The 288,358-nt window shown below is 38.7% G+C and overlaps 9 protein-coding genes and 1 long non-coding RNA gene across 14 annotated transcripts; 4 read left to right on the top strand and 6 right to left on the bottom strand.

Moving 5' to 3' along the window:
• Positions 1-52,244: 52,244 nt before the first annotated feature.
• Positions 52,245-73,287, top strand: LOC102695520 (transmembrane channel-like protein 3). The gene is made up of 22 exons (XM_069190466.1): positions 52,245-52,506; positions 53,265-53,411; positions 55,758-55,833; positions 57,030-57,111; positions 57,753-57,859; positions 58,349-58,447; positions 58,568-58,710; positions 59,359-59,506; positions 60,017-60,060; positions 61,334-61,481; positions 62,058-62,167; positions 62,700-62,778; positions 64,380-64,628; positions 65,301-65,429; positions 65,545-65,612; positions 65,959-66,087; positions 67,439-67,549; positions 69,345-69,470; positions 69,718-69,796; positions 70,580-70,622; positions 70,738-71,013; positions 72,092-73,287. Exons 1-22 carry the CDS (start codon positions 52,388-52,390, stop codon positions 72,973-72,975), a joined length of 3,396 nt encoding a protein of 1,131 aa, XP_069046567.1. The 5' UTR covers positions 52,245-52,387; the 3' UTR covers positions 72,976-73,287.
• Positions 73,288-77,000: 3,713 nt separating this feature from the next.
• On the top strand, positions 77,001-83,835 carry stard5 (StAR related lipid transfer domain containing 5). Its single transcript, XM_006628627.3, has 7 exons — positions 77,001-77,263; positions 77,398-77,539; positions 78,018-78,067; positions 78,746-78,878; positions 80,056-80,173; positions 81,310-81,403; positions 82,334-83,835. Exons 1-7 carry the CDS (start codon positions 77,253-77,255, stop codon positions 82,482-82,484), a joined length of 699 nt encoding a protein of 232 aa, XP_006628690.3. The 5' UTR covers positions 77,001-77,252; the 3' UTR covers positions 82,485-83,835.
• A 278-nt stretch (positions 83,836-84,113) lies between these two features.
• Positions 84,114-118,024, bottom strand: il16 (interleukin 16). The gene is made up of 22 exons (XM_015343043.2): positions 117,869-118,024; positions 110,127-110,537; positions 108,283-108,389; positions 106,541-106,673; positions 102,950-103,093; positions 101,794-101,905; positions 101,437-101,594; positions 100,556-100,666; positions 99,698-99,812; positions 99,534-99,607; positions 99,205-99,421; positions 98,198-98,315; positions 97,982-98,114; positions 97,717-97,804; positions 96,833-97,500; positions 95,454-95,592; positions 93,816-94,986; positions 92,953-93,136; positions 91,605-91,706; positions 91,089-91,341; positions 90,360-90,485; positions 84,114-86,069 (listed from the first exon to the last, which is right to left on the bottom strand). The coding sequence occupies exons 2-22, from the start codon at positions 110,484-110,486 to the stop codon at positions 85,903-85,905; spliced, it is 4,680 nt and encodes a 1,559-aa protein (XP_015198529.1). The 5' UTR covers positions 110,487-110,537; positions 117,869-118,024; the 3' UTR covers positions 84,114-85,902.
• A 10,951-nt stretch (positions 118,025-128,975) lies between these two features.
• cfap161 (cilia and flagella associated protein 161) lies at positions 128,976-132,943 on the bottom strand. Its single transcript, XM_006628665.3, has 7 exons — positions 132,791-132,943; positions 132,012-132,101; positions 131,166-131,389; positions 130,990-131,071; positions 130,601-130,759; positions 129,764-129,837; positions 128,976-129,313 (listed from the first exon to the last, which is right to left on the bottom strand). Exons 1-7 carry the CDS (start codon positions 132,857-132,859, stop codon positions 129,121-129,123), a joined length of 891 nt encoding a protein of 296 aa, XP_006628728.1. The 5' UTR covers positions 132,860-132,943; the 3' UTR covers positions 128,976-129,120.
• A 16,348-nt stretch (positions 132,944-149,291) lies between these two features.
• tlnrd1 (talin rod domain containing 1) lies at positions 149,292-153,759 on the bottom strand. The gene is made up of 2 exons (XM_015343056.2): positions 153,565-153,759; positions 149,292-153,000 (listed from the first exon to the last, which is right to left on the bottom strand). The coding sequence occupies exon 2, from the start codon at positions 150,909-150,911 to the stop codon at positions 149,847-149,849; it is 1,065 nt and encodes a 354-aa protein (XP_015198542.1). The 5' UTR covers positions 150,912-153,000; positions 153,565-153,759; the 3' UTR covers positions 149,292-149,846.
• A 210-nt stretch (positions 153,760-153,969) lies between these two features.
• LOC107076878 (uncharacterized) lies at positions 153,970-154,719 on the top strand. Its single transcript, XR_001478006.2, has 2 exons — positions 153,970-154,043; positions 154,512-154,719. It is a non-coding gene; the product is annotated as an uncharacterized lncRNA (long non-coding RNA).
• Positions 154,720-158,969: 4,250 nt separating this feature from the next.
• mesd (mesoderm development LRP chaperone) lies at positions 158,970-163,830 on the top strand. Its single transcript, XM_006628625.3, has 3 exons — positions 158,970-159,171; positions 160,034-160,266; positions 162,640-163,830. The coding sequence occupies exons 1-3, from the start codon at positions 159,013-159,015 to the stop codon at positions 162,911-162,913; spliced, it is 666 nt and encodes a 221-aa protein (XP_006628688.1). The 5' UTR covers positions 158,970-159,012; the 3' UTR covers positions 162,914-163,830.
• Positions 163,831-169,582: 5,752 nt separating this feature from the next.
• LOC102687134 (cell migration inducing hyaluronidase 1) lies at positions 169,583-245,397 on the bottom strand. Its single transcript, XM_006628624.3, has 29 exons — positions 245,047-245,397; positions 207,793-207,914; positions 205,273-205,410; positions 205,016-205,154; positions 204,588-204,824; positions 204,086-204,265; positions 202,450-202,520; positions 202,240-202,335; positions 201,218-201,339; positions 200,744-200,891; positions 198,483-198,674; positions 190,579-190,748; positions 190,090-190,299; positions 187,909-188,114; positions 184,403-184,472; positions 183,235-183,363; positions 182,394-182,479; positions 182,026-182,157; positions 180,836-180,871; positions 180,360-180,515; positions 180,044-180,224; positions 179,549-179,764; positions 178,741-178,952; positions 176,853-177,038; positions 176,194-176,398; positions 174,006-174,092; positions 173,338-173,495; positions 172,679-172,779; positions 169,583-170,753 (listed from the first exon to the last, which is right to left on the bottom strand). Exons 2-29 carry the CDS (start codon positions 207,845-207,847, stop codon positions 170,626-170,628), a joined length of 4,047 nt encoding a protein of 1,348 aa, XP_006628687.2. The 5' UTR covers positions 207,848-207,914; positions 245,047-245,397; the 3' UTR covers positions 169,583-170,625.
• On the bottom strand, positions 209,563-259,667 carry LOC102694927 (inactive cell surface hyaluronidase CEMIP2-like). Of its 4 annotated transcripts, none has more exons than XM_015342919.2 (26): positions 259,608-259,667; positions 257,040-257,293; positions 255,257-255,748; positions 244,132-244,272; positions 243,383-243,941; positions 242,236-242,405; positions 241,667-241,855; positions 240,252-240,421; positions 239,371-239,580; positions 238,242-238,447; positions 237,932-238,001; positions 237,525-237,653; positions 236,526-236,611; positions 233,166-233,297; positions 232,696-232,731; positions 230,695-230,847; positions 229,691-229,823; positions 227,847-228,062; positions 221,271-221,479; positions 215,704-215,886; positions 214,739-214,819; positions 214,436-214,658; positions 213,031-213,132; positions 211,741-211,901; positions 211,120-211,229; positions 209,563-209,862 (listed from the first exon to the last, which is right to left on the bottom strand). In XM_015342919.2, the coding sequence occupies exons 2-26, from the start codon at positions 257,233-257,235 to the stop codon at positions 209,642-209,644; spliced, it is 4,578 nt and encodes a 1,525-aa protein (XP_015198405.2). In that variant the 5' UTR covers positions 257,236-257,293; positions 259,608-259,667; the 3' UTR covers positions 209,563-209,641. The 4 variants fall into 4 exon arrangements, with proteins under 4 accessions (XP_015198405.2, XP_015198404.2, XP_015198406.2 ...); XM_015342918.2 differs by having other exon boundaries at positions 229,646-229,823; positions 259,608-259,664; XM_015342920.2 differs by lacking the exon at positions 214,739-214,819 and having other exon boundaries at positions 229,646-229,823; positions 259,608-259,658.
• A 2,675-nt stretch (positions 259,668-262,342) lies between these two features.
• On the bottom strand, positions 262,343-286,405 carry abhd17c (abhydrolase domain containing 17C, depalmitoylase). 2 transcript variants are annotated; one of them, XM_069190464.1, is made up of 4 exons: positions 286,262-286,405; positions 285,555-286,076; positions 269,889-270,068; positions 262,343-264,688 (listed from the first exon to the last, which is right to left on the bottom strand). In XM_069190464.1, the coding sequence occupies exons 2-4, from the start codon at positions 286,040-286,042 to the stop codon at positions 264,469-264,471; spliced, it is 888 nt and encodes a 295-aa protein (XP_069046565.1). In that variant the 5' UTR covers positions 286,043-286,076; positions 286,262-286,405; the 3' UTR covers positions 262,343-264,468. The 2 variants fall into 2 exon arrangements, with proteins under 2 accessions (XP_069046565.1, XP_069046564.1); XM_069190463.1 differs by having other exon boundaries at positions 285,555-286,404.
• Positions 286,406-288,358: the final 1,953 nt, after the last annotated feature.

The raw sequence follows: 288,358 nt of genomic DNA, 5'->3' as shown, positions 1-288,358 counted from the left end.
TTCTGTCATACACATAGCAAAGTCAGTACACAAACTGAAAAAAAAAAACACAACAAGCTGTTTCAGGCAGTAATAAGTCAATAATCCATAGGAGTGACTAGCACATGCGGATACTTCAATCAGTCAATAACAAAGGCAGTTTCAAGCAAACCTATGCCGATTTGTTACGATCTATGGCTGTATAAAATACATAGCCTGAAGTGTGAAGAAACAGCTAAACTGGGAAATTAAGATGCAAAACAACTGATAACCATTTTCAACTTTTGTTGAATTATTCAAATGTTTATTTTAATGCACATCTTGCCCAACTTCATCTTTACTCTGTTACAACTGTTAAACTGGTTCCTTGCTTTATGAAGCTTGCCACCCACAAAACATTTATGATCTTCGGAAAGTCTTCAGTGACTGCTTGCAAAGAAGTCTTTGCCTGTGAGTCATGTCCATTTAGAATATGACAGGCGTCTGCAATTGCAAACAATGACAGCTAAAACCTGACTGTCTTTGTACGAGCCTGACAATCACATTCACACTTTTCAAAGAGCTGTCAGCTAGCCGGACTGGTGTTGAATGGGTGCATTAGGAGGTCATAAAACCATTGGAATTGCGGAAACATGCTAATAAATTCCATTTATTCCATTTTAAAACAGGCTCTAAAATGTGTTATTCTTAAAATAAAAAAACAGGTGAAAATCAAAAAACATAATTTCCATTAAATATCAATGGCTTGCATGTTTTTGCATTTAAGGTTTCCTGTATTTTTCTTTCTTAGCTTTTATTGACTGATATTCATTTATTAGTAAGAGTTCTCCTGAAGTAGCAGTAAAAACGCCCAAGTGAGAAATAGGAGTGCAGTTACACAGTTGCACAGTAGGTAACTCCTGTTTAACAGCTTGCCTTTCTCCTCAAAAGTACTGTGGTTGAGGTGGTTGAGGTGTGGGATGAAGGAAGCCAACACTGAATGCACTACTGACCATGACCTGAAAGCATGAGAGAAGACCTGAGCATGTTCAACATACCGTATATGGAATGATATTTCAAGTTTGTCAGCACTTTACTGTTAGGTTTGGCTTAAATAAAAGCAGCTTTCCATAACATGCAGAGATAGATGAAAAGGTGCTCTCTCTCAATTGTGCTTGCAGACAGTACCCAGAATGTAATACTAAACAAAATTCCTCTATACATTGTATGAACAGAAGACAGACATTTGCAACACTGTGCAGACACAAGGCATTGCAACAGAATGAAACTGACATACAGTAAGTCTATACAGTGCAGCAACCTGTGGTGCTTTTAGCCCATCCAGAGATGTACAGTATAAGCACTGTGCCATTCTTTTCGAATTAGTCCCCATCATAATGTACGTTCTTTCTTTGCTTTGTACTGTAAATGGAGTCTGTTACTGAATGACTAGGGCAATCTTTCCAGAAGGATGCAGCTCAGCAGGTTGTCTAGTCTGCAGAAGCACATCTAAGTTTGCGCACATTGCCAGAGTCTTATTAGAATTAGTATCAGGCCAAGCATTGTGGGATATAAAGACACTGGAGGTGGGGGGGGCGGGAGACAGTTTGTGATCCCTGTCTGTGAGCTTTCCTTACTATTGTCTAGAGGGAAAGACTCTGAGTCATGCTGAGCAAAGAAGAGTTTGAAGGGAGAAAAAGAAATACTGCTCAGCTAAAAAGTGTGTGTATGTGGGGAAGGGGGAAGATAACAGAGGCAATTATGTGCAGTAAGAATGGCTTGGAAACAGCTTAATGAATGACCAGCAGCTACAAAGGAGCGAAGCTATTATTAGGCTGGCAGCCCTTAAGGAACAGACTCATAGTAGATTACCCACAGCTACAGTAAAGTGATTCAAACTGTGCGATAACTATCAACTGTACAGTAAAATACAATGTCACATGAGCAGTATCCTGAAAGTGCACATTCCCTGTGAATTTTAAACAAATGAGAGAAAGAAGTGAAAAGATGAAATAGCGATAATTATACAGAGATAAGTGAACATGGTGGGCTATACAGTATCCGCTGATTTCAGCTGGGGGCTAATGCTGTCACTAATTTTATACTATACATAAAACTGCATGTTGTAAGGTACAGTATATGAACCGAGCTCTATGTGAAAGCACGATTTGGATGCAGGTTTTAGTTTGGTATGATGTAATTACTCTACATTTTGATTAAGCAATTTCTGACTTCTATAAGAGGTGAAAGTGATCATACCGTTTTGTTGTTTTTGTTTCAATAATTACTAAAGAAATTAGAGCTAAATGAGGGCATCCCATCAACACTCAGGCTCTAGTTTAAACATGAATGTAAATATGGCTTTCAGCAGTGCGCTCACTTCTGATCTGATTTGTTTTGATTTCCGTGGGAAACAGGAGACATTAGCTCTGGGCATTTGTTTGGCTTTACCTCCTCTAGATCCAGACTGCCTGCAGCAGCTGCACGCCTGACGTTATTTCCAGAAATTTCTTCTTCAAATAAAAAAAAAAATCACCTAGTAAATGAATGACCTGTCAGCATGTTCATCTGCCATGGCACGACAGCATCTGTATGCTTCTAATAACACAGAAATATTCCGAGTCAGCCCTTTTTATAGGCCTTAATGATGGCTGTGCGAAGTGTCCTGCCAAGCAGCGAGTTTTCCTTGGACCATTTCTTTTGCCATAGTCTTTGATTTTCCTTACAGTTGTCCAAAATGGGTCACAATATATTTCCAGCAGGAGTATTCTGTAAGCTCTGAGATTAATAACACTAAGAATTAGATCAATGAACATGCAGAAATGAACAGCAGCAGTCAAGTTTTCTTCTCCAAATGAGGTGTTAGTCAGAGGTTGAGTTAGTCAGAGGTTGAAATCATATTCCTTGCAGTAAAAATGTTAAATTGTAGCACAGATGTTCAGGCAACACAAACAAGCCAAAGCGTCATTTTTAAACATTTTCCTCTTGTTACTCTTGTGGCCCTTCAGAAATTAAAGAGGTTTTCAGCAGTTCCACTAATGCCTTTTAAATGACATTTGAACAAAAATGTCATTAAATCACACAATAAAATAAACTTAAATTTTATAATATATTCTTGACAGTGAATGTTTCTTTCTCTTCCCTGAAAGTAAAAAAATTGCAGAAGAAAGCAATTACTCTTCTTTCTGTGCTCGTCCTCCGAGCTGCTGCTCCGCTCCACAGTGGGATTTCCACATGGAAGGAGCTGGCAAGAACCTCAAGAACTGGGATTTGAAGTTTATGTAAAGTTGTCAATGCACATACAGTGAGCCTGGGAATATTTCCCAGTGTTAACACTGCCCTTCTGTCTTTTGGAGGTCAGACGGACTTTCCTGCAACTGCTGTCACTGGGCTGGGTAGAGAGCCCCCATGGTGCCTGGCTGAGCCCTGTACTCACACAGACTGCAATTAAATGTAATTATTTCAACCTGCAGAAAGAAAGTAGGACTGTGGTAAATTACTAAACTAATACTAAAAAAGGGCAATTCAAGTGTGACCCCGGGGCCCACCTATGACTTCTTACCCTTGCTTTCGTTTCCTGTGCTGCATTTAGGGGTTGGACAGCACACAGGCCACTCCAATAGCATTTTAAAGATAAAAGTCAAACACTTCTCATTTGCAACATAAATACATATTCAGTGATCTAAATTCTCTGTAATGGAAAAATGTCACCAGGTATCTAAGGTGTCTACGACCTGAAGAAAATGGACATATGTTTGCAGGGGTTTTGCTCTTGGGGTCCTCTGCTGCTGTTAGATTTTATTTTGCTTCGCCATGGAGTCTCACAGTTCACAACACGCATCACAGTTTTGTTCACCATATGTTTACTATGCTTTGCTAAACTTACTCCAGTTTTAACCAGAGTGGACTTTTATGGAGTCCGAAACAAAAGTCTGGGAGGAGGTCGCCCACCTCCACGCTCCTACTGTACATAAAGATATCTCGCCTCTAGAGCACCCTGTGTGCATCTTATCTCTCACCCCTTCCTCCATGACATCTCCGTTCCTGCCGCAATTCCCCGGCTCATTCCTTGTGAACTGAAGGGAAGGCCTTAATGGAAGTGTGGGAGTTAATGAAGACAAGGAGATTCACATCAAATGAGTTTTAATATACTGGAAACATTTATATTCTGGTTTATATTCATACAATCAGGACACAATGGCAACAGCTAGACTGGTAGATCTTACACCTTCTTTTTCCAGCGCTCTCCTATCTGGTAGAAGAGAATGGAACACAACAATACAAGTACACAGTGCTAAACATGTGGAACAAACCCAATGAGTAACTAAATTAAACAGGAAGCGCAAACATCTTCACTAACTTTCTGCTACATTGAGGTCAGGTCATTGCTATTCCCTCAGCTAGGCGGGTTTCTCCAAATAAACTTTTAATGCACTCAGTAGCTGTATCTCATTAATTACAGTTTGACTGAACTTCTACAATTAGTGTTAATTGTAATATTAAGTTGTTTCTATTTATTTTTTGGGTACCATTAAGAATCACTTTAACATATCTATTTTCTTTAAATTTACAATGTGCACAGTGCTCGAAATAATGTACAGTTCCTGACAGAACTTTTTACAAACCCTTACTGTTCCTCGAAGTTTTGAGGGACAGATTGCTTCAAAACAAATCCTCTCAATTTTAACTAAATTAAGGTTAAGCGAGCTGTGTTTAAGGTTTAAATGTTTGGTGTTTCATATTAAATTTCTACTGTTTTAACATGTGGGGAAAAATCATAAACATAAATGTAAGAAAAGTGCTTTGCCAATTGAAAGCAGACCACACTTTAAAAAACAACTATTTGAAATGTGATTTTATCTTTCTAAGCTTTCTATTAAGAAGAATCTCTAGAGAACAATTTTTTTCTGGTTTGGTTAGGCGTTAGTCACATTTTCAAATCCAGCTTTAAAGTTATATTATCTTGAAATGAAAATTTAAATGTTTAAAGAACATTTTACATAATCCCATATTATTACAGAAATTGATGTTACAAAGATCCTTTCTCCAAAGTGAAATATTGAATTATTATTTATTGGAAATGGTGAGCTGTTTTTCCCCCCAGCTTATTCCATATTTTCTGCCAGTCCTAGTTTTTTTTAAAGACCTTTCCTTCCACTTATCTGACATGTGCTTGTTAATGCTTTTCGTTGTTAACGCTGTTGAATAACCAGTCTTATAAATTCAAAAACATCTTCGAAAAGTTTCTAACAAAGGAGAATATATTCATTTTTTCCCTTTTTGTTGTGTTATTCCCTGTGTGCAACTAAAAATTATGACAGGCTGAAGCAATTGGGTTATTTATGTGGGTTTTAGCACATACTGCTCTAACAGTTGTATTTAAACCTTGTGCTTCACTTCTAGCCAAAACCTGCAAGCTTAAACCAAACAAACACCCACTCACTGGCTTCTGGAGCTTATTTAACAAGCTCCATTAAGATGGCAAGTGTGAATATATTTTCTTTTATGGGTATTATAAACAGGAAGCTTTATACTGGCACCTGAACTCATGTCCCAAAAATGCAGTCAACAAAAACTGAACAAAAAATTACCCAAGAGTCAGGAACTCATAAGTTATTTTTTTCATTTCCTGTCCCTTGTGCTTCATCCTGAATGAATGCAAAACAATAGTCCTCTATTGCATCTTATGGGTCACACTTTATGTCTCACTTAACTATAACTGATTAGGATGCTAATACAGATGATAAAAACAGGATGTACTGTATGTTTAGGGTTGAAGAGCATTTAATCTGCAGTAAAGACTGGTTATTCTCACGTTAATGTCAATCTACGCAAGTTGTAGGTTAGGAGCATTACTACCTTGTGGTCTGATCTCAGAAGCTGTATAATGTTGGGCCTGATCTGTACTGAGCTGGGAGACCTGAAAGAAGGTTGGTATTGCAAGTGAACCAGTAGGTGGTGTTCTTTCCTCTGGTTTTCTATTTCCAAGGCAATTCCCCAGTACGGAGAGTGTACTGTATTGTAGTAAGTGCTACACTTTAAATTAAATGATAAACAGAGGTCCTGGTTACTAATGTTATTATGTGAGGACATAGACATAACATAAGAATGAAGTAATGTTCTTACTTACTCATCAAAGATTGCAGGACACTTAATAAGTTAAATTCCTCCTTGGCTTTGTTCAATCTGCCCTCCCTACAATTCCCAGCTAGGTTCAATTGTTATTGTCCCATTAATACTTTATAAATATATTTAATATAAAATGATTGTTTAAGATGATTTTTTATAAAATTATTTTTTGTTTAATGAAAGACATGGTCTTTAATATCTACTACTGTGCTGCCTTCATGCTTAACAGAATTTCAAGATGTCATTTATAACTGCCAACACCTGAAAGTAACATCTCAAGTTATTTGGTTTATAGGGAACCCAGCATCAAGCTGCTTTTTCCATTCAAAAATTCTCTGGAGGCTTTGTGTTGAAGGTAATTATCATCCACTTCTCCTTCTCCAGTGTACCTAAAGTATTTCTATTAAGGGGTGTTTATTTCTTTTCATATCATCGTTGTCTGACTCGGGACAATTGCAAGTGAAGAATGTGAGGAGAGCTCTGTTTTAACTGTTTGTTTAGAAGCACAGTTGTATATTCACCTCGGCAAAAGTTTGATATTTTACCCTTCATTTTTGTATGGAAAACACAATTTGCCTTTTCATCATAGCCCTGCCAGGAATGCAGACAAATCATTAAGATAAAGGACTGCTTTATGTGTTAAAGTGAATTGACTTTGAAAATGTTCTTCTGAAGTTACTTTAATTTTCAAAATAGTAACTAAAGAAATGGCCATTATAGGACTAATTTAAACGTGTCCTATTGATCACTAGGCTTTCCAGAGGCTTCCAAACATCAGCCTAAGCTGTCAAATGGTAATTGGGTCCAGCTGAATAGAATTAAAAGCATGTCAGAGAATGTGTCCTGTCTAAATGACCAGGCCATCATGACAATGAAATAACTAACATATGTGATATCCTAACTCTCACTTTTTCCAAAAGTGGATGAGTTATGGTGTTTCTTCACATTATATTTTCATTATTTGCACTTAGAATCCTTTATTTTATTGTGTCTTTCTAAGTAGTGGGTTAGCCTGTGCTGAGATGACCATTCGTTTTTCTCCATAAAGTAAAGTGTTACCCACAGACATATTTGCATCTACGCATTAATGTCTTAGTTGACAGTCTCCAAAGCTTTTCTATGCCTTTTTTTCTATCTCCCTTACTTCCAGACCCCTGTACTCAATGCCTGCATTACCATGTACAGCAGTTGATGTCCTTAATAATTTTGTGAAGAAGCCATTATCCAGATGGGTCCCATTGGTTCTCTGCTGTTTTTAGAATACAAATTTTAAATTAAACACTTTTTTCCATTTTCAAGCAATTTCGTAGTTTGTTTGCAATCGGAGCTATAGATCCAAGTAATCTGAGGTAGAAATCTTTATACATTTTCAGAACTCTTCCCATTTTGTTCTTTCCAGTGCATACAGTATAAACAGCTTGGTATATTATGTATAGGAAAAGTTTGAAGCTCTTCATCTCTCTGCAGTTATACTTCATGGCAGGTCAACAGGAGAAACATCCCACTTCCCTGCCATTAGCCTTTCAAAATGAAGCTTGAAAGCAACCATTATTTACTGTTCACAGAGAAAGCCTGCTGTGCATGGAGCAAAAGTCAAAACTAATTTTAAAACTGCCTCTGTAAAACACTGTACTTGGACCTCCAGTTTGGGTGATTTTCTACACTAAAGCAGACTGCATGTTGGTTTTTTGCAGAAGTATCTTATGAAACTAAAGTTTGGACTTTTCCTATCAGATTTGCATTTTTTGGCTGAGAGTGTTTTTTGTTTCTGTAGTTTAAAGAAATAATTTATTTCTGCTAAATTTTAGCCTCAATCCCATTAGCAGCAAAGTGAGAGCAATCCATACCTTATCTCATATATGAAGAAGTTTAAATAATTTATTTTTAAATTCCCTCTTCTGGTAACAGGCAATCACATATCTCAGAAATAGAGACTATTTCTGTATCAAAATAGAATAGTCCATGAGAATGAAATAATGCAGCTTGTATCATTTATGCGAATGTATTGATGTCACAGAACTTCTGTCTGCTTTCATTGCAGGCATTCCAGTTGATGCTGACTGTAATTAATGGAATTTTAATGTACTGCATGTAGGACATGAACCTCTGAAACATGAATGATAATGTAATGGAGTAAATAAATTATTACAGGATAAAGGCCTGCCCACTAATAAAAAGAATAATCTAATAAACACACTCAGTGTAACATCAGGTCGGCAAAGTAGTTAATATCATAAAGAATTTAACAAAGATAGCAGATTTTGAAAACCTGTACTAAATAACATTTGCAACTTTGAGCACTAGTGTAAAAAAATATTTATCTGGAACATTCTCCAGCCTAGGGAAGCAGGGTGGCTCAGTGGTTAGCATTACTGCCTCGCAGTGCTGGGGCCCTGGTTTCATGCTGGACCTGGGTGCAATCCAAGTGAAGTTTGTAATGTATTACAAACTAATCATGTTCTAATCATGTTTGGGTGGGATTCCTCTGGGTGCACTGCGTTCTTCCCACAGTCCAAGGAAATACTCATTGATTAACTGGCTTTGGGAAAAATTGGCCCTGGTGTGAATCAATGTGTGCATATCTGTGTCTGTGCGAGGTGTACACCACTTTTCGCCCAATACCTTGCCAAGATAGACTAGGACTTCCTGCAATCTTGAATTGGATGAAGCAGTTAGAAAATGGATGGATGTATTCTCCAGTCTGCTATTAAAACTTTTAGAAGTGTAAGAAAGTTCTTCTTCTGCTATTTTTCTATGTGATTGATTTTCACTTTACATTGTAAACAAGGCCTCACAATATTCGTACGGCAAAATCTTAGGAGCCCCTCCGGATTCAGTGCTTGGTCCTTGTGAGCCGAAAGGATAGTATGAGTGCATGTTTCTTTGCTATAGAATTTTTTTTGGGAAGAATTCCTACCAGATTTACATTTTCATTACATTTATGGTGAGTAGAATAGAGTAGAGTAGAACAGTGTATAATATGACTATTTTCCATAGGGTTTCAAGTTAGTTTGAGTTCCCTGCTTCATTCCATTTTTCTAACAGGATTATGTTAGCTTGAGGGTGTGGGTCTCCAGGAATTCCATTGCCTTCCACCAGTTTTCCAGAGGAATGACTTCTGGAGAATATTCTGGCCAGTATTTGCGTCTTGCTTTCCAAACCAACCACACTGTTTGCCACTAAAAGAGTCTATTCATTTGAATGGAAGTTACCAGTATTATGGCCAGTGAATGTAAATCCAAGTATTAAGTGAAAATCAGACAGGGGTTGGTGGAGGAAATATGCCAGTAGCAATCGACTTTTTCATATTTTCTTGTGTTACAATATGGAATCATAATGTGTTTATTTGGGATTTTATGCCACTGATCACCAAAATAAAACAATGTATAAAGTCAAAGTGGAAACCAAATTTTACAGATCCACCTAAATTAATTAGAAATAAAGAATAGAAAATAATCAATGTCATAATTATTCATCCCCCCTGAATCAATATTTGATTGGTCAACAGCTTTGATCAACAGCAATATTCAACTAACCAGCCACTCCCTCCAACTTTTTTATGATTTCCAGTTTCAGGGCGCAGAATGTTACATTTTTACCATGGACATCACATCGTTATACATCGTCATTCCCCACAATGATGGTCTTACACCCCTCAAGCACATGCTGGATAAACGCACAGTGCTTGAACCACCCACCCACACTCTTGTATGTCTTGTGGAATTGGTCCTGACACTGAATGCTTTCTCATTCAATAACCTTTTTTATCAGCAGGTTAGTGGAGTCGCCATGGGCACCAGGATGAGACTCAGCTATGCTAATATTTTTGTCGGCTGGGTAAAAGAATGCTTCTACGCTTCCTGATGCAGTTTTTCTTGGGAGTTGTACTAATCAACTGTGGGACCCCCCAGAGATAGAGTAGTTGTATTTAACCTGAACTCATTTGAAACATCTTAATTGCATACGGAAGGACTCCCTACAAATGATGTGACTTCAAAGGACAACTGGTTGCACCTGACTAGAGTCTATTTGTGAATACTTATGCAGTAATTTTTATATTTTCTATTTATAATTAGGAGGATCTGTAGAATTTTGTTTTCACTTTGAAATTATGTCGTTTTTTGTGTCAATCAATGGCAAAAAATCCAAATTAAATACATTTCGATTCCATCACAAGAAAATGTGAAAAGGTCCAAAGGGGTGAATAATTTTGAAAACTACAGGAACAAGAAGATCCCGGACTGGAATTTTGGATTGTGTAAATCGCAGTCAGATGAGCTGATTGTGCAGAGCAGGCTTTTTCTTATGTTTGAGAAGTAGGGGGGTTAAAAAGAACGAGTCTATATTTGAAACAGAAGGAGTAAACCAGATGTATCATGATGAATTTGGTTTTATAGCTTTGAAAGAAGCACAAGGTGTGTTGGGGAGTTACCACCATTTCCTTGGAGTATAAATGGGCTGTAAGTGTTTGAAACCAAAGACGGCCTTTGACAATGAGCTTGTAAATCCTCAGTTTGCTTCGGGGGCCTCGGCTGGATAGATATTACTTTCTTCTCTGTCTGCAGTTGAACTGCTCCACATCCTTCCACCTGTTTCTCTCTGTTTGTCAGCAGTGATTGCTGGAGCTGTGGGAGACAGAAGGAAAACCTGATCCTGGTGGGGCCCAGTAAGCCGTGACCTGAGAAGGCCGGTAGTCGAGCTGCAGGAGGCAACTCTCTCTGTTGGCCTCTGCTAGAAAATCCCAGTCAGCCCGAGGGAAAAATTGGAATCTGTGAAGCCTTTTGGTTTTTTTTCTAACGCAGATAAAAGAGTTTTTTTTTTTCCTGTTTCAGTTAACTTTTAAATGAACTCGCTTTCCGAAGTTCCGAAAGACCTAATATACCTATTTTGACTGTTCCCAGTTTTGTCTTCTTTCCAGTTTTGACTGCTTGACTCTGACAAAATGACTGAGAAACAGCTTTTGCTGAGGGATTATTTATGAAGTTGCTTGTTACAATTACATATATGACCACTGGCTGTTTTTCTTGGTCCCTCCTTGCTCTGCAGTAAACATCGGACAGAATTCTAATCATATCCGTTGAAATGACGTGCTTTTTAAACTATCTTTCCACTGTAGGATTTAAGTAAAAGTAATCAGAGATTTGGGCTATGACTGCTCAAGCAGTTAATTAAGATTTTCTACCAGCACCATTCTAGATTCCTAGTGTCTAAAAATAAGAGAGTATTAGAGAAATATTATTTAATAATGTGCTACAGGAAAACAGCATCCTAAGCTGCACTTCTTCAGAATACAAATTGTCTTGGTCTGCAAATATTTAATAAACTGCAGGCTCAGTAGACAGACCATTATTGATTTTGCCTGAGAATTGCAGGGTTTATGCTGGATAACGATGCAGCTAATGTTGTTACTTACAGGCAGAAAATGACTTGAAAAACCTTGGGCCCTTTGATCTCAGTGCTGTCCAGCAGCTCTCTGTAATGTATTCTATTGATGTTTACTGTCTGATCAGTAAGAGTTTTCAATGTTATATTCAGCTCACTAATTTTCATTTAATGCTTGCCATTAGACCGCAAACCTGTTAGGATCTCATACAACCATTCAGTCGGCTACAATTAAGGTCAGAAGAGTTTAAGGGAACTTGTGTTCTAACGGTTTAGAGTGATTTGTTTTCAGGGCTTTAGTGGCATGTCAAATTATAGGCAGCCCTGCCTCTTCTTTCTGAGAGGGCAGTCGTGGTTATTACAACAGTGTTTCTGCAGGACGGAGTCTCAAGAAAAACAATTTGTAAAGCAGAATGATTTGGTCAGATTGGAATCAGAAATGCTTTTACAGTAAATAAGGGGTGTACATTGAAATTTATGCAGTGGGTGTTTCACTGGAATTTGTCATTTTTTTTTAATCTGGAATATCTATGTAGAAATCACTCCACATGTGTGGGAACTAGGTTTCAACTTTGCAGTAGTGTGTACAGAGTTCCCTAACTCGTCCTCAATTACTGTACATTCCCATTCTTAGACACATTGCTACATTCAGGATTTTAATTTTTGTATTGCATGTGTGCTTGTCCTACCTGTATTGTGATTTATGACACAAAAAGAAACTACATGACTGTGGTGTTTAGCACCTAAACAGCAGTTCAGGGATATGAAAGGCTCTTGACCTGTAATTGGAAGATCCTGGGTGTGCTACTGCTGTTGGACCCCTGAAAAAGGTGCATTTAAAAAAAATGCTCAGCGGTATAAATGTGTCCAAATATAAGTCACTCAGGATAAAGATGAAACAGAAATTCCACATTTGCCCTGAAGTTTACAGTACAGACTAACAACAATTAGAAATTCCAAAGAGGATGAAGAAGACAGAAACAGAGATGTCTGGCCTCCTCTCTAAATTGCATGCAAACCACAAAATGAATGGCAGGTGCTTGGCTTCGTTTCCCATTCGCTCCTCTTTCCTTGCTATTGTCTACTGCTAACGAACAGATGGTCCATAGGAAAAGAAATTAATATGCAGTCCAATTTCTCAAGCTTCCTTGGAAAACCATTGTGCAAATTTCACTAATGTGTGTTGAACATGTGATGGTGATAATTTTTAGATTTTTTTGTTTCAATTCTTTCAAAACCTTTTGTTGAAAACTGCTGTTTTGTAGTATGCTTTGTGTAAATAGCATTCTGAATTGTCCAGTGTCTTCTATGAACATCTGTTTCTGTGAATAAACAATCATTTAGAAAAAAACAAGCAGGCTCTTTAATTTATACAGTAGAACATTCGTATCTGGATGTTGCCCTGAAATTTCACTATTCTGCTGTTGAGTAAAAGGTCAGTTTGTTCTCAGTGCTCATCAGTGGAGTGCTTAAGACTCCCGCTGTTTACGGGGCAACTTGCTGTCAGCTGAAATGACTTTCATCATGGGTAACATGAGCCACAAGGGCTTGGTGTTATAACCACACACTCGTATGTCCCAGGGCTGTGTTGTACAGTTGTAGTAAAGGTGAAAGAGCTTGTTCCCCTGCTGTCTAATCAGACAGTATACCTGAATTGATTCCAGAAGTCTTTCATTTTCTTTTTTGGCTCCTAGCTACTGTTATTTTATCATTCCTCAATGATCTCATTACAAAAATGTGCTGATCTATTTTCATACACCCATCAAACACTAACTCTTGAACTATACAGTAGTAGCCTAAAAATAAAGCTACATGAATTGGTCTGAAGGTGCCATAGCTGCTTTTAAAATAGTTTTCCTACACAAGATGAAGCTTTAGTATAAAGTTAAATATTTAAATACAGAACAAATCATATATTTTGTCATGAAACAACCATTTCTGTCTTAAAGAATGATCCAAAAACACAAATCATAATGGAAAAAAGTATTAGTCAGGTAGTCAGGTTAAAGCAGTAGGAGAGTCCACTTTTTACATAGTAAATGTTAATTTGAATTGCAGTATCTAAAATTACATTAAATTTCAATGCAACCCGGAAGAACAGTCAAATATACTGAAATGAAGGAGTTTCTGTACTACACAACCCCTTTTTGAAACAGACCACCCCATGCTAATAAAGGTGTAGTTTCAAAGAATCTTGAGAGTGGGGAAACAATCTATAACAGCAGACATCCCAAACAATTAGATTATACATTTAGGTAACCCCACAACCAGTCCTCATTTCAGCTCCCGAGATGACTCTGCCTTGATTTAAAGGATTAGTTTCTACTGTTGAAATCATAAGAAATTAAACAGAGCATTAAACATCATCCCATTTATTCTGAATCCAGATATTTTGGGATAGATTTGAACTTGTCTGGGAACCCTTGTGTGGATACACAGGACAGCCAAAAACGTACACTCACATACCATGTACACCAACCCCTGTCCTTTCTCCCCAAGTCACAGGAGTTAATGTCCCTCATAGTTCCCAATTATCCCATGTTTGCATCTATCTCAGCATGCTCTACTGGTGCTGACAATACAAGCCCAACTGTGTGTCTGCATCACTGTCTGAAGATACCACTACACTATTCATATTGTTACTACTTTAGGTACTGAGATGTGTACCTAAGACACTTGGCAGAGTACACTTCTAGCTTCAAAGCAGAGAGGATGTTGGTTGTGATAATGGGGTCCCTTGATCAGAAACCATTGTAAAGTTTACCTTGATATAACTACAGTAGGGTGTGGGTTAATGATCGTTAATGAGCAGTACAAAAAATAGGTTAACTTAAAAACATTAGAAGACACCACCTGACAATATAAGATCACATTAAACAGAAGAAAGAAAGAGACAAGAGAGGAGAGAGGAGTTTGCACCAGGCAAGAGCCCCTACTAATAATCATCCAAACAAAACCTGACTGGAGTTAAGTATTGAAACCTGGTTAGAGAGAGCTTGTTTTTTCTGTTTTCTTAGGGAGCTTGTGTTTCCTGGGTAAAAATGAAATCCCAGTTAGAAATGTCTTTCCTACTTAGGGTGCACTTAGAGAGACAGATTTAACTGCAGATTGTATTGCATTTATTTAGAAGGCAGCTTCTCTCTTATTTGGTCTTTGTAGGCATTAAAGAGTTTTATATGTAGTAGAGGTCTGTTGGTTTTTCAGGGTGATTAGAATGTAAGGTTTTTTTGTAAATACTGTAGAGTAACTTGTGTGTTGTATATTTTGTTGTGTGTAGTTTGTGTCTTATCATTGTAATAAACATTTGTTTAGCCAAGTGTGCCTAGATTATTACTCCTTTCACCAAAACTGTGCCAGAGAATAAAGAACTCATGTGCCTCTAATTATAACAACCACTCAGGTATATTCTGGAAAAAATACTTACAAGTTGGGGGTTATGAATAATTATTTCACTTATTGACTAAACCACTAGATGAATTCCTGATTTTCACCATTTTCATAACCCAAAAACAATATTTTAAGGCATCCATGCTCTCCAGAAGAAGACTTTTAACTCTGAGGAACTACATTTTATTAATAAATGATATTTATTTGTAAGTGGATTTATAGCATAATAATTTTTATCTCAGCAGCATTGCATATGAGCCTTAAATAATAAAATGAATAAATAGCATTAAAAGTATAAGTGTATATTTGCAGTTTTAGTACTTTACCAAAGATAGAAAAGAGAGCAACAAAAAAAGGAATTGATAAACCTTCTCAGCTTATCCTGAACAATGTGAAAGGAAATTGTTGTAATCTTTTCAAGCTGAAAATTGGCAGTCCTCTAACTGTGTCCAACCTTGAAAACATTTTTCAAAGGAGATTCCTTGTGCAGCACTCCAACCTTACAGTAGACCCTTTAAATAGCACAAAATGAACTTAAGCTCTGTGCTTATCAAGGCCACACAACCATTCTCATCTCACGACTTCAAGAGGTTGCCTTTCAGAACTCAGTGGTCCCAGTGCACATTGCTATACACAGATGGCCTGACTACCACTCTTTGTTCTTCAACTAGGTCTGATTTTCCTACTTTCCAAAACAGCTTGCAGTTTTATTTTTCCTGGCACTAACTGTCTCCTGTAATGTCCTTCAGTCAGTGGAAAGCACAATACACTCCAGGAGAGAGAGAGAGAGCTCTTAATTTGCTGCTTTGGAATCTAATACTAAAGGAATACAGTCTTGCCTGGCTCTGGCTCTGCTCAGGGCAGGATTCTGAGGACATGAGATTCTAATCAGAAACAGATGCCCCCCTCTCTTAAACATAACCATCACCTCCTGCATGGACTGAAAGAGGGCTGGTATGTCTTTGGATCTCAACATTTCTTTCTGCCTGCTCCCCCTCTTTGTCTATTTTCACTCTGTCTCTATTTCCAGACTTTTTGTCCTTGATATTTGCCCAAGGAAATAAAGTGAACAGGAAAAGTATCTCTTGGCAGTGAGATTCGCACCAAATCACTCTCAGCAGAGTAAAATTAAATTCATCTGACACATGGAAGCAAGGCTCATGGATTAATAACTGATAGCTTCCAGTAAATGTATGTATCCTATTTACCTTCTTGTGTTGCATTTTCTACAGCATATGAGAACTAGCATAGATTTTACATATTATATGTGGTGCCTTGTAAAAGTATTCAAATCCTTGAATGGGTTGTTGCTTCAAAGCTTGCAGCCTTGACACTTTGAAGTACCAATAAATATTTGTATATACACAACCTACTCCACACATTCAAAGCAAGAAACAAAAAGAAGTTTATAGATAAGTATTAAATAGGTATGCAATGCCTTTGCTGTGGCAAACCTAAATCAAAATACTGGTGCACAACATTTCCTTAACAAGCAACACAATTAACTGGTGAAATTCATTAATTATGCTTGGTCTGACCACAGAATATTCTGCCACATATGCAGTGTTTTTGTTGTAACAGCATACAATATTTGAGATGTTTTAATTCAGTTCCATACAAGTCCCCTTTTTGGAACAACTGATATTGTCCATAGTCCATTGTCCACTGAACTGTAATTCTTTCAAAGTCACCAATGATCTCTTAGTGACATTGCTAACCAGCTTCCGCCTTGTTTGACTTTTCATAAACACGTTATGTTTTTCACAGCAAATAATGACTTTTCCTTCTAGCTTTCCTATTTGATATCTGCTACTTGGTAATATAACTTGCTTCCTGTACCACAGACACGATACCAGGACACATGCATATTTAATTATGCATGTTTGTGAATACATAGATGAGTCCTGCGATGGACTGGCATCCTACTCTCACTGGTCGCACATCGTGCTCTGTCTGCCAGGTTAGATTCCAGTTTATTATGCAAGGATGGGAAAATGCAAATTAGATACACTGTACACCTAAATCCAGCTCTTGATATTTAAGACATCCATTAAGAGTTTCGGGTTCCAATATCCTTCTCAGTGGCCTTTGGTGAAGTATTCTAAGTTATAAAACGGATAGTTCCGGTCCTGAAATCTGATTGGCTGACACGCTTTCGAAGTCGTATTATTTAGAAATTCTGACTTTTTACTATGTGATAAAAAATATCAATGTGCTGACCGATAAAGTACGGTCAATCAAATCAATCGCATAGGCTTTAAAGATTACTTCTTAGCGTAGATAAGAAAGCCTGGGCTTGGATTCTCAGGTATTTGATACATGTATCTTCTTCTGCTGTGTTTGTTGCGCTGTTGAGGATCCTTGTGAGTTTTTATGCTCTCGTTGAATTCTGGTGTCGCGTAGTTTTTCTTGGAAATTATCAAACTCTCGGTTAAAAATAAAAGCAAGGGAGATTATGTCTATTACAGTTATAGCGAGAGTTCGCTATGGCGTTATTGGAAACGCAATTTTAACGACAAAGCGCTGGAGTGATATCCTGGCAGGCACCGAGACCAGCACCAGTAGAAGCTCTCCCGCAGCGAAAAAGAAAATGCCCGACGAACAAGGGACTGGACAGTTTTTCAGTGCTTGTACGATCAATGGAAATGTTCAAATAAATGTACTAAAGAAATAAACAAAAAACAAGTCATTTATCCCTTTATCATATTGCATAGCTAATGTCCTCTCTTTGCTAGTTAATGATACTTATGGCTGTGTTTCTACATTGCATAGCAACGAGGGTCTATATTCTCAAACGGAGGAACATAAACGGCTTAATTTTCGTGTTAAATATTTTTAAAATTAAAATTCATTCTATACAGCAGTTGCATATTTGGGGATCATTTTATAAAAGCAATAAGGCACTCGAGGCCTATGCTATATCGTGAATATAGATACAGTTAAAAGGGTGGCCGGCCCTGCCCTTTGCGTCGGGCCTAACAACGTCTTTTAACTGCAACAATATTCACGATTCACATTCTCTCGTGCCTTATTGCTTAAGTAACAGATTGTGTCCTCCTTCCCCGCTGGCACATCGAAAGCACATATTCCAGTCACATGTGGGCACAAGGAGTGTAGGTGGAAGTTGGGACTGAAGACCATCTAAACCTGAAGTAAATTCCACTGCTTTAAAACAACAGGTGGCAGGGAAGGACTGGACTTTAATCTTTGTTAAGGGTGCATAATGTGCAACTAGAAATTCAATTTTTTTTTTAACCTGTTTAAAATAATTTTATCATTCCCCTGTGTGACTGGAGACTCCGCTTCCAGATCACATGGCACTCGTGAGGTAGCCACATGAACACATACACATACGTTAACATTTCACTATCTAAACAAAGGCAATAACACTGGTTTCCAATGTAAACACACTAGTCTGGAATTACAGGGATAGTTTAGCTTGCTCTGTGGGTGCACACAGAGTAAAGTAAGCTTGTTCCCGTATTATCAAATTTAATCATTAATTTAAACCAAACACCTGTTTTCCTTTGTTTTGTGAGTGAAATGAACTGAATTGGTAATCAACTCACATATCTCAAATAAATAAGCTGTTTGGATTTCTCACCGGCAAAATGGTTTCTCCCGCAAATCTGTAGGACCCAAACTTTGCCGTGGCAACAGGGGCTGGCTTAGTAGTGCCTGTTTCAGGATTGCGCATGCGTAGATTGATTTGTACGAAGATACCATTAAAAGGGGGGTAGTATTTGCCTAGATAACAGTTATGTACATAAAAGGAGTGTGAAGTTTTATTTTTGGTAATAATATATGCATTGTTTAATTGTATAGTCACTGAAGTGAATGTTTTTATCAAAATTCTGATTATTATTTTGTCAAATTATTTTTTGTGCTTTATAGTGGAATATTATAGGAGGAGGAGTTTAAGATGGGGGGGGGGTAGATAGAAGGTGGATTGTGGGGGTAGAATTGGAGCTGCCTACAACAATCTAGTATTTTTTGTATCATAATTAATGTATATATTTCATACTATAGCTTTGTGTTTTTTTCTGGTTTGTGGTTTTCAATTTTTTTGGGGGTGTGGACTTTGAGAACATAGTTCCTCGTAATAAACACCATTGCACATCTTTGCAATTGTGGCTGGGCCATCGTTATTGTCATCTTCTATATACGCCTCTAAACTCTGCAAGGAGGAGACGGTGACAGCCTGTAACAGTTTTTCTGGCTTTTATCGACAGAGTAAATTACTCATATTTCCAGTTTAGGGGTGTGCATACATTATATCAATAGAGGGGGGATGGGGGGGTGACATTAAAGTCTTGCAAACACACAAAAATGTAATGGTTTTTTAAAAGTTTTCCTGTCCTCATTTTAACATTGAGACAACACTTGCACTTGCATAAACCAAGCTAAAGCAGCTGATCCCTGCGTTCAGTACCATAGGATGATAATCATTTTTTGTTTTGATTCAGAATATATTTTAATCTGTTAAAACTTTCTTTAATATAAGAGTCATCCTGGCTGCTTTTATACTATGCATCACCCACAAGTGCATGCAGTACACATGAGGTCAGGTTGGTGCATTGCCCAATTTGATTATTTGATTATTCTACTCTTTTTACCATGTACTGTAAGTAAACTCCCTTTTGTGCATATTACTTAGTATTATCAATGATGATTTATTGTTAAAATATGTGCTTAGTCTCTTGATCTCATTCAGACTGAAAATGTCTAATGACCTATATTTCAGTCTATTAAACTTATTTTTAATACAGTGCTCTTTACAGCCTGTGCTTTTATCATAAATGAAATGTTGTGACAACACCAGCCCACATACTGTACCACCATAATCAGAACACTGCTGGCATGACACCTTAGTTGTTACATTGTAAGCAGTCTTTCTTTCAGACCCCAAACAGGATCCTAGCTGTTTCACGGTGTTCCTGTCATGCTCAACCCTGCTAGAGCAGTGCAGAGCGAGTTAGCATTGACATGGCAGTCTGTCATTCTCTTCCGTCTTCAGTGCCAGTTGCCATGGATATGCACTCAGACAGTCATAGAAAGCTTGATTCACCTGTGTACAATCTCATCTGTCTCAGGTGAACCAGGATATTTTAAGGGCTGCTTTAACAGTGCTCTGGACTCTGAGCCTCTCACAGCTCTAGCTTCTTTGTTCCCGATGACACTTTGGATACTTGATCTAGATAACCTTGGCCTCATTTGGTGATCACTCCTGTGCTTGTTACTTCCTTTGCTTACCCAGCTTGGACCTAGCCTGTTTATTTCCGACTACTTCGAATTCCCTCAGGGCGTCGCCACAGTGTCTTCTGTAGTTTGAACCCTTGATACTCCCTGACCACATCTCTTTGTTTGTCCTTGGGCGCTGTACTGTCTACACATTTACAAATAAAAGTTCTGAGCCAACGTCAGGGTCAACTGTTAGCCTGTTTCCCTTGCCTACACTTGTCTGTGTGCAGCTTTCACCACACTGTTTCCCAAGCCAGCTGGCTTTCTACACACACAAGGGTTCACCTCAGAACCCACACACTGCTTCTTCATTCCACCTTAAGCAACCCCCCCCCCACACATTACATTTCCCCTCTGAGAAGAGAGCACAGTCATTTTCCTCCTTAATCAGTAGGAGAATTCTACTCTAATAGTCACAGTATTTCCTAAACTTATTTTTTAACTCAGCTACCCAAGTATAAATTCAGCATTACCCTCAATGTCAAGTTTTTAGTCTTCACTACTCATTATTCACCCAATGAGACACTGTAGCATTGAGTTCAGCTTGATCTCCCCAAATCCAGTCCTCAACTTTCACTCACTTTTCAAGCACCAGATCTTCATTAGCAGCCACTAATTCCACCCAAATCAATAACACTTCTAGCTGATCCTGTTTGGCCAGGGACATAGCTCTTTCATCACTGGTTGGGGCCCCGATACCCTAGCAGTGAATGTTTTGTCTCATCACACAGACTCTCCCCCAGCCCATTTATCCAGTGATATCAAGACAGCATTCAACCTGTGTCACCTAGATCTTTTCACACTTATGAGAAGGTGTGCTGCTACACTGACAAGTGACACCAAGCTCAACTCCTAAAGCCTCCCATCAGCTGTAAACACTTTCCGTGTAGCACACAGTCACATTAAGGGAGCTAACTGTTTGCTAAATGTCCACCTGTAACACTGCGGTACAAAGCTGTATTTTGTTGAGACTCACTATCTCACAGGCCTATAGCCAGCTCAATCTATTAATGAGCCTCTCTCCACAACAACAAAGATCTCATTCACCCTTTCCTAAAAATCTGAAGCCTAGCCATAACTTCAAGTACCTTTCCATCTGGCTGGTTTTATAAGCATCTTAAGAAGCTCAGATAAGTGACTAATTCCACACAGAGCCTATCCCAGAACTCTTTTCCTTCTCATTTCATTCTCACTGAGTGTGAATTACTCAATCAGAACAGGTGTTACTCATTCCACTTTTTTTTGTGGTGGTGGCTTTTTCTCTAAACCTCCTCTCACTACCTCACAAAATGTACAGTTAAGAATCTTCATTTTTGAGAGAATTGGAGCAAATATATTGGTTAATCTTGAAATACATGGGCCCTTGAACAGAACTTTTTTAATGGATACATCAGTACCAGCAGAAAATTAATGTCTGGCCTTTGCTTGTTCTTGTCAGGTATAAGAAGTTTACTCTTCTCTACAACAGAGCCATGTTAATCTTCAAAAAAGTTACTTCAGGCTTGTGTGTGTCTTAATTTAACAGAGCAACATTTAAAAAAAAAACTTTAAAATTGGCGATTACTGAATTTGGCAAATTAATTCAGAAACATATTAATTATCCTACTGATATTGATTGGTATCTTTCACAATCTTTTATTCTATTAATACTTAGTATTATACACAGACAACTCCTGCAGATGAGAGAAGTGCTCTAAATAAGAGTGCAAATGTGGTGATGTACTGTATGTTGCCTTGTAGTTCTCCTTCTAGTGTTGGTTTCAAATACTGTGCATAGACTCTGAGAGTCTTCTCAGTCTTCAACTCAAGAACTGTACTTACCCTGTGATAACTTATTCTACTTACAGTATATGTTATCAGAAAGATGGGAAATAATGTTTGGTTTCTTAACAATCTTAAATGGAACTTTAAGCTCTCTGTTTTTTAAACTTTGTAAAACCTTAGCACACTATCAAACAATAACTAGGCAGCAAACATCTTTGTAATTCTGAACACATTTTCACAGCCTCTAATATCAGCAACAATAAGGCAAGGTTAAAATGAAGAGCTTGTGTGACAGACAAAATATATTAGATGAATATACAGTAGTTTTGGTTTGCTTGTTTACTGATGGTTTAGAACAAAAAAATATTACTTATATGATAAAAGCTGACAATTTCTAAAAGAAATAAGCCATTAATAAATGCTAAGTTACAAGAAACAATTGTTGAAAAATTTAGTTATAGATATATCCTTACTTTGTTCCTTTGCCCTGTATTAAACTGATCATATGATATTATTAATAATACTAATCATATATTGCATTAATTACAACTCTTTTAGCAATTCAACCAACATAACAACACTTTTGGAACACAGTACTTGTAAGAGGCAACCCACTTCATCCACCACTGCACCAGCAGCCTGAACACACAGTAGATCAGGTTAGGATGTGGGTCTAATTTCACTGCTCATACCTGACTGAGAACAGAGATATGAGGCAGTGAGGTGAGCCCAAGTGTAGGAAAGACAGGTGGGCAGGCTGATGAAAACCGACAAGCAGACAGAAAGACAGAGTTCGAAGCCGTAGTCAATAATAAAGTGAAGTCCAGAACCAGGAAGACACAAGGCAAAAGCGCAAATGGGAGATCCCCAAGCATAGTCATAATAAATAACCCACAATCATAGCTGGGAATAAGCACAAAGAAGAGGCCAGAGCAAGGTCAAGACAAGCAGAATCAAAACACCTGAAAAAACAGGCAAAGCACAATAGTGATTCAAATATATGGTCAAAAGCTAATCACAGTAGTAGCCATGAGAAAACTAAAGCTCAAGAGGAAACTGAATTCTGAGACTAGAGAATGAACTCTAAGACTAGTAGGGAAGTGATGACAACAGGTTTGATCTTACATATCCTGCAGGTAGAAGTAAATGATGAATAAATAATGCTCAGGTGGATCTTCTTCCAGATCATGACAAACTGAGAAGAGACTACCAGTTGCCATGGTATTTCTGGTACAGTACGTTGTCCAACATTGTCCTTTGGGACCTTTGTGACAGTGGAAATACTATTTCAGCAGCTGAAATGTTGGGGCAATATTGGTGGGTGAGCCTGGTTACTTGCAAAGCAATGGAATCTATAATTAGAACAAATCTAGAAGGTTGCTGTGTTGCCTTAACCAAGAGGCCAGGTGTTTGTCTGTGTGATGGCACAGGAATGTAGCTACAGTAAAGAGGCCCCTCTGATAAGAGACATCATAGAACTGTATCAGTGCTGTACATTTAATGATATACAGTATAGCACAGATGCAACACATTTTTTGCTGGCTGACCATTGACATAAAATCTCTCTCCATCTAAATTGACTTACTGACTTTTAAAACCACATGACTGCAAACAGTCCTAGTCAGAACTTAAACTTTTCTCCAAGACGCCAAGCCAAGACAGTGAAGCACAGAATTCTGCCCAAGATATTTTTCGGGAAATAGAAAATATCTTGTGTTCATGAACCCATGAAATTAGACAGCTGGACTTTTTCTTTCTGTCAAAATCCAGAATATCCAAACAGATTCTGAACATGGCTATTGCTGGAATGAACTGAGTTCCTAACTTTGTGTACCCTGCAACCAGACTGCATGAAGACTAACTGTGCACAGACTGTTTTAAAGATCCAATTCAGCAAGACACTACTTTGGCAGAGCTGCCTGAAGCCAATGCAAGATGTTAGCTCTTTCTCTCTCTATTCTGTCGGCATCAGGACTGTCCCAGCTTGGGATGGGGCTGCTTCTCATTAGTGGGGACTTTGAAAATTTCAGTTCAAAATTGAAAAATGGACAGAGCAAAATACAGGCAAAACTTCGAAGAAAATTTGCTTCAGCCAGCAAAATAACTAAAATTGAGACTAAAGTTTACCTTCAGCATGGCAGAGACTCAAAGCACAAGCTACACCAGATCTGCTCTTGAGAGGACCAGGCAAAGTCCTGAGATGAATCTGATAAAAATCTGTGGCAAGACTTGAAAACTGCTGTTCATTAACGATCCCCAACTAATGTGACAAGGCTTGAATAAATTCATAGAAAAGAATGGCTGAAAAATATACCACCCAGGTACAGTATGTATAGTTGGTAGAGACTTATCCAGAAACACCTGTGGCTATAATTGCTGCCAAAGGTACTTCCACCAAGTATTAACCCAGGAAGCGATTACTCTAAAATCAACATATTTTAATCTTAGACTTTTCCTTGCAGTGTTTTCTGTAATTTATCTTTTCTCACCCAAAAAGACATAAAAATAAAAGTGTTCGGTTTGAGCATTCCAGTGTAGAGTAGAAATATTAACTTTAAAAGTTGCTAACATTATCTGTAATCCAACAAATGTGGCATCACTGGAAGGGGGTGAATATTTTTGTAAGGCCCTGTACATGCTGCACATGTGAGAACTTTGAAAGTGCTTTTATTTAATAAAAACTGAACACCTGCTCTTAGCTCTTTGCAAAGGCAATAAAACAGTACTCGGCTACAGTCCAGTTTATGTTCTCTCTTCATTTTCTTTAGCATGGTGCTATCAAGCCACAAATGTTCCCTAAGTGCTTGGCAAGGCTGTTGTGCCATCTATTTCTGACAGAATGGGAATGAAACATACCCATCCAGCCCTACCAGCATTATCATCTCCCTGAGCCTCTTGTTCACACATTCTCTCTCATTACAAATTCAAATGGAATGTAAGAATAGAACATTTGCATCAGTGCGAATAAATTTTGTATGAAGACAGACTGTCTATTCTAAAATAATGTACAGCAAGTCAAATTTCAAATACATAAAAAAGCAAAAAAAAATCTGACCTACAGTCTCTATCATAAGAAAAATAAATCCTATCTTCCCATTTCAGGTAACGCAACCGTAATTCCAACCAATTAAATTGAAGAATAACGCCCCAGGCAGCCCATTACCTCACTTCATCTTTCTGAACCTCATTCCAATTAAATGTTTGGTTTCCAGACTGGAAATATATTATGCACATAATCAGTTTCACATTTACATTAGATCTAATAAATCTCAAATTGATCCTAGACTCTATCGGGTACTGATCCTTACATTTTTTCAGAAGTAATAGCATGTATTTTCACTGTGAGTCCCTTAATCTCTGAGATGTTCTGTTTCTGCAAACTATACTCTCTGACTGCAGATGCTGTTGATGAATTCCCCCCAGACATTACAACATCAATCTCGGCGACTGTCTACAACCTTAATCCTACACCCTCAGTTCTGCCTATTGACAGTCAGTGCAGTAAACGAAAGGCTTACATTGAATAAAAAGTTATTGTTCTTACAATTAAAGAGGTTCTATTGCTGCTTCTTAATGAATGTAGTAACAGTGACTCTCTGTTCAGTTGCAATTACACTTAGAATTATGCAGGAGTATTCAAAATCAAACAAAAAATGCGCACCAATGCACACCAAATCAAAAATACAGAAACCTGCTGTATAACTTGTATTTGTTCTATAAAGTCATGAACAATTGTATGAACAAAACATTACTTTTCTTAATGAAAGCTTTTCTAAGCATAGCGCTCCTACACTTTTGTTTTTCAGGCCCTTGCTAAATTGCTCACATGTTTACTCAAAGCTTCCCCCTAATTCTAATTCCAGCCCTAACCTTTTCACATCTGAAGGATAATTCATACATTATTTCTGAGAACATCTTGACATGAAACATATTTATGTTCACCAACACTGTGTTTAATAATTAATATACTAAAAGATGCACCGAGAAGAAATTATCTCATTTGTAAATAGATTTAAATTAAGAATAAAGTCTCTGCATTCTCACAGGTCTACCAATCATGTATCTTGTAGAATGAAAAGAGTCAAGAAGCCTATTAATACAGTAACTTGCAACAGGAGGCAATAGGTTTCCTCCCACAGTCTAAAGACACACAGGTACTGTAGGTCAACTGGCTTCTGGGAAAACTGGCCCTGGTGTGAATGTGTGCCCTGCGATGGACGGGATGGATGGATGGACATGGTGCTGATTAAAGTCTTATTTCTCTAATGATTGAAAAGAAGAACTTTACAGTACTGCTTATGATGAAACTCATTCAAGTACAGTAATTTAAAACCTAACCAAATATGTTTTTCATTGAATAAAACCTCTGAGTAGTATCATTGTAAAAAATTCATGGAAAGTTTTACTTAGTAGACAATCTGATAAAATCACATTGCAGTGACTGGCACAGAGCATTCTCCACAAGAAACTATGAATATTCTGGCATTTAAAACTCAGATTTGTGCCATAAATTATGATAGGAAACTGTGAAAATAGAAAATCTACTCATAATTTCTTAGAGCTGTAGAATGCATCACAATTGAAATTTATCTAAAATGATTTTTCCTTTGAGCATAGTACTAGTATTAAGATCTGTATTAATCCACTCAGCACTACAAAACCATTAAATCCTGAACAATCGGTAAACAAACAGTAAAAACACATCTGTGCAGATAATGAGCAACAATTAACAGCAGTTTTTATGCTAATCTTATCTGACAGTATTACAGGCAACAGATTTGTAGCTTTAAATTAATGACAGGGATATAAATACCCTGTGTGAACCGATTCTTTTTGCACCATTCAAACACCACCATGCGTGAGAATTGTCTCGCTCTCTCCACACAAGTGTGAGGACCATTACAGACACCACCCTCTGAGCCTGCTGCGCTTTCACTCACAGTGCTGTCTGAAGACCCTAATTTGAAGAGCAACACAGAGTGGGGAGTGGAGTGCAACATTTTTTCTGCCTCTATTTAGAAGTGTAGAGCATCTTGAATTGTATATCCAATGTTTTCTTTAAATTTAGTTTGAAGGAAGCTCTTAAGTTTCTAAGCTGAAAATCATTGAATCAAATGGTTTATTAGCCTTCTAAAAACAAGATAAAGTTAATCAAAAGTAAACCATTGTGAATGTCAGAACAGTGTTTGTGACACTGTTGTACCAGTCCATTACTGGCATTGTTTCTGCTTTCCCTACTGAGCAGGAGAATGTTGCTGTGCCTCATACAGCAGCAGTAACAATAGCTGGAGACAGTATGCTCCTTCCTCACAGAAAATTTCCAAAATGCCAATGGCAAAATGCCAATCACGTTTAAATAACCCTGAAGCATTTTTCTATATGTACAGTAAGCACTTCTTGCCTCACGGGAGTCTATGGGCAGTTTTTATCTGATGTTCTTGTGGGTTTCCTCCAAGTGCTCAGTTTTCCTCCTACAGTCCAGACTACTGGCAAGTGGTATCGCACTATTAAAGCGCAGACCACTGGACTTTAGAACAGCTTCTATCCTATTGCAGTGCACATCCTTAACAGCTAACTGCAATGCCTCAGACTCAATGCACATCTGTGCAATGCACTTTTTTGCTTGGTCTACCATGTTTTTTTCACTACTCCATATTTATTGTCTTCCACAACATATTTATTGTTCTGTTGTTATTATTTATTATGTTTGTAAAGTACTGTCTACATTGTGTGGTGTTGTTTGTTGTCTGCTGTACTGTGCCTTCTGTATGGAAGCTCTTCTTGTGGTCCTTTTTGCTTTCACCTTGAACCGCAGTTTCCTTGCATTTTCCAGAGACATGTTGAATTGGTCAGTTGGTGCTCTGTATTATACTTATTATCTGTGTTGTGCCATGTTATTAACTGGTCATCTGTCCATGAATTGGGACCCCTACCAAGAGCAAGTAGGCAGTTTTCTGACAATAGAAGGATCTTTTAGTGATTCTTTTTGTTTTCTTTTTTTTTCTTTTCATTGTTTCAGATTTTACAATAAGAGAGCTTGAAACTTTTAAAAGAGTTTTAAACACAATGTGACCTTACACAGTTCTAGATCTTCTGCCCTTTTTCAGTAATAAAAATAGTGTTTTTTCCCTAAACTATTCTTCTTTCTACATTTTATTTTACATGGTAAATAATCAGTGAAAGGATTAGTAAAAATATAAAAACTAAAAACTGTTATACTTATACGTTCAGGATAAAAAATACTACATTTTTTCAGCATTGGGTCAATCCCACAGAGATACAGCAAGCAGTAAGATTGTTCTTCGTGAAACTGGAGGCATGATTTGTAAAGCAATACATTTGAAAATGTTTGTTAATCTGGCATTAATCTCCAAAAGAAAAATAACAAAAGGGTTTATTATCCAGACTTAACCAGCTCTAACCAGAGCTTTAACCAGGGCAGAGAGCTAAAAAAGTGGCTGCGTGTTTCAAAACATATAAAGGTTTGTTTTAGGGCTGAAAATTTTCAGGTCTCATAAAATCAAGAGATTAACAAGGGAAGGCTTAAACAAGGGGTCAATGGATGAAAAGAAGTTAAGCGCAGTTTCATACTTTATTTCACAAAAAGGCACAGTCCAGAGACAGGTGCCCACTGTACACAACATTGTCCTGTTCTGTTATATATTAGACGTCACCTCCATTTGATTAGAATGTGCACCATGTTTAAAACATTATATGTTTTATAATAGTAAATATATTATATTTACAATTGTTCATAAAATTGATTATGCTTAGTTACAGATATTTCAGACATTGAATAGTTCTTATTTTATTTATTGAGACCACAAACAGTAGACACTCTCATGCTCTTGAAATTGAAAGATGTTAAAAGGTCTGATGCTGGATACAAAAGGTAAGCAGACACAAATCTGATCTGTCTCACACAGTAAGCCTACTCATACTTCCCAGGGAAGCGATTGTGAGCTTCCACTTCTTGCTGCAGCTTATCACTTTCTCACAGGAAATAGAAGAGGTTGGCCAATTTAGTGCTGAGCTGTACAATGAAGAACACTTGTCCTGAAAGATATAGATGTTGGTGGTGTATTAGTCGGAACAGATCATTTAAACACCATTTCCTTGTACTTAAGGCCATGAAATTCTTAAAGATAAAAGTGTGGGTTTCCAATGTTCTGTGGAGACATTGTTCATAGACAATGTTCTTTTAAATTCTGTTTATTCCTTCACTCCGGAGTTTAACAGAAGAAAATACTGCATGTTGGGAATGCAGGATTAAGGTATGGTTTTAATATATTTTCTATCCTTAGCAGAGTCCACCTAAAAAAAAAAGTGAGGAGTTTTGCATGTAAGTGCAACCAGCCTAGCCTATGTTTTAGGAGGTAAGCTAGAAAGTGCTAAAGTCTTCCAAACCAAGACAAAAGTAACAGTTAATGCAAAACCATTCAAAATATACAGGAGGCTTAAAACATTCATCCCTTTTTAAAATAACCAATGTGTTGAGAAAGATCGGTTCTTTCATCTTGACTTGAGAAAATCTCATCCTTCAACAAAATGTGTAGAAAATTGATAAAATTCACAATTTCTGGTAGGCATCTAATACGATTACCAAATGTTAATCAGTGGTATGATACCATACTTGGGAATCTAATTTGTTAATATAGTCTGTTAAAAGGATGAACTTTCTGCTTGTAGAGATAGATTTGCGTTTCAGGATTGACTTTAAGCTTGTAATGTTTAAACAGTAACTGGCTTTGGTAACTGGCACGGCCTCAGAGTTCCTAATCCGTATTAAAGTCTTCTCAAATTCCCATGGTATCTGGATGTATTTTCTGTGCCATATGATCTGATTTCTCAGAATTGTAAGCTGCACATTTCTTTAAAGGGCAGACTTTTGATTTCACATGTTCATTGACAGTTGTTGGGATTTGAGTTGAAAGAACAACTTCAATATATGTAAAGCACTTCATAAAGTCCACAGATTGCACAATAAAGTGCCAGATGACAAAGCATTAGTTCTGAAAGATAAGCTTGAGTTATTTTGTATAGAGTAGTACTGGTCGATGAACAGACAAGGAAAAAAATGTTGTCTTAAATTTGAGGCAGATGAAAGCTTATAATTGCATAAGTGGATGGATCTCTGATGAAATACAAACTTGACCAGGGAGTTTCAGTAGGTTATACAGTAAGTGCTGAGTGCAATGTAGACAAAGGACAAAAAACGTATTATGAAAAATCGCAGATGTCATTTGCTAACATTAAACTTAAATATTATTTTCCATACTGTAGTCTTTACTTCAGTATCCATTACCTTGTTATAGAAAATGATTGATTGCTGCTTAAGCAGCTCAGTAGAAAGGTGGCACACTTGTCAGAATAGCTGTATTACAGAACATAAGAGAGAGAAGCTCTATAATACTGTACATCATAAACTCAGAACACGCTATTTCAGCCTCTAACTTCAGATTACACCCAGTAACCTGGAAGCCATGACTGTAAGTGTCAATACTGGTGTCTGCAGTTTGAGCAAAATAACTTACTGTTTAGTCATGTTGTTGATTTCGAACTCTGAGCTGGTGAAAGACATTACTTTTTCTCCTTTTTTTTTCAGTTTCAATCACAGCAACCCAGCCCACAAATTGTGGAGACCATTCACATTAATTATAATACTTAGAAGACCTATTAGTTGTGACATATTGCAGAGCGCAATTATTGCAACTCAAGGAGTTCCTAAATAATGAGGACTGGAGAAGAAAAAATAAATATTGCAGCCAGAATGCTACAGGAGCAATAGTGCTGTTTCTGAGGGCTTTTGTTCTTGGATTTAGCTTCTAAATGAGAATAGGTTCACATAAAGTTCACCAGAGACAAATAAAAAATAAGCTTAAAGCAAAGTTAACTGAATAAAACAGTTAATTGCCAATATGATATTACTCAGTTTATACTTACAGCAGTAGGGTTTTTTGTCATGGTAGATCAATTATTTTTATTTCAATGTATTCATTTAAATTGACCAACAACGCATGGCAGGTATCGTATACCCTGTAAGAGATTCGGGAGCTCATACTTCACAATCATAAATGCGCCAGGTGTTTTGACCACGCTTTTCTGACTCCACTCAAATCACAGTCGTTGCAATACTACAATCTGACTATCCAGTATCATACTGTATAACATATCGCGATAACCTAAAATTTATAGTATTTTTATAAATAATGATTGTCACAGAATATGCATATAAAGCAAAGAAACTTGTTTCCTACAGTATAAGCAATTTTGTACCGAATTGTATGTTATGCCGTGTAGCTTTGGCTATATTTTTCATCTGTTACCTACCCTGCTACTGTATTTAACTACTATAACAGTAACCTGGTTACTAACTTACCTAAAGTGGAGAATTGGATTGTAATTTTAGATTGTTTATGTTTATAATGTATTTATTGACAGCAACAGTTTTATTACCTGAAATATCATGCACAGAACAACGCTGCCATTAATTTACAACGGTTTAACATGCAATTTTGAAAATCTTTTATATAATACTAACCAAGCCAGTGCTTCTTGAAGCATAACTTTAAAGGTCGCCTTGAATCATCACAAACATAACGGCTCCTCTATGAAGCTCTCTGCTGCCACCTTGTGCCATCTTCTAGAACTTACACAGTAACCCCAGTTCTCCATTCATAAACACTATGTATTATCATAAAACCACAAACTCCTGGTAGGTATTGCTCCAGCCTAGAGCCTATCTCAAAATCAAAGAACATTAGGCAGGACTCCATCATGGAAGGAATGCCAGTCAACTGCAGGGCACATTAACACACAGACTAGTTAGACTAGTAAGAAACTTCAGTTAAACTTGCTAGGAATGAAAACCAGAACCAAAGAGCTGTGAGGCAGTTGCACTTATAAACAGATCACCATTCTTCCTTCACAATTGCCACCTTAAATAAAATGCAAGAATATGATAACTTTATTCAACAATTTTGCATTGTTAAAGAAGGTGACCAGAGCTTAGTCAGTTTGTATTGATGTTATAAAGGGTTGAGTGCCCATTGGATGAAATTAAATGTCTTAATGTTGCTTTTTAAATAAACCTCTGGCAGATTAGTAAACATATTGGTGTGTATGAATCAGAAAGCAAGTTTCAGAAAACATAAAGCACCACTCTGCTACATAATAGTTTGCAAGGACCGTGTTCTTATTCTTAACTGGACACATTTATTTTCTTTGCTGTAAGATCTACCATGATGTACAGTCCGCTGTCCAAAAACAAGCCTGAGCGAATGAACAAATGAAAACTACAAGGAAGACGAATCAAGGAGTTATCTGCAAAATTAATATAATGAAAGGGCTTGTTTTTCTATTGACAGTACACATACACTAGAGTTTCTATTATTGATTTTAAAATAAATCAATAAGAAAATGAAAGAGACCTTTTAGCATAGATCCTTTAATGGCTTTTGAAAATTAGATTTGAATTACACAACTACTATAGTCTCCTTGCCTTATGTCATGGTACATTATATTTTTTTAAAGGTACTGTGTAGATTGTTTAAGAGATCAGCTGACAGGAGCTGAAATACAAATCTTGCCTGAACATCTTTCAAGATGTGGATAGCTTGACTCTAAAGTCTTAGGCAGCCTAACTCAGACAGAGACAGGGACTGAGCAACCCCAGTCTGTTTGGGTGCATATTCTGTTTTTCATTTTTTCTAAAACCATCTGAGCCACTTGGCTAATTCCAAGTTCAGAGCCAATTTAGCTGGCTTTCCATTTAACCCTCATATAGACCTGTTCTATGCAGTTCTATGAGGACTAATGTTTCTGCAGATGAGAGACGTACATGTACATACAGTAGGTGTGGGTGTCAGTTGTAATTGGGAGTATGAATCTAATCTGTGTGTTGCTCTGTGTATTCACTTCATGGATGTGTACAGAGGAAGGAAGGAAGCAGAAACCAGCACAAAACACATTTGGAACATATGGATGATGATATAAACTATAGCAAAAACACTGGTTTATTTACCTTGTGCACAGGCAGCCTCAAGGTATGTACAGTATGCAGTTGCAGACATACAGGAAGTAGTGTGTAGGCATCACCTGCCCAAACCTCAGTTTATACTGTACATATGAATCTGTCCTGCTAGTTGTAAGTATGGATCAGTGTGAAATAAACTTTGGAAAGATTGCTCATTATTAAAGGTAGTAGATTAAATCAAATTGGTTTATGACAAAAACTGTTTCATCTGTAAGGTTTCAATAGTGTTGGTCATCACTGTTGTATATTATGGTAACTTGCACCAGATAGTAGGAAATTCAGCCCCCCATGTGTAGGATATACTGTAATGTCAATCAGATGACCGTTAGAGGGACACCCAGGCATAAAAGTGGAGACCTGGATTTAATTCCTTACATTATTATAGCACCTTTTGTTTTTTGACACATTACATAAGTGTCCCCCCAATAAGTGGGGGCCACTTCTTCCACCACTAAAATGTAGCACCTACCTTGATGACATATAGTTGCTGATATGCAACGACAGCTCTAATGCAGTTGCTAAAGGCAGGGAAGTAAGAAATTCCTTCACCAATTGAATTAAGAGAAACATTTAAGGTAAGGCAGACTAGACTGCAAGTTAACCAGGACACAAGTGGTAACACCATACTCTTTTAACAAATGCCATGGGATCTTTAATTGCCAAATAATCAGGAATTGCATTAATGTCTCACCATTACCCATAAACAGAGTTCCTGGTAACCCACGGTATAATAAAGCTTGAAAAGCTCGGGAATGACAAGATCAGGCTACAAGGTGGTAACATTGCAGTCAGTTTGAGAAATGCCTGGAGCACTGATTAGCTCAGTTCAATGTCAGCAGACACCCTGGGATGCACATCTGAAGGGGTTCACTGAGGTTCCTATTAGTTTGTAATGAGCAAAAAGGCAGGGAAAATGCCAAACCCTTTAAAAGATCAGAGGTCTTGTGAGTCTCTGCACTCATTGTCAGTAGCTTTGATTGGTAAAACAAAAGTAGTTTAATGTTAAATAACATCAAAATACTGGGGTAAACAGGGTTCATATTGTGTTTGTCAGGTTTAATACAAAGATAGTGAGGTTCTAGAATCGATGATATAGAAAGAAACACCAGAGTGCTAGGTTTAACAGGACTTTAACAGGTATTTAGACAGAAATAATAATAATAATAATAATAATAATAATAATAATAATAATAATAATAATTGCTTACACTTATATAGCGCTTTTCTGGACACTCCACTCAAAATGCTTTACAGGTAATGGGGACTCCCCTTCACCACCACCAATGTGTAGCTCCACATTGATGATAATGATAATAAAAGTGCTTTTGCATTGACCGCCTCCTTGGGAAGACTGCATAGTTCTTTTTTCTTCTGCTGTTCTCCCCTTGGCTCATGTTCTTCACACATACCCATGAGAATGAGTAGATCTTCTCACTAACCCCATGCTTTCTGTCTTAATTAATCAACAGGCACTGGAATATTCCAATGAATTAAATCTGTGTCACCCAATTCTCAATCTTCACATTAAAGTAAACCCTTACTTACTTTACTTTCACTCTTCACCAAGCAACAGATTTTCACTAATAATCATTATGTTTCTCTTTTCTATCATCAACACCTCTACCCCTGACGTGGCAGCAGACAGGTTTGCTGTTTCTTCTCCTTTTTCGCTATCTGAGACTGCTCGTCTAGCTGTTGATGTTAAGGCCCAGGAGTACAGCACTGGAGACTCAGGCTGTGCCATTGACACTCCTCTCTCAGCTCTGGGGAGAAGATATGTTGCTGCCTTGCCAAGCCGCACTCCTCCAGGTGCCAACACCTTCAGTCAGCTGGCCAGTCTTGTTCTTCTGCAGCACACTTCAAACTTCATCGAGTCTGGCAAAAGAATGACCACACCGCCTGCCTGCCAGCACCTGTGACAGCCCTCTGTAAATCCTCAGCTATATTTTCTCAAGTCTTACTAGTTCACTGATTTCTAGAGGTCTGTAAGCCAGCCCAGTCCATTACTGACAAGAGCTCTTTCCTGGAGCTCTCATTCTTTCTCATTCTAGGCTGAAGCCTAAGACCTAGGCTGAAAATCTTTACTTCCCAACTGGTATCATTGGTATCATAAGACCCTTAATTTGTACAGAGGAGTGGCTAATTCCATAGAGAGCCTATGCTAACAGCTCATTTTTCCTTGTATGTAATCTCACACCCTTTGAGTATCAATCACTCATTTTCAGACCATCTGTGCTTCCTTTTTCAGGTTTTCCTAATTAAGAGGCGGCCATCTTGGCTCAAGGCCACACCACTTGAGGAAGTGTAGAGATAGAGAAACTGCTGTAGTTTGCTGTAGATAGAGCTGGTGGCTGTGGTAACCCAGCCATTGGTGTACAGTTCCACTTGTAGAGCTCATGGATAAAGCCAGTGTTGAAGAAGAAGAAACTTGGCATGACATATGTTAGCACAGCTCAGTCTTGGTACCATTGGCAACACCTCTGGTATGGAAGTAGAAATAATTGTGAAAGAAAATGCATTCAGGGTTAGAATCAGTTCAGGGTGCAAGATGGAAGGCTGCACTGCATATCTGTTGGGTTTGAAAGCTGTGTGACCGTTGTGATAACAATGGGATACAGGCATTGACGGTGTACAGAGATATGATGTTGAGGATGAAGCTTTCAGGGCCCTGAAAGTGAAAGCTGTCAAACAGCTGGAGAGTCTGGTTAGTGTGATTTTTTTTATTAAGCAAGATCATTAACAAGCAGACCTATATAGACTTCTTCAAGCTTTCATTGAGCAGCTCGGCAGTTACAAGCTGACATGACTGAGAGTGCTGAGTTGCCATGTTTGTAGATCTTGGGAAGGAGATGCGAGATGCCTATGAACATAAGAATGTAAAAAAGGTTGAAAGTGAAATGAAGACAGTTGGTCCATCTAGCCTGTTTTTTTACTCATAGGTAACTGATCCAAAGATCTTATCCAGACATTTCATGAAAGAAACCAGAGTATTAGCTTTAACAGATTGGCTGGGAAGCTTGTTCCATAGTCCTACAAACCTTTGTTCTTCTGTTTGTGATTTTAAATGGACTTCCATATAGTTTCCACTAGTGTCTCTTGGGTGATGTTTCACAGTCGATCTGAAGGATCATTTTATGTTCTGCATCGACTTTATCAGTGCCTTTTGGGATTTTGGTTCTGGTCACCTTGGCATCTTCTCTGTTCAAAACAAAACGTCTAGCTCTTTTACCTTGTGTGCATAGGACATTATTTTAATAAAGGAATGGGTGTTCAATATTAAGGCAGTTGGTCTCAGGATGTAATTTTCATTGTGGATGTGGCATCATGCCTTTGTAGTCACAGCTGTCCCGGCTTCTAGGAGATGAGCCACAGCTGTGCAGTTCCTATAAAGGCACACTGGACACCCCCCGAAGGGACAAGCAGTGGCCACCCCTGGAAGGAGGGGGTTTTTACACTGACACCCCTGGAGGGTATTGCACCTTCGTAAGGCGTTCTTTTTCTTTTTGCCTGTCCCATCACATATCTTCACCGGGACAGGCACACCTTTTTCACACATGAAGTTTTTGTTTTGTTTTTGGCCTTACGCACCCTGCTCTACCAGACTGGACCCCGTTAAACAGGGTAAGCCCAGCCTGGAGGTAACGATGCACAGTGGTACACCTTTCTTTTTGTTTTTTTGTTTAATTTTTCACCCTTTTTGTGTTATTTTTGGTCCCTGCTAACCTCACAGCTGTGTTTCCATCCCTTAGTTAGGGGCATTGACTTTTTACTGATGCTCACCGTGGCTTCTCCCACAGTGGCTCCTGTGAAAGGTGATTATAAGCATTGTGTGGCAGTTCCTTTGCCACACAGTAACAGCACCATGTTTCACTGCAGTATTGGAAAGAATTAGTTTCTCGGGTTGGAGTGTTATGCTGTTATGGAACCTTAATGTTGAATTTTAGACAGAATTATTTTGCGATGATGTTGTGGCTACAATAACAATAGAGGAAGAGCTAGTAAGAAAGTTTAGTCTTGCAGCAAAGAGCTGTGAATTAGCAATAGAACCTGAATTCATAGTGACACAATCTGGAGAAAGCTATAGCAGAAATCATCTTAATCACAGCAAAGGTCTTCTGAAGATGCTGGAGTCAGGAGCTGTGTTAGTGTGTTGTGTTACCTTCAATGGAAAAAGCAGATGTTAATTCCACGCTAAATAGTGTAAAGAAAGAGTACAAATCCCAACACTTCAGCTGTGGAATTTTTAGCAGTGTACAACAGATATGGAGCATGGATATGAGAAAAAGAGGAGGGACAAGTCAAATAAAAAGAAGAGGTGAGAAAGTGTTGGGGTTGAGGGAGGAAATAATTGGGGAGATCAGTTTACAAGATAATCTATAAAAATTAGTTTGTCAGGGTGCTGTAAACAATTTTTACCACTAGATGGCACAACAACCCTTTCGAAACGGAAGCAATGCTTAAAAGAAAAGTCTGCAATCTCTCTAGTGGCTGTAATGTTGCATTTGAGCTGCATTTGAGCTGTCCCACGGACCCTGTAGAACTTGCTTTCCAAGGCTGTCATTTATACAGTATAGACTCTACATATGGACCTTGTTTGATTTCAAAATGTACTCTATCATCTTCCAGTAATAATCCTATCATAGTTACACTATATTCAGAGTGTGGCTCTATATGCTATTACATTTTACAAGTTTAATGTTTTAAGATAAGATGAGATTTTACTGATCCCGAAGGGCAATTGAGGCGTTACAGCAGACAAGCAAGACAGACATCGGAACAGACTTTAATTAAAATAACTACAGCATTAGAGTAATTAAAAAGTGCATAGAATACAAAAATACAATAGAGTTAGGAAAAAATAGGTGTGTGCAAGATATGCTAATAGTCACTGTAAAAACAATAAAATATGTGCAAAATGTGCATAGGTATATACAGATTGAAAATAACACAGTAAAAACAGTATATTAATGCAGTGTCCAAAAACTACATGAGTTCAACTTGCTGTCCATAGATGAGCAGATAAAGGGCCTAGCCTTAATGTTTATTTCCCAGTTAAATTTACAGGCATCTAAATACAGTCATCTTTACATTGCAAAATACTTAATAAAATACAGAAAGGTCGGTTGCAAATGATTTAAAGCCATATGATGTAGTTCAGATGACATGAAAATGAGATGCTGAGTTTTGGGTCTTCATTCCAGTGAGCCACAATTTCAAAGAAAATAAGTTTGTTGGGAGGAAGTTGCAGTAGTTGTTTTACATGACCATTACCATTTTGTCTGGCCTTTACCAGACTGAAATGGTTATACTCCTGAGGAGTACCCTTGACCCTATGACACTTTTCCCTTTAAATTGTGAAGAGCACCTTGTGCAAGTTGTCACAGCTCACTGACCTAGTCAGAAATATCATTGATCAGGAAAAAGAGAGCTTTCTTCCTCTATTTATGGAAGTGTCTGCTGCAAATGGCAATTACTGTTTGCTTCATTTCTGCTGTAAATTATGTGAAAGCACACAGGACTGTGGGCTGCTGCAGAAGACAGAAGCAGTGAACTGGTGATAAAGCGATAACATGACTCAGGAACCTTCAAGGGCATTTAGCTCTGAAACTAGCTTTTTATATCAAGGATTTGGAAGCCTCCTGTAAATTATTCACTTACACATAATGAAGATTGATTTCAATGTAATGGCTTTATTTTTTGTATAATGGAAAATCATTATTTCCAAGTGACCCACTGTGTAATGCTCTTTGGATTGTGTAAAACATGTAGGAAAATAACAAAACATTTTCAGCCCGCACATAGCCTATTAAGAGGTGATGGAAACATTGATGTTCTTTCCATTATGTCAGATTTTTATATTTGTAGCAGGTAATTTGCCAATTTTGTCTGTATTAGCTTCTGTTATGATAAGTGGCAGTGTTTCAATTTATTGGATTATTTCAGTTAATCTCTCTGGCTACAGGCAGACATTTCTACTTGAAAATCTTAGAAATCTGTCCAGTCCTGAGGCCAATGTCAATATGGTTTGTAATGTAAATGATCACATCAATTATGCACAATAAGGATTCATCATTTAATCTCAAACATCAAATTTCTTTGACAATCCAGTAAAAAGTTGTTACATTTGCACAGCTACTTATATTTAAACTGTAATTCACACATTGTAGTAATCAGAGTGATGCTTGCTCTTATAATTTACTGAATGTACTTGAAGGGGATGCTGTGATGCCATGAGTGGCAGAATCCTTAAGGGGTGGTAAGTCCCTGAAGTATCATTCCTCTTACAGACGCTTTTCTCCCTGCCCAGGGTGAAGACTAACAATTACTGAAACCAGGAACAACTGTGCACTCTGCTCCTGTCACCAGTGTCGGAAAGGACGAAATGACAGGACAGCGAAAATAGACCCTATGCGTAGCGGCGAGACGGGGGCTAGCCCGGCTCAGCTGTTCAGGAAATGCCGTATAGAAACCCATGCCCTCAGGCCATGGACAGGAGTCACCTGGTTCTAGGCGGGTCTCAGGACATCCGAACCTCAATGCTGAGCGAGGAGCAGAGCAGAAGCAGGAAGTAAATAGGCTATACAACACGACACACCAGAAAGACATGAATAATCAGTTAACTAGGAACAGGAGAAAAATAGAGCGCCCTCTAGGTGTACTGGGCGTGACATCTCCCATCTAGATAGATCACAGAACAAGTAAAAAGGAGAGAAATGACAAGGGTGAAGGAGGAGACCAATGCTGTGCTGAAGAGAGACAGAAATAACAGAAAGGTCACCCCAATTCCAGTCTCAGGGCTGAAGACTGAAGCTGCCCGCCTATAAAATAAGCCTTTGGGCTGATGATAAGATGTGCTACTGCTACAGCCAGAGAGGACTGTGAGGACTGAGCATGTGAGTGTCTTGAAGGCTGGATTCTCACAACACTGTGAAGACTGAGCCTGGATGCCAGATGTCTGTGAAGACGGCATCCCTTAGGAGGAAGTCTGGTAGTGAGTGACCACCATAATTACTGACAGATCAAAGTCTTCTCAAAGAAGACTATAGTTTTTTATTTTTATTTTGTGGTGGCTTTTGTGCTCACATAGATAAATAAAGAGCACAATTTCCATTTCAGACGTGTCTCAGGGTGCGACTGTGGTATGGGACCCCTCTAGAACTTGTGCACCTGCTCTGAGCCAGCCCACATAGCATCACAATCCCTTTGTAAGAAGCATACTGGTTTTCCATTACAAATTGTAATAACACTGATGGCAACATCAGAAGTTTTACCAAAGGCACATTACATTTGATAACAGGGTGGTTAAATGTAACGTACCTGCATAAAATAACATGAAATGCTGCATAAAACATGGCAAGGTGTCATTGAGTACATCTAAAAAAATGTGAAAACACTACTGCAGACATACAACACACTGAGATTATCTTACAATGCAGCCTTTTTGGAACCTGTCATATGACATTCACTGAATTACAATACATTCCAGTTTTACAATAAGTATATTCAGTGTATATTCTTGTTAATAATATGCTGGTTTTGCACAAATACTTCATTTTAAACTACACGTTCAAACTTATTTTGTCACTACACTAAACTGAAGGAGATGTTCTTGTCCCTTTTACAGTCACTGTTAAATTATTATCAGCTTTAATTAAGGCCTTGCAGTCATTAATTATCTTTTTTAAAGACCCAATCATCTGAGTTACAGTTTATTTTAATGGTATCAGCTGGATCCTTCCTGTGTCGAGAAAACATTAATTCCACCTGATTCTGAAGCATTATCCTCCAGCTCTTTCTAAGCAGCAACACTGAAGCTGGAAAAACAAATTCACCACATGCAAAGATTTCAAATGTTTCTTACATGATTCAAAAAAGTTAACTAATTGTTGTAATAAATTAACTATTAAAATCTCAAATGTACATAGAAATCTGATTCCAGCTCCCTAAAATGAGTTACTTGTGTGACTTTCATGTCAAAATAAATGAACTTCTTTTTCTAAATAAATATATATGCAATGATGTTTGGGAACTTTTACACGTTCTCTGTCAGCGCAGAGAACTAGTACAAATCTAGTGCTTCTTCAGTAATACTCAGTGGGGACTCAGTGGGGATTTCCTCTGGAGGATTCTGCTCTTTTTGTGTTCCACTGGTGGAAAAATCAGGCACTTGTAACAGATCTCAACATTGTGTCATCCGAAGTAATTACTCTCTCCTCCCACTTTAGCAGTTTTGCATGGTGCCCACTGAACCCAGCCCACTCAGTGTCATCCTAGCACTTATGTCTGCTCTTCAGCCCTGAAAACTGACTCTCCTACTGTATTTACATGATCTCAACAATAAAATGTCATGAATGAAAATGTGCAGGATTTATCATGCTTTTCCATTATTCTTAGCACAGAATGACGTTGTTTATGGGATGCAAAATTGACAAGACACCCAACTCACACAGCTGTTTTCTGGGTGATCTCACAGACAAGAATTCTGGGATTCTGGGATTCATTCCGTTAGCATTGGTTTCAGTTCTGGACCTGGGATGCTATCTGTATATCCTTACACAGTCCCAACACATATTAGTAGGTTAATTAGCTTCTTGGAAAAATGGCTTTGGTATGAGTGTGTGTGTTTGTGTCTGTGTCTGCCTGAACACTGGGGTCCCGCAGGGGTGTGTGCTTAGTCCATTACTCTGCTCCCTCTACACCCACGACTCTAAGGCCAAACGCAACACCAACCCCATCATCAAGTTTGCCGATGACACCACAGTTGTAGGTCTGATCACAGACAATGATGAGAGGGCTTACAGGAAGGAGGTCAATCTCCTTACAACATGGTGTGAAGACAACAACCTCACCTTCAATGTCAGCAAAACCAAGGAGCTGATTGTTGATTTCAGGAAACTGCAAAACGGACATGCCCCTATACACATCAACAGGACTGAAGTGGAAAGGGTCAGTAACTTCAAATTCCTTGGTGTCCATATCACTGAGGACCTCACATGGTCTCTTAACACCACCTGTCTGATCAAAAAAGCTCAACAGCGCCTGTACTTCCTATGATGGTTGAAGAAGGCTAATGTCCCCAGATCCTCACCAACTTTTACAGATGCACTACAGAAAGCACACTGACAGGTTGCATCACAGTGTGGTATGGCAACTGCAGTATTGCTGACCGCAAAGCCCTACAGCGGGTGGTGAAAACTGCCCAGTCCATCACTGGGGTTGCCCTCCCATCTATACAGGACATTTATGACTGACGGTGCTTGAGGAAAGCTCTAAGCATCATCAAAGACCCCATACACCCCAGCTACAGACTGTATGACCCTCTACCATCTGAAAAACGGTACCGGAGCATTCGGGCCCAGACTACCAGATTCAGAGACAGTTTTTACCCCCGCACTATCAAACTATTAAACTCCCAGCCTCTCTCACTCTCACCTCACCTCTCACCTATGATCTGAACCTCACAGTGCCTTCTTTCTTACCAAAAACTCAAACACACATTGAAATCTACCTCTACCATACATGTCAAAAAGATCGCTCCCCATCATTTCTATCCTTTTATTTCATTCTGTTGATGCATGTTTTTGCACATCTGATGTTGTTTTGCACATTACCTGTTACTTTTTTGTCGTTTTGCACATTGCCTGTTGTTGTTTTGCACATTGCCTGTTGTTGTTTTGCACATTGGCTGTTGTTGTTTTGCACACTGCCTGCTGTTGTTTTTGCACACTGCCTGCTGTTGTTTTTGCACACACCCTGTTGTCTCTGTCTTTCTTTCATTATACAATTGTATTGTTGTTTTTTTGTACTACTTATCGTCTGAGAGCTAGCTAAATAGCACTTCGTTATACCATATACCTGTATATGAGTATAATGACAATAAACTTAAACTTGACTTGACTTGACTTATGGACTGGCATCTTGTCCAGGGTGAATTCTGCCTTGTGCCTATGGCTTGCCACGATATGCTGCGGCTTCCCTGCAATCCTGAATTGAAAGAAGCACTTAGAAAATGGATGGATGCATAATTGTTTCATCCTTTTTTCTTAATTTTTAAAAAACCTTGTTACTTTAAACATCCTCTTCTTTTTAAGACCTTAGATCCTTCAGCTTTGGAAAAAAGAAACATATCAATTAAGAAGACATAATTCCACCCTCCTTCTCATAATAATCATAATGGATGTGCAGAAATATAATGCAGAGTTACAAATATTTTAAACAAAAATTTTATAAAAAGGTTGAGAGAGATAGTCTCACAGAAAAAGTCAGGAAACCGTTGTAGAAAATCCCACAAATGTGCTTAGGGAAAAAAGAACAAATAGTTTAACAAAAATTGCTTTAGAAAAAATGTAAATATTCCCAGAATTTTAAATGTAAAAATTATTCTAAAAATCCAAAAGATCTGTGACACTTTTGTACAAACATTTATTTAAAAAAATATTAGAAAAATTAGTTTAAAAATGCCAATAGGCAATTCACAATTCACAGTACATAGTAACTTTGCAACTCACTGCTTTCCAGGTTTAACACTTTGGCAGTTAAGGAATTTGAGTCAAATTCAAGTTTAACCTATCTCCTTCATACCATTCCCCCAAATAATTGGAATTATAATGTACAAATCCTACTTTCACTGTGTGGATGATACTTATGGACACCACTTGGTGGGGCTGAAGTACTATAGTACAATACAGTAACTTTCCTAAAGAGAGATGAGTATGCTTTTCAACCATGGTATGACATACCTCAAAAGAGTGTCATGTGAATACAATTTATACAACTTTACACATTATCCAGCCTTCAGAATATGCTATGAGGGTTAATGAGTATTTTCCCTTTAATTCAAGAAATGGTTTGGGCAGATACCATATAAGAACCCATAGCCAGGTGCGCACGAGGTGTCAAAAAAATCCTAGCTATGGCTTGAACTTTAGGTAATGCCACACCACAGGGTAAAATTACAATTCTTAAAATATAGTTTAAAAATATCTGGGGACACATAAAATAAATGAAAGTCTTAATACCAGGTGTAAAAGGTGTAGAAACTTCTGGGAAAGCTTTTCATTTCAGTTTGCAGATGCTGCAGCCCTTTTTCTAAAAAGGATACTAGAAATTCCTATTATTATTGGACTTTTTTATATATACAGCAGAATCAGTACAGGGAATTGCTGTAAATAGCTAAATTTGTATATATTCAAGTCAATCCTATACCACTGCACAATGTACTACACTATATAGTATGAATGGCTAAAAAACATAAGTAACTCTCCCTTATATGACAATCATTGGCTTAAAATTAATTAAATAACACAGATCAATTAAAAAAAACAAAAGTTATCACAAACTTATAGTAATCAGCTACACTATACAACATGTGACCCTACCCTGCTTCCGGCAGATGCTTGTACCTTGTCTATCTTCCCAGCTATTTTCCTGTTCCTTTAATTGGCATGCCGCATGTAATGAAAAGGCTTAAAAAACTGACAGTGAGCCTGTAAAGTCTCCTATCTTTCCTTCCCCATGCCACCAACTCAGAACTGGGTGTGTTCATTACAATGCAAAAACAAGACCATATTGTTACGTGGATGCTAGGGAGTGGGTACTTGGGCAGGGGGCAGGAAGAGACCCAATCATTAGCTAAATTCATCTCAAGATTCTAGTCGGGTGCATAGATAATTAGAAAGAATCAGCAATTGCCGACTCTTACCACTCCTATGGGATTCCTGGTTTGTGTACCTGAAGCACCACAGCAACTATTCAAACTGTTAATGCCTTGATAACACAATTTGACAGAAAATCAGTTCCACCTGTGCATAATCAATCCATCACTTACTGTAACCAGCAGGATATTTATAACCAGCTGTCATGGAACCCTTATTTGTTTTGGACTAGTTCCATACTGCGTTTCTCTAACCTCTCGCTTTGTTGATCTGCCTGTGTGCTCACATCGGTCTGCTCGCTTGCTCCCACCGCTGCAGACCTTTGCACTCAGCCAGGTTTGTGCAGCTTAATGTCATACACTTAGCAGCCTTCAGCTTGGTTTCATCCCACTCAGCTCTTCTCTTATCTAAGACCCCTTTAGATAGTCCTAACAGTGAAAAACTGAATTTGCAAATGTTAAATGTGCAAGATTTTAAGATTTTGATTAAGATTGCATATTAATTATACATTTGAGTATGTTAAACTATTGTTCAGTCACTGGACAGACTGATGTATCTGACAGGTGTCCCCGGTCCAATGGTTCCTCTCTACATTTTAAGCTGTACAAAATCATTTTCACAGCTTATATTGGGGATCTGAACTGGAAATTGAAATTGCAAACATTCTCACTCTGATAATCACATTAATAAGGTAGTTCGCTCTACTAATAATGATCATTCTCCCTCTTTACATTTTAAGATTTTATCAGATCATCATTACTGTCACTTTGATCTAAATCATTGTATTTATAGACAGAACAACCAAAGTATGTACTGTATAATTAAATGTCTGAACTGAAAAAACAAAAAAGTCAAAACATTGTATAAAAAAACTATGTAGCAAGATACAGTATGGGCAGGCAAAGCACATTTAAGAATTCCAATACAAGTCTAAACAGCAGTACTTAGCGTACATTTATTTGTCATGTTATTATTTCAAAATGTCAAGTTTTTGAATAAGATGTTTTTTAATGTAACTTTACATTCAACAGGCTGTTTAGTACATTCTAAATGATCTAAGGATTTCATTCAGCTGTTTATTGAAAGAAACTGGTGATCAGCTCTGAAAATCTGGCTGAGTAGCTAGAGTCCCACAAGTTCAAAACTCCCACAACCTTTCCAATAAAGAAATACTTAATGTTCTTGGTATAAAATGTACTTTCAAATACAGTAGTTCCTGAAATATGGGTTCGAGCCCATGTGGTGAAAGGCGAACTGGGGCAGGAGCAGCAAGGGAACAAGCCCAAGAATCTGAAGTTATTACAATGTTATTAATAATACATTCCGTATTGCCTTTACATTTTAGGGCAGTGCAGTGGGACTGTGGCTAAGGATCTGTGCCTGTGACTGGAAGATTGCTGGTTCAAATCCCATGACCGGCAGAGGAATCCTACACTGTTGGGCCCTTAACCCCAGCTGCTCCAGGGGTGCCATATACTGTAAATGGCTGACACTGAGCTCTGACTCTAGCTTCTCTTTCCGCGTGTGTGTGCACCTGTGTGTCTCATGGAGAGCAAGCTGGGGTATGTGAAAAGACAAATTCCTAATACAAGAAATTGCATATGGCTAATAAAGTGATCTTATCTTAAGTAGCCTGCTCCACCTGAGATGGAATTGCCCTCAGGTGAAACAGGCTTCCTGTCTGATTGTGTAATCATTGCAGCTAGCATTGACTGACAGGTGAGTGGAGTGACTAGCTCACTCCACTGCACTCCAAAGGGGATAGTTGGTGACAGTTTTCACTTGTATATTTTGCTTTGTGTTTCACTGTTTATTCTGAAGTCCACTGCATTAATGTAATGAGGATTATGAATAAAATCCCATCACATCCCATCAGGTCCCATCATATTCTTTTCTGTTCAAGACTAAAAAGATCATGCTCCTTCAGGCCATTCAGTGTACCACAATCCTTTCACAATGTGAATGCATCTTATTAGTTGGATTGATTCAGAACAGCAATATCTTTCTCAAAAGTAATTTCAAAATAACTATTTAAATTATACGCTTTTAACTATATATCCTAATATTCTCTTTTCAATTTTTAGTGCTTTTTAACATTGTTCATAAGATAAAAATGATGTGATAACAAAATCACCTAAGTCTTTTTCATAAGGAGCCTCTTTAGGTGACACTTTGACCTGTGAGCTAGTAACTACCAGTAGTCAAACTGTCTGGCTTGTATGGATAACCAGCATTAAAACATTGACACACAATTTTAGTTTTGCTATTTGGAAACAGTTAAATTACTGATTAGAAATAACTGCTATCTGAAATACAATGAATAACCCAACTTCCTGGTAAATATTACTGGTATGTTGTTAATACATTTTGGGAAAAAAAATGATAATGTTGCAGTTAGAATGTGTTCTTATTGACCTTTCTACTGCAGCTATTCTGTGTGCAAACCCTTATTATTAGCAGGTAAGAGATGATGACATTACAGTGTGTCTGCTTTATTGCAGAGAAGATAACACCTTCTATTGAATTTACTGAGGGGAATGTAATCAGTCAGTAGCCTGGTGGGGATTTTATCACAGCTTTGCTCTTCAATTTGGTTGTGCTTGATTGTGTTTTAGAGTTATTGCTTCTACAAAACTCTTGACCCAGGAATCTGACTTCTCTATACAGAGAATAATAATGTTTTTTTATTGCACTGATCCTCCAAAGCCTGCATTTTAACGCAGAGGTAAGGAAGGAGAGAAGCAGCTCTGGAAGCAATGTTTTTAATCATTAAGATGTAAGAAAGCATGCAGAGAATTTAAAGACAAGGCTTGTTGTCTTTGTCATGGAGCTGCACTGTTTTTTTTGTGCCACATTTAAATTTTTGTGCAAATCTTTAAGCTTTGACCTTGTGCTTAGTTGCATTCTAAATCCTAGAGGAAATAAGTACTGTATGACACTGTCTACATTAAATGTCATCGTGCCCATTTTTTTTGCCCAACCTTTTTTAGTTTACCTACTCTACTAGAATCTAGATCATTGATGTGAACTTGAAATCAATTGTTCAAGTACAGATGTTTACTACTCCATTAATTAATAAGACTCTACTATTTTTCAAGAATGGTCACCTTTCATTTCTTGTGCTGCAAACACCTTGGGTGTTGCTACCATTTATTACAAAGGTTTTTCTTTTACCAGAACTTTGTTCACTTATACATTTCTTCATAGATATTTAACATATTAAATGCATTGGTGAAATACACTTGCTTCAATACTTAACCTGCTGTGCAGTGAGGCTGCTGGTACAGAATGCCTGCTAATCACACAAAGTTCACACTGCTAATCACACATACTGTATAATTTGGGATAAGGGGGGTATTTTATATGTAAAAAGCTTTGGGATCTTATAGGATGAAAGACCCTCCACAAATGCAAGGAATAATTGGCATTTTTTCCTCTAATGCCATTGTTGTTTTATATCTGTGTTAGGTTCTATAGCATGAGCCTCATATCTGACACAGCTTATTCTGAGAGAGAGGGGAGTTTAGAATTCAAAATTGATTTTTTTCTGATAATCTTATTCTCACCTTTTCCGTTTTCATTCACTAATGTATTTTTCTATTCTGTTATGCCTATTTGAAACAAATTACCACACTAAAAGGAACAACAAAAAAGGGACTGGATGAAAATGCTGCCACTAATTTGCTTATCCCAAAATCTGATACTATAAAAGCGACATTTGCTGTTATATTTCCGACCATTGTCAACACCCTGTGAAACCTTGTGTCTTTTTGGTTTGCAAAATAGAATAGAAATCGACTTAAATGCATTAAAACACCATTATTACAGGAACTCTGAAGGAATGCATGTCATTCTTATGTGCAATCCTATATCCCAGGAGGCATGCCTACTCAAAAGTTGTTGCTGCATAGGACCACGTTTTCATTTTAACAACAGTGTTAAAATGATGTATCCTGATTGTATCTCATATACAAGATTCTTTGCACTTCATTGAAAATTCAGGTATTTTCTGAAATTTACTTGAAGCACAGACAGCAACATATGGCTGTAATCTGTTCAGTTCATCGTACACAAGCGTGCAGACCAATTAGAGATTTTAATTAAGCCCACCTGTCTTTGGAAGGTAGGAGGAAACCAGGGCACCCTGAGAAAATCAGATCAGATATGAAAATCCCACACAGAAGGCACCCCAGTACAACTGATATACAAAGCATCTGTAAAACAATCCGCTTGATCATCCTAACTGGATCATCTTAATCCATTGTCTAATCACTTCATCCAATTCAGGGTTGTGGGGGAGCCAGGGCCTATCCCAGCAAGCAACAGGTGCAAGGCAGGGCACAGCCTAGAAGGGATGTTAGTCCATCACAGGGGACACATACTGTAGACAGGCATACATACTGTACCCACTCACACCAATTTTCCCAGAAGCTAATTAACCTACCAGTATCTTGTAGGACTACCAGGACTATGGGAGGAAAATTGAGCGCTAGGTAGAAATCCACAAGGACACAGGGAGAAAATACAAAATCCACACAGATAGCACCCCTGGACCCCAGCACTGTGAGACAGCTGTGCTAACCACTGTGCTACCAAGCCTTCTGGACTGCATCATTACTTTTAATATAAATTCAAATATAAACATAGATTTTTAATGGTTCTGAAATGTTTCCTAATGAAAAGCATTTGAAAAAAACAAAGGGGGCAGGATCCCTTCTTTTTGAAGCAGAATTTATTTATTATTGTGGTATGCTCATTTGTCACGCTTTATGCCAGTTTTGTGTCTGTGCATGTCTACTGTATGTGTTTCTATTTGCTTTAGTTCTGCCTGGTACCCATCTTCAAAAACATCCAGAAGCCTTGTTCTGGTGTGGATATATACTGTATGTATATAAGCAGTAAGTATACTGTAAGTATATCCACACTTACCTCACCTAGTCTCTCAACTGTCCCACTGAGCAAGCCCATAAAAAGGGTTTGCTTACTGTTGTAAAGGTGAGGTTGTTTGTAAAGCCGTAATAATGAACGGTCTGTCCTGTTTTATACTGTCATTAAAGTTGGCTTCTAAATAAAAGTTTATATAAAATATTTGCCTTCCTTATTGTGAAGCAATCAATAATTTATCTGGAAATTATAAATGATAGGTGATTTACAGAAAGTTATAATAGTAAAAGAAGAATATTTTCTCAGATGTATAGCCTATGTGAAAACTGAGTGGATCACTGAAGCATTTTTCTTGCTCTTAGAAAATGTATTTCTCTAAGGGGGTAGTAAATCTGTTTATAAAGTCAACATTTTTTATGTCTGAGGGTACAATTTAGTTTGATACCATATGAAGGCTAGGAATGACAACAACAGATCAATGTTAGCTCTGTAATGTTCTGTATTAATATGCTATAACAAAAAACAAAATGTTTGCATGTATTCCGTATGTTGAAACACCTATACTTTTTGGGTTTTCTAGTGTTCTGCAGCAACTGTAAATTTGTTCCAAACTCGTACAGTAACTCTCCCATAAAGTTATACAAGCATTAAACCATCCTCCTTGTTTACAATTACGTTTTTCCACATTAATTTTCCATGCAATATTGAAAATTTCACATGTGATTCTTTCTCATGACCTATTGTTGGTTACTGAATTGCTGACGTTTTAATGCTTTGGATTTGGTAGTCATCTGAGCGCTGGGAGAGTATGGTTTTGTGATCCATGACAAATGAAATTATTCTAGGCTTTAGTGTGTAAGTACAAGGTTTAACAATGCATTTTAATTAGATTTGCCTTAATAAATCATAGCATGAGTGTGTTGGATAAGATTATAAATGTTATGAACGTGCAAAGCTGCACATTTTGTAGAGAGTGAATCAACATATTATTCTAGGTACCTTAATGTTGCTCTTTTTTCATGGTCTAACTTTGTTTCACAGTATGTGAAATGGCCACTTATTCCAAATACTCCACTATCCTCATGCTGAATAATTACAATTATCACTTATTTAATTATTTAAGACCACTTACAGTATTCACAGGTTTATTGCCTTTGGGGGTGACTTCCACTGATCCATGAGGGCATTAGACCTGCAGTAATCTTCTTCCCTGCTGTGAATGCACAGGTAATCCACATGGTGATGGTCTCAAGAATGGACCTCCAGACTCCCCTTCATCAGCACATCAGCAGATTTCTCATGCTTCCATCCTTAACACTATTTATCCTTTTTTCTCTTTTTTGGAGATCTCTTATGTCTGTGTTTTTGTAAAGGTGGGGCTACAAGCAATCTTAAAGTCAAATTCCACTCATGGAAGTAGCAGTACTCTTTTCTTTTAAAAAAAATGCACCAACACATTCTGCCTTGGGTTCAGCTCCTGGGCTGCTCTGAGTGGAGTGTGTATGTTTTCCCCATGTTAACGTGGGTTTCCTCTGGATGCTCCAGTTTTCTGCCACAGTTCAAAGACATACTGGCAGGTTAATTCGCTTCTGTAAAAGCTGATCCTGTTGTGAGTGTGTGTGTTAGTGTCTATGTTGAGAAATAGACAGGCATCCTGTCCAGCGTGTATCCCATCTTGCACCTTATGCTTTCTAGGATAGGCTCTGGGCTACCTTAACCCTATATTGGATAAGTATTTATTGAAAGTGATGGGCTGTGACATTCTTTTGAAAATTCATATGCAGTTTATATGATTAATCACCTATAGAAAATACAAATGCTTTGGGATTTTGAGACTATAACACTGTACATTTGATATTGATTCTGATATTATTCTGATATATTTTGTCCTGGAAAAATTTGGCACCTTCCTCAGTACAAGCAGATTTGCAATTACAACTGAATTTCCCTTTTATCCCACAGTGAGGAGGAGTTTTAGAATATTGCACCTTGGAGAACATTAAGAGATCGTTTTAATTCAACATTTTGAGTCTATAAAATTCTTTAAGGCCTAGTTTAAAATGGGCATACCTTCTGTTATACTTTAAACTAAAGCAAAGTGAAGCCAAAAGCCAAATGAACATATGGCATATTATCATATATTGTTATCTTATTTGAATATGCTTTTCCAAGAGGAGGCATTTTCTAACTATGCAGTAACTTATTTGGCCATACACCCTAATAGTCTTCCCAATGATGCAAAACACTGGGAAAAAGTGAACTAGTGCTTTTGCATAAAATGCACTGCATGCCAGCAAATTTAAAATACCACTAAACCACGTCTAAATACTGGACATCATTATGAATAATTGTTTTTCCTTACCAAATCAAAAGGTTTATAGCTTCATCTACATAATATGATAACTGTCTTTAGTATGTTGGCATCTTCCAGCTGAGTTAAGCAAAAACCATCAAACAGATCTAAGAAAGGTAATAAGTAATAATAAAGTACACAAGCCAAAAATTAACTCCAGTCTTTTGTAACCTGTCTTATGATCTTAGATACAGATGAAATGTAGAAGACATCTCCATGCATTCTAATTCAACAGGAGAGTGAAAGATAATTTTAATGTCCTTATGACATTACCTCACTATTCCAAATCAGTAAATTAAGTTATGTTTGTTGCTGAAGTTCCAATAGAATCAGCTCAATTCAGGTGTACTGTCACTTTAAGAGGTGGTCAATAAGGCTGTGATTGGAGTAATTGTGTTATCTTAAATTCTCCCCACTGGGGGTCCCTGTCACTCTGAAGTGAGGGATAATGTCAGTAGGTAGTGCAGCCACTCTTCCTACCACCAGTCAGCGAGATCATTGTTGGGGGGTAGACGGATTACAGACAAGAAGCTTTTCATTGCTGAAGAGCTGAGAGTTTGAACACTCATACAGAGACAGAAAACACAAAATACAAAAAAAATGACAACAGTCAGCGAGCCAGTAGCAATTAGCAGACCCGTGCGATCTTCTAGAAGATACAAAAGTGTGAGAAAAAACTCCAGAAGAATCTATTCACCCTACCAAGATCAGCAACCCAGGTAAAAGCCTGTTACTTTTGTTTCTTATTGCATTACTGATTGTTCCATTTCTCATGTGATAGGTTTGTGTGTGGCGAAAGATTCTGTTTATCATTTTTCATCAAGAAAGTTGATGAATGTTGATGAAGTGTTCAGGGTTGATTGAAATATGTTTGAAATTAGATTAATTAAGAAAGCATGCATTTTTCAAAACAACATTTGTGCTTGAACCAAGGTAATACTGGTAGTCTTGCGCATGCAGTCTGAAACACTTACCCTTTTGTATATAACACTAATGTGTTACATTACTCCCACACTGTAATCAAAATTGCTTTTTAAATATATCTGTACTAACATTATGTATAATTCTTTTATGAGTTACAAAGCTTATTAAAACTGCTTTTTTGTGAAAAAACACTTTCATGTGGTTTCTTAAATCTATTAAACTAAAAATATATGTGTAAATGTAAATGGACATCAGTTTGGTACATGTACATATAGTTATATACAGTATATATTTGCAACATTAACCTGCACAGTCTGTTGCATAAAGAAAATATGCTACATATTTTTTACAGACATGAAACACCATACTGTACATACAAATGAGAGGAAGCCTAGCTAGCTAATTTGGGACAGAAGTAGATCATAAAACATAAGTTTATGATCGCAAAACTTTAAAAAACTAAGGAATGGGAATCTCATTTAAGTAAAATTAATGGTAACTGGTAGATGGATCCTTAACCCGTTTATGTACCTCTTTTTTTTTTAAATCTCAGTAACTCGGATGATGATGACAAAATTGAAGAGAGGATTGAGAGCAGCGATCCTGAGGAAATGTTCCAGAACATTCAGATTCAGAAGGAGATCATCGCCAACATTCGCACTCGACCTTGGCCCATGAGGCACAAACTTAAAGCCCTCAAGTAAGAAAGCCTTAACACTATAAATAGTACTGTCGTAATAGAGAAGTAAACATGGAGTAAGACTCCCTTGAATTAAAACTACACTGTGACACCAACATGCTGGCTGCCTCTGTAGTAGGATGGCAATAAAGCCTTCTCCAGCCAGAAAGCAATGTGATTCATGGCAAGAATGCATTGAGATTGTATACAACCAGCTGTAATGTAGTGCTGTGTTTAGGCATTAATTGTGTTAGTCAGAGCATACATCTGACTGGCATGGCAGTGCTGCTTTATGATGTATGCATAAAAATACATTTGGATGGTTTATGTGAACTAAAGCCTGGCCTGCTTTAATATTTTCAGTGGACTCACGATGAAAATTCTGAATCCTGTCTCCAGAAAGGTTTATTCCCTTTTATTGTGGCAGAATGGCCTAAATGCAGTAAAAAATATAAACAAATATTTAATTTATAATTATGTTTCTAAAGTGCTTTCCACACAAAAGAATCGCAAAACACTTTATGTTTTGGAGGGGACCTGTCCACCGGTGAAACGCACCCCTACCTTCATGTCCAAACAATCCCAACACACAGCAGGTGAAGAGGCAGAAGTGCAAAACTGCGTCTACAATTGCAAACCACGATTAAAGCTCAGTTTAATGTGTCATTCAAAGAATAGTACCTATATCATGGTGTGTCCGGTCATCAAACTGGGATGTTGGTTTTTGGAAATTGTATTCCACAGAAAAAATCACCACCTTCTGCTCCAACAACTCCACATACAGTACAGTATACACTGCAGCAGCAACCGTTTTCATTAAAACAGTGACACTGGTCCTGAGGGACCCTGGTGTTTGTTCGAGCCAAGTTTGACCACGGAATAATTAATTTCAAATTTTTGGTTCAGGAATGTTGTTCATATTTGTTTTCAGCTCCTAAAGGTTTCTATGTTTCAGAATTTCCCTTAATCAGTTGTATCAGCTGCAATGGTTTCCTTTACAGAAATATTTTTTTTTTATTGTGGGAGTGTATGATATAAGGGCATCCCATCTGTGTCTGTTCATTAGAGAATGATTACCTATTTGATAGGAGAGAAAACTCTTAACCAACAAGTTGAGAAGAGATTTGAGAAAGTCTGTGTGCTGACATTGTTGGAACAATACATTTGAAGAAGAGAATTCGTGAAACCAAGGACTGAGTGGAGAAAACAATGTCCTAATAGCCAAACATATTAGTAATGCCATTACTTGTCACCAGCGGTTATTAGCACAGTAAGAATGAAACCAGAACTGAGAAGCACTGGCTGTGGCCCCTTTTTCTGCTGGAGACCAGGACCAGCCCTGAAAAGCTTCAAGATTCACTCTACAAGATGATAATGATGTCGTCAACACTGCTGTATACATGTTCATCATACAAATGTACATTGAATAACCGAGTGTCACATGCAGGATAACTGGCTGTGAAGATTTGGCCTTACAGCTGAAAAGAAGTGGAGCCATAAAATAAGAATCGTTCTTTTAGTCTCAATTCAGAGAGTCTGCAAACTGTGGCTGAAATAATTTCAGTTAATCAAAAGAAAAACTGCTGGTCTGCAGTAGTTTACTGCTTTTTTCTAGAATGGGAATGCAAACCTAGTGCTAAAGAAGAGAATGGACCCAGTGGGACAAAAGTGTTTATAATCTAGAAGTTAAAAACATAAAACAAGCACTTGTTGCAATGCATTAAAAGAAAGTGGAGCCAGATGGCTTGTCTTAAAAATACTATTAATGATTTTAGTAGGGTAAATAAAAAAATAATGCAAAGTATCTTAGAGATATAATATAATATTAAATAACAGGTTTGCTGGCCACTTTTAAAATAACATTTTTAATGTGTAGTGAAAATTTAGGAAACCTCTTTCAGTTAAAAAGTACTTTATTTTAACTGAATAACTTTTTAAAGAATATGTATTCCTTTGTATGTGTGCCAATCATCTCTTTTCTTCATCAATATAATTATTCAGAATAGAAAACTCCTTGACATCCACAATACCCATCATATCTGTAGATACATTTATTTTCCAATGCGTACATTCAGTAGGAAAACTCTTGTCTATACAGATAATGCGTAACTCCTAAAGATATTCTACTGTATATATTGTACTTGAAAATTGCTTGAAAAGGGATTATAGACAAATGCGCATATTGGTGTATTTTGTATAGTACCAATGGTTTCTTATAGAGAGTTGCCTCATACCTGGTCTCTGCAGGAAACCTGTGCCTTGTTGTTTTCCTTTGATTCCTATTGAAGAAACTGGAAATTGCAGAAAATGGATTGGAGCAGGAAGGGCTCCGATTACAGGTCTTAATGATGCTGTCTATCTTCTCAGGCAAGCCAGGGAGATTGTTTTGAAGTATGAAGGCAGGCTGACCAGGACAAGGGGGTATCAAGCTGCAGGAGCTGACGTAGGTTTTTCATTTAATAATGAAAACTCAAACACAGCAACAATCAATCTGAAGTACGGTGTGCTCCTCCAAACACCATTAGTCTCATATCTTCACAACTCTGAAACAACTGCTCAGAATGACCACCATTGCATCTGTCAGTAATGGATCTGTTGGTCAGTCACAACTCATACTTCTTGGTCCTTCTTCGATTCCTCTTTATCAGGTGTCTTGATTTTACCATGTTTATCTCACAATCCAAGACAAAGCCCTTTCATCAGAGATTCTTCAAATTATGTTATTCTGACAAGAGCAATGCTTAGCTGTAATGTATTGTAATGAACACTTGTATCAATTAAATTGCAGTAAAGAGCTTCCATAGCCAACTAATGAACTAATGGGTATAGTAATATGTTCTATATAGGTAATTGGTATAGCTGTTTTCCTAGAAAATATTTTAAATCATTTCTAATCCTATATAAAAGTAATGTATTGCATTAGTCTATTTAAGGACTTCACATTTTACAATATTTCATTTTTGTGCATTAGTTGCAGGCTGATAGTCTGTGTGATTTTTCCCTTTTCTTGTCTCTGTTTATGATCCATGCAGGTTACAGTGGGGAATTTTCAGGCTGTTTCCTGTGTTCACTTACAGACACACTGCTCAAATTTATAGCCAGTTGTTATTGCCCAGTTTAATTAAAATGTTTCAAAGGTATTCAATAAAGCTTCCAAAGCTCCATTAAAATTAATTGATTTTTGCCATGTAGATTGATGATGGTTTATTAATTAAAAAGATTGCTTTTGTTGCTTGGGCATCTGGAAGATTAGAAGTCAGACTTATTTATTTAATTTTAATTATTTATAGTGTGTTCAATGATTTAGGTTCACCGCCAACTGGTAGCTCACTGCAATTGTTCTGTTTTTTTAGGTTTCCTGTATGCTCTAAAAAAAGAAAACAATTTATTAACTGTGACCTTTGGAACCTATGAAGTGATTGCAGTAAAATTCAATACTAAAATAAACTGTGATAAGTATTCAATATTCATGAACCCTGGACTGCCACAGATTCAGCACCATACAGTAGCTTCAACAGGGTTGGGTATTCTAAGAAATGGGATTTGGGAAATATCTCAGCAAACTTGGATGTTTGTCTTTTCACTGTAAATTTCTCAAAAAATCATTACTTTGTGCTTTGCTCTTGTTGTTGTTTCCAGTTGCTGAAAAAACTGTCACGTTTGGTATATAACATAGTCGTCCTTTTCATTCCATGGGAAATGAGGATTAAGAAAATTGAAAGTAAGTAGTGATTCCTATCAGTCATTTAGAACACTCTCTCTACAATATGTCCATCCATTACTTTGCAGACACAGGGAGTGACAGAAGAAAACACAATTAATACGAAATAGAAACAGATGCTCATTATTCAGAATTCAGATCTTTGTTTATAGAAAACTGTCCCTTGTGAAATTCAAGACTGTGGTAACTCAAAGGATATCACTATGTGCTCAATCTGTCTACACTTTTAGTATTGGTTGTAGGATTTTTCCCTTGTTGGTGAGACCTTCCTCTGTAATAGTATATAAAGATTGCCTCTTTACTTCATACAAGCTCAATGGACAGCTGCTTGTCTTTCATATACTACACAAAATGATACATCTACTGTGAGAAAGTACAACAGAATGTTATGCCTGCCGAGTCAGCTAAAAAGAGCCGCTTGAGAAATGTATTTCACAGCACAAGTATAGAAAACAAATGTGGGGATTATGTACAAAGACTTCTGCTCAGAGCTTATGTTGGAAGCTGTACCCTTGCTTTCATGAAAACACCTTGCACAGGGTTGAAATATCTAATTTACATTATGACTCTGCCCTGAATTGCACCTGTGTCTGTAATGACTGTTTCATTCCCTTCATGTTTCTTTCCTGTCTCTTTCAAAGGTCACTTTGGATCTGGCGTTGCTTCTTACTTCATCTTTCTGAGATGGCTGTTTGGTATTAACATTGTCTTAACCATCATGACCGGAGCATTTGTGATACTGCCTGAAGTGAGTTAACCTACAGGTAGCTCTTGTTCAAGGAGATAAGACGTATCTAGTACAGAGCTTAAACTTAAACAAGTAATATATTCAAATAAATATCTATTAATAATGGCGACAAATGTCACATGTAAGTATAAGCCTCTAGATCCCTAATGCCATTAATACTAATTGCTTATTTGCTGCTATCTTTGAAGGCTTTAGGGAGAGAAATTTTAATCTGTATTAAGAAACTGAAGATGTGAGTGCCATTACAAAGCGTTAATGAATGGTGCTTCAGAACTACAGGACAGTTCGTCTTTCAGGAACGCGTGACCATAAAACTGCTGACAGAAATGAAAGAAAAAGAGACTAGCCTCTGTAAGTTGAGTCAGAGGTTGCTGCGTGGACTAGCACGATTTATGCTCAATTTCTTTTGTGCCCCTGGATGCAATTTCCTGGGGTCTCGGCAAAACTGCATCAGTCATGGAAGGTCCCATCTGTGTTTTTCCCCATTAGCTTCTGGCAGGAGCGCCTTTTGGAACCACGAGAAGCAAGACCATTCCAAAGGAACACCTCGCCTCAGCACAGGACCTCGACACCATCTGGTCACTGGGGGCAAGGCTATGAAAATGCTTTATTGCTTTGTCAATATTACACCCTGCTGAGTTGCGCAAGCATTTAATTAATTCAATGGCTCCCTCTCTGACATGCAATCTGTCCTTTACAATTCTACAGGGCTACCTCCAGTATTCTGTCCTGTTTTATGGATATTACGGCCGAGTTAGGAAGATTGGGAGCGCTGGATACCGCCTGCCCTTGGCTTACTTCCTGGTTGGGATGACTGTCTATGCCTACAGCTTCATTATCCTGTTAAGAAAGTAATCGATAGACATTCGCGTTTCTCTGTATCAGTTTTTGTAATGGTGGCAACTCTTTTACTTCTTTTTATTTCACTTATTGAGAAGGAATTCTTTGTTATGAATCGAATTACCCTCATTTTATTTGTTGGGAATGGCAATTAATGTTAATTAGCTCTTCATCAAATGTGACGAGAAAGTGTAAAACCTGTCATATAAGACTAGGCTTTGCTATCCCTGCATACATAAGATTTAATTGATCAAGTAACAAGGATAATCTACAGCTCTTTCCTTTTAATCTGTATGCACTATTATATTATGACAAGGAAAATACACATTGACAGATGAATTAGCTCAGCAATCAGTAACGTAATAATGCTCTGACAGTATTATGTACCCACACCATCCTATTATCTCAAAGAATCGCATTCTAGCAGTGTGATAGTGTTTTTATATTCAACTCCACCTGTAGCTGGTAAAGGATTTCTACACTATTAAATGTTTTGAATTAAAAATTAACCCCGAAGAACTTCAAGGTAATTGGGAAGATCAGTCAGTGTGGAGCAGGAGAAGCTTTTTAATGAAAACTAGCTACTGCATTCTCTGTTTGCGGTGAAAAATGAGAAAAGGCCAGCTAATTTCAAATACACCTTCATTATTTTTAAACAGAATGGCAAAAAACTCCCGGCTTAGTTTAGCCAGCGCCTCAGATGAGAACTACACATTTTGCTGGCGTGTCTTTTGTGCCTGGGACTACCTGATTGGAAACCCCGAGGCAGCAGAGAGCAAAGCAGCAGCGATTGTCAACAACATCAGGGTGAGTGTCTGGGCTGCACAACAAGATAGACTCTCCCTGATCTGATTGGCAATGATTGCTCAGCTTTTATTCAGTACCCAGAGTAGATTAGCTGCTGCTGCTATTCATGATTTCCCATAGGGCAAAGCTATCAATTAAAGCTCATCTGAAATCTGTGCATTCCTCAGTAGTGAGAAGGCTGTTCAGAGATGTCCTGCAGGTGTTAATGAGTTAAGCGTTGCCTTCCAGTTCTATAAAACACTCCTGGACTTGGACTGTTTATTGCAAGTGACTGAAACAATTATGAATATACACAGGTGTAAGGAGTATTAAAGTATACTTGAGAGGAACAGTCAGGTGGGAGGGTGTTTATTTCAAAGGATATATTTAATACTATGACTATTCCAGGACCCACAATAAAACCAAAACATGCAGGATACATAGAACATGAGACAAAAATATTTGTCCTGTTTGATTAGGTAATGTGAATGTATTGATTGATTTTGTACTGTAATTTTCATCCTTTTTAAGGAAGCAATTCTAGAAGAACAGGAGAAGAAGAAGGACAAAAGCCTGTGGGTATCTGCACTGCTACATGTGGGCTTCCATCCTTTCTGCAGAACTATTGAATGTACTGAATGCAAGGGAACTACTGAAACTCCTTTTTGAAATAACTGTCTTGACCATGTCTCTGTCTCTCACATTGGGAGGCCATAGGGCAGGATAAGAACAGCTTTGAACACCACTTTTCTTATTGTTTTCTTTTGCTTTCTAGAGCTCCAATAGAGTAAACTGCACCTCCACATTCTGATATAGAATGTGTCCTGGAAATAATATATATTTTTTGTGAATGAAATTGAGGAAGTAAAAAGAGATTATGAAGTTAATCTCATTTTTAGAAATTTACAATCACCAATCATTTTTGTTATACAGTAGTTACCACCCAATCTAGAATAGCCAGATTGTATCCCTTGTCTCATGACAACAAACCCTGCGGCCACACACAGGGGAGAGTGAGAAAGTGGGCAGGTCCGAAGACTCCTCTGATCTACCCACCTTTAAAATATTAATCTCTTAATGTGTCACAGGCAACCCAACCCCATACTGGAGGCTGAGCACTGATTGGAGGAGAGTCCAGTTCCTCACTGACATGGAATTGAGAGGTCCCTGACCACCTTAATCCCACTCTACCCACAGTGACACTAAGCCAGTAGTTAGCTACAGCTTGGGGAAACCAGTCACAGTCTGCTAGTGATCTGGCCTAGTCTCAAACCAGTGATTATAGAGCCCAGTGTCCACTCAGAAAAAATGCTTACTCGTTTGAGTCTGTTGAGAGGCCAGTAAAATGATCTATTTGATTATGTTAGTTTAGCAGAGTATCATGCATTAATGTGGCTTCTTTCATTAATTGTCTCAGTTTGCGGCACTGGAAATGCTGCATTGACCTCAGGTGATTTATCAGCCTTTCTCTGCTGGTTCATCACAATCACAGCAGCATCGTGCCTGCAAAAGACACCCCACTGTATTTCAGACAAACTGCTTCTTCAAGTGCAGGATGACTGCAGCTATATCAACATCTCTCATCTGTAAATCAAAATTCACTAGTGCTAGTAATACCCCAGGCGCTGCTCATATAAAAAATGTAAAGGAATCTAACAGATTGTGTCCTGATATACTTAATGTTACATTATATTCAATATGGTTAAAACTGTGTTGTAAACTGTGATCTTGAAATTTTTTCTTTCAGGATTTTTTTTCTGTTTATCTAGCAATAACCAACGGTGTTTTATTCAAACAAAGCTATGTAAGCATCACAGAAATCTTTGTTTATTCTTGTTCCTTTTGCAGGGCTGTAATGATTAGTCTGAGAATCCTGGCCAACATTCTTGTTCTGCTGTCACTCGCCGGGAGTATTTACATCATCTACTTTGTCGTTGATCGCTCTCAGAAACTTGAGCAAGAGAAGCCAGAATTAACCTTGTGGGAGAAGAATGAGGTCTGGGAGGCGCCATTAATATGTCTTTGATATGCATTAGAAGGAAAACATTTACTCTAGTTTTGATTTCCCTATAAAACATACTGTGTAATGATTTATTCTAGACATGAAAATAATCTTGCATTGCATGTTCAGTTCAGGAGAAACACTGTAAACTGCGTTTTAATTACAGTATAATTCTGATCCACATTTTGAAGGATTCTCATATCTAACTAGCAATGAGATCTAATTCACACAGTATCATTCTTGGTCACAACACTGTTAGTTGTTTAAACCATCCTCACACTTCTGTGCAATCTGAACATAAACACCACTGTACTAAGGATTTAATAATAAGAAGAAATATTTGTGTTTATGTGGTGCTTTTTCATCCTGAAGAATCCCAAAGTGCTTCATATACAGTATTTCATCCACCACTGCAATGCACCACCCACCTGGGTGACAGCCATTATGCACCAGAAGCCCAGTAGACAGCATGGAGAAGGGAGAAATTGCTCCACCAAACTGATTGTTTATGCAAATGTTCATTTTGAAAAGTAATGGGAATGAGTCTTGCTTCTTCTCCCATGTGCCCAGGTCAGTGTGGTTGTGTCTCTTATCACCATGATTGCTCCCTCTGCTTTTGAGCTGGTGGCCCAGCTGGAGATGTACCATCCCAGAACAACACTGAGATTTCAGCTTGCCAGGTAGGAGCTCCTGCACAGAACTTTAGTATTATGGTATTCTGAATATTTCTCCCTGTTTAGTGTTTATTTAGACATATAACCTGATTGGGTTTGATAATCATTTTCTCTATTCCATGTCTACCAATTTGAAACACCAGATTAATAGTGTACACTGTAGTACAGTAGTATACGGCTTTGTCTCCCAGGCCATGGCAGATGTGGAAAAGGACTTGTGTGTCACCAAGCCGTAACTCATCTAACAGGAGCCCAGGCAGTGGGACTTTGGTGTCAGTCGGGGAATTTATATAGCTCATCCTCTCACACTCAAAGACAATGGATGAATATTTTCACCAACAAAATGTTTAAATTTATTGACTCGAATCCATAATTGTAATGTGTTGTGCCTCAGAGAAACACTAAACATTTCTGAGATTTCCCTTAAATCTGTAGTGCTCCATTTGCCTTAATTATAGGTGCCATTAAGAGTGAATGGCACAGCACTGACAGCTAGTGGAACTTTCAATTTCTAAGAACTTGTGATTGTTTTTTTCAGGGTTCTTGTCTTGTACCTGGGAAACCTCTACAGCTTGATCATTGCTCTTCTGGACAAGGTGAACAGCATGAGTTCAACCGTAAGTAATGTACTTTAATTTACTTAAAAATATTTATTTTAGAACTGCAGTTTTATTCCTGCCTTTTGAGCAGCATTTGACTTCAAGATTGACTTTCAACATTTGAGCATCATCATGTTCATCCATCCGTTTTCCATTTTCTAATTGCTTAATCCAGTTCAGGGATGGAGTTAAGCCGGAGCCTATTGCAGTCCATCACGGGGCATACAAAGACACACACATTCACACCAGGGTCAGTTTTCCCAGACGTTAATTAACCTACCAGTATGAATTTGGACTGTGGGAAGAAATAAAAAGATGCCTGGAGGAACCCCACACAGACAGCACCTCATGGCCAGAATTGAACCAAGGGCGCTGGTGCTATGAGGCAGCAATGCTGACCACTGTGCCACCACACCACCTTCATCATGTCTGAACTTCTATTAATACAAATATTTAAAAGAAACTCACACATCTGTTCAAAAATATCCATAACCTGCAGCAGATACATATTATAAACTATTGCAAAGAGCAGTAATATCTACTCAGTCCACTAGATGGCATGTTTGTTCATTCAATGGCATAGTTGTACTAATGCCTGGAATAACACATACATTTGTAGTCAGGTCTCACTTTTGTTAAAGGAATTAAGCGTTTCGTCTTCCCCCTCTATCACTTATCTCTTGTTTGTGTGACATCGTTTGTGTGGTTGGCATTAAATCACCTGAACCTAAATAGTCACAATTTCACTAGTCGGTAGCAAATGTCACTTTGACAGAAGCTTGACAGCTTCACAGTACTGGTGGATGGCTCCCCATTCACATATCAGCCACAGACAGGAATCCGTGAGCCACTCTTTCTCTTCTGTCTTTTGCGCCTCGTGTGACATCTTTTTGTCACCTTAGAAATATTACCTTCATTAGATTCATGCATTGATAACATCAAGGCTTGATTTCTCCAACTCTGTACTCCCTAACTCTCTGCTCAACAAGTTGCAAGTAAGTAACAAGTTGTTAGCAGCATATCACTCCTACACTTACAGTAAGTCTCTTTATTGGTTGCCTATAAGGCACATATTCAATATAAGTTCTTGTTACTGACTTTCAAGGCTCTGAACAAGGAACTGTACATCAAGATAAAAAACCTGTCTCCATCATACATCTCTGAGCTCCTCCATATTTACACTCTTTATCTATACATGTACAATCCTGTATGCTCCTGTTTGTTTTTTCTTTTACTTTTTATCATACTTTTTTATCACTGTGTATATTATCCTTGGGTATGAAAGGGTGCATCGTACAGTATAAAGAAATATATTATATCTCTGCTGTGTTAAGTAGGCTTTATATCTATGATTTATATTGCTACAAATCCCTAGAAATTTAAAAAAGCAAATGTTCTGAAATTAATTTAAGGTGATAACGTGCACTAAAAGCTTTTTCTGTTATTCTCCCATCGATATAACAAAGAATAAAAATGCATACTGTATTTATATTTAATCAAAATGGGCAAAACAAGCTACAAAACTATTAGCATGCAAAACGTTCTTGAAGGTGTTGAATTATACAGTTCACAAACCACAGACTAAAGAGGAGAAAACAACAATAGTGTGTGTTTTCTAGGAGGTTTCTGTTGGTTCCAGCAACTGGTCAGACTCCACAGCTTTTCTGGCCACTATTGCTCTTCCAGAAGAGGAAAACCTTTCAACTATTGTGCCTGAAATCACTGAGAGAAGGAACAGCACTCTGAGCTTAGGCCTGGTGGAGAACACACCCAGAACCATCATTCCTGTAGCCCTTAATAAAACAGCATCATATGAGTACAACATGAAGTCGCAACAAGACCAGTGCTGGGAAACCTACGTTGGACAGGTACGAGATATTTCAATAATTTTTAATTTAGATGTGTATGTATACTTTTTCCAGCAAAAGTAGAACTTGCACAACATCAAAGTACTTAAGGTATTCAATGCCTAGGTACGCAGACAGAAATCTCGGGGACTAGTTCAGCTGTCTGTCTAGACTGTTGCCTGAACGGGGCTTCAAATTAAACTCATTTACAGTAAAACAAATCAGAAAATTGCTTTACTCTCTGATTTTTACACTGTTTTTAGAATGTTTAAACAGCTTTCTTTAATAGCTCAGCAAGATCTCAGTACAAATTCACAATACCTACTTGTATCGTTTATTCCTTTGTCAATGTCTTCAATGAAAATCTGTTTTCCTCCCTTTAGATTGCCCTTGTTAAATATTTTTAAAAGCACAGTGTTGGCAAGCAGAATGAAAATATATTACCTTGTTACAGTCGTTTTCCTTGTAATGCAGCACTTGTGTATTGTTTATTGATTAAAATGTGCAGGATGATGTTTCCTTAACGATGCCTCGGAGATGGCACTTGTATCGATTTTCAGAAAATCCTAAACAACTAGTAATTTTTCCCCATTTAACCATTACTCACAAGAGCATTAAATGGGAGTAATTGTTTCAAAAATAACAATATGAAAAACGAAACCAAGTAAAAAATGTAATCTCTTTTTGTTCCAGGAAATGCTGAAACTTTCAATTATAGACATGATTTTTACCGTGGCCAGTATCTTATTGATTGATTTCTTTCGTGGCCTTTTTGTTCGATACCTGAGTGATTGCTGGTGCTGGGATCTGGAGAGCAGGTTTGTAAGTAGCCCTCTGTGTTCTCCTGTAGCATTCTGTACTGCTTCAATTGTGTGAACAGGAGTGAACAGCATCTCCTTTTCTCACTACTTTTTGTCTGCATGTGTTTCCTTCATAGCCTGAATACGGTGAATTTAAAATAGCTGAAAATGTCCTGCATCTGATTTACAACCAAGGAATGATATGGTATGTAAAGAATTGTTTCACAGAAATAAAGGCTCCAAGTCTCATTGGAAAAGTAGTGTTAATGTTAATGTAATGAAGCACAAGGCCTTTTAAGCCTTCAAAGGGAATTGAAAAAAAGAACAGAAAAACATGTTTTAAGCTTAAAGGGAAACGTTAAAAAGTTGACTAAAACCAGATTGAGGCAAGAATGAATTAATAATAGAGTTACTTTGCAGGGAGAGATGATTGTTTAGAGTTAGTTTGCGTGCTGTAGATCTGGTTCTGCCAGATTACTCTTGTCCAGAGTAGAAAATCATCTTCAGAAGGTTTGTTCATGTTGAAACCCCTATTGTCCATTTCCTTCCAGGATGGGTGCCTTCTTCTCTCCCTGCCTCCCAGCATTTAATGTTCTCAAGCTGATCGGGCTGATGTACCTCAGGAGCTGGGCAGTGCTCACATGTAATGTTCCACATCAGCAGGTCTTCAGAGCCTCCAGGTTGGTGAGCGCTCACTAAGTCGGAACAGTGCTGTAGTGCCCTTTTTTCCTGAAAAAAATAACTTGGTTTGCGGAAAAATGCTCAAAGTGTAAGACCCGAAAAAAATGGCAAGAAACACAATGAAAATCTTGAGTGGCTCAGCAGCTTGCCTAGCTGTCTCCTAGTGACCCTTTGGCTTGTTGTCCAGTCTCTTTCAAAGCTTCCGTGTTAGATCCTCGGCTCCCAGGTTCAGTGGCTTTGACCCTTGTCTTGTTCGAATGCTTTCTCTGGAGCTCCCTGGTGCTCTGTAACCTGCCTCAAACACCTGCTACCAGGGAACAGGTTTAAAGAGGGAAGAGCCCAGCTGTCAGGTGTCATGATTGACAACAGGCTTCTTTCAACAGGCCTGTCATTCTGTACAAACTAAGAGTACATATTCAGTATGTAAACTATGGGGCATTCCATGTACAGTATCTAGGCACAGTTTAAAAGAAATGACCCACAAAACTGTTATCCTACTGACATCCCTCTTCACAAGTGGAAACTGCAGCTGGAGTTCTGTGAGCATGTCTTCTACAAGGTGCTTTCTATGCTTCACTCTGCTCCTTTCCAGAGCTTTGACAAATGCAGTTCTGAATGTCTGCTCCACCCTAGCATGCCACCGCAGTCCTGAGTGCTCAGTCTGATTTATTTAATGGCCCTTACTCCGGCTCTTTCAGGGCTTATCGCTCACTCTCAGGTGTGAAAAAAAAAACACCATTGAAACGCTATCCATTTCACTTGCTGTTAATCTTAAGGGACACTAAAGACCTTGAGATGAGCAGGCGAGGCCTCTTAATAAACTGAGAAAAAGGCACCATTACACAACCACACATCATTAGACAGTGAAGACAGCCATTGAGCACATAATAATTTTATGTTGTTTCTTTCCTCTTATTTTTACAAACTTAGCAATATTTGCATGACAAAATAGGATGGCGTGCAATATTTTAAAGCCAAATTTTCTAAAAATGTTATCATTATACATACTTTAAAAAGCCATGTTAATTTAACTGTAAATCAAAAAAAATATTCAATATGTAAGACTCAGTCATACATAATTTGCTTTAACCTTTCCGCGTACTGTAAATGTTTTCTTAATCAGTACCACAAAGAGTATTAAAAGGTGCTTCCTCTCTGATCAAGAGAGACTGTAGTCCTAATGCTAAATTATGAAAAGGTGAGGGCTCTGCAGTTTCTGGTACATCCACTTTCAATGGTTTGATGCTCTTTACAAATTTGCAGTTCTGTCACATTTACAATGCCTTGGTATTGAATGCATTATTTTCTAAAGCTTTTAAGTGACAATTAATCACTGAATTTCTGTTCCAGATCCAACAATTTCTACCTTGCCATGCTGTTATTTATGCTGTTCCTCTGCATGCTCCCCACAATCTTTGCAATAGTCAGGTATAGACCATCTCAAACCTGCGGGCCTTTCAGGTAAATTCCCTTATAGTGGTCTCCATCTGCACTCCTACAGCTCACTGATGTTTTACACTGCTTTGTTTCCTCATCTTTAAGGTTGTCCATTCATATGGAAGCCCGTTTCCGCCAGGGAGTAAAAAAACAAAAACTCGCTATGGTATCTCAGAATTCCGACTTAGTATCTCAGAATTGCGACTTAGCAACTCAGAATTCCGACTTTATATCTCACATTTGTGACTTCGAAATAGCCATATTTAGGGTGGGAGCGACGAGGGCACAAGCCCTAGAACCCGAATCCGTTACAATAACAAAAGGAAAGACAATGAAATATGGCTATTTCGAAGTCGCAAATGTGAGATATAAAGTCGGAATTCTGAGTTGCTAAGTCGCAATTCTGAGATACTAAGTCGGAATTCTGAGTTGCTAAGTCGCAATTCTGAGATACTAAGTCGGAATTCTGAGATACCATAGCGCGTTTTTTTTTTTTACTCCCTGGCGGAAACGGGCTTCCATACATTCATAACAGCCATTGGGGGTTATTCATAAATGTATTCTCTGTCCACCCTGTTCAAACACACAGATGGTCTTTTCCCCCTATTCATGCAGCCATCGTCAGGTTAAATGAAGTACTGGTACATTTTAGCTGTTGGTAAAATATTGGCAATTTTTCCACAGCTAGCAAATGACATTATGGTCCAGTTATGATGAGAGTAAAGTTCATGCTCTAGTAATGGCTGGTGGAATTCAACATAAAATAAAATACAAAAGAGGAAGACAAATGTCTCCAGGATCATGTTACTCAATGAGAGGAGATGGTTGAAATTATTATTACATAAATAATTTCATAAGAAAACTGTATCTGTAATAGAAGAAAAACTCACCAGACTCAGTTAAGTTATAATAAATGCAGGATTGGTCACACCTTACCATTGTCACACAAATATGAGAGAAACATATTTGTTTTCAAATTAAGGATCCTTAATTTTCTTTTAATCGCTGCAGTGACATAAAGAAAGTTATAGCCCACGGCACATGTTGTCTGTGGCACACAATCAAGTATGTATGTGGAAATGTTCCCATTAGTTGAGTGCAGTGGTCTATCCAGGGCCTCATTGTCACATTTTACAGCCATTTGTTAAGTTACATTAGTGTTTCATTTTCTGAAAAAAAAATGTAACTGGAGTAGGTTTAGACCACAGAATTAAACAGGTCATTTATTACACAAACTGCAGTGTGTTTTATGTGCTAAAAACAATGTGCATTTCAAAAGTATAACATTTAAAAGTTAATTGGAAAGGTAGCACAGCAAAATATGGTTGTTCTTACTCATGACTGAAGTTTGCATGTTCTCCACATGCTTCGTGTGGGTTTTGGTCAGGTTCTCTGGTTCCAGTATGTTTGTTAATAAATAACTGATGGATGGACTACAATAGCAACTACTGTCACTGAAAACAACTGAAACATAAACTGGCAGTTTTACAAGCAGATTTGCACAGTTCAGTGCAGATTTGCCTTTTATTTCTGTGTAAACCTCCTAATAAAGATTTATCGTCAAAGCTGAAGTGTTTATCTTATGTCATGTAAAGAAACAGTAAAACAATAATTTTGTAGTTTAAAAGTATGGAGGTAAAATATTAAATCCAATCAAATCAATTTTCTCTTGAACTTGCACCTAACACCTTAATTATCTGCAACTGCAATTGAACTATTTTTGTACCCCCGTCCTGTAGGCATCAAAAGATTTATAAATAACCTCCAGTTTCAAGGAAAAACCTTAAGTATATTGAATTTATCCTTTTCTGTTTTGTAGTGGCCAAGAGAAGATATACGACATAATTTCTGAAACTATTGCTACTGATTTCCCCTTGTGGTTCAGCAAAGTCATGAACTACGTCACAAGCCCTGTGGTTGTCCTTCCAGCCCTATTGCTGCTTTTGTAAGTCCCGTCTGATTGTCTTGGCACAGCTTTTGTGTTCTTAAGTCCTCAATCATGACTAAAGACACTTGGAGAAGGTAAGCTATGTAACAGTGCACCTGGAGACCAAACACACGGTCATTTGCATTCAAGTAATCCTACTCATCAACCGGTCAATGCTCATACATGTAGTTTAATCACATGCGCTCAAAACAGAAGTCTTCTTTGGTTCTTACAGGTTTTCTATCATCTTTTTTTCTCATTCCAGTATGTTAATCTACTATCTTCAGTCAATTGCGAGATCATTAAAGTTCACTAACAATCAGCTGAGAATGCAGCTTCAAACAGTGAGTAACACGCTGGCTGACTGTCCTGAGAATAGAAGTGACTGAATACTGTTTCCAGACTCCACTCTGATGGAACCCTGCATATGGTGAAAATAAACCAGAAACACATTTTGGGCACTTTTAAATTTAGAAGAAGATACAATTTGGGTTAGAAAAATGTTTCCATTGTAAGGACATTTCCACATAATCTGTTTGTTGGGAGTTTCACTCTTTGTAAGAAAAGGTTCTCACTTTGTGTCCACATATTGATATTAATATATAAATACTAATTCACAGTGGAATGGCATAGGGTAGTGGGTGAGCTTTTGTGTGCATTAACAATAGGTCATGGGTTCAAGTCTGTGCAGCAGACACTGCTGTTGTACCTTGAGTAGGGCTCCCCAGTTTCTCCAGTCCTCCAGCTGTTTAAGTGGCTACCAGTGCTGTGGGGAGAAATCCCTCCCAGTGTCACTTGCAGAGTGAGGGAGTCCCACTCTCTCAGCCTCCTTGATGCTACAGAACCCAGGATGAGCTGTGGCCAGATGTTCTGGTGTGGATTTATTTATTTTTTTTACATAAAGAGAAAAATAGCAGCAGCCAATTCTGTTATTTTCCTCCTTGTATGGCTAAAGGGTTGAGGGTAACAGACGTTTAGATTAATATAGATTCTGTAATTTAAAATTTAGTTTTTGCTTAAAATGACAATCCTTTTTCGTCATGAATATCCTAGCCTTTATGATGTTGTTTTCCATTTTCATATTTTATTTTCTAAGGTTATTCATGACTACTGTATGTTTATTCTAGGAGAGAACAGAAGATAAGAAAAAAGTTTTCCAGATGGCTGCAGGTAAACACTTTTTGAGTCCTTGATTTTCATATCAGATACATACCTTCAACATTTTGGGAAGTCTCTGGCTTAAGCAAGCCTGAATTTTTGCCTGGACTGTCTCTTTGTCTCATAGCTAGAATGCAAAGCCAGGAAGGGAGTGACAAGAAGCCAGAGCAGGAGAGCGATCTTACGAGCCAGGAGTCCTCCATTCGCTCCTCTTCGCCCAGGCGCAACGGCAGTGTGGCCAACTTTGAGTCTCCGGTCAGCAGGGGCAACAGCATTCGCACCATAGCACAGTCTGCGTCCCGCACGGATGTCAACAGGGCAGCAACCACGTCACAAAGTCCTTCCATCCCCATATTACAAAAACAAAGAAAGGAACAGATCCCAAACAGGCAGGAGCACTTTGATTTTGTCTTTTCTTAGAACATGACTTTCATGTTTCATTTAGAGCAGGAGTGACCAGCTCTGGTCTTCAAGAGTTTATAATAATAATAATTCTTAACACTTATATAGTGCTTTTCTGGACACTCCACTCAAAGCACTTTACAGGTAATGAGGACTCCCCTCCAAAACCAACGTGCAGCATCTACCTTGATGATGCGACGGCAGCCATAATTGTACACTCCCCACACATCAGCTATCAGTGGGGAGGAGAACAGAGTGATGAAGCCAATTCATAGATGGGGATTATTAGGAGGCCATGATGGGGAAAGGCCAATAGGACATTTGACCAGTACGCCGGGGTAACACCCCTACTCTTTTCGATAAATTTGGGAATTTTAATGACCACAGAGAGTCAGGACCTCAGTTTTACATCTCATCTAAAGGACGGCACCTTTTTACAGTATAGCATCCCCATCACTATACTAGGGCATTAGGACCTACACAGACCACAGCGTGAGCACCCCCTACTGGTCCCACTAACACCTCCAGCAGCAACCTTAGTTTTTCCCAGGAAGTCTCACATCCAGGTTATGGGCAGACTCACAACTGCTTAGCTTCAGGGGGTTGCCAGTTGTGAGTTGCAGGGTGATATGGCTGCTTTTAGGTTTCTTCAGGTCTAAAGCTATGCACTCCAAATAAGAGCAAAACACACTGCACCAGTTTAGTTTCTTATTTTGATTTGACTCCGGAACTCTTAAAATGACGTTTTAACGTAGTTACAAGAAGAATACTTGGTAGCAAAAAAAGACCACTCCTAAAAGATATAATTTTGTATTCCTTTACTGAAGCCTTCTGTGCTTGACATTCAGAAAAATGCTCAGAAACAAGGGCGGAACTACCAGTCAGATTCAAACTGACTTAGTGGGCGGAAACAGACTAAATGCACTGCTGTAGATAACTTAGCCATTCTTTCAGCAATGATCCTGAGATGAATCTCCCTCTCAATTAATATCTTCTCCAATGAAAAAACAGTTTTTCTGCCAATTAAATGTCACTCTTTCCTTGTTTTCCCACAATTTCAAGGCATCCAGGATTTTTACATGGAGGCGCGAGTGGCTCCTGTAAATCAAAGTCCTACCACCATGTGGCATACAACCCCTCCAGCAGGTACACGGAGAATGTCCATTCAGATCCCTTGTTCAGAAAGAGCATCCGGCCCATGCACCCAGAGGCCCTCGGAGGAGGAGGAGGGGGAGGAGGAGGGGCGCAGGGCTTCTCCAGCCGCAGATCTCACACCACGCGCTATGTGATTGTCAACGAGCACGAGGCCCGGAAGAAACTGCTGAGGTCTTCCACCAGGATACCGCGGCACTACAGGGTAGACGAGCCAGGGGGCATAGTGGAGCTGTATCCCAGGCACATCAAACGATACAGCATTCAGACTCCTCAGAGGTCACGCCAGCCACACCTCAGTGAAGAGGAAGAGGAGGAGGAAGAGGTAAAGAAAGTCCGTCGGGGCTCCTTCATCCAGACGCACCGGCCCCGATCTCTGTCTGATCTGCACCAGCCGGCGCGCTTTTACATCGGGGAAAAAGTGGAGAGCCACCACTCCCTGGTCAAAGACCTGATGAAGAGCTGTTACGGGTTTTATGAAGATGGCTGCGAAGTGGAGTGGGAGGATGCAGCCTCTCGCCCTCGCTCCCGGACAAACGTCAGAGCCGCAGATCCCCTGGAGCAGCATCCCGAGCCGCCAGTCAAGCCCAAGCTGAAACACAAAGCAGATCCGTGCCTCACAGAATCGGACTCGGCATCCATCGCATCCAGCAGCGATCAGCAAAACAGCAGCACCGACCAGTACATCCAGGTCATCCACAGCAAGGAGAAATACCTGAAGCCCACGGGCAAGCTGGCTAAAAAGAAGTCTAAGGCCAATATTGATTTTAATGTTTCTGGATCGAATGAACTGATCTGCTCCAATGTGTAGAGGAATTGTTCTGAATTCCATCTGTCCTTTCAACTTGCCTTGCATTCTTAGCTTTGCTGCTATGTACTACAGCTTAGTAGCTAGTAGCTCACCATGAAGCTTAATGTTTCATACACGTGACACACAATCAGGTTATTTCTCAAAATAGTTAAAAAAATAATTATTTCTGATCACCACATCTAGTTTCAGTGACACTAAGAACAGTGTTGTCTGTGCGCATGTTTGCAAACCTTTCACTCCAATCATGTGAGTGGGCTATTGAATTTAATGTATACTTAATAAGCACATTCATTTGTTTTTGCAATAACTACAATGAATAAAGCACACAAGTTAGTTTCAATCAGATTCCTTTCCAGCTGTTTTTTTCAGGTTCCCCCCATATTTCCAACTCACACTCATAATATAATATAATAATAACATAATAATTTTAAATTATCCTTTTATAATCAATTATGTTAAACAACAGTGCATTAAATTACCAAGTACACATATCAGATTGCATATTTAAGAAACAAAAGTTATTGAATGCTTTTCAATTGCTCATCCTCTACCACACACAACACATTTCCCACCTCCACAAATTCTGAAATGCATTCAGCTGATGAACCAATTTATAATAAGTACATTCAAAAGAGATCCATGAAGATACCAACACTTTCAAAATGGCAACGTCATCTCCTGTAAGAATCCCTTTTACTCCATTCTTTCTGCTTTTTAAAATGGCTAACTTGGCTTGACCCTAAAGGTAATTTGCAGTCTATACTCTTTCTCCTTTGTTCTCATAATGTAAAACCCCTGAGATAAACAAAGTACCACTGAACAAAATGCCAAACCCAGAGAAAAGGTCTTTCAAAACAGAAGAGAGGTTGCAATCTTAGACAGTACAAGAAACAATGACAGTCTTTTTACCCTATCTGTGCAGATGTGCATCTATCAAACCATGCTGAATAATGCACAAAAAGGAGTTTGTTGCCAGAACAGCATGAAGCACCCTCCACTGTAGATCACCCATTGTCTTCTGCAGTGGTGGTTTATAGAGACAGTTTCTCCCTGGAGAAGTTACAGAGAGTTCAGCACAAAAATGTTCTTGCCCGTGTTTGTCAGACAAATGGTTAAGACTATCATAATACCTAACACAAATTGTACAGAACTCCTTCTTAACTATGCTAAACATTTTCCCAGGGATGTACAGTAGCTGTTATGTGTTGCAGTTGGTGTGACCTGCAAATCCAACAATGGGGGTTCTGATCAGGACTTGCAGCCCCTGTACAAAAATCTCCTAATAGGAACAATTCGTCTCCTGAAAAAGTAGTGTGTCTCTTCATATGAAACTCACTTATGAACTTGACAGATATTTTGTTGAGGAGCCAAGCATTTACATGTTCTCCAATCTCTCTTATTCATGTCTATCAGGTGAACATTTTTAGGAATCCCTTTGGACATTAAAATACTTATGAAACTATCACAACCTAAAGTTTGACAAGAAAGGGCAGGAATGTACACCAAATTCAGTTCTAACAACTGACAGGCCTACAGAATTAAAATCACAATGGACTTAAAAAAAACTAAAAGGTCTAAAAGACTTAAGGTTAAAAACCTTTAAACCTCATGACAGAAACATCCACATCAAACAAATTAAGATTGTCTGTACTTATTAATTACAGATTTCTTTCACATTGTTCGTTTCTACAAAGAAAACAAAAATCTATATTCCTCAAGAGAAGTGTTTTAGCATATAGAAGCCTCTACAAAGTCTGAAGCCTGTCATCGTGACACCAGCACAATTAAGTGATGCCAAAACATAGTGATGAAGTTAGTAATAACCAGAACCTACCTACTAAAAGACATTTTGGTGAGCAGCCACTGCTACAGTAGCTCTTCAGCCTGCCTTGGATGTTTTCAAACACGCCCTCCCCATTCTTCTCTGCCACTCCATCTCTTCACCCCTAAAAGTTCACTCTTAAATACCTGAACACCTGTCTGGTCCACTGTCACTGCAAAAGTTCACTATTTTCCCACTTTACAATTACAAACACATTGCTTTTAGCCAAATTACCTTGGCTTGTTGATTATAGGCTCTCAAAGCCTCCTGATGGGTAGTACCTGATTTTAGTTTAGAACTCAGATCAGAACATGATTTTACAGTAGTTTGAACCTTCATTATTAACAATCACTGCCATATCATTTGCATGACCACCTGGACTGGTCTTTTAAGGACATTTGGAATAGACAGGCCAGTGGTAGTGTAAAAGTATTCACACCCTATGGTATGCCATTATGTTAAATTACAAACTGCTGCATAAGCAGTTTCCTCCTTGCCTGTTGCTGGGTTAGGAGGGGCAGCCTGATCTTGGTTGTGTCTTGTTGCCTTCTACCTTCTGCTTCTTAAGGATCAACATCACCACGCTCAAAGAGATACAGTATTAAGGGTCTTTAAACATTTCAACTAATTTTGTGTTTCATTAGGGTAATTTGGGGAACTTGATTCATTCAAGTTTGTTAAAGCAAAGGGTTAGAATACTTACTGGAAACAATCATCACTTCTTTTGCATTTTTTACCTATTATTTATTTACTTCTTTTTGTTTTCTGCTTTAAATGTGTGAAGTAGGTTTTCTATATAACAAATACCAGTTGCTGCTTCAAAGTGTCATGACTGCAAGCTTTAAACAACAGAATGTGTGAGGGACTGGCATCACAAACAGGATGTATCCTGCCTGTTGCACCAGTTGCTCTGGCTCCCCCATGACCCTGTATTAAATTAAGTGATTAGATAATGTACAGATATTTAAATTCACTAAATGCACTACTTAAGCCTCATTTAGAATATTGCATATCATTTTGGTCACAATAATAATTTCTGGGGTCAATCCAGAGAAGAGCAACCAGATGCATTCTGGGACTTAGAATAGAGAAGATGCCAAGAGACCGGATACAAGTACTGTGCTTCAGAATGACCTGTGAACCCCATGGACACAAGCGAAAACCTTGTGGAAGTGCACTTGAATCTGAGAATAGGAGGAGGTGGTAGGAGTGCGGAACAAGCTACTCAGCTATGAGGCTGAAGCCAGTAACTTGGCATACTGTATAAGCACCTGAATGACAGCCTTGGATCAATAAGCTGCTAACCACTAAATGGGCCAGACAGCCACATGGCCTCTCCTTGTTTGTAACCTAATGTTATAGATTCCTATAGAACTGACATAACATTAAACATTTTATAGGTTTATTCCATGCTGAAAAAAAGAAGAAGGAAAACACAATGTTTCGGCCGTGGAGCCATTGGGACTTGTTTTTAGAATAAAAAAGATAGGCTTTGTAAATATCCAACATTAGAAATATATTTGTTTACATTTTATTTTATTTAATTTAGAGCACAAAAGGACGTGTGACCTACAGTAGCCTGTGACTGTAGCCTACGTGCTACCAATACTGCTTGCAAAATGTGACTTTAGTCACAGATACTTCTCCCAGATGATATAAGATATTGATCCTGTTGTGCAACGTATATTATTACGCATCTCAAAACAATATTTCCGGGAAAAGATCAAGATTCAGCTATATGTAATTCAGCCTATAGAGCAGGAATTGTCAACCCCAATCCTCGAAGTCTGCATTCCTACACCTGCTACAAGAAATTTCAGTTCGCATCTAATTAAGAGTTAAAACACAAGTGATTATCCAAATGGTTAATACAATAACCTAAATATCAGAAGTGCAGAGAAAATCAAAGAAACCCCACGTCCATGCAATAGAGTTTACACTGTGCTGTAATGCCTGAATTGTGTGTACTGCCATTTAATTGTACGAAAAGTGATGTGCGATGTCCTTATCAATGTTTCTGCCAGACTCCCATTCCCGTGGCTAACAGCGCATCGGCGACAACAATATTGGATTTAAAGCTGCGTTACATCAGAAAGGGTAGATTGCGTAACGCACAATATTCCGATTAAAATGAATCCCTAAGATTTCACTACCTGGTTTCATTTAGCTGCATGTGCGCTGGGAGGTGTAGTTACAGATGCTTGTGAACACTTGGAATCACTCAGCGTTGCAGCTGAGAAGGACTGCAAATCCCAGAATTCAGTTTTCTTGCGGACGAAAATGTTAGCAGTGGCAAGGCAGCGCTCTTCCTTTATGAACGTTTTACCGGCAAATAAAAACAGCAGAATTTGTTATTTTCGTGTGACAGTTAAACACTTCATAGTTTAACTCATTTACATTTCTTCAAGAAATTGTTGATGCATATACAGTACAGTACGAATGTGAAAAGATATCGATGACCGTTGGGTATGGGTTTAAACGGTTAATTCAATTTGATATTTCTGTTTCTAGATGCGGTATTTGCGGTATTGTTTGAACATAACAGTTTGAAGGTTGTGCTTTGACTGTGGTGCTATAGCTCCGGACTGGACTTTTGACAGGTGGAGCCGAGCTGACAGGCACCTGCGCTCACCGCGGCGCTCTGTTCCTACCATGGATTACAAGCACATTGCGAGCACAGTGGCTGACAACCTCCTCAACTGCAGCAAAGACCAGACAGGGTGGAAAGTGTGCAAGAAAACGGTAAGCCCATGAGCAATAAGAAGCGAACATGACAAATATGCCTCAGTTTGTACCAGATAACTCAGTTTTATGTTAACTATCACAGCCAGTGTCAGAAACGATCTGCCCAGGGGTTTGAATGACATTCGCTCGTGGTACTGGCGCGTTCGGTAATTGTTCGTCTTCGCCTGGACAACAACACAATCTTTGCCATTTCGGCTGCTCTGTATAATGATTATGTACAGACGAAATCGTTCAACTGACGACTTGATGAAAATAGATATATTTTAAATGTCCCGGTTTTACAATTTACTGTATAACTCACCTAACAGTTTAAACCAACTAGCTACTTTACTGTACATAATTCTTTGTTTTTTTGGATTTATGTGTAAATAGCACTTCCTTTAGTAGTGTCTGGGAAATGCTAACATCCTCTAATAGCAGCAGAATATAATGTCGACACTTTACTCACATTTTTCTTTGTCAATTCTGCATTTAGAATGAAGTAACAGTTCACTGGAGGCCTTCAACCGAGTTTCCAGGAAATTTGTAAGTCAATTTGTGTAACCAAATAAATCACTTTATGTTGTTATTATTATCATCAATAATAATATCATCATCAGCCAAGTTGCATTGCAATACAGACAATTTACATTAATTGCAAGTACAATGAACAATACATTCGGGTGCAATAGGGTGAAATACATGGGATTAATGGAATTACAATAGGACTAGAATGGCCGGGGTGAGCAAACAGATGTGATAATAAGATTTAAACTAGTTTACAGGTACCATCGAGACAAATCATGTAGATATGTATACCTTGTTTGCAATTCAATTCAATTATATTAGTAGCTTCAGCCTCCAAAGCAACGCTGTATAAATGTTAGTGAAGTGTACCTACAGACAAGATACATTACCCAAACTGCTTCAACATACAGTACCACTGTGGATTAACTGGTACCAATGCGTCATTTTTACTGATACTAAATATAAAAGACTTTAAATATTTATATTTAAAAAAGGAAGCAGTTGTTTCTTAACCTCCATAGGTTGCTTTGTAGAAAAGCAGCATTTAAATGAAAAACAGAAATACAGTACAGTAGCAGTGGTGTTAGCAGCATGTCACCCACCAGTGGTTAGTTAGCCCCTGGAGTTACAGGTAGTGTGTGGGACCTTGCTCTGCTGCTACATCACTGTCTTCGGGGTTCACTTTCACCCTCCCAGATACAAAGGAGTGGGCGCTGTCAATGGGAGCCCAGAAAAGGTGTGGGGGTGCCTGGAACCAGTGCCAGATGGGCTCAGAGTCAAGTGGGACAACAATGTCAAGAGGTTTGAGCTCATAGAAAAGATCGATGACGTAAGTTTCCTCGAACGCTGTCGTGTTGTATGAAATCAGACCCGCTACCGTGCTTTAGCCTTTGCTTTCCTACTGCTGCACTGTTTGTCATTCGTTCTGATTGGGTTTGTGTATTTATGGCAGCAAAACGTAAGCTATACATGCAAAATGTGGTGCTTGAAAAGTCTACTTATAAGAGAGACTCTTTTTTGTTTTGTATGTGTTTTGTGTGACACGTCATTTGCACTTTCTGTAGTGTGTTGAGATGTTGTGTTAAAATTGAACATTGTACTAGTACGACCTCGTTTAATATTGGCCACGTAGCGAAAGGCTTTGCTGCGCTGGAATCAGTCCAGACAAGAGCATCCGGATTCCAGAATTAAGGGAATGTCCTAAACTGACTTGTTAGTCTTGAACAGAGACATCTACAAGGAGACCTGATATTAGTATTCAGAAGACTCAAAGACTTTGACCAAGTCAACTCAGGAGATTTCTTCAGAATCAACAGTGAATCATAAAATAGAGGACGCAAGTAGAACTACGTTGCGGTACATTTAAAACGAAGAACAAGACACACTTATTCCCCAAAGAAATGGGGGTTCTGGAACAAACTTCCACGGCATGCTGTTGAAGTTCATGCCCTAGCTAGTTCCATGAAATGGCTAGATGAAGTCTTTGATTTAATTAACTGCTAACTACCAAATGCTTTTGTAGTCGATGTGCCTGCTGTCTTTTGTAACTGTTCCTGCTGTATGTTCATATGGCATCCTGAGTGCTCTCATTAGGGATTGACTAGAGTTACATCTTTCGTCTGATCCAAAAATTATTTTTCTAATGTGAAACAGTAATCTAGGTGCAGTTCCAGTGAACTGAGATCACTATTATTTGCATCTTAGTAAGTTAACCCGACCTCTGCTGGTTATGCCTTTTTGTCAATTATTACAGCACATACCACTTCCTGAGATGAATGAGTATTTCATTAGAAGCTTAGAAGAAGCTTCATGAACAGGTATTGTTTAATGGGGTAATATTGGTTATACTTAGTAAACTAGTTAATAACCTTGTTTCAGAAACAGGATGTCCATACTGTATATTTGCTGCTGTACTGTATACAGTATGTATACAAATGGTAAATATGTCCATGGTGCTGATGAGTTATGTGGAGCACATTGTCCTTGCCTCATTTTCTATCCTGCAGAATGTGTCTGTGTGCAGAACGGTCACTCCCTCTGCTGCAATGGGCCTTATATCGCCTCGAGACTTCGTGGATGTTGTTTTAGTTAAGCAATATGAAGATGGCACCATTACTTCAAATGGTGAGTAGTCGATTTTTCTCAGTGCTGAAACTTAAGACGAAGTTGTGTGCCTTTCAGTCATTAGTCTTCAGTTTGGCGCTAGCTCACATTGGCAAACACTTAAAAAAGAAGTATATTCCATCTCCATTCTATTTTGAAATATGTGTTGACTTAAAGGATAATATGGGTTAGCCCTTAAGTCATGGTAATAAACATCAGACTGTGAGGTACAAACCAATAGAATGTAGTAGTACATTTTAATTAGCTCTAAAACAGAGAAGTCATGCAATTTTTTCCATTTTTCGTGTTTCTGGTACATGTAATTATCCATGAAGCAAATAAACATGGTTTTGATTTTGTTGTAATGTGATTTTGTCATAGAAATTATATTTATAAATTTCTTTAAGTATCTAATTTAATTTGTAGATTAAGCAAAGAAATATGACCGCATCTTATCCAAAGAAATTGTGAATGCATTTGATTTTCACGGTTTGTGAAAGACACTTTGTTTGAAAAAAAAAATAACTTACAAGATTTGGAGCAGTGCCATTACTTGTGTTCAGAACCTTTAGAGTGCCATGCAACAGTCTCACCACTTCCAGATATGTCCTGTGTTGAATTGTTTTCAAAAAACAATCTATTTAAATTACTAAAGATGCTTACAGGTTTTCTTTAAAAGTGCATTATTTTTAATCAGAACTTCAATGCTCAAACTGATCATGATTATGGACCAAAGAAGTTAAATGTCAGCAAAAAATGCAAAGAAAAAATCAACAAAATCTAAATTTTGTTGATTGCATTCATCTTGCATTGCATCACAGATATTCACTCCTCTGAATCAAGCTCAACTTTTTGAAAATTCCTCTGGCAGTTAGATATACTGTAGTTCTACCAACATTGCACACCAGGATGAGGCAGTTTTCACTTGTATTAACTAATATTATTGTGTTGCAAGAACACGGGGTTGCACACTATCATCGGTGTGACAAGTAAAATATTGGCCCAGAGGCATGGTTAATGATTTTTCCAGTGAAAATCACTGAAAATCAAGTGCATTCGCAGTTCAAAGAAAGTATGGCTTTAAGGCTTGGTGTGAATACTCAGATTTAGTGCATTGCTTTTAAATACCGCCTTATGAGAACGCTGTCATTCTTTAGCAACCAATGTGGAACATCCTGACTGCCCACCCAAACCAGGCTATGTCCGAGGGTACAACCACTCCTGTGGGTGTTTCTGTGTTCCCATTCCAGGGTAGGTTATACTTGAATGCTTTCCACAAACTGAGCCGAACAGATTAGACTAATAAGGGGAGGGAAGGTGATGGCAGAGGAAGTGGGGCTAGTTCTTCAATACTAATGACTTTCTTAAGCTATTAATTAATTAATTAATTAATTAATTAATTAATTAATAGGATTTTACTTTATTAGTTAATTTATTAATTGATCATTATTAATTAAAGGAATTAGTTAAATGAATTAGTCAAGCTGTCCTGCAGGCACAAGATCTTTAAACTTTCCTAGAAAAGTTCAAATAGGGAGGTGTATGGTTTCTGTTTTCTGTATTCTCATTATCACCTTAATTAATAATAATATTCTAAGTGTAGATAGTATTTTTATGTGCATTTTATTTTAAGCATGGGTATATCCATGGTGTTCTTTGAAAAGCATTGTAAGAGTGGCCTATGTAATAATACTGCACAGGCAATAATTTGGATTGCAGTTATTATAAAAGGTCAGATGAGGGTAACAGAGATTACTGACGCGTTACTTCTTGTGAAGCGCAGTATGTTTACATACGCTATTAGCGTTGGATTTTTTTTGTGAAAGTAAAAATAATCTTTCTTTTAAATACCTTATTTCCAAAATGTAACAATTTTAGAAGACGCCCAAGGAATGGAAGTTCACACAATGTAAAAAAAGGGAAAGAGGGACAAGCCTCTCACCAGAAAATTTGCAGAAGCAAAGTGTATCCCATTAATACTTTCCATATAAACAGAAGGTGACATTCACCATCTGTAAATGTTGCATCTGTATTCAACGATTGCACCACCAAACCCGTGCTGAGTAGTATCTGGAGAAATAAGTACAGGCCCTGCGCATGGCGTGAGATGCAGCTTATGCACAGTCACTATTGGAATAGTTTCTTCTCATTCCATTCTTTCCATGTCCCCTTGTTTTCCAGAGAGCCAAACAAGACACAGCTGTTAAGCTTTTTTCAGACCGACCTGGGAGGCTTTCTCCCACGATCTGTGGTGGATTCCTTCTTCCCCTCCAGTATGGCCGAGTTTTACAGCAACCTGGCAAAAGCAGTGAAAACACTCAAAGACAATTGACAGTCCTTATTAGAAATTTAAAAAAACAATCACATCAAACTGAAACTTTGTTTATTCCAATTACTGGAAAACTGTACCTTTATTCCTGACTGTACAGCGGTATCACAGATGCTGCCAAATGCCCTTTAATGTCACAGAAAAAAGTACTTGAATATCAGTATATAATAGTATATCAGTATATAATAATATAAGTATATAATATATCAGTATGAAGTATAAAGTACTGAATATCAAACAGTATTTATTACCACTATAGATCAAATTTAATTTAAAATACAAATATTAAATTTGTATAATGAAATGTGCTTTTTGTAGATGGTCTTTTATTTCTATCTTGTGACTCTACTAATCGCTTAGTTGTTTTGTCAAATTTTCACTGACATTCCATTTTTTTTTAAATGGTTATTTAGGCTAACAGGCTAGGTACAGGGTGTATACCATTTCTGTGAAGAGTGATTGGGTGAGACTGATTTTTTTTACATCTACCACAGAAGCATACTGCGAGGTAATTTATTTTGTAAAGAAGATAAGACTGTACTGTGTTGTTGGTGTATACTGGTGTATACTAAAAGCTAGGCATTTTTTAAAGGTTTGCCAATAGTCATTAGCTGTGACAGAGCTAGTAGTAAAACTGCGGTCCGTTAGGTAAAACAGAGAGCCAGCATGAATAATGTACAACTTGTTAATGTTCCTCTTGAGTCATGAATTTCTCTGTAAACTGTTAATTAAGTGTACGGATACCAGCTGTGTTGGTCCACTGTTCCCTGCCTTCTTCACACTGAAAAACACTTTTTTAATTATTTGAGTTGTTACTTAAGTACATTCAGACATAATTGTGAGTTTGCTTATTTGGTATTGGCTAATATGCATGGTCTCATTTTTTAGATTTTTAATTTCTGAAATTAAATTGAAGATTTTCATTCATTCTGTGTCATGCATACTCAGGATATGTCTACGTTTATACATTGTCCGCCCTGGAAAACTTTATTTAGCAGTAATATAAAGATCAGTTTTAATATTGATGAGTAGACTATACAGTATAAACAGTACCAATGCTATGCTATATGTTTCTGTCACTTACAATTATTGTGTTTTAGCATTTGTGTGTATCGGTCTTGAATTAAGAGATGACGTTTGGTCATGTACACTGTACAAGTTGATTATATTTTAGATTATTTGATCATTTATTTTTAGAACACTTTTGTAATAGATATCCTAATGAATGAGATATGGACATACCTTAATATGTGAATCAATTAATATGTGAATCAATTGCTGCTATTAGAAAACAATCACCTAAATGTACTTGGCATTATAATATTTAATAAAATGAGATAACTGCAACACTGAGGTTGGCAGTGTGTACGAGTGATATATTTTGTGCATTTACTGTGTTTTGTATCTAAATTTCAGATTTATATTTTGACTTATTTCACAGAGTGAAAGTACCAGTGTTGTTGCATCAGAAATGGTGAACAGTGTTCAAATGACATTATCATGGGATTGAAGTAGAAACTCCAGTCTTCTTTAATTAGAATGTCCTGAAGAGACCATGCAATGAAATGGCTGAGCTGGTTGGATTTGGCTTGAATGGTCCATTTCATAGTTTTCATTAATGGAAGAGGGGAATGACTGTTAAAGAGCAAGATTTATTAGATTAGTTATGAAACCCATGCACTGCTGAAGGAGTGGACAACATTTGTCCTTTTATTTTCCTTTCTTAAAACCGTGACTATGGAAGGTTGCTATTGAAATGTACAGAATAAAAGTTATTACGTTCCACAGAAGAGATACATCAAACACATTTGAAAAAAGTTGAGATGTTTATTCGTGAATACCCAATGCTGGGAGTTAAAAGAAATAATTAACTTAATGCAAAATCTTCTCTTTTTAGCCATATAAAATCTTTTTTTCATATACTTCATAAACTTTATTTATCTTTACAACAGAATAATTCTGTTTGTTTTTGCCAGAAGTGTCTGTTTCATACAGTATGTATGTATTGATATATGTGTAAGTATTGATACAGTTCTGCAAGTATTGTTTCTCGTACCATCAATCAGGATATACAGTCAAAAGGTCACAGAGACAGTCAATACTTCATTTCCAAACCAGACCTTCAAAAGCATTTAAAAGCTGAGCTAAACATTGAGCACCATTTAGATATGTAGCTATAAATGAGTTAGCAGTTTTACACTGTTCATTAAGAAACTTGTAAGTGTTGGACAAGCTGTTCTGTACACTGTTGTACTATCTTGACCTGTGACATTCTGGCGTTATTTATTTCTGGCTTTATTTCATTTTCAAAAATGCAGCATCAACTTGCAATCACAGAACTTCTTTTACATTCTGCTCCATCCCCTATTCTATGTAAACACTATTGTTTAAATTTTTTAATTCAAAGTACAGTACCTGCTCAAAAGTCCAACAGCGTTGGAAGTGATAAAGTACTTATGTTTGGTTTTTAAGACAATCATCTGCGCTCAGGTTAAGCTCTGTGACTTCAGGTTCAAGCCTGAGTCGTGTTACCAGTTGACTGTGACCATGATTCCCCAAGCTGCAGCACACAATTGGCTTAGCATGGAACTAGCTGGCCAGGTTATTGATTCTTAGCAGCTTGAAGTGCTGTCAAATGACAAACGTTCCTGTCTTCCCATCAGTGCCTAACCTTCATCACAAGGCTTTGGTGACTGTGACGTGTGATGACTGGCTCGCTACAAGGCTTTGGTGACTGTGACGTGTGATAACTGGCTCGCTACAAGGCTGTGGTGACTGACATGTGACAAGGAGTCTGTCCCCAAGCCCGCCACAGTGTGCGGTCAGAGGTGAAAACTGGCAATTCCAAAACTGGGTGAGATTAACAAAAATAATTGGCAATTCAAAATTTGTAAAAAATGTGTTTTGTACTTGCTGAGAGATAACATTTTCCCCACACAGAAAGTACATTGTTTTTGTGTTGATTTTTATCACATACTGTAGTTGGAAAATTAAAATAATGTTTTTTTTTCACTTTTCTTATGGGCTACATTTATTATGTACTGTATAGTATATTTATTCTGAGCAAATCTGAAAACTACTGTTTTTGAGCTTTTTGAAATATAGAGTTCTTTGTTGTTTCCCTGAATGAGAATATCTGTGTATGAAGCAGATATTATATATAGCAGATAAACAGATCAAGTGCAATGAAAAGAACTGCAGGCTGACCTCTCACACTATAAAACATTACTAGTCCTTCCTATTGGAGCTGCCTGTTTTGGTTTGCATTTAAAGAAGCTAAGGAGACTTTTTTCTCTATCATCTGATATGGATTCTTGTTACATTTTATGTTCTGGTATTGAAATATTTCTGTGCAATTGTGAAAAGGCGGAATTATAGTAGCTGTTCTTAAAGGGCTGATTTGTGGAGGAACATCCTTGTTTTATTCAGTATCTGCCTTCTTTCTTTTGATAACAACTTTAATAGGGCCCTCTGGCAGACCCTTAATGATAGTCCAGGCCTCAAACCGTGTGAGCCCTTGTAGGCTATTTTCTTGCACTTGCAGTAACTCATCACCTTGCTGGATCTCACCCTGTTCAGCTACCCCGCCTGCAGAGAGGAAAAGGGTTCACAGGTTAATGTGAAACTAAAGAGGTTAAATACTCAAAAACATCCAGGGCTGAAGTGATGTGGTCTTTCAATTTTTGTAACATCACAATATTTAACAAACCTGTCCCTTCTTATTCAAATGAGCAAACTCTCAATGGTGCTTTCTTAATATTGGCTGCAGCTGGATGCTATAAAAATTTGCTGGTACGATGGCCAAGCAAATAGATAGCATTCAGAACACAGTATAAGAAGCTCAGCACAACAAAGTTAAAAATTAAAACTTTTATCAGAGCAAACTTTACTGATCAGAAGGATCAAGCAGGAAATGAAAAAGTTTAAGAACTAAAAATAGTGCACTTTTTAGTGTCTTATGTATGTTAAAAAACTGTATTAATTACTTCGAAATGGTAAAATGAGTTTTAATTTTGCAAGGAGAACAAATATCAGATTGAACTTGAAAGTTAAGAAATCACATCTTGGTGAATTTTAATTGCACTAGTATGGATCATACTACCCATCTATGTTGTTATGATATTATGATGATATGTTGCTCTGTTGGCTATACTATTTTGTCATTAAGATCGGCATTGGAACACAACAGTTTAAGGAAGGGCTTTAGTTAAGATGAGCTCCCACTAGAGACCACTAGATGGCGTCTAATCTTTGTAAATACACTATATATGTAGGTGTTATTTTGGTAATTTGAGACTATACTGATTAAGGGTAGAATCTGTCACAAAACTCAGAAGTACTCTGGTTTGAAAATATACAAAGCTTCTAACCCAGATATTTTTTCCTTTTTTCTTTTTTTTTGTAAACTGCACTGTGGCCTTATACTAGTGCTATGGATAATTGATTTGGGAAGCCCTGAGCCCTTTCCACAAATATGGAAAGCTTCAGATAGAAAAAAAATGTGGTGGCATGCAATGTTCTGGGACAGGCATGATATCAATTATCAAGAGGGACTTGCAGTGGCTCTCACTATAGAGCGGACTTCAGCTGGACACTTGGGGATTGTGTGATTGGTGTGGTGATTCCACTCACCACTAGGGGGTGCTCTTTCTGAACCTAGACTGGTGTGGTGGTAGCTGTGAGAGGTCTGCTGATGAACCCTGCTATGCATGCCTTACTGCTCAAGGAAGTAAGGGGGGAAGGACCACAAGTAACCCACAGCCTTCTCAGGAGCCTCAGAGCAGAAGTACAGTCATCAAGGGACTTGAAGGAAATACAGAAAGGGCCCAAATCTCTGTGTGTCCTAGGAAACAGCTCAGCATAACTGTTCCATGAAACCAGAAACGAAAGAGAACAGGAATGGGAAAATTCCAGAGCCTGCGACTATTTGAGAAGTTGAGCAGAAGGAGGTGTTGAACATCCACGACCAGGAGTTCAAGGATCCATAGATCCACATGTGCTCCAGCTGCAGGGGCCAAATAACTGAATTCCAGCAGCTGGCCTAGGGCTCAGGAATAACTGAAACTGTGTCACAAGTGCACAAAACTCTCCTCAGAGCTGAAGAAGCAGAGTGATGCCCTGAAGGCTAAAGAACCTGGAGTCCAAAATGGCAACCTGTTATAAAGATCAGATAGCTGCAGTCGTGCCAGGTTGAACACAAACAGAACTTAAAGAAAATCTGGAAAAGTTGGACAATGAGCTGGAAAAGTCTCAGAGTTGCAGCAACAGCCTCTAGGTTCAGCTGGAAAAGGGCCAGAAAGAGCCAAAAAGAGATGGTCACTGGCTGACCAGTGCAGAGACAGAAGTGAAATAGGGGAAATGTTTTGAAAAGAGAATCCTTTTTACATTATCCTTGCTAGAAACCCAGACGTAGGAAAAGAGCAACCGGAGGAAGAAAGAGATGAAGCTGCCCTGGCCTGAACCTCCAGAGGAGGAAAAAGAAGAAAGTCTGTGGTTTTCCTGGCCTGAATTCCCAGAAGAGGCGGGGGACAACTGTCTACTGTTTCCATTATAGCTTGTAGGCCTTGAAGAGGTACTGTAGGAGTAATAGCTGGCCCTAAGTCTGCCAAAAGGATAAAAGAGGCCAGTGCGTCCATGACCTTTCCGTAAATACCAGAGGATACAGAGGGTGATGCCTGGGCAACAATGCTGCTATCACTGCAGCAGCCTCCATCCAAGGGGAAGGTTGTCACTGGGAAGTGCATTCCAATCCACACAGCCTCCAGGAAACAACAAAGGAAAATTGCTGGGCAGGGGACTTGTAGTCTCCATACATTTAACCTCATGGCGGAGGTTGCTAAACTCATGGGGGAACTGTTCCCCCCCAGCCTGCCTGTTGGCAGCAGGTTGACTGACTCTCTCTTCATTGGTTGTGGCAGACCAGCGAAGGGAAGGGCTGAAGTTGCAGCTGACCGCCACTAGAGGGTACTACACAACCTCTAATCTTGGTAAAGAGCTACACAGTGGATGTTAAATTACTGTAGGTAATTGATTAGAGTTGTGTTGAAGGCTGTTCATGCCCTCACACATGCATTAAGTTTGTATTTGATATTTAAAGGTGTAATAGTGGCGGTTATAGTTTTTTTTTTGTTTTCACAAGCAAAAGCATAAAATAAAAGCCTCATGTACTGACCAGTAGCTGGGACTATGGGTTTTTGTGTGTGCAGACTCTTATTACCATCCAAGTTAAAGGAAGGGTCTGTCACAGTCATTTTACTTTAAGGCAAGATGTGCCTGAAGACTGGAGGTCAAAAATTCATCACACAGGACAGACCCCACACACAAATTGTGCTCGAACAGGATGACCATCTTTACCTGTCACATTTCCAAATGTGTCGATTAAGCAAGTTACATCCTATAAATATTTAGGAATATGCACACTCACTTGTTCTACATGAAGAATATCGGCTCATGCCTTCAGACATTTTAATATAGACTAAAGAAAATCAGAAATTCTTTTATCCCAGTCAATCCAATTACTCAGTAAATGAATTCACAATAAAAGAATAATGGTTTATAGGCAAGTGCAATCAGTGGATTGTGTGCAAAAGTGGAGGTAATGTGTCATTATATGCACTTACTGTACTGTAAGTGTGCATGAAGTGCATTTACAGGGTTGTGGTGAAATTGTGTGGGTTCCTGTTGGAGTGGTGTTAGATGAATGAATGGGTGATGTCTGTTATATATTGGTAATGTAATGTACAATGTTTGCCTGTAGTTATTGTATGTTTTGCAAGTTTTTCGTGTGTAAAACATAGCTGTTTTGATGCAAGACACATTCCTGAGAAATGAGACAATAAAGTATTATCACATTGTAGCAGCATAGGTTCAGATGTCTGGAGTCTGTGCTTGGCTTTGGTGCCTTCCTTCATTCTAAAAGTGGCACAAGGTACTTAGCCAAAGCTATGCCAATAGTTATTCTCTTGCATTATATGACAATAATAATTATTACTAGTAATGATAGAAATAGAAACGTAAGTAAGAAAGGCTTAACCTGCACATTAGTCCAGTGGATCCCAGCCCTAGTCCTAGAGGGATAATGCTTTCTGATTTTCATTCCACCTGAGCTATACATCTACAGAGCTAATTGCTGACTTAATTGAATTGCTTGCTTGTTTTAACTTTGTTTAGCTTGTTTCTTCAGTCATTAACAAGTGACAAAACACTCCTGCTTCAAGAGTACCATTTCTCACTACTTCAGTTCACAGATATGTATGCAGCTTTACCTCAACTTGCTTGCCATGATTTCTGACTTTAAAGCTCTTAATAATCGACCACTTTATGATAAATATGCACAGATGGGAATGACCCTGTATCAGATACTTTCACTATGAGTCCTTTTTCCTTCTGCAGAGCTCCAGTTGGTGACATTTCAGGAAATGCACACAAATGTGGGCAGTTCTGAACCTCTTAGAGTGGTACATCCCAATCACAATTACAATTGACCTTTTAAAATCAGAAAGCAAATTCAGGAACAGGGTTGGGATCTGCTGCAATGGAATAAAAAATAGACAAACATCCTCTCTGCACTGAGATGGTGTGAAGAAACTTGGAATGCTTTAGTTAAAAACAAACTACTTGCTGTTTAATCAGCAATGATGTCCGATATGTTTATGAATTACTATAACATGTTATTAGCATTCTGATTCAGATTTAATGTCATCCTACAGTATAGACAGAGAGAGAAGGGATTACTGTACTGTACAGTATATGCCATAATAGCTTAAATTATGTGGTCCTTTCCTAGGGTACTCTTCTGACATTTAAACATTATTTTTATACATTGACACCATTGCAATTCCAGGTCTTTTTTCAAGAATCATTACTTAAACAGTTTACCTTTAAAAATCCTGTTGATGACGAGCGGTTTGTCTCCATGAATGGAGCCTTTTCCTCCCTCCAGACTGAAGCCCACCCCTGCTGCGTTTTTCTCCAGTGTTACAGTCAGAATTTCCCCAGGCTCGTCTGCCAATGACAGCAGAAAAGGAATGATTGAATTATCTTTTTTTAGGTTTGAGCTTTGACTATTTTAGATGATGCTTGGCCAAACCTGGAGGGTTTTGATTCCAAAAACAAATGTGTGCAATACTCACACTTCCTCTGCTTTATTTAAAACTTTTTTTGCCTTGGTTAGTTTAGTAGTGGATTCTGTGCATGTCAAGAAAGAATTTCCTTCATAGACATAAAGCAAAACTGTATTGGAATTAAGACATGTTCGTTGCTGCACCGTTATGACTTTTTAGAGACTAAGACTTCTAAGTTACTAGAATGTACTATGACATGCAAAATTTAAAACATCAGAACAAATCTGCAGTTTTAATGATTGTTTGACTGGCAGATTGTTTTACTGAATTTCTCTACCTCTCAGTGTTTCAGGGATATTGATTGGGTCACCATGTACTTAAACCTCCACCTTATTGGGGCATTCCACTATGAAATCAGTGGAAAAAGGACTTTTAGATCTTGCAGTTTTGTCTTTTGCTCATTTTCTCCCTTTACATGGAGCTTGTGTTAGCAATGTGTGGTCAAATTCAAGACATGACAGTGCTTCTCCCTAGAAAAAAGTACCCGTCTCGTTCTGACGCTCTGCACTGCTGGCAGCTGCACTGCAGTCACTGGTCTCAGAGGCACTTTTCTCGTTTTCCTTTGATTTGCAAACCACAACGACTGCCTGCTTCATCATCCTGGCCTGGCGGAGGACAGCTGTTGCGTCGCTGTGTGTCACGTCTTTAAGGGTCTGCCCGTTTATGGAGAGCACCTCGTCTCCTTTCTGAATGGTTCCTTCTTGTGCTGCCAGCCCATTGGGAAACACTCTGTGCACCTAGTGTAACACAAGGACGAAGAGGCATTGATATTCATTTTAAATAATGTCCTCGTTTCTATTTACTCAAATTCATTTAATAACAGAAACCAAGCTGCAACCATAAATGACCCTAATCACAGTAATTGCTAACTGTAATTACTAATTGCAGTAAGTGTAATTAACAATGTTTTCTTTGACATTTCACAGGAAACAGTGTTTCAAATTGCAGTAATATTCCAAAACCCTGAGAGGAAGTAGAAACCGGAGCAGAAGTTACTCACTGTGGTCATTTTGTTTTCAAGGTCTATTCCTCCTGCAATGCTGAACCCCAGGCCAGCTCCTTCTTCTTTATGTAATATTACAACATGGATATCTTCAAATTGCTAAAAAAAGCAAAATTGTTCAAGATTTGCATTTCACTTTTAGAACTATGAAGTCCGTGGTTCATTTATACATCATTAGAAGAGTCTCATTACAGGCATGTTGTCAGAAAAGACTCAAACTATTCAGGTTTAAGACTAAATTGAGTTTTAAATGCATCATCTTACATAATAGGATAAAAAAATATTACATATTTCATACTTCAAAACTTTACTCCCTTGACGGATTCCATCATAACTTCAAAAAAGCTTAAAGTATACTGTAGTTTTGGATGAAAGCATCAGGAAAGTGAATAAATCACATACTACTGTGTTACAGAAATGTTCTGGTGTCATTGAATGAATGCACTACCGATATTATCTAAATAATCTTCAGCTGTATAATTGGATGAATCTTGCACCAGGTTTACACAGCAAGTTTGTTGCACCAGTGTTTTTATCTTTCTGTCATTGTTACAACACAATTTGGTTTAGATCTTCTTTACATAAAGAGTTGTGGGAGAATGAAACAAGCCACGTTGTTGAGGCTGATACCTGGGCTTCTCCCAAGAAAAGGATGCATAAGATTCTTGGATCATTTAGCTCACTAACTTCCGAATGGGCTAGATGAATAGTTTTCTCTTATTTGTAACTTTTTTTTATCTTCTTAATATGCAGCAGCTGTTACTTTTACCAATTCCAGATGCCTCTTTATCTGTGTTAAATAACAAAGATTTAAATGGCATTCCAGTACTCAGCTTTTCTTGTGTCTCTACAATCTCATGTCAGATTCTACTGCTGTTAAAGGACATCCTTCTTTTTTATTTTGGAAACATGGACATAAAGAAGAGAAGGTATTTGTCAATTCTGCATGAAAGGTGGGTGGATTTTTATTAGATCAGGAAAGGTTGGGGCATTCTCTTGGCAAGGGCAGAGAAAGGTAGAGAAGCTGGCCACAGGTGAGTGTCACAAATCTACAAATAATTTCTAATGGAAGAGGATCTATAATAAAACTTAACATAATATAATGTAAAAGCATAAGATTTTATATTGAAATACCTGAGAGCTTTTCACACAACCTTATTTTATGGTTTACCTGCTCACTCACATATCTATGTTATTGCAGCTATGACAACTATGTAGTTAATAATCCTAAATACTTAAGTTAATGATTGTAAATACTTCAACCAGTGAAACAGACATAAATAAAGTCAGATTCAGGGTTAGGGACAAACAGACAGCATGAGCATTGGTGCTCCATCATGCTTACTTTCAAGGTTTCTTCATCCAGAGCTTTCACTTCCTCAATCATCTTTTCTATCTCCTCAGGTGGGATGATGGAGATGACTGACTGGGCAGAGGCAGAGGAGGTCATAGATGAGGACAGCTCTCTCTTCCCTTCCTCCTTCTTCTCCTCCACTATTCCAATTGTGCATTCTCTCAGCTCAGCCAGGCTGACAAGCAGAAGAACCTTTATTCAAACTTAGTCTGAGCCATGGAAATACTTCACTCTCATTTTTCACAAAAAGGCCATGCTTGCATTTAAAAAAAAATCACTTCCTGATTCATTTGTGAATGTCTTGGCATCTTGACTTTCTCTTTAAAAATCTCTTACCTAAATAGTAAGTAGGTTTTGTTGCACATCTTTTAAAAACATTTATTACTGTATCTGTTTTGCTGTATATACAGCATCCACCTTTAATGTAACTGGAAATGTTTTAGTCTTTCAGTAACAGCAACTGTTTTCGGTCTGTTTCCTCTTTCAAAACAGGAACTACTGTAGATTCATCTTACTGCTTATCGTGTGAAATCTAAAGGGGTTAAGTTTCAGTGCATTTCACAAAGATCTTTCCTCCATTTTCTGTACAGTGATTGTCAGGTATGCTTCTGTTTTTATTTTTACCATTTGGTTTGCATTAATTCCTGTTAATCATCACTTAGTTTACAACAACTCCAATCACAAACCTCAAATCCAGTACCTGATAGAAAAGTTTTGTTCAATAGTGACTTTTTACTGTTGTCAAATGGAAAACCCACCATTTGCAGTTTCTAATTGGCAGGTGGGATGGGTATTATTTTATTCTGTTCTAATCAGTGGCATAGGTTTTTTTTTTTTAAAAGGAGTCCACCCACCTGACAGAAAATCCCTTTTCATGATGGCTGTTGTCACCAGTGGTAGACGGGGGGTCCTTGTCTGCCCCCCCATCCTCTTCTGGCCCGGGGTTCCATGGATTGCTGGGCCAGGTGCAGGGGGATTGAGGAAGGGAGCGCATTGACCTCATCAATGCGTTTGACACCTGGTTGCTGAAGGACAGAATTTTACCCAGGCTCTCTCCATCAAACACCTTCAGGACAGAGGGCTCAGGAGGCTGGGATGCAGAGACTGGGAGGCTCCTGGTTCTCAGGCTGGGTGCCTTCTGCAATTCATTTTCATCTTCCATCTGAGGTGTTTTCTCTGATGTGATTCCCTTTGTACTACTGCATCTTCTGGGGCTTGGAAAGGAATAGGATTCTGAAAGAGAAGATGATACCTCTGGCTCTGCCAGGACCACAGGGGCATCTTCAACTGGTTTGCTGTCTATTGAGATGATTGCGGGTTTATTTATCGTGCATGATTCAGTGATAACAGCTGAAAATGTGATCCCTTCACTGGGGAGCTGCTCAGTCGTGGGCTCAGGACTCTTGCTGTTATCAGGTGGTTTGGCTTCTGTAGCTTTGCTGCTCATGTGACTATCAGTTTTGATAGAACAAGCTGTGTCATTTCTGCTTGGGGTTTTTTCCATGACAGGCAATGATGAAGATGAGCCCAGCCTCCTTGCCCCCCTCTCTGGCGACTCGGGGCTGGACAAAGTTTCAAATGAATGCAATTTTTCTTTGAAAGATAGGTTTGTCTTAGCTGAGGTAGCTCTTAAACTCACTCCAAAGGTTTTGCCCACATCAGAGCTCTTGTGATCTACAGGTTTGATGGGTTCAGACAATCTCCCACTCTTCATGCCTCTCAGGCTCTGCCGAGCCCACACTGGCTTTGGGGCCACTGGAGGCCCTTTCTTCAAATTTGGAGATTCTTCTAACTTGGTCGTGTTTAAGGCTGGAGCTGTGCTGCCAGCTTCCGATGCATCTTTCTCTTGTGAAATGGAAGAGCCATTCAGATCGGCCTGTCCATTCTCTTGACTCATGATGACAGAACTTAGTTGGCCCTCAATACTATCTGAAATCCTTACCCAGGGATCCTGTGTTTGATCGAGAAAGAGATCCACATGGGCCTGTCTTCTCAGTGTCGGCCTTTTACCTTGTGCACAGTCCTCTGGGTTAAAAAAGCAAGATGATCAATTAATTTCCCATACTTTTTTATTCATAGGTGACAATTTATTGATTTTCAAGGTTTTTTTAAAGTACAAAAGAAATTTGTTCTTTATGTTGTCTGTGAAAATTAAGTCAAACTCATCTGAATATGAATACAATAGATGCACAGTTCTGAAAACAATGCAAAGATAAGAAGTAAATTAAAAGTGACACGTAGCTGCAAGCTTTCTAAACTGTTTCAGACATAAAGACAATAAAAGCATTTTTTAAAAAACATCTGGAATATGAGCAATTATTTTTTAAATATGTTTTTAATCAGAAATACACACATACCATCCTCATACTCTTGATTGTCTGAAATGGCAGCAAAGATGATTAATCAATTAAAATGCAATGTGAGTTGTACGTTGTTGCTGTACTTCAGTACACGTTTCTTTATCGTTTAATTTGTAAAAAAAATGTTAGTACCTTGATATTTTCCTGCTTGTCTCGAACAGTATTCTGTCGTGCTGGAGACAGGTCTACAGTCACCGGGAGCCGCAGCCGTTGCAGTGACAGTGTCGGTCTGAACAACTGTAGTTCCTTTAGCCAGCTCGCTCCCTGCTTCCTGTGACACAAACAGGAAATAAGTTATTTTGCAGCTCTTTTACAGAGACCTTGAAAGGTATAGTAATGCATTCGTTTTCAATCTGGCATGCAATACTGATGCAGAACAAAAATCATATTGGTTTCCTTATGATTTAAATTCTTGCAGGCATAAGTAAATGTCATGCCAAGCATGCAATGACTTAAGACAGTATGAAGAACATACACATTTTCAATACACGAATTACCATTGACCAATTCTGTGACTTGCATAATAACAAGCAGACTGAAAGGTTGAAAGATCTCAGTATTTCCGGGGGTATCACTGAGACTGCATTTCAATGGAGGAAATTTTTAAATCAATCATGCTATTGCTACTTCATTTGTATGAAACATTAGAATGTCGATATATTGTTTTAAAGTCATAGTTTGGCACTTTGAATTGTGAAAAAAAGTATTTGGTTAAAATATGGTTAATAAGAGTAAAATTAAAGATATTAATATACAGGAGGTCTGAACTTTTATAATAAAATTTTCAGTTACGAATTATGTTCCAGTCCAGTGTTGCCCCCAAGGCCCAGGTGCACACATTAACCCAAGAGTAAGAAGCCAACGTACATTTTTAAACAGTAAATCAGGAATCTTTTTCAAAGCCATGTATAAACTGCAAAACAACTAAAAGCACATACAGAAATATTACACATGATTTAAAGCTTTTGAGACAAACTTTACTATTTATTGTGCCTTTTTAATGGTACTTTTAGTTAGGTTTTGTAAGAACAGCACATTCTTTTGAAAGGAGTTTGTATTGCGTGGCTGTTGTCAAACTCATGGTTTTACTTCTGCTCTAACCACAGCAGAAACCACCCACAGACATGCTGTGACAGGATCTGACTGTGGTTTCCAGGGGTGCTGAGGAAATAACTTTTTCAGCACCCATGCAAAGAAGTGCAAATAAGCCAAATTCATTACTATAAAGAGAAAGAAAAGCACTCTACTGGCACTTTCAGCAGGTCTCTAAGAAAACGTCCATTATCAGTGGTAAGCAGGCATATTTGAGATGGTGATGTGACCTGTCAAAATATAATCTCATGTCTACTTTAGTTTTGCCTGATATGATACAGAAAATATAGGTAAGTTATTAACTTACAAACTTAGAAACATATGCAAATTCTAGTTAAATACTTTTGAAAAGGGTGTCATTTCTACCCAGAAAAGGTAAGCAGATGGTCATGTGTGCCCGTAAATGTGGCGAGTCCTACCTGACAGTTGATATAAGAAGGGTGCCAGCCATCATCTTTGACAGGCGAATCTTTGCTGTCTCCTGCAGGGCCATAGAAATGCTCTTCATGTGAAATATCTGATTGTTTAAAGTACCTTCTGGGTGGGGGAGGTGGTTTGGGTTTGGAGACTTTCGTGTGTTTGGTGCTGAGGTCTGCAGCTTGTTGGCTACAGCCTTTAGCGTCACACCTGTTAGGAGCATTGTCTTTATCGTTGTGATGTGGAGGTGACATTCTCTCTGGCCAGGCCACAGAACCAGGAGCAGCATCATGGGATGTTCCAGTGGGAATGTCCAAACTGTGTACATCAGAGGTTGCCATGCTAACATCCAGACTGTGCACCCGAGAGGTCGGCATGGGAACGTCCACACTGTGCCCCCTAGAGGTTGGCATGGGAACGTCCACACTGTGCCCCCTAGAGGTTGGCATGGGAACGTCCACACTGTGCACCCGAGACTTCAGGTCGGCGTGTTGATGTGTGTGGGAGGAGCTGCCACTGCTGCAGAAGGAGCAGTGGTTGTAACTGCTGTCGCTGCAGGATCGAGTCATCACCTTCTGGACTCGCCTGTTATTTAAATGACTGAAGCTTCTCTCAAGGCATTTGTCACATTTCTGCTTTCCGTGATAGCAGGGATCCATTTTCTTTAATCCTAGGAAAGCATGAAACATGTGAAAAAGAAAATATAGGTCTGATATGTAAAATCTCTATATTTTAAATTTTATATTAGATTTTGTCTAATGTGACAGGCTAAAACTGGTGAATCTTAGTACTCTTGAACAGTGAAGACCAGATTGAAGTCGTCAAAATCCTCAAAAGCTTTGATAAAGTCAGCTCACTGGACTTCTTTGGAACAGTGAAACTCTACCTTCCATGCTCCACTGACTTCGGTCTTTTTTCAACTTGCTGTTCTCCACAGCCTGTGCAATGGCATCCTTGAGCTGCTGCTCAGAAACCTAGAGAGTGCAGAGGGATCATCTGGTCATTTTATCACGATTTTTACCAAGTTATCAAATGTGTTATGGTGGGAATTGAGCTGTAGTGCAGTTTATAATGTAATAGTCTTAGCTTCCTGTCGCAGTTACTTAGAAGCAGAAAGGAAAGTGTGCTGACATCAGATTTGTCCTGCGCACCTTAGGGTCAGGGTGTCGGCTGATGATGACCTGGACTGGTCCAGGACTGCACTGACTCAACACAGTGTACACTTCGTTCAGGGTCATGTTGTACACCACCGTCTCATTGATCTCTATGATTTCATCACCACATCTGTCAAAAGAGCACAGGTTCAGAGATGCAGACAGTTAAGAGACAGGAGGTGCCCAAGAAAAGGCAGTCGTGAACACCCTTACCTCAGTCGGCTGTCCATGTGCGCCACCGAGCCAGGAGACAGCGTGTGGATGTAAATGCCTGGACAGCCTTCACTGGAGGGCACACAGCACAGTCCGATCCCCAGGCCCACTCCCACCTCTACAGGCAGCACAAAGAGCAGCAGAGACAGGGCAGGACATCCACCTTTGAGCTGCGTTCAGTTCTACGTTAACTCTTTTCTGTCTTCCTCAACAAGCTTATTGAAGCCTCATACTAATATTCATAAGCCATGAATTATAAATTTGAACATTGTGTTCACTGAAAGTTAACAGTTAATTTACATATAGCCAAACATAATTGTTACAAATCCAATGAAACTCATGGTTGTAAGAATCATTTTTTTCCGGTGTTCATCCACACCTATCAGTGTTATAACAGCGTTCTTTTATAATTCCCTGCATTTGACATTTGTAACATTAATCCTGAAGGATCTGAAAGCACTTCCCATAAAGAAGTGGTCTCTTCATCCACCACAGAAGCGCAGCCCTGCTTGGGTGACAGGGCAGCCATTCAGCACCAGCAGCCCCACTGCACAGCAGAGAGAAACTGCCTCACCAGCTGAATCAAGGGGGAGGTTTAAGGAAGCCAAACTGTGGAAGCCCAGAGTGGAATGTTAGCCAGGACAGGGTTTAACACCTCTACCGTTACAAACAGTGGCATGGGTTTTGTAATGGTATTAAGAAGTCAGGACCTTCACTTAATGTCTTATCCGAAGGCCAGCACAGTGTCCCCAGTCACCATCCGCAAGTTTCTTGATTTCACTGTGCCTTTCTACAGTTTTCTGAGCTTTTGCCATTGTATATACAGCATTTAATTTCAATAAGGGTGACTGAGAGCACAACTAGATACCAAATTTGCGTGCTGTAAATATACTAGTTAATGGCTCTCTTGGTTTGAGTTGGCATTAAGATTCTGTTCAGGCTGTTTCACATCCAGGCTTAGGTTTGAAGAATAAGGTCCAAGTCCAAGCAACAGTATTTTGTCTCACCTTTGTGCAAAGTGATCTCCATCATGATTCTGTCCTTGGGTTTGACCGGGTGGGCAAGGAAGCTGTAGTCTGTGATGTCTGTGCTTCCTCTGCTGATACAGGCACTGGAGCTGAGGGACCGTGAGCGACACAGGTGGGGCACTACCCCAGAGCTGGGCACTGCCCCCACTCGCAGGCTGGTCCGCACCACCAATGTAAGCAGGCCCTTCCTGATTTGCTTTAGATGGGGACAAATAAGACTCATGATAGTCAACACAACCTGAGATGGAACTATAAAAAATACACTAACATAAGAGTTTGGGGCTTTAGATTATTTCACAGGAACTCACTTTAAATTTCAGTAGTGCATCTTCATGAGTCAAACCATGTAGGGACTCTCCATTTAGCTCCAATATTTCATCGCCTGTGAGACACCATACACTAGGGGTTATAAATGCTTGTCAGAAACTACAGCACTGCTGTGGGAACAATAGTATCAAACTGGAATGTCTACCTTCTCGTAGTCTCCCATCAGCTGCTGCTGCTCCACCAGGAAAAATAGTCTTGACATAGATTCCCATAGGCCCATACATGCTGTCCTTTCCGCCAACAATACTGAAACCTAAACCCTGAGATGTTAGAGAGAGTAGTTAGTCCATAGTGACACCCGATGTAAAACAGTAATACTGGCTGTACTTAAAGGAATGTGTAACCTCAAAGCGGTTAATAATTAGGCTTGGCTAGGGTAAAGCAAAGCTTTCATTTTAATTTCAGAATTGAAATTATTCTTTGCCCTTTAAATTCTATGTAGAATTGTTCTTTCACAGCATATCGATTAACAGTAAAAGTAAAGAACTAGCTTTTCTGTTTTGGGATGTACACCAAGAAATATGTGATCATATCTAGTTTTTGTACACTACAATTATGCTACATAAAGGATGAATTACTAAGAAATTAAGTAGTGTAGCATGCTAAAGTATTACAGTTTTCACTTCACATCATTTAAAATAACCGCTTATCCAGTTCAGAATCATGTAGGGTACAAGGCGAGATTCACCCGGGATGGGATGCCAATCTGTCACAGGGCACACACAGACACATTCACACCAGGGCCAGTTTTTACAGAAGCCAATTAACCTATCAGGATATCTTTGGACTGTGGGAGGAAACCTGGGGATACAGAGGAAACTTATGTGAACATGAGGAGAATGCACTAACTCCACACAGATAATACCCCAGGAATTGACCTCAGGGCTCCAGCATAGCAAGACAGCAATGCTAAACACTGTACCACTGCACTTCCCCAGTTACAAACTTGTACAATGTTAAGTGTGTTGATTGAGAAACTCTTGTTTTTACAGACAAAAGATACCTTGCCCTGCCCCTTCATCAGCACAATATTGCAGATAACAAAGGCTTGTGTGGAGCTGGTTGAGTTCACCAAGTGTGCCGAACTTAGTGAGCGAGATGGCCTGGGAACAACCTGCAGGGTAAATCATTTTAAAAAGAATAAATCTTTTCCATAGAAACACATTATAGTATACATCAGAAACATGTTTTTCTCACATTTCAGCTGACTGACCTGAAATTAAGCTGTACAGAACTGTCTGACCTGCTGTACCCATGTACACAATTAAGGTATTCATTTGTGCTCTTACGTTTGGGACGTCTTAATATTTGGGTGTCACCATAGAAGAAGATAATACTTCTTTTAATTCTCAATAATACATTTCTTGGTTATTTTGTATTTCTTCAGAACTGTGTTTCCAGTGATAAAATATTAATTGTCATATAAGGTCATTTCACAAGGCACACAGCTTTATGACAACCTATGAAGACAAAAGGTTATAGATGATATCAACATCTGTACTTATGCAAAAAGTACACCTCGCAAATATTTACATATAAAAAGTACAAGGAATAAGTCTGTTAGTAATCAAACCGTAACTTTCAGCAGCACTGTAAACCTGCAAAGGCAAAGGAATGTTGAAGACGATGAGGAACACCTGTTTCTCCCATTTTAGTCACATTATTAAATCTAGATTATTAACTTGGACATTTTGGACAGAAATAAAAGGTGCCACGCCTTAGGCTCGACGGTCAAAATGTTGTGTTTCTTTTCCTCTCTTTTCAGCATGGAATAAACCTTTACTTGTTACTTTGCAGCCTACGCACACTGATGCAGCTCCATACTCAAACCTATTCTAAGCGTCTACATTTTGGTTGGTTCCTAAAGGATATATAGGTTCTTACCTGTGCTATTCCATTCGTAAACTCCAGCTGTTGGGAGAGAGACTTCCTGTTTCCATAGAAACCTGGATTTCCATCAGTTTGGTTATTATTGGTTTGGTACACCTCAGGAGTTTTAATAATGAGAGCATCCAAATCCCCAATCCAGTATGGATTGACACCTAGAATTATCGAGTATCAAGTCAATGACGAGCCATTGTTCCACGACATTCACTTGCACGTTTCTTTAGCTTTAATTTGCATCAGTGAAGGAAAAGACAGTTTGTGATCTCCTGTTTGGGACCACAGAGCAGCAATTAAAGCAGCCCACCCTCTCACCAAACAAAATCTGCCCAGTTTTCCTTTCCTCTGTTAACTTACTTGTGGAATTGCTCCGAGTCCTTATACAGGACATCTTGCTTTGAGAAACTTGGTCTGTCTTGTCTCCCTCCCAGGTGCCTGTTCCATCTCCCATCATCTCTAGGATGGGCTCCTGTCAAGCAGAATGCATAGAACCAGGCCACAGCAGTCGGTTTGTCATTTCTGGGAGGACTATAACTAAAACAAAGTGTGAATTTCATAGAATGCAAGCATGGCCTGCCTGAATCCTAACAAAGGTCTATTATTATCTGCCCTCCTTCTTTAATAATAATTATTATAATAATTGCTTACACTTATATAGCGCTTTTCTGGACATTCCACTTAAAGTGCTTTACAGGTAATGGGGACTCCCCTCCACCACCAATGTGCAGCATCCACCTGGATGAAGCAATGGGAGCCATATTGCACCAGAACGCTCACCACACATCAGCTATTAGTGGGAAGGAGAACAGAGTAATGAAGCCAATTCATAGATGAGGATTATTAGGAGGCCATATTTGGTAAGGTCCAATGGGAAATTTGGCCAGGACACCGGGGTAACACCCCTACTCTTTTCGAGAAACACCCTGGGGTTTTTAATGACCACAGAGAGTCAGGACCTCAGTTTTACATCTCATCCGAAGGACAGCGCCTTTTTACAATATAGTGTCCCCGTCACTATACTGTTGCATTAGGACCCACAGTGACTGCAGGGTGAGTGTCCCCTACTGGTCCCACTTACACCTCTTCCAGCAGCAACCTTGTTAATTCATGCTGTGAATGTCTGTCCCCCAAGTTCTGGTATTTGTATATTGAGACAAAACCATTTTTCATGACTTTACCCAAGTCATATCTTGAAAATTACAGCTATTTACTATAAGTATAGAAATTGGATTATTTTTTATTTAGGTATTTTGTAATTTTCTGGAAAGTCCTGCTTCGTCCTTCCACAATAGATAATATAGATGATATTTAATAGATGATACATATTAGATGATATTTAAGACTCAATAAGGTCGCTGCCTCTTTCTTTTTCAATCACCTTATGTTATATTTTTGATTGTACTCTGATTTGATTCAAAACTTGCACGTTCATCTTGCTGCTACAAAACTAGTGTAGCTCTTGGCAAGTCTCCTTCCTGTTTCTCATCAGCACTGTGAAGGGAGCAGCAGTCACCTGGGAGCAGCCGTTTTTGCCTGTGTGTGTCTTGGTAAGGTGGTAACTCAGTGGTTGGAGGTTGTCTCTGTCAGCAGCAGGCAATGCCAGGGTGGGCGAGCAGTGAGTTTGTGCTGGGCTTTTCTTTGAACCTGTAAGGGAATCCTGCAAATACAAACAGCTAAGTGAATCCAGTTACATCTGGCAATCTTTCCAGTGAAACAACACAAAATTATGATTTGTTGGTTCTTAAACTTGATTAATTGATCAAAATATAAATTTAGATCCTAAAATATGAACTCATATATAGATGAATTGAAGTTTAAACAAAATAAGTTACACCTCTAAGGTATAGAAGAAAAACTGAAAATGTCTGTGTTTCTACTGAAAAACAATCTCAAATGTAGAGATATACTGTAGCAGTATGTTTTTTACAGATTAGTTTAAATAAAACCAAATGAATCAACATACAGTGCCCTCCAAAAGTATTGGGACAGCAAGGTCAACATTGTTATTTTTTACTTCACAATAAAGGGATTTGCTTTGTTATTCATGAATATTCTTGAAGGATCATGTTATTCTGATCATGATTTGAGATACTTTATGAAGGTCTTTGCTGTAGCCACCTAGACATATCTTGGCTATTCTTGGGTGTTCTGTTTTCTTTTTTCTACAGCTCAGCTGGGTTGAAATCTGGAGACTGACTTGGCCAGACTAAGATCTCCTGATGAAGCCCTCTGTTTCATTGGCAGTATGTTTTGTGTCATTTTCATGCTGCTAGGTGAAAAGCCATCCAATAAATATGGAAACATTTTCCTCTACATAAGCAGACAAAATATTTCAGTAAACATCAGTATTCATTCTTCTCCTGCCATCATTAGTTAAATCTTTAATAAAGATGAGTGAGTCAGTTCCAGGGGAGGTTACGCATGCCCAAGCCATGACACTATCTCTACCATGTTTAAAACATTTTCTTGTGTCGCAAAAACTTACAATCTGCTGGTACTCTTGCAGACTAAGGCACCTATCAAATTTAAAAGGAATTAGGACTCTTCTAAGCACACACACTGTCAAAATGTTCAGAGGCCCCAGCGCAACCACAAATCAGCATAAGCCAGGTATTGCGTAATCTCCATTTTTATTCCTTCAGCGACTGCAATAAAGTAATTATCCCGTAATCACTACTCATAAAAGGAACCAAACATAAAAATCACACAAAAGTCCTAAGAAACCAGAAGAAAATCCCAAGGAGTGTCATTTGCAGTGTTGCACAGTCCTCTCTGTTCCTTGCAATGTTCCAAAAAAAGTCATCCTCTAATCGAAAGCACAAAAACCCCTGTGCCACGATTCTCTCCCATGCTGACAACTCTATATTCTCCATGAGCACTCACTCATGTCAATCTCAGGCCTAGGCCACCACAGACCAGCACAATACGCTAGCACAAGTAGGTCCCATAATTGAGTTGTAATTCCATGTGCCTCTGCTGACTGGGTTCTTTATATCCTCTTTCTGAGCAGAACCTCAGAATAGAATGAGGGGCAGGAGTGGCGTGTTGATCATGAGGGGCAGGAATGTATCAAGAACGGAGGGTTACTTGAGGAACCGACAGCACGCAGATTGCCTGGTGTCCCAGTGCAATAACCCTCCTTCCTTTGTAATATGCCTTTCCTTTCCTTTCCATCCTTCTGTTCCAGGCCCAGCCTCAGCTTGTTCAGCACCTGAGCACATTGAACATATCTCCTCCAACTGTGTGGTAACTGACAGGTGTCTAGGCAAACAGCATGTCCTGCAATCTGTGACAACTGTAACCTGCTGTACTGTTTGCAAGAAATTAAAAGGAGAGGGAAGCAAACACAAAAGAGAAAAAATACACAGCAAAAGCATTAGCCCTTATGAGCGTAACTCACATAAACAAAGTCCCCAGGCCACTGCCCTGCTCCCTCATCTGTCACTACATAACATGAGTACAAAGATGAGCCAGAGTCTTTCAATGAAGACTTTTACCAACTTGGACACCATCGCATGTGAAGCATAGTGGAGCATAGTGGAGGGAATGTCACGGCTTGAGAAAGTTGTCTCATTTGTCTTTACTGAGGATGACCCCATGGTCATTAAAAATTATTGGGTTGAATATAAAGTATGTCTCTGTTCTGCTATGATCAAATGTGTGCATAGAAATACCTAAAAATGAAACTCATATAGTACTTACTTTAATCTATACTCACAAATGCAAATTCCTTGAGCTACTTAAAAAATAAAAAATGTAAATTTTACGTTAAATTTTGGACTTTGGTATCCTAATATTTTTGCAGGTACTGTATTTAGGAATTGTATATGTGTAATAACGTACATACTACCTCCCCAGCTTTTTCATAGATAAGAACACTATCACTTTCCACATTGTCACCATCTCCATAGTTTTAGTCTGGAAAAACCATTAAAGAGTCCAAAAGTGAAATAAACATGTGAGGAATTTAATGAAAAGTCGGTCGTAAATTCCAAGAGTTTTCTATTTTAAATTTAGCACCTTTAGTATTCATTCTCTTTTCACAAGCTTTTGTTTTTCAAAAAGTAAACAAAATGCATAGTGTCAGGGTCATTGTGGAATGAATGTAGATTCCTTCTGTTCAAAAGCATTAAGATTAAATATTTCTTCGGTATGTTCAAAACAACACTGCTAAAGTCATTTAATATACAGTTTAAAAAAATAGTAGGAGAAGACAAGTCCATCCAGATGAGTCACATGTCTGGACATTCTTTCCTACATGTCTATAGTTTCCTTCCTCTCTGAGCACCTTGCCTATCCATTCCTTGGCTGAGAAGGATTATGATGTCACTTAGGGAAGGGTTCCATGAGAATGGAATGCAGAATATGGATTCCAGCACCACAGATTTCAGTCTATACAGTATATTAGAGCTGACAATGTCCTGATATGGTTTGACACTTTTTTGGGGTTCAGAGGGGTGGGGAGTGAGCCCATGATAAATTCACATTTAAAACATGCCTTGATGTTGATGGCCAAATACACATTTTTAATAAAAACTTTAACTGTCTCCTATTTCATTGCCACAGCCTGACTGATTTCCCAGATCTTCCAAAAACAGACAGGAGTGCAACACGGTTTTGCCAAATAGCTTACTGGTGGAAATGTAGAATATTGGTCTACCATTTTAAGATTAATGAGTTTCTTTTTCTGCTTTTAACAAAAAAGCCTAAAACTGATCTCCGTTGGAAGAAATCTGCCTACCATTTAGATGTACACCTCTCACTCTATTTTATCACATGGTTCTATTATATCCCTATAAGTATACCTTTATAAAAACATTTTTGACATGCTGACATGTATTTGAATATACATGGCCTGCCAACTACTGTATTCAATAAAAAAATCCAGAAGAGTTAAATTATTAAGATACCACTTATTATACTAACAAAATATGATTTTAAAGGCACGTGGATCGTAAAAACTCTTTACCAATTTGAAGTAGCAGGATTTTAAAACTTCTTTTTTATTTACGTGAAATTTGTTTTGTGGCTCAGTTAAGTTTTGTTCAATATGGAGAGTGCTTGCAGGGTGGCAGAGTTCTAATAATACAAATAAAAATCTTACATTATTGGAAACAATCAAGTCCACCGGCCCTCCTGTAGACAGGACTATGGTCTCAGTATCCATTTCTGATAGATTTTTCATTGACTGTCCATTAACTAAGCGAAGTTCATCTCCTGGCTGAAGACAGCCATCCCTAGAAAAAACATATATATATATGTACAGTATATATGACATATACACACCACTAAGCTTTAGGGGAAAAATACCAGTTATTCATTGTGCATGTACAGTATGCGTTTTGAAAAATAAATTATGGGGATTTTGGATACTGATTGATTTTTTTGTCTTATTTTAATTAATTGCATGACTGACACTGATGCACTCTGATGACCTTGATTGATGAAGATGTACTAAATTACCCCAGAATTTAGTCTTGATGGTCAACCCAGGTGATGAAGTAATTTAACCTTTTGAATGTAAAGCCTGGTGAAAATAAAGAAAGAAACATACAGATAGAAACTAATATGTCCCACTTATCAAAAGAACAGCTCTTGATATAAGTGCCGTATGTTGAAGGCTGGGCAAAGTAACCTTAGCTTGTCTGCCAGCTACTAGTCCGCTCTAGTGATAAATTTTGTGTAGATCAGCCTGATGGATGTCAGTGAGTGTAATGCTGATATGAGTAAAATTTGGAGGTCCAAGTGTGGTTGTGTGTGCAGGAGTGTCTAGAGCTTGACTTGTAGTGACTTGATAGCAGCATGACTGCATGGCTCTTCATTGGTCAAGTCCTGGGCACTCATTTGCTGCACTTCCTGAGAGTTCATTGAAACAGCATTCCTGCAGGATAAATCATGACCTCATACTGGTCATGTAACAGGAACTATCTTATGAGATCAGAATGTGACAGTTATGTTGTGTCTTATGTCTTATGACTTGCACTTGTTCTTATTTGCCAGACTTGTACTCCATTGAACATGTGTAACAGGAGTGGGGCGATGTGCAACATCTAGAGCTCAGACCCAATGAAGAGGCACATGTTTATCCATGCTGACAAAGAGAATGGGTTACAATACTGCATCTGCAACCTGATGTACAGCTTTTACTGCTTTCAGTGATGGCTAAACTCTCTAGCAGCCTGTGACTGTCACAGTAGACCCACTGTTGATCAGCTCTGTTGGTGATAAATGTTAAACAGCTGAATGATTAGCTTATGTTCTTTAAAATATCAGTGCACTTGGTATTAAATGGATTTTGTCATTTTCCTGGTAGTATGTATGAAAAAGTGCTGTTGTTTTAATGATGCTTGATATATCTATCCATCCATTTTCTAACCACTTATCCAATTCAGGATCATGAAGCAGCCACAGCCTAGCACAGCAAGCAAAAAGTCCAAGTCAATATATATCCTGGATGGGACATCAGTCTATTGGAGGACACACACAGATATTGACATGCACATACAAACAACAGGGCCAATTCTCCCAGAAGCCTAGCCTATCACAATGTTTCTGAACTGTGGGAGGAAACTGGAGCACATAGAGGAAACACAGGAAGAACACAAATTCCATGCTGTTAGCAACCTAAGTTCAGAATTGAACCCAGGGCTCCACTGTTGCAAGACAGCAATGTTAACCACTGTGCCACCAAGCCACCTTATGCTTTATACAGTACATGTCAATTTCAAAACTGATTTATTAATATCATTGAAAATCCAAGCAGTAGCTACTTTATGTTTCTAGAAGTGGTTAATTTGAGTACATTTAGAGCACAGTACTACAGTAACATGCTGTTTCAGGCTCTACCTGTTCATGCAGTTGTTTGGAGGGGCTTCAGCATCATCATCATCACACATTCGATTTCTAAGGCCTTCTTCACCAGTGGCCACACACAGCCTCCAGATGCTGCTTTCCTGTTTTATAATAAAGATGGCAGAGATGTGAATACAAGCAGCTTTTCTTCAGAGGCGAAACAAGACATTCATGTACAGTAAGAACAGAAATAAAACTTGTTATTTTATATTGGGGGAACATGCGCCATTAATAAGAAAATATAGTACAGTGGCCTGGGGGAAAAAATATATTCTGTTTGAAATGAGCAAATCAAAAGTAGATTTGTATTGCTATGCTCTTGTGAAAGATTGTAACAAAGATTAGAAAGTACAGTAGGTTTTCAGCAGGATTACTGACAACTAAAAATTGAGCAGTAGATCTTGTTAGTGCTTTTGTTTTACTAGTGTTACTGTGCATTAATTGAAATGTTTGGGGTTTTTTTTGCTGTCATTGGTAAAAACGGCCCATTTTAGGGGGGTACACATTGTGAACTTCATATCTGACTACACAGTGTTGTTGTTTAGGAGAGCCATGCGACCATGACATCACTGGAATTTCTTATGAGACCTGCGTAAAGATTTTACGGACAAGTTAATTTTCCCTTGAGGCTGCAACAAAGTAGCTTTTGTGTGAATCAAGCTGGCAAAGCGATTTGCTGGAGCAGACTATAATGCAAATGTTTTTTTATTATTATTTGGTTATAATGGAGAGCACATTGCCAAGCTCAAAATGAAGAAAAATTTAAATGTCTTAATTTATTTGGACTTATTATTGCAATTTATCAGCATTTCAGATTAATAGACTTTAATTCTGGTTCTGTCATAGTTTCGGAAAGGTGTGAGGAAAAAGTCATTCCTTTGTCTTCAGACATATGATTTATAGATGAAATATTAGATGCCACTTACATCATGAAAATGTTAACATTTATGTCTTGTCACACAGTGGCAGAACCCTGATGAACCACTAGATTTTACACACTACTTACAAAGCTGGCATACCGCATCACAATTTCTCTTTAAATGTATACTTATATTAATGAATATTGAATTTTTAATGCTCTAGGATTGTCAACAAATTCATTGAAGCACAATATTTTAAATATGTTTTCTTCTATAAAAGATCATTAAGATCTTAGTTATTCCTTGAATGGTTCAGCTGTAAAATCAAAGGTGTGTAATTGCTCCCCTGTTGTCCATAAAAATGTTTTATGTTTATATTTAAAAAAGCAATGTTTTTCCATTAAGTCGCGTTAGGTGAATATCAGTATTCAGTATATCAGAATATCAGAGCGCCTAAGATACTTTTAAGTAATCAGGAAACAAGAAGCTGGATGAATATATTTTTCAGAATATCTCCATGAAGTATATTGAATTGCATATGAGATGCCGTAAATTAATCAAACGTTATTTATGAACTGGCCGTAAGCTGTAGTATAAAACACATTTTACAACTATTATTTTAGGAGTTTCCAATTCACATTCATTTCATTTCATTTTTTCATGAATTGAAATACAAAGGTGCGTCGACGGGGGTAAAAATAACTACACTTTGTATCTTTTTTTTCTCTAAAGCTGTAATTCTCCTTGACTAAACACTGACAAACCTCTTACAGGCTGCCTTGCAGTGTAGATCATCTGGCAGTTTGTTTTAATTGTATTCACTTTCGGTGGATGCTGAATTGTCCCAGCAAAGAAACAGCCTCTGTATAACCGTGCAGACTGTACCGTATCACAGTGTAAACACCAGCTTCGCTAGCCTCTGAAGTCTTAAGTCAGAGGGATGCACAGAGAAGCAGAGTCGTGGCAGTCCAGAAATACCTTGATGGAAAAGGTCCTCCTGATGCCTCTTCTGTCATCCCCTGGGGCCCTCAGCTGGTGACAAGCTGGGGGCTCTGGTGCAGTTGTCTGTTCCACAGAGTCCGCGGCGGAGAGGGCCCCTGGCCTAAGGTTCCTCTTGGATTTCTCTCTGCCACTCTCCTCCATTTCTGTGGAATCAGGGTATTTTTCCTCAGGACTGGAGCCATCGTCGCTGGTTTTGGAATTGCACAATATGAACGACCTGGAAATGACCCCCAGCCTTTTCGACCGCTGGCTGGTTTTGCCCGTTGCAGTGCGCCTCTCCATCCTCCGGACTGGACCATCAGCCTTCTTCTTGTGTCTGGTGCAGCTGTGTGGCATAGCGGCTGATGCACTTCCTCTGGCTTTGTCCAGCTAATGGAAAGGGATGTTCTGCGAAGCAATTAGAAAATTCAGTTAGGAATCCTGTTTCATAAGTGTTCTGAGAGACTGCTGAGACAAGCTAGATAAAAGCTCTTTTCTTCCTCGCTTAAAAAGCACATGTTGCCTCATGACTTCCGTTCAATGCCTCCCTTGGACATTTGTGCTTATAGGATTCTTCACCTTCATTACCTCTGAGAGGCAGGACTGTTTCAGCTCAGAAGGCTAATGAAGACATTTTCTCTTGATTATTGAACTGCTGAAACATTATAGTACATGTCTGTACAGCATTACATTTGTTTTGGGTAGCACATTGTTGTCTCCTTTCACTTTATGAGAAGCATATTGGGCTATATTCTCAAAATGTATAACTCTATTACTGACTCTTCTTAAAAACAATTTAATTTGCGTGAAATGTAATGTGCAGTATGTCACATAGCATGCAGTTGTGTTTATGGATGCTGTGAATTAATATTTCATTCTTCATTAACTTTACGGCTTAGGTTAAAAATTATAGCCTCCAGAAAAAAAACACTGATGCTGAAGTTGAATGAAATGCTTTGTGAATACAGGGTATTTTTTCAGCCTTAAATAAAGAATAGTGTCTTAGATTGTGGATTGTTGAGATAAATAACCATCCAAAATCAATGCAGTACAAACAGTGATATTATGCTGTTTGTCTCCCACTTGCTTAGTGCCATAGTTCATCTGAGATGCCTGCTGCTGAGTTTTCTGTGTGCTTTAGGAGTGGGGGCGGTGATAACAGGTGACCCCTGCTGGCTCTTGTGGTACATAGCTTCTGTATTCATATACAAGTGCTGACAAGCATTTCCCTTAAATGCATATTGTGTGTGTGACTGCCTCTAGGGCAAATCTTTTAATTTAAGCTTTTCTTTAAACACTGGAGAGAAAAATAACAGGCTGAAGGTCTAGAAATCATTGCAAATGGTCACCAATCCTGATGTGAGGTTATGCAACTTTTCAGATTGCTGAAAAGTTGCATAACCCATCATTACTGGCTACTCTCTGTTTGAGCCACTATATTTAAGAAACATCCATTAGTATTCACTTGAATAATTTACGATATTGCTAGTGCTAATGTGGAAAATATAGTCAGTGGCTGTCAGGCCCTATTTTGTTATATTGTAGGAAACTTCTACAAATTAAAACTGATAGATGGTGTCTTCTGTCCCTGCACTATAAAACTCTCTTTAACAGTAACTGTTACAAACATCGAAATATTAACTGAGCAGAAAAAAGTATTTCTTCTTAATGGAAATTTAGCTCAACATTCAATCATGTTATAAAGCAGTTTACAAGAAAGACTTCATATCACAGTTCAAATGTTATGTCTTTTCTAGAGAAATCTCAGAGAATGACATACCAATAGGACAGTACTTTTCAGATTTCGACAAAGTGTTGTCCCCAGTGCTCTGAGTCTATACTTATTTTAACCAAGAAGATTAACTCTAATCTGAATTTTATAGATTAGTTGGTTGATTTGAAATGATTTCCTTTTTTCAGAAAATTGCCAAGTCTTGATGCGGAGTATATCTCTATTCTTGATTACTAGAACAGAGTGAATTTCTATATCAACATGCTGTGGGAGTAGACCAATTACTATTGCTATATTTAAACACCTGCTTCAAAGAAAAGATGCCCTTCCGAGCTTATACAAATTTAACTGAATTTCTTTAAAAAATCATATTTGCAGATATTTATCTCCCACAACCAATATATGGTTGACCAAAGGAAGAAAGAATAGTAGAATTCAGCCCTTAAATTTTATTTTTAATGCATTTGCTCCTTTGAACCATTTTTGGGAAAATGCATCTTGAATAAATTCAACTGGAGGAATTAAGATATTCTGGTTTCCTTGCCTAGATAAAATATTTTGACCTGAAAATGATGTTTTTCAGAATGACAGAATGCAGATGTCCTGATCCTAGCCTGCCAATTAACATTTTATTAATATTTCAGTAAGTACAGTTGCTTTTGAGAAACACAATGGTTATAAGTGCAGAAAGCATCAAAACAAAAGGCTAGGCTGAGCAATTTGCTTATGTGAAACTGTGCCAGTCGTGTTTAAAGAATAGTATTTCATAATATGCTAATAGTTTTGATTCACCTCTGACCTGACCTCTTGTTTCTTCTGTGTGACTGAAGAAAACAGACTAAGAAACAGAGTTGAGCAAATCTAGTTTTCTTGCAACTGTGTATAGTGCTGCAAAAATATGTTTTGGCACTCTTATCTCTGTCAGATTCACCACAACATCTGAACTGCCACCCTCTAGAAACAATGCCATTTTGTACTTAATTTTTATGTTTACAAGTGTAGCTAATAGCCAACAATTATGAGTTTATTATTAGTATTTAGTACATATACTTACAGTATGTTTGCAACTTTACATGAATAGAACAGCAAGTTCAGGTCCATTTCATAAATAAAATGTTTTTTTACTTCTTTACAATCTGGAAATATATTGATTGCAAAATGTGCTTTTTCAATTCAGTGTTACTAAACCTTGTACAGTATATGTACACCAGACTGGCTGGGTTGGTCTGATTTGCTGATTTTTTTTCCAAAATCTTCTCTGGCTCCCTCAACCAACATACAGAGATACGCAAGTCTAAAGAAAGAGAAAACAGTATAATTCAACCTGCTTACCTTTAAATAAAATAATAGGTTCAGACTTTTTCTTTCTCAGCCCGAATGCTCTTTTCTGTGCTTAAAATGCACGACTCTGAGAGTTAACGGTGTTTGACAAACACAAAAGGAATATTATGTAAACTCCAACCCATGCCACACTTTGCAAGCAGCACTTTGCTTTCCCCCACACACTGTCATACCAATGGCCCTTTCTGTTTGGACTGGCAGGGAACCACGCTAGCTGACTTCAAGTGCTTCCACGCCAGTAAAACACTGTGCCGTGATGTAAATTATGAGTCCCGTGGGAGCTCGGTATCTGAGTACATTTACCAGCAGCATAATAGGAAAGTATAGCCAGCAGACAGACAGATATGTTGAAACCCATATTCTAGACTTTCTTTAGGTGAGATGCGGCTTTTTTCTTTCTTTCACAGCAAACGATTTATAGCATGTAGGGGTGTGGTTGTTATTTCAGCTTAAATGCATTCTAGCAGCAAGGGCTGATACCAGTGGTATTTTTTTTTTTACTATTTTTGTTACACAGCCCTACACAACCCGGCACTTTCAAATACGTGTCATAACCAAAATTCGATAAATGTCTAAGTACTTCCAAACTCATTGACAACTTTTTTTTAACTTGATGGTTCTTTTTTCCTGCAGAGAACTTCAGCTTTGCTTCATCTGGTTCAAATTCTTTAGCATTTTGCATCCTGTCACTTCTGCCAGCACGCTAGATCAAAAACAGCCCAACGCAGATGCATGGACTTAATCAGCTGGATATTGCTAGGTGACTGCTTTTCCTACAGGATAACAACATGCAATACTGAAAGCAAATGCTTGCAGTTCTTTGAAAGCATTTTCTTTTTCGTCTTCGCTTGTTTTGGTTTGCATGATTTGTGTCACGCTGTTTGTCTGTCATTCAGATAGAAACATATCAAAATACAATACTGTATATAATGAAATAAATCAGAGTTTCTCAGACATGGCCAGATGAACTCACAACTAACTGAACCGAGTAAGCCTGCAGGAGGGAGATAGACAAGGACAGAAAACATTTGTGCAAGACTTTTGAGATGCTGTCATCTAACGGTGAAACAAGGAACATGTTTGCCATTATACACGTGGCAGTGCATTTGAGCGTGTTATGATGTTCAATAATGTATTCTGAATATGTCAGCTATTACTGATATTGTGTTGGCTTTTTCGCACCCTGATTTAATCTACCTATGCTGAGCCCTGTTGTGAAGAACTGGGACTGCACCTGGATGGGTTGGGGTAATGGGATAGCTTAAGATAAAGAAAAGAGTTGGGGGTATGGGATAGGTTCAGGTTAAAATAAAAGAATGGATTGGGGTAATGGGATAAGTTAAGGTAAAGGAAAAGGAATGGGTTAGGGTAATGGGATTGGTTAGACAGCAGAGGAAAAGTATGAATCCTTGCCTGGTATGCAAGTAAGAAATTTTGCGACTGGAATCTGAACCTTAGTGCAATTGGGAAATGGTAGGTACCCCATTTATACACTTCACCTAAAATTGCCAGGATATTTAAGAATAAGACAAAATTGACAGATATGAGAAATGCCATACTTTATAAGGTGAAAGCCTCTCCAGTATTACTTCTTGATTCTAACTATTCTTGATTACTTGCATTATCAGTTTTCAAGTTAATATCAGACAAATGTAAAAATGTCGTCTTTGACCTGTGATCCTCACTTCTGCTCCTGTAAAATCACAACCTTTCAAGCTTTATAGGGACATCAGACACCTCAATGGCTGAAGGCTTCAAACAATATGTAATTAAGATTAATTAAATCAGTCATCTACTCATGTTAACTGCTGAGGTTGAATTACAATCAGAAGTTTATATTCATATTGGGCAGAAGTGACGATCACTGATATATACAGTACCATATTTCCATATGCAGCAGTGTTGTGAGATGTAGTGTAATTACTAGGTCCTGCAGGAAGTGTTCCCTGCTTCCCTTTATCTCATGTTTCCACACAAGCTGCCTGGCACACCAAACCCTTATACTATACAGGCCCATCTCCTTTCAAGCAAAGGAAACTACACTGGTGTTATTTATAATTCTACTTATGCTTTTGCTTATAGTTATCCATCATTCTGTAAATGGAGTTTGCTTCACTGTTGACTTCTCAAAATAAAAAAGCATGCACATTAATTCCTGTAATTACTGCAGTGTGACTCCGACTTTCCTTTGAAATTTGCTACTCATATGTTGATGTAATGGCACAGAGCAGTAATATTGTGTCTTTTCAAACCTTAGCCAAGACTTGGAAGGAAAGAACACAGAAAACACATTTTTCGCCGTTAGCAGCACTGAGGAGCTGGCAATCAAGAGTCAAGTAAAACTTAGTTTATAAGGAGAACTGGATCTTAAAATTGGAAGCAAGAGCAGTGCTGCAAAAATTTAAAGACCCAGTGATTTATTTTCAGTTTCTATAAGGAGTTGATTTTTTTATTTTATGTATGTTTTAATGGATGGGGTGGTGGAGAGTGACAGCTGTGTAGGAGCTCTGTGGTTGCCCCTCTGATCTGGAGCCTATTCTTTAATCCAATATTCCTGCCACAGACAGAGGGCAAGATTGATTTAACTCTGTATCAAAAATGCAAAAGGATTACCAAACGAAACTGACGGAATGACTTAGACATTTGATTTTGTTGTTTTTTGAAACGTTGAAAAGAAAAAAATTCTCGGAGTCAAATTGTTTGACGGGAATGTACATTTTCTACTCTGCAGGTTCAGGACCTGGTTTGTAAACACTCCTCTGAAGTCAAAAAGCCACTCCAGTAATGCACATTTGCAGTAGAGACTCACATTTTGCAGTAATGTGAATATCTGGGTTAATCAGACAATTTGGAGCTACAGTATGTGATTTTATATTTCAATAGGCTAGGTATAATACTGTATGTCACTGCTCTCTAAATAATCATTACTTAAAAGTTATTTGTGCTTAAGAAGAAGAAGCAATTCTCTGTAATCTCAAAACATTTCCCTATTGTACATAATATACAGGGTTAGTCAAAATGTTGTCGACAAGTATAAATGCCAATTATTTTACTAAAGTTTTGTTTTCTCCTCCACAGATGTAAGGTAACTGTTAGAAACCTTGATTTGTATGCTTTCATTTGAAACCTTTTTTGTCACAGTAACCCATGTAATTAATTTGTAATAAACTGTCAAAGTTGTCTACATCATTTTGACTAACCCTGTATATAGTTCTGAAATACTCGAGTGTGTTAACATATCAAATACATGTTAATCATTTCTAGCACATCTTGATAGCCACAGACCTAAATACCATTATAAATAACACTCCCTGGATTTTAGTGGATGCGTGTTTGTTTAATTATGCATAAGATATAAAATAGTGCAAAAAAGGCATTTAAAAATCTCCGTACCAGTTTTTTAGGAAAAACCTTTAATAATTCAGTTCAGTTTATATGTTATACTGTATGCTTATTTGTGTGCTCCAATACGAAGACATTAAGGGAATCACCAAAAACATATCACAGAACAGCAGCAGCAGCAACAAGTTAAATAACATACAACTTAAAAATATATCAGTGTGAGCCAGAGGTAGGGGTAGAGTTCATTAATCTGACAGTTTGTGGGAAGAAACTGTCTCTGAATCTGAAGAACTCTGAAGGAATCTGAAATACTCTGAATAATACTGACAGTGGTAATGATTTTACTCATGACTGTAGTGTGAAGTGATCACCACTGGACTTCACTCACTCATGAAAGATACTGGCTGTCCTTGAGCATGAGCCCTGACTGAGAGCTGAGAGCTGGTTGAGAGCAACCAAACAACTGTGTCCAGAGATTTTGCATTCTCTTCTTTAATATATGCCACTAACATGAAGCAGCTTCACAGGTATTTCCGTTTTTATTTATTTTACTTTTTCGTTTTCAACAAAACCTAAAATAAATGTATACATAAAGCCTGTAATTTGTATGTGCAGCTTAACGTTTAAACCTGTGAGTTTAAAACACTTAAAACAATTTTAAAACATTTTGTTTCTTTAAATGTTCAAACCTCATTTCAGCAAGTTCACCTTTAAGATTGAAACTGTACTGTTACATGGTTCTTACATTTTTTTTAACTATTATTAAACAGCACCTTATGGATTTATTTTTAAATAGGTAATACATTTCATATATTATTACAAACACAAATGATCTTGCTTTATACTGTTAATCTGAATTGAAGGAATTTATTTTTGGAATTTCTATTTGCATTTATTTTTTCTCCTTCCCTTACCAAAATAAATACAATGTGTTTGAGGCAGTGACTGTTCTGGGTTTTAAATTATTGGCATAAAGCCTGATTTCATCCATACAGATGTTTGCATCTGAAATATACTGCAAAGCTGAGGCCCACAACTGGTCTCTTGAAGAACGTGCACAAAAAAGTAATAAATAAAAGCATGGTGCATTATGCCAGAGGTCTCTCTCTCCATCTGGGATTGTGCATTAATTGTATAATTTCCAGCAAGTTATTTTTTTAAGTAGGTCTCTACTAAGCACCTCTGTCTATATGGTTGATTCTGGTGTTTAAAGTGCCATTTACATTTCAGTTCACCATTAGAAACTGTTTCTAAATGACCCTAAAAAAAGGCAGTATCATTTTTATGTAATCTGCAATATATTAAAAAAAGATCTGTTACTTACCAAATCTGGTCATCTTTTTTCATAATTCTGATTCACCTTACGTCTTCAGGGAGAAAAGAGTTTTGATCTGTTTCAGTTCCGAATCATTCCCAAAAAGGAAATTCATATACACTAGTTCTGGGTTTAGGTGCTGAAATACTATGTGTTAGAGCTCAACAAACCAGCTTTGCTGCTCAGCACAGTTTTCTGAACTCTTTGCCAGAAACTTTCAATGATTTAGATTGGGTACTCCTGGCTACCGCCCTCCCTCTCATTTCAGCAGCTGGGAGCAGAAAAGATGATATTTTGTAGCATTAGCCACCAAATTTTAGCCCTTTCCTGTCGTACAAATTAGTAAAAAAAACACATAGCTTTTCTAGGACTCACTGTGACTCATGTCTGCCTAATGAGTTTCAGAGTTCCACAGCAGTTCCAACGTGTTTTGCTCATAATGCAATTGTCACTATTTGTAACATATCTGAAAAAAGAATGCGTGGAAGAAAGAATGAATTTGCCATGCTGGACCGTATTTGTAAGCACAAGAATATTTTTATGCATGCCCACTGCAAAGGAAATAAGTAGTATCATAGGTATGGATTTGTAGTTTTAGTTTTGGATGTTTTCTTCATTGTCATGCACTGCAAGGTTTAAAACTGAGAAGTTTTGTTTTCAACTCCATTGACACTGGAATCTTGCAAGTGAAAAACAAACTGTGTGTTACATTGATTTTACATGGAAAACTATTTCTGAGGCCATACATTAGCTCATGGAGTCTGATATGTCAGTGCTGATATAAAAAGAATTAGTTTCAAACAGGCTTTATAATAGACAGATCTCTGCAACTTCTATCACTGTGAATAACCCTTATCATTCTACTGACCTTAAACCTAAAAATATTTAGGTTTTAGATGTAAGGGTTAAAATGCAACATTGTTCAAAAATAATTTAAAATGACTTTCAGGGCTGAGCTTCAGCAAGGAGACAGAAACATAGAGTGAAGTTTGATGTCACGCTAGCATCACTAAAATGCCTAAAATCTGTTCCAGTTAATCCATGAACAGGCCTAGTGTTACAGTTGAGTCTGCCTCTGTTTATTTATCCTGCAGGAGTAGATGCAGGCCTCCTGACACACGGGTTGGGATTCAAGAGAATTCACAGGGGATTTTTCCCGTTAACAGAGAGCTCTGATTAACCCAGGCAAGCACACTTTGCATAAGGCTCCTTAGTGCTGATAAAAACAGAAGCTGTGAATGCAGCTAGTGTGGTGTGGGGTACTCTATGAATCACAGTGCAGACAGGAATCCCAAAGCAAACAAGGGCAAGGACAGAGGCTGAATTGAGACTGCAGAGCACTGCCACACTGAAGAGGTTATAATATATGCCTTCTGCAAGGCAGGGCAGCCAGAGTTTAAGGTGGAGTCTGAATTCGTAATTATTTATTACAGTTCCATGCTAGACATTGTTAAGCAAAAGAGTTTTTTTTCTTAGTAATACATTCTGTATTCAGAGATTTTTGCACCCTTGTCACAACCTCCTGTTCCTGTACCCCCATTAAAATAAGGCGTGTTTTTGAAATAAGCTTGATTTTCCATTTAAACAATTGATATTTATCATGTTGATTAATTGATATTAACATAGGCACAATAACCTATATTTATAAAATATAATATATTGTGCACAGTATATATTAATCAGCTTTTCATTCAATCAGAACCCTACAGGAGAGGCTCACAACTTTTCATCCTCCCTTTTCGCCAAAGGAAAATTGACGTTAGCAGCCATGGACAGCTGTTTCCATGCTACAGTTTACTTTCAACAGAAAGAACAGTACCAAAATATCACATCCTCACCAGTGGTGTAGACACTACAGTCTAAATACTCTATATTATCGAGACTAAAAGTAATATTCTATGTTTTAACTGCTTGTAATAACACATACAGTACGACAAACATTATCATCCACCGCGGTTGTAGTTCAGGTGGGTAGCTGCATCAGCATGGGTAGGCTGCAAAGGAACAAGTAATAGGTTTATTCCATGCTGAAAAAAAGAAGAAAGAGAACACAACGTTTCGGATGTGGAGGCTTCTTCAGGTGTGTGGATTATCATCCACCTACTAGTATAGTCTTTCAAATTAAGAATAGGCCCCCAAGAATGCTGTGTCTGAGTTGATGTATGTCTTTAAATGTCCTATGCAGCATTTTGGTAAATCTAAAAGACAATTAAAAATCAGTGTAGTGAAAACATAGGATGGTGAGCACAAAGGTACTATTCAAGAAAAGATCCTGAGTTTACACATTCTGTGTCTGTTAAAATTCATCGGTATTGAGCGAACAAATTACGCTGAGGAATGGTGATATTGATCCAACATGACAAGAAAGAGATGCTTATTGGATTTATCCATTACACATTGTGTTTCTATAGGATTTAACAAACTCATTCTCTACCTCTTCTTTCTCTCGAATTATGTATAGAATATATTAATAATAGAAAATTCTTAAACATTATTCATCGTTAATCCTACATGTAGCTGTAATGCCAAGTGTGGTGATTTGTCAGAACCCAAGCACAAGTGACCGAGAGTGGAGGAACACCCAGAGAGACCCCACTGATTGTGGGGTCGAGTGCTCCGGGACAGAGGAAAAGAGAAAATGAACTGGGAACGAAAAAGGTGATAATTGATTAATTAATATTCAATAGAATAATTGATTACTGGCTGGCAGGGCTTAATCAGCCCAGGCCGGTCAGTAATGGAAAAAGACAGCAGAAAACTCTAAGACAGAACTGGCCAGCAGAGCAAGGATAGCCACAGCTGGTCAGCAACTAAAGAAAGCTCTTGAGGGGCAAAAGTGGCAGTTCTCTGCATTCCTGGTGACTAAAAAGATGAGCTGGCACAGCAAAGCGCCAGCCACAAGTTTAACCGCTCAGCCCACTGACCAGGATCTGGTACCCTTGGCTCTGGAACAGAACCAACCGCCAAGCCCTCAAATGGAAGGGTTCTCAGTTTTGTGAAACAGCCCTCTAAGTAGCCAGGGATGCAGCCTGGCAAGCCCACAGGTCAACACACGTCAACACAAGTCTACAACAGGGAAAACAAAGGGAGTCGCCTCAGAACCTAGCTGTGCTTTGGTCTGTAGGCTTTACTGAGAGGAGGGGTCTCACCAAAACCAGTGAGGCAGGACACCCCCACTCAATGGTCCAGTCAAAGGGCCCAGGAGCTGGTAAATCATGGCGCATGCCCTTATGGAGGGCCTCCTTCGAGACCAGGCCAGGTGTCCACCGTCAGCTCTGTCTCCCGGGTTCAACTCTCTGACAGAGGCACCCGGGTGCAAACAGGATTAGATACCCAGGTCCCCTCTGGACCAACTGGGAGAGACATTTGTGAGGCAAGGGACACTACCTCATTCTTCTCTCAACTCTCAGAGTCTCAGATCAGCACAGCAGCGGGGAGTTGTCCCAGTCAGAGCCTGAGAACTAAGAATCCTCATGGAGCTCTGGCTAACAGAGTGATGCTCTGCAGGCACCAGACAGAATCAGGATGCCTGGCTCCCTACAAAAGATCAAAAGGCTCTGCTGGGGCACTAGAAGGAAACTGGAAAAAGATAAATAAATTACCCAGACAGCCCAAGAGAAAGGGTGAAGAACAGAAAAGGAAGGAGAAAAACTGAAGTGCTAGGGCAGGACTCGAGAGAACTAGAACGGTTCTGCCAGGCAAAGGGAAAAGGGGCTTCAGGGAATAGCCCTGCCTCCTGGAAGTGGGCCAGAACCGCAGGAGAAGAAGGCCAGGGGAAAGGAGCCCAGGGTTCCAGGGCAGAGGCCAGGAGCTGACGTTCAGGCAGGTATAAGATCTGTGGTGCAGATTGGAGTGAAGTCCTGGACTGGAGTAAGAACAGACTAGAATGGAGCACTGCAGTGCAGGGTGACCTGAAATCCTGGCCTAGAGTCAGAGAAGACTGCTGCAGCAGCGAGAAACGAGGGTGGTTGGCGTCGAGATCTCAAGCCTGACGAATCAGGCCATCACCAGGAATAGGGCATCCGCAGTTTAGGACTGGTGTCCTGTGCTAAGCTCCCAGAAAAAAGGAGGACGCTTGGTTATCTTGGTCTTGGAGTGGAATCCTGTTGCCGAGCCCCGAGAGAGAATGGGAATTTGACTTCGGAGAGGAATCCTGGTGTTGAGATGCTGAGGCATCTGTCCGATGTACAGGACTTTGGGAAACTGTAGTGCAGACAGGACGGTGAAAGGAATAATGATAAAGCACCATGGAAGCGGCACCTTGGCATTAAATTGAGAAAGAGAAATTTAATAATGAATTGGATCAATGTTAATTAAGGCAGCTCACTAGAAAGAGATTCGGTAGTACAAACAAGCCCTGGAAAACCGTGAGCCCCTGTAAGAATATAACAGTTTCCCAGGGTTACTGCTAGCCGAGAGACGCCGCAGGAGTACAGTCATAACAGGAGCTTTCTAAAATATATACTAAGCATCATAAACGTATTACAATTAAATATTCTACGATTGCAACAAATTCACAAGCTGCTGTATCTGGAAAATGATTGTCAGGATAGCCAATTGTTCTTTGGAAGAATCTGTTGAATGAGACACAGCTGCTATGAATGAATTAGTACTCATTACATTCTACAGGAGGGAAAGGAGCTTGTGATAGGCTGTGTGTGATTGATCAGCCCCCTAGGCTGATTAAGAGGTTTATAAGAACAGCATTGAGAAAAGGTGTAGACTCCAGCCTGGCTGGAGGGGGTCAAAGAGTTTTCATTAGGAATACCTGTACATAAAGTTGATTTACAGGTCTGTGGGATTAGGTATGGAATACATACTTAAGAGACTAAACCTAAGGTCTGTACTGAGGGGTGTAACAGGTGCTGGCAATGTGCCCATTGGGTAGTTTGATTGTCAGGCTCAATGGGGTAGGAGACTTCAGCAGAGGAACAGGGCAGGCTAGCAGAACCAGAGCTGGTTTGAAGTTTTAGGAGCTGGTGGATTTGAGCATCACTTGGTAGTGCACTCAACTTGTAAATTAGAGACGAGTCTAGATGCCAAGTTGGATCTTGATTATTCAACACTGGCAGATAGATGGGCAGACTTGGTATAATTAGAGTGAGAAAGTTGATTAATCTGACTGTTGCTGTGTCATTGGTGCAAATTATTATAATTATAATTAAGAGCTGCGTCCCTGGCCAAATAGGATCGTCTGGAAAAATGATGGGAGGGGGAATTAGAGAATGCTAATAAAGATATTGAGCTTCATGAAGAGTGAAAGTTGTTGTAGTGCTTGTTAATGTAACCATGGAGAACTGCTCTTAATGAAGTAATGTTCAATGTTCCGATGCCTTGTTGTGTAAATTGATTTGTGATTCAGTGAAGATGGGGGAAAAAAACTGGGCATTAAGGGTAAGCCAAGTTCGACCTAGTAGATCTAGGGTCCCGGAGGGAGTTTGACAGAAAAGGATAGACTAGTTAAACGTGAAAAACAAGTGACATGCGGTTATGATTATGTGCCTGTGTCAGTGATGTCATAATGCTAAACTTTTTTGTGTAATGGATGCACTGACATTTTTGTTGAATAGATGTGAAATTAGGTACATTTATTCTGCATATAGCTTAACTAACAAGTAGTATACTGAAAATTTCACAGGCTAGCAGGTTCTGTGGTCATAGCAGGAAGCTGTACAACTGCTTTGAACCAGGTACTGATATTCTGTCCAGTTCCTCACATAGAGCCTGGACAAGTGTGTGTTCATCTCAGTCCTAAATGCCTTTTCCAGCTCATCCCCCCAGATGGTTGATGTGGCTCAACTCTAATGATGAGGTCTTCTACTCCATATCTGTCACATTCTAAAACTACATGAAAGCTCTTGTTTCATACAGTTCCCTGCAAAAGTATTCACATCATTCCTATGGTTTCTCATTATGTGAAGTTACAAAATGATACATAAGTCACTCCTCCACACACACACCAAAATGGTGGACAACCTGACCCCACTCCATTTTGGTTACATTGGTATCCTTATCCCCAGCTATGCAGGTGACCCTCACTATCTACCTGCCTGTATTTCTCTAATTCACAGAACCTACACCTCCCTCAGTCTCTGGAAGTCTACTAGGTCCTGCCAGCAGCAACATATGAAAGCACATCTGAGCTTGCAGCCATCAGAACTTCAGAACCCATCTACAGTACTACAAGTCTCCAAAACAAATGCCATCTGCCTTAATGTACACAGAGCTTTCCCAGGCAGTATGCCTTGGCAGTATCATGGGGCCCACAAAGCTTTTTTGTCCACACACCTCCCTTGCAGCCTATGGGAGTTTCCTGGGCAGTATGCCTTCATAGTATCATAAGCCCAGTAAAACACAAAACAGAAGCCTAAACTCTTTGAGCTCAGACTAACTTCCTTAGTCCCACTCCATAACATAGCTGTGCAGCTAGTCTGCTCACCAGCTCCTCTCTTTGAGACCAGAGTTTTTCACAAGACCCGCTTAAAAAAACTCTTTCCCCTGTGCCTTGTGTCTGGGTTCAGTCACTCACTATAAATTACTCCATTCTCTTCTCTCCCTCTGAGGCCCACACTATCCCCAATGACCTTGGCCACATCACACTTAGAGTGGTCATGACTCCTGCTCTACTTCTTCCATCCTCTTCTTTTCAACCCTCTTCTGATCTATGACTGAACCTGGTGATTATCGGCCAACTACGCCATAATTATATGGGTGTCATGAATATATAGTTACCCAAACACATAGGAAATTTGTAGATGACTACATCACTTTTTCTGCCTAAACAGGTTGTTTGTATCTCCCAGAATCACCAGTGCAAACAGTCATACTACTATAATAATTGCCCTTTTTATTACTCTTAGTGTAATAAACCTAGCACACAGAACACACATAAAAACAAGAATTAAATTCATACTCCCCAGTAAACCATCCCAAAAGTCCCAAAAGAAAGGAAATAAAGAGTCCAAAGGCAATACCTTCCTGAAATAGCTCTGTCCTGTATTCTAGCATGCTTTCTTCCACCATAGCAAAGAAAAGCACAAAACGCCATCTAGTCCTTTGGTTCTGCCGAAGCGATCTCTCCAGTAATGGCATTCCTGAATAATGTGGTCCATTATGCTCCCAACAACCTGTTTCTGTGATTCCAACACATGGCTGAGGGAACACATGGACTAGATGATTCCTAGTCCATCCTCTGCTGCTCTCTGTAGAGTCCCCCTCAGATGTACGAGTCCTCTCCTGTGTCAAGTATATTAATCTGTGTTCCCCCACATTCTCCATTTTCATGTCCTTCTGACAGAAGATCATAAAGCTGCTTCCTGGCCAGAGCTCAGGACTCGAAATGAAGGGTGGAAGTGTTCTGGTGATGTCTTGGGTGTAGGCAGAGCTATCAGCCGGGGCTACTTAAAGAACTGAGTGTATGTAGATTTCCAGGTGTAACATACATTGCCTACTCTTTCCTGCTCTGGAGTCCCCTCCCAGTCTCAGGCTTAGTTTAGTCTGTCCTGCAGTCCCACATGTCACCTCTGAACTCTGTGGTAATTGATGGACATGTGTTCACACAGTGTGTCAGTCAAACTTTCTTAATCAGCGCCTGCCCCATTGTTTGCACCCAGAAGGCAAGAAGACCTTGATGCTGCCCCCCAGTCCTTGCTGATGTGAACTATAACAGAATGCTGCCCCCACAGAGTTTGACAGTAGGAGTGGTGATAAGTGATGCACCATTTTAGGTTTGCATCAGCTTTGTAGTTTGGCAAAAACGTTACAAGTTTGTCTTGTTTGACCAAAAGAACTTGTTCCACATGTTAATAGTATCACTTGTGTTTTGTTACAAACCCCATGCTGGATTTAAATGGGTTTTTTTTTCAGTTCCATACAAGTTCCCTTTGTGAAGTGACAGGGATATAATTGACCTCTGAATGTTTTCTCTCATTGCAACTAGTTAACTCAGAAACAGAAACCAGAAACATTTCAATTTTGTTGTTTCTTACCACAAAACCTCTTGCCACATGTTTGCAGTATCACTTAAATGCTTTGTAACAAACTCCATGTGGAATTTGAGACTACATTATTTTCAATAAATAAAAGTCAGCTTTATACAATGTCCGGGATATTGTTGATTCATGGGTGTTTTCTCTCTTCTCAGCCACCGAGCTCTGTAATACTCTGCAATTCAAAGTCACCATTAGCTTCACAATGCTCACATCCCTAAGCTGTTATCTCCTTGCTCAGCCACTCAGTTTGGAGGGAGAGTCTGATCTAGGCAGTGTCTCAGTGCCTTTCACTTCTATATGGTTGTCTTGTTTAAAGAGATATTTAAACAAGTGCTTTGATACCCTTCTCCTAATCTGCACCTTTATACAACCTTATCCCTTAAGTATTTAGTAACTCCATGGTTTTCATGGTTAAATAGTTAAGTCTTTGATTGAAATTCATTACTTAACTAACTGACCATACAGAGACAGGTGTATTCATTCAGAATTCAAGGGAACCACTATTATTACACAGAGATAGAAGCTGCTCAGCTAATGTAATGGTTTCTTATGGTAATTTTGTGCACCAAACTGAAATGGTATTTCTTAATTGATGTTTGAGAGGGATCCAAGCAAGCCAATTTTACCCAGTTGTTCCTCATCATAACCACTCCATCTTTAGCTGTATATACTTCACACAAAACACCTTTTTTTTCATTCTGTTTCATGCATTCCACCTCATTTCTACTTCAACTCCATCTTTGCTACTACAGCTTGGTTAATATCTCTCTCTTTGCAATCATGATATTTCTGTCTTCCTTTTGTATTAATTAAGCTTTCTCTTCTTCGCATTTTATCTGTAGATAAGGTTGTGAATGTAGCAAATATGAATTGCTACTTCAAAATGTCATGAGACTGCAAGCTTTAAACCAGCAAAATGTATAAAGTGTGCAAGGGTCTTAGTACTTTCGCAAGGCACTGTGAGTAGCATGAATATGTGTGTAATGAGTGGTCAATGTACCGCCACACAGTCAGATTGGCATCAGTCACTAAGTGGTGGTCTCTTTATATTTATGGCCCTATTGTAAAAAGAACATGTTTACCTGCAATGTCTTATCGGATTTTTCACCAACCTTGACATTCAACAGGTTAATTCACCTCCTCAATGGACTCTAATCAATTCTGTCATTAAAGTGGTGACGTAGTGCTTCTGCACAGGTCAGTCTCTCAGGTGAATAAAAAAATATTCAAAATAATGCCAAAAATAAGTTATTTTTTTAATGTACTTTTATATAAAATAAAAAATACTTGCATTAATAAAGTTTTGAGTTTTTATGCTCTGTATGTTTATTTTCTCAACAGTTACCAATGTGTTTACTGGTATGTGTTGGATAAGCTACTCTTGATAAATAGACTTTGTTATGAAATATCATATTTTTCTTTGGCACCTGTCAAAGAAATTGTTAATTCATGAAAACTAATTAAACTGGGCAGCACAGTGGCATGGCAGTTAGTGCTGCTGCCTAACCACACTTTGGTTCTGGGTTTGATTCCAGGCAGGAGCCCTGTTCGTGTGGAGTTTGCATGTTTGCATACCCCCCTTGTGTTGGTGTCTTTAACCTCCACACCTCTGTGGGTGTCTCCTGCAATGGACTGGCATCCTGTTCATTGTGTGGTCCCTTCTTGCACCATCGGCCTCTGAGACAGGATTGCCTCCACCATCAAGGTACATAAGCAGATTTTTGTTTTGAAGGCATCTGTTTTTTTCTATTGATGCTTTCTCCCTATACTTCAGCAAAAAGGATTCTCAGTCAATATTAGCTTATAATATTAAAATACTGGAATTTTATTCTTCTCTTTCCCATAAAAAAATGAGTATATTATATATATACTGTGTAATCATAAATAGTTTTCATGGATTAAAAAAAATATATAAATTATGTATTACATCCTGTAATAAATAGATGCTTTGTTCAAATTCTACAATAACATGTGATGATATGTCATTCTCTCCACAGTTTACAGACAGCGCCAAGTCTGTTTGTGAAAGAGCTCCCTTTATTACTCTACCCTACTGTGTGGACGTACATGCATCCATTGGGTAATTTTCAGTGATCTCTAGATAACACTGCAAAAGACTGCAGGGCAGTCTACTGAAGTCAAATGTATAAAGAAAACATTTTCCTGTATTTTGAATAATAAACTGCCATTTCACAGAAGAACGTAAATGTGTAGACATTTACCAGAGAAATGGTACAATTGATTTATTACAGTTTGTTCCTTCAAAAATACATCAGACCCCAAAAAAGCTTAGTCTTGCCTTCACAAAGTCAATGGGAATTCTAGATTTCTATCCAGTAAATGATCTTCTGCAGTTTGTGAAGCATGTTATTTTGATCTCCCAAGGCTGGTCATGGTGAAGTTAAAATTGAGCAGTAGTCTCCCTCTAGCGGCAGCAGTTTTCAATTCCTGAGTGTCCTGCATGTCATTTTCCATTTCCGTAATGAACAGATAATCCTGGTTTACTTACAAATGTTGTCTGGCGCACTGTACTTTTGATAACCAATTTTCCATAATGTTTCTCGTGGAATTGTGCTTCACTGTAATTAGAACGCAATTTCCCATACCTTTGTATTTTATACTTTTTTTACAAACAACAATGGAAAATGTCAAGTAATCACAAAAAACTTAGGAAGTGAGGGTGATGCATTGGTGGGCCAGACACCCAGAAATTCCTGTTTGGTATCCTCAATAACCAAACTTTTATCCCAGAGACTGAAGAACATGCACCCTTCAGATGAAAAAATGAGGACGCCTAAAACACCACAGCCCTGAATTGAAAGCATTACAGAGTTATGTTTGGTCCCATAAAATAATGTACTGGCCACCCCAACATCAAATTCTAAAACTTAATCACTTTTAATACAGACTACAATAAATGAGTCTAAAGCAGACAAAATTGATCTGGTAAAGCTTTTAATTCTATGTCCTGTTGTGAATATTTCTTGAGGTGAAACAACATTTTAAATTTTCATGTTCTGCAGAGAAGGACCATAAAGTCTGCCTTATCATTGTTTCATCCTTTATTTTAAACTGCCTTTAGAAAACTGCTAGACTGTACCAAATGAAGAGTCTGTAAACTGTAATAAGCATCCCATTGAATTTATTTTCATCCATGTTTTATTTCTTCTCACCTTCAATAGATCTAGTTTCCTTACAGTTAACGTTAGGTTAATCGAGTTAGAATTAACTAAATGATTTAGGATATTCCCATTTTATATTTTTGTTAACTCAGGTTTTGTGCTGGGGCTCCGTGTTCTCTGTAGGGGTCATATTTGCCATCGCCCCGGGTCTGTCAGGAATCGTCTGCCCTTCGTTGCTAGGGTTTGCTGTAACGAAGCTCCAGTGGTTAACCTCACGCTCGGCCTTGTGGGAATCCAGAAAGGTCTGAGCTGTGACTTCATATTCTTTTCCGTAAGGTGTCCTGTGAAAAAGGGGTACCCCTGTTTTATGTTGTGTCAAGAGTTATGGTCATCAGCCAACCCAACAGGGGACTAATCCCTCCCCCTTTCCAGATAAAAATAAACCGAGCTTGATGGGAGGACAAGCACCCCCTTTAAACTCAACACTGTTATTGACATTGTGATTTAATGTATGAATGAAAGGGTCATATAAATTACCATAGTAAATAGCCCCCCCAAAGATTTGCCTAGGAGAGTGCTGCTGTTATTTGGACATAACAATGGACTTTATAGAGTTTCTTCTACAGCCTAAGCTAATAAAGTTTAACCACAAACAGATATCGGTGTCCTTCAGTGTGACTATAAGACAGAACCTGGACATTTTTTCTAAACACGCGTATATGATACATTCTTCTTTTTTGCATTTCTGAAAATAAATTACCTATATGAATCATTTGCTTGTTTCAGCTTACCATATGATATAATTTCTGAGGGCGGCTAAACATTGATTTGTCTTGCAATGACTGATAAGCACTTTTGAATTCGCCTGTGAAGAACAAAAAGAAAAAAAACATACGCTTTGACAGAAACTCATATATTACTCCAAATAATAATAATAAACTTTATTTTATATAGAGCCTAGGAGCAGACATAACACTGGTTAAGTTAAAGCCATGTTGAAGGGCATTAGGCTTATCTTAAGGCCTTCCTATTGTGCAAATAGGCCAATACATCTTATATCACCTCAGTACAATGGGATGATCTCTCATATGCATAAGCGTGTAATTTGTATTATTTGATAGTTTTTACATAGTTGCGAGTTTGCATTTGAAAGCTGTGGAGGACAGCCACTGACTTCAAGAGCTAGCAATCAGTGAACAGGAAATGGACACAGATATGCTACTGTATTTGCTGGCATGTTGGCTGAAGAGGACACTACCAGCACACAGCAATTACAAGACTTTTTGAGTGTTGCCAACAGACAGGAAGACCTGGAGCCCAATTTTCTCCCCTCAGCCCAGAGGTACGATGGTTGACATGTGATGTGTTGTCACAGTGACATGGCTTCAGCTGAGGCTGGAAAATCATCTGCTCTCACAGAATCTGACCCCCAGGAATTGTTAACCAGTACTATTACTTAGGTACTGAAGTTCATAGCTTTTTAATCAGAGTCAAACTGTTCCCTGATAAGTAATTAAATAAAGCGGAGATAATCTGAAGCATTAAAATAAGAGTAATGTGATGTATATGCCCTTGAATGAAGACAACAAGATCAAGCTGAATTGGTAAATAACACAACAAAGTCTTACTGGCACAGGGAATCCTTCATATTCAATGCGCTCTTGAGGGTCGTAGTATACTGCCTGCCACCACGTCAGGAATGAGGGCTCATCGGTCAGGATCACCTCTTGTAGTCTGGATTTCTTTGCACATTTTTGGAATGTTTTATGATCACTTGCTAAATATAACTGCCAAAGAAGGAACAGAGAGAGAGGAGGAAATTGATTTACAGTTTGACAGGTATGGTGAGTGATCAGACTTGTTTACTCACCTTCAATCAATATGCAGTTAATGTCATTCTGGAACTGTATATACGCCATACTGATTTTCTTAAAATAAAGCTTTCACTTCAACCATGAACATAAAGTAATGTAAGTAGTTGTTTTTATTAAATATCTGAGAATACAATGAAACTCACTTCTCCTGCAAAGCCTTTTGTGGTTTGAAGAGAAAAGCTCTGATTGTATCTCAGGGGCTCTCCTACGGGACTCCCGTCCACACTGGTCAAGTGAGAAAAAAATAAGCAGAATGAATTAGGTCAATTGTCTTTCATGCATGGCTTTGTTTTCCACGCACTCGTGACTGGGCTCTCACCTCGTGATCACAAACGCGTTCCTTACGCAAGGTGTCAGGCTCCTGCTGGCGCTGACTTCGCAGGGCGCGCAGACAAAGGAGGCCCCGCGGAGCTCGCTCGCATCCGTGTTCATGCCGAGCGCTGCTGGCTCGCAAGGGGAGTCCAGGCTGGCGGAGTCCGGGTTCACCAGCATTATCACGTCCCCAAAGTGAACCAGCCCGTCGTTCGTCACTGACAAGTCGATCTGCAAGGGGACAGAGGACTCGGCTGTTCTCGCAGTCTAGGAAAAACGTCGCTTGGACAGTTAAACAATAACACTTAGCCCCTTAGCCTCACTTACTGTGAGGATACTATAGGAAAGGCGTTTGATCAATCAAACTTATAATGAAATGACATGTAGCAGGCGTTTGTCAGATTATAAATGATCTGCAAGATTATTAAAATTGGCACCATTTACAATAATCAGCCAAGCCCCCATAATAGTGTGATACAATCAGACAATCAGTTTTGTTGTTACTGAACTGTTCAATGCACAGTTGTAGATACTCCCTTCACAGCGAAGGTCTGGTAGCAGTGTGCTGTACTGCGATCCCTACAGTAGACGTTCGTCAAGGGCAACAGGTTTAAGCAGAAGTTCCCTGTCTGTTCTCGCATTTTTGTATCCTGTTCCTGATAGATTTAGCAAGAGTGTGAGCAGATTCACGATGCGGACAGGTGGAACCCTCCGAATCCCAGGAAAAGAAGCTGAAACTTCAGGATTGGCATTAACACATCACTTAGCATCCTCACATCCCTATCATCTTCATCATCATCATCAATAATAATTTATAATAATGGTGTTAAAGAGAAACACAACCTGACAGCACCTTCTTCAGAATATTCTGCCTCAGGAACCCTGTTCTCTGGACAATCAGTTCTCCTTTTTCCTTCTTGTCTAAGAAATCCTTCAGAGTGTCCTATGAAACAACAATTTTGAGACAGTTATATTAAATACAAGTCCAATGTTATTACAGACACAAATAGGTGAAGACAATCTTAGGAAAATAAGGGACGACTTGCAGATGATTGGGACAGCTGTACTGTATAGACACCTTTCCATTATTTCCCTTAGGGCACAAAAATAAATAAGCAGGCCTTCATACCCCACATTTAAGTATGAAATTAATTTTCCTCTTTCAGATTTTAATCTGATGACTTCATGAAATGATTATTTAAAGCCTGTACGATCTTAAGTTCACCTGTCCAGTGACTGTAATTTTTCTTTAGCGATTTGAGCAAACTGGTTGATACAGCCAAGGCGACAGACATACGGAAGTCCTTTGTGTCCGAGTATTAACGGGGTCGCGGATATTCGACACCAATGGGTGCCAGACCTGGATAAACCCTGTCTTTCCTGGATTGTACTGCAGCCGGTTTCTTATTCACACGTTGACATTGATTTTATATTCGTAGCATGTACGTTTTTTTTTAATCAGTTCAATTCTGTACATTTTGAATGAAACTTGCAATTGGTACCGTATCACCCCTCTGCCATTTCTAAACTGCTGCTGAGCTTTACTCAGCCCGGGTTAACCGAGGACCTGGAAAGCTCCTGGACACCGCAGAGCTCGGTCTTCTCCGCTGACAGGTTTGAATGCAGCCTTACCTCTTCAAGGGTCACATCTTCACTCCAGTTCCCGACCCGAACCCTGGCGCTGTACGTTCTCACGCTCATGGCGGAGGTAAAACCAGGTGCAGACGCGAGCTGTGTCCGTGTCTCCGTAGCGCCCTGTAGCCTCTGGAGGCTCAGCTTTGTTTACACGCTTCCATGGTTACGGCTGTGACGTACCTGCGGCGCGACAATACTGTAGTACCTTATGAAACTTCTATTGACAAGGAAAGTCACTTATATTTCTATGAATATGAAGTCAGTTTTTATATCACAAAATCCGATTTATTACCATATTTGACTAGTGTGGGAGTACAGTATAATAAATAGTACGTGTATTTATCCTACTAATTTATTAAATTTCATTACGTCATTCATTGGCCTACTGTACTAATAATCCCCATCTATAAATTTGCCCTCATCAGCCTGTTCTCGTCCCCACTCATAACTGATGTGAGTTACTAGCGCACTATGACTGTCGTCGCATCATCCAGGTGGGTGCTGCACATCGGTGTTGGAGGGGAGTCCCCATTACCTGTAAAGTGTTTTGATTTGAGTGTCCTTTAAGTGAAAGGAATTATTTCCTCGCCATTAGCTAGCTGAACAGGAACTGTTGCATTGAAACTACTGAGCACAAGTACCTAACCTGTTGATGTGGAGAGAAAGAGAAATTTACACTTCGACGATGTGCACAGCTTACACAGTGTGACCGTAAAATTAACAAGTCTGGTTAAAATCTCTACAACAAAATATAGCTGAGTAACTAACTTTCGAAAACACCGATACCGTTTTAGGAAATCAGTCGGTAGCTTTAGAATTATTTTTACAGCTTCTTCCTTGACAATGCAAATATCTGCAAATAAAATCGTATCTCTGTCCCTCTGAAAACAAACATGACTCCCAAGGCCGTCACCCAAAACACACACAGACATATTAATATCTGCAAATTTTAGTTTTCAGTCCTAAACCATTTTTTTTTTGTAAATCAATCAAGAATTTGACGAGCAAATTAAAGACTTCTCTAGAGTGTGCTGCCCTCTGCTGTGACTAAAGCAGAACTACATGGGGTGGAACAAGGTCTACCTATGACAGAATATTTGAAAAACTGAATGTAATTTATATACAGCAGTTCATGTGGGTAGCTGCGTCACCATACGTAGGCTGTAAAGGTACACTCGAAGAAGGCTCCACAGACGAAACACTGTTTTCTTTCTTCTCTTTTCAGCATGGAATAAACCTATTGCTTGTTCATTTACATACAGCTATGATTTTAAACATATTTACCAATAATCGGTATTTTAAGGGTTTTATTACTGGTTAAAAAAATTCAACAAAACAACTACAGTCTTTTTTCATCTCAGTTTACACACACACACATATATATAAATTGAGAAAAGAAAGAGGAATTTAAAAACTTTTGTGGTCCTTACTCTATAGGTGCTTTGACCAATTATCTACAACTGTCTTCATATGTGCAAAACCCTTAATACAATGAACCACACTACTCAAACCAAGAGTAAAATTCTATAACTAGCACAAAATCTAAAATCTAATCAAAATCTAAATGTACTGAATTCAGCCAACTTCATTATTTATACTGTAAATGTAAGTAACTGTATTAAAACAGTAAATACTGTGCATTTTCCTTTTTGATGATTCAATCAAATAAAAAACAAGTCATGTTAAATAGGTTTTCGATAAAATCATAAGCTGGCCCTGGGTGTGTGTGTGTGTGTGTGTGTGTGTTTGCCCTGCAATGGACTGGCGTCCTGTCCTGGGTGTATCCTAAGTTGTGCCTGTTGATTGCGGAGATAGGCTCTGGTTTACGACCCTGAATAGGACGCCAGTCCATCTCAGTATTGTGCTGTCTTGATGATTGATTTTGTGACCCAGTAGTGTCAAATGGAAATGAGTACGTGTGTAAACAATCTTTAGTGTGATTGAATGATGCATGGCAGGCATTTTTGAGTGTGTTCTAAACGTGGTCTAGACATCTTTAAGAAACTGACTAGATGATTAAATGTTTTACAATCTGGTAATTAAACATGGTGAACTGCGTCTACAGCCTTGAACTCTGCAACTCAGTTTGGTTCATTGTATTAAGAGTTTTCCAGTGGGCATCCCATCCAATGTGTATCCTGCCTTTCACCCATTGCTTACTGGGACAGGCCCTAGCTCCACCACGATCCTGAATTAAATGAAGCAGTTAGAAAATGAATGAATGAATGGATGGAAGGATGGTTTGAGGTCTGGAAATTGTGATATCCAATCAGGAACCTTATTTTCAGTTTCCTTAACTATTTGGCAGTTGGTTTGGAGGTGTGCTTTGAAGTGTTATATCCTGCTAGAGCTTTTTAGAATACAATACCAGGCCTTAAGATAGTATAATATCCCAAATATACGTATGATATGTGCAATGGGGCTCAGTCTCTCTTTTGAATTTATGAATCTGTCCATCTCTCTATTCTAGCTAGGCCACCAGGACCAGAGGGAACACAACAGTCCCATGTCCATATTTCATAGGGGGATGACATTCTTTTTCAACATGAACTTTATCTTTCTGTGTAATTCATATAGCTAGTAGCTGCCATTCGGTGTAAGTTACCCTCTCGAACTAGTCTTCTGAACTCATATTTGAATAACATTATTATGTCATCTGCCTGATGTCATTGTACTGATCCCATGACCTTGAGCCTGTGGGTGATCGACATCACAATTTTAAATGGTTTGTTTTATGGATTATCTACCTATATTTACACCTGCTGGAGTTTCTTAGATTGATAATCTATACCTTAGATCTTTAGACAAGATGACATTCCCAATAATGATGTGTTTTGCTTCTGATTTGATCTTCCTTATTTATGCAGTGGAAATCAAAGTGTTTCCTGGGATATGTAAAATTAGTAGACAACCAAAAAAAACTTAAGTATTACATATTTGGCGCTTGTTTTCAACAGATGTATAGGGTGTAAGGAAATGTTCTGTATTAAAATATATTTAGAAAAAGTGTCCAGTTATTTTTGACACATATTTTTGTGACATCCATTATAATTTTTCATGTTTACATCAATTTATGTGATTTGCTTTGCTGTTTGTTTTTTTTTGCAAAATCAGGATTGTTACATTCATTACTAATGAATGAATAAATATAGAGCTAACTGCAAATACATATGAACATGAGGTGTCAGCTTGGAGTGGAGATGGACTGGTAAGGTTTTCCTGTAAAGCTGACCTGAAGCGCAGCTGTGCAGGGAGAGAGAGAAGTGTGTCGCCTGGGAGTTTTTTGACCTGTTACCCAGTATAGGAAGGTGGAGGCTGTCCCTGCTCTGCCACTCTGGCATCTTGACAGCTGCGAGCATGCTCAGATGCAGCAGGATGCTGGGTAGACTGCTGCTACTGCTGCGTCTGTGAAGGAAATGAGCCGCACCTCTGTGAAAACAGGCACAACATCCTTGGTAAACAGGCAGCTGAGGGGGCAGACCTGCTCAGCACCACGGCTGCTGCCCTGTCCAGCTCGAGGATGTGCTCAAGTGTATCGAGACACGCCCACTTCCACTGCCATTTACAGTACGTGCTGGGATTATTTTTAAACAATAGCATGCTCTAGTAACACTCCCACCCGTGCACGTGAGGGAATTCAGCTGTGTTTTCTGCTCTCAGTCCCACCTCACAGGGCTCTCAGTTTCACACGGTCAAAATAGGTGTCTCTCTTTTGCATTTTTAGATTACCAGTCACTTATTTTAAAAGCTCAGTTTCTTTTAAGTTATTCAGTATATAGTTTGTGTGAATGCGAGAAAAACATCTTTTTTCAATCTGGATGGCCGAAAGCTATGCTAAGCAAGAAATAGCCGGGCTAACAATTGTATCAGAGAAGCCCACTCAAGCCCCTGAAGCTGTCAGAAACTGTCATGCTGTTCAAAGACCTGGTGCAGGATCTCTGGCCCTGAGGAAACAATTTTATGATATCAATATTTTTATCTTCTCTTTCTGTTTTTTCCAATATCTTAGACAATGAGCAAAAAAATTAGATGATTACAATTTTTAAATGTATCACCACTGTTTCAGCAAAACTTTAGACCAAAAGCAGAGGTTGTTGACTGGGGAATTAATAGGTTTCTACATCCTTAAGTAATTGTGTACAAAGCCTATCCTGGAATTCACAAACCATAATCTGTTTTGAGGACAGTGCGGGAAAATGTTCATAATTTGCATGTTTTAATTCAGCATGTTGTCTGGGCTGAAATCCTAACAGTGTTTCACCCTGTTACTTGCTGTGTATATTATATATGCTGCATGAAAAAGGCCTCCAGCTGAACTGGAAAGGATGACATCATGTAAACGTTCCCAGGAGAGAGTGAGTTACTGGTGGTTCATATTATCCTTCAAAGAAACAGTCGAGTATGTAGTATATAGAATGCAAACAGCACTTTCAGGACCAATTTTTTAGATTAAGTGCCCCTGAGAACTGGCCTAGGATTCAAATCTTGTGACTTCTGTAACATACAGGTATTTATAGATACAGTAGTGCATTAATAAATAAAGTTTGACATGTGACAATTTCAAGTGATAATCACTTCCTTGACGTTTGACTACAGAAAATAAAAATATCCAGGAGCTATTACTGTGCATTCTGCATTAACATTGCAAACAGTAAAAATTACATAATTGTATGTCAAAGAACAGATGTATCATTATGCATGACTTCATTTTGACTAGGAAATAGAAAACAGTTCACCCTTAAATTTTTATTGATCCTTTGAGATTGTATATACAGTACAGTCTATAAGTAATGGAAATGGCATTTTATTTACATTGGTTGTAGTTTAAAAAAAGATTGTGTTTCTAAATGTGCTCATTCAGCATTGAAATACTTGGCACATTCATTTAACTCTTACAGTAGTTACATTTAAGAATTCGTTATTGGCTACGTGGCATCGGGCCTGTGCATTTAACCTGCTATCAGCTGTGGAGCACCGCTAAAAGCATGGCTCTGATCAATAAAAAGGTTACTGTGCTGAGGTGGCTGAAAACTTCAAAAGATTTGTTCCCTTTCTTTGGTGAGCTCCTTCTGTGTTCCAATATAGTGGTACTGTCATATTCCACCTAATACCTGAACAACCAGAGGACAAAAGTGTGTGTGGAAGTGCAGTTAAATGAACAGAAGGCACATCTTTCTGAAAGTTACAAGTGTTGAGTAAAATTAACAAGTATTAATCAATGGCATATTCAATGCTAATCTGACATGTTTTCTTGAGTTGTTAGGATAATTAAAGAAGTATAAAGCCAAACCTTTTCTGATGGGAACTAAGTCCAATGTGACACAGGAAAGCTTAACCAAAAGCAATCCTTGGTGTTTTCCTGCACAGTCCGATATTGTAGTTTATTTTTTCTCAAATGAAAATGGTCTGGAGCAGCAGAGTTAGTGCTACCTCATCACAATTCTTGGATCCTGAGTGCACATCTGTCCTGGTGTACCTTCTGAGCAGAGGTTGCATCAGTTTCTTCCTACCAACCAAAGACATGGTGAGGTCAATTGGTGTCTCTAACATTGTCCCTGTGTGTTTGTCCTGCAGTGGACAGGCAACCCAACTAGGGTGCAGTCCTTCCTTGTGACTGATGATTCTGGGATAGAAACATCATCCCTTATAATTCTCAACCTCTTGTGTTTGTCCCTACAACACCGATAGGAATTTGTAACTACAAATGGCAGTTACTAATGCTGAAATAAGCTGACATCAGAGTCCGGAAGAGTTGTGCTCCCAGAAGAGGTGCAGTGCATGAGCTCAACAGGGCTGTCCCTCCTGCAGCCTCATCCTGATGGGACAACATTCCAATGGGACAATGCATGCACTTATGCTACTTATGTTTCAGTGACTTCCTGGGAACTGAGAATGTGTTGAAAATCGGACCGGAATTCGTTATGCTGTGGATATGCTACTCTGCAGACTGAGCCCCATTGCACATCTGTAAGATGAACTGGGGTGAAGTGGCAACAGGGAACACGCACATGCTTGTTCAGCCTCTATGAAAGGAATGAGACAGAGCTGCATTAGATGTCATCTGCGACCTTGTGCCATGCACCATAGATAATAATAATAATAATAATTGCTTACGCTTTTCTGGACACTCCACTCAAAGTGCTTTACAGGTAATGGGGACTCCCCTCCACCACCACCAATGTGCAGCCCCACCTGGATGATGCGACGGCAGCCATAGTGCGCCAGAACGCTCACCACACATCAGCTATCAGTGGGGAGGAGAGCAGAGTAATGAAGCCAATTCATAGAGGGAGATTGTTAGGAGGCCATGATTGAAATTTGGCCAGGACGCCGGGGTACACCCCTACTCCTTTCAAGAAAAGCCCTGGGATTTTTAATGACCACAGAGAGTCAGGACCTTGGTTTTACATCTCATCCGAAGGATGGCACCTGTTTACAGTATAGGTGTCCCCGTCACTACACTGGGGCATTAGGACCCAAATGACCCGCAGGGTGAGCGCCCCCTGCTGGCCCCACTAACACCTCTTCCAACAGCAACCTTAGTTTTTCCCAGGAGGTCTCCCATCCAGGTACTGACCAGACTTACACCTGCTTAGCTTCAGTGAGTTGCCAGTTGTGAGTTGCAGGGTGATATGGCTGCTGGCCACACACAATATTACCCTAGGACACCCCCAGAAGTTCAACCCTGCTCATGACAAATGTTAATGCTACCTATGTGACATGTGTGTTCAATAAAATATCAGTGCACTTCGTAGAAAATAGATTCTGTCATTGTCCTGATAACAGTATGAATCTGTTGTATCACTTACAAATACATTTCTTTTAATATTTTAATGTTACAGAAAGAGCAGGCAATGGAGTGGATTAGGAAGGGCTGCCTGTCAAGTTGCCCTGCTTCCGACAGGAGAGTCTCTGTACAAGATAGCACCGATCGTGAGAAACACTTAGTTTCCATGGTTAGATGATGATATCATTTTTACTGCAATACTGGGAATTTTTTTTTATTGTAAGTTCACAGGTGGTGGGCATTTAAACGTGAATATATTGTTTGCTTAAAACAATAGGTCAAAGTGTGAAGAAAATATAGCAAATGGCCCACCTTCTGAGAGCTCTAATTAGGCCTGGTTACAATAAAAGACAAGGTGGGGCTTCTGCGAGTGTGGAAGATCCAGACTGTGGGACATGGGGAAGGGCGGGAGAGGGCTCTGCCCTGCAGTTCCTCTGGGGATTCTGTCAAAACACACAGACACCGGTGATTGTGACTTGCAGGGTTGGTCCGCCAGAGGGTGGGGTGTGAATGTTACAAAGACACTACTGTCCTGCATGAGCAAGCATGCTCTTACAGAACGAAATACCCCAGGACACAAGACATGGTCAAAGTCAGAAAAGGGCACAATGTGTCAAGGATCCCAAAAGTCAACATCAGCCAAGAGGAAAAGGGAAAAACTGAAAATAAATGTCCCTGAGCAAACATCTGCTTTCCATGAATCTCTGTTGTGGAGTTCCAGTGCACGTAATTTTAAATTAACAATATAAAGCATATAAAGTTAATTTAAATTAACAATATAAAGGCCTATCAACAACAGCAATAAGGCAATGAAGTACTGATAAAAATTGCATGATCCCAGGACAGATCAATTAAATTTGATGTCCCATGCAAATGATGCATGTCCAGTTTTTCAAGAGATTGTTTTCAATCGAAATGTGAATGCTCAAACTGAATTTTTAATGGGTGAAAGCAGTTGCATGTCAGCCAAAGCTGCAAAGGAAAATTAAAAATTAAAATGTTAATTGCACAAGTTTTTTTAAGGTATTTTGGTTAGTTATACAAGTAGTTGAATAGCTTCTGTGTACATAACAGTGGTGGTCTATCATTATAATATAATAATAGTGACAATGACACTGAATATCCCTTTGAACAAAGCCAATCCTTAAGAAGTGGATCAATACCACCTAAACATATCATTGATCCAACTGTACCTGCAAACTGAGCTTTGAGCATGGAGAAAACGGGTAAGGGATGCCACCTTGAGGCCAACGTAGACTTGGGAGAAAATGTCCATGCGTCAACAATACCCATCCATTCTGCAATGCTGATTTGTGTTTATTGAAAAAAATTCCATCTTCATTCCATATGACAAAGCATTTTACAGGAAGTTTAATAATGCATTGTAAATATGTAGCAAAAGGTTTTGTGGTGAGACACAACAAAATTGAAACTGTTCTGTCTAAATGCAAAGTGGTACATTAAGTGCAAACCCAACAAAAAGCATGAATCAGTCAGCACCATCCCTTCTGTCAAGCTAGTAGTGGCAGCAGTATGTTTTGGGATTGCTTCTTATCAGCAGGAACTGGAAAGCTTGTGAAGACAGAGGAGAAAATAAACTGAGCAAAGTGCAAGCAAATCCTAGAGAAGAACATGTTTCAGACAGCTAAAGACCTAAGTCACGGAATGAATGAGAAGAAAATTCAGTTTCCCACAGGACTGTGATCCAATGCACAAAGCTAGAGATACGCTGGAGTCACTTAATGAGGAGAAAGTGAAAGGCTTGAGGGATCCAGTCAAAGTCATGACTTGAATCCCATAGAAACTCTGTTGCTAAAAATGAAAATTGTTGACCAGAAATTATGTCCAACCAACTTGGTAGGTGTTGAGCAAATTTATAAAGAAGAACAATGCACCATATCAGTGTGCACAAGTATAAGAATCTAATCCAAAAGGCTTGGCTGCCAAAAGTGCATCTAACAAGTATTGATTCGGGGGCTGAATACTTATGCAACCATCAAGTATTACTTTTTTATTTTCCTTTCCAGTTTATTTTTTACATTTAACTTCTTTTACCCACAATCTGTGTTCACGTTGTGCATTCCATTTTTGAATAAAGTTATTCACTCTAAAAAACTGTGATTCATAGAAATGGAACATTACTGGATAGTGGTAAACACATTTGCATTGGATGCTGTACGGTATGTGAAGAGAGTTACAGTTAGAAGCTGGTATTTATTCAAAGACGGTACTCTGTGTTTTTTTTTTTTAATTCCAACACCAATATCACTGCATTGACCTTGATTTATTTGGTCAATTGTTTAAGTTTTCAAAGCCGAACACCAATTAAATACAATACAACGTTTTATTGTTCTGGCTGTTTAAGAAAACACATTTTAAACCAAATTGGGTCTAGCTATTTGTTTGTTGATGAGCTGAAATCCTAGTGCCAGTGTTTTCCTGCTTAACTGTGCAGTGCAAGGCACAGTGCCAGGACAGCATCTACAATATGATTCCCTATCTAGGAGATGTTAGCATCTTGAATCACCGCTGTTCCAATCACACTGAAAACAGCCAGAACCATAGGATCATATTGTGCCTTACAACCCTGCAGCTTGATTAGAAAATGTAGGCCATTGTTTGCCATTCAGAATATCAGCATTCTGATGTGAATTATCAGTTCATAGGAGCCATACAATAACACTGAAGAATGTGCCTGCAATGTAAATGTGACAAATGCAACCAGCCTTTATTTCTGTTCTATTTCTTCTTCAATCTTTGCCCTGAGTTGCAAAGTTTTAGGATTCCCTTGTGTGTCTAGTCAGCCATGAGATGATATAACTCTTAAGAATGTCAGTCTTTGCATTCAAAGAATTAGGAAAGTATATTATTAGCACAGAAACAAATTTCACTGCCACAGAGTATCAAGTCTCACAAGACAGACATTCATCTTTGCAGAATCCATACTAGGACAGCTCGGTTTTGGGCTGCATAGTGAACAGCTGCTGTATTACCATATCAATCATGTTTTTTTAATCAAAGGGCTTCCAAGACACACTTGGAAATGAATCACAGAGAATCTCTACTGTTACAAAAGAAATTTAAAGCTCATTGCAAATTTTCAGCTTGTCAAATTAAATCTTTAGCAGGAGGGTGTGCACCAAATACAAGGGGCTGCTCTTTTCTATATTTAGATTTATTGCTGCATTTTGTGTTCATCTTTGAGGATCAGCCCTTTTTCCAATGTACAGATAGAAATAGCACACAGCAAATGGTACATCCTGAATGACTCCCTGGAATGCACAGGTGACCACGACTTGAGCCATCTGAATTTAATCAGACGTGCCACTGTAATACAGTCCGTCCATACTCATTTTGTTATGCTTTTAAAAAAAATATTGACAGCAGTGCTTGATATACAGTATAATGTTCTTCTAGCATATTTTAAATAGATATGCATAATATCTTAGGTTGGAAACACATCTCATTAAAGAAGACAGCAGGTTCCTTCCCTCTTTTTTACTGAACATTGACTGCTGAAAAAGAAATGAACTTACCGTAATTCTGTACATACAAAAGGTAATTGGATACAGTCATAATTAGCACGTAGACACTCTCACATATCTGATACAGAGTTATAAGTAATGCAGGCTTCTCACAAGCTAACTACTAGCATGAATTACCTTCTTGGAAATCTAAGTAATTTGATCACATATTTATAAATAATAGATCATGAAGATGTGTTGTAACTTGGTTATTGTTCCAGTGCCCTTTTACATTCAGCAACTGCAAAGATTGTAGAAATGATTGCAAACTTTTCAGGTCTAATGTACACTTTTACATTATGTAATGTAAAATATGTAAAATTGCATGATTTGAAGATCTTTTGGCTGAATTATTGTAAGTTATATTTGTTTCTGGATTTCTAGTTCAATGTCCAGCAGTTTCAATGCCCTAGAGAACTGGCTCTCAGTCCAGGTTCTTGAGTACCCCTGTGTTTGCTTGTTTTTGTTCCAATTGTGCCCTGAATCAACAAATACTGTTTGCTGCCTATACGCAAAATACTTGCTGTTCAGACTTTTTCTGCACTCAGTCGTGGGTTTCAAAGGAACTCTATTTAATGTGAATAAGTTCCAAAAGCTTTAGCACACAGAACTTCACGCAGTCTCTCCTCAACATGCTAATCAGGTCTTGCTTTCTGTCTAAACAGTTTTTAATTAGTGATCAATTTATGATGCACATAGAAAGATGGAAATGAAATTGCATCAGACAACTCCCACAGCAGATCAGTGTCTTTCCTTTTGCTTAAGACCAATTGGTGTTATTTCAGTCATCACACCTAAAGAGGGCAATCCAGAAATGTACTAATTAGCTCTGGGTTAATAACTATTAGAGTAGTGGCTTTTGAACAGTATGAAAAGTGAAATAGTCTGTCATTAAGATCTCACCTGAAGCAAAAGCCAGCAGACTTATGAGTCCTCTAGGACTAGGACTGAGAGTCACTGTCCTGGAAGACTACTGTAAATCTCTTGTAAAGTCAGGTTAGTGTTTAAGCCCGAGAGGTCATTTACAATGGAAAGTACAGTAGAACATTAATCAATAATCAATTAATAACCATCAATCAATTTGGGACCAGAGCAATAATAACAAATCACTCTCCGCGAGAGTCACCTTCTCCTCCTGTTGAGGTTTTGCAGTACGTGAAAACATCTCAACTAAATTTTCCCACTTGATCTCAAGCCGTCATTGGCTGCTTTTGTTCAAGATGCGGAAGTGACACGTGTTTACAGTAACAGCTCCCCAACAGAACAGGATATTGGTCTAAATGCTGTTTGGGGAAAAGAGGATTTTCTCCCTAGATGAGAAAATATGACATCACAGCAGGGATGGGAACTAGTAACTCCAAGGGACTGGGATAGGCAAATTTTCCTCCTTTAGCAGGAAATGGGCGAAACCTTACTACAAATCATTACTCAGACATTTTGTGCTCCGAAGGAAATGTCTTCTGATAGCGCGAGCTATTGGTTTCCTGTTGTTCCTGTCCAGTTTTGACTTTACCAGGAATGGTGAGGAAGGGCAGATGAACCAGTGTTACTCACAGATCCTTGTTTAAACCAAAAGTTCAGTTTAAGTACAGCTTTGGGGACGTTTGTTATTTCTACATCTGAGGTGATTCTGATATCAGAATACACAATTAAGAGAGAGACTTAAGAACTAATACTTTTCCAATAAGTCATTGTGGTTTACAGTATGGATTTGGATTATTTAAAAGCACCACTGGGAGAACATTAAACCATATGCTGCTCCTCTACACTAAGTGGTCGGTTAGGGCTGTGAACACCATGAAGCCAACACAGTTTGTTCTAATTGAGTTTTATCAACATTATATTGTTCTGAAAACAGACTTATAAAATTATCTAATTTTATCAAATGTTACGCCTTGAAGGTAAATGGTGAGTTAATGCCCAATCTCTTTGATAACTGTAATAGAAATAATTTTCAAAGTCACACACTCATACACAGGCATATTTTAGTTAACAGGCCTGATTCAGATACACCGACTTTATCACCTAGCCCACAGCAAATATTACAGGAATCATGTGCAGTAAATTTTTATTTCCTTTATTCTATGAATCCTGTAATTCTAAGTCATTAATTTGGCCTCCCTTGTTTTTCATAAAAACACCAAACACCACCAAAAATAGCTTCCAACTAAGATTAGAATATTAAGAGGGAAGTGTCTGACATAAGCATTTAGTGTTACACAATACTGGAAACTGGAAAATCCATTCAATAGACGAAAACACCTTTTGTGTAACACGGATATTCACCTTCTCCCCAAAGAACTCCCTCTCACACATTTAAAGGAAGTCTCAAATAACTACCTGAACAGGAACAGCAACAGCGAATCTCTTTAATAATGTGACAGAAAATCCAGCAAGCAGGGCTTACTGAGAAAACGTTAAACGTTCACCTTGCACTGCCTTAATCCAGAAAAAAGATCATTCCATTCTACACTGAAATGTAAAATATACACCTAGAATTTAAGCGGACAGTTTTAGATTGGACACACCACATTCACCAGTTTTTAGATATTCCGTTTGCATCTGCAACCATCTAAAAATCTAGGAAAATAGAGCTACAAGCATAGAAAAAAACTTTATCTTTAAGTACAGCTCTGTAAACATTACAATTTTTAGGAAGCGGAAGCTCACATTGCTGTTTAGCATTCTGTATGTTGGTGGCTACTGATGTAATTACCAGTTTCTCTGAATTTATTAAACTTTGTTATTGTCCAAACCCAAACACAGGTTAGATGTTCTGCTAACAGTGTTGTATGTTGTGCATTATATTTTATGTTGTATTCAATTAATTATGTGCGAGTGACAGATATGCTATAACATCAGAAAATTTATAACCTGGAAACCTCAAAACATGAATTCATAATAACATTTCATTTAAAAAGGATTAGCTGAGTTTCGCTCTGGCTGGAGTCCAGCAGACAGCAGTATTGTTTTAATAGAATGTGTCGGATGGTCTGCTGGCCCCATTAATGTTGGCAAGATACATTTCCAACTGAAGAGTTGTACTGAAGAGAGAGCCTGCAGACTTCAAACGGGAACTGGGCGGACTGGGAAGTTCCGAAGAGCTTATCTAAGCCGGAGATAGCAAATGGAACAGATTAGGGTCTAGTCAGGATGGGTAGCAGCTTTGAGCTTTCTTCAAAGGCAGCATTTGACCATAATAAAATTGGCTTAGCTTAGGTAGTCTCAGAGTATACAGTATGTCAACAGTTGACATTAAGGTGCAGCATGGAAAAACCTATTTCCTTTCCAAGAAAATTTGAATTTATTTTGGTGAACACAATTTTGATGTGTCCATGAACCCATGCTTACCTCGAAAGATGTTTTATTTTATGGTCTTTTATGCTAATCCTACACATTCAGAGTATAAAGTAAAATCAAGCAGCAGTTCCACAAGCATTATCAGCTATTTAAAAATGCTCCCATAGTACCTTTGCCCTTCTAAATTAACACTTGGGTTTTCATCAATGTTACAAGATTGCGATAAACCCATATATTGCAAACACATCTTGTTATTAAATGTCAAACTCATGTGTTAATTAGAAAACCTGTATGTTTTAAATTATTATTGATACAGTAGGATTCTACTGCCAAGACACAGATTATAGAAGAAACTGCATATATCAGAGTACTATTTAGAGATGCATCAGATGCAGCATTTTTCCACATCACAAGTTTAATCAGGGATACTGTATAATTGGCCTTTCTGCAAGCATCACTATGCTCTAATATCTCCACAAAAATTAACTGTTCTTTAAATTGTTTTTTGTTTTCCATTTTCAAAATTCAATGGACCTGAATCTTTACAGTTTTCAAGTAAAGAGGTAAAAAGGAGATGTAAATGCATTGGCATTCATGAAAAAAAAACAAGAACAAAGCTGGTCCTTTAATTCCTTAAACTGTTTAGCTACTCCCTATCCTCTCTCACAATATTGCAATTCAAAATATCTTTCCTCTGCTGTTTTTATAGAATGTAACCGTATATACAGAACTATAAATAAATTACAATAGAAAGCTTCAGACACTGAAGTTTAGGGTGTAGGATTGCACTAACGCACTCCTGTTTCACTCAAGAGGTTCATGGCTTTATTTTAAGACTGCTTTACCTACTCAAGGCAGAATGCTAACTAGAAACCATATCACGTTCTGAAAAAAATATCAGGAGATTTTTCAAACGGGTGACATATCAGAATACACATGAGATATTTCAAATACACAGAGAAAACATGGTTACGTATATACAGTAGTATACCAGTAAATGACTTAAAGAACACAACATGAATAGGATAAAGCAATGCTTAAACTGCTTCTGAACAAGTAGTTAACAAAAAAACAACCCCACTTTATTTAATATTATTGTATTTATAAAATACAACTTTTATAAAAAGAAAACAATCAAAATCATGAATTGTGTCAGTGTGGCAGAGTTTCAGAGTAGGTAGCCAACATGAAGACAACACAGGAAACCCTTTAATGTCCCTTGCCCTCACAACAGATTCAAGCAAAAGACCCACTGCACAGAGCTGCATAATGTAACTTTTGCCTAGGAGCAGCTGTTGGCTATAAAACACACTCTAATTAAATAAAACTACTGATACGTGCAATAAGGAAAATCACTCTGACTGCTACTATTTGAAGGGAAGAGGAGATAAAGAACTGTAATGAAAAAGCAGATTTATGTCCACACTAGTCTTGAGGTAAAGAGTGCCTCTACCTTGATCTACTTCACAGAATCACTGCCGAGCTCACCGCTCCTCTATTGCTGGTCTTACTACCCAGGAACACAGCTGTGCTTGTCATATGCTGCTCAGTATAGAAAAACATCTTAAATTTGATTCAATTATATATGACTGTCACATTCTAATTCAATTCTCCCTACAATAGTATCCTGTGGAATCATATAACAAAAACGGAGTATTGCTTTAAATGTAAGTTTATCATGTATGAAATGTAATGTATTATGCATTCTTCAAGAAACACTTTCAAGGCTACAATATCAGTGTATCCAAAAAATCAAAAATCAAATTTTGGACAACTGCACTGTTCTTGTGACTTCTTTGCCACGTACTTTGTGTTTGAAATCTTTTAAACATTTCCTAGAGAGAACAGTTGACATAGCTTCGAAATGATGCAGTTGTGATTCAGACCATCTGCACAGGGCTCAAATTCTTTTGTTACGAAAAGGTTTGCACAGCAAGCCTTGTTTTGTCCCCTTAGGCCCTTCCACCTCATTCAGATGTGAAAAAACAGTAACAATACTCTTAACAGCTTTGTCACTGTTATTAATCCACACTGTGGGAGACCAAACATTTTTAAGTTAGCTTTTGTTTTGGTCACATAACTTCCAAATCCACCCTACCAACTCCAACATATTTTTACTACTCTTGTCAAATACCATCCAAGGCATATAGTCTTACTGGCACTTACACGACACACAAACATACTGTATGCAGAAAGAGGCACAATGGGATATCAAATCAAATAAGGAAACTACCCTCTTATATAAGTAATGATACTGATGTCTACAATCCCTCTCTAACAGACTCTCTGCTTCTCAAATTAATCTTGAATTGCAATTCAACAAAAGTACATTATAAGGCATTTTTATTACATGATTTAGCATGATATTTTTATGCAACCATTTCAGTAAATTCTGTGTAAAAAATGCAATGACTTTCCAATCTTCTTATCCAGTAAATAAGACAATTATTTAATTAAAATCAGACCTTAATTTCTGTACTGCCATTTTAAAAACAATCTGCAGCAGCTTTTTCCTGAATAACAGCAACAACACCTGCATCAAGATTCTTTACTTGTTTGAAAACAATGTTCAGTGACACTTTGTCCCATGTGACAATGCACAAATTCAGCTCCTTTGCAGTGAAGAACACCACGTAAATTTGTCAATTTTACTGTACTTATGAAGCAAAATAAAGGAAGTATCACATTTTGCATCTACTCCAAAATATTAGAATCCCACCTTCTCTCTGTCAACATATAAAAACTGTTATTTTGTGGTTGTGTGCGATGTTTTTTTCAAAATGCTGCATGCAGAGGGTATTTTAAATCAACTTTTCTTTAAAACAAATCAATATTTCCCCTCAAGCTGCTTGGACTGTTAAGCACAGACTGAACTGACAGCAGGGTATATGAGAAACAACATTTTTTAATAGTTGAAATAAATACTCCAGTACATGCATGATCAAAACACATTAAAAATACTAGTAAGTCTGGTAAATAGTGTAAAATCTCTAGAACACACAGCAGCTTTTACCCATTAAAATTCACACATGGAAAACAAACACAACTGTCATTCTTCTCACTTCTACACAGCTGACTTACTTCTATAGAACACTATTTCATAGGTCAAACAAGTGAAGCTACATCCATCATTTCATGTTGTTTTCAAATGTCTGAAAACTGAGGTAAACTTTTTGAAGATTTCAATATTTCCTTGAAAACACAGGGCCTATGGTGAATGCTAGTAAAATTTCTGGGGGGAAATTAACAGGCTTTCATCACATCCAGCGCGATAAAAGCTGTGATTTTATCTGTAGTAAACTCAGATTGGTAAGCAAACATCACCAAACGACTTCCATGTTACTAAATTCTCTACTCTGGGTTCACAAGGGTCAATCCAATAAACTTCTTTGGTATATAAAATTGGCGGTTAGGCGTTATAGATTCATTCTTTTACAAAGTTTTAATTCACAGAATGGGAGTTGACTGGCGGTAAAGTCCTGGGCGAAGATCGTTCCCTCAGTGCCTGAGACAGCAAGTTGCACCCATCAGAGACAGCACACGCCGAATTCCGGAGCCTCTCCCGGTAGTCGGGCATCTTGGTGCTATTTTCCGGATGTTGAGCTATATCCCTGAGGCCTTGAGTCAGGAGAACGCAAGCTGAAACCACGCTCATTGCCCCTCCAAGGACAGCTGTCTGCACCGCCTTCCCCTCGGGGCTGATGCTGGCAGCTTTGCCCAGAAACTGCGGCTCGGTGGCAAAGCCCACCAGGGCGTGCACGGACTGCACGAGGGGTCCGCTGAACAGCACGCAGCGGTTGCGCGCCAGCTCGCTCGGGGAGGTCTTCACCTCCTTCACGCAGGCCAGGAGCGCCGTGGCGCTCGTGCTCATGCACTTCACGCTCAGCTTGAACTGCTCCTTGGCAAACTTGTCCTTGGATTTCTCGCTGGCCAGGATGCAGGCGTCCGTCAGCGTCTTCAGGTTCCGGGAGATGTGCTGGGACACTTCGAGAAGGAGCTGGGGGGTGAGGTCGGCCATGGGGGTGATCCGCAGGACGCTACAGTTCTGCTCCACCTCGTGCCTGCACCGGGTCACCTTGTAGCGATCCACAAGCCCGGCCACAGAGGGCTGGGACCCCAGGGTCTCCACGGCTGCCAGGTAAGCAGCATGTGCTGAGCACTCAGTCAGAGAGACCACCAGGTCCCCCATCTCCAGCAGCCTGTCTCCAACTTCCGCGAACTTGCCCATATTGAGCTGGCTCTGGATATCGTGAGTCAGGATGGACAGCTCCTTAGTCCTGGCAATGATGGTGTCCCTGCATTTCTCAAACGTCTCGGCCACCATGAGCCCTTCGGCGCTGAGGACCGGTCTCGTCTCGCTGGACAAGAGGAGCAAATCCGCTACGAGCTGCATCTTACCCTTGCAAGCGTCACAGATGGAGGACAGCTTCTTCCTCTGCTGCGAGCTGCTGCTCAGAACGCTGGACGACCCCTCGCTAGCCGATTTGCCTGAGCCACTACTAGCCATAGTAGTGTGGAGAAGCCGGTTCACTGGGCTTGACAGACAGGCTTAAGCAATACACTCCATTGCTTGGGCTCGGAACTTAAGACATTTTTGTCAGGAAAAAAAAGGCCTTCAACTGGTTTGAAAAATCCAGAACTGTTAAAGTGGCAAAACAGTCTTCCTAACTGTCCTTCAGAAGTTGTAATTTCTAATGTAAAGCTAGCAATTACTATAATACTACCAAATTTGGAAAGTTTTTTTTAAAATAAACTACAGGGTGCTGAATTTTAGAAATCCCTCACAGCAAATTAATTTGTAGCTAAAACGAGTGAGTCGTTCATACAGGCTCACTCAGATCTCCTAGCTTCCTCATACAGTACACATTTTTGTGTGAAGCTGAGGAGGAGGACATTGGCCTAGCTGTCTTGCACACATCCGAGTGTGAATTGTTTTATTATTATTAAACTAAGGCATGACAGCTTAGCTTTTCAAAATCAGCAAGCTAAGGAACGTTTACTAAGGTATAGCCAGCATGAAACAATCGACTCAATGTACATTCAGAATGATACAGACCCTTTTTAAGAAAATAAAAGGCTGTAAATTACAGGTTACCTGCAGCTCAATTTCTCTTCTGCTGAGATTCAGTACTATACAGTTCACTTGTGTATTTTCCTTATAATTCACACTTAAAAAAGGCAGTAAAAGGTTTTTCCTGGTTAATGCCCTTAACTACAAAGGTGCGACCTTTACCTTTTCCCTAAAAACGCCCTGTTTTGCAATTGAAATATTCACAGGTTGTATCTTGCTGTAATACAATATTTATGGATTTGACATAACCACCTGAAGTTGCACTATCTTAGTCTAACAATCTCAAAGAAATGCATGAATTAAAAAAAAAAGACTGCAGTGCCACCGGGAAGCCTTCTGCTTAGGCAAAAGTGCGGATTTAACAACAATAACCGATAAAAAATAAAGGTAAAAAAATTACTTTTTAATATATATTTATATATAAGAAAATAAAAATATAAGTAAAGTATATTGAAGTTAATGTGTTTTAGCCAATGATAATGTGTCCTTTCGCCTACTTTGTGTCTAGTAATTTGGAATTGAAAGTACCTGCTTGCGGGAAGGCAGCAGGGTTTCTATGCACCGTGTAATAGGATGTGATGGAGCGCAGTCTGACCGCCCTAAAGCGCCCAGGACGCACTCGCATGCCTCTTGTAACACGACCACCGCCAGAACAGCTCCGAGTGACCTCACTGCGCTTCTCCTGCATCATCGTTCCATTAATCTTCCAAAATAAAAGCCTCTAGTATCAGAGCAGGCGAGCCAGCTGCGGTGGTCCTCTCTCGGCTTTTAATCTTTTCCTTTTCATACAAAATCCCGTTATGTAAACTAGTTCTGTCTGCAGGTACAGTCCCATGAGCATGTCTTTTGTTCAGACGCCTTCTTTAGCAAGCAGCGGAGCACGGTTCACTCCTCGTCCGGCGTCTGAGGCGGCGGGTTTCGCTTTTGAGATCATTTTTCCCCCCCTGTACTCAGAAGCGTGTTCCGATCAAAATGATGTCCCTCCGGGAGCACCCGCCGCAACTTCCCCCGCTCATGTTCACTGTGTTACTCCTCGGATCAGAAGTGCCCGTGATTCTTTAATGGAAAGTCGGTTTACAGAGCCTCCCGCGGCATCTTCTGTATCAGGAAGCAGGAGGAGGGTGTGGCCGTACTTTCTTGATTGTAACAGCGAGACTAAGGGGGAGCGCTCACCCACCAAAATAACTGCAACTTTCAGCTGTGTTTTTTCCAGCCCACTCACGGGCTTAAACGGAGACAACGAGGCCGGTCGAGATGTCCAGACACATCCCCCTTTTGAGTGTTGACGCACTTCCAAGTGGCAGTTTATTTTCCTTCGGATTTCTGCAGTTCCGATTTCAAACCCTAGTGATCCTTCTTCCACAAGCCATCCCTCTTACAGAGGCCCCGGACGTGGGTGCATCCGACTGCCGGTGTAAGGACAAAGTTACAGTATTCCTCCCAAAGAAGTAGCGTTCCCAGACAGGACCGATCGCCACCCCCCCCCCCACTTCCTTCATCGGCTCCTCTTCTTCTTTATTGGTAGCTGTTGTAAAATAAAAAATCATAGATGAGTCATGGTGCTTACGTTAAAAAGCACTTTGTACACACACAGTGTCACTGAAACAGCTTGAAGATCTTACTAACCAGTGCCTTTGCTGTAACCCCAGTTATACCACAATTTTGTGTTGTGCGTCACCTCGTTACGTTTTTTCTCCCCCAAGCACATTCACGCTGTATGCAAATAGTGGAATGTGCGACCATGCAAATATTTATGTTTTAAAAAGATATATCAACGCCCCATTTGAAAATACTGCAGTTTAGTTTGTCACAACGGTGTGGGCACATTGTGTACCAGGTACATTTGCACCTTCTTCATAGGGTGATTCTGTAAAATCCATTTAGTTTGATACAATTTACTTATTCAAATTCTTATGTCTTTCCTGTTAGACATGCAAAGCTGCTGTACTTACGAGCTCGCGCGGTGTGAAACTGGACCTCTGGTTATTTATAAGAAATGTTGCTTCTTATTTTAATATTGCTTAATGATTTAAGACATCTGATTGATGTTAAGTGGATTATGTTACTGGTCACAAACATAAAAAAGTACCTGGACATATCCCTTCTTCTGTAAAGCTTTGTATCACGCCTTCGTAAATATGCAGTAAATCTCCTATTATCCATCCTTCTGTAACCAAATATTGAATCATAATAAAATCATCATAATGGCCTTACTGCCGTACTGCAGAAAAAGCGTGTGGCGATTTAGTGTATTTGGTATCTGGATTTAATCCGCGCGAAGGGAACAGCAACTTTTTAAAATTCCTCCCTACCTCTTGACATTTTTAAAGTAAATCATCTAAAAAACCACAGAAAGCCAGTGGGCAGTGTAATTCGATTCTTCGCTGCCCTCGGTGATTATGACGTCACTAATACAGACCGCTCCAACAAGACCTAAAAAGAACGCTGGGATTGCAAATTAACCAATCCGGAGGCAGGGGAGGGGCTTTGTCTCTCTAGACTCGCCTTATGTGGGCGTGCGTCCAAAGCAGTATGAGAAGTGTGAGAGTTTGAAGTTGAGTTGAGACGGTAAATGGGGTTCGTCATCTTTTAAGTTTAAGTGAAAACAAAACAAAACAGTAAAAACACCATTACCATTTGGGCGCACTAAACCATGTAACAAGACGTATGCCATTTGGTTTACAAGAACAAAGAAACTGCAAATTTAGAATGATTATCAGAAAACCAAATTAACAATTTAAACTATTTACGTTTTAGTTTGCATTGACTTGTATTTCATGCTTAATATATATACTAGGCAAGAGAAGGTATTGGATTCGAATTTGTTTTGCAATTACCATTGACCACAACCGCTGTTGTCTGTAAAGAACGGTAATAAACCGACCAAAAACCGTTGTTGTATTTTATTTTCAATTTTGCTAATGTTATTCATTGAAAATGTGCTGCGATTCCGATAGACAACGAATCCCAGTTATCTAGAAATGAATGATGTCGCTGTATTTTAACGTTGTATATTACTTTAAACCGTTTTTCCAGGTGTGAAGGACTGTTGTTAACCAAAGTGATGTGATAAACAACAGAACTGTAACTATTAAATAATCAAAAGGCGTTTGAGCTTTTCCTGCTTTGAACTTCCGTGATATCCTGCAGCACTTAAACGAGTGGGACTAAAAAGGGACGGGATTCAAGTTAGATTCTAAAATGTAAATTTACAGTGATTAAAGATAACTTTCCTATGAACATACCCAGATCGTAATATTACATTTTCCTTCTTAATTACTCACAATATAATTATTTAAGTTTATTAATTGCACATTATCTTCAGAAAATATTTAATGTTTATAATTACATTATTTTAGATCATTTCCTTACTTCTGAAATTAATGTGCAATTTTAGAAATTAACGATCACCCTAAAGCCAGGGCCCCCGTCTCTGGTCTGGGAGTGTCTGAAAGGTTTTCCGAGTCTCTTTAAGGCAGCAGCACCTGAAGAGCTGTGACAATTTGGTAAACTGGCCCCGTTAAACCAATAATGAGCTGACTGAGGTTGTCAAGAGCCCAACTGCACTGAAAATTCTTCAAAACACCACCGGCCCTCCAGGATCAGAACTGGGAACCCCTGCTCTACGGCTTGTTACCAACTTGCATGTTCTCAAAGTCCAGTGTGAAATCTTGGAATGTACAGCCACTATTCTGGCCATAACCGTTTTGCACTGTCTGTAGTGCAGGCAGCTGCACAGGGCACAGTGCCATTGGGTGGAGTGTCCTGAGAGGAAACTGCTCTGTTTCTGTTGACTGAGCTGCTCAATGTGTTGCACTCTGTGTGTTAGTGCATTAACATTTAGAGGTAAAAGTAGAGCATGCCTGTTCAACCCTGTAATTAGTGTCTGATAATTTCACTAACAATAATGATATCTATGCAGAATGTAATATTTTAACCAATGTTACATTTTTGTTATTTCTTTATTGGGGTTCTGAACAGCTCTCTGTAAAGCCAGAGAGTCAGCTTGTGCAATCTGACATGTACTACAGTCTAGCCATGTAATTTAGAGAAAAAAGGATTCAATTTCACATACAGGAGATGTCTTGCCCTGTGTGGTAGTTCCTTATTAGCTCATACTGCTTGAACATCATATAGCGCCAGATTAAGGGGATTCATGCACCTGGCTCAATGAAACTTGAATCTTGGCTTACAGCTCATTGCCAGTATCTGCGTTCCCATGAGCGTAAAAAGGGGAAATTTTCAAGGGTGCCTTGCTGGTAAGGATGCCAACAGGAAAACGGTGTCAAACTGGTGCCTGGTGAGGATGGACAGAGACCTGTTCTTAGAGTTACTGGGTAGAAAAAAAGAGCAGTGAAGATGATAAGACTGAAGGGCATGCACAGATCAACAGTACTCCCTCATGCCATTCAAGCAATGACGCCACCCAGCACGCATATTTGTAAAGAGCTAATTCACTAGTTCACTTTGTGAACAACTGAATCAGTGTTTGATAAAAGAATTATCATCAGGAAATCTATCTGTAACTGGGATACAGTGTTTTAAGTAATATTTGGTCAACGTATTAGTACGAGGTCAAATCTCAGAAGTGCAATTTAGTGCTTAGAGGTATTTAAATGTAACCAGCATTTAGGAGGAAATTCTAAGTCCAGAAAAAAATCACATGGACATTGGAAGAACATGCAAACTTCATGTAGAAGGTGTCCTAGTCCAGAATTTAATTTAAACCCAAGAGCTATGATACAGCATTCCAAACGATCATGCCTTTTGGCACCAAATAAGTATATTAAGAAACAATAGCTGTTATACTTAATAAAGGAGCAGATATCCTTATTTCAGAGTGGGAATGACTATGTCTACAAATAACATACTGTACATAACAAACATACAGATTTCCTAAAAGTGATCTTAGTTGCCTGACAGCGAGCAAAAGCACCCTCCTTTTAGATCAAGAAAGGCCTGAGATAAATAATGATTTATCAGTTACAGTGAGTCTCATGGTGGCTTGTGTGTCATATTTCTTCAAAGTGTGTCTCTGTGAAACAAGCAGATTTCTGTGTTTTTCAATGCCCAGTCACATCACAATGTTTTTCTGCCAAAATTAGAAAATGTTGGCCTGAAGTCCTGGAAAACAGCACAATGAAAGGGAAGTCTTACTCCCTTTGACACCCATCTGAGGACACGGGTGCACGTCCCTTTCTGAGCTGGATGTCATCCAGGACACAAAAGTTCAGCCTGTTTCAGTTGCAAGGCCTCCACAGACACTGTTCAGCCAATGAATGCTGCAATCTTGCTACACCGAATGAACCTGACATTTTGGAGTTGTCCGAAATGTAACTTAAACACTATGGTTCAACAAAATCTTTATAGTCAATATACTGTATAACTACAATACTAGAATATTGAAATGAAATAAACAGTTATCATCTCCAAAAAGTGGATAACATTAGAGAATATGGGTATTCAGTTAATCTGTTCTGTATTGTAAAGACAGACCAGATGGGTAGTGTTTTTTAATGCAAAAAATAATCTTGTATCTTTAATGAATGTGCAATGCACACAATTCAGAGCCATATCCTATTTTTTTGGTAGGATACTAATGTTAGCAAGTTACATTTGAATTCAGACATTCTTTTTTGTTTGTGATATAGATCCCAAATGTAACAGGTCATCACAAAAATACAATTTTATATATTTTAATATATATATATTTATATTTTAATATATAAATGTTTAAATTTTATTCTACTGTATAAAGGGTTTATAAAGGTTTCTATTAAAGGATGAAATTACTGATATTATTATGTTTCCTTTCATATAGTGAGACATAATGACACAATATCTTCAAGATATAATAAAACTGAATTTGAACTGATACTTATATATTAAATAACATTGTGTCTCATGTTTAGAATGCTTAACGTAGATTTTAAATAACTTTTTTAAGGGTTTTGAATTTCTAAAGGAGATCATTACGTTTTGAATTAGTCATTTGTTTCTACATTATGCTTAGTGTGTTCAGCATTTTATTTCTGCGCATGTGTTTGTGTTGCTTTGCAAAATGAAATGAGCTTCTGCTATAAGCATTTCACAGTTTCATTGGAAATCAGTTTCATATTCTCTTAACACATTATTCATTTCCGCCATCAACCATAACACAACATCTGGGTATTATATTTTAGCTTCCTCATCATAATGAACAAGAAAATTTTGGAGGGAAAACTCAAGACCCAAACTGGCTTTTAGTACAGGGCTGCTAAAGTCAGCACATGGCAAAAATGTAAATAAACAAAATGTCATGAAGATGCCCAATTGTGCAGATTGTTTAGTCTTACAAGCTACTACCACTCAGTAAATAACACAGTTCACACCAACAATTTGCTGCTCATATATTACATTCTGTACATTTTCAATATAATCAATTTTATAATTTTATTAATAATATTTTAACTTCCATTTATATGCAGTATATTACCCTGAACGTAATCATTACACATTGTCTGAGTCATGATGGCTTTACATTTTTTGTTGTTGCTGCTGTGATATGAGGCACCAATTTCCTAAATGGTACAGGAATGTAGTCATTGCAGCTTCAGAGCACCCTGGGGAAGATCTTATAGCGTCCAGCAAAATTTCTTCAGCATATAGATTGTGCATCTGTTAACTGTTGGCTTCATCTCAGATCACTTAATCCACCCATCCATTTTCTAACCTCATTATCCAATACAGGGCTGTGGGGGAGCCGGAGCATACCCCAGCATGCAATGCTCAAGGCATGGTACACCCTGAACGAGTTGCCAGATCATTGAAGGGCAGACAGACAAAAACAAACACTCACACCAATTTTACATAAGTCAATTAAACTGCCAGCATGTCTTCAGACTGTAGGAGGAAACTGAAGCACCCACACAAACACAGGGAGGACATGCAAACTCCACACAGATAGCACCCCAGGAATTGAACCTAGGACCCCAGCTCTGCAAGCCAGCAATGCGAACCACTGCACCACCATGACATCTCAGACCGATTCACTGTACAAAGAGAAGAAATGGGATTTTTCAGTTACTTAATCAGGTGTAACACTAACCATGTCATTAAGGTACAAAATGTGAAACATAAAGATGGGAAAAAATATCACTCAGAAGATCTTGCCTGTGCAGTAATTATCAACCTTGTTTCCATGGATATAGACTGCTCAGCGATCCTCAAAAACAAGTGCTTAACTTCCAGTCTGAGCTGCAGGAAACCTGCTCAGACGACGCTTGTACTCGATCTGGTGACCACGGCGTTCTGCTTTTAATATTCTATGACGTTTCATTATGTATTCTGGTAGTTATAAAGTGAATTTTGTCAAAAACTTTAAACCTCTAGGTCTTTTTGAGAAAGATACCCGGGCTCTCCTACCAGTAAAGGAAGAAAACTGGTCTGACCTTTGCTACTCGGGGGGGGGGCAGGTCTATGAAGCCACGCCTGGAATGACGTTTTCCTAACGCGGCGGACACTGTTACAGCCAGTCAGATCACACCAACTGGAAAAGATGGCGTCGCCCTGCTGGTGGTCTTATGGGCTTGTGCTTTTGTGTCTGGCTGTAGTATGTTCTGTTGTGGCTGATGTTAAAAACCAAAAACCCAAAAAGAAAAAAGATATCAGGGATTATAATGATGCAGATATGGCGAGACTGTTGGAGGAATGGGAGGTATGGGTTTACTGTTTAAACTGATACACACGGCTCACACTGAACGGTCCAGAGGCTGGTTTCCTATAAAATGTTTCTCAAAACATTTTTTTTACATTTTCGTAATATAATTTTAATTTAAGTAAGTGAAAATTTTTGAACTTGTTACCTACTACCCAGAAGGTAGTTATAAAGTTGATACTTAAAAGAAGGTAACTTAGGACAGAGGATTTATTTTTTTCATGGAAAAACACTCTTCAAAGGAAAATACTTTAGAGCTTAATTTCTTTCGAGTTTTTTTTTCGTAAATCGTATCGATTTTTTGGAAATTAGCGCAAACCGGTCCTCCAGTTCTCCAGATAGAACAAATTTACAGATGGCACTTTCGGTATTGCACAATAAATATCTGCTGTCCTTTAGTAGGAAACTTTATTGGAAACATGAAGTAAAATGATTTTGTGCCCCTCTTTCTCCAGGAAAGGAAGAAAGAAGGCACTGTAGTCTTTTAATAATAAATGTTTACAAATGTAAAAATGTCTATTGCAGTCTATTTTTCTCTTTCTACTTTAAGATATTAGAGAACACATCCAATTTTCCAAATTTCGAGATCATTCTAGATCCTTCCCACAGTACTAGCAGTATCACAAGGGGGAAAAAAACTTCTGGGTGCAGGGGTTTGATCTTTGACTTCACGAAACATTACACTTTAACCTGAAAGATGTGTAAAATCTCGTGACGAGCGGGCTAGCCCTACACTTGAACGATCCGTGTAAAAATCGCGCACGCAGTGGTTTATTGTAGCGGTGCAGGCGCCAGGCGTTAACAAGGCATGCCACCGTAATGCAAATACCACACTGAGGGAAATGAGCCCGTCTCTCTGCAGAAAGATGACGACATTGAAGAAGGCGATCTTCCTGAGCACAAGAGGTCACCCCCACCGGTAGACTTCTCAAAAATCGACCCATCGAAGCCAGAAGAGCTCCTTAAAATGACAAAGAAAGGGAGGACGCTCATGGTGTTCGCTACTGTGTCTGGATCCCCCACGGAGAAGGAGACAGAGGAGATCACCAGTCTTTGGCAAGGGAGCCTCTTCAATGCCAACTATGATGTGCAGAGGTAGGCGCATAGACCCATTATCTGGGGCCTCCTGCATAACAGTACACTCCATCTGGGTGTCAGGCATCTGGTACTATCATTGTAGAGGTGAAGATTGTAATCCAGCTTTTCTGCAGCTCCTGCTATCAATATTCAGATGTGTGAGGAAAGTCGGCCTTTCAGGTTCCAGGTCAAGTGTTAGCATAAACATTAAAGAAAGATCATTGTCTTCTAGTTTTTTCTTCATCTCTGTAGCAAACGTGACCATATTTGTGGGATTTGGCCTCTGTTTTCAATGTATATATGTATATTTACCAGTGAGCTTCAGCTCTGATAAAGTGAAAATAAATCTTGCCCTCTTGCACTTCAGCTTAGCAGATTTACACAAAAAGATCAAATGAATGGCTGCCAAAAAATGAGGGGCTTGAACCACAAATATCATGTTAACTTACTGTCTGCTCTGGTAAACCCTTCAGACACATCACACTTTGCAACTGATAGGTACACATTTAGTATAAAATTATGATGTTGCAAATTGAAACACATGACATGCCAAAATGCCTGGATTTCCTAATAATTAAATTCATACTTTCACTGCAGCAGAATGAGAAGAAACTGTCGAAGAAAATAATGTTATGTGTGTTACTGACATCTTATTAAAGCAGCGCAAATCGCCCTGATCTGTATCTGCATTGTTGCACGCAGGATCATTATCAACTTCTTCCTTACTTGATCATTTTATAGAAGGTACATTTATGCATTTCACCATCTGTTGAGGGAAGAGGTAATCTTCCCTGTCATCAAAAAGAGGGGCACAGCCTCTAAACTTGCAGATGGATCCCTGTGGTACACCACTACTTACGTTTTCAGCCTGTTCCTCTTTCTTATCTATATCAACAATGTAGATTCTGGTGTAGTTAGAAAACTAGTTACATTTGCAGCTGGTACATAAACAGGGGAGTTGGCAAATGCTGAAACAGCAGTAAGAGAGTTACAAAAACGGATTGGGCAGACATTTGAAATTTAGCAATGTTGAGTGCAAAATGGTCTGCATAGGAAGTAGGAACATAAACTATACATATCAGAAGGGTGGTTCTGCAGGAAGCTGCACATGAAAGGGTTTTGCGTGTTTATGCATATATTCTATGGTCATATCTAGACAATGTGGGGAAGCAATAAAAAAGTGAACAGAATGCTTGAATATATAACAGTTTGGAATTTTAATCAAGGTATGTCTTCTGTAAGGTAAATCTTACAGTGTGCTGGCTGAATATGAATTTTGAGCTCAATTTTTAGTTGCTATACCAAAAATGGATTTTATAGCCTTAGAAAGAGTTTAAAGAAAAGTGAAAAGCAAAAAGAATGATTCCTGGTCTTCAGGAACTGTCATAAACAGGCTAAAGGTGCTACATTTTATTCTACTACAAGGAGTCTGACAGTTTGATCCACTAAAATCCTAGGTTTTCAAAGGGGGATATTAGTCATCAGAAGGGAATTCATTTAGGACTGAGAATAGGAGGTGCATTTTTAGACAAAGGGTGTTGGTATCTGGAACAGGTGGCTCCTTCAGGAAGCAGAGGTGACAATTTTAGTTTCACTTAGCTATTTAAGTACCAAATAAGCAAAGTGAGCTGAAAAAGTGCTTAAGAGAGGAGGCCACTCTAATGACTCACATGCTCAGAGGTGTTTGTCAAGGAGCCTCAGGGCTATGTGACTCAGTTGCATTGTTAAAACTGCCTCAGTTGACTTGCATAGACATGTACGGGCCCATTGCACCATTGTTGAGAACTAGTTATGTTCTGGACTCTTGTATGCCATTTTGAATCGGTCACCTTTGTCATGATTCGTAATGACCTGAAGTGTGATTTTTCTCTCTGAAGCTGTATTCACAGCCCTGCTCTTCAGGGGGTCCCTGTATTTTGTGGTTTCTGTTCAGATTGATACCTTATTTAATTAGACTGATTGTATCCTTAAAAAAACTATGTACTTAATAAGGCTTACATTTTGTTTCCTCTACTAGGAGGGTATACATTTGCATTAACCCTGTGCCAGGTGCTGAGTTTCAGAACTTCTCTCATGTTTGATTGGCTGCGAGGAAGTAGTTGAGACAAAGTGCGTTCCATTTCCATTTAAGTTGTTTCTCATGGCTTTGTATCAGATTGTCATTCTTTTACGTTTTGTTTTTATACTGCATTTAATATATGCAATAGACTGCCTAGCCAAAAGTAGCTTTTTTTTGTGCAAGCACACTTGGCCTTCTAAAGGAGATATTTGCTGTAACAGTGAGAGTTAAGTTCAGAACTGATGGTGCGAAAGTCCCACATGTGCCAGGATTCGATATGGGAAAGGCGGACTGATAAATGTGCGTAACCCTGCGCCTTTTCCTCCATCTAGGTTTGTTGTCGGCTCTAACCGCGTTATCTTCATGCTGCGCGACGGGAGCTATGCCTGGGAGGTCAAAGACTTCCTCATGAGTCAGGACCGCTGCGCAGACGTGACTGTTGAGGGCCAGGTGTATCCTGGTAAAGCAGCAAAGAAGGATGGGGGCCACAAAGATGATAAAGACCTGAATGAAATTAATACAGAGAAGAAGAAAAAGAAGAAACGTGAAGACAAGAAACCAGGGAAGGAAAATAACAAGTCTTCTAAAAAGAAAGATGAGTTGTGACCTTGTTCATCCCTTGGATTGCATGGTCATGAGATGTCTTTCTTGTAGGCGACACAGTCAACATTTACAGACCAGACAGAACACCCTAACACAGGCAGCTTCCTCATTGTAAGTGTGAGACATGCCTACTGGCAATTGAAGAACACACAAACAAGAACTTAAAAATATAAAGCACTTGGATTAGTTTTCTTTTCCGAACATTCATCCAGTTACCAGTAAACTAGGAGAGCTACTTGATGTGCGATGAACCCATGGTACAGCTCATGGTAAAAGTCTACAGTTGTTCCTGTAAACTTTGCAATGCAAACCTTTGTTGAAATCACATTTGTTAGTGCTGGAAAGTCAAGTTTTTTTCCTTTTAGTTTATATCTCCATTTTGGAATTTTGTCATTAAAAAAGGTTGACTTCTTTTTTTTCTAAACGAGGATGCATCTTGTACTGTTACTTTTGAGATTAACTGTTTTATGGCAGGTTTCTCCTAAAACTGTGCCTGGTGGCCACTTTAAGACAGCCAGATAATTTTTGGAGATTAAGTTCTGTTGGGAATGTTCTGTTTACTGAGATCAGCACGTGGTTCTGGAGGTAAACATATTTTCTGAGAAGACCTGATTACAGTATTTCTGTCTTTTAAACTTCATGTGATTTCTTTGTAATTTGAATGGTTGAAGTGCCACTTAAGTATTTTGAAAAAAGAATCACTAGGTCATGTAGTGTTGCTCTAAATTAAACACCAATCCTTTTTATAAACTAAACAATAGTAATGTTACTGCAGTTATAACCATAAAAATGTTTCCTACATTTGTAAGATGCTCATCAGTGTCAAAAAGTAAGCAAGGAAAATTGCACACAAACATTTATATTGTAAGGTTGATGTTTCTGTTAATTAACACGTTCTATTAAATTGTTCATACATTCTATACATATTCAGGCCTGTTTCATTTTTAAAATAAGTATGTTCTTAATTCAAGCACAGTAGAAATATTTTGAAGTATATAATTATATCTCATTGAAGTATCATGATTTTCACTGGTTCCCAATTCAAATTTCCTTTTTAATTAAATCATTTAATAATTGATCCCTGGTATGGCATGTAATTGTTTAATTATTTGAAATTGTACAATAAAGGTTTCTAATACAGTCATGTTTGTTGATATTGCAGCCAGCTGCCTTTAGATCATAGGCAGCGTTAGAAATGCACAAGTACAGTGTCTACAGAACAGGGGGCTCTGGCAGCAGCCTGGCAGAAAGCCACTCCTTATAAGACCACTTGGTTTGCAGTGCTTTCTTGTCATTCATGGATGTGTTCTCAAGGAGAGGAGAGCATGTTTCCCAGGATTTGAAATTTGTAGAGAACTTACTGCATCCAAAAGTTTTATGTTATGGCTACCAATCAGTATACATATTCTGCATAAAGTGATCCTTTCCAAAAGCATCCCCAACTACTTACAGAGCAATACTTCCCCCATTCACCCAATCTTCTGTCACCCCACAGAGGGTCACACTGAGAAGGAGGCCATCTCCACAGACGATGGGTATAATGTGGGACTACACCCTGAGCAAGATGCCGTTGCATCGCAGGGTACCCGCAGGGACAGATCGGAGAAACAAATTAACCTACCAGGCCAGCACTTGTAAAGGTTAGGTTCCATTCAAAGACAAAGTGCAAACACCATGCAGAAGGTGACCCTTCCTAAGATTAAATTCAGGGCCCAAAAGCTAAAGCAGCACTGCTAACTACATCTCTTTACAATTCTGCAGTTTGCTTATTAATTTACTTGAAAAGGATAAAAAAAACCCAAAATGTCCCCCCGTACAGTAATTACGCCTTTACTAATTTTTACTTTTTCTTCTTCAGTTTACCAGATACCCTACTCCAAAGCATATGCTTGCATATAATTTAATATGCCATCAAACAATTGTTTTCCTACATTATCAGCTGTCTGTTCAGCTGTGTAGGTTGTGAAAATGGTAGCATTCAAACTTTATAATATGGAACTCTTTTCCCAGACAAAAATAATTTACACATTATTTTTGGTAATCTTTTGTATCATATAGGACATATATGGATGTGAAAGAAAGCAAATTAGCACCTATTGAATTGTTTATCTGGAGATTGCTATTGCTAAAATTCTGTAGAAAAGATCAGTGAAGCAAATGATTTAATAAGATCAGTATGTACTTATTTTACAGTTCTCCTGTCAGTTGTGACAGGCCAGCATTATTTTTGTGTATGGGGGCGTGCAATGGATTGGGGTTTGTTCCTGAGTGATGATATATTGGAACCATGTTGTGCATATAGACAGTAACTTCTTACAATGTTTTTTTGAACATGTTAGATCCACCGTGGTGTTTTAATATGTTAATCAGTGTTGAACTCAAAATTGTCCAAAAATTCAATGTAGACATTTGTCATATGGAGGAAAGTTCTGAGTCAAGGTTTCAGATGAATATTTCTAATGTTATATTAGTTAAGTTGTTTTGGTGGTGTTTTAAGTAAAGAGATGCTCTTTATCCAGGACATTTGCACTTAAAAGCAGTTTGGAACTTCACGTAATTGACGAGGTCTTACGGACATCAACTGCTAGATACGTATTATAGACATTGATCAGGATTGAAGGAGAATCTTTAGATATATTTTGTGCAAGACTCTCAGAAGGCATGTTTTCACTGCAAAGTAACAATCATTATTCTCCAAACAACAGAAAAAAAATCCCTTAAATCAGGTGAGTAATGAGTATTTTTTTGGATCAAGCTGTTGAGAATTACTGCTTTGTTCTCTAGGATGCTACACAATGTTTTCTTTGGCACAATGATCAAGTGAGAATTCATTTGTCTGCTACTGTAACAATGAGAGTGATCATCTTGAATGTATGTGACAGACTTTATGCGGCATGACTGTATGGCAGCCCACCTCTTTCAAAGGATAATACTTAGGCATCTCTGCGGAGGTTTGCAACATTCACACAAGACAATTCTTTTAGGTGGGGCAGCATCACATTGTAAAAACAGTCAATTTGTGTCACGTTGAAGAGGAGTGTAGAAAGATTGGCCCCATTTCACAAAATAACATTATGATGGTGTTTGGAGGACTATGAGAAGAACTGCAGCAAGCTATCAGCAGCCTTACAATGGCCAAAACCTATGTACCATTACACTCATGTACTGTATATCACAGTGAAACAGTGAAATGAAGATGATAAGCTAAAGGATAGATGCAGGGAGACTACAGCATTTTCTCGGCTAGGTGAGTCATTCCAAATACGTTATACAAATACTTCAGAATCTCTCTATCTCATGTATGGGGTTCTAACCAAACTATTGAACCTAGAATTGGTGATATGGTCCCCACATACTACAAAAATGTTTTGACAGTTGTAGACCATTTAAGCTTCACAGGATGATCACACGCTTCTTCAGAAGACAACACGGGTCACAAGTATTACACAATGGAGAACAACTAAGACTCTACAGATTCTTTGGATCCCAGAATAGCATCTGTTGGCCATCATCCTCTTTGTCCAAATGCTTTTTGTTTTTTTAATTTTTTTGAGGATATTCAGAATCACATTTTATTTGTAGTTTTCTTGATTTATGATCCCCTCATCATATTCTTGGTTGTCAAGTTCAGTAGGTGCCCTCTTTAATTGTCTGCAATAAAATGTAATTGTAATTGAGAGATTTAAAAAAGATTTTAAAATGACATGAATATTGTATCTTTATCTTATCAGAAGTTAATATCTTCAAGGAAGCCGCAGTAGATAACAAAATGCCCCATAATGACCACATTTAAAAAAATTACTTGTGAAATAAAATTATTGCCTCAAATCCCCCATCTACTGGACAAATGTATGCACTGAATTTCAGGATGAGTTTACACAGGATGACCCAAGGAACATATTTAGTCAAAGACATTTAATAAATAACAAATATGCAGACCACTATTATACAGTGCCTTGCAAAAGTATTCAGAACCTTACTACAGTGTCCTGTTTTGTGAAATTACAATGTACATACACACATTTTTAAATTAAATATTTTATTCAAAACCTGAATGCTCAAACTGAAGACTTGTTAGGCTAAGGTAAATTACAGTAAATGTTTGTTAAAACTAAAAAGAAAAACTGAAATATGGCGTTTGCATAAGTAATGCCCTTGAACTATTGGGTAGAAGCACCTTTGGCAGCAGCTACAGCTGTAAGTGTTTTGCGTAAGTATCAACTTTGTAGACCAGCTTGGAAAAAAAAAATTCAATTCCAAATTCCGATTTGCTTAAGCTTTCTTAAGTAGTTTGTGGATCACTTATCTATAGCAGTTTTTTTAGTCTTTTTACGGATTCTCGGTAGGATTCAAGTCAGGTCTTTGAGTCACTCAAGGACATTCACTAAATCTTAAAACACTACAGTGTAGCTTTGGCCTTTCATTGTCCTGCTGAAAGAAGAATTTTCAGTCTTTAGCAGCCTGGAACAGGTTTTCCTCTAGTACCTAGTACTTTCATTTTCCCCTAAATCTCAAGCTTTCCAGTTCCCATCATCATGCTTGACTGTAGGGATAGTTTTGACTGGGTAATGAGCTGTGTTGTTATTTGTATCAGATGTACACTCCACTCTGCATTGAGACCAAAACAGTCCTATTTTGTATAATCTATCACGAAACCTTTTGGCACGTTTGCCATTTCCCTTTTATACTTTGTTGCTGTAATTTTCAGTTGTCCTTCTTGCCAAGCTGTTCAATCTGGTGGTACAGCCTGGTCTAGGATGCATCTCGGTGGTATGTGCACCTTCCTTTTCTTATTGACTGAGTAGGTTAGGCTCACAAGGATATTCAGAGATTTCAATATTTGTTACACCCTTCCTCTATTTGGTGGTTTTTAATTATTTTGACACATATTTACTTTAAAGGCTTTTTAGTTTTCAAGGTTGGGTCTTTTCTTAAAATTTTTCTAAGCAAAGAACCTGCTATAAGAATGTGTATATACTATAACAAATTATAATTGCTACTTCACAATGTCATGATTACAGCAAGTGTTATAACCACAAAAAATGAAATTGGAAATAAATGTGCATGGGGGTAATTACTATACTTTTGCAAGGCTCTGAATACAGAAGTAAAGATAGCAGGTTTGGCTATGTTGCCTATGAGTTAATTACAGCTACTGCAGCATAAGTGGATTTCATACTTCTTAGTACCTTGTCAGTTGTTTTTGTTTTCCTGCATTTTATTGACTTAATTAAAGCAGTAGCTCTTCGGACAAGCAATTAAATTTAACACTTTAGATTAAAAGATGGAGAATTTTATAAATGAACATAATAAATGTAATTGCACAACAGGGCCATTAAAATAACACAGGCTGCTTTATTAATGCGAAGAGTATTCCTTTAGAGATGAAAAACTCATTTGAAAGGGTTAATGAACATGCCACCTCCACCGAAACTCATAGGAACATTCTGAGAAAATTGCGCGGCTTCTGGAGTTTCACACTTCATCACCATCAAGAGGTGAACCCGACATCTGTCTCATTTAATTCCCCCTTCACCTCTGCAGTGATCAATCAGAAGCAGACATGCACCTTGCTAAGAAAAGTGCCTTTGCTCTCTTTATAATCAACACGGAATACAAAACCATTGCGACATGTCTCCTAATCATTTTATGGTTTTGTTTCCAGGATTACCTTAATTATCCTGATTTTTTTGGCCTTTTTTTTAGGGATAAACACAAATGAAATCCCACACTGCCGGATCTGATAAATGTGTTTACAACTGAAATGGGTGTCAAGTGGAATGAATAAACTGTAAGAAAAACCCATTAAGATAAAAGCCTTTCTAATTAAAGAGCAAAAATACAAACAGGAGGAGGAACATGATCTGTGTGTTTCTTAGCAACATTGTGCCTATGAAAGTGAACACTGCTGCTCTGTGTATGCGTTCTCTGTAAACAACCATTTGAATAGGTTTTTATTAGATTTTACATAATTCCATTAAGAGCTTTTACCATCATTTCTAAGTATTAGCAGAGCAAACATTTTAGTGTGTGCGTGTTGTAACTAAGTATATTTTGAAGCTCCTGCTAAATTCCTTGAATTTTTACGAGTTGCTCTTTTTTGCTTTCCCAGCATGTGTGCTTGAGCAGAGCATTCCACAATGATTTATAATAGATGAAACAGCCGCGGACTCAGTAGAGCTTGGAGGCACAGGAACTACTGTATGCATGTGGGTGTGCTAGCTCAGATTTAGCCACGTGTGTGCAGACAGTGAGGCTTTCTCAAGCAGCTGCATTAGCGTGAAAATGATACCAGTCACAAGTGGGAAACACCAGTTTCCTTACTGTGTGTATACTGTTTTCTAGTGCCCGGAAAAAGCAATTCAGAGCTGCTAAAGTCAACCTGAAGCTGGAAAAGATTTTTGAATACTGAAATATAGGAATTTGCTTAAACCAAAATGGTGGTACAAGGGCATCATGTTCAATTGTTTTCCCACCTATCACAAAGCTATTCTAGGAGAGATATTCATACTGAAGAATTAAGAAATTCAGCTCTATTAACAGTACTGCATCATTCAGGTAAGTTACTTATAATGGCGTAATGAGTAACTTCGTTCCATAAATAAGTGTTATAGCAGACTTAACATTATCTGTAATAAAGAAAAAGATGTACCAAAACAGGAATGCAGCAGATGTTTGCTGAAACACTTTATTGAGAACACTGTACATATATGGTATTACCAAAAACGCTACATCATTTTGTATTTGTTGGTTGTTTGTTTTACAAAAGGTATGTGATTTAACAGATCTGAAAAGAATGTCCATGTTTACATCACAATTACTATATATCCAGCCAACATACTGCATAAAACAATATTTCTACATGATATTATTTATACACTAGTCTGAGTACTGGTACATCATTGTGTGCTTGCATCAGTTTTTACAGCTAGGACAATTACACAGCAAATACATTACAACTCAAACGATGTCCCTTCTAAATTTGTTCCATTGTGCCTGTACAATAAATAAGTAGAAAATATATCTCTGTTATCAATCTGAAGCATTTTAGAAACACATTTAACATACAAAAACACTAACAACTACGATCTCCGAAAAAAGACCAGCTATTTCGGCAATAGGAAAACTAGTAGCCTGTTGATACCTAATTGAGAAATTGGCCAATGGTTCTAGATTGAATAGTGACTCAATTCAATTCACTAAACAGAAGCAGTTTTTTTAGGCAAAATATATCAATTACCTTTTTTCATAGTGCGTACATTAAATTGAAGGAAGTTGCTTTTTATTTCAATTTCTCGCTGGTACACAATAAAAGAGAAATGGACCAAAAAACTCTTATATGAAAGCAGTGTGGAAATAACAAAAAAAAACAAACAGACTCTACACTCACTGTTAAAAACAGAGTTTCACCCACCCCCCCTTGGAAAAAGGTGGAATGGGACTGGGGTTAACACCACATAATTTTGTCAAAGACGGAATGTTTTTGTTTTCTTGAAGTCAAGTATATTCATCACACACGTTACAGTCGAATCACTTACGTCAACATTTGTCAGGTACAACAGAACGAGCTTGGGAAGATAGCGAGCCAGTGTGAGCAGGAGCTCCACGTTGGTAGAAGTCAGTAGTCCTCTGTGTTTCCGCTAGTGCTCCCTCGCACAGTCCGCTCAGGCAGTGCTGACAGCAGGAATGCAGTATCCCCCCTCACCCCCTGTTCCTCAGAGCTTCATTTTCTTCACCACAGGGATCGGCACCACCTGGTGGATTTTAGCCACCTCGTCATCCGTGACCAGTCTCACCCACTCAGGCCTGTAGTCCCCCTTGAACCCCACGAACACCATCTTGTCTGAAACACAAAGATGCATCAATTAATACAACTGAGCAAGACAGGAACCTCAGATCTGTGCCATGTTATTAAAAATAATGAATAATGGGCACATACGGTATATAACGGATGTCTTACAGATGAAAGATGTTCACTTGAGCCATTGGAATTTTCCTAAGGTTTTAAGTGACAAAACATTTGTGCCTCAATGCAGTAAATGCCTTTTGGTGGGTAGAGAGATGTAAAATGTTTATTTTAAAATATATGACGACAATGTTGTTAGTTGTTTTTCAAGATAATCCTAGGGATTCCTTGCATTTATATAGCACCTTTCATCCCCAAGAACCCAAAGCACTTCACACATATTAGTGCACCCACTCCAGATACCACCGGCGAGCAGCCCACCTGGGTTGAGAAGTGGGACACAGCTTCACCAGCTGGAATTAAGGAGAACTTTACGGAGGCCAAATTAGAACTTTATTAAACAACCCATTGAACAAAATTCTTGTAATCATGATTACTGTTACAGCAGTTTTGGTTTAATAAAAACTTCTGTTCACTGGATGTTAAATTTCTGCACTTCAAATAATTTTGACCTCATTTTACTTTTTGAAAGTTTTGATGAGGTTTGTGGTACAATACAATTTGATTGTCACGCAATGGACTCTTGACCTCCTGAACTGACATTTCAGCCAAAGTGACATATGGAATGCAACAGTGCCACCTGCTGTTTTTTTTGTAACACAATTGTTAAACTCATGTTAAGTTCAGTTGGCACTGAACATTTAACAATCTACCGTTTTTACTCCAAAGGAGAACCTCACAGGAGTTAAAGTTTTCCAGACTAGTATAGACTCCAGAGACTCTGTGGAAAAGCTCTACAACCCAAATTCTTTACTGTATTATAGTATTAGTATAAATACTATTATATCGGACCTGGCTTAGAATTATGAAATTCAAGTCCAATTGCAGAAAACAAATGTTTTTAAACCCATTCCGCCTCAACTATAAGCCGTTAAACCTCAAAATGATCGAGAAAACACATCTCCTGTTAGTTTCTGATCGGAAAGGATGAAAAAACAGTCAAGTCATGTTTCAGAAACTGAAAAGAACAGAGAGAGCACTGCTCAACAGATCTTTGTTCCCAAAGCAGGTTAATGATTTGTGGAAACTATTAAAAAGAACTTCAACAACAAAAAAAGAAACTTTGATTTGTATTACTTTGCAATATTAAACAGCAAATATATAAATATGAATAGCCTTGACTGTGGTAATATTTTTATCTTCCCTGGGTGTCCCTTTTCTTCTTACGGTGATTCTATGTTGTTTCGTGAAAGAAAATTCTATGTGGACCACACATGCTGTGAAATATGATTTTCTTCTCCAGAGTCAATTCAGAACTGATCAACCTGACAGCTGCAAAGTAAATGGAATCTAAAGGAAAGTAATCGACTATATATACTGACACACTCCGGGAGCTGCAGCAGCTGTGAGGACTGTCAATGTGTCTGGTCACACAATGATTAGCTTTAGTAAAGGATTGTGGGTAAACATAGCAAGAGTCTATGATAAAGATACGTCTGTGTTTTTTGGACACCTTGTCCGTTCAGATACCTAAGAGTATTACATCTGAGTAGCGGTAATGCAACGACTTCCATGGGATTGGAGGAGCCTTTGCGGCCGTAGTCAGTGGGGTTCCCCACAGGGGACGATGGTGATAATTGTACATAACAAGAGACAAAATGAAAACTATGTGGATATGACCTTGAACAAATGGACACTTCTAAAGGACTTGTAAAGACTTGGGTGTCAGTCAGAAAAAAATAAGTTTGAATACCCCAGTAGCAATATTTCAAAAGCATTATGGCACATGAAAATTGAATTCACTACTTAGGCTCATCTCCAGAGAATTTTCTCCTTGAAGGATGACTACAGTGGACAATTACCTTTTAGTTTAACGTTTCTGTCCGCTCCAAGTGTTTCAAGTATTTTAGTCCAAGGTCCTCTAGAGACAAGCCTTCCTTTGGATGTCATCAACACTATGCAACTAAAATAAAAAAAAAAAGCTTAAGAGACATTCATGTTTTAAAATAATAATGCTAATCTTAAATAATAAATTGGGTTTTCCCTCCAAATGTACACAGTCGGTAAAACAGTAATAGTGCCACTGTCTAGCATCCGTTCAAGTTTGTTATAATGCAGATATCAAACAGCTGCACAAGTTGCCAAAACTAATGTGTACTTTCAAAGTTAGAAACAAGCCCTTGGATCTGCTGGGCAGGTGATTTAAAAAACCCCAGCAGTTCCCATCTCTACAAACTGAAATTAACTCAACACTGTAACACAAATTTATAGAATGTGATGGAGCCTTCACATGAACTCAGAAGGAAGCTAATAAAATATCCAACACAGTAATATACTTAATGAGCTGTTTTTTATGTTTAATTTTACTTGCTTAATTGCTTCCCTCAGAGATCATCTGAGAAGGGAAGACTTTGATGATTCTCACTCTTTCAGTAAATCTTTTGCTGAAATTACAAAAGTTGGACCAAATTAGATTCCTGTCCTCATTAAGGAAGTGAACAGTATTTTGTTATATACGTACTCCGTTTTGATGTTGGCTATGTAGCTCTCAATGTGGGCAGGGATCCCCAGAAGAATGGAATTTCGAAACGATTTGCTGTCTAGAACCTTCCCGTAGTGACTGTCAATGACAGTCAGCTGCACCCCATCATCAGCCTGGTAGATCTTCTTCCCGTTAATCTGTCAACACATCAAAGAGCGATTGAAAAGGCTGCCATGATGATGCCCGGCACAATGATTTTTCATGCCATGAGAAGTTGTCGGGGTGAAAACAATAAACACTAGTGCCCAAGCTATTACACTTGGGGATATGGTCATTCTCAACTAATCTTCACTTATTAGTAAAAACTTCACTTATTCAAAACAGGATCTCTCTGTAGCCCCTACACCTTATTGTACTATGGCATTATTAATCTAAAAGACTTCTTTGGCATTAATCTAAATTAAAGGAGGACTGGATTAACTGAACATAGCTAAGATACCGGATAGAATTAAACTATCACTGTAAATTGACATTTGTTTCTTTTGGTTGCATGCCTTTACTGCTAGAAACCCTTACAGGAAGAAGAAGCACCAGAACATATTTATTTGTATTTATCTCTATAAAAATGAGAGGCTAGGATTGGAATCCCAGCAGCTCACTCGTCAGAAAGCCCGGTCCGATTCAAGCAAGAGAAATGTGAAGCCTACCTCCGCATAAGCAAAGTCATCCTTAATGTGGAAGAAACGGGTGTTGTAAGACTGCAGCTTCATTTCCAGAAAGTGGTCCTTGGAGTGCTGAGAATAACAGAGAATGGACACTTTTTACTGGGAGGTAGACTTGTATAGACCTAATGTCACTCATTTCTCTGACCTTCCATGACACATAGTACTTGCAACTTCTTACTTTATTGTCCCAGGTGGGAAATGTGGTTTACAGGCAGGTAAAAGACATAACACAATACACAATACATTTAACGCAACATGAACCTGTTAACAAATAAGAAACAAACATGTATGATGAAAATAAATGTATAAATAAAGTCACATATACAAATAATTGCCTAAATTAGGCAGGTTAATAGATGTGGGACTAAAGGATAGCTTAGTTATACTACACTTAACCCTGGGTAGTCTAAATCGATGCAGAGTGAATTTGAGCTCCTTTCATCAGGGCAAGGGGTGGTAATGACAATCAATGATTAATTTTGGCCGTCCACACTATTTGTTTCATGTAGACGTTTGACAGCTGTAGCTGTTGTGCACTGGTAACTCTGCTGACTACTTTCACTATCCTGCTCAGTCTGTTTTTCATACATACTGCATGTATTAAGGTTACCACACCAGGCAACTGAAGTGAATGTTAAAACAGATTCAATAGCAGTTCTATAGAAGTCACCATTGTACTACACATAGTAAAACTGGAGTTTTCTCAGGAAAATCAATCGCTGTTTAATATTCTTACATAAGGCATCTGTATTTTCCTCAGAGGTTACCTTATAATTAACTAAAGTGCCAAGATATTAGTAACTGTTGACAATTTCAATTTATTGTTGTTGTTTCTCTAAGGTTTTTGCAGCTGGTGGTTTCTTTATATATAATCAATGATCACATCTGTGGTTTTCGACACATTAAGTTGAAGGCGTTTTTACACCATTCGACAAAAAATCCCCATCAGGCCCAAGAAAAGCGTCTCTATCTTGGAGGAGACTGACAATAACAGTGTCATCAGCAAGGCTTAATGATGTGTCTGTCCTCAAAAGGGCTTCTACATAATAATCCTTAAACTTATATAGCGCTTATCTGGACACTCCACTCAAAGCACTTTACAGGTAATAGGACCTCCTTTCCACCACCAGAAATGTGCAGCATCTACCTGGATGATGAGACGGCAACCAAAAAGCACCAGTACGCTCACCACACACCAGCTATCAGTGGGGAGGAGAACAGGGTGATTCATGGGGATTGTTAGGAGGCCATGATTGGTAAAGGCCAATGGGAAATTTAGCCATGACACCAGGGTAACACCCCTACTCTTTACGAAAAATACCCTCAGATTTTTAATGCCAACAGAAGGTCAGGACCTCAGTTTTATGACTCATCCAAAAGATGGCACTTTTTCATCACTATACTGGGGCATCAGGACACATACAGACTACAGGGTGAGCGCCCCTCTACTTGTCCCACTAACATCTCTTCCAGCAGCAACCACAGCTTTCCAGGAGGTTTCCCATTCAGGTACTGGCCAGGCTCACATCTGCTGAGCTTCAGAAGGTTGCCAGTTGCTATTTGCAGGGTGATATACTATAGCTGCTGGTGTTTTATTTAATTCTACAGCTGCTTGTATAAATAATGTACAGGATGGGGTCAGCTGCTCTGATATAAAACTATTTATCTTGACTCTTTAAAATCTGTTGGTTAAAAAGTCTAAAATCCAACCTATAATATTAAAGTCTAGATTAAAATCGAACTATTGAGGTGTACAAAGAAATTGTTACATGTTCAAATCAATGGTGCAAGCTTGATGAGGTGTCTGCTTAGTTCTGACAAAGAACAGAATAAACCAGACATCAATCATGCTGTCACCCTATGTTAGGCCATTGTTTTTAAATTGCTTGGAGGCTTTGTCCAACCATCAGCTTTCCAATCTCCTCATCTTAAAAATTATGATGACATGTCTGAGTCACAGATCAAGATTTATAAACTAAGAAGAAAAGGCATGACATTTGGTAGGCAGTTTTGAAAAATATAAATTAATTTATTTAACGAAACATAAATAAAGATCAATGATGAACAAAAATTATTTTTAAATGACCTAGTGTGGAAGATTTAGCAGAGAAAAGTGAATTTCCTACAGTGTACAAAACATAATCCTGCAATTAAGGCATATAATTCCTACCAGCTGGGTGTTGGGCAGCTTCCTTGGCATTGGGACATCTACAATGGGCATCTCAGCATATTTGGGATATGCTTTCGCAGTGCAATCACTGGGGCCACTGTTCTTAGGGATCACAGCCCTGATTTTAATCCTTTCACAGCCCTTCACTGAGCAGAATGCCAAATTCTCCTTGTCATTCTGAGCTTTGAGCTTCAGGAAGAGAAGCCTAGACAAAGGAAACAAGACAATGAGAAGGCCGAAGAGATGTTTCAGTCCAGGGGCTGGAACCCTCTCAATTAAATTCCTGTGCGACCCAGGAGAAGAAAACAGGTTTATGAAGCAGGCAGAGACCAAATACAGTATGTAATATATCTAGTTTCCTTTCAGGCCCAAACTTTTCATGGGGTTAATTTTTCCCATTTTTTAGTTATAGTGCTCTTATTTAAAAGCCTTCATTAAAAGAAGGAATGCAATAGAGCTGAAAACACCAGTTCTAATTTTTTGGCTATTCAGTCACAGTCTGAAATGCCTGTCTACAGTCACTCAATCGCATAAGGAGACGTCACAATGTGCAGTTTGCAGCTCTGAGTGCAGCAGCTCGCTGGCACCCAAGACTGAACTGCACTGACAGAATTTCCAGTCAGACAGAGCGAGACGCCACGAGATGTCACATTTCTTACCCCGTGTCCTCCTCCCAGTAATAGTAGCCATGCACCGAGTGGCTGTGGTCTATTTTATCTCTTTGGAAAGTTCTCATGAAAATCCCGGTTTTTCGAGTTTGTTTTTTGAGACGGTTGTGAATATCAGAGATGATAGTGAAAGTTGTTCCTTTAGGATAGCAAAATCCCACTTTGATCCAGTCATTCCTGCGAATACGAGAAACGAATGGAAGGCGTGTTATTTTGTGGTCTCCGATAAAAGCCGAGTTAAGAGCCAACTCAAAGGCATGTACACTAGATGGCGCCATGGAACAAAGTGGAGAGAAAAAAACTAAAAAAAAAACATATGTATGTTTCCAGTGCCAGTAATATATGTTTTGTAGAGTATTATTTGAAATAGAAAATCATAATATTGCAACTCAATTCTAAACTGTTGATTAAACATTGTGAAACAGAGCTTTCCTGTATTGTTTTTATCTTTCCTCTGATGACACTGCACCAGGTATGGGCATGTAAAACTGCCTTCATTTCTTCTGGGCATCAAAATAATGTCAAGTTGCATTTGCAAGAGGCATGCTATTACCCTCTCTATATTTCTACCGGAGGTGACAGGTCTTTGGAAAGTCAGCAAAAAGATGAGATAAAGAGTTTAGATTAAGTTCAAGTAGGTGGCTGCGTCAGCATGCGTAGGCATGCAGAGGAACAAGTAGAGGTTTATTCCATGCTGAGAAGAGTAGAAAGGAAACACAACGTTCTGGCTGTGGAGACTTCTTCGGGTGGCTCCTGAAGAAAGCTCCACAGCCGAAACGTTGTGTTTCCTTTCTTCTCTTCTCAGCATGGAGTTTAGATTAAGATGCCTGCTACAATTCACACCCTTCGTCTCATAGCCAAAGAATGTTAAAGATCCACAGAGTGAGCAATTAGGACAGAAACTGATAAGCAAGCTAAATATCACCATCCCCAAGACTAATTTTTATAAAATGTGTTTATAAAATGTGTATCCCAGAAATACATTAACATCTGCAAATTTTCATTACACTGTTATACATATTCTACAATTCTAATAAAGTGGGAAATCATTCCTTTCTGACTGCATATAAAAACAATAAAACCATTATTGGTTATATTGATATATAATCCAGGTGAGAACTTTCAAGGAGAAAATGACTTAGTAGACAGGTCCCCAAAATTAATTTAAACTGCACTTGAAATAAACATCTGTAGGTGAATATGAGTCAAGAAAAACTGTAAGGATTATGGGGAAAAATATACTATTATACAATTTGGGGTTTGCAATTTGCGTAGTCTCATACTCCATTGAGCAAATGTTATAACAATGATCACACACCAAGATATTTAATGAATCATGTATCAGAATAGGAAACATGGCTGCATGGCAGTTATCATTGTTTTCCCACAATCTCTTGGGTCGTCTGTTTGAATCAGGACCAGGGCACTTTCTGTGTGGAGTTTGCATGGTCTCCCCATGACCATGGGGGTTTTCTCCTGGTGTCCTGGTTTTCTCCTACAGTCCAGAGACATGCTATCTGGGTAAACTGGCTTGTCTAAATGGTCTTTGTGTGTGTTTCTGACTGAGGTGAACTGGCATCCCAGGTAGTATCTTGCCATATGCTGGGTTAGACTCTGGTTCACTGCAGTCCTGTACAGTTATTCAAAATGATGGATCAAAACAGATGCCAACACTATGAGAATGTTCTAAAAACTGCTTCAAAGTATCAATGCACACAATATAAAATCACACAAAAAGAAAACTGTGTTCCCAAACAAAAACACCATACAACATTTGAACGTTTTTATAGAATTTCAAGTTAGGGCTTTTATACACTTACTTATATGGGTTTTTACACCTGTCAAGAGATTTTATTAATAAAATCTTGTTGTCCCTGACCTGTTGAAGTTGATGAGCCAGACCGTGACCTCTGCAGGGGCAGGCTTGTCCCAGTGCAAAGTGTAGCTCTTGGCCAGTGTCACTACAGGCTGGTACTGCTGGTAATGGCTCTTCTTTCCCAGTGCACCCATCAGTTCCAGGGGGTGCTCAGGATATTCATCCTTCACTATCTTCATATTCAGGTTAGCAGGGTTATGAGCTTGAACGTATATCTGAGTTTTAAAACACAAAATGAGTTATTGAGCTAAATTCCCATGACCACAGGAGTACTACTATAACTACTACTACAATATTTTATATACTGTAGCACCTACAAGTAGCAATACAGTAGGTATAGATAAATTAATAGTAATAAGGATAGCAAATTACAATATGAACATACAGTATAAGAAACACAAGCTGTTAGAGGTGCAGCATGAGATACATTGTCACTAGAAAATGGAGCAGACACAGACAATAATTTAAAAAAGCATCTTTGATATTCTTGGAGACTGAACTCCAGAGAGAAATTCCTGTCACCCATAGAACGTAAACAAGCATGGGAGACAAACAGAAGACCACAGGCAGGCAAAGAAAGGTTGAGAGGTGGGGAGCAGACAGATAATAAGTCAGATACTGTAGGTACTGAGGTACCAAGCCTTACAGGAGAAAGAAATCCACAATTATTTTTAGATTTTTTAGATTACAATAAACTACAGAACTCTTCTTCTTCATTCAAGTCCTTGTTTTAGCACTGAGCCAATGTGGAATGCAGCAGGACATCACAAGTAAAGGGGTGTTTCATCAGCCTTGGCCAAGCAGGCATTACCTGTGCGTAACGGCCACTGCAGATCGCTGCCCTCCAGTCAGGCACATCGATGCAGTCCGGGTGCCGGAGGAGCCAGTTATCCTCCTTCACCAGAAAGGCCCCCGGGTACTCGCTCACTGTGCCATCCGTATCATGGAAAACTGTTGTCTTGTCTCCATCCATCTGCATCTTGTTGAACCAGGGGCCTGGCTCTCCGAAGAAGACTCGGGATGTGATCTGAGTCATTGGAACAAAAAAAAATCAATACAACACACTGCTGCAGTTCTAAGTCTCGTGTCAGTCGTGAGACTGAGAACTTGTGACACACCAGTAACTTATCTCCTTATTTACTGAAAATCTCACAAATTTAAATGAAGCCTCAAGAATTAACATATAGGTCTAATTTAGATTAACAGCATTATGTTTATTATTTTTTTAAAACCCGTGAACTTAAAATGACTGGTTAGCTAATATTCACATGACTCCATTTCTTAGGCGTACCCTGGCCCTACTTACAGGGACATCCTCGAATGTGATGTCAGAGACGTTGTTATTGGGGCAGCTCTGCCAGGAGTTGTTGAGCCTGAAGCCGAAGGCGCTGGTATGACGCCCCTCCAGGGCAACAAATTTGCGGAAAGTGCAGTTCTGGACATTGATTGGTCCATCATAGATCTGCATTCCGCGGATAGGAAAGTTCCTACAAATCAGACAATGACAGGATGGTGTATTATTATTAATTGAATAAAAATCTGTAACATAAATTTCTATTTTGGAGAAATTCAATGCTCCTCTTTCTTTTTTTCTCGTCAATATTCCGGGTCCGAGGACTTACACTCCTCTTGGGAGGGTCCTGCCATTCGAGTCGGGACCCCCAGGTCCCCAGATTCGGCTGTCAGGCATGGGCATCCCTCTGTTCTCACTCTCCCCAACAAACAGGGAGTTCTTCACCTCCTGCTTGGAGCCGTCATCATCGGGGAAAGTCCCTCCACTGCAGACAAGCAAATCCAGGAGAGTTCAAAGGTCAAAGAACAACATTTAAATGCTTTTCTCAAATGGCGGTGACTATGTAGAGTGGAGGTGGTGGAGTGCTCGTTTCTATGGAATTAACCTGCTTTAAGAAATCGAAGAAAGTTATTTCCCATGACATTTCTAAAGTCCATTTAAATTAAATGCAGTAAAAAAGCTGCATTTTTAACGCTGTATAAAATAGCCTGCTTTTTAAATACAACTTCTAAAACAGAACATGGAAATTTCTGAGAAAGAATTAAGAATAAGGAAATAAAATGAAAGAAAATCTCAAATATCTACCTTGCGAGAGTAAGGCCAATTCCATTGTCTGCAAATCTGATGAAGAGAAAAATCAGAGTAAACATTTTGTGGAGGAATGGGACAGTTTAACATTGCACACTAAGACAAAGGAATAAGATGATAAAACACTAAAATGCCAATCTGTAAAAACAGATAAAATAATGGTAAATGTTTCCCTGTGCAATATAGCAGTGGTCTTATTTAGAAATTATTAAATTAAATCTTTGATCTAGGATTTTAGGCTTTTATATTATTATAGTCTGGGGCGTTTTTGTAGGGTACAAGATCAGTTTTCCCTGATTTATTTAATTTTTAAAATAGAACATGCCAAACAACTCAACACAACAATTACAAATAACAAAACAAAAATGGGGATCACTAGAAAAAGAAGAGGTGGAGGTGCTCTCACACTGCCTTAGAAGACAAGAGGAAGCACCTGACCTGCACTGTTTTATACTAGTGCACTATTATCTAGTTATACTTCTTCACTTTAGAATAATTTCTACAAATGAACACAACCAGCTGTGGTTCATTTCAGTTTCTGTCCTAACCTTGCCAGAAAGAAGTTTTTGGCTACTGTTAAACCCTGTAGAAAAGACACTGCGCCTGAAGATTTACAGTAACTTGGGATTCTTTATTTAGCAGCAGGAGTCCTGGGCTTGGCACAGTCATACCGGTCACATCTGAAATAATATTAGTTACACAAAGGACACTGTGCATACACGATACACACGAACAGGGACACACTGAGTGCTTCTGGAATGTGGGGAGTCAGGGGCAGCCTTCATCTGGAACTGCCAGTTTGGTGCTACACACAATCTACATATACATTTAAAAAGGACAAGCTTCTGGATTTTTAGAGAAAGAAACATTATTATCCCAGGCATCCCAATTAGGACTATCACCCCTTTATCCATCCCATGTGAATCACGTTGGTGGGGGACTGATTGTAGATAAGAACGACATGCAGTGAAAAGAATAGGCCCCTTGTGGTGACCGAAACTTGCAGAGCTTTTAAATTGTTTATTTGTGCTGAGCTTTACAATATTAACAATTTGTTAGAAAATTCTGTTTGCCTCCAGCAGCGGGCCCAAATGAAGAGCACTGCATTGCTGTGAGGGAATCGATTCTCTTGTTGCTGAGTGTGCCCAGGCCTCTGTAAAACCTGCAGAAAGCAAACAGCGACTCACTGGCAGGCATCGAGCCACACATCCCCTCCACGCAGCCATGCGCCGTGGTCCTGGTTCTTAAAGGCGATGAAACGATGGATCAGCGCTGGCACCCTGGGCTTGCAGGGGTCCGAGTCCTTGTGAGGGCTGTATCTGTCCAACCACAAGGCAAAGCAGGTAACGTCACTGCTCTGCATTTCTCAAAGGGAGTATCAGCACAGCTATTGAAACAGTGAGTCATGTTCCCTGAGTAGAACTATTCCAACAGGAGTCCTCATATTTCAAGTGACACTGGCTAAGAAAGACTTGAAGGAGTCTAGCTTGTGATGAACATGTTGCTGCAGTGAGGGGTGAGAACAAAGTAGGGCAAAAGAGTGTAATTTCCTCACCTTGCTCCGATGAGGGACAGGAAGGGTCTCTTGTCCTTGGCGTTGGCCTCTGTGGTTTTCACACCATTGTCCAGGATCATGCCAGCCTGAAACAGGTGATCAAGGCTCAACCCTGATGACAATGAAGAGCTAAGGCCCAGCTCACATAAAAAGGAAAAAATCTGAGCTTCATATGGGGCAAGCTGACACTGACCGTCTGATAGGTGGCAGAAAAAAAGGGGACTGACATTACTTTTTATTGTCCAGATACACATTTATTCTCTCTGGCAAAATGACTAATATCTTGAGCTTTAGATTTAGGTCGAAATGTGGAGTTCAGATCTTTATTTATGTACTCCATTAAAGTCCTATCTGAAAATATAGTGAAAGCTACAAATCTCCACTCTGTTTAGACCTCATTATGCTCACCCCATGGTTCTCTGCTATAAGCTGTTACTGCCCTGAGCAGCAATGTAATTGTCTGTGCCAAAAACCGATGCCTCTGCATTATAATGCCTTTTCAACGCATTTTATCCTTCACTTTACAGATTTTTTTCTTGTTTTATTACAAGGAACAGCAGAAAAGAAAGAAAGAGTTTCTATAGATTGTAAAGCAGTACAGATTGAGAATCGCATTGCAAAGATCTGGAGCAATATTTCAGGATACAACCAAGCACAAATATAGGTCTTGTTGCCAATTACACTCTAGAAAAACAGTAAAAACCGGCAGGTCCAAACAGAAAGCCTATTTTCCAACAGAAAGCCTATTGTGTTTTGGGGACATCCTCCTCCTCAAGAGAATTGCAATGTTTTAATGTATGTTTCTCCATCTAGGCCATTCTGCCCTGCTGTGCTGACTCACCCTGTAGTTGGAATGTGCCCTGTTGTTTCGGAACTGTCCCAGAGGAGTGTGCTCTGTGCGTCCTGGCGCATACATTCCTTCTGAAGGGCCAGTGGGCACGTGGTGGAAAATAAACCAGAACCCAGTCTCCTGCAAAAACAAAGCAAAGGACCGATAAAAGACACTGGAGAAAATCAGGAACTCCATAACTGGAAGGCAAACAAACAGACAGTCATATATTTAAAATGAATATATATATAATATACTGTATATATAAATGAAGCAGTCCACATTTAAAAATAAAAAGTGTAAGGACTGTAAAAATGTCCACTTGGACCCTGTCTCAGAAACACAGGGCACAAGGTGGAATTACATGCTGGATGCGGATGACTCCATCGATGACACACACAGAAACTAGCCCAGAAATCAGCCCAGCCAGCATGTCTATTGAAAACAGGAGGAAACTGGAGCTCTTAGAGAAAACCCAGATGTGAAGCTGTAGGCCTTATCACCTGGCCAGCGCAACACGCTACATTAGAATAAATTTGATTTAATTGTTTATTTATTGCAAGCTTCTATGCAAAGAGACTTACACTAGAGGTTAAATTATATTTCGACAAATACTTACAGAAGGACCTCATTTGTACATTAAATATACAAAGAAAGAACTCAGTTACTTTTTCAAAATAACATGGAACCTTCTGGTAACAAGGCCTTTACCACTTAAGGCTAAGATAAACTGACCAGTCAAGAGTTTATTTCTCTTGATGTAGAGGATCTAACTATTTTAAGGGAACCACAAATGTACATTTTTATTATTTCAAAACTGACAAACCACAGAAAGGGTTAAATTCAAAACTGATGCTCAGCTCTTATGTTCTTTGGAAATACAGTTTTGAAAATAAAAATAAACTGTGGTGGATAAAGAACAATGACAACAACAGAAAAACATTTTATAGATATATTTCTTAAGCTTGATTATTGCATGCTGAATTTATGGAAACATAATGGATTTATTCAAATGCATAATTAGCTGCTATAAAAAACAAAAGCAATATAGCGTGGATTAACATCACAAGTCTTCAGTCGCATGCCTGAGACAAATGAATCATATTCAGTGGTTCTGTAACGAGCCTCAGAAGACTCAGCGTCTCCTAAATGTAAACAGACAAAGACAGATTCTACTCACCTCAGAGCCTGCAGCTGCACAGTTGATGAGGTTGTTATTAGGGTTAGCCATCCAGAAAGTGGAAGTAGCACTGCAAAGACAAACATGGTATTTGTTTTGATTCAGTGCTTTCTGTTTTCTATCTTAGTTTCTGTTTAATATTTTTCTCATTTGGAAAGGACTTTGAAATCTCCTAATATGCCACTGTTTAGATTATGCAGTAGGAGACTTTTAACAGGAACATATTAGTCCTGTCCAGGAGGAATGGGTGCAGAAACTCCTTGGTTATTTGTTTTAGTTGTAGAGATGGACAGCGAGTCTGAATGTTGTTTTCAAACTTTCCGTCATTTGTTATAAAAGATACCTGTTAAGCTACAATAATACATTTTGTTGTCTGAGCCATCCTACTCTTTGTCCCAGTGTGTCCTCTAAAATCCTGCGGCCGGCAGAGGAATCCTACTCCATTGGGCCCCTGAGCAAGGCCCTTAACCCATACTGCTCCAGGGGCGCCGTACAATGGCAGACCCTGCGCTCTGACCCCCAGCTTCTCTCCCTGTCTGTGTGTCTGTGTCTCCATGGAGAAAAGCTGGGGTATGCGAAAAGACACATTCCTAATGCAAGAAATTGTATAGGGCTAATAAAAAAAAAACCTCATCAGGATCCTGGTAATGGCTCAGATAAAGGGGCTATAGTGGCATTTTTTGCTGTGTGTCTGTCTCTTATTCTTCCAAAATATTCCAACTACATATTATATTCCACAACTACAACTCCTGAACAGAGCTTTTATTTAATTCGCCAACAATTGCCTGTTCTCTTGAGGCTGTCTGAAGTGTCACATTAGCCAGGTCCGCTGCTGCAAAGACAGGATAGATGCCTTCTAGAGAACATCTACAGTATATTGTGAGAAGAGGTATTTTTGAATGTTGGCTGTGTTTTAACAATAATGTGCCTCCAGTATGGCCTCAAGGTGAAAAATGACATTACAAAACAGATTCTAAATGGAAATCTTTGAATGTCGATGGGGTTACAGTGGTATTTAGTATCTGAATTGTAGAGCAGCAATATACAGTCACAGAGAAAATACAAATTTAAAAGGGCTATTACTTTACATCCCATCTGCTAATCAGCTGCATATATGAAAAAGTTCACATTAAATCCTTTTTTAATGAGTTGTGGTTTGTCTAATTAGCTGCGGTAAAATAGTCAAATGACATTAACAAATTATTGCTGCTTCATTACCACAGGCATGATTAAATCGAGCTAGACTATTAGTTTTGCTAAAAGTGTCGGATCTCTCTGTCTCTACAGCTAAACTGGAAAAAAGTGGAATTATTTTGTATTGAAAGAAACTGAATTAAAAAATATTTTACATTCAACTTGCTATATTTACTAAATGAAATAACACAATGAAAATGATCTCAAACATTTAAAAGAACATCAGAAAGGTTATGAACGAGATTAGGCCATTTGCCCCTTCCCAGCTTTCAGAAACTGTTTTTCAGAAACTCAGTCTTATCTTCACACACACACCCTGGTATCAGTAGTTTACTGTCTGATGATAAAGATATACACAGATGAACGGACATTATGCTGTCCACTATTAATGCTAGAATAGTTTAAGTGGCACCATTTATGAACTACAGACTCTTAAAAGTCTTCTGCATTCTGAGTTATTTTGGTCCAATAAAATAAACTGATATGAGAAGCCCAGGTGAACTAAACAGGTTAAATTCAGACTCAGTTTCCATGGGATCTGAGCACATTTACAATACTGGATTGCAATTCAAAACTGTAGCAGAGGGAAGCTCAAGGATGAGTTTCATTATCACTTTTCAAACACTCTTCCATCAAAGGTAAATGTTTGCAAAGCCAGTAAATGCTGTTCATATCTATGTAAATTAGCCTTTTTCAGTTCCTCAAAACTTGCTGCCAAGCTTGGCAAATACAAGCGAGAAAGTCGAGTGGTATCTTTTGCTGACAGACCACCACAGTAATTATCCAACTTGAGAGTTTTGACAGTAGACATGTTTCTTCCAAGCAGACACCCATTATATAGGCTACTAGTTGTGAAACAAAGAGGGAGCAATGTGGATATTTCATATTGAAATGTTATTATATATTTCTTCATTGTCTGCCGCTTTTTTCATTACTCTACTGGAATGTGAAGATGTGAACATTAAACACATTTTTCTCAGGTGTCACAGCATAGGAGTAAACTGGAAAATCAATGTGGTGCTTGTGATTTAAATTGCATTGGTGCATGTAGGCAATACATGTCTGAAGAGTAATCCAGATTGACAACATTTTCTACAGACAATGGTCAGTGTCACTGACACAATCCTGACTGTCCAGTGTCACAAATATTATTTCATACACCTATTCCTTTCCTCATTTTAAATTATTAACCAAAGTCTAAAATCATCTCTTTATTTTTTGGTCATAGATATGATCACAATTGGGTAGTTAAATAAAAAAAATCAGAGGCTAAAGAAAGTCATACCTGTCCTAACTGAGGTTTGTCTATATGGTTTTGGTGGTACCTTATATGGGAAAGGCAATTCAATACATTGGAAAATGTGCCAATATCCTAAAATCTGTCTCATGACAGGGCACACTATATACTAACACTGTTTCTACATGCTGTGCTGCTGGAATAATGCAGAGAACACACTGTAGAGCAGCACCATTTTCACATGCACTAAAATGCATTTAAAGAAAACTGAGACGTCACACCTTAGAATCTTGTTTTATCATGTATTAACTTAGAAGACTACTTGAACTTCACTGTTTACATTGAAAAGCCTTAAAGTGAAACATTAATCTTGAACATAACACAATACAAATACCCTTCTTTGTAAAACCAATTTTTAAATAGTTATGAAAAACTTAGAATCATAATGGTTGATGTGAGATTAGAAACAAATGTAATTTTTTTAATAAAAAGGAGGCAGACTATGCCCTTAACTAAGCAGAAAAATTTCAGATTCCTGAAAATTCTGAATTTTATTATAATTATTTTTAATCCTTTCATAGTGTGATTGGCATTTCATAGTGTAATTGGCTGTTGTACATTAAGTTAACTTTCAAACAATATCTGAACTTCACGCAATCTGATTATTTTATCTGTAAACTACAGCTTTGCAAATTTGGGATGATTCGGTGTTGTACAGTATAGAAGATCAATGAAAGTGACAAAAGCAATTTTTAACATCACAGATTTCGCTTGGAGTTTACCTAGGGTGCCAAGTTCTATCACATAAAGCCACAAGACAAGTTATAAGCAAGACAAGGGGCCTTTTGGTTGCTAGTAGCAAATAGATCTAATGATTTCATCCAGATATTTAATGAAATACATGAAGCCTAGGTATTGGTTTTAAAAGCAGGGCTGAGTAGACTGTTCAATACTCCCACAACCCTTTGTGTAAAGAAGTGCCTCCTGTTCCCACTTTTAAATTGTCTTACACTGATGCTCACAAAAAATGCAAACCTGGCCATTTCACCAGGAGATATCAGTGCCTTCCACTTACCTGCAGTCCTGTCTCGGATTGGCGACATAGCCAGGGTAAGCTCCGTCAGTGATGTCACGACACATCTTACTGTCTCTGTCAGAAGGCAGGAGGGTTCCAGCCTTCACAAGGAGTCCCAGGCAGTGGTCAAAAGTGTTTCTCTCCTCAGGGCCATCCTCCGTGAAAAAGCAGTGCCCTAGGGCATTGTAGCCAACCACGTCCTTAACCTGCAGAAAGGATGCCCCCTTTCATTTCTATCTTTTTTTTAAATTTCGTGCTTAAGGTTTGCACGTGATTAGTAAGTGCTTTTGTTGCAAAGAAATATCCATACATACAGTGTCCTCCTAACATATTTGGACAACAATATCACAACTCAAACAGTTTGATTTGTAATACCGAGATCAATGTATGAATGATAAGTACAATATATTAAGATAGATAGATAATTTACTGATCCCGTGAGGGAAATTGCAGAACTGCATTCATCCGAACATCTTAAAACAAAAACATTTAAATCAGTTATTCTAAGTGACTCTGTGCATTCACTTTGGACATTCACCGAATTCCAGGGTGTAGCTTCACTTTGAAGCAATAACTCTACAAGTCTGTGACTAACTGAGCTCACCAAACTCAGTTGTGCGATCATTTGAGATGCTGTGCCAAGCCTCTGCTGCAGCTGCTTTGAGATCTTGCCTATTCTTGGGGTGTTCTGACTTAAATTATTTCTTCGGCATGTAAAATGCCCAGTTGGATTTAAATCTGTAAACTACTTGGCCAACCTAAGCTTTTTCACTTTTTTCCTGTGGAACTCTTTTGTATCATTGTTATGCTGCATGATGAATTATCGCCAATAAGTATGGAAACATTCTTCTACATAAGCAGACAATAACTTTCTGTTAACTCAAGACTTCAATATGTTGCTGTCATCACTAGTTACATTATCAGTAAAGATAAGTAAACCAGTTCCTATAGGCAGCCATGCACACTCAGCAAAGAAAGAGTTTTAAATTTCTTTTTTAAAATATATATTTAAAGTTACTCTGGATAACAGTGTGAGCTAATAATATTAAAAAAACCTGGTGTTGTCAGTCAGTGTGACCTCTTACAGGAAGCTGAGAGTGAAAGGTCTAGCAATGATAATCCATTAGTGAACAAGAAATTACACTTTGTTACTCACATTAGGGGTGAGTCTCATTAGAACTCAAAATAAGACGTTAAAGTAAAACCTCTGTCATTAAAGATTATAGATTGGAAAAGAAGAACCGAGAGCAAGCCTAATGGATAATTTAAGGTGATGGCTGATGTGAGATCTGAAACATAGACATTTCAATTCTCTGCTTAACCTTTCCGAAGAACTTAAGAATGCCATAAAATAGGCAGTAATGTTAGCTTCTGTCCCTTCAGGACACTCTCACAGCATCATGAACTACCGAGCTGACTTAATTTAATACTCCAAACTAACAGATGGCTGTGGTTGTATAATCACTGATAACCATAATAACACAGCCAGCATACCAAGAGCTCTCATTTACAGACAAAGATGCTACACCAGAGACCAGCAAAGACAGAGATTTTCATTATTAACTCTTCAGGGCTGCACAAATCTCCTGTGAAGGAAATGTATTCTAAAAAATACAATACACTGAAGCTGTCGGGCAACGTCATGAGAAATTCAAGATGAGGGAGTTCCATTTTGTAACAAAATAAGCAGATAGCCATCCTACAAGTTGAGCGTCCTGTACTTGACATGTGCATTTGTCTCATTATTTTGTTCATATTTATTCAACTTAATAGTGTCTGGAATGTATTTTAGGTGTAAATCCCAAAGAAGATCTTTTTCAGGATGTTGTTTTCAGTGTGTCCTGGTTACAGGAGGAAAATGGAAAGAAAAAAATTTGCTTCCCTTTCTATTAAACCTCAGTAACTGTCTAGGTGCAGTATATTAATCCTTTTTTTTCTCTTCAAAACTATGGGAATACATAATAGGCACTAAATAGTTTAAAGATGTAATACAATGATCATTTTTTTTCTCCTTTAGCTCAAAATATTCAAATAAAAAGCCACAATCAATGATTCTAGCAAGTGGTCTGATATATTTTTCTGGGTTTCTAAATTTGAACGGGGCTTTGATGCAGACATGCAGACAGCTGTCATCTGCTGCTCAAGCTGTGGAAGCAGTCATTAATCACGGACGACACTCACCAGCAGGCCGTTAGAGCCGTGCACGGTGACGCAGCGGGAGAACGTGTGATGGACAGAGACGCCCTCCACAGAGGTGGGGGGGTGATATCCTCCTTTCTCGTCCACGTCTCCGTTCATGTGGAAGTGGATGGGGTAGTGGCCCATGGACTGCTGCCCCATGTGTTTCAACTCCACCCCTGCGATGTGGGCCGCCTTGAAGCCACGCTCCACCTGGAGGTCAGTGGGGAAAGAGAGTGAGGATGGAGGGGAGATCATCCAGCAACACCTTGTTTTTCCAGGAACAGAGTCAACCCTACAGTTTGAAGATGGGTGGATGATCAGACTAAAATTTACAGCATTTAAGGTTAATACAAATAATTGAAGTAGAACATATATTGTGCCAATTAAAGTGTCAAGCCTCTCTTTGAATTCCGATTTAAATTAATGTTTTTAATGTGAGGGTTACCTCCAAATACTGCCATATTTGACCTTCACAAAGTCACACTCTACCTTTAAATGCCCTCCAAAGGTGTCGAAGTCAAAGAACTTGCAGGCATCATTTCCATAGCACTTGGTCTCCATCTCCCCCATTATCAGGATATTTCTGGTCAGGAGCCCCACCTCAGCTCGCATGTCAACCCCATCCACCTCCTCCCCAATATGCAGATACACGGGTTTGCCTGCCAAACATGAAGCATGTATATAAAGACTATAGCATAAGTCATACATGTACTGTAGATACCTCAAGTTTAACACAGCGAACAATGTAGGAATAGTTAGAAATGTGAGGCGATCATTTGGTAGTTAGCAGTTGATTGATTGAAGGATCACATCCAGACACTTTTTGAAAGTGGCCTCAATATGAACTTCAACAACCTGGTTGGTTGTTCCATAGTCCCACAACCCTTTGTGTAAAGAAGGGCCTCCTGTCCTCTGAGTTTCAAATGCTCTTTCACATTGTTTCCACAGTTGATCCCAAAGCCAGCAGCCATATCGCCCTGCAACTCACAACTGGCAACCCACTGAAGCTAAGCAGGCGTGAGCCTTGTCAATACCTAGATGAGAGACTTCCTGAAAGGGACACTATACTGTAAAAAGGTGCCGTCCTTCAGATGAGACATAAAACTGAGGTCCTGACTCTCTGTGGTAATTAAAAATCCCAGGGCGTTTCTCTAAAAGAGTAGGGGTGTAACCCCAGCATCCTGGCCAAATTTCCCATTGGCCTTTACCAATCACGGCATCCTAATAATACCCCTCTATGAATTGGGTTCATTACTCTGTCCTTCTCTCCACTAATAGCTGATGTGTGGTGAGTGTTCTGGCACACTGTGGCTGCCGTCAGATCATCCAGGTGGGGCTGCACATTGGTGGGGGTGGAGGGGAGTCCCCATTACCTGTAAAGCACTTTGAGTGGAGTGTCCGTAAAAAAAAGCTATATAAGTGCAAGCAATTATTAATTACTATAAAGAAAACCACTGGGTTAGCTTTGCCAAGGACATTTTGAAAATTTGGACCATGTAGCCTTCTCTGATCAAGACTAAAAAGATTCAGTTCCTTCAGACTGTCAGAACAGGGCTGAAAGTCTTCAGCGGTGCTGTCTACAGAAATCTGTGTACTCTGTACTCTGGCAGAAAACACAGGGTATGCAGATTGTGCAATGGGTTAAAAATGTTTTATTGATTGTGGACGGTCCTGCAAAGACAAGTCTTACAGACAGAGAGACTGCAGCTGTTGCCCTGCTCTGGCTTGCACTCAGTCAGAGGAACAGCTGTGGAGAGAGAGTGCAGTGCCAGGCTGAGTGGCCTAGATAATGAAATGGATGGAACGCCGGAGGTCAGGCTTGGTTTAGCCAGTCAAGGGAAAGCTCAGCATTCACTTTTTCCATTGCGTCTTGCAAAGAGGCTACTCCTTTCTGGGCCAACCCACAGCCTGGGCAGCTTTTATAAAACAGAGAAAAGGGGTTCATGACAGAAGATGGTAGTCTGTTTGCCAAACCTCTCCAAGGAAAGCCTGACTACAGCATATGAACTGCAGCCAACAAAAGCAGACAGTGAAATATGCAGAAGATAAAACTCATAGCTCAACAGTCAGTTCTTACACCCTGTCCCAGGGTGAAATCTTAGAAACTTTGCTAAAGACTGGTGCAAGATGCTTAATCTTTTTTTCCCCTATAACCTCATTTAAAAGTCAGCATTACATCCAGCTTGCCTTCTTTTTTTATGAAGTGCTCCCTGGTAATCATTTTTATTTAGCAGAAGAATATGGCTGTCTCCAAGCCTAAGGCAGAACTGCACCATTTGCATTAGCACTGGTTGAGCATATGTGTTGACTAGGCACTAGACAGATGGACTCCATCAGATTCAATAATTATTCATAAGTAATATTGATTACATGGGGTAGGACTGAGGCAAAATAAGCTGAAAGCAATTAAAATGTGTTGATATGAAGTGGCAGCTCTTTCAGGATTGATGACTCAAAATTAACATTGTTCATTCCAGTTTTGTTTCAAGTCTTGTTGCATCGGGTCATTATATCCAAAGATATCATGCATTAGGCAACTAATACATTAGTAAAAGTACATAAGCTATCACACTAAAAAGCCAAGACAAGTACAATTCGGAGTTACAGTACTTACTTAGCCTTGCATAAGTTTCAAGTTGCACTGGTGTACAATTTTTTTTTTCAAGGAAAGACATTCAAGAATATCAGAAATTCTAGTTATTTTTAATTGTCCTATTTCTTTACTGACATTTATCTGTAGATTCCTAGTATTACAAGAGTTCAAATTAAAAGTGCTATTGCTCACTTCTGAGAAAGAACCCCCTTTCAACCCTGTAAATGGCATCACCAATCTTTCTGGAATAAACATTTCGCAGATGCCACTAGCTCCTGTGACATTGCTTGAGATGAAGGCTATATTTAGGGATGCTTGGGCTGTCTCCAGAGAAAGTCTATTACCTGCGTAATGTGTGAAACACAACAAACTCTTTCTCCATTGCCTTACAGCTGTAGATCACTCCAAATAATCACACGGATGTGTCTGAGAGTAGAACCCCTGAGGATGTCAGCTCCGATGAAGAGAAACTTATTTTTTTTGCAATCTCCAGTGGACTGTCTCCCATCAGTACTCCTTATGTCTTTGAACACCTCTTAAAAAGCGTACATCTGCGACCAATGGTTGCCTTATGCAGATATCCAGATGCATGTCTACAATGTCCAACTGCATATACAATCTTTCTTTAATGCATACTTGCTTTGAGTTGAGGCCTGGCGTGAAATGATCTACCGGAGGGAGGAATAAAAAAATCAACAGAAGAATTTTGTTTTTGTAACTAGACCACTGTTTCCAGATAGAAAATAAAAACATATATGGCTCCCACCCACGACTGTTTTAAACACACATTTTGTGAAGTGTTCTAAAGTTGTTTGGGCACACTTTGTCAGGCCTCTGTTCTTCATCAAGCTTGCTTCTATCCATTATAAGTTAGGGAGGCCGTCTGTACTGTACTTCTGACTTACAGTAAAGAGTCCCGAGCAAACAGAAGCTATGAAACATCAGAAGCTGAAAGAACAGTCTGTGTCAATACAATAAGCCATTAACACAATAATTCAGAGCACAAAAAGATTACATTTTTCAAATTAACTGAACCCTTTCTGGTTGTAAATTTCAAAACTGTAATGTAACTCATGGAGGAACGGCCAGAATATGTATCATATAGTATTGGTGTCAATGAGAGAAAATATAGTTGCCCACTTTATCTCAAATGAGACTCTGTTCTCTACTCATGATATAACCTTTTTTGTATACTTATTTTGCAATTGTCACAAAATCTCTTGGTTCCGGTTACCTGCAGTACTGTAGATTTAGCGGCTATGATTAGGACTGGATTTCTTCAGCAGGGAAACAGTTTTTTGTACTCAGAGACACATAGGCACTTGGTCCTCAGCTTCCTGAATGCGTTACTAAAATTATGAATTTAAAATTATTAAATGCTCATCTGCGTTCTTTCCTAAGTCATTAAATATCAGATTTCAAACGACAGAGGGGTTAATGCCAAGCAGGTTGTGCTGTTCTGCATCCAAGCAAGTCCACTGATGTCAATAGATGTTTCATGGCTTAGTAATTAGCCTCAACTTTGCTACAGCCAGAAGCAACTCTCAAAAAATACAAAAATAACCACAGGCAATTTCATTTTTCTATTGAAGCACTCTTAACAGCCAAGACTGACAAGTGTTCCTAATTGTGTATCACTGCAGGGCAAATATAGGCAGTACTGCATTGTAACATAAAAAAACAGAGTAAGAAGGACAGATTAATGTAATATGTTATGTTCAAGAGGAATAAAAAGAAGACAGAGCTGTCTGCTCTCTAAACAGACAAAATCTCATCCAAGTGGAAAGATGTCAGAAAAAATTACATGCAACTTTGAATAAAATGGTGAAAAAATAAAGATAAAGTATTCTTCTAGAGTTTCAGTAAAGCAAAACTTGCACAAAGGGTGACATTGTTTGTCTTAATTCACATTAGGAAACCTAGTAACACTAATAGATTTTCCATTTAAATTAGGGAAACATTTGATTTCCCCATGTTTTACAGAGAAATGAGAATAGAGATTTAAACACTGTCCTAAGTAGTACCCTGCCATGCATCACATATATGGCAGAATTTAGATAATCTGTAACCTGTGAGAAAAAAAATCACTTTACAAAATTAATTTGCTACAGTATAATACTTTGAATGACTTAAAATATCTTACACTATACTAAAGACCTCCAGCTAAGTTCTTTTAATCAGAAAATCTGTTTAAAATAAAAGCAGAAAATGAATGAAGCCACTCTTGTTGCAGTAGCATAAAAGAAAAAAAACTACTTCTGATCAATAGAGATTGTGACCGAATGGTTGAATTGCTACAGAACTGTTTAACTGCAGAACATCCATCCCTGATGAAGATTTAACAAAAAATTGGAGAGCTGTTTTCAGTGGCCAGCATGAATGTTTAAAAATAATCAAATCTCTTGTAGTTGTAGTGTACCTTGTAATGCTGGGGCCCTGGGTTCCAAATCTGGGATGCTATCTGTGTGGAATTTATATTTTATATGTTCTCCCTGTGTTTGTGTGTGTTTCCTCCAGGTGCTCTGGTTTCCTCCCACAGACCAATGAAATAATGGCAAGTTAATTGGTTTGGGATAAAACTGGCCCTACTTTGAGTGTGTATCCTGGCCAAGGGTGTATCAAGAATTACAAGGATTTAATTTAGAGCCCATGTACACCAAAAGTGCTTTGGGGCAATTTACAGCGTAAAACCAATATCACACAAAAAATTGTGCAATAAAATCAACAAAACCTTAAACAGAAATGAAGAAATAAAGATGGAGATAAAGAACAGACAACTTAAAAGCTTGACTAAACAGATGTGTCTAGATATAAAAACTGTAAAAGAGTCTTCATTAATCACAGGGTGGCAGGGTTCCAGAGCTCTGGAGCAAGGTGACTGATAGCACGTGCCCCACACTTGTACCTGTAAGAAAGTACCACAGTACTTAAAGATGTGTCTCAGCAGATGGAAGGCTCTGCCTGCTACAAAGGGAGAAAAGGGAAATGCCAAGTATTGTGGGGGTTTGGCATATAGGGCTATAACATTTAACAAAACTTCTGAACTGAATGTCCAAAGGGGAGCCATGAAGACGTGTCATTATTGGGTTGATACACTCACAGAGCCTTGAATGAAAATAAGTCGAGCAACTGAGTTTTGGACCATATGACGTTTTTTAGGGAGCAGATAGGGAGACCACTGTAAAGGCTATCCTGCCTTTTGCCTGTTATTTGCCAAGAAAGGCTCCAGCTTCCCTGTGACACTATATTGGGTAAATCAGTTGGAAAATGGAGGGATGGAATTTGATTTTTGTAGTACACAAAGCAGTGCAATGGCAATAACCAATTCATTCATTTCTGTTTGTTTTGCAATCTCCCATTAGCTGACTCTATTTAAAAGGAAACTGGGAAGAATTATGTAATTAAGATAATGGGTGATTTGGTATCAATTGGCAGTGGAAAATGGATAACCTGAGGTTTATTTTCCATCTGACTTGCTTATAAACATGACTTTAAACGGAACAATAACTTGAAAAAGCTCAATACACAAAACCAACTGTTCAAGGGAGAACTGTAATGCTATTTTTATATTTCAGAGTTAGAAAGAATCAGTATTAATGAGTGCATTTCAAACCACAATAAAAGTCAAATGTGCACAGTAACTTGTAAAACCTCCAATTTGTAACACAAAATAGATTAAATTTTTAGTTATGCACAGCACCATATTCTGCGATTCATAATGAGGCAACAAAATGTCTGGTGATGTGAAGCAGCCCTAATACACTGTAAGGGTGCTGGTGAAAACATTTCTTTTAATCCAATTGAAATATTGCTCTCGACTTTGACCTGGTTTTATCTATAAATACTACTTACTTTTTAACTCTGCAAGTACATCATTTTGGAACCTTTCTACAGTGAAATGTTGGCTGCACTACCTGTAATTATTCACTTGTTAATCATATTACATTGGCTCTTACAGTGACTAGTGAGCAGAAAGGGCCACATCATGTCACAATTTATGGGAACTCTCGCTCTCTCCCGTGGTGAGACCAGAGGTTTGTGACGACATGGCGACTAACAGTACAAAGTTCACAGTCGTGTGTTTATTTAAAAATTTGTAAAATTCTTTTATAATGTTTAATGATTTATTAACGGATCTAAGAAATTGGGACTGCAGTTCCCCTTTAAAATACATTTCTAAAGAATAATTAAAATAAATCTTTAGTAATGTATCTTCAAACAGTAACAAATAGGCTGAAAGGGAAAGTGTTCAGACAACTAAAGCAAGAATGCCTAGATAAAAGTAGATTGTACTTTGTATTCCAAGTTCTAAGTTTAATATGTGGCAGGTAAAGTGAGGGTTATGCTGCTTGCTAAAAACAGGGCTTATCATTATGGTTATACTTTCAGACATGCTTTCAAGAATGGAATTAATTAAAGAGTATTTCCAAAATAAGTCCACCATAGGATTAAAGCAAGACTTCCAAGTTGCTTTAAAAGATCACTGAGATGAGATGTCTTAAATATGTGCTTACACTGCATTAACATTTACTGCATCAGTAGTTCTATGTAAAAACAGTCCTTATCAGATAGCTTCTTTTTCTCTGAAAGGTCCCCAAGTAGGAAAAACAAAAAGTTTTTGCAATTTCAGACTTACACCCCAGTGAGATTTTTGAGAATTTTCACAATTGCAGTTACAGGGTAAAATTGTGCTTTGTCAAACAATGTACTGTGGAACCATACATATTTTCACACCTAGAGCTCCTGCCAACCCTCATAATGTTCATGTTATGATTCTATTTCCCAAGCTGTTGAACTCAATATCCAGAAAAAAGTCAGGCAGGACAGGATTCTTAAATTGGTTCCTAGTGATCACCAAACAGGAAGGTAAACTCTTTAAAAAGTCAGTAAGACCTTTTTCCTCCTTCAAGTTCTACAATTATTTTTTTGTGTGCAGACCTCCCGGATTCTTTCCTCCCTTCCTCTTGGACAGCACTGGAAAGACAAAACATCCCACAGCAGCCCGGCGTCCCCTCCAGCAACTCCAGCAATATTCCCAGGCCTTCTGGAAGCTCAGGAGCCTGCAGGCCATCCAGGGGTTAGTGGTTTCCACGGGCTGCTCCAGAGCAATCAACTCCAGGGAGCATCATGATCTGACGCAGGCTTTGAAAACTGACGTGCAAATCTATGTGCTGGCTGTTATAAAGATTCTCATCTAACTGAATTTCTAGTTGCACTAATTTTAGCTTCTGTCTCAAACTCTGCAAACCTAATTGGATTGCTCCTTCCCTCCTACATGGTGTGGTATAAGAGAGCACATGGGACCAAGAAACATGAGGTAAGAAATGTGCAAGAGAACTGACACCCAGTTAGGCATGTCAACCAACAGCTTGGAAAAACACAAGGAAACTGCTTTTTATCAGCCTATTTGAACCAAGTGAGTTATTTTTTCCCCAAAGGACAACATTCAAAAACTGAGGCACAGTGTCAAAATAAATTATATTGACTATATTGTATCTCATTCTCTGTCTTAATACTGAAAATAAAGTAAACGTAGGGTTAAATCATTGCTTGTCCTATAAAACTTCATTATCCAGCTTTTTAAAATGTTGTCTGAATACTCCTTCAATGGCATTGCTAAGAATCATACAGGCACCGGAAACAGTAAGTTGAGTGTATGGAACACTGAAATAAATGCATGACAATAAGGAAAACAGATTATAGGAACATGAAAAAAAATGTTTTACCGACAAATTCAATTTTATTATGACCATTACTGTTCACAGGGTCAAGCCCTGTGAGTAACTCTCTGGTGACGTACCTTGCACTCGGACCTGGTTGGCCATACAGCCGGGGCAGGGCAGGAGGGTGAACTCCTCTGCCTGGTACATGGAGTAGTCCGTGCTGGCCACCACAATGGTGTCTCCTGCCTTCCAGGTTCTGCTGTCATCAGCCAGCTCCAGGATCGTGGTGTTGGAGTGGGTATCGATTGTTATAGATGCCTGGGGCTTCACTGCCATTAGAGTCAACACAAGAGAAAATGTTTCCAAGCAGTATTAATCAAACTGTACAAAAATAAAAGTCTGAGACTTTTTTTTATCCTTTTACTTCAAAGATGAATGCAGGTGTAGACAGAAAGCTAAAGTACTAAGGTTTAGCACTTTACACAAGACTTTAACACAAGATTTTATTTTTCTAAACAGCTGAAGAAGACAGTTTGTCTGAAATGACCTGAGACGCTTCATCATTTGAACCTCCTGTATATTTGTGACAACTTTGGGTGCTGGCCACCTCTCTAAGGCTCTTTTTGCTTGTCCTCTGGCAAGATGGATGTGACTGTACACTGCTGCTTTTAATATGGACGGTAATCCTGTATTTTCTTGTCTGATTAGCAGGGCTTTCTGGATATCTTAAACACCACCAGACTTCAGCCCTCAAAACAAAAAAGAAACTTTTGCTCCTTCTGCTGGAGCTCTACCAATGCTTTTCCTTATCTTAACCTGGAAGGCTAATCCAATTACCAATGTTTACATATCACACAAATCTTTTTTTTCTTTCAATAATTTAAGTCCATCAAGATTTTCTTCAAAAAATCCTTCCTTATGTGACCATCAAACTGTGCCAAACCAGCCTCAGTCTAATTTGGGATCAATGAAAAAGGCCCTTAGCTCAGCTTTGTCCTCCCTTTATACACCCTGAGCACAGGCATCCACACCTGTGCTCAATTAACTCAGGGCAAACATCTCGTTGGCCTCAGTAATGTGTGTCTAGAAGGGAAATTTGTTTTTTCTACTCCTTTCTGAATATCTATGCCTTTGCCCCATATGTTGAGACAACAATATATAAGCTTTTCAATCATATATTTGCACACTTCAAGCTACTGGATGCATTATTATGTCAATCTTGGTGTTAAGAACAACTATCGTTGTTCAATTCATTTTGTGAGCTTCAATTAACTTAAAGGCAAAATGTATTAAAAATTGTTACTAGCCAGTGGACCAGCAAACCCATATAATATCATATCATAAATGTTGCAGGTAGCTCAAGAGTAATACACCACATGTAAATGTATGTCAGGAAAAAAGCTTTTTCCACACTGATATCAAAGCAGCAAATCTCTCAACATATTAGTTGTGAAAGACAGCAGTATAGAATGTAAAAGCCATTTAATGGTTCTGTGATTCATGAACCAGAACAGTAACTGCTTTGTGCTGTTGGATCGGGAAACAATTTCGTTTCAGACCTATGCCACATTACATTTTCAAAACTGTAGTCATAAATTAGAAACCCAGTAACTGAATTGAAGGCAATATCCCTGAAAACTGATTAAACAGTATTATTAATCAGTATTTTACTAAACAGTATTTATTGGTGTGCACTTTGCCATACTAACTGTTTGAAAAAGTGTTTTGAACATTTTTAACTACCCACTACAAAACAACTGCTGGCCTGTGCTATATAAAGGGTTATTGCTATTTTAGGTGTTCATCTGAAAGATCCTTATTACATCTGGATATTGAAGACCCTCAAGGCACTCTTCCCAAGACTTGGGACTGCCAGCTCTGGCATCACGAAAGAATGCAGGCCAGTAAACTATGCAGTTATTTAAATGTGTTTATTTCCCAGAGTTTTCCCATTTTACAGCTGTGTATATTATTAGACACTTTGCTCATTTGTGATTCCTGCTGGTGGGTTACTTCAGGCTTTCTAGTTCTGGCTCAAGGGGAGAATGTGATAGACCATGGGTTTCCCTGAAGCAGTTGTTGCAGCTGGCTGAAGGACCAGCATGAAGGAAGTCACCCAATTAATTAACATGCTGGGTTTGAACTCATGACTACCTATATCACACCCATGGATCTTCTTCTTAGCCAAGGAGTCCAAGTCACGTTACATACTCTACCATATCATGTGACAACACTTTAATCCCAGAAAAACAACACACCAAGTCTTTAGGTCTTTGATTTTTCACTTTTGAAATTTAGTGTCAGATTACATTTAGTGCATTAAGTCACTATATTGGCAACACTTTTGATTTATCCTGTGATAAAGCCTACAACTTGGGAGCCAGAATTCCATACATACCAAGCTTTCCGCAGAGAAAGCGCACTTTGTAGTTGTTGCAGATCCCATTGGGCTGATCTTTATTAAGACACACAAATCCGTAATCCTTGTCAATCTTGTGGAAAACCTCATTTGTCAGATTGGAAGCGATTCCATCGTGAGTGGCTGCCTGAAGTGGAGAAAATGAACTCAGCGAAGTGCTGTCAGTCAAGCTGTTTTCTAGTCCCTGACACAACTCACGTGTCACACCAGGATTTCACAAAAAACTAATAAAGTTATCTTAATATGCAATGGGAATTCCTGCTGATGTTGATTGTTACTTTACAGTATTAAGGGAAAAATATTTAAAAGGTTTACATTTTCTGATTAATACTCTAACCTTATAATCATAATAGGGCAGCCTGAAGAAATTAATTCCACTATTACAAAATACTCTGGGGTTGCTTTGTTTAAAACATGAGCTGCTTCTTAATTGAAAACTATCATCTGGGGTACCTCAATATCCAGGGGGTTGGCGCAGATTTTGTCAGGGAAAGCATTTCGGAGGTCAGCCAGCTTTTCCCAGTCTCCAGAGCCCCTTTCATCATCACGGTCAAACCACTCTGTCCATTCAGATCCTGAGGGAGAGTCCAAGACACTTCAACAAAGGGGAAGATACAGCAAGGCTGCTGGAGGACAGGGCTCAACTCAGCACACAGCACAGAGCAGACCCTGCTCTCTAGATAGCTGTGATAAAACTATCACATGGCACAGTACCAACCCAGCATGCAGGAGATATTTGGAACTGTTGATTCCATGCTTGGCCTTTTTTGTTTTCAATTTCCAAAGATATTTTATTGGTTTACAATTTACTGAACAGCACAGTCAATGTACATCCAGTTCATTTTCACCTGCAGGGGATCTTTGTGTAACATCTTCCTTTACCACACATTACGGCCCTACACACACTTAATTGTTAAATTCAAATAAAAAAGAGAGCAGAGACGAGAGAAGCTTTGCATTACAACAGGCAGACCCTACAGTAGCTGGTCACTTGGCTGTCTGATCAAATTAAAGATTTAAGAAACATATTTATTTATGATTATTTGGATTGTTATTAATAATTATCTAGCAACAGGAAAAGGGGACCAAGCTTTTTAAAGTTTTTAAAAGTTGTCTTTAAAGTTGGCCGTAGAATGAAAAGAGGTAAGAGCTCAGGAATCATACTGGAATGTACTGGGTTCAAATCTTTGATGGGGCAGTGCTGTTGTTCCATTGAGCAACATAAATGTATAGAAACAAATATAATTTAGTATTTATAAAAAGCCTCCGCCAAACAAGTTAATAGTAATAAAATAAAAACAGTAATGAATTGTTCCTTTCACAAATTGCAAGGCGAATACTGCATCAGATTCTTTAAATTCTGCGATGGGGTCAGTCACCTAGAGGTCTCCTTGCTATGCTCTGAGTGGAACCTTCACGAAGTCCTGAGAATAACCGGTGATCAGAAAAATAACCCTCTGAAATTCATGCCTCACCTTGAATCCACTGGCTTGTTGCCGTGACAGTAAAGTGTTCTCCATATGCAGACTGGAAGACCTTTGATGTTTTGGCTTCCGATGAGGCTTTGGTTCCTGCAAAGGTTTCAGGAGGCAAAATGTCACATTCCAATAATACAGTAGCGTAAGCAGACTCCAGAAGTCGGATTTGTTCACATTATGAATAGGGAAAAGTGCCGAACCATTCACCTTGATAGGGGGCATGATCCTCGACAGATGAGGAGACGTCTCCCTTGACTGTAATAAAGCTCCAGGGGTACCTGAAGAACCAAAGAGGTAAATGTTTCTGTTACTGTTCCACTAGTCTGGTCAGACAATGAGATGAAAAGGAATGAATGGAAAACAACAAAGCAAAACAAATAAAAAAGGCTTAATGGAGTCAGCCGACATAGAATCGACAGGAATGATTTTCCTCAGTGATATTTAAACATGGCCAGTGTAAGCTTTATACATTGCAAAGTAGTATAGAAAAGTAAATATGGATACAAATCAGGTATTATATAAATATAAAGACAATGAACAAATCTGACAATTTTCAAAAGAAGAGACGACTTGTACTAACAAAATCATTTTTACTCCCTGTGTTCATATCAGCAATTTGGGATTCGCTAATCATATACTGAAAATCCAAAAATCTGTTTGTTGCTTTTTTACTTTTTCTGTTAAGGCAAACTACTACACTATCGGGTTCTCTCCTCTGTGCTTTTAAAACTTGGCAAGTCAGTGAGAACAGAAGGTAAACTGGAAAGCAGTTTTTTTCTGAAGCCGCTGTCTATGTCAAGGTTTCATGTGGAAACGTTTAGACAAGAGAGTTTGTAGGAAGCTGGAGTGAGCATTTCCCTGGGCCTATCCTGCTTTGGACTTCCTACATCCTCTTTCATTACACAGCAGCTGTGATACTGCTGCCAGGCCTTCTGTGTGCTGGTTATGCACCACTGCTGGGATTGAGCACTGTACACAGCATCTTAGATCTCCGACTACTAAGTGGACTTTTTAAGTGGGGAACTTTCTGTTGTCGTCAAACAAAAAGTGAGAACACTGCAAAGGAAAATGAAGATATAAGACTAGTTTAGAAAGGTTGGAACAAAACTGCATGTTTATGCTAATCTTTTGCGATTTTACTGTCTTTCGTGCAAAAATCACCTTGTATTTAAATAACAGTTGAACCATCACCTTGTATCACAACACCATCTATTTACAATCCTTGTATTCCTGAAAAGCAGTGCCGTTTCTGGACATTGTGTGCTAGAATACACTGCATATTTTTCCTAATGTGCTGTCATTATGATCCTCTATTTACCGTACTTACTGAGAGAAAACCACCCCTATGGCAAGAAAACAACACCAGACATGTTCCTGGTACCTGCACATCTTAGAAATCTATCCATGGGAAAGTGCAGAAGACTGTGCAAGGATCTCAACATCACATAAATCAAGCCTGAATGTGATGCATTGCAAATGCGGGTAGCTCAGTAGCACAGTGGTTAGCATTGCTGCTTCATCAGTCCTGGGTTCAAGTCCTGAGGTGGATTTTGTACGCTCTGCTTGAGTTTGTGTGAGTTTCTTCCAGGTTCTCCTGTTTCCTCCCCCAGTCCAAAGACATACTGGTGAGTTAATTGATTTATGTAAAATTAGCCTTGGTGTGTGTTTGTGTCTGTGTATGCCCTGCGATGGACTGGCCTTCCATCTAGTGTGTATCCTGTCTTGAGCCCATTAGGATGGGCTTTGGCTCCCAGTACTGAATAAGGAGGTTTAGAAAAAGGATGTATTGTGCAACATGCGGGTACAGCTTATGTTGAGCAACAACAACAGAACTATCACACACCGAAATCCGAGTTGATGGAATTGCCTGCTGCCTAGCTTTGCCAAACTCTTCTTGGCCAAGTCTTCGAGGTTATTGGAACCCTCATCGTTGACCACCATAGCCAAAATCATGCCATCTTCTACCAAGTCCACATACTGGGCCAGGCGTCGGCTTTCATCCTTGCTCTTGTAAGTATCAAACCTGAAATAGCAGGAGTTGAAAAGAAGAAGTGTGTAATGGTAGAAAAGAAAACAAAACAAACAGTTGATGACAATGTTCCAAAACTAAAACATGTGTTATATATTTGACTCTAAATCCAATAATATAAATGTGCGGCTACAGAACTTTGCCAGTTTGGATGAGCTATTTCTACTTTCTTACTGAAGTTCAGATTGAAATGTTTTTTTATGGTCTCCCAAGCACTGCACCAAAACATCCCACATGAAAATAGCAGAGAAAAACACCATCTTGCAAAAACATCCTGCACAAACGTCAAGAGAGAAGAACATGGAGCAGGGTTCACCTGTCAGAGTGCAACACCTCCCCAGTCTGAGGGTCGATGACATGTACAATAATGCCTCGGTTCCCCCAGCTCTTTTCAAATTGATAGCTGTCCTCATTCGTCTCTCCTGGGTGAAGGGTTTTGTTTAAAAATGTCCAAGCTATTTTCTTTTCCCCGTGAATCTCCAGCGTGCCTCCTGTGCCAACACCGATATACTTGCGACCGAAATAGCTGTGTTCAGCATCTACATCATCAGACCTGTGGAACACAGACAAGACAGCAGAGGGATGAATTAGATTATTCAATTTTGTCCCTTTGGCATTATACATACAGTTCTTCCTTTTCTTAACCGCATTTTGATATGCTTTTGCCAGATGTGGCATTTTGATACTCATCAGCTTGCAGATGTTGATGTCAATTTTAGCAGAAAGCACGCAATGAAAATATACCTTCCGTATAGGACTATGGTGAAGTTGCCTTTGTAGGGGCAGTCTGCACTGCCAATGTGAAGCTCCCCTTCATTTGCAATGAGAATATGTTTGGTTCGCAGAACGATTGGCTGCTTGGTGTCAGCCACCACAAGCTTTCCTGTAAAGCAAACAAACTCAGCCAATTAATATGCAAACACAAGTGATCAAACAGAGGAGCTCCATTTCTGAACAGCATTACAACAATACAGCTTCTGTGCAGTCGTGTCGTGCAGTACCTCCATCAGAGATCCGTATGGAGTGGACAGTGGCAGAGGAGCTGAGAAGAAGCTGCCTGCCATTTCCAATGAAGACACGGTGGGCTTCATTATGACCAGGATTCCACATCTGAAGTTCTGTATCTTCATGTGGACAAGCTGCAAGGCAATTTACTATAATTAACCACAGCATTTTATGAAAATCAATGGTATGTAGCACTATTAGACAAATAGACAGCTATAAAGCTACAAGTTGCAAAAAGCCTAATAAATGGACATTGTTGACAGAGCCTTAGTGGAGTTATAATTGTTCTTTTGGGTGGACAATTTGCTAATGACATGCAGTGAATTAAAGTGGCCACTGTACTTCATGACAGCCCTGCAGCCAGTCAGCATAATAACTATAATAACTGGGTGGATTCAGCACATGTGCCAGCACTTGAAAAACACACCCACGCACACAGACACAGTACAAAGTGTATATCGGACAGCCTTCCAGGCCCAACAGGACTTAATATTCTTATAAAAAACAGGTCAGAATACTAGATGGTTTTGCAGAAGAGGTATACAGGTAATTTAACTCTTTATGTCATTCTGAATGTTTCATCTTTCACACTTGGGACTTGAAGTTCACCATATCCCCAAGAGCCGCACTGTTCTGATTCCACAATAAAAAAAGGAAATGATGGACTTGGAAAAATATGCAAGCTACAGGCAAACTGAGGAGCTTGTTAACTTTTTCCTTAGCATCTGATGAAGGCTGGATGAAGTTCACAACATAAGTCATAAAGTCTGACTGATGGGTAACCCCTGAATGCTGTTTCTTATAAATAAATGAATTTTTCTGAATTTTTCAGAGGGATAAGAAAAGAAGGCTCAGACCGACATCATTAACAGCATTTTCACCAAGCCTTTTAGAATACACATGCAGATACTTTGTCGCCAAGTGACACAGAACACTCAAATTGATTTGCTCTGATATTGCAGATACAGTAGCCATTCAAATCGAATTCCAGTTTACATTTCAGTTCACATGCTAACATGTCATACATACTTAAAGTCTATTACAAACTTACACAAGCTGTAATATGAGATAGTTTGCACGGCTTCAGGATAAAAACTGATCCTGAAACCTTTGGGAATCAGCTTAATAGCAGTTGAAAAACACACCGATGCACACAGACACTTACATAATGTATATCTGAAAATATATTCAAAAAAGGAAGTCAGCATATCCATAGCATAAACCAGCTGGGAGACTCTGAGACAAATGTCAGGCAGGATGAGTCTCTTCACCAACAATGGCCTTTTTGGTGTACAGCATGGCAAAACATGGTAAATCACAGTTTAAGACACTGTCTTAATGTATTGAGACAACTTTTCAACCCACACTATGATGGAAAAAGGCAAGCACACGGTCAGTAATTGCCCAGTAGGGATCAAAATAGCCTGACTCATACCAACTAAAGAAATCCTCTGCCACAGAGATGCCTGTGCTAAAAAGAAACAAAACCAAAAGCCTTTCACATTTTTAAACTCCTTAAACCCTCCTCATTTTCCAAAATGTATTTCCAAGACCAGTAAATATTGAGGTTACCCCCAACGTAAAAGCAACTGACAATACTGTATTTAAAACATCAGAGAAATGCACACTGCCTAGCACCAACACATATCATAAGAATATCAGCGATTAAATGCTTGAGTTTCAATCCAGTGTGCGTGTTCATGGTTTTGAAAGTTGGATAATAGCAATGTTTGGAATTATGTGGAACAACCTTATGTTTTATGTTATTTCTGTTTGCAATTACTATAAAATGTATTCAGCAGAAAAGAAACAAACAAAACATAGATTGAGAAATACTGTATATAACTTTCATCTCTTAGTTCATCGGTGTCCAAGATCTGATTTTATTTACCAATGAAAACAATAAGAATAAGAAAAAAATATGCTAGACTATATTGCTGGAGCTCGCAGTCTGCCCAGTAACTCATACATTCAGAGTGTCTCTTCCCCCCTTTTCATTTCCTACGTGGCAACACAGTGACTTGTTTCAGTGCGGTGCACTTCTAAATGTTGTTGTTGCCTCTGCCTGAATGCTTTTTTGCAGAGCAGCTATGGTAGTTCTTTTCCAGATTGCAGGTATTTGCTTCATATATTCCTCTTAAATTGTTACAGCTTACTACAAAGGAGGAAACCAAATTAAAATGACTCTTAACGTAGACTGAGCTCAAACCAACGTTTGAGCCCACACTTTCTTTCTCAAGTGCACATGTGCTAAACATAGTTCTACTGTGTCTCATTCTGAAGATTAAAGGAATCAGAAGAAAAACAACTATTTCTTCTCCCTCACAGTCTTTAAGGTAACAGAGAGAATAACATTAAAATAAAAACATATTCTAATTTATACTATATTAGGCTGTATACAGGAAGAAAATTGTAAGTAAATGAAAAACAAATATAAATTACAGTTTGCGATAAAACAATTAAAAGCCGGTTAACTTTCTGAAAATCACAAAAACTGCATATTGTCATGCACTTACCAGCTTTATAACTGGGGATAAGTACTGCAAGAAGTATTGCGATGCACAGCCTCATTTTCACGCCGCCGAGTGTGATCTTGCACAGAAATGGAATTCAAGCTCTTGCATGTGTTTCAAGGCACCTGAAAGGGAAACAGTTTTGCTAAATGCAGATTGTGTTGTCTCTGGGAATTGTGTTAGATCATTAGGGAACAGTCAACATCCAGGTGTGCAACTCGACAGATTCTAATCGATGGACCAAAATAATCATCTGTTCATGGATCTTTTTGTGCTCATAATTATTTTACTCAGATTTTACACACACTCAACCATTCCAGTCATTCAATTCAAAGGCAACACTAAACATGTTTTTCTCATGTGAAGTTATGATTTAAACATTTACATTTTTAGGGAGAAATCTTCAAAGAGCTGAAGCAAAAGCATATTCTCCATATTTATTCTACGATCAAAGAATATCTCAGAGGAGAAAAAAAAGACATTTTAATAACACAAATACACATTTTCTGCTATGGTTAAATAAACCGTTATGTAACTGCTGAAGAAACTTGTTAATGTGTCAATGACATGGAGTAAAAATTGAATTGAAAAAGGAATTAGTAACAGGTTTATTCCTTGCTGAATAGAGAAGAAAGAAAACACAACGTTTCGGGTGTGGTGCCTTCTTCGGGTATGAGAAAGAATGATACTCTCACACCCGAAGAAGGCTCCACGGCTGAAACCTTGCGTTTTCTTTCTTCTCTTTTCAGCATGGAATAAACCTATTACTTATTCCTTTGCAGCCTATGCATGCTGACACAGATAACCACCTGAGCTACAAAAAGAAATTAAGTTAGTTTAACTAGAAAAATATTGATGTCTTTTAGGTTACAGACTCTAGAAAACCATCTACTTAATATTACAAATGTATAAACTGCAGCACAGCTGAATACTTGAGCTCTTATACGTAGTTACACGTGTATCCACCCAAAACAATTAAGGAAACCATGTTCTTTACACATATGATATTTGGCACTACAGTTTGAATCCTCTGGAGTGAAAGGCAGGAGATTCTGGGTTGTGATATTATGAGAGCCTATGATAGGGGGCAGCAGTGAGCAGGAGTGATCAGGGCTCTTGACTGGAGGATAATGGGATCAGATCTCAGGTAGGACAGTGCCTGGATTTGTGAGTTAAGCACTTAATCCAGACTTGTTCCTGTAAATACTCAGCTGTAAAATGGGTATTGTATTACAGTTCACTGCAAATAAGAATTTGTTTTCAACTGACTTATCTCATTAAAAGAAGGACTAAATAAAAAATGCTGACATGGCCCATTGAATCAATTAATCAAAACTCAAGTGGCTTCCAGAGATGTGATGGAGTTATGCTTTGCCCAAAATTAAATCCAGCCCAGCATCCACAGAGCTAAATCATTGACCCCAATACACTAATAAAGACTATACTTGTCAACCCCTTCACAGTCTCAAGACTAATACCAGCCGAATGAGCCCCAGGGCTATTCTAATATAACACTGATACACAAAAAGCTTAATTAGCTTGTGCTTTAAATAAAACCAGGCATGAACAGAATACCACGTGCTCCTTAGAGTGACATTCAATTTTTTAATATTAAAACAAGATCAGACATACTTACTACTGTACTTGCTACTTTAAAAATAGAATTAGTTTATACACTTACAGTAGGTGCAAGTAATCAGAAAATTACTTTTCACAAATAAAACTGAAAGAAGCAGACACAAATAAAATGAAACACAGTACATCACATCAGTTTAGAAAGAATATATTTATTTTTTTTTCAATACATACAGTTGTAATGATATAAGTGACGAAAAGAAAAGATGGAATGCCATTATCCACACAGGGGTGCCCCGGTGAGGCATTGCTGCAGTAATCCTTTCAGGAGTTTTTCATCTTTCCGGTACTCTCTGCCCTGGCCAGGGCACTTGTACTCCTTCAGCCTGAGAGGAACATAGTGCTGAATGGAGGCAGCTTCTTTTCCATTTGATCGATTTACTATTTTAATCCAAGATGGTTTAGATTGGCCTCTATAGCCCAACAAAGCAAAGCTTCCTGTAAAAGAAAAAGAAAAAGAAAAAAGAGATTTGAGTAGAGTTATACAGTAGCAGTTAATACTCAGTGACTGGCTGAGTAGTTAACCAGCTGCACTTCTCTTCCTCTGGACTAGGCCTGTGAATGGGTATCCTAGCTCTTAAGTCTAGCTGAACCATTTTGGAATACACTAAACAGAGGAAATTAACGGTGACGTTTTTCGTTAACACCAAATGATTGGGGCTAATTCAAATTCTGTTGGCTCACGGAAGGCAAAACCTCTTTGTATTTTAAATCCAGGTTTTCTAATTCTTCACTTCCTTTTCCTCCAGCATTTAATTAAGACGACAACTCAAGTGCACGTAAAACACTTGCTTGACCTGTTTCATTATTGCCGGATTTATTTTTCCTTCGGCTCAATGAGAAATGAATAGCCCAATCCTTTTTTACTAAACTGTATTCCTGAAACCAAGCTGAACACAGGCCTATTGGCACACAATTCTGCACAGTATTGTCTTTTAGCCAAAACTAAAAGAGCATATGAGAGGTAAGGCCAAAGTCTGTAGTGAAGATAGACAACTGTAAATGTCATTGTTTAATATTTTAAATTAGAATATCTAAATGAAAGAGGTTTTGCCTCTTTTAGGTCTGTGAAATCTGAATGACATGCGCCTTGATTCAGGCTGGACTCCACATACAGTACAATTTGAAAGGGTCTAATATACAGCTGGTTGAATCAATATTAAAAACCCATTAACTCCACTACTTGGTAGCACACAGAACAGTGCTCCAGCCTAGGTGACACCATCACATTCAAACAAGGAAAGTGAGCATGAAAGTGCTCTTACAACAGAAACACAATGGATTTCCAAAACTCTATTTTAAAGCTACAGTAGTTCCCCCTTAGTTCATTCATTCGGGCATTCATTCAGGAAGACCAAAGGCTCAACAGAAGGAGTTGGACTGAAGAGGGGTAATAAATCATTAATGAACAATGCTTGCACACTTGCATTTTCAAGCTCTTTTTCTTGTGGCCTTTTATTACAAAAAAGGCAGACATTTAAACACAGTAGCTGTTTCTCACAATATGCAGAGGAGCGTTTGCTCTTTTTTGCAAGCTGGTTTGTAAAAAAAACAAAGCATTTATTCACTTGCTGAGACCGAGTTGTGCCACTCCTATTTCAGAGAGAGTGCCGGTGGTTGCTCAGATCACAGTCAGGATATTCAGCCATAGACCTGCCTGAAAAAGATAGACCTTTCCTTTAACCATTACATCACCTTTCCTGTAGAGGCCGATAGGCTTTGAAGAGCCTAGCTTGATAAAGGCAGGAATCCCAGAGTCTCTGGGCAGATCCTTGATATCTCTGGAGCACACCAGAACTATTGACCTAACACAGGAAGACAAGCACAAAGTTACAAAAGACAATCTATATCAAACTCTCTAATATGCTGTCCCTCTGCGTTCTGCACCAAGTCAATTCAAAACACTGAATCAAGAGAATCAGTGGTACAGCAATAGATGCAAATCCATTGGGGAAAATTTAAATATTATTTCATGCAGATGTAGTTCTGTGAAATACATTAAGAACTATCAGAAGTCTTAAATCAAGAGCAAATACTATGCATGAAAGTCAAATTTGAGTTTGGAAGAAAAGCATTATATTTTTGGAAGGACAGAGATTTTTGAGCATGAAAAATTGAAAAGAAAGTTTCTATCTCAAGTTTTTTTGCTGCACTCTTAACAGTCCCAGTTGCACAAAAAGTAAGCTTTATGATCTCTGTGGGCCTGTTAGGCTTTAAGTGCTGCTGCTGCAACCTAATGCACCATTAAAACAGATGGCCATGGATAACAATAAAATAGAGTATCTCATTATTGCAATACACTGCGTGTTGTCTGACCTGTCTTTGACAGCAGAGATGATGTAAGAGTTAATAGCACTGGAAGCTTGAGATACAGTCAGAATTTCAAAGTGGCGCCTGCTTTTAATTTCTCCAGTGCATGCATCCACCACCACAAAAAGCAATCCTTGCTTTCTAAATAGGAAGACTTCATCATTCACCTAAAAGATAAAAAAGTAACTTGTTTACAGCTATAACATGGAATTTTGAATTAAGTAACTTACTTCAGAGACTTGAATATATGTTTTTTAATCTATTCCATGTCACACACTGAATGTAACCCAGAAACAATAGTTGTTGTTAACAGTGATGCCGTTTTGATTTTTTAGTTTAATCCTTTATTTAGCCAGATAAATCGACAGAGAACAAATTTTGATTTACAATGACGACCTGGTCAAGATTCAATTCTTCACGTCAGTTCAGGAAATTAATAGCAATAATTGTTGACGTGGCATCCTTAGACATCCACACAAACAACATGCTCAGGTCCCATAAAACCCATGTAATGAAATCTAATTGACTGCTATGGCACTGTAATATAACTAGGTCAAATTATTCATGTGCAATGCATTCTACCACATTAATGCACAGAATTCACTGGTCTTCCCTTGCTGCGCACCTCTCCTCTGTACTATAAAGAAGAATATGATTATTTTAGTGGCTGAGAGTTCAGAAATGTTTTAGAATGTTTAAAACTAGTTTTAGAACACATTTTGAAATTTGACATCAATGACTTGACAAGCTCTATATTGAAACACTGTCATCTTTTTGTTTCCACAATGAGCATTCTAATCCTTCTTAACATGTTTTCTACCAAGTACACATTTGCTCTGATAATGTCAATTAACTAACTCATCTAATGTACAGAAGGATTTTGAAATATTACCAAGAACTTTTCCACAGACAGTTCCAAATCTAGATCCTGTCCAAGTCTGGAGGCTTGTCTGGGTTAAAGCAGGGGATCTGAAGTGTAGACAGTGCACATGTCAGATTTGCTAGTCTAGCCTGTGTTGGAAAAACTCTTCTGTAAGCAGTGATGGTGTAACAAGAACTCTAAGCCAGGCAGATCATGTTACTTTCAGCTCTGTGTGTAGATTATTTTCCAGCTTCCGAGGAACGTAAGGTTCTACCCTCATTAAGCCCCCTTCAAGTAATGATATATTAAAAATTAATTAGAATAAGCAGATTATTATCTCCTGGTCTCATGGTCAGATACTTCATATAGCAGCAGATCATTAAACAGCTCTTTGCTCATATAAAAGGCATCCATAATGAACCTTGATCACTTACCTTAATGAAAGCAGACTTTAGCCCATTTACTATATTGGCTCTGCTGAGTGAGAGAACCTGCACCCTCACATATTCTCTGAAAGGCTCACTGGAGATGGCAACCTATGATCACACAGTTAAAACCAGGGAAATCAATGAAACAGAAGTGGAAACATAAAGAAGCTTCACTTGTCATCACAGGATACATTAGTTAGAAGAACAGACTATGAGTCCTTTCAGAATTCTGTGACTTTTTTTAAAAAAAGTAAAACTTTTCAAACCCCACTTTTTTTAACCATTCAGCTGAGATTTTCAATTATTCTGTGGCAAACTGTACAACTCATTTTTATTATTTCTACTAAAGTGGATGCTCTTAATACATTTACAACAGAAGTGGCTGAGATGTAGAGTTTTGCTCCATTTTGAAAAATGTATAAGCTCAAAATATTTTTAAAGATAAATAAAATGTCCCCAATGTAGAAAAAGGGATATGTTTCTTTAAAAATATCATTTTTAAATTTATTTCCCACACAGGCATGTACTTATTGAAGAACCCATTGTAAGTGCTATAACAATATAGGTCACAAAGGTTTCTAAACCTGGTTAATGATTACAAATATCTGAACCGAACACAAAAAACAGAGGCAGAAGATACTTTTCTTTCAAGTGTAAGAACTAAGTATGTATGTATCGTATCACATTAAAATTAAATACAACATTACCGAATGCTACCAGGCTCAATGTAACTATGATTGGTCTAAGACCGAAAAAAGAATAAAGTCAGTTTAATCATTTCTTGCCAGAAAAAACACTCTATTTCTGTTCACATAAAACATCAACAAATAAACAAACAAATAAAAATATCCAGCAATGTAATATACACAACATAGTGCTTGGAACACTAATAATCCTGAAAGTCTGTTTTGTATTGTATAATTCTGCAGAATTGCTCACTTTTTGAAGGTCTAAAATATAATGGCATTAGAGCAGTAGTAGTTTATTAAGTACTGTCATTGCAGTTAAGGAGTGAACCCACCGTCCTGCCTAAACCTGATTGAAAACTCCCAAAGATTAACGAACTGCTGCTGCCTGCTTCCCCATAGCTCCCTGCCTCCGGCAGGAGGGCACGAAGGAGGATAGGATAAAGGAGACTGAGACAGATCAATCCCATTGCCAAACAGATAATACATACCTCTCAGACTTCCATAAGCAAATGGAAAATGAAAAACACTGTCGTTTTTAACACTGCTAAAAGCTCAAGATAAATTCAGCAATGTAACCTGTGCCAAGCTCGGAACATGCTTTGTAGGATTCCATCGGAGCTGGGGAGAAGATGGGGAGACGACACCGCTAAACCTTTCAGCAACAAACAGACCCGACGGGCTGACAGCCTGGCAGGATGCCATTGCAGGACCAGCCTCCATACCTGCTGGGCGCCGCACAGGCTGCAGGGTGTCCCCACTCGCTGAGAAACCCAGAGGCGCTTGGCAGGGATCCCGCGGCTCTTCACCGGGAAGGGATTGGGCGGGCAGGCCTGGGGAGTTGTGGAAACGGAGCGTGCCAGAATCTTGACTCTCTCGCAGCCAAGCTTGGAGCAGTAGCTGTGGCCCTTGCGTGGGTGACTGGCTTGCAAGTGCAGGAAGAGGTACCTGGCCATCAGGAGAAGGTGGTGAATCATATTAATTAGGCTGAACTAACCCTGCAAATCTGGGAAACTCGTGTTCAGTACCTCCTTTGCTTGTGCACCCTCATGACTGAACTGCTCTGTTCTTTATTCCCTGTGGTGGCTATATGTCTTTTTAATTGAAAGCTGGAAAGAAAAAAAATGTTCTCTATGAGTCATTAGGTTGCTCTCTCTGCTCTTTACTTATTGAGGAGCAACAGGATAGTGATGAACACAGTCACCATCAGCCACTGTAATTAAACACTTTCCTCACACATTAATGAAGGATTAAAATAACTGACCCTGTCCCAATTTACCAAAGAGCAGACTACCCTCTGCCCTTGGTGTGGGAAAGGGCAGAAATGATGTAAGGTTTCTCATTTAAAATCCACATACCACTGCATCAAACAAAACCACTATGTTGCACAAGGACACAGAACAAAAAGTGACCGTCCCGGTACTGAAATAATTCTTATAGTTGTAAGACTGGAATGCTGCTGATGAAACAAAAATGCAGGAGATGGTGAAATAGAAATTTAGCTTGGCAAATCCCTCAAGAATATTCCAACACATAGCAGCACAGCATGTTGAGGTCTATTACTGTAATCTGTGTCTGCTCAATCAGAACTTAAGGGCAGCATAGACCGATAGAATACCACTTTAATGGAACATCTTCAAATAGGTGAATTTCTTCATTTAGTGCAATAATATAGTGCATGTACATGCTTGTCCTTATATCCAAGGTGCACCAAATTCATGCATCCAATCCAGGATCCTGAGATTAAAACCACGAAATTCTGGAATATCAGTGAATGAGAAACAATTGACTGCAGTATACAGTACCTTGTTTGGGATCTCCTGAATTTTGCACTGATATGGTCTATAAGTAGATGAAATACAATTTGATTGATCTATTTCTGTTATTTAAGCAGATTGATTCTGGTGGCAATAAGTACTTTTTCCCTACAGTTTGCTTTGTTAACCAATGAGACGGGCTTGCTGATGTTTGATGATATCTCAGATCCACTCACCCTGACTGGCTGTCAAAGTAGAAAAGCCTCTTGCTGGGATTCTCCAGAACTGCTTCTATTGAGGAGGCAGGAGTGTAGTGCTCCACACTGTGCACTTTCCCACTCTGGCGCTGGTTTATGTCTGATACAATCCTAAACGTTGTGCCTTGAGGATAACATAGGGCCACTTGAATCCAGTTTCCCCTGCAAAGCAAAACACTAAGTCAAGGGAGCCCAAATTGCTCAGCATTGATGACAACTGATGCAGCAGATGGGAAGATTTATCTAGTTTTTAAGCCTCTATGCAAGTAAACCTGTTTCAAAAACAATTGAGTATGTACAGTACCTTGTAAATATTTCCAGCGTAATTTTCAATCTATACCATCAATGACAAGTCATCTTACAGAAATTAAAGGTTTGCCAGCTGCTACATCTGTTTTTTTTCCAGTTTAGTTGTTTAAATAAACACAGTTTCCAGAAGACCATTTTTCAGCAGATTAAAATCCTATCAACATGTATGAGTTCTGTCACGCAGATTGTCTGACAGTGCACAAGCAGTGTGATAAGGTAGAACAGATAATTGTGGAGGTTTAATGTCATTTGACTGACATCCAAAGAGCCTTACTCAACAAGTGATGAAAGAGGTACTTACTCCCCAGGGTAAGCTTAACTTGTGCTGTAACCCGTCTATATGTTCTGACACAATGGCGTGCAAATTATCCACACGAAAGTGATTAAGCATTGAAATGCAAACAAATCAGGTTTACAATCGGGGTGGTTGAATTTGAATGCTTAACCTCCAGCACTGCTACATATTTGTCACATAGGTGACAGGAGACTTTCTGAACCCTCAAAAGTGAACAGGCAGCCATGGACCCCACCCCAGGAACAGCTTTTTTGTCTACTACATTAAAATAAAATGATCAAGGAATTAGTTTTTTAATCTATCAATATGTAAACAGTAGGATGTCTTTCCTTTCCATTATTAAAAAAGTGGCTGCAAATCAATACTAACAGGACTGAGCTAAATTCTAAGAAATAACCTAGACTTCTTCACAGAATACAAACTGGTGTTAATTCTACATTCTGAGTACTGATACTGAACTGTAAAGCCAGGGAGAGCTCTACAACTTGAATAAACAATGGTAAAATGTAATATTGTTTACAAGTTTTGAATAAGGTGTAAAGACAATGAAGTTACTGATGTGTGGTTGAATACATCTTTCATTAGTCTGTCTGAAGCAGGTATAGATGTGTCCTGTTACAATATACTGTATATGCATAAGTCTTTAACATGGACACAATTTTCCAATGGACCATAACTGATGAGTAATACTTTAAGAACTTTTCCAGGATACTACACAAATGGATTACATTTGAGTGATGCCCTTTCTAGCCCTTCAAAACTGCCGCATTTCATGTAAGAATTAAATGGTTGGTTAGTTTTCTATCCTTGAGCCATGTCTTAGACAAGGCAAAACTGGATGCTTCTATTAATCTTATTAATTTTCCATGTGGGTGATAAGTCTTCAATGTACTACCCTTCAAAAAGCTTAGATTGAGGACCAAACACATCTCTGAAAATGTAATTTGTACATCAATTTCAGCAGTTGCTTAGCGCAAACAACTAATTAGCATGGCTCTCTGTTGCAGGTGATACATTGGTTTTTGCGTGGACATTTCTTTCTTTAACATAAATAAAACTTTTTCATATTACAATGCAAAGACATGGTATTCTTGTGTAGACATTATATCTTGTACTGTATATACAGTAGAACACGATTCCTCTAAAGAGAGATTTTTAGTATCCTATTTTGGGGGTAGAGTGTTTAAATTTAAATAAAAATGTTTAGCATACTCTTTACTGACAGACCACCATCTGAAACAGTTGCATTTTGCATTGATTAGGAATAAAGCAATGCCTAATCTAAAATAGTTGCAAAGTTATACCAAAAATTAAGACAGCTTTGTAAGTTGCTCTGAAGGCAGTATCAATGAGGACAGCCACATTGTGGATTACAGTAACATCAGCAGAACATGGAACATTTTTTATAAAGCTCATTTCCGTAAATTCTGCAATATTTCATGGCTCATTCCAACAACATGCTCCAAAGAGTGGGCAGAAAGGCTTCCATGATGATTGAAATCCTTGACAACAAATCTACACCTCCACTAAACACCTATAGATTTTCCTCAAGGTGCCACGGAAATTGTTAACTATTTTACACCATTCTGAAATGAAAAAAAAACACTTTTTATCAACATGTTACTGCAGAAACCCATGATCTTAAAATTGCACGCTCTGCAAGCTGCCCAAAAACCCCAAGGAAATCATTTCAGCAAAACATTTCAATAACATAAAAAGAATCTGGATGTCCAGCTACATAAAAAAATCTGAACTTAATTTCAAATCTAGAATGACAACTTTACACCAATATCAAGATTTAAAACAAATCACAATCCTCCTATTCAAAAACAAAAGTAGTGTCTGTCCTGCTAAGATTTATCCACAGATTACATCAAATTGTAATAGGGAAAAGGGAGAAAGAAATTAGTAATCAGAGATAAACATCTCTCTTTTATTTCTCCAAGCTTCAGATTCCAAGGCTGCCCAAATACCCTAGAGAACTGATTCTACCAACCTTGTAATAGTGAACTGCAATCCAACACAGAAGAAACAGATGTTAAACGTTATGTAATAATAAAACAATATATGCCCGGGGCTTTCTTTGCATGCTGCTTAGGAAAGCAGCAAAAGTATGTAGAATAATATACTGTATAAGCACAAAATAAGTCAATTTAGATGTAATAGGCAAGTCTTAGGCCTATGGAATAAACCCTCCCACCATGATTATATAAAGCAATTTGGCCTACACACCAGTTTAATCATTTGAGACACTCACTTTTCAGATCTTCATAAAATGTTTGCATTTCTGAAAGCAGAACTGCTCTCTACCCCTAACTCCAAGGAAAATGGGAGCTGAGACTGTTCTTTTGACAAATCAAGAACATTTTTCTGCAAAGGAGAGCTAAAGGGAAAAGAAGTCCTGTCATTACTTGCTCATTAAAAACATTTAAAACATTTGAAGCCTGAATTCTTGTCTTTAGCGATTTCACAGACGCATATTGCAATAACAGGAGAAACTGTAAAAATATATTTACATAAACCTAGTTTTCTTCAATCCTTATTCCCTTTTATAAAAAAAGACAATGTTTACTTCTTTGTTTTTTTTAACATGAACAAAGATGAGACATAATTCCTCTAGTCTTATTGAATAGCCATACTGTAACTGAAGAATACAAGTCGTCACATTATGGAAAGAAAATGTGAAAAGACAAATAAACACTGTCTAACAGATACTGTAGCAGATGTGTGACACCCCACTAACAGACAGACAAATGAAAGGAGATATGGAGTACCCTCACTGGCAAAAGAGCAGGCACTGCCTGTCAAACAAACTCTTGAGAAAAGACTCTCTCAGTGATGAGCAATATGTGTTAGCCTCCAGTGAAGTTGGCTTAAGGAACATGACAAACACTTAAATTCCCTCTTATGGCCACAACAATCTCCAGATTCCAAAACCCATTGAAAACTGGTAAAACGTGCAGAACATGCAGTTCTCTCAAACACTAAAAGCCTCATTACAACCTCAGCTGAAGATGATCCCACAAGGAGAATGAGAATAAGATCAGGCAGCAGACGCTCCAAAAGTGTATACAAAACAAAGCATTCTTGCTGCTCCCTAAGGGCCACACATTCTCTTATATTATGAATGTGTTTTGCTAGTAAGAGTACACAGTATTATAGTCTTGCAGCTTGATTTAATAAACAAAGATAAAAATGCATATTTGCATACTCTAATACTGTTTAGAATCAAGTTCAACTCTACATCTCTAGTACCAATTGATTATTTCATTGATCTGTTAGTTTTTCATAGACTTATTAACAAACATTATTCTACTTTTTTTTTCAGTTAGCGTAAAAAATATCCCACTTCACGGTTACTGTTTCCAATACCTTCAGCACCCACAGCACACATGGGAATTCAATACAGACTCTCCTCAACTTGCTTACTGTTACATCAGACTAAACGGCTCCTACAAGTTGATCAATTTATGATGGACCCACACAGGCAGAAATGACTCTGATGGACATTCCCATACCGAGTACTTGCTTTGTCTTTCTGCACATCCAATTGGTTAGATTTCAGGTAGCACATCTGAATGAGGGAGGTACTGAAACTCAAAAATTGGTCCAGGGTTGATACCAATTCCAAAACCAATTTAAACTTTTAAGAGCTGGAATCAAATTTACACATAGAAAACTGAAATCCATTAGCCTGTGGTTATGAATTTGTATGGAACAGGATATAGAGACACTGTTCCTCTAGGACCAGGGCTGGGAACCACTGCTATAGTCCATTATTCTATAATGACAATCGGGTTTTACATGTGAGTACGTTTGGCAAAGTATTTACTGCAGAAACTCCTGGTTTATGATATTACTGAAACTTCAGACCTCAGCTTTCAGTACGGAGTGTGGTAACACAGCCAGGAGGGCGATTTGCTTTCAGTGTGGCTACAAAAACTTTGCATTCACAAAATGATAGATACCAGCAGGATGCCAGATGAAAACTGGAATTTGCTGTTCTTGTCTTTAGGAAAAACAATTTGCTCTGAAACATTTTTCAGCAATTATCATGTCAAACTTTGACCAAATAACAACATACAGTACAGGGTTCAATTTAAAGATTCCCTCCTGCTCTCTCTCACCCACTCTCTCAGTGGCATAATGGGAAAAAAGTGTATACAGACAGAATTCTTTAGAAGTGGTTATCTGACCCCCTGGGCAAAGGTTTCAGTTCCCCACAATTCTAATTTCACTTTTCTCTATTGCTTCAGTGCCACAGAGAGTCATCTGGCATCTGACACTGCATCACAAAGGGTCCAACATTTACAATGTTTGTTTCCAATTCAATTCCCAATTATCTGGCGGAGATTGGATGTCAACAAAAAGTTTATGGAACTATCATATCAGAAACACCAATCGTGCTGGGCAAACCACATGGAAAAGCCTTCACCACACAGAAAGAAATGTTTATTTTGCTGGCAACCCAGGGAATTAAATCAATTTCTGTCCCAGACTGGAAAGACCTACAGTATGTGAGTTAAGATGGAGTTATGAATTTGACTTTGTCTGTAATGTCTTTTGCAGTCTTTGTCAAAATGTAACTATCCATTTGTAAGCCAAAAAAACATTCCGGTCTAAAACGTGCAGTCACAAGGTACTTTGTGAGGGCCAAGTAATGCATTCTTTTAAAATAGGAGTACAATATCAGTACCATTTACCTCCGGTAATCAAAATAACAGGAAGGATTTTTTTACAACAACCCAAACTTTACTGTCTCATCACAAAGAAAGGGTTATTTTACAGGGACAAAATGTACACCGAGTCATTTTGAATATGGAGGGTTTTTTTTCTTGGATTATTTTTTATAGTGACAGCCCTATTTTTTTTTTTTGGTCTGTGCAGAACAAAAACTAGAAAGCCATGCTACAGTCACAGTGGTGTGAGATGGGTGAGCTACCTGTCGAAGTTGATCGGATAGAGAATAACCTCTTCAGGAGACACGCCCTTCCACTGCATGACGTAGGCCTGCTGCAGCATCACCACAGGCTGGTACTGTTGGTATGGTGCACCACGGTTCACGCCCCGCAGTGCCAGCGGACGACTGGAGTATGTCTCCCTGGCAATGAGGAGAGTCAGATTCTCGGGGCGCCGGGCTTGGATATACAGCTGTAGACAGAGAAAATATTTCCTTTTCATATACAGTACGTGTGTGTGTTGTACTCCAGCTTCCTGCCTCCTTGTTTTTCTCAGTGGTGGCAACAGTTAAAGGGACCTGAGAGGGTGTATCAGATCATTAATATAAAAAAATAATTGCAAACGAATTCCCCCAGAAGACTGCCTCTCCCAACAAGCCAAATCTCCATTTCTGCCTCCCCTTTCAGGAGCCATCAGCCTCAGTGGAGACAGCATTAGCATGACACTGTGTTGGAAAAAAGGTGAAAAAAAGATAAAACTCTGAAACCGAAACTGGCAGCTTTTAGGTCAGTACAGGTTCATTCATGAAAGCTCCACAGCTAGGAGCTTTTACAAAATCTTAAATCTGGACAGGACAAATACTTCAAATCTGTGGGACACGGGTAAATTACAGTTTCAGGTTCTCAAAACTGAACTAGAAGAATATATCCTAACAACAGGGGGAAAAGAAGACATTGTCCTCATAAAAAAGAGGTTGTTCCTTTATTCATGATGATTTGCAGGTCTGTGAATATGTAAAATGATCCCAGGATCGCAACCATTTTCTGAAGGAACTCAGGGTATCAGGTTAAGAAGCATGGCTGAATTAAGTGCTCCAGACTCCTACAGAAGTACAGTTATCGATAAGAAAAGGTCATTTGTCCTGCAACTCATAAATCTCATCATTAAACAATTCCCCTGATTCAAATAACCAAGAAATTATGTGATTAGTTATAAAAACTATTTCTTATTTAGAGTTTTTATGCTTTAATATCCATGTTATGAAGCAACTATGCATTGATAAACCCAATATATATTTGTTAAGACTTGAACATTTCTCTGTGGACATTTAAAAACATAACCATCCCCTTTTGATGCAGTAACACTAGAGTCTCCTATCCAGAAATGCATGACTGCAGAAAAAGCTAATAAAATTCCTGCCACATCAGCATCTTGTACAAGTCTTTCTACACGTCGGTCAAATGTAGTCATGCAACAACACATTTGGAATGCTAAAAATGGCATGGAAGGAAAGACATGTACCATTTGCACGCATAGCCTGTTGAGACAAAAGCCCTGCTGATTCCTAGAGCACGTCAAAATAAAGTTGTTTAAAATGCATGTGATGGTTGTAAAAAGGTGCTACAAAGGTAGCCAAAAAATAACTGGGCAAAAAGCTGATTTTGGTAAACTAATATCCTCTCAAAACAAAATCATTTTAAATGGAAAATTAGTATCTCAGGGTTTCCCTTTGCAATATTTTTAAAGGCTATAAAAATAGTAAAAGTCATACTCTCTATTTAGATTTGTAAGACTTGTATTGCTGCCAGAATACCAAAAAGCCTCTGCTTGATGAAATAAGCCTTTAACATTGAAAAGGAACTGCTGTGACTGGATCTCGCTCAGGAAAGTGTAGCCGAATCAGACACATCTAAAATGGAACATTTAACTTTTTTAGAGAAATTGTAATTTGGGCCTTTTGTTTTATTTTAATCGTAATGGCACTTTACAATCTGCAGTGCTGTGTTTTAAACAACATGTATTTATGCTGCTCTCTAGCATGCATGTCCAACACACCCGCATAAGCAGAATAACTTTGTGTTGGGCTGACCTTAATCTTCTCAAAAAAGAAATTCTCAGAAAGCAAAGGCCATCCGCTGAAGACTGGCCATTGTTACCCCATTATTTTTCCTACATTGTTTTATTCCTTCAAAAGCACTCAGAGTTCCAAGTGTTCTTTCTTTACACTAAGTACACATCAGTGCTGAAAGTATCTATGTACCAGCTTCATTACGTCCTATGAAAACAGTACAGACAGCAGACAATCCTCCTTAAATACCCAGATATTATATATGAATCATACTGACAAATGGCATATATTTAGTTCTGACAGTTGTGTAGAAAAGTTTTTATGACCCCGCCAAATAGTAAGCATGCAACAGCAATGTAAAATTCCATTAAGTACAAATAAGATAAGCACTGCACAAACACCAGATAAGTACTGGAACGTTCCATTTTTTTTTTAAAAGGGCATTGTTTTCATTTTTACAGTCCACCTTGTTTTCAAAGCTTGTTGCCACTTGTCCTAAGACCTCAGCAATTGCAATGTTCAAGAATCCCTGTGTTTAAACAATTAAAGATCATTTTTAATGCTAAATATATCTTCTGATTAAACAGACTTAAATTCAAACTCGGAATTTGGCAACAGAAAACAGTTCAGCAAATCCATTTGACATGATGGTTGTCATAACAAGGCTGCAAGCTAATGGATCATTCCACCCACACTGCAGCAAGGGCTTCAGAACCATATTTTGATGAGGTGTTTAAATTTAGGAATTTCAAAACAAGAAGAATGTGACCGTCTGGATAAGTATGCTGTGTCTATAAATTAAGACAAATCATATTTACATAGGACATTTTATACAGCACCAAATGGAGAGGAGAGCTTTGCAACAGGTTACAGTTCACATAATTCTGGATTCTTCATATAAACCCACCACACCTGGCTCTATAAGAAAGCCAAACTTGAACACAGAGAATGAACAGAAGAATACAGAAAATACATTTTGCTTCCTCTACTTTTGTCCCATACCTTATTAATGGATATATTATGTAATTTCCTTTGATAAAGTACCACTTTAAAATGTATAATAAACAGGACATACAAGTCTATAGGCTGATTCCTGCTTATAATTAACCTCATCTGTGATATTGATAGTATATACTATATGTAGTACAGCACCAAGTAGAAATGGTGCAAACACAAACACAGCAGTAGTTTGGCTGGGCTATTTAATAGCAACGCCTGGTAGCTTGGCTTGGTGAATCAAGAAGCACCAGATGCTCATATGGAAGGGAACAAGTAATAGGTTTATTGCATGCTGAAAGGAGAGGAGAGAAAACACAATGTTTCGGCTGTGAAGCCTTCTTCAGGTGTGAAGAAGGCTGAAGAAGAAGGCTTCACAGCCGAAACGTTGCGTTTTCTCTCTTCTCTTTTTAGCATGGAATAAACCTATTACTTGTTCCTTTGCAGACTACGCATGCTGACGCAGCTACCCACTTGAACTGCTCATATGGAAGGCTGATACTACAGTTGTGGAAGAACTTGGAAACTCCAATGTTCAGCAAATTATTTGAATATGTTAAATAACTTATAAATACACATGATTTTACATGTATTGATCTATCTTCAATGGACAAGTGCCATTCTCAGCAGCTGTCTTTCTCAGAAGCAGGATGCTGTGTGCCTGTCTGGTCAAGATCATCGCATACTCACAGAGTAGACACCCAGCTGAATGCCACCCTGTACATTATCACTGGAAATCTAAGCTCCACCCCACTCCCTGGGCTACCTGTCCTAGCAAACATCATTCCTACACACATCCAATGACTCACAATGACCCACAAAATGCTCAAAAAGGTTCAAAATGCTCCTCACCTGCAACTGCACGAGGACATACTTAACCCTCCCGGGCTCAAGAATGGTAATCACTGGACTTAACAAACACACACCTCATCAAATGCCCTATCCATCAACCTCCTGGCTTTCACTTTCCAACAAAAGAGTGGTCCAAAGTGTTTTAGGAATGGTCATGGTCCATGTGTTACCAACCTCTATAGATGGGGAATAAGTGACAATGATCTACAGTAGGTTATGGTATGGGCTGTAAACCAGCCAGATTCATATATCATACCAAAAGGAGAATTTGCAAACATTAAAGCCTGGGCAAACATCTGACACATATTGTAACATTTAATATATGCAAATGCAGTGTATTAGAAACAGGTACTGTAAAGAAAAAAAAACCTTTACATATACGTAAGTAAAGCACTACGATCAAAGAATATAGTTATGAAAAAGATTTAGGTCTTTAAATGGTACTTATACGGTCACATTATTTACATCTTAGACACTATAGAGAGGTAATCTGAATCTGAAATTATGCAAACCCTCCCTATGCCATCACATGCCATTTTTAATTGTCAAATTAAACAAATTATGCATCTATGTTTTTTCAAACTTAATATATCAATCAAAACCTGAATGCTGAAACTGAAGACTATGGACAGGCTATATTACAGTAAATACCAAAACTAATGCATCCCTGAACTCAATATTTGGTGAAGGAAGAGCCTTTGGTAGCAATTACAACCACAAGTGGTTTAGGGGCAAGTGTTTTCTTGGCAGATTGGCTCAAGCTCTCTCCTGTTGCTTGGGGCTCATTTATGGACAGTAGGTTTCAAGTCATTCCACGTATTCTCAACAGGACTTTGACTTTGCCAGTCCACTCATAGAATTTTTGGCGTTTTTTTCTATAATGGTTTCCTTCTTTCCACATGGCTATACAGTCCAGGTTTGATTTATGGAATTTTGAAGGGACACCCTGATCTATGCTGGGTGTCTGGGTAGTATTTTATACTTTCCATTTCCTTTCCATTACCTTCTTGATCGGCTTCACCATGTCCAAAGTGTGATTGTCTTTGAATTTTTGTGTATCCTTCTCTTTCTAGAACATTATCCCAGAGCTGTTTTGAAAGCTCCTTGGCTTTCATGGTTGAATCTTTACTTGAATTTCACTACTTGACTGAAGCTCCTTAAAGAGACATATTTATGTAAAAAGACATATTTATTCTGAACTCATATGAACTTTATTGTATTGTATTACTGTACGTGTACATGGATGGTGGCTCATTAATGTTATTTTGTTTATCTAAATTAATTTAGGTTTGCTACAGCAAAGGTTTGAAAACTTATGAAATAATGATTTTCCATTTTCTTCCATATTAACTATACCTGTTTCTTTTCTGTTTTTTTTTGCTTTGAATGTGTGTTGCAGATTGTGTATAGAACAAATATTAATTTCTACTACAAAGTGTCATAACTGCAAGCCTTAAAACAACAAAACTGTGAAAACTATGCACTGTGAACCGGGTCTGGTTGCATTTGCAAGGCACTGTATTGTTCAAAGAAGGATTTACTAAAACCTCATTTAGAATGCTGTGTACAATTTTGTGACCACATTACAAAAAATATTGCTGCTCTGGATTAAGTTCAGAGAGGAGCAATCTGATACAGTCCTAGACTGAAAGGAAATTTCTACACTGACAGGCTAAAAGCATTTAACCTTAATAGTCTCGCAGAGAGAAGAATATGAGGGGAACTGATTCAAGTATTCAAAATCCTCAATGGAAATGATAAAGTCAACCCAGTGGATTTCTTCAGAATGAACAGTGAAACATGAACCAGAGCACTCAAGTGCAGACTTCTTGGATGTGCATTTAAAAACTAAGAAAAGAAGTCACTTCTTTATACATATTGTGGAACAAACAATTCAGCCATATTGACATAGAGGATAACCTGGCTGCTTTTAGAAAAATGGCTGGATAAGATCCTCAGATTAATTAGCTTCTAATAACCAAACGAGCTAGATGGTCCTAATGGCTTCTTCTCATTTGCATATATTTAATTTATTGGAAAGTATTTTTCTATCTGGAGTCAACCCTAAGTATCTGACTTGAAACAGATAAACTAGTACAGTATGTACCAACATAAGTAACAAAATTCATGTATTCTAAAATAAGTACTGACAGGCAATAGATAATGCAGATGTGCAAAACATCTGGCACAGAACATAAATTTGATCAAGATCTTGATATTAATTGAATGATTGCAAAACTGGAAAGGTTTGGGATATACTACATCTAAATGTAAAAATGCATGCTGAAACTACTAGGCTTAAGGCTTTGGAATCACTACAATACACTTCAGGTCAAATGAAAATCCCTATTGATTTCTAAAGATCCTATCCCAATGGGGAGATAATTTGGAGCTTTTAATCCATAGCATTTTTTCCCCAGTCATACTTACAATCCTGTGGTGTAGCCAATGTCTTGTATGACAGCAAAAAGCAGGTTTCAAAATTCAATAAGGTATCTGTCTTCCTAAATAAGTTTCCTAAAACAGAATTACAGTTGCTAACCCACATCCAATTGAAAGAAATATAGATGTATTGAAAATGATGCTTGCTCCTACTTTCCTTAACCCATAGCTTTGTAAACGTCAATTCAAACCCCAACACAAGATACACTTGTCAGTTTATTCAAAATGAGCATGCACTGCAGCATCTCACCATCAATGGAATTACACCTCACCATCAATGAAAAATGAACATTGCTCTTTTAGAAAACTCTTATATAAGCATAGTATAACATTCCATTGTTCCAGCAAAGGGCAATAGAGCAGAAAGCCATGGCGATCAAAGAAGGGTAAAATATACAGAGGGCTGGCAAGGCATAATAGGAACAATGGTAAACCCATAAACACTATGAGAATAATTTCTCCAGAAAACAAGTGCATTACCTGTGCATACTGTCCACTGCATATAACACCATTCCACCTGGGTACAGTGAGGCAGCCAGGGTGATGGATGAGGTAGTTGTCCACTCTGGCAATGTAGGAATCTGGGTATCCGGTTACTGATCCATCCAGGTCATGAAAGATGGAGGTTTTGTCCCCGTCTAGGTCATTAGCACCAAACCACTGGCCTGGCTTGCCAAAGAATACATTCAGGCCCACCTAATCGTAAAGCAAAGATACCAGATAAAAAACAGATCTATCTCTACAGTAAATATGTGCAAGATTCAGCTGTTCAGTCTGTCACGAAGTGCCCAAAACTGGTCAACAAATATTTGGAGAAAGTTTACTTTCTCAAACAGGTGGCAAAAAAGACAGACTATTTGGCACACTGTTACACAGCTAGAAGAGTCTTGTTACCTTTAAAACCCAATCCAAAAGTGTAAATGCAGTTATTTGATCCTTTCATTAGAGCCTTCTCTTGGTGTTAGCTAAAAGCCTTTTCTTAAATAGATCATTTTGCAACAATAGCAGAAAGCTGGCAATAATAGACATGAAATCCAGCTTCTGAGAAAATGGGAAATAACATTCAAACCTCAAAAGTGTCCAACAAATTCACAATCAACTTGGGCATGACACTGGCCTGGGAATTCATACAAAGCAACTGCTTGAGCTTTTATAATCTGAGCAAGCCTGGCATACGTTTAATACAGACTATAGTACAGAGTGAAATTAATTAGCGCCAGTCATTCTCTGCCAAGAAAACAGAACTGCTATTGTTGCACCTAAAGACTTTTAGTCTAAGCAAAGGGGATAGTTTAAATGGAAAATACAGAATGATGAAGTAGGAGAGTCCAGGATCCGCAAGGAGAGCAAGCCTCTTCCTCTACAAAGTAATTACTTTGAACAATTAGAACAATGGGTTTTGTTCAGGCGCTGTTAGACAGGAGCATTGAATGCCAGAGGCAATGAAATGAAGACGTCCCTATTAATATCCACAAAGAACTAAATAAAAGCTTACTAATTATGTTACATGTGTTGTGCTTTCACTTTTAGAAGGGATGGGTTTTCTCCTGCATATCAAATGCTTGTTCAGTGACCTATTTTTCTTAATATAGTGCAGACACACTGTAATCCAGCCTTGTTCTATAGAAACTGATAGAAGTATTAGAAATGTACTGATACATTCTTTGACTTACATCTCTGATTACTAACACTTAATGAGGTGAACTATACAAGGCTCCCCATATCAGACATTCTTACACTACAATACATTTTTCTGTGCAAAAGGATAGGACATTGAAGTTCTATTTTGTGATTGGTTTGTCATGAAAAACAGGCTTTAAGAAGTCTATGCATCTGTTTTAATTTGTGCCTTAAGCAATTCTACAAGAATGCAGTCAACAGTTCCATGAAAGGGGACACTGACCTTAAATTGGCTCTACAAAAAAGTAGGAAATGCAATTGCAGATCATTATGACCTCTATACTTTCTGCAGCGCCATAAATAAAAACATCCATGTCATTCTTTAAATATTTTCTTAGTCCATGGAGGATATTTTGGCTGTCTTAACAGCTGCTGTAAGAACTCAAGATCTACATGAACAATGTACAAATATTTTAGGATTGTCCAAACCATACTGGAATGAAACCTAGAGCAAACAATTATCATAAAATAGGGACAGAGAGAAAATCATTTCAAAACCTCTATAGCTGATATATCTGTGTTGCTGTGATATATTTTAATACTCTCTTTGCAATGTGTTAAGGGTTTAAGAAATGGAATAGGACAGGTAAAGTCCTTACACTTCTTTCCATCTTGACAGAGGACACGTTGTTCTGAGGGCTGACCTGCCAGGCGTTCTTCATGAAGAATCCCAAGGCACTGGAATACCTGTCTGCGGTTGGGGTGAACTTCTTGAAGGAACATTCGGTCAATCTGACAGGGCCATCATAGATCTGGAATCCACGAATTGGAAAAGTCCTTCACAGTACAAAAAAAAACAAAAACAATTGTCATTTTCTCAAAGCACAAAGAGTCACAGCCATCACCAAGATTTAAACCATCCTTCTGTTTATTTCTCAGGGACCAAAATCAGGGGTCTCCTACCCAGGTGTTAGAGGGCCCCAGTGAAAATATTCTTATAGGTTATCCTAAATCACTTGGTATTTAAGGACTTGGAACACTTCCTTGAGCAATTAGTCAACCAAGCAAATAATGTTTCAATGAAGGTGACATTAATTCTTGAGGGATGAGGGCTATTCTGATTTCTGTTTTAATTCATCCATTCATTTATTTTTTAAACACATTATCCAGTACAGAGTCTTGGGGGAGCCAGAGCCTAACCTGGCAAGCAAATGTGGGGTTCCATTGCAGGGCACTCACAGATACACACACACTAACACCAGTTCTTTCCCAGAAGCCAATTAACCTACCAGTTTGTCTTTGGAAACCACCGAGAGGAAACCCAAATGAACAGGGGGAGAACATAAAACTCCACATAGATAGCACTCCAGGAATTAAGCCCAGGGTTCCTACGCTGTGAGGCAGCAAGGTTAACCACCGTGCCCAATTTTGTTGCAAATGCTCTCTACTTCTCTACTTTATCGAACACTGCACCTACTTAATTGGTTCCATAGTTAAAGTGTTCCAGGCCCTTCAAGATGGATGGTTTAAAGGTTCCATCTACTACCTGCAGGAATGTGGCTCTCCAAGACCGCGGTCGAATGACCCTGCTTTGGAACACACTTGCAGGAGAACACAAAAGGCATAGGACATGGGATCTGTGATCTTTAAGGCTGAATTTCACCCAAAGCCTGAAGGTAAATTGTTAAAAATACATTAAAAAACTCACTTGTTCCTGGGGAGGGTTCTGTATTCTCCATTGGCTCCCTCACCCCAGTAGCTGTTCTGGCCTCCATGGCTGCCCACATTACTGCTCTCGCCGACAAATATAGACTTGGTCACCTCCAGGCTGGAGCCCTCATCAGTTGGGAAAGTTCCATCACTATTCACAGAATGATAACAAAGTGCTGAATGAATTGCAGGCTAAATTAAGTACAAATATTCTGGAACGCTAACATCTGATACATTTTAAATACTAGGAAATGAAATATGTAAGATATGTTAGAGCATTCGTCATAATGTACACTGTCTTATGATTCAATGAAAGCAAATGTCAGGGTGTACTCTTAGCAACCACTGTCCTGGAGGGCAAAAAGGAACACTCAGTCATTCAGCCACCTAATGTGTCTAGAAAATATCACATATTACTGAATAATTCTGCATACAGAAAGTTTACAATAAAGCAACTAGCAGTGATTGTACTAAGAATGTTCTGCATGTAGAACTGGCTAATTCAATATCCTGCTCAGCATTGCCTGGCTCCAGGACTCCTATAAATTCTCCATAGGAGAATACATAGATAACAGCTTATCACATTCTGCAACTGCTCCAATGGCGTTGTTAAAAAAAAAGCAGAGCAGAACATTTATTTTCTTTAAAAAAAGGTATCTTGCAAATTCCTATAGATATGCCTCTCTTAAATCTAATCATACTAGTGGCTGATAAAACACTGCAAACTCCAGCTGTTCCCCAGACTGAAAGCTGAGAGGCCTTTGAATGGTGCCCATTTAACCAGTGGAGGTGCTCCTTTCATGATAAAAGTAAGCAGACCCTGTACAGTACATGGCAACTGAAATTGTGCTACAGTGTAACAAAAACCCATTCATCAGTCCATACTTTTTTAAAACATGTATAGCCTTGTAGTGTATAACCTTATCTGTAAAATGTGTAAATTTTAGTGTTTGGACGGCATTAGTATTTTTAATACTTACATGCTAAGCTCATTTTAACTTGCAGATTTTTGCAATTTTCTGTGTTTCTCACAAAAATGATCAAGCCTTTTAAAAGATCACTTTTAGAGTAAATATTGCAGTGGATAACAATAAATATGCTGAGCATCACAAGAAACGTGTCAATCCACAGTATGAAAGTATGCATTTAAAAAAATAAAGCATGTAGATTTTGAATACGCAGGTGATGTAACATGTTCAATGTTAAGCATGGTGAAAAACTGAGAAATACACAGAAAGGAACCAATATACTAATCAAGAGATCAATGCCTTCAGAGCATTGGTATGCTGGATGCTTGACTAAGTAGGACCACTGCTGTTTACCAAATGAGGTCAATGAATGACTGCAATCTGGGAGACCATGAGTCATGACACCTCACCAAGTTTGGCATCGAGATGCATGGTCCATTTTTAAGATCATTTTCATACTGCCATTTCCCCTGCACTTCCTGCAGGCTCATTCTGCCATTACAGCATCCTAGCACAATTACGACTTTCACATGAGATGGGAGACACAAATCTGCTATAGCGATCCAACTCTCCAGACATGAGCCCCAATGAGATGGGCATCGTGGACCCGGAAACCAGTGAACAGCACTGAGAAAATAGGAATCTGAACCTGCTGCAAAGTAGGTGTTGCACATGTACAGCTTGTATTGATTCTAGTAGTGCCCACACAAGCTACTAGCCTAGTGACCTTCACTATAAATCCTGTTGATGACAAATGTGATGTAATGAATTTACCCACAGTATGTCATGTCTGTTCAATAAACTGTCAGTGCATCTGCTATAAAAAAAAAAATCCAAGATAACTTTGTGAATCTGTTGCAAATTAAGAGTGATAAGTTTGTTTTGTTGGGCAGTATGTATCAAACCTTTCCAGGGGAGTCATTTTGTATTTTTCTTATGCAGGAATGGGGGGAAAGAATACTGCCGATGCACCTGCACTGCTAATTAGTTTCAGAATTCCTTAATTCCTTATATTATGTCAAAAACAATACCTGGCAAGAGTGAGGCCAATGCCATTATCAGCAAATCTGAAATGAAGGCAGAATCAGAGCATTAAAGTTTAATTTCTAAAATCAGCAGAATCACACAACACGTGATAATATTTCAAAGTTTTAACCAATATGTTCAACTGGAAAAAAGACCAATGATACATTGCAATATTTCATTCATATGAATTGCAGGTTTTTAAAAAATAAATAAAGTACTATAATAAGCCTGAATTTCTTAAAGATTCAGCCTCATGTTGTACATGTCTATAATCATCATTTTTGAGTGCCCTTCTTCCCCATGTTCCTGTTCTGAACTGAATCACACACAGCTGGGCTTTTATATTTCCATAGGCGCTCAAAAACGAAACCTTAAACCTTAAACCCTAATCTGCTGCTTAAGTAGCTGTTTATGGAAACCACTGATAGATAGGAGGCGCTGTGGATGAAAAGGGAAAGGAAAAAGGGAAACGTACCCACAGTTTTGGAAAGTGATGTCCCCACCTCGTGCCCAGGCTCCATGGTCATTATTTTTGAAGGCTACCAGCCCGTCAATGACAGCAGGGACTCTTGGCTTTGCTGGATCTGCATCTTGGTGAGGACGGTACCTGGGACATCACCCACATGAGACACCTATAACTCTGTTGTCACTGTATGATATATTTGCCTTGCTAACCACTTCTACTGTCAATTACCAGAGCATAGCGCACCTTTTTGGCTCCAACCAACAAACATCTAACAACTTACATCTTTTACAAAATTACTTACATCTTATCAAAGTGCTCTCATTTAAATGTACGAGGGCAAAAGGGATCTTAGACACAGAAATTATTGAAAGATCTAAGGTTTATGTTGCTTTAGAACCTGGAGATAAAGCAATCGAATTTTAAAACACAGAGGCACAGCTATCATCATAATACAGATTTATACACAACAAATGATTTTGTTACTCACCATGGGGTTTTCAGTAATACAATGAGAATGGGTAAGAAAATAAAACCAAGCCTTCATGCGAAACGCAAAAACATTTTAAATGAGTTTATTTTGCCTTAATGAGAAGAAAACCCTTGCCTCCGCCAAAACAATTATTTTTCTAAACAGCATGTGAGCTCTTTAAAAGCCATTTCATGGAGACAGAGAGAAACATTTTTTTAAACACTGGAAGTGGTAAATTATTGCTATAAGCAGATGATTAAAAACTCTCATATGTGCTTTTACATTTGCATAATGCATTTGTGTCTAGTATTTCATTCAATGTTTTTTTCCGAATGAATAATTTGATTGCACTGGGGAATGCAATCAATCTGACTGTTACGCCTTCAAATACCACAGAGGGGGTAGTACTAACGGTATAGAAACAAGACTGACCAGAATTAATAAAAAGGTGAATAAATGGAAACATTTCACCGCTGGCTAGGTGAGTGCCATGTGTGGGATGGAAGGGAATGATAATGGATAATGCCCTGGGATCTGTTTTTAACTGGCATGCAACTCAAATACAACGTCAAAATGCTTCCATCTCAGAATGAGTTAAACATTCGTGCGGAGATGTACAGTATAAAGAGCATAATGGTTTCACTAAAGCTACAGGTGGTATCTGCTTTAATTAAATGATCATTATGACAATGAATCTATAAAAAAGTGTATATTTTTTTCTTTTGTGAGCTAATGCATGTCAGGGCACCTAAAGCACAGCTGTTGTAATGCTTCAGGAATAATGCATAGGCGTGAGTTATTTAAGAACAGATACAAAAGACGGCTATTCAGCCCATCTACAGTGACTATCAGAAGTATTCACTCAAACTTACATTTTATTGCAGATTACATAATGTGGAATCATAATGTATTTAAGAGGATTTTTTTGCTATTGATCAACACAAAAAAACTCTATACTGTGAAAGAGAACACAAAATCTACAGATCACGCTAAATTAATTCTAAACAGAAAACAGAAAATAGCTGATTGCAGAACTATTCACCCGCCTTAAGTCAATATTTGGTAGAGACACCTTTAGAGAAATCATGGTCATGAGTCTTCTTGGATAAGTCTTTACCAAGTCCAGCTTTGCAAATCTGGACACTGCAATTTGTGTCCATTCTTCTTTGCAAAGACTCCCTCAAATTGGACAGAGACCAATGGTGAACAGATTCTCAACTGGATTGAGGTCCGGGTTCTAGGCTTTTTGTTTCTAAGACACTGCATTGTGGCTTAAGTTGTACATTTTGGATCCTTGATCTGCTGGAAACTTAACCTTCTCCCAAATCCCAGGTCTCCTGCAGACTTCAATCTTCCCAAGTCTTTCACATCTTGATGTAGTGAACTATCCCCATATCATGCTTTACGGTAGGGATGGTGTTCCCAGGACAATGTGCAACATTACTCTTGCAACAAACACAGTGCTTAGTGTTGAAGCCAAATAGGTCAACCACAGACCTGTCATCTTCCACTTCGTCTCAGAGTCTCCTGCATGCCTTCTGGCACACAGTAATTGAGATCAGATGTGAGTTTTATTCAACAATGGCTTTTGTTTTGCCATTTTCCCATGAAGCCCAGATTTGCAAAGCACCCGGGCAATCATTGTCATACTGTACGCAGTTTCTACCATCTCGGCCAAGGAAACCTGTAATTCCTTTGGAGCTGTCTTGGTGGCCTCCCTGACTAGTGCCCTTCTCGCTTAGATACTCAGGACACACTGTTCTGCAGAGATTCACAGTTGTGCCATATTTCCTACATTTCTTTATAATAGACTTTACTGTGCTTTGGGGATATTTAATGCTTTGGAAATTTTCTTTCCCCTGACTGCTGCTTTTCAATAATCCTATCCCCAATTAGTTTTAAATGTTCCTTTGTCTTCATGATGTCGTTTTTGTTGGGAGTTGTACTAATCAACTGTGGGACCTCCCTGAGATACAGTAGGTGTATTCAACCTGAACTCCTTAATTTCAAACGTTGACTCCATTCAACTAATTACTGCATGTGACTTCTAAAACAACTGATTGCACCACAGACTAAGTGTGTCAAAGCAAAGGGATTGAATACTTATGCAATCTCTTATTTTCTGTTATATATATTCTAATTAAATAAGGAGGATCAGTACATTTTTTTAATTTTAACATTATAGTGTTTTGGGTCAAAACCCAAAGGGGACTTTTGATAGCCACTTTAGCCCATTTGTAAATTACCAGCTAATGATTCCAAGAATTTCATCCAGCCTTTTCTTTAAGGAAGCCAGGATACTGACTTCAACAATGGTTGGGTAGCTTGTTCCATACTTCTACAAGCCTTTGCGTAAAGAAGTTTTAAATACATTTTCATTTAGTTCCAACGTCTCTAGTTCTTATTTCTCTGTTGATTCTGAAATCTGCTGGGTTGACTTTGACTTCATTTCCTTTGAGGATTTTGAATACTTCTGTTTTGGTATGGTCTGCAAACTTAGTAATAGTTTATGAACTGGCTCTAGATCACTGATATAAACTAGGAAGAGCAGTGGTCCTGGTATAGATTCCTGTGGTACTCAGCTAATTGCATCACCACCATATATGAGCATTCTCCCCTGTTCTGTTTTCTCCTTTTTCTGTCCGTTAATCCTTTTTTCTATCCAAAAACACACAATTCACTGAATGCCGACCTCCCGTAATTTGAAAAATAATCTTTTAAGAGGAACTATACAAATAACCTTCTTATGTGCTTAATATAACATATTGCAGTCTCTGTACAAGTCCATTACAGTAATGGACATTAATGGCTCAGGAATAAAACAAATAATTAAGAAAAGCAAAACAAGTATTTTGATACAAGTCCAGATAATACTAAGTGACACACTCAGGAAATGGTACCTTGCATTATCAATGGTGAGATACTCTCTAGGATTTGCAGCACTGGCATTGGATGTCTTCACTCCTTTCCCAATGAAGAGTCCAGCCTGCAGACAGTCAGACACACAGGGACTCACAGCTACTGACAGCGGAAAACAAAGAACTCCTTGTTAAGGACACAAGCTTCACAGCCCAGAAAACTTTCCTTCTCCAGTCATAGACATGATAGACCGTGAAGGATGGAACTACTGCTCTGAACCTAGAAGGAAGAAGCTGAATAACAACAACCTTATTAAAACTTTAACTTAAAGGACTCTAGACACCAAATGTAAAACATTTATTATTCCACAGATGTGCTCTTTAATTTACTAAAGGAAACTTGGACTTCATAATGTTACCTTTCTGTACACTAAAAACCACCTACCCTACCACAGCTATAAAGATCGCCACATTCTGTGAAAAATATATACTTCACTATCATTTGATCATCCTAACAATGTGTCTACCTTTCTCTATTACCCCATTGTCAGACGAATTCCTTCCATTTTAACAGTTTTGGCAAGCATGATCACTGCAATTTAGAGATAAACAGATGAAAACCTGACATTACACCTTGCCTTTGAAAGCTTTGTAAAAAGAAGCAACATCACTGGGACGAACTATAGGACTTCAATGTTGCATCACTAGTTTCTTTCTTAATTTCTTTTATACATCAAAACTGCAATTTTGGAGTGAAAAAGTAAGTTTTGCAAAAACTCATGAGTATGAGTTTTGTGTATCACCACTTTCTGAGTTAGAAGTTTGAAATTACAGGATGTAGAATTATAGCTTGAAGCACAAAGCATTATAAGTTAAAATCTATCAAGTTAAAAATATTTACTAAGCTCATGTTTAGAAAACAACATATTTTTTATCTACTTTCTGGAAATATGGTACCCTTTTAAGCACATAATTAAAATAATTCAAAAGAGGTAGTCTACAGTCAGATTTGAATTGGAAATGTCGCAATATGATACATACTTTGAAATTAGAGTGTACTCTGTTGTTGTAAAATATTCCCAAAGGTGTCAGTTCTGTCTTCCCCTCTGGGTATAAGCCTTCAGATAGTCCAGTGGGAACACGATGAAAAATGTACCAGATTCCAACATCCTTCACAGAAAACACATAAAGGAAGTTAGTGCTTTGCCTGTATACATTACATAAAAACACAGGTTAACTAACCCCAGAATTTTAATAATCAGAAATAAAATTATATCATGTACTGTTTTTTTTATTGCAGCATTGGTTCACTAAATTATTTTAAATCTTCATTAAATTAAGTCTTGTTACTGGACAGGTTTTGATAAATGAGGAAATGCGCCCGTATGAATGTTAAAAACCAAAATATTTTTTGTTCTGATTTTTAAACTTAAATTAATATAGCATACCTGTGCCCCCGCAGCTGCATTGTTAATTAAATTATTATTAGGATTTGCAATCCAAAATGTGCTGACAGCCCTAGAGAGGAAATGAAAAAACGCTATGATAAAAGCAGTAATAACTAAACACACACACAACGAAACCACGCCACTTTACTTTTTATGAAGATTGCTCTGGGGCTGGCTGTCATTTGTTTCTGTAAACTGAAGCTCAGCAAGTTGTCTCTTTACATCCTGTTCTGCCTGACTACTCAATATCTGTAAACTAGTACCCCACGACTAATTTACTAACTGCTGTAGCAGCACAGCACAGACTCACATGCAGTCGGTGCTCGGCACAGGCCTGTAGTTTCCAAAAACATTTTTGCGAATCCTTAGGCACATGGGCTCATCTCTGTCGGTAGGCAGGATAGTCCCTGGCTTTGTCAGGAGTCCCAGGTTATGATAGAACGTGTTTCTCTCTTCCACGCCGTCTTCAAGAAAGAAACAGTGGCCTAAGGTGTCATATGCGACAACATCTTTTACCTGTGGAAAAAAAAGCCATGAAAAACAGGACTCTAAAGGAAGCATATTTTAACTGTAGCAAAAATGTACAATCACACATGATCTTTAATAAAGTACTGATTAATAATCACACTAAAAACAAAAAGTATGGAATTGGCAGAACTATTAGTATGAATGCTAGGAGCTTATTAGACCTCTTTTCAGAGAACAGTTTTAAAAATCGGGTAATTTCAAACAGTTATATAGGATGTTTTGTCACTGTCAACCAAGATAAAATGTGGTTCTAGGCACCATATTCTCTAATCTACAATCCCTGTGACAGAATGTGTATGGAGTGCCTCAAAAACAAAGCATCAAGCCCACAAGAGCTCAAGATCAAATAGTGAAACACCAAGAGTCACAGTGGGCAATGGTTGGCAGCAAAAATGCAAAACTTCAAAAGAAGACTGGTAATTGCTTTCAAAACAGACAAAGCAGACCTATCGAAAAAGTTTTAACTTGTAGTAAAAAAGCCCATTTTATAGCATTCGAAACATTCATGTAGAACCTAATTCAGGAGTCTCAAACTCAGATCCTGGAGACCTTAGTGTCTTCTGGTTTTTCTTTCAGCCACATTCTCAGTACCATAGTTGGTCTAAATATTTAATATCTGCATACCTGTAATACTTCTAACAAGGTTCTAAGGGGATTTATAGGTAATTGTAAGTGAATGCAATATGTAAAATACCTTAAGTAAAAAACAATATAGGACTAATTTATGGAAAGACAGATTATTGGTTTAATTGACTACTCAGGCTGGAAGGGAAACCAGAGAATACCAGGCCCTCCAGGAAATTTGTAGCCCGCTGATCTAAAATATTGCTAGCGAAAGTTACAAATATAATCACCATCCCTTTCCTGAATGCCTTGTGCATCATTAAGCAATAAGCAAGTTAGGAACCCACAAGCAAGCCATGAGTGGCATGCACAGTCACACATCGGGAGAAGCCATGGTGGATCGACAGGTTCTCCAGGGAAGTTGGGGGATGGTAACCCCCTCTTTGATCGACATCTCCAGCCAGGTGGAAGTGCACAGGATAGCTTCCCAGGTTCTGCTGACCCATGGCGGTGAGCTCCACTCCTGACAGGTGAAAAGACCTGAAGCCCTTCTGGATCTACTGAGACAAAATTGAGTGAATACAGTTTTTCTTTTGTGCAATTGGTTTAAACCACTCTCTAGGTCCCTAAGTATGAAGCTCTTGTTTCTGTTGACAAGGAATAACAAAGGCTTTTCAATTTGAGAAATAACCAGACTTATTAAAAGTTCCCAGGATTTACTTAGTAAACCAAAGATGCTTTCCCTTATGTTTGCATCCTTTGTCTCTTACTAACACAGGTTGCAGCTGAGATGTGCAGTGACTTTGACAGCTGATGAATTACACCGTCTGTGATGGTTATCTAGACAACTCAATCTGTTCTTATTTCTTAAAAGGAAAAACAGCTTCATCTTCAGGGAATTTTAGAGATTTGCATTAAGAGTTTTTAGGCAAGAAAAATTACAGAATCAGGAACTTATCTTGTTCCATTTTGCTTACTGATATTTTCATTTGTGAAACTTTGCAAATAATTAATTTCTGAAGGTGTGAAACAACAATTGCCAATTGCATACCAAGTACAACACTTATGAGCTTCTTGAAAATGCAGGTTTGTGATTAGATGTGGCCTTGAGACATATCAATACATATTTAAGTAATAACTTGCTTCTTTTTTAATGTAGTGTAAATTACTTTTAATAGGAAACATGGTTGTTTTATTGACAGCTATTCATTATTCACAGTAGACTTACCTTAATATGTCCTCCAAACGTATCATAGTTAAAAATATCACAGTGATTTTCACCATAGCAGGAGCTTTCCATTTCACTTTTAACAATAATATTTCTGCTCAAGAGCCCAACTTCTGCCCTCATATCAATCCCATCTACGATTTCTCCCATGTGAAGATAACGAGGTTTCCCTGTCAAAAAACATAGCATGTCACATTAGAGGCAACTCTCATGAAATGGGCATAATTTCTAACTGAACGGCATTCTCCATTGCTAAGGGATCTCCAGTACCTGATGCAAGCATACATCCTAGAAAAAGCATCTGTGAGAGGTTGTAGGGCTTATATTTGGTGAAAGAGATCCATTAAATACTTATCCAGTTCAGGGTCACAACCCAAAGCCTATCCTGGGAAGCACTGGGCACAAAGGTATCCTACCCTGGATGGGATGCTAGTCCATTGCATGGGACACAAACTTTGCACTCATGCTAGGGTCAATTTGACGAAAGCCAATTGACCTACCAGTATGTCTTGGACTGTGGGAGGAACTCGGAGTACCCAGTGGAAACCAATGCAAACACATGTAGAACATACAAACACCGCAGATAGCACTCCGGGAAATGAGCCCAGAGCCCCAGCGCTGCGAGGCAGCAAAGGTAACCACTGTGCCACAGTGCTGCCTGGTGAAAGAGATATGCAAGTTACTGAAAACAAAACCATAAGGACTGAGCAAAAGCTCTTCATCTTTAGTGATCAGATCCATTTACAGTAGTTTCTCCCACTGAATGGCTTTGGCTGAGGGGGCACAGCTGGAACACATGATGGAGGTAAGAGAGACCTGCAGGACACTGTATTAGACAGCTGTGCCCAGGCAGTGATAAATGACAACGAGGGATGTACAGAAAGCAATAAAGAAAGAGACAAAACACTTGAATATTTGACAGTTTTGACATGTTCAGCTGCCAAACTGGGTTACATCTGAGGTTCCCAGATCAATAATCCAGTTCTAGCAAAGATATGGACTATCATTAATAATAATCTATCAATTAGATCAGATGTTTTCAACCCAGTTCTCAGAATTGTCACAATCGTCAGTGACTTAATCAGAATTTTAACTGGAACAATAATGTGTTCAAGCACACCATCTTAATCATTTTGTTTTCAGCTGAAACAGTTATAAAAAGGCTTGGATGAGTCAGACTGTCAGCTTAATCACCCATAGCTGAGCCAGAAATAAGACACAGAAGACCAGGGTCAAACCTAAGAATTTACACCTTACATACTGTAAAGCTTTTTGACTTAAATACTGGAAGATAATAGGTTAGAGACTTCAGAAGGGAGGAATTTATGCATTAGAGGCTTTTCAAAAAATGAAATGGTGAACCTCAGTGTGCTGCAATCAGATTTAAAAGTAGTGAAAAGCAGGTAAATGCATACCATCAATTTTCACCTGGTTGGTTTTGCACTCTGGACAGGGAAGAAGACTGAACTCTTCTGCCTGGTGCATGGAATAATCTGTACTGGCAATCACTATTCTGTCCCCAGGTACCCAGCTTGTGACATCATCCACCAAGTCTACAACAATACCTTTCAGAGCTTCCACTTTAAACCCTATGTGAGGTGAACCTGAATAAAAGAAGTATAAATATAAAAGTGTTATTTAACACAAAGTCTCTCAGAAGTTTGTACAACTGGCTCTAACCTCTGCCAATTTAGCAGTACTGCCATAATGCTGCTTCCTTGAAGGCAGATAACTGTAACTCAGTGTCAGGGTTGTTGAAAATGACTCCATTTGTCATTGTCCCTTTCTCTTGCACAACTGATTCTTAGCTGTTTATCATCTGCACTGCTGGTTTTCAGAGCAAATTAACTATTAAGATAAAACAACAAAGATCTTTATCTAATATAGCATGAAAAAAATATATAGCTTGATCTGATAAGTTTTCTGACAATTGCAGGCAAGCAAACATAAAATGTCATATTCCAATAGAACAGGGACACTAAACCTTTTACCCATTCACTATAGGCAGTGACTGTGAAGCGAGTCCCATCATATGTCTGAAATTCTCTCCTAGCTATAGCAGCACCAGTGGTTCCACTCATTGTATAGGGCCTCCGGTTCTCTGTCGTTGAGAAAGGCCCCCCTCGAAGTGTACCTACTAGTGCCCAGGGCTGCCTAAGGGAAAGAAATGACATTCAGCACTCTCTGCGTCTTTACTTCCCATGAAACACAAATGTACAGGCTGGACAAAGACATGGTCACCTCACTGATGAATGGCCTCTGCAAATATTGGATCAAGGCAGGCTGACCAGAAGGCTAGTGGGTTATTATTTCACCACGATCCCATCCAGCTCACTGACAGGCAGGCTCACAGGAGAACAGTAAACCCTGTGATTTGCATTGTTAAATATATGTATGGCTTCCTGACTTCAGCTATACAGTACATCCTGGCAAACGAGATTGTCATTGTTTTTATAAGGGAGAAGTCTGGAACACTGCTGGCACAGGGCCCTGTTCTTGCACAAAAGAAACGTACCATTATTTGCGGAATCTGAAGGCAGGTGCATAATACAGTGCCAGCAAAGAAATGCACCAGCTCACAGAAGAGATCAAGAAAACAACCAGAAGGGAAGTATTTATTTTAGATCAGCCTGGAAGGTATTTGCAAAAATGTAGAAAACACACAAAATTACTTGAATTAATCAGGTTTTTACTCAGTAGGAGATAGGAAACCTCTCTTGTTTTTACATGATAAAATCTTCTTGTTAACTGTTTTCAATTTAAAAAGCCCTTGCACAGGTTTCTGTCTTATAAAGCCCTTGTCTATTATTCATTTTCGTGAGATAGTTTTTTTCTGCTTAAACAGCCAGGGATCCCTTCGCTTATTTCAGCTTTATAGCACACGGTGGGAAATGAAGCATGCATTTGAAGAAACCATTTTACTAACATGGAGCTGTCCATGGTAAAGTGAAAACAAGCCACATGAGTACACAAGACATAGAGACTACTTTTCTTATTCACTAATGATTAGTTTTTTCCAATAATCCAAATCTGATTTGAACTCAGACAAAAAAAAAAATGCATCAGTAAATGCATCTGGTTACTGAAGAGGGCAAATCACCAAGGAACAAAAGAGAAATTTTCAGCCTTACCTGTACCCGAGGTGCTTAATGAATTTACTTCCCAAAACTTCAAGGATGTATTCCCTGGCCTCAAGGGACAAGCTCTTGGCAGCAGAGTCTCCTACTGCCATTGCCAGAATCACTCCCGCAGGCTGGTTACTGAGGAACTCCTTCAGTCTTCTGCTTTCGTTCGCCATCATGTGAGTGTCGAAGCGCTCGGAAGACAAGACTTGACCCGTTCCATCATCCACCACCCTGACATTTATACCCCTGCTTCCCCAGTACCTCTCAAATTGATACGGGCCGTGTTGCAGACCCATCGGGTGCAGTGTTCTTGCCAATAAAGTCCATGAAAGAGGTTTTTTCCCATGCATCTCCAGTGTTCCACCCTTGTCAACTCCGATGAACTTCCCACCGAAGTTCTCAACAGTCAAGCCTTCTGTAGACATCCCGTACAGGGAAATAGTGGCAGAACCATTGTAGGGACACTTTTCTGAACCAATGTGCAACACGCCACCATCCCTAATGAGAATGTACCTTGTTCTCAGAATGATACTGTCTTCTGGGTTGTCAGCAAACACCAGTACCCCTTAAATAAATAAACAAATGACCTGGTGTTTGAATTGATACCAGGAAATACATAAGCTGTATTGTTTCAGTGTAATATACTGTATTCATACCTAGCCCCTGATGGCATGCAGACAGAACATTAAACGTGATTCAGATCTTTGCTTCATTTTTAAGAATAAGAAAGCACAAACAAAACTGCCCAGACTTACCTCCACCCTCTATCACAATAGAGTGGACAGTGGCAGAAGATTCCAATTTAAGGAATAAACCAGCTCCAATCACAACTTTCCTGCTTCCGTCATGTCCAGGGCGCCAACTCAGCAGATAAGGGTTCTTATCGGGGCATCTGTCTGAAACAAACTCCTCAATTAATACTATACTGTGCTGTTCGGTGCTTGCATTGAATCAAATAGCAAAAAATATAAGGTAACATACAAACCTTCGGACATGCACTCTGAAGTTTTTCGCTCCACGTTGCTGGCTGGGCTTGCTGGCTGCTCTAGAGCCCTGCACTTGATGCCCCCGTAGCTTGGGGGCAATCAGGCGCGCGCCTGTACTGTACCGGTTCAGCGGCGCAAGAAAATGCCCCCCGGAGAACTGGAGGCAGGACTACATACGTGTTGAGTCACGATCGGACAAAATATTGCGTTTAAACGAAGTAGGAGGGGAACCTCAAAACTGTCCAAAACAATCACGCGAAACGTCAGTATTGAACAGTATTTTCAAAGCACAGTTGCGACCACAGAGCATTTCCTATTTGGAACTTGTCCCCGACACACAACGTAAGATGTTGCCACGAAACCCCGAGCGAAACCTTAACCTCAAATTACCCTTCCACAGAAAAGTAACATTCTTTTTTTTATCATTCATTCATAATACTTGCAAACCTTAACCCATTCGACGGCGTATATGCATTTTGTTTGATGTAACAGTGATCATGACAAGGCAGCGTTACTGCATCTATCAGTGTTTTACACGACTATACAGTAACAATACCATCAGTGACAGAACAGCCTGGATAGAAAGAGAGCAGTTTAGATAACCACGTTCACGTTAAGGCACACCTGGTAAATGAACCATTCTGCACTTAAACACAAACACTTGCACCTCTCCCGCTTTCTTACCGAGACAGCGGAGCCTCCCTCCTGTACTGTCCAGGGCACCGACAAAATGTCACAATTCTTCTCTTCTTGTAAATACTGTACACCTGTGGCTCTGAGACCAAGAGCGCACCGCTTGCCGGGGCGATGCGAAAAGATAGATGTTACTTGAGTTGCTTCAAATCCAAAAAAAAAAAAGGGACAAGGACTCCAACCAAACCTACGTCGACTTTTCAAAATACGGGTTGTCTTGTTCCGTTCTAGTTGCAATATAAAGAGACTGAGACTGGGAAGCTCTTTTTGTAAGGACCGAGCGCAGGTCCTCTTATTTATACTGATCTCCCCGCTCCAGGTTGGCACAGGGACAGACTCTGTTTACAACAGCCGGGAGAGAACCTCCTCCCCGCCGCGCGCCGATTGGCCAGCGGGGTGTTCCTCATACTGAGCATATTTCTGTCTTTACCCCTAATTTAGTGTAATAAGCACTTTGTCTTTACAAGGCTACAAAGACCGAATGCACAGAAAGGTGTAGAACGGTTGTCATGCAGAAGAGCACAAAGTTGTTCATGAAGTGTAACCAGCTATCCACGAAATAACAAATACATCAAGACGGTGCCTTCTAACAACAAATAGCTGAATACCTATGAACTAACGGCGAATTCCTACATGGACTTCAGTGCTGTTTATCACTTTGCAATTTACCGACATCTCTACGACGGCTACGTACAGTATCTTCACGGTTTAGTACAAATCTGCTAACATGAAATTTATACAATTAATGTCAGAATTGTGTTCATCTTCACAACCACCAAAATCGCTGATTACCAAGTTTTTCTTTTAGTTTGAAAAACACAGGGGTTTTTTAATCGCAAAGAATATATTACGGGTTCAGTATTCAAGTGTTTGCCTGATCACTGAAGACGCGGGGAACATTACGCTATAGTTACTTATCAACAGAGTACAGAGCTATCCCAATTGATTCAAGTTCATTATTGCTCTGAATCTAAGGTTGAAATTTACCACAGTACTGAATACAGCTGTATATCGGACCTTGATACGCTACTGATCCATGATTTTAATAATTATATGTTACCCCTCGTGTAAAAATACCTATGATCTTTTTATGTTTCGCGAATCCTGATAATAAATCACATACTGTTAAAAGTCCAAACGTACAACAATTGACAGGAAAATCCTGAAATGCGTTTTTATTCGTTCGGATTCGGTATATTGGCTCTGTGTGTTTTGAAAACAGAATTGCAGTGTTTGAAAGTTCAAACGTTCATAAAATATCAAAGACAGCTTTTATGATTGTCGTTATTCTAAATTCTTTCTTTGAACTTCAATGTGCTAATCTCATATTACTCACTTAGTTCTTTCGGTTCTGACAAATTAGGATTCTTGTTATTGTTAATTTGCTGAGAAGGTAACACGCATGTTAGTTCATTTCTCAGTCCAGGTAATTTTCCTTCAATTAATCAAGGAAAGAAACGTAGTCTTTCCAGTTCTGAGTCAGCACCTGTTTCTAATGAACAGGCTGGAATACAGAAGTCTTACAGGTTATGACATTTTATTCGGTGATTAAAATGGTCGCTATGGAATAAGACTGCAGCTCATATCAGATTAGCTGTTAATTTCCACATGAAATAGTACAATAGATTTTTTTATCATTGTTTTTAATATAGTGAAACATATAGTGACGTTCTCTGAATCCGCTCTAGTGCATCTGAGTCAATCTTCTGAAAATGATTTAAAAAGAAATACTTGTAATAATATCCTTAAGTAAGTTTTGTTTCAAATATTATATAGAAGATAGTTTTACGACATGGTACAACTGTATGTACTGTACAGTAATTTAAAATACAAATAGGGATAAAATTCCAGTTATGACCCATAGAGGCCGCCCTTATCATAAATGTAGATCCGACTAGGACCTTGAGCGTGTTGTCTTATTTAAACAGGAGAGGGTGAGGGAGCCGGTAAGAAGTAATCATGGTGGTTTAAATTGGTAGATTATTTAGTGACGCAATGGCATTCCATAGCACAGTGATACTGCCTTACATTCTAGACAGATGTACACAGATTGCATTATAAGTGAGATGTTCCGAATGTTTTATTGTTTATTTGAAACTTCAAACTGCATTTGAAGGTCATCATGCAATGCTTTTAGCTCTGATTCTGTAGAGGGTACAATATTCATATTTGTGCTGGTGGCGAAAATGTGTGGTAAGGAGGTGACTTTTTTGGGGATAGCTAACTGAATCCAGTGAGCCTTGTGGGCAAAGGTTGTAGTCATTGTTTACCACAACAATGCAGTAAGTGCATTATAACATTGTCAAAACAAAAGGAAGGACAGCACTATACTGTACTGTATATCAAAAAGAGGTTTCATGCACTGTAACATAGCCTAGAGCAGTCAAAGGTTTTCAAATTCATGTGTGTCAGACACACAAAAAAAACCTTCACGGGGCACAGTGTGAGGAGTATGTTATAGACCACCACATTCAGTTTCTTTTTATGCAGTCCTATATAATGAAATCAGAAATGTGTGTGTAAAGGAAAATGTTGTTATAATGGGAGATTTTCATTTTTCTTGAATTATATTGAAGATATATTGGGGGAGTAATTATTAAGGATGTCACAAAACGAAGCTGTGCTAGCAGACGTGACTACTGTCTTACTCAGCTTGTCAGAGCAGTTCCTAGAGGGATTGCTTCTATTGAGAGGGGATTTTCCAATAAGCAATACAGAGTGAGGACAACAGGACAGAGAACCACTCGGGAAAGTGACCATAATGTGGGATGCTTTACTACTGTTTACAATTTCATTGTATGACTCTAAAGGAATCAAACTGTTTAAATCAAACTGTTTAAAAGAATTTAAAAGTCACAGGATAGCTGTGGAATCAGTGGAGAATGGATAGCAACACTTTAAAGGTATTCAATGTCAAATACACAACAGTTTTGTTCCAAGAGTAAGAAAATCAAAGGCTAGAATGCAGTGGCCCAAATGGTTTAATAAATTAATCAGGAAAATAATATACAGAAGAGAGGGAAAAGAGAAACAAGGAAAAGGGGAAAACTCATGGCATTATTTTAAAAGTTAAAGAACTGGAGGACAAGAAATAGTAAAAACAGGTCAAAAGGATAAGGTGAAGGCCAAGAACAGACAGTATAATGAAGTTGTTTCAGTATTAGAAAACATTTGTAAAGGAGATCTGTAAAAGAGATAATAATGGGTAACCTCTACATGATGAAAAGATGAAGGCTAATGTGTTAAATAAATGTTTCACTCAAATATATGCCAGTGAAGACAATATGGCCCAGACTGAACAAAGATAAAGTCCTGTATTAGACTGCATTAGCAAAAAAGTGGAAGACACACAGGTACTAGGAACACTTGAGATTAACCAGTCCTGATGGCCTGATGGTATTCTAGAAATTGTATTTAAGGAAAAAAGAGATGTTATTCATAAGGAACAAGTAAAAGGTTTATTCCATGCTGAAAAGATAAGAAAGAAAACAACGTTTCGTTCTTCAGGTGTGAGCTGATGTTATTCATATACCATTAACAGAATTCAGGCGACAGTCAATGAAGACAAGATTAATTGACCAGAAAATCTAGATTCGTGTACAGCAAGTAAACCAGTTGTGCTTTCAGATGATAAGAAAATAGAGGATTAACAAACACAAGAAAAGTAAATGGCTAATGGAGCAAAGCCTTCTCCACGTAGCCCCATGAGTCCATTCTGATCAGAATTCAGTACAGCTGCAAGACATGTATCTTTTGAGTGTAATCTTAGCTCAAGGATAAAAACTGTGCTTCTTAAATAAAAAAAATAATGACAGCACAAATTAGAATCGATTCTGCTTCACTAGGCACATCACCTGGAATAGATGATCACCTAAGAGAAGCTTTGTAATCTGAGTTTGTCTATGATAAAATATATCAGTAGCTGGAAAATTAATATATCACATGGAATACACATATATTTCCACTAATCAACTGTAACCTAGAGCTGAGGTCTACACATTCTATGTATTACTGAAATGCAGATTTTTCTGCAACATAAACCATAGCATAATTTGTTTAATCATAGAAAAAAATTAGGCTATTAACAGTTGTTTCTGCATGTGCCTGAAAGGGCAAGAGATGATGTTGTACTTAAATTGAATCTGATACATTCATAAAACTGTCCACTATTCCTTCAGAGAAGCAATTCCTTCAGCAATTCCTACAATTCCTTCAGTTGGCTGACGTGTTCTCAAGCAGTAGCCTGAGGTAGTTTGTGTGATTGGTAATTATGTGGTTGAAAAACCCAACAGTGATGAGGTAATTCTTTCAGCTTATCATCTTGGCCGTGGGAGTCAACCCCTTAAGTTCTGTATTAATTTCTGATTTTATTAAATCCCATAGCTTTATAACCTAACATAACTAATTAATTGGGTACGATATAAAGTCATGTCTGAATCAGGTGCTAATTGAAAGGTGCCTGCAGGGACCCAACAAAATAAGGATTTGAGCCTCCTCCACTTTTTGATGAGATAAGGGGGTGGTCAGCAGTTGAGTCTGAGCTGAACTTCTAGCTGCCCTAAGAGCTGAAACTTTGAGGTCACCAGAAGTAATACATTCCTGTAGTCATCTTGTCCACTTGCTGTATATCCCCAGAGCTTTTCCTGAGACTTTACTATCAGGTGTTTAAATAACAAGGTAGATCTTGGGGGCTGAGGCTGGAAGACCCCACCCTACATAAAGATCAGAAACATGAGTTTGGTCTTCACCATACAGGTGTGTGGAAACAAGTCATTCCACGATCTAAGGAAATATGTGAGGACCTCAGAAAAAGAGATATTGATGCTCATCAGCCTGGAAAATGTCACAAAAACATTTCTAGGAATTTGGAAATTCACCATTCTACTGTGCAACAGATAGACTACAAATGGAGAAAGTTCAAGACCACAGGGCTCTACCTAGGAGCGGTTGTCCTACCAAAATCTCTCTACGAACAAACCAGAAAATCATCAAGGAAGTTAGAAAAAACCACAGGGTAACATCCAGGGAACTGCAGGCCACTCTCGTATTATGTGACTGTTCGGGACTCACATATCAAAAAAAGACTGAAACAGAATGATGTTTATGGAAGGATAACAAGGAGAAAGTCACTGTTATCCAGAAAGAACATTGCTATCTGTCTAACATTTGCAAAAGAGCACGCAGGTGATCCACAATGCTTTTTTATGGACAGAGTCAAAAGCAGAACTCTTTGGTTTCAATGAGAAACACGATGTTTCACAATAACAAAACACTGCTTTCAGACTGAAGAACGTATCCCTACCCTCAAGCATAGTAGTACAAGTGTGCTGGTTTGGGGCTGCTTAGCTGGAAGCCTTGATATCATTGATACAGCCATGAGTCTGTATTGTATCAAAAGATTCTAGAAGAGAATCTCAGGTCATCCATCTGTGACCTGAAGCTGAAATGAAAGAGGGACTTGCAGTAAGACAATGATCCTAAATATACAGGCAGATCTACAAAAGAATGGCTGCAGAAGAAGAAAATCCCCATTTCTTAACAGCCTAGTCAAAATCTGGACCTAACCCCCATCGAAATGCTGTGGCAGGCCCTGAAGACAGCTGTCCATGCAAAGTGGTACTCAAATGTAACAGAGCTGAAGGAGTTCTGTAAGCAGGAAAGGGCTGAAATTCCTCAAAAATGATATCAGAGACTGATCAACAGCTACAGGAATGTTTCAGTTACAGTCAATGCTGCTCAACAGGGTGCCACCAGATACTGAATCGAAAGGTTTACAAACATTGGCACACATAGATATTGAATGTTCCATCATTTGAAGATATATATAAATGTTGAAATTGTGTCATGGTTTGTGTCATTTGTTTCATCAGGTTAAATTTATTTATTATTAAGATTTAGATAAGATCTCATAACATTTCAGGTTTCAAATGTGAAAATCCTAAGTGATTCAGAAACCTTTTCTCGACACCGTAACCTAAAGAATACCTCAAGTATTAAAAACAATGAATGGCACAAACGTGTCCTATTTCTGGATCTGGATGCAGATCTAGATCCTAAAGTAACAATTCTGGTGTACTTCAAGGCGTTTCACTAAAGTACTGCAATGGCTAAGCTAAACTCCCCTTTGTGTTTTAAGAGGATTTGCCCATTATAATTCTGTACAGAATAAAATACAGTCACCCATGAGAGGAGACCATTTGGCACATGTAGCCTGTGTGGTAGTTAGTATCTTATTGATCTGAGGATCTCAGCCATTTCAGTCATCTACCCATTTCTTAATGAAAGCCAGGGTTTTGGTTTCAACAATATGACTGGGTAGCTTGTTTCACACTCCCACAACTGTTTGCATAAAGATGTGCCAAGTGCAGCTCTTAGTTAGAAATGCACTTCCATGTAGTTTCATCTGTGTTTGTATTAAAATCCATGTATTAAAAATGGATACAGTAGCTTGTGTTTCAAAGAATGCAGGTGTCTTAAGCTTTGTTCGTCTCTGTCTAGCCCGTGCAAATTTGTATGCGACCTACCTGCTATAATTTCATTTATTATCTACTTGTTGTGTCTGGTCACTTGGTCTGCTGGGACATATGCCAGGTTTTAGACAATCCCTGACAGTCCTGATTAGTTTCTTTGCACCAGGAGCACTGCTGGTGTGTTTATTGGCATCCTATTTCATCTCACCTGCCAGACTGTCGTTTTACATGCCTGGCAGTTTCAGGCTAAGACAGCCTCTTAATCAATTCACTCTGTAGAACTGGAACTCAGTTAAAGGCAAGTAGAAGTGTTTTCTCTTCTCATTATGGAAACGTATTTTAATGTAGTTCCTTATTTTTAAGCTCCTAAATAGGACACATCGTGTGTTGGAATTTTTCTGCACTGCATTATAGTTTTCTTTTAGAGTTTCACATTCACTCAAAAGACAACGCTGCCTCTAAACCTGATTGTACCCAAAACCCGCAGGTGAACAAAAGCCTCCAGCCCCAAACATAAAACACAGTTAATGTTCACAGCCTGCTGAAGCCGCAGGCTGTGCCTGTATGCCACAGTAGCCTGGGCTGCCTGTGTGTAATTTAACAAGTAATCGAGCGAGGTAACCAAGGATAGCAAGGTAACCTAACAGCACAAAGCTCAGAGGCAATCTGGCATGATACACTACCTTAGTCATGGATCTTCTTAAAAATGTGTAAAGTGAAGCCAATGCAGGTTGTAGCTAATATGCATTTAACAACAATAACAGCAAACAATAATGTATTTATGAAAATCAGAAATGAAACAGATAGAAAATGACAGTGAACTGATCTGAGGACTATGAGATTATTTACCAAAGTGCTTACATCTGGAATTAGCATTGTTTTTCCTGGAACTGGACTGCCCCAGCAGAAATGCTGGCCTTTGCTTCTATTGGCTGGGACAGACAGGTAAACATCTTCCTTTCTGCATTCTCAAAGAAAGTATATTTATATTCCCTTTGCTTATTTATCCAAATTCCAGTTCTATTTGTACAAATGGTATGAATTTGTGCCAGTGTGAGAAAGACTTTTACAAAAATGTGCTTTAGTTGTTATGTAATTGGGTCCAAACATTTCTATATTGAAAAAATAAAAAGTTAAATAATTTGAATTAAAAAAGTGCTAATTATGTGAATTTCGTGGGCAAATTTCAGTCATTTTAATTCAGTTGCACTTGCTGTTTAGAATGCCAGAGAAGTTTCCAAATCCAAATTCATTCATCCCCTTTATGAACTGTGCCTAAAAGTTCATTTGTCAAGGCAAACTAGGTAGAATCAATATTATTTCATAGAAAAACACATCTAAATATGAAGATTTGAATGATTTTCAATATGGTTTGTAAAAAGAAATAATTTGTCAAAACTAGTTCTATTTCTAAAATCATGATCAACTTTATGAATACTCCAGCAATCAGTATTTGCAAACTCTCCCGTAGCTCTGATAACCTTGAAGAGGAGCTTCCTGTTGCTGTCTAATGGGTTCTTCAACTAATCATGAGGAACAATCAATCATGTCTCCTTACAGAACATGTCTACCTTCATCAAGTTGCAAAGTTTGCACGTTATCTATAATCTTTAATCTGTATTCTGCTTTCTTCACATCAGACCATAAATGTTCTGTGCTAGACAGTCTAGATCATTAACTTTCAAGTACCTTCAACTTTTGTGTCACTGAGCTTGATGCATGCTGTAGAAAAGGTATCAGTTCGTGGCAAAAATATTCTGGTAAACTGTTCCTCAATTCTAACAAAAACACCAATACCATGAAAGGGATAACATTCATTTTTTTGGTCCGGCTGAGAGCTAGTTATTCGCTCAAACCAATTTTTGTCCACTCAATTGGGTATAACTTTCTTATATCCCCTTCTTGGTGGGTTAACAAACATTTCTTTAGCCTATAACATCTAGATGATGGAAACCTTAGTCAAAACTGGGATGTCATATGGATTTCTTTAGCCAACACCAGAGTTATTGAGGTGAATAATATTTTACCTTAGATCTTCAGACAGATTAGTTCTCTGACAATTCCCCCAACATGACACAGTTGTGAAGTATTTTGATTCACAATGAAATGTGTTCATCCTCCTTTTAATACCCAGTGGCAATATAGATAAATTCCAGAAGCTTCTATACATTTTCTGAGGCTTTGTGAAACTATCAGAAGACTAAAAACATTAGAGGATTAGTTTTACAGCATTTATTTTGAACACTTACAGTGTACAAATAAAACTGAACACTGAAATACAGTGCCTTGCAGAAATATTTAGACTGCTTCTGTGGTATCCTATTTTGTGAGATAACAGAATGATCCATACATTTTTGTAAAGTTAAAATATTCAAAACCTGAATGCTCAAACTAAAGACATCCAAGCGTAAAAAAATATCCTTACTTATCACTTCAGTAAAGTGTCAGCAAAACCTAAGAGAAAAAGCTGAAATGTGTTGATAGTATAAGTATGCAGACCTACTGTATTAACTTAACATTTATTAGGAGCATCTCTGGCAGCAATAACAGCTGAAAAGTCTTTATGGGTAAGTACCAACTTTGCACACTGACTTGGTTCAATTTTTTACCAATTACTGGTGGTAAAAATGTGCTCAAGCTCCTTCAGGTTGTTTCAGGATCTCTTATAGACAGCAGGTTTAAAGTGTTTCCATAGAATATAATTCAAGTCACGATTTTGAGCCACTCATGGACATTGTCCTCAGTGTTGCTTTGGCCAAGTGTTTTGGGTCATTCTCCAGCCGAAAAGGCTCAAGGCTTTCCTCTAAAATTTGCCTATTTTGCTCCATTTCCCCTCATCCCCATTCCCTGCTGGTGAGAAGCCACCCCATAACATAATGCTGTTTTATGAACCACCTTGGTATTCATGGTTGACTCTGAAATGGGGTACCTGACACTGGTCCTTACAAATCATGTGAACCACTATTAGTGCACACAGACAGGTTGCACTCAAGTAATTGTGTGACACATTAAGGATATTTTGTGCACCTTAATGCATTTAACCAATCCACAGGCATTTTTTTTCATATTAATTATTTACTTCTTTTTTCTTTGAATGTGTGGAGTATGTTGTATATATAAAATATTAATTTCTACCTCAAAGTGTCATGACAGCGACAAAGGTGACAAAGGTGTTGCAATGGTTAGCATTGCTGCCTCACACCTTTAATTCCTGCAGAGCTTTCTATGTGGAACTCGTACAGTATGTTCTCCCCATGGTCCCGTGGGTTTCCTCTGGGTGCTCTGGTTTCCCTCCACAGTCCAAAGACACCGTGGTAGGTTAATTGGCTTCTGCACAAACTGGCCCTAGTTTGAACATGTTTGTGTCTGTGTGTGCCCTGCGCTGGACAGGCATCATAATCAGGGAGTACCCCACCATGTGCCCGTTAGTTGGCTAGAAAACTCTTGCTGCCCTTCAACCCTGAAAATGGATGGATGGAAACTGGTCATGACTGCCAGTTTTAAAGCAACAAAAAGTGAAAAATGAGCAAGTGTCTGAATACCTTAGCGAGGCACTGGGTGTGCAATTATTTTCGAACTATTCATTTTCTTACATTTTTACAACAAATATTTGATTCATAACAATTGGAATATCTTGATGCATACCTGCGGTGTCTTTGCTTATTCTATTAGAACAGTTTATGAAGGGTGTGTATAAATGTGTAACGTTCCTCAGACAGATAGGTACCTACCATCGTTTTTGAAGATCGGCCTCAAGGAGGGCTTGTATGGACTTTGAATGAGTTGTTTCTGCAGAGCAGGAAACACTTCAGCCTGTTGGGCTGAAGTCCGCCTGCCTCCTTCCCTCAGGAAGAGCAAGGCCTGCTGAAAAAGCCACGGCTTGTCAGCCAGTGGAGCGCGTTTCAGAGGGTTAACCGGGTTGTGGTGTGCAGAGAGCCACTCCTCACAGCTCAATGGGGGCAGCAGATCCAGAGCCAGAGTTTTTCTGAAAGCTTTGGCCAGCATGTATTGTTGTGACAGGCGCAAGAGGGACTCACAGGACGCGTTTGTTTTCTTTTCCCTTTCCATGCCTCTGTTAGCACCGAAGATAGTTCCTTCCTTGCCCTGGCGGAGGTTGTTGTTCTGCTCCGTCTCTCTCCTTTGGAGCTCATGGCCGGCTGACCTCTGGCTGTGCCTCAACACTGAGCCACTGGATTCAATATCCCAGTCGCCTTCCCCTGCAACTAGAATTACAAGACCCACCTCAACAGAGGAAACACACGCTGGTGTTATAAGGAAGAGTGTGCCATTTTTTTAAATCATACTTGCAGTTAAAATCTTTTTGACAATATATTAATATTATGAAGGGCACAAAGAAGGGGGAAAAAAACTGTCATTCAAAACTCTACAGTTATTTAAAATCAGGTTTAACTTTTGACTGATATTGGTCAAGACTTCCATGGTACCGCTACAGCACAGGACAAAAGCTGTACTACCAGCAATGCTCATATTAGGATTGCAGAGTCATCACCACTGACTCACTGACTTACTAAGAACCCAATGAATGACCAATTCATTTCTAAAATTATTATTGACACTTCAAATCCAGAAATGGGCTATAGGCTTTCAAATAAAAAACTGAATACCTTTTAAGTCCAATACTCATAATATCTCTATAGTTTCAAATTGTACAACACATGTAGCACACTTCACCACTAACTGTGTTTTTCAAAAATACATATTACGTTTTTGTAATGAATGTTGTTTATGAAGCACTGCATGGATTGGAGCTTAGTGAAACAGCCAGGGAGCTCTTGGGTCCTGGGTTCAATTTGGGGCTGGGACACCTTATGTGTGGAATTTGCGTGTTCTTACTCAATGGGCTGTCCTTCCATGCAACATATATGTAACCTAGCATATGGCTGGGTGAAGTGGTGTCTTGAAATTGTCTTTGTGTACTGTCTCGTCCAGGGTGTAGACCTCTGGGATGAGCTCTGGGCTTCCACAGCTCTTATCAGGCATAAGTACCTTTCTGGAAATGGACGTCTATTAAACTACATTTATTAGTCGCGTGTTATTCGATACGAGCTTTGCAAGAATTATGAGTTCATTGAAAACTCATTCATCCTAACACACTAGTTTAGAGAATTAACCTAAATTCAGACAAAAGGGTGCCAGTACGTTTGTCTATATATACAGATAGTATAATAGGAAGAATTAACATTCAAGAATCTATAAGATGATGTTAATAAACACATAGTGAACAGCATTTTGTTCAAAATAGGATGTCTGTACTTCAGACTTTGACTATATTTATTTTTTTGCTTTGGAATAATAAGCTACTAATCATACAGTACAAAGAAAGAATAACTTAATTCATGCAGAAAGTGTGACCACAACAGGATTACTACACTCATAGCTTCTCTTGAAGTTCATGTTTCACTTCGGATTCTACGTTTTCAGGTTAAAAACAAACCCTTAGTCATTTTTCTGTGAATCTCGTGTTGGTGTTATTGCCGAAAGAGTCTTACCAACCTGCAGGAATTTCAGCCTGGGATCCCTGCCAGCTCACTGAGCAGAGAATGAGAACTGTGCAGATCAGAGCTCTGGGAGCACCTGGGGTTTTACACACAAGGGTCTTCTTATTCTTCTGAGAGCGCTCTGACTTCCACAGGCCGCACGGAGAGCAGAGGTCGCTGTGGGGAGAAGCGACTGGATCCAGAACTCCCATCTTTTTTGGCTTCAGGGACGCATCACAAGAACTCCTTCAGCAAGGCAGAACGGCAAACCTGCTGGTCAAGGGGAGGAAATGGAAGATTACTCTAAATGTGTCTCTGATTCTAAAATTTGAAAAAAAAAACAATGAGAGTTTTTATAAAAGAACACAAGTTACACATATATTCAAAGCACATCGAAAAATGCAATGTTTTACATGTGAGAAATACACCACTGAGTTATTCACATTTGCAGAATATAATTTTCCACTTTTTTATGCTTTATTTATTTTGGAACTGCTCAGAGAGGGAACAGACTGTTCTACACAGTATATGGTAACATTTTAGATTAACTTGTATGAATAAGAGCTGAATTGATATTCCATTAAAGATCAATTTACTATAAACTGAGGTTCTTTAGAATATTTATTAAGCATCCATAGATACACATACTAATCTTAACAGAACCTCCACTACTGTGGATCTTTATTAATATTCTACAGAACCTTAATATAAATTGACCATTAATAGTACATTTATTCAACCTTTATTTATATAACTTGATCAAAACTGAGGCACATCATTTTGCATGGTATAAAATATAATCTTAAAATGACAGAAAACAGGGCCAACAGGAAAAACTCCTCAGATACACAGAGCCTGTTTCATCTTTAAAATATATATATATAAAAAAAAGATTTGCAGCATTCAAGTGATGTAGCATTGCTGTTTACTCACTGTAAGTAAAGGCAAGAAAATCCCAGACTCTGGGCTAGGCAATTAGTCAAGGTTTCCAAGGAATTACTGTTATAGCACAGCATAAAGTTGTATTAGCTGTACGAACTAATACTAGCATTGCAGAATCATTACCACTGACTTACTGTGAACCCAATGAATATATATACTGTGCATCAAAAAACCTCCGTCAACTTAATTCCTGAAAGGGGGATATAAAACTCAAAAACATTTGATAACCTTTTAGCTCTAATACAAATCATGATTTAAATTGGTGACCTGTGTATTTTTGTCATGTAGTTTCCTTTTATATTAAAATAGAAGAGCAGCACTAACTGTGCATTAATAGTTCCTGTCAATACAGAATGATCTACCAGAAATCCACAGCTTTTACAACTGTGTAAAACACTGTGCCTGTGGTGTGATTCAAGGCCTGTACTAATTCACTGGGTCACAGGGTGGAAGGGTCACTCAGGTGCTTGAGGACAAGCCATGCTGAGCAGTTCTAGGCAGGCGAGGATGATGCACATTCACGATTCAGGATTCTTTCCTCCCTATGAAACGGCATGAGGAGTGTGGAAAGAGTTTTGAGTATTCAGACTCAGAATGCAGTGAAAGAGGCTTCTCAGTGTCCTGCACATGGGAGAAAGAAGGAAAATGAGATGGTCCTTTATACACTCTGGGGGCTGAATGACTCAGGTATATTATTATAATTTCAGCATTTCCTTGTAGTTTCCCAGGATCCTTGGCCTCCAGAGCAAAGGCACCTAAAAAATCCAGCTGTTGCTGTTGAAAACTCTGTGTGTGAAGATGAATCCATCACGGATTATCAGAATAGGCTTCCATAATCTTTGCAAAGAATTCAAATTCTGTGTCTCAAACCTGATGCAAGTGAAAAAGGAAAAAGAGTACCAGCGAGCATTTTAACACAAAGTCAAAAAGTCAAGAGGAAGTTTTGTGAATACATTTAGTAAAACAAACTGCAGTGTTTACTTTTATGAATTATTCTGTGGGAATTTATAAAACTATAAACTATCAATTTCTTTTTTTCATTTCATCGAAGACAAAGATACAGTGATGTACAACTACTAGTAGAAAGTAGAAAATAAAGAGTAAGTGCTGAGGTGTGTGTGCAAAAAAAAAACAAGTGTTTATCTCTAACTGATTTAAAGTAATTAAATGTTTTAAACAAAGTTCTACATTTCCAGTAAAGCTATGTGTTTAGTTCAAGTTACAATAAATAAATTAATAATTTCACGTTTTATCCTTTTTAATCTGTTTATTTCTTTTTTTTTACACGATAACGGCTACAAGAAAGTGGCTGTGCTTTCATGATTTGATTATGCAAAGAAGCCATTTTAAACCTCACACGTAACCCAGCACTTCCGCTTGTGTGAATGGCTGGGGGCATAAAAAGTGCACTCCACACATCATTACAACATACCAAAGCTTTAAAGTAGTTGCTGGAAAAAAAGATTAAATAAAACAAAGTGCCGAAACAATAATTTTACACTTTCCTCCAACCTGAGCTGAAAGAAACCAATTCCAGTTGAAATCTGAATATGCATGCATGTCACCTCTCATCAGCATTCACAGCAGTTTTAAAAAGAGAACAGGATTAATTTATCCATGACACAGGAGTGGTCATACTCACCTTTTGCCTCTGTAAAATGTGCAGAAGGTGCAACAATTGAATTGCATATTTATCAAGCGTGTTCCTCCTCTTGCTCAAAACCTAGGCTGTACCCTTGGTAACATTTCAATTTTTTTTTTCCATTAAAACTCGTGACATCTCATGCAGTGCCTGCCAAATCAAATCGCACTGAGTTTAATGAACTCCCAAACCACTGGTAAACCTTAGAGTGAAGCACACAGGAGCTCACTCCTGTTTTCCCTGCATCCCTAATTTTTCTCCTATGGGTCCTGTAACTAGACAGAGCCAGAGAAAGGTCTGAGTTCCCCTGGCATTCTTCAAGCGAGGTATGTCCCTCCTCCTGAAAGGCAATTCCTGTCTGGGATAATGACTGTATTTAAATCCATGTGGAACATATTCTAAGAGCAGAAGGAATTTGTGGTTTGCAGTAAAGTCTTTTTTCACCTCTTGCATTAATACATTATTATTTCAACCAGAAAAGCATTAGATTGAACAAAACACATAAACTGCAGCATTCAATAGTCTCCAATAGCCAACCAATTGTTTTGCCAGGAAAAACTCTTTAAGACATTAAGTCTACATATATGAAAAATGCAAGTTCTTGCACAGCCAAATCACTTTTTAAAGCCATTTACATTCAGCAGCAGGTTACTTACCCAATGCCAGCTCTTTCAGATGCAGAGCAGGAAATCACAGTGGCTCTATTTATAAAACTGGCTCTAACAGTTGAGCTTTTCAGCTTCAAGATCCTGATGATCATGTAGCCTTGGTTATCCAATGGGCCCTGAAAACCCAAACCCAAATACTATACTAAGAGCTCTAAATATAGATTTAAAGAAAGCAGAGAAGCTTTAATTCAGCTCTGCAGGCACACATTCCCTAACTTGCACAGAGAAATGCACTCCAGAAACACTAATCTACTGCAATCCGTCATCTCCATAAGACAAATGCATGGGCAAAGATTACATTACTAGCATTAATCTGCAACTAATCTAAGGACCTCCATAGTTTAAAAAAAAATGCTGTACATTATCTCAATCATCTCACTTACCGATGTTGATGGGATAGTTTCTTATCTGATTTGTTCGTTTCAGGTTTCTATAGTGGGTTCACCAGAAATTAAATAATGAATGTTTACTATGAGCAGATTTATATTTAAAAAAAATACCATTTAAAAATAATCTATTTGAAACATTAACCCAAATATTTTTCTTCAAAATATCACTTCAGAAAGCCAGGTTTTATTTCCATATACTCACATACACGCAAGTATGCTTAGATCTTTGCTGAACATCTTTAAGATATCCTCTATCTGGATTTAGGTGTAAAGATCTAAAATATTTAAAAGACCAATTCAATAAAATGGAATTATAAAATAAAAGGGGGTTAAATTTAACTGTATTAAGTGTTTTTCCACAACAATAAGACAACTTCAGATTTTTTCATTTTTCTTTGAGAGCAGAAAACAATAAGCATACAGTATGATGAAAAACACAAAATAGCAGCAGGAACACCTGAGGTCTGCATATGCAGTAAATATGTGAAATAAGCAAATATTTCAATCTTGAGACATTCTCTTTAATAGAGCTGGGAAAAGCATTTGAAATGAAACAGAGATGGAGAAATTCAAACTGGTGATGATCATTTTTTAAAAATGTCACCAAGAAATAGTTTTGGTAAAGCGCTATTTGTTTTTGAGACAAGAGCCAAACAGAACCTACTCAAAGTACCACAACTACCAGCTATCCATTAGGTATTTTTAAAGTTCCTGAAGGAGAGAAAGGTTAACAGTTGCTTAACATTAAGAAGCTTAACAAAGACATAGTCAAACACTAGCGTAGAACTTATAGAAGCGTTCTAAAAATGACGATTCCTGCTGGTTGACAAGGATTTCCAGAGGCTATGTCATCTCAAGCCTGCCTGTGTCCGTATTGATTCATTGTGAAATCTTGTTTGAATTGTGCATAGTCTTGCTCCAAAATAATCAGTTATAGATAAAAAGATAGAGAACATATAGCACCTTTAAACATAGCTTCTCAAAGGAGAGGAGATAACAGAATTAGAACAATAAAAAACAATCGTTTAGAAAGCAGTATACTGTACATAGGAGCATGCACGGACATCAATTACATGAAGGTTTTCAGTCTGGATTTGAAAGTGCTCAGGGAGGGTGATTCTCTGATATCTTTGAAGGCCCCGTCACCCGTAGTACTGTATGCGGAGGAGCTTGGGAGACAAACAGTAGACCAGAGCCAGACGAACGAAGGTTGTAAGGTAGCGAGCAGGATGAAAGTAAATCAGAAAGGTACTGAGGTGCCAGGCCATGTAGAGCCTTGTAGAGCCCTGTAAGTGAGCATGAGGATATTTAAGGCAACTTTAAACCTCATAGGAAGCCAGCGCAAGGAGTCCAGGACAGAAGTAATGTGATCACTTGCACTTGACCAAACTGGGATTTTGGCTTCCGAAATCTGGTCATACTGAAGTTTGTTTAGAGTGGATTTAGATACCCCAGCTACTTGGGCACTTCAGTAATCAATTCTAGAGAACAGCAAGTGAAAGTGTGTTAAACTGAAAATTCACAGAATGTAATCCGTTTTGTCTCATTTTCAACAAGTCCTTCTGGCCAGTTTATGATTGCCATCACTGTTAGAACCTAATAATTCTTAACGTAGTAAACTATGCACCTTTATTACCCATGAAAAGACAAATTCCTTAAAAAACAAGAAGAAGGTAACTTTTTATAATTCCATGCATCCTTTATTCCATTACAACCATTATGTTGCCAGAAAGCAACTGAACACAGACTTTTTTTACGCAATCAGTTTTTAACAATCTCAATCTTACAGTACATTTAAGGCTTTTTGATTTCAGTAAAATCTACTAGTAGTGTGTGTACCTTTTAAGTATTTTGCATTATTTATGCTTACTGTGATTCCAGTGTCAAAATCAAGTTAAATACCTTTAATTCAGTTTCTTTTCTACAGATATCAAAAGAAAAAAGATCTGCATAACACAAATGTGTGAATTTATTAATAGTTACTGAAAAACACTGTAAAACTTTTCAGTATGAAAGGAATGAGGAGGCTAAAAATACATCAACAAAATCCTGTTTTGTTTGAGAATAATAAAGTTTCTACAGCAATAAACACATCTATATGTAAGAGTGCTGTTCTCCAAGCTGGGGTTCACAGTCCAGGACATGAGAACAATTCAGAGTCACATCTTGCCAAAAAAAAAAGTCAGGGGAAAAAAAGAGGCCACATTTCAATGGCAAAATGAATGCCCTATACGGAAAAAGCCACTACCAATAAAGGAAATCCTGCAAAAATGATTCTGCAATTTGACTTTAACCATCTAGGTGTTTATAACTAAAAGTATATTTTTGAATTTCATAAAGAGGAGCTTCACAGTGAGGACAGGACAGTAGGACTACAGGTCTCAGACATTAGACCAGAGCATCTAGAAAAGGCCCCTCATGCTTTTTAGTTTTGTTTCAAAAGGTCAGCCATTTTCACCAAAACCTTCTAATTTAATTAAGACTAAAAGATAAATATGATCTTTCTCCACGCACACAGGGCTTCACAGTGATCGAACCGTGAAATATAACTGGTCATTTCTAATTTAAAGATCTTCCCTGCTAGCTTGCTTTCTGTACGTAAGGCCTGTCTTTCAGCTGTCTAGAAGCTGTTGAATCACAAGCAGCACGTGAAGTGATAAGTAGAAATGGAAGAAAATGAGAGCTGTTAATTCTCACATTTTCAAAATCTCAGTAACGTCTGAGGAAATATTGAAAATACCAAAATTACCTTGTGGAAAAATTAAGGAGTATTTTTCATGCAGCAGTTAAGCCTAAACAGTAATGTTAAATTGCAGATGGGCTAATTGTGAACCATTGCTTTCTCTGTAACTGAACCAGGGTCTATTAAACCTGGATACTGTCAGCCAAGAAGGAAACTACTGCCATAGAATTAAAAGGAATGTTGGAGTAAAATTCAAAAAACGTAAAACACCTTTTTACCATTTCAAACCTTATTTTAGAGTGGTTAGATTTACACAGTTTATGTCCCAGTTATTACTGAATAAGAAAATGACAGCTGAACACTGAATTTCTGCAGCAATTATGCTGTCATTAACTTCTGAAATCCCAAGCACCATGCTTCAGAGTTTGCTTTGAAGGAAACGCCAAACCTGTTCAGCAGCAAGAAGAAAAATCTGGTTACATATCCAGGGGCCTGTTCTCTTCTTAAACAAAAGTATGAATAATTAGATAAAACCTCACCACCACAAATTGTTCCAGTTACAATACCACAGCTATAAACATCACACAGGTGAATTAAATCCCTTGGCCTGAAACCTGACTAAAGTAAAGACCAGAGAAAACACAAGCCACACCAAGGGCAGCTGTTTTAGGATTCGGAATCCGAGTTTGTTTCCCCCTAACTACGATATAAAAAATAAATCAGGAATGCAAAAAAACATACAAATTATAACCACTGTGTGGAAAGGAATTTGTTACAAATACTTGCACCTGAAAAGTGCCCCCGTTACTCGGTACACTTTATGGGAATTTAAAACCAGCACAAAAAGAAAATAAAAAAAAAATCAAAATAAATTCAGCAATTGAATATTTGAGGTGCAATAGATTTTTTCAGGTATAAAAGAATACAAAGTTATCACATTTAAATTCACCCAGAACTGAGAAAGGGCGTTCTTCTGAGTCAGGAACCATGAGAGGAACTGAGAGGAGGCGTGTGCAGACACTGATCGGGTCAGCCCTCCGGGGAGGATCGGGAGCCTGTCGCCACTCCCAGCGGGGCTGGATGCTCCTCCTTCGTCTTCTGCTCCTGGTTCTTGGCCGGCTTCAGGAGTTGGGAAGCTCGAAGGATATGAACTGTTTTAGTCTTTCCAGGTACTGAGCGTACAGCTCTATGTCATTGTGTCCCGCGCCCTCCACCCACAGAGGCTCCACAGCCCTGGGGCAGCGCTCGTAGATGGCCAGGCCGTGGGAGAAATCGATCACCTCGTCCTCGGTGCCGTGGATCACCAGCACTGGGGAGGCCACCTTCGAGACTTTATCGATGCTGAAACACAAAGAAGATGCATCTCAGCACACACAGAGGCTGGCACTGAAGGGTCAGGACTGGCACCGAAAAACAGGAGAAAGAGCCCAGCGGCTGATGACGCATCTATTACTGCAAACAACTGAAGAAGCAGGAATTGTTAGACATCTTTAAAACTTGAAACCAGGTGTCTTCATCTATCAAGGATGAAAAAAGTGTGCACTTAATTTGAATTTTGTACACTAAATAGTAGATTATGAATTATGCAATACAGACTGGTCTTCCAATAAAAAGAATCCCTTGCATTTATGTGATCTTTTTAATCCTGAAGGATTAAAAGAGGGGACCCAGCTTTTCCAACACAGACGTGCAGCCCCCACCTGGAGGGGGAAGGAGTCCCCCCAGGAGCCCACAAGAACTCAGTTAGCACCTCTACTCTTACAAATAGTACAATGGAAACTTTTTTCCTAAATTTATAAATGCAAACTATAAATGCAAATTTTGTAATAGCCAGCAGTATGTTTTTTCATGTCTCAGCTTGCAGGTACAAGTTGCGCCACACTGGAATCTTTAATAACAATAATAACCAAGAACCTTGGTTTAATTACTCATCCAGAAAACAGCCCCGCCTACAGCAAAGTGTCACCATACTGGGAACAGTTTTGGAAATTCTGGTCCAGAGGGAAGGGTGCCACTTACTGGCCCACCAGAACCACTTACAGCCAGGCCCAGACTTGCTCAATTTCTGAGAACTAACAAGGCGATAACACTCCTGCATCTCATGTTCTATATATCAGAACTGGGATCAATTGATGATTCATACACAAAAACATGACAGACATACAGGATGAAAACTACATCTCCACTATAATATCCCATTTAATTACTATAATATGTCACTGAAAAATGAAATGGCAATTAAAATAGAAAAATGGGATGTTGGAACAGATTTAATTTTATACTCTTGGTCCTTGTAGCTTTAGAGAGGTGTCCATACACAGGAAATAAATGTTTTTAGTCCTACAGTCTACATTAACTACAAACGCACCAGCAGTGAGGAGATGGCAAACATCTGAATGTGTTCACAGTGCAAGCAGATGGTGGCATGTGGGGTAGCCAGCAGCTGTCCTGTGGAGGCTAGCAGCAGTGGGATACCCACTCTCATTCATAGTGTTTGAACAAGAATAAAACACGTCCTCAGGAAATCAATCCATTCTCTTCTTCTCAAGCACTTGGCCCAGAAGACAGATCCTCCCTGGCCAAGCTCTCTCCTTTTTGCCTAGTGATCCCACTGCACTACCTCCTTGAGATAGCATTTATTAGTCAATAAAATTTAGTTCAAATGCTCATAACACTTTCACCAGGGGTTGCTGGAGGGCCTGGTATCTTCCAATTTCTGTTCCACCCATGTTCTCAGTTACACTGCTGTTCTAATTATTTAATTACCTGAATGACTAGTATACTTTCTGGCCATGCTGGTTTATAGGTAACTGTACCTTTAATGAAGTGAATGTCTTCTATAATCAATTGTAAAAGACTATTATTTATAGCTAATTTAATGTTGAACTTTTTTCACGGGTTGAAACAAAAATCAGAAGACAAGAATGAAGCTGGAGACTCCTGCTTTACATTAGAACAATTTGTTAATGGCATCAATATAAACCTGGGCAGATTATATGAGGAAATAATCTATAAATGTATAATTATAAATGGGAAAAAGAAAGTTCTGACGTGGACACTCTTTCAGCGATTCAACATTTTCATGTTGCTTTTAGGATGTTTGAATTTAGCAGCAACCAGCCACTTCCTTCTGCAAGGCAGGCTTTAATGTAGACTGCGACAGGAAGTCCTGTGCTAGTGCTTCATTCCTGCTGCCCACCAGACAACAGCAACTTCGTTAATATTCAAGCCCACACCACACTGCAGCCTGTGAATCCACCGAGATGGAAACCTCATTAAATTTTCATACAGCCTCACTGTAAATGCCTCAGCAGCCTGCTCTCAAACGTCCTGCAGGGGTACCAGGTTCTACCCTCTTAAACTCCTGTGATTGCTTTGATGTGAATGCAAAAATAAAACACTGTAATAAAGGACTACAGCCAGGTTTGATAAAAAAATAATTAGAGTTCACAGCCACTCCATTATTCTTCCTGCCAGTAGGCCAGTGTCAGAAAGGTCTTTGCTAAAACTCCAGTTCCAATAAAGGAGACAGCAGATTCCTGAGAAGACTTTATTAAGATATCTGATCGGCCCACAGGTCTCTCACTTTCAGGATGTTGACACAGATGATAATGGGGCAGAGCAGCTGTGGGTTAAAGGCACCAGGGACCTGTGGCACAAAGCCTCAGTGTTAATGTGCACTCGTTCTAGGATATACAATACTGGGTTCCTCAAGTTAGTGTTTAATTTTGGATCAACGATGACACAAAAGCTTTGTTACAGAAAACATTGGGGGCAAATTCCCCCTTTCATACCAATGCCCGTTTCACATTCTGTGAACTGGAATTGGGAAGTGGTTTGAATGAAGGAATTTGAAGTGAAAAGCTGGAAATAAGAGCAACCCAGTCTAAACAGATTTTGAAGTTATAGACTTATCTTAGACAATGCATACAGTTTTGCCATGGTGACCACTTTTCACTGAGCACTACGGTTTAACAGTCACGCAGACCTGGCAGTAGCTATCCCAAATCTGTTTTTTTAACACATCCACTCAAAACCAAAGGAAAGTTGTAAAAGAATGATCTCTTTGTGGCAAATTTTACCCTAATTATTCCCACATTTAAAGCATCCTGTTGCATCCTGTGATAAAAATAGAATAATTTAATTCAATATTTCCCGGCCTTCTTGCCTTTGTTGTTTTCAGCTTACACTCAATCACATTCAATCATTCCCATTATCTCCTTTCATGCAGTTTTAAAGGACAAAGCTTATTCTTTTCAAATTTTGAATTTCGTATAACTGGATCTGGAAATATCTCACTTGTCCCCACTGTCCTGCATGAATAACAAGTCATTGCTATTTCACAAATGGCAGTTCATAATATATTAAAAGCTTACAAAGAACACTTATGTTTCAAATCATGGCTCAAAGTATCATCTGAGTTTTAGGATAAAGATGAAATGATAAAATTCTGTTCAAACACCCCTAATCAGGTTGACATCTATGTGGGATTTATTGTCTTTAATCTTTAAACCATAAGTAATTACAGGCTCTGGGAATTGTAAATTCTACACAAAAAAGGCACACACTCATGTCATCTGATTTTTCATTTGAAAAAAGCAAGCAAGTAGTACAGTTTATTAGATCTGGGGTTGAACTGCATGACTCTCTTATTCTGACCTAGAGTATTTCCAGGGCAGGAAGGCTAATACATATTGTAATATTACATTATGTTTCATTTTATTAAAAAAAAACAAATGGTGTTTGTCAGTGATTACATCCAAAAGTGCAGCATCACCTTACTCTTAACCTTGCAACCTTTTCCTATTTGCATGAGGTGGCTGGTAACTGCGCACTTGTTTCATTAAAGTCTAGTGCAAATGACTCCATCCCACGCCTCCAACAGAAGGGAAAAAAAAATCTCAGAAAAGGATCTGTGTTGGTTTGCAAATTAGTGCAAACCAGAGGGAGAACCATATATTTGAAGCATCACCTCCTCTATCCATGTATGTACTGCATGTGCTACAGAGGGGTAATCTGCTTACTGGATTTATTTCTAGCTGCTGGAATTAGGAGTGCTCTTCTGATTTTACTCTCTACAGTCTATCAGCAGACAAAAATAACAACACACTTGTTTTTGTGACATGTCAAAATGTCAAAGTTGTTAATCACAACTGTCGAAGGCCAAGAGAAACTTTATGATTCTGTGGAATAATCCCTCTGCAGTTTAATATTCAGGAACAGCTGGCCAGCTGTTCATACATGGTGGAGTTGCCCAGATTCACAAGAAAATAACTCCATCAACTTGAAATGGTTGTTCCTGGAAATAAAATCTACAAAATTAACTAATTAAATCCATTTTATAGTAATCCAAATACTAGGTTAGAATTTAGAATGTCAAAAAGGATAGGCAAAAAGTTTTGACAGAATATATTTCTTATAAAGTCAGAGATCTAAACGAGTACAAAACTCTATTCAATGGCAGAAGAATATAATGATGTTAAAGTAAGAATGAAATGATAGAAACAAAAAGACACACTAATCCACAAAGTAAAAAAGATTTTAAAACAGAGAAAGATTGAACTGATGTGACCAGATCAATGTTTGATCCAGCAGATTGTCCTGTAAATGCCTGGAGTTATGCCTGTCCAGATCAACAGAAATCAATACAGTAAGCTCAGCATTGGTATACATTATTTTTTCCCCACCTCCAACACAAAAATAAATTATACTGTTGGGCTAAACTTGTGACAGTACAGTACTCGGGGGTATTCTATGTTCCAACATAACCCTTAACATCAGACAGTGACCTGTGAGACAGTGTAGTCACTAAAATTATATAAAGAAAAAATGAAGCACTTCAAAGTGGATATCAGTGCCACAAGAATTATTAACTTTTTAATTTGCATCTGTTTGATTTCTAACTTTTTATTCTGTTTTTCTCTTACTCTTTCTCTTACTTTTTTAGAAACTGCTGCACTCAGCTGCTACATTTACTGCCCACACACCTGCTGTCTGAAGTCTGCTCCTGCCGATGTCTTGTATGAGGGGAACAGACTTCAACTTAACTAAGAATTGAAAAGACCTTTAAAGGCGTAATAATTATGCTGTTCCTCCCCAAGATGTTCTGTAAGCACAAAACTAAATGGAGGCTTCAAAAGAAAAAAAATATTTTCTGAAAACTTTACAGGCAGAGCTGAGGGTGAGAAACACCACGCAGCTTTAGAAAAACACATTAAAGAATGAGAAAACCACAAAGCTATAGCTAGAGGCAACAAAACCTATTTCCTCTCTTATTTCACATACAGTCTCCTGTATAGCACACAACCAGTCAGTATAATAAAGAAAATGGTGGTAAAAAGGAGATGATTAGGAAAGGAGCAATCATAAATCTAGGCCTTTTTCAATTACCGGGTCTCCTGCTAGACACAGTTTCACTACAACACAAGGTGGCAAGTGAAGAGACCACTGTTGCACACACAGTGGAGATCTGAGAGCCTGTGTTGTGCTGTATTCCATCCATTCGGCCAAGTGTTTAAAAAGAAAAGATATTCAGACCCACCTCGGAAATGCATCAAAGCAGTACGTCTTCCTGGTGTCAGGGAAGGCCACCCGCAGCCCGGACATGAGGGGGGAGTGGAGGATGACGGCTGCACACTCGTAGCGGGCAGCCAGGTCCACCGTGGGCACCGTGCCGATGCTCTGCCCGTACAGGATGATGTTCTCCGGTGTCACTCCGTACCTGGGCAACGCAGGGAGTTTCAGGTGGTTAAACAGCTGGTTAATACATTTCAGCACCTTTTCCTGAGATCTGGCCTTTCCTGTTTCTCCGTCTTAAAAATGTCTTTAAAACTAGAAATGTCATGGAAGCTAGAAAATAATTGTTATTCCCTCTCGTAACTTATATAAATTAAATAAAAGACCTGGAATTCTAAGACATATATTGTAGCTGCCTTGTCTAAAAAAGCCTGTTTAATTAAATGGGATTATAACCAGTTCTATATGGGATTATAACAAAAGTTCTTTCTATTTCTAGCAAAGCCAGTAAGCTTCTGTTGTTCTAAATTCAATCTTGTTAGAGCTATACAGCAGTGACTGTACTGTTACACCAGACTGTACTGCACAGTAATACCCCACTTACTGGCAGTCAGGTTTGCTTTTAGTGAAAGACTGCTGTCAGATTTGATCTTAGCTCTCTTCAGTGATGCACAGATAATCGAGTCCTGAATTTGTTTTTTCTTGTTGACAGAGGAATGTACATGCTACAATATACAAGTTAAAAGAGCAGATGCTTCCTTCAGTCAAGAAAGTCTGAAGCTGTGCTACTGAAATTTCCCCCTTGAAAGTCTGCGTTTTTATTTTTAATAAAGCAACAACTTCTTATAGTGATGAAAGTTCTAGGATTATGTCAATGCAGGAAAGGAAATGTGTAGCAGTCTTAAAGCAAATATGCAGCACTAATGGTGCAATTTTTGTAGTTATTAACAGAAAGTATCTGGAGCCCATGGTTTAGGTAAGGAGAATACAAATCTACAAATGAGCAGATTTATGACTGGACATACACAACTAATGTCATTAACACTGCAAATGTCAGTTGTGAAAAATAATAAACAACTGTAAGCTGTGGGTGCCATTACTGAAACAAGATTCTATGACAATTCAATCTTTGCAGAAGCACCCTTAATGAAAGATAACAACATTATTAGAGTGCCCTTCTGAGACTGGCAACACTTCCTGGTAGTGTAATTTGTTTCCCAAACAGTTTCTATTGTTTTTGGTACATTTCTTAGTGCCCGAGTTATATACACACAAAAGCAGGCAGCAGCAGACACCCAGACAGCAATGTTACCATCAAATAGCCTGATCTGAATTGGTTGTAGTAGCTAAGAAAAGCTGGACCTGGTCACCATTTGGAAGACAGATGTTCAAGGGGGTTCAGTGGACCAGCAGGTGATGCTCTTCCCTATGGACCACAATTTCCAAACCACTTCCCCAGTATGGTAACCGTGGATACTGTGCTGCAGGAAGAACAGCTTTTCAGATAAGTCATCTGAGATCCTGCTCATTAGATTTGTGGTGTTAACCCTGGCTTCCAGGGTAATTTCCCCACTCTGGGCTTCTAAAGTCTGGCTTCCCTAAAGTTCCCTCTCAATTCACTGGTGAAGTGGTTTCTCATCCCTCCATCTAGTGGGGCTGATGGAGAATAACTGCTGCAGTGCATCATCAATGTGAGAGTTATGGGATCCTTTGAGAAGAAAATGTTAAATTTATATACAGTAGATACTATCATCTAGAGACCAAATAAGGGTCCATAAAAAGAGTACACCCACTCCACCTTATTCATGGGGGATATGTCCCTGAACTATCTACAGTTACTGAAAACCATATATAATGGGAAAAAGGTGTACTATACCAAATACTGTAAATACCATGGATACACCTAATACACTGTGAAAATCAACATCAATGTACCAAATAACAAAAGAACATGACAGAAAATAATCTTAGTCCTGCACCATTTGTATTATATAAAGGAATGTTAAAAAATTAAAGTAAAGCACTTTTTTGATGGTCAAAGTGCAGTAATCTAAGGGGAGATGTGATGAGCCTGCAACAGTGTATGTGAACATGCATGATGTGTTGATGGTGGCGATAGGGGAATTGATGATTGTGAAGCTGATGATGAAATGACTGTACAGTAATCACTGCTGCTCATCTTCCTTAGTTTGTGTTTTGTGGGTTAAAGGATTTGAGCACAACAAAAGGCAACAAAGGACTGAATCCAAGCGAATGAAGAACTGGGAAGAGGTGAGGGATATTGGGAAGCACGAGAGCATGCGAGAAGTTTGAATTGAGCCTCAGAGAAAATCTGAGTAGATTTATGTCTCCAAGAGAGTAACAGAAGCTTCGAGAAGGTCTCTCAGGCCAGGCCGGACATGACCTCGCCAGTATACAAAATCACAGATGAGAAGGAAGGGGTGTATGCTGTATCAACACAACACATTGAGGAGCTGTTGCTAACAGCTGTGAAGTCATGGAAAATATGGAAAATTATATTAAGTAATAAGTAATGGAAACTTTTTATAAAGAGCAACATTTTAGGTCTTTAACAGATGGAAGGGCTGGTAAGCTATGGATATGATTTTTTAAACAAACAGTCATAATAATAATAATAATAATAATAATAATATTTGAGAAATCCCATAATCAACCAGTTTTTGGATGCTTGAAAGTAATGCTACAACCTAGGCTTGCAGGTCAGCTCATGAGTCTGTGCTTAAGTGAGGTGCCAAAAAACCACAGCATAACCACAAATACCATATGACCTGGCTTCACATGAAGCCCAGGGAAGTAATAAAAAGATATTTAGAATCTCTCAGATTTAAAAGGAAATCTGATCTCAGTGTAACTGAAAGTTTCTCTTTTGTTTACTTACATGTACAAAAAATGTGTTTATCTGGAAAAAAAGGGCTGCAGCACAAATGTTCCTATATCGTCACAGTCAACATTTCAATTACACAATATACCTGTAAATAAAGAGAAAGAAACTGATACTTTGTAGTATGTTTTTTTAAATTAAAGACATCTGTGTTAAAATATTAAACACAGGTTCTTTCGAGAAATGAGTGGATGAAACCCTTGGATCAAATAAAGATAATAAACACACATCCTCTTTCTGGTTCCTAGCTTTCTGTTTATCGGTACAAATTACACACTGCCAGTGGAGAACCTCACGTTTCTCTTAAACAAAAGGGGCTACATTACATGTCTCATGTCTACTGTAGCTGCTTTTAGAGGAACAAAAATGCTACTGTTAATGCAGGCCTCTCTGTATCCAATAATTAAATAAAATCTAAAATCACCAAAGGTTCTAATACAGGAGAAAAAACGCAGCAAAACATGTAATCTGAACCAGTCCCTCTTTTCCGATTTGGACTTACAATTTTAAAATCTTTCCAAGTAGCCGCATGCTTCATGGAAACATAAGATAGCAGCTGATACAAATTAACAAAACTGCATTCACAATGCCAGCAAACAAAAACTATTTTATAACACCCTGGTAATGACAGAGGAAAGCCAAAACCACCATTTGGAAGGCTGGCATTATTTGAGAAAATAACTTCATTTATGGAATTCTCTTGTCCAAACAGGAATTAAGGATGGAAAGGTACAGCAAGTTCACCAGCGAAGCAGCTGCCACGTTTCCATGTGGTGAACTTTATGTTAAACAAAACGAGAAAGCTGCCTGTCTAAACAGCCTCCAGACTTGTAAAGAAATCGATCGAAACAAGCACTGCATCTTAGTACTGGACCACTGCCAGCTTCCCCTTGGCTTCTGGACAGACAAGGGGAAAAAACAGTGGCAATTACTAAATATCTTTTACAAGAATTAACATTGTTTCACCACTTTTAATCCCTAATTCACATTCATTCAAGGAAGTTACACACTGTGACCTGTGCCACTAGTAACTGCATTGTTTCAAAATGATATTAAAATGATGGGACAAAATGAGAACTGAAATTAGGTTGAGACACATGATTTATCAATTAAATATTTTGTGGTTTTCTTTAGAAGCTTTAATACCTGGTGCTGGCTGGAAGACTGTCCCACAACCTTAATTTAAATTATCTTTTGCTGATGCAAACCTTTGTCGATGAGGTTTTTTAGAGTGAACTCAACGAGCAACCATCATGATAAACTCGGGGAAAAAATGCTGCCACTCTCTCACAGGTGCATTTCAAATTCTACACAGAGGCTGTCCGGGAGTCTCTTCATGGCTGTGCACTGTCACAGTGACAGAAACGGCTCTGTTCCTTCCAATTCATGTCTTCCGTCACAAACAAACGAATGGAAGAGAACTGAAAACAAGCAAACAAATCCTAAGTCCTCTATGTAATTAACTAGGAAACACTGACTACACCAACATTAGGGAGACAGTGTAATTAGTCATTTCTTATTTGGAGATGTGAACAGCATGATGTTGCCACTTTCCCTGGTTTTTCCATGGTCTTCATGATCAACTCAAGACAGCAAGATAAATTCCCTGTTCCCAGACAGCTTCCTGTAAGAAATTAATAATGTGGCACTTTCTGTATTTTAGAATGCTGTGATAAATGAACCATATGCCACTGAGTATTTCCAAAAGTATTCCTTTTACAGAAAACAAGACCAAGTCCTTTTGTCATCCCCTTCACTGTTGACAGCTTTTAATTGCTTTGCTGTGAGTGAATGTTTGACGGTCCTCATCAGAAGACGCATAACGATGCAGTGCTGTGATGTTCTCAAAGAACAGCAGAGCAAGACAAGACTTTTGGACTCTAGCAAGAGCACTCCAGGATGTGATGATGGTGGATTACCACTTCTAAATCTTATTCTTAGAAACAAATTTGCATAACTTGGTGTTTATTTTTATTTGAAAGATGGGACTGACTGTATCACTAAACACAGTATAATCAATGAGCTGAAATCAGTCAACACTTCTTGCTTTATGCGAGACAGCATCATTCTTGCAGCCTTTATTTGTAAACAGGAAACACAGCACAAAGATCCGAAAGGAAATCAAAGAAAACAAAATTAACATCTGCATGTGTTTAGGGAGTTCACATACCAAGACCAGGAGGTGAACATGCATAAAGTACTGTGCAGTGCCACTTCTATTGGTTCATATCTAAGACGTCTTTTTTTAAAACAGCGCTCATTATCAATCAGATGAACTCATATTTATGTAAGCCTACTGTTGACAGCAGACCCCCCAAAATAATTACACATCCCATGTCACTGATCATATGAGTAGGAGTGTCAACCCCAGTGTCCTAGTTAAAATGTTCAATATGCTCAATCTCATCTTCCCACAGTTGGCTAAATAGCTGCTACAAGTCATCCTGGGTTTTTCACTTAAGTGGAAAATGCAGTGCGTTTACTACGTAAAGTGTTTTGGGATCCTATTGGAATTAAATGTACAAGAAACTTCGTAATTCATTTTACTAATAAAGGGGAGCATGGGTCCTGGGTTTGATTCCAGCCTAGGGCATATTCTGTGTGAAATGTGCATGCTGTCCTCATGTTTGTATTTTCTTATTATTCCAGTTTCTTCCTTAAAAAGCTAGGCTAGTTGGTGCCTTTAAATTGACCCCATGCTCTTGGGTGTGTGTCCTGCTCTGGACTGGCATCCTGGACAGAATGTGGTCCTGCCCCGGGTCCTGTGATGAACTAGTGTCCTGTTCAGGCTGCAGTCCTGTCTTGCACTCTATGCCTGCGAGATGGGCTCCAGGTTGCTGGGACCCTCACTAGGAGAAGATGACTTTCTGGCAACAGATAGATGGATCCGGGAGACCAAGAATATTGTTGAGTAAGACTGAGGATTGAGTTCCTCATAATTCCTAGCATCCCTCAAATTTCACGAATGTTGTACATGTTAAAACACTCATTTCAAAATGAAAAGAGAAACGCAGATTTCTGGATCCAAGAAATTACACAAAAATTAAGTTTAATCTCTCGTGTTTCTGAATCAATCTCAGATCACATTGTGTGTTCATGGTTGACTTAAAATTTACAGTTCTGGACACCTAACCTGAGAGCTTAACGAAAAGCTTAAGGAGACTGTCAATTTTTACACAAAGAAAGCATGGTGTCGCATTCTGAATGGAAAGACAGAAGGAAAATAAGAAGTTATTTAATTTTTTTTTTAGAAAATGTAAAAATATAGATAAATAAAAATTAAACCCATTCACGTGAAAAGGAACTGAACTTGAAGTCATTTGGTGTTGTAGCACCAGATTAAAAATGTGCACAATTCACATTACAGGGTCCTTATTTCTGATACACTTCAGTGCTCAGAGGTTGTTTGCGGCTTCAGTCCTGGTAAGTGGTTTCCAGCCAGGGGTGGCAAAGACCCCTTGGAGCTCTGGACAAGGGATCACCAGAAACACGGATCAAAACACTATTAACCCCCAAGTCTCATGATTTGCACATTCAACATTTCTTCAATGTGTATACACTATATTCTAAACATCTGACACATCTGCTGATCTGTAGTTATGCTTTAACAATTTATAATTTAATGTTGCTTTATCTTTATGATTATATATTCATGAAACATAGCTGAAACTTAGCTGCTTCACTGTGAACAGGTAAAAGGGCTGTGTTAATTGATGTTATAGAAGGGCAAAGACAATTCTGTTCTTCTAACAGGACTCACAGCTGTGTTATTACATCAAGTCAGGGAAACATGAACTGAAGCCTGACAGATGCAGGCACTTAATTACACTCAATGACAGAAACACAGCTGATTTCAGCAGCCGGCATTGTTAAAGCAGAGGACAGCGCACTTGTATTTCAGTACGGCTGGATGCAATTCTGTGTTTCTCTTAACAGCTGTTTCATCAGTTCTGGCATGAAACTGGCTACAGTGCTGAGTCTTGGCTGGCCGTGGAGGGTGGCATTTGTAATCCATCGCTGACCTTGGATATCTAAAAAACAGCATCATCAAGGTTGCAAATGCTTATTGTACCTCAAACACCAGTGACGCCTCCATAACTAACGGTTTAAATCATTCCATGAAATCAACTGCTCTGATTCCCAGAACAGAACTGGCATTAATTGCCGGATCAACTTGAACAGTCAGGGCAACCATGTTCATACCTGACAGTAAAGAAAAGCATTCTCTTAAACATAGAACACAGACCTAAAAGACAGATTAGTACTTACTATAGAATAATGGGAGTGTGCCTTACTATATCTGCATTTTATTCATGTTTCCATAGTTTGCCCCCTTCAGTACTTTTATTTCCAACAGCAGTGTCACAATTCAAAGACTTGCACCCACCTATCTCATACATAGTTCCCAGAGAGCCAAGCCAACCATGGTGTGATGTACCTAGAATACCTAGAACGTGATGTGTTTCTAGCCACTTGGCCCCTTACGGACAAGAGATATTAGCTGCCCTGTCCACAGAGCTGAAGGGCTGCAACTAGGCTAACCAATACTTGTCACGCCTCTGGAAACAGTCGAGCTCCCTTTTCTCCAAGTCTTCAAGTTCTGACTCAATAAGGATTTCTAGCATCTCACAAGAAGTTATATGAACCCTTCGTTAACCCCACTTTGTTTAGAAGATTTTAATTCCACTTCTTTCACCTGTAAAAGCTCTGTCCTTGATAAGAAAGGACCTGCTGGAAAATCAGGGTCATCTACACACAGCCCCTAACTTACAGGAACACCTTGGTCTTGTGCTGACTTTCAGTCTTCTGTGGGCTCCAGCCACCAGCTCAGTTTTCCCCAGTGGTAGTTTGGAGTGGTATAATCCCCATTTACTGGTATTTAAACCAAGGACTTTGCTGCTATTACACCACAGTAATGTGTACTCTGGTGACTGGGATACTTCAGGTAATGAACTCAGAACACAGACCACAGTTTCTTTTGGCAAAAAGATAATGTCACTGCAATCTCTCTTTCCCATTTCATTAGCTATCATGCTACTGTAAGTCCAATAACTCAGTTTGGGGAAGAAAATGTTTTTTTCCACTTTTCTTTTATTTTTGTGTTTTTTCAGGAGGGAGCATCCAAATGTTAGCAGATGTGCGATATGAAACGTGTTCCTTTCAGGCTTCCTCTGTTCCGTACACACCACCTGGAAGGCCCTGCAGACGAAACATCCTGCAACAAACCTCTAAAGGAAACAAAAGCTGTCGCTTGTTACCGGCCAGGCTCTCACTGCCAGGAACACTGTCTCGTCCAAGAGAACAGCATGGGGAACAGCAAAGCAGTCTACTCCATGATCTGAATAACTACCACGATGACTTACACTATTAAGAAAATGATATGCTTAAAACTATTTTAAAGTAGAGACTGACAGATTCATATAAATCCCTTTTTGGAAAGATTCATACATACACTTGACTTCTACTGGTCTAAATTAGGTCACGAGGTGCCATCAGGTGTAAAACGTCTGACACTGCAAACACAAACTACAAATGTAAAGCATGTTTGCGTCACTTTTCCACAAATGCTTACTATCAGTTTAAGGAGTGCCAATTAAAAATACAAACCTGATTAAAACCGGATTATAAATATCAGATAAGTTCTAAAAATAACAGCATATTGCTAAATACATTTTTAGACCACATAGACAGGGAGCAAACAGAATACAAAGTCTGTAATCATTACACTTGGCTGCTTTGGCAACACACAGTTTCTCCATCTCATCTAATTTACATTATATGCCAGACATTAGAAGTACAATAATATTTGTTAATTTGTTAATTAACAAACGTGTTAATTAACGTTTCCCTTGTTAATTCTGAAAGAACATTTTGAGAAATAACTTCATAATTTATACCACAGTATTCAATCCTAGCACATACTGTAGGTTAGCCCATTACAGGAGTATTCAGGAAAGGCTGCACAATTCTTTAAGCATAAGACTAAACAAATAACAAAATCTCTGTCTCTCATGCCAGATTTCTGTTTTTTAAGATTTTAAGACTTCTTTTTTCATTAAAAGCTGAAGGCATGCTACTTTATGATAGATACATAATATTGAATGACAGCACAACTATTACAGTACTTTTCCATTAGAAGCTCTGCAACAACTAAATGTAATTTAGAAATTTCCACAAAGAATATACACATCAGATATTTCAGTAAAAGTGCAAAACATAAAAATTCAATTTTCAATTGAATTGGAAGAAAATGAGATTTAAAGAGTCATAAGTGATTTGTGGGATCAGTGAACTGAACTTAGCTGAGCTCAGTTCACTGAAGGAAAGACAGGCATAGTTTTACAGAAACTACAGAACCAAATATTAACATTCAGGGGAAGGCTCAAGGTCTTTATGAGACTGAATGCATACCAAGAAGAACACAAACAGAAAGTACAGCTTTAATAAAACTCCCTGACCAGCATCCTGTTACTTGAAACTTCTGTGTAATAATTAACATAGCTCAATGCTAGAGTACACAATACGTTTGCCACAGCCCATTACTTCTCACCATACAGTGTGCAAAGCTCAGTGTACTGTGCAACATGGAGGCACCTGTGCTTTGAGCACAGATTAAGAGCTGGAAAATATACATGACCCTCACAAATAAAATGAAGCAAAGCAACAGTGAAAATATAACAGATGTGTAAGTTGCCTCAATTTGCTAACATGGAACTGTGATCAGTACTAAACCAGTTTAGTTATGCGATCTTCATAATTCCTAAGGCTCCTATAACCAGAGATCAAACAAAGATCAAACAAGAAACATACAGGGACACCTGTAGTTACAGCACAGGATACAAGGGAATACTGAGCTATTTCTTGTCAGAGATGGGAGTGGAGAGCAGTTTTATCCAAAGGTAGTGGCTGTAATTCCATATCAATTCAGAAGTACTGGGAACACCACCTGAACCTCGGGCACATTTACGAGGTGGCCTCACAAAAGGCGTCCCATCCCCTGTGCACAAATGGGTCCCTTCCAAACAGAACCCCAGCCCATAGCAGGGGATATCTGCAACCACCAGCTCTCGCTGCACTTCCAGAAACGCCACAAAAGCTATAGGACTGGGCTACAAATGGTCCGCTCTTAGGACTGCTGCTCGTCTCTCTAGGATGAGGATCGCTTGCTTACAGCAGGATAAGAGGAAACCCTGCGGGGGTTTCCAAAAATATTTACAGTTGTAAGAAAAGAATCCAACTGACACAAGTGTGTAATGGGGTGAGTCATTCATGATTATTTGGAATTAAGAGTGTGAAGATATGAGACATGAATTGAGGCATGCTGTGGTTTCTGTTATATGTGAGCAGCAGAGAAATCAATATATTATTACTCAAAGATGCGAATGTTTGTGTGAAATTGAAGCTCCCTGTGAAAAACATTTAACACTAAAAATATATACTTTGTGTGTCTAAAAGTTACCTAAAAGTTATTGGTTACAAAACCGACTGTAAAATAAATACCTGATCTAATTATCTTCCCTAGAAATACACAGAACGTCCACTGTACCCATCCCCATTCCCTAAACCTGGGCATTAGCCAAACTCTGCTCCTAGGCAGTTGTCTGCCTGTCTAGGACTAACAGAGTCAGACTGACAGAGATTTCTCCCTTTAGAGGCTAATAACAGTTGTACCCTGCCAAAAACTGAGAGCTCTGTGAAAAATATAAAAGTCTACAAATGAGAGGCCATTAGGCCCATCTAGCTCATTCTGCTACATATAGTAACAATGTGTGGACAATCCCAGATACACACCATCAAAACACCAGGGTCTGCAGGGTCATCTCATACTGTATATAATGTTTACAACAGTGTTCCGGGAAGATTTGCTGTGCAAAGACAAGGAATATTTCTATCAACATGGCCGGTCTAGCATACGTAGCAAAGGGCATGCATAAACCTTCTTTAGAGAATGTTCATCTGTAGAGGGAAGAGGGGTCCTTTGAAAAACGGATATCATCAGTGACTGGCACCCACGAGTCAATTCAGGCTCTACTGGGGGGGAAAGTGGTCATGCTCTGCACATTATGAGAGCTATAAAGTAGAAACTATTTCAGAATGTGGGATACAGGTGAGGAAGCAGCAAGTGAATATTTGTAGATAGACCAGGGAGCCTGGAGAGAGATTATTGGACCATGTGAATCACTATTCTACAATGACTATGTAATTTGGGGGCTTGGTTGACTCTAGAACTCCTGGAGCCCTTGTTATGATCAGAAAACATTTCTGTGGAGAAGCTTAAGATTGGCTGAAAATTGACATTCAACCATGACAATGATTCAAAGCATAAAACAAAATAGTCTATATGGATGTAAGGAAAGATCTGATGTTATTTTTTTCTTTATCTAAGTGTTCGCGACTGGCCATCTCAATCTACAGACTTCATAAATATTATACATATTAATTAAATCTTTGATTCTAACATTAGATGAATGTTCACTAAAAAACAAAGACTTTCAGCAATTCTTCATGCAAGAAAATGTTCCTTTGCAGTTCCAGAACCTTACAGTACACTACACTACAGGAGCCATGTAGACAGTGTAATCCCTGCCTGAAGAGGGTTTGAAAACTACCAATTACAGAGATGTTTTAAATATGATGTTTTTTGGTCTTCAATTATTTCTGACAAATGTATCTTTGCTCTGTTCAATGCTATAAATTATCAGATATTTAGTGCTCCTATTTCACCAGGGATGTGAATTAATTTGGAGGGCACCGTATCTAGAGTCAAGAGGTATTCTGGTGCAAATATCTCTCCTCTCCTCCCACAGGGGGCAGCATCCTGAGGTTACCGGGAAAACAAGGAGTTCTTCCATCTGGAACATGCCCATATCTCCCGTCTGGAAACGACAGGGCATTCTGGTTGTGGAGTAGGTCACTCCAGCCCCACGAGCTATCAGCTAGACTCTCTGCAAGGAACCATGGAACTACGTACTGATTAACACCACTATCACAGAAAAACTTGCTAATGGCATGGGAATGCTTGCATGAAATTAAAGCCCAATCTAACAGAATGCAGAGAATGGCTCTCTATGGTTGAATTATCAGCCAACAGAACAAGGTTAAAATGATTATTAGTGAATTTCACTTACAGAAACAATTTCATGGTGTCCCCTGTCCACTGCATGTGCTTTAATGAGAACTGCAAAATGTGTGCCATGAAGCTTTTCATGCAATCTGACTGTGGATTATAAATGCAGAAACTGTATTTAATCATTGCAGTGCAGGCAACCAGATCAAATCAATAGTCCCTTTGATTAAATCATCTACAGGCATCGCCAGAATCATATCCCACTGTTGACAATAGATGGTCAGCATTGGGAACAGACACCATAGAGCATAGGCTGTCTCTACTGCTACTGGCACTTTTTCTAAGAATGTTAATAACCTTAAAAACTGTACAGCAATTGTCAGGAAAAAACAGTGAATGTGTTAAATGCCTGTCATGCCTTTCCAGCTTTTAATTTAGAACCCAACAGTTTATTGGGTTTTAATGATTTTAAAGTCTTTTTAAAGGATTTTGCTTTCTTCCCTGTTGGGTCGAGTACTTAATTTGAGTCTAAAGCAGTTTTTCTGTCTGAAACCTGAACAGTTCACTGCACACGAAACTGATGAGATGCAATTAACCGTTCTAACAACATAACAATGGACTGATCTTTTTTTTTCTTTTCTCTTAAGCCACTGCAACTGCCTGTAAATTCAAAGTGAAGCTTATATTCTGATAACACCCAAGCAGCCTACGCCAAAATAAATAATTAATAATAATAATTGCTTATAGCCCTTTTCTGGACCCTCCACTCAAAGCACTTTACAGGTAACGGGGACCCCCCTCCACCACCTCCAATGTACAGCCCCACCTGGATGATGCGACGGCAGCCATAGTGCGCCAGAACGCTCACCACACATCAGCTATCAGTGGGGAGGAGAGCAGAGTAATGAAGCCAATTCATAGATGGGGATTATTAGGAGGCCATGATTGGTAAAGCCAGGGTTATACCCCTACTCTTTTCGAGAAACGCCCCGGGATTTTTAATGACCACAGAGAGTCAGGACCTCAGTTTTACGTCTCATCCGAAGGACGGCGCCTGTTTACAGGATAGTGTCCCCGTCACTATACTGGGGCATTAGGACCCACAACATCACAGTGTGAGCCCCTGTGCCCCCTGCTTGCCCCACTTACACCTCTTCCAGCAGCAACCTTAGTTTCTCCCAGGAGGTCTCCCATCCATGTACTGACCAGGCTCACACCTGCTTAGCTTCAGTGGGCTGCCAGTTGTGAGTTGCAGTGATATGGCTGCTGGCCATAAATGGCATAAATGGCAACCCTGGAGAGGAATACAAACATAAAGAGAATGCCTACAGTACTGTACCAGCTATTCTAGTTCATTTTGTGTGTGAACAATAGAAAACCTGTTCTGAAATCGTTTCCATTCTTATTTTTATTTGCATAGCAAACCTGTTTTAAAATACTTCAATGGTTTAATGGCCTTTACGTCAATGAAGATAAGGAACTAGAGCTTTGAAATGTGGGTGTGAGAAAGATCAACCGGCTGCAGAGACAACAGAAGAAACAGTATGTTAAATCTAATGCAGGACGATCCTTTCTAGTCATAGCTACTGAATTATCTGCTTACTTGACAACACTATCTGTATCATTGGTAACATTTTCCCAGTCCTTCCATTTTCCAAAAACAGAAACAAGAAACACAGTATTTTGGCTGTTGAGCTTTCTCAGTGAGAGAGAGGAATTATTAGGTTTACTAAAAAAAATTCAAAGCAGAAATAAAGGAATGAAAAAACAGTTCTGCTGCCTATTAACACGGGCCACACCCCAGACAATCCATTGAAGTCTCCTAATCTTGGCTTCAAAGGTACCTCAAAGCAAGTACAGAAAAGGTTTGTTCTCTTTTGTACATTTAAGAACTCTGATCCCAGCCCCTTCAGAACCTTTGAGAAGGACAGGGTTTGTCCTAAAAACATGCATGCAAGCTGAAAGACAAGGTCTAAGTATGAACAACACTGCCTGGTTTATAGTATCCACACCTTGCATATTGCCTACATGGGTGACAGAATAGTCTTGTACCAATGCACAGCGATCCCTCCTCGCACAGCTTGCTTGATTTGTTGTGCCATCAGTGGAAGGAGAACTTTAATCTAGAATTTGTGATCCAGAGTGTAACCACATCCAGTCCTGAACTATAAAACCCACACATTAATCGGGAGGTAAATATTCCTGGTAAGGGTCACAGCAACCCAGAACGTTTTCTAGAAGCAAAGGGCACAAAGCAGGACTCTCCTTGGATGGGATGCATGGACACACAAGCACATTTTAGAGGCACTTACCCCATACAGAAGGAACCTCAATGTGGAATCAAACTAAGGACCTGTGAGGGAGTTGTGCTAACCACCATGACAAAACCTGACCTATAACAACAAAGCCAAAACATATCTCCTCAAACTCTTTAAAATGTTAGCACACATGTAAATAGGATCATGAACAGGGTGGCACACAAAATGTATTTCCCCCACCCCTAAGTACATACAGACCAGCAGTGTTGATATAACCCTGTGTAATCAATCTGAGGAAGGAAATAACTCGAAACAATTCACTTGCATTGCTGTGCACCTGATGTCATTCAAAGTAACAAAGTACAAAGCAATTAACTGAAATGAATAAATCAAAAGCACAGGGCTGAGCAGGCCTGGATATTCACAAGATAAAGGGTAGACATTATATTTGTAATTTTAGCACCAACGATGAAATCACGGTGCATATTTAAGGGCACAATCCAGGATTAGCACTACCGCATACCAACAGAGGCACAAACTACTTGCTGCAGTCTCTCCAATGTAAATTTCATAGTATGAATCAGCACGTCTACAATCTCCTCCCAAATCAGTACTCCCAACAGGAATCATATCTGGGGCTCCTTGTGACCTTACTTTTCATCCTCCTCACATCGAAAGCGCACACAACTGGTAGCCATTCTAAAACTAAATCCTTGAACAATAAGGTTTCAAATAGTGCTGGAATCTGGCAAGGGGGAAGGATATACTGTAGCCCACAGTGTGGCTTCTGGGAATACTCTACTTCCTTGTATTAACATATTGATAAGCAGTGTACCTTACAGTAGTACTAACAGCACAATCCTTCACCATAACTATTAATAAATACAGAGGTAAACCACAGGCATTGCCTGCATTCTACCACTGCCATTAACAACACATAACCACAATAGAGGTGTATACTGAGTTTAACTACTCTTTTGGCATACAGAATATACGATTGTATTGACAATTCAAACGTAAAGAAAAATGAGGGCTACCATGTCAGTTACTAAATGCTAGCATCAATGAGATACATATATTGCAAATACGGGATTATTTGGGATGACCCGTGGATGGAGGAATTTCGTGTCGAAGTAGTGCTTACTTCAGTAAGAATTGAAGGACTTTAGATAAAGCTACCGCCTGTGGAAACTGGTGATGATGCTCAGTCCACTGAAAGGGGTCTGAACGAGAAAGGCATATGGCGACGGCATTGCTAATCTTGTCATTGTGTACCGAGGGCTGTACAACCGCCCTGTGTGCAAGTAAAGCGAGTTGACGATGGTAACCATGGAAATTGGTGGATGGGGGAGGGGCGGAGGCTCACATAGGGATCTTGATCGTAACCTTGTCGATTTCTTGAATGCAACAAACCCACCCTTTAAATCTGCGCGGCCGGACTGAATTCATAAGTACTGTACTCACTTGGTCCGAAGAGCTTGCCATGCAGCATCGATATCAGCGTACAGGTTCTTCTCCGACGGCTTTCCAGAGCTGACCCCGTATCCCGAATAATCGTAGGAGAAGATGTTGCAGTTGATCCTGGAGCCCAAACCGATATAGAAGCTGCACATCTGGCCGAGGTCCACCGCGTTGCCGTGGGAGAAAAGCAAGGTGTAGCGGCTGTTCGGGGCGCACCGGACAAACATGCAGCCGACCCGGTTCCCGCGGCTGGTCCTGGTGTAGAAGACCTCCACGGCGTCCAGCTCCCGCTGGGAGTACTGCCAGTCGGCCCGCTCGTTCAGATGGAGGCTGCATGTTCCGCTCGCCTCGTCGGTCTGGACCGAGTACGTGGGCTCCGGGGGCAGGAAGGCGAGCTTGGCGGCGATGCGACTCGGGCAGGGCGGGCAGCAGAAGAGCCAGCACAGCTCGCCAAGAGAGAAACCGTTCATCCTAGGGCCTTGCTCGGGCATTGAGACTTGATTGTAAACAAACTAATCCCCGTTCCTAATAAAACAAAAGAATGCGACTATAAAGCCAAGCGCTAACATACAATTGCGGTGGTTTTTTTTAAATGATTAAAACACCGCTGTCAACATAGTTGAAGAATAGTTCTCATACAGCGCCGTCTTATAAAAGAGCCCTTGTGTATCAAGCGAATTATTTTTTTTAAAAAACGAAGCATTTACAACCTGTACTGTAAGACAATCACAAAGCAGGCAGCCATGGTTCAAGCTCGACAGTAGCCAACCATTCAGCACAACTTCCGGGTTAGACAGCGGATATCCTAGTGGTGCTGTCAAGTCAACACAGCGTTCCTGCATTTGTAATTTATTCATTACTTATCGAACCAAGCGCTTCGGACTTCCTGCGCACTGCTTGAAGCGAAGTGCGTGTCATGCACACAGCCCCGTTGTCATACGCCTATTAGTTTTTGTGCCATTGTGCAGATTGATATCTGTATATGCAATGTATTTAGCATTCGTGTGGAGTTCATTCAAATACCATTTTTGAAACTAATGACATGCAAAAATTAAAAATATCATAGTACATGCTTTTGATTTTGTGTTAGTCTAACAATCACAAATCCAGACCCCAGAACACTTCAAAAACACGATTTCCACAGCACTGCATTAAACGTTAAATCCTCAGACGAATATACGTTATTATACCGAACACAAAAGTGGTTTAAGACAAAAGTGCTCTGTACGGTAAAATTAACTATGAATTCAGACTTTTCTCATTTCTCATAGATTTTATGATGGTGACCATCCAAAATGACACTTGTTAAATGGACAGTTACTGTTTTTTTTTTGTGGGGGGGGGGGAGTCTGGCACAGGTAGTGTTACCACCTGTTAAGCTTTTGACAGGATTGTTCTTTTTCTGAGGCAGCAGTCCTGGAAAATCTGAAAGTCATCCTGAGACATTAAAATGTCTCATATTTATTTTGTCAGATCTGTGATACTGAGGTTAGCATTCACAATAATATTTTATTCATTTTGTTCTCCTCACTTCATAATTCTGAGCTATTCTTCGATGCTAAACATGAGGTTTTGCAAGTTCATTTGCTAGCTTAAGTCCATCTTCATTACCATGCAAAGTTACTTCTTGTATTATTGGCTACATACAGCAACAACAATTAACAGCTGTGAACAGCCAATAAATTACAAGAACTAACAGGCATGTTACCTCTGATACCCAAAAACTGAGTAATATTTGGGTAAAGGCTTGGTGTAGAGTGGTTTAGATTTTGAGAATGGAGCAATAGATGTGAAACAGACAATAATGCAATGCTCATCTCCAACCACAAAACATATCGATCTGTTACAGCAATAAGGTAATTTAAAAGTCAGTTTTCATGGGTCAGACTTTATTTTATGAAAGTGAACAATCCGAAGCAACAATGAAACATTCAAGGGAATCTGCTTTCAGAAACCCACAGCTCTTTATGTAAATAGCTGTCTCCTGTTCCCTTTTACATCTTCAGTTTACAGTATGTTCTTGTTTCACTGTTGACCTTGACGTTACACACTTTTGTTTTGTACATTGCATATGGAACTGCTCCTTATCATCTGAAAGGAAACATTGGCATCACAATTATGTAACCAGTGATTCACAGAGGTATCTGTAAACATGGACTATTCAATCAATACTGTAAAATCAAATTCAAATTCTTGAGATCTGAAACTTCAGTCTTGTCATGATACAAGACAGATGTACAAAGGTCAGCTTTTGCTGACATCTGAGTCACTGCAAAATAAAGTACATTTCGCTTAAATTGTTTTATGTAACATTTTGATCTGGTTTTGTTGTTTGTTTGTTTTTTTGGTCTCTGGCTGTAAGGGTTTATTTTTGAAAGGGTCTACTTCATGTACAAGATGTCCAGGAGATTACATGAAATTACCCTCCTTTATGTGCCTACCTCAGGTGGAAATGCCACAGCAGTTCATAGAATAGAGACCTCAGGAAATCAGGCCTGATGAAATCCTGCAGCTGTTTCATTTAGTGGGGAGAAAAAGTGTTCATCTTCCTTGTTTTTCCAGAAAGATGGAAGTCCTAAAGGGAAGAACATGAGCATGGGTGGAGCAAGATACTTTTATCTTAACTATATGTCACTTTGAAACTTGAAAAAATATACAATGCAAGTGAAAAAAATCAGTACTGTACAAAAAATACAGAATAGCTTTAATATTTACAGACCTTGCCCAGACTGTTTTTTTCAGCAATAAAGGAGAAAAAAAACGGGTAGAATAGTATTACTTTTTCTATTTTACCAGTAAGCATTAAA

This window comes from Lepisosteus oculatus, chromosome 5, assembly GCF_040954835.1.
Source record: "Lepisosteus oculatus isolate fLepOcu1 chromosome 5, fLepOcu1.hap2, whole genome shotgun sequence".
Taxonomy (NCBI): domain Eukaryota; kingdom Metazoa; phylum Chordata; class Actinopteri; order Semionotiformes; family Lepisosteidae; genus Lepisosteus; species Lepisosteus oculatus.
This window is presented reverse-complemented; position numbering and strand designations above follow the sequence as displayed.

Excerpts from the sequence above, each read along its gene's own strand:
- LOC102695520 (XM_069190466.1), top strand. The coding sequence starts at position 52,388 with ATGACAACAGTCAGCGAGCCAGTAGCAATTAGCAGACCCGTGCGATCT. Across the intron at positions 69,471-69,717 it reads CCAGCCCTATTGCTGCTTTT|TATGTTAATCTACTATCTTC; the intron begins GTAAGTCCCGTC and ends TTCTCATTCCAG. Across the intron at positions 69,797-70,579 it reads TGAGAATGCAGCTTCAAACA|GAGAGAACAGAAGATAAGAA; the intron begins GTGAGTAACACG and ends TGTTTATTCTAG.
- stard5 (XM_006628627.3), top strand. Across the intron at positions 77,540-78,017 it reads GGAAAGTGTGCAAGAAAACG|AATGAAGTAACAGTTCACTG; the intron begins GTAAGCCCATGA and ends TTCTGCATTTAG. Across the intron at positions 80,174-81,309 it reads TGGCACCATTACTTCAAATG|CAACCAATGTGGAACATCCT; the intron begins GTGAGTAGTCGA and ends GTCATTCTTTAG.
- il16 (XM_015343043.2), bottom strand. The coding sequence starts at position 110,486 with ATGCCACACAGCTGCACCAGACACAAGAAGAAGGCTGATGGTCCAGTC. Across the intron at positions 99,813-100,555 it reads TGATGAAGGGGCAGGGCAAG|GGTTTAGGTTTCAGTATTGT; the intron begins GTATCTTTTGTC and ends CTAACATCTCAG. Across the intron at positions 93,137-93,815 it reads GAAAAGGGATTTTCTGTCAG|CCTGGCTGAGCTGAGAGAAT; the intron begins GTGGGTGGACTC and ends TCTGCTTGTCAG.
- cfap161 (XM_006628665.3), bottom strand. The coding sequence starts at position 132,859 with ATGAGCGTGAGAACGTACAGCGCCAGGGTTCGGGTCGGGAACTGGAGT. Across the intron at positions 129,838-130,600 it reads ATGAAGGATTCCCTGTGCCA|GCGAATTCAAAAGTGCTTAT; the intron begins GTAAGACTTTGT and ends TGTTCTTCACAG. Across the intron at positions 129,314-129,763 it reads CTCAGAAATTATATCATATG|GACACCTTACGGAAAAGAAT; the intron begins GTAAGCTGAAAC and ends CCTTTTTCACAG.
- tlnrd1 (XM_015343056.2), bottom strand. The coding sequence starts at position 150,911 with ATGGCTAGTAGTGGCTCAGGCAAATCGGCTAGCGAGGGGTCGTCCAGC.
- mesd (XM_006628625.3), top strand. The coding sequence starts at position 159,013 with ATGGCGTCGCCCTGCTGGTGGTCTTATGGGCTTGTGCTTTTGTGTCTG. Across the intron at positions 159,172-160,033 it reads GACTGTTGGAGGAATGGGAG|AAAGATGACGACATTGAAGA; the intron begins GTATGGGTTTAC and ends GTCTCTCTGCAG. Across the intron at positions 160,267-162,639 it reads GCCAACTATGATGTGCAGAG|GTTTGTTGTCGGCTCTAACC; the intron begins GTAGGCGCATAG and ends TCCTCCATCTAG.
- LOC102687134 (XM_006628624.3), bottom strand. The coding sequence starts at position 207,847 with ATGAGGCTGTGCATCGCAATACTTCTTGCAGTACTTATCCCCAGTTAT. Across the intron at positions 204,825-205,015 it reads ACCATAGTCCTATACGGAAG|GTCTGATGATGTAGATGCTG; the intron begins GTATATTTTCAT and ends TGTGTTCCACAG. Across the intron at positions 202,336-202,449 it reads GGATCATGCCCCCTATCAAG|GAACCAAAGCCTCATCGGAA; the intron begins GTGAATGGTTCG and ends AAACCTTTGCAG.
- LOC102694927 (XM_015342918.2), bottom strand. The coding sequence starts at position 257,235 with ATGGGAGTTCTGGATCCAGTCGCTTCTCCCCACAGCGACCTCTGCTCT. Across the intron at positions 244,273-255,256 it reads GCCGATCTTCAAAAACGATG|ACAGATGCCCCGATAAGAAC; the intron begins GTAGGTACCTAT and ends AGTTTGTTTCAG. Across the intron at positions 240,422-241,666 it reads CAACCAGGTGAAAATTGATG|GGAAACCTCGTTATCTTCAC; the intron begins GTATGCATTTAC and ends GTTTTTTGACAG.
- abhd17c (XM_069190464.1), bottom strand. The coding sequence starts at position 286,042 with ATGCCCGAGCAAGGCCCTAGGATGAACGGTTTCTCTCTTGGCGAGCTG. Across the intron at positions 270,069-285,554 it reads TGGCAAGCTCTTCGGACCAA|GTACGGAGTGACACCGGAGA; the intron begins GTGAGTACAGTA and ends TGCGTTGCCCAG. Across the intron at positions 264,689-269,888 it reads TGCTTTGATGCATTTCCGAG|CATCGATAAAGTCTCGAAGG; the intron begins GTGGGTCTGAAT and ends TTTGTGTTTCAG.